This window comes from Dipodomys spectabilis, unplaced genomic scaffold (assembly GCF_019054845.1).
Source record: "Dipodomys spectabilis isolate Male_0828 unplaced genomic scaffold, ASM1905484v1 ptg000061l, whole genome shotgun sequence".
NCBI lineage: Eukaryota > Metazoa > Chordata > Mammalia > Rodentia > Heteromyidae > Dipodomys > Dipodomys spectabilis.
Genome location: NW_024870738.1, coordinates 3678832 through 3967189, shown reverse-complemented (window position 1 = coordinate 3967189; position 288358 = coordinate 3678832). Strand labels below are relative to the sequence as shown.

At 36.7% G+C, this 288358-nt stretch overlaps 1 protein-coding gene and 1 pseudogene across 2 annotated transcripts; one reads left to right on the top strand and one right to left on the bottom strand.

Annotated features, from left to right (window-relative positions):
* Window positions 1–48548: 48548 nt before the first annotated feature.
* On the bottom strand, window positions 48549–182962 carry Glra2 (glycine receptor alpha 2). Of its 2 annotated transcripts, none has more exons than XM_042680519.1 (9): window positions 182385–182962; window positions 179734–179867; window positions 153316–153383; window positions 146108–146331; window positions 132424–132506; window positions 129594–129731; window positions 126275–126489; window positions 79749–79898; window positions 48549–50084 (listed from the first exon to the last, which is right to left on the bottom strand). In XM_042680519.1, exons 1-9 carry the CDS (start codon window positions 182450–182452, stop codon window positions 49806–49808), a joined length of 1359 nt encoding a protein of 452 aa, XP_042536453.1. In that variant the 5' UTR covers window positions 182453–182962; the 3' UTR covers window positions 48549–49805. The 2 variants fall into 2 exon arrangements, with proteins under 2 accessions (XP_042536453.1, XP_042536454.1); XM_042680520.1 differs by lacking the exon at window positions 153316–153383 and adding an exon at window positions 153157–153224 and having other exon boundaries at window positions 49806–50084; window positions 182385–182452.
* Window positions 182963–241650: 58688 nt separating this feature from the next.
* On the top strand, window positions 241651–242419 carry LOC122108530 (annotated as a pseudogene).
* Window positions 242420–288358: the final 45939 nt, after the last annotated feature.

Here is a 288358-nt window from a genome sequence, read left to right as displayed (position 1 = left end):
TAGTCAAGAAGCTTAGATATTATCTAAGACTTGTGCTTCTTTAAGAATTTACCCATGCTCTTGATTTCATCTCTTAAAAATTTTATTTCTGTCACTTCCCTTGCCTTCTTACCGCTTTAATTAGTTCACCATTATGTCTCATTTGGTCTGTGGTGATCACATCCTATTGAAGTTTCTGCCTTCAAATAACTTACCATCCCTGCTCTCAGCCATTGATTTGACTCTGCTTACAAATGACCTGTGTTGCAAATCTTATAATTTTATAACAATTCAAGATCCCTCAGTGGTTTCTCATGAGCACAGGATGATTTTGTGATTGCTACACAACTGCTGGACCACTGAGAAACACCCATCCAATCTGTCTGAACTTTTCAGTATAACCTCTATGGCTTCCATTCTATGATCTGGTCTCTGCTATCCCTTGTACTCATGTTCTTCCATTCTTCTATGACACTCGTGGTTGCAAATGCATCATGTGATAGCATGATACTCTATAACATACTAAGTGCCCTGGGTTTGTTTATGTGGTGGACCCTGCATAGGCCTTTCTCTCTGCTTGCAATGTGCCTTTCTTCCCCATTCTCTGACTGAAAAATCTCCTAGTTACCTCTTAAAATCTCTTACCTTTGGCAGTGGCCTATTTTGTTTTCATTACACCACCCTCACTAAAGCACTTACTATATTGTCTTGGAACATTTTCTTTATTGTCCTTTTCAGTTTGGGAGCACCAGTCTGACTTTACTAAAATATAAAGAAGAAGATAACATATGAGACCATGAGAAGGTCTTAAGGAAATCACAAGGCTATTAAAAAAGACTAGACTAAAGAGAACTTTTTAGATTGTGCATTTTCCCCTTTTCTCTGTGTCTTCTCTAGACTGGAGCTTTTAGAACTCACTTGCTTCCAGCAGACATCAGGCCCTTTGGCCTGGGACTATAGTATTAATTTAAAAAGTTGAAGAATAGCTTTATAAACTGTGTAAGGGGCCAAGGTCAGTTTTAGACTGAAGGGAATTTGGAAGTCTAGATCATTCCCTAAAGCTATGTTTTCCAAATTTTTAGTGCTGACAGAGAGAGACAGACAGATAGACAGACAGACAGACAGACAGACACACACACACACACACACACACACACACACACACACGGGAAGCTAGTTGCGGTGGTATACATCTATTATACCAGCACTTAGAAAGTTAGGGGAGGAGGATAATGAGTACAAGGCCAGTTTGATCCACAGGGAGAGTTTGAGAGCAGCTGAGGCTAAGGCTGAGATCTTGTCTTACAAAAACAAAACAAAACAAATAAAACTAGCTAAACTAAAAACAAAGTGAGTGAAAAGGTTCATGACACACCCTACCATTTGGCAGGCATTATGTTTAGCATTCTATCTCATCTTTGCTGTTCTGTTTTATTTTTTAAATGAATTTACAACTCACCAGTAGGTAGTTTGAGGAACCTCACTGCCTAAGCTGCCTCCCATTCTCTCAGGTATGTGGATGTACGTGCCTGAAGATGGGCCTTATTTCCAGAGGCCTACTAGAGACAAAGGTTTGTGGGAGGAAGCAGTGGGAGTTAGTAGATCAATATCCAACTGATGAATAGAATTCTTTGCTGAAAGATGTGTGTAATGCAGGCCAATCTCAACTCTTTCAAGAGCTGCAAGAAGTTACAGGATTGACAAAGTGTTTAATTCAGTGACTGGAACTGCTGATGATTGTAGATTCCAGTTACTTAGGTCACAGGGATTTGAGACCATCTGAGAAACCTTGTGGTGGTCAAACTGTTGCCCAGTCCATTGATGCTTTTACTTCTGCATTTTGTACGCTGTGGTCTGTGACTGACAATTAGCAGATCAATATGTAAACAAACTCCTGCAGACTTAAAATCTCTTGTTAATGAGCAGTGATGTTTGTCAAAAGGACACTTGTTTATTCCCTTGAATTTCACATGCAAAAGTGTTGTCTCAGAGTTATATAATCATGTAGTAGGAGAAGAAAATTAGAGATCAAGGAGGATATAAATAGACCAAAATGATAAGGACTATAACTTGGAAATAGAAGCTTTTAAAATCTTAAATTATTTAATTAATGTTTATTACAATGTTTGTCATTCCTGAGACAAGTATTGATTTATACGCATGTTTGTTACAGAAGGAAATTTCAGCTAGTTAATGTATTTTGATACTTTGTTGTATTACTTTCCTAGAATTGGAATAGCAAGGTATTATAAAATAAATGCCTTAACAAATGAAAATTTATTTTTTCATAGTTTTGGAACCTACAAGTTTGAAATCATAGTATTGGCAAGGCCATGCTTCTTCTGAAAGCTCAAGGTTAAAAGCATTCCCTTTCTCTTTCTAACTTGTGATAGTTACTGACAAGCCTTCATTTTCCTTGGCTTGTAAATGCATCTCTTCTGTCTTCACATAGCATGCTCTCTGTGTCTGTCTTCACATGGTATTCTCCTCTGTTGCCCTTTCAATCCAGGCAGACAGTGTTTCTTTTTATGTAAGATTCTCAATGATTTGTCAGTTTTCCATCAAATTCATGGAGGTCCAAATGAGACATGAGAGTTCTCCATAAATCTTTCCTAGACAACCCCATTTCTACTTCTGTCTTCTGTGGAGATGGTTGGTTGGACTAATGTCATATGCTCAATTTTTCTAACAAATATTTATGTGATTTTTATCCTTGGTAGTTTTTCTAGGGAGCTTTCACGTTTTCTGCTACCCAAGTAAACTCAGCATTTTCTAAATTATCAAATGCTGGCACTTGTTTGAGAAACAATATTTTCCTTCACTTACTTCTTTGCTCTAACATTTTACTGTAAGCATCAAAGGTAAACTAGGTTATATACCTTTGTCACTTCATTTGGGGAAAACTCCCCAGCTAGATATCTACAAAATGGTAGAACACAAGCTAGTCAAATTCTCTGGCACTTTATAATTAGGATCACCTTTCCTCCAGTGTTTAGTCTGATGTCTCACCAGAAGTACCTTTAACTTTCATATTTATGTTAGTATTCTGTTTATGATAATATGTATAGGGATATACTTATACATATGCATATACATGCGTCTCTCTATCTCTATCTATTCCTAAATTTCTATTTGTCTGTCTATCTGTATGCCTGTCTATCTATCTATCTATCTATCCTCTTCAAATATTTTTGGGCCTGCAACATTTAATGGACTACCCTAAAATTTGTATTGCATTTGTTGAAAAGGGAAACTTAAGATCCAAGTTAGAACCTCTTCAGAAATATAGAAGAAGCAAATAATAGAATCATAAGGGGGTGATATTGTTCAAACAGAAATGTACTCTTGATCTGACTTATGTATCTGTAACCCCTCTGCACATCACCTTTACAATAACAGTAAAAAAAAAAAAAAAAAGGATTATATCTGCTGGCCACTTGCCATCATTTAAAGCAACACCACACAGTTGCCCAACCTGAAATTGAGAAGCTAGGGATTCAAAAACCCTTTCTCTTATTGTTACCCAAACATACCAGATTTTTCTTTATTTTGTAAAGTCAGAAAGGTATACTGACTCATAAATCATGATGAAATTTTCTGTTGGAAGCCAGCGTTATCAGGTGGGAAGAATCACTCACTGGGTAGCTACCACCTCTCTTAACCACACCCTCTTTTACATTCTTCCTTTTGTAAACCACAAACCAATTATGCTGCGTTGTAATATCACACCCAACATTTTGACTATTCTCTTCTCACTCTACAGGTATTTCTGGAACAAGTCCCTCTAAAGCCATGTCTGTATGACCTAGAAAAGGTCAGCTGAAAACAGGGAAAATATGGACTTGTCATTTCTTAAGTTAGTTGAATCCTGGCTCTGCTTCTTACAGGCTGTGTGGCTTTGGGGAAGTGATTTATTCTCAGAATTTTAGTGTTCTTATCCGAGTTGTCATGAGTATTAAATGAGATAATTTTTGAAAAAAAGCTTTTTATAGTGGCAGTTTCATTGCTTTTCCTATTCACAGGTGACTTTCAAATACATATAGTACCACTTTTCTCTGTAGAGCTAAACCCATGTTTCCAACTGTGTTACAAGGCTTCTCATTTCAACACAGTAACTCCGCTCATTATCTTCTTCTTTATGTGTTCTCCTATGTTCTCTGGTTTAACAGCTACACCACACAGTTGCCTAACCTGAATACTTTTTCATCTTTCTTTTGTTTAGTTTTCATCTTAGGTCTGTCAGTCAACAAACTGTGGATTCAGCTATAAAATAATTTGAAAATCTAATCTCTTTCTTTCTACTTCTACTGCATTGGCTGTGGCTTCCCTTATCTCTTTGAGCTAGGCTATTGATAAAAACATGTTACTCATTTGCTTTATATCCAAAACATGTTTGTAACAATGTCCTTAGTGCCTAAAAGGAAAGCTCAGATTTATCCTTCCCATGCTAACTTCAAACTTCCCATCTATGTCCTTATTCAACCCAAATGTCACTTTTTCCACAAAGCCTTTTCTGACTCTGGATTCTTACAATATAACTTACCAGTCTACTTTCAATAATTGTAAATTGTATTTTATATAGCTTTACTTAACAAAAAGAAGTCTCTCATGTGCTTCCTGTGTTTGACTCAAGGCTGGAATTTCCATTTTCACATTCATTTCCCCCCTCATGTTAATTCAGCATTTGATTTCTGCTTAGTAAATGAATGGCTTCAATCATTACAGAATTGAAATTTTAATTGAATTTCTTACTGAAACAGAAACTTTTATTGATTTTAGAATTGTGTTGTCTTTTGGGTACACAGCTTGAGATATAATTGATGTACCATAAAATATATCCATTTAACTTATACAATTCAATATTTTTGAGTTTTTTTTTAGTATTCACAAAGGTAGCTCTTATAACTGTCAATTTTATAATATTTTCATCACTTGAGAGGAAATCCTATACACTTTATTTATCCTTCCAGGTCACCAATAATCTATACTCTATTCTATATATTTGCCTATTCTGGATTTTTCATACAAATGGAACCATTTGGTATCTTGTCTTTTGTGACTAACTCCTTTTACATACCACATTATTTTGGGTGTTCATCCATATTGTAGGATGTATTAGTACTTTACTCCTGTTTATGGTATAATATATTATGGGGTTCTTATCTAATTTTTTTTTTAAAAATCCAAGAGGTAAATATATAAGATAAGTTACACCCCACTAAAATATCAATGCAATGTGGAGTGTGCAATTAGCTACAAATACCTTTACTTATTTTATTTGATGTGATATTTCACATTAGATGTCATAAAAACTATAAACTCAAGACATGATAAGGTGAGTATATACAGTAACAAATAAAACATTAAAATAAATATTTTGGATTGAGAAGAATGTCTTTACAATGAAAAAATCCATTTATTTTGGAAATTTTGTGAGAGAAAGAAAAGATATTGTATTATAATATATTTTGCTATATATTTAGCAATAAGTATATGTGTTAGAAAATGATACCTCTCATTTTCTATCCAACAAAATGAAACCTAAATGTCATATTTTGTTTTGAAATATTGTTTATGATAAGATGCCTTAGATAATTCCAGTGTGTTGTGTCTTTTGTGTTTTTAACTCTTGACAAATTATAATTCTTTTAAAAGTAAGACAATATATTGCAATTTTGACTTGAATACATTGAATTTTTAAAAAAAGGTTTGATTTGGAAATTTAGCCCTTGCTTTCAGTTGATCAACAGGGTTCAATTTCTACATTCATTCTAGAAAATTGCTTCACTTTGTGGAGGGGCAGGTCAGCTAGGTGGGGAAGGAGTCAGGTTCTAATCAAAGCAGGCCTTGATTAAGGCTTCCATGGAAAGTCTTGTTTTTTCATATCAGCATCTTGAAAAAAAATCCTCTCACTAATGTGTGCATGCTTCTTTAGAGATTGAAACTTTGGGAAGGGAAGTACGAAGTGACTGTCTAAAAGTTGAGCTTTTAGCAAGGTGTTCCTGACCCAGTTAGAGAATTTCAAATTTCAGGCAAAATCACACCATGCACCCACTTTCCTGAGCAGTTCTATGGTACATTTTTAGTGAATTTGTTACAACTTTAAGAGCTTTCCAACAAAAAAAGATTATGAATATAAATGTAAGATTTATAAGTGTGGCACAGTTGTTATACATTGTTTTCTTTTTGTGAATCTCACCCTAAAAGAACAAAGTAGTTCTGGAAATCAGTCTATTAAAATGTCTCCTTTTCAAATGTGTTCATAAGCTGGGTGCTGGTGGCTCACACCTATAATCCTAGCTACTCAGAAGGCTGAGATTTGAGGATTGTGATTCAAAGTCAGCCCGGGAAGGAAAGTTCCTGAGACTCTTATCTCCAGTTAACCACCAGAAAACCTGAATCGGTGCTGTTGCTCAAGTAGTAGAGCACTCACCTTGAGCTGAAGAGCTGAGGGACAGTGCCCAAGCCCAGAGTTCAAGGTCCACGACTGACAAAAAAGCAGTTGTATTCACTGTATTCAAATGTGTTCATAAATCAAAATTGATCATGCAAAAGAGCCTATGGAACCTCAATGGCTCCTCTAGAAAGGAAAGGTATATTACCAATTAAAATGAGAATAGGAAAATTTAACATTGCTTCAAATACAGCGAACATAAACCTTGAGATCGAGTTTAGTTTCTAGTTGTAGTTATTGCAGGTTATAATTTTCTTATTCTTTCTGGTGGGGTTGCTAAGACCAACAGGTTATTCTCTGAGTCCCAGCATGTCCACTATCTTTTGTCTCTGTAACAGATGTCTTTAGTGCTCATAGCACCTCCTTTGCTCACTTGCAAAGCCAGCCTCCCTCAGCTGTGTTGCACAGTTTGTCTCATACCCAGATTCTTCACGGAAGTGTCTGTATTGCTTTGATAGAGATATTGTAGCAAAGTACCACAAACTGGTTCTCAAGAAAAAAAAAAGTATGATCTCATAGTTCTGGAAGATAGAAGTCTGAGATCAATATGTTGACAGGTTTGGTTTCTTTGAAAGGTACTAGAGAAGGATCTGTTCTAGCCACTCTGCCTTGTCTGCTGCTACTCCCTTGGCTTGTGGTGGTAACCCAATCTTCATAAGTCATTTCTTGGGTTTTTTTTTGTTTGTTTTGTTTTTAGACCTTGCCTCCCAATATAGCCCAGGCTGGCTTGGAATTTGTGGTCATCTTGAATCAGCTGAGAGTCACACATAAGCTACTATGGGCTGGCCTTGTTTCCCTCCTTTTGTAAGGATGCCAGTCATATTGGTCTGGGGTTACGTTAATGACATCATTTTAACTTGATTACCTTTGTAAAAGACTATCTTCAAATAAAGTCACCTTCTAATATATTTGGGGGCTGTTCAGGATTAAAAGAAATGAGACTTAATGGGATACATTTCATAACTTAAATTCACACCATAATTTTGGTCTTGTGGCCTTTACAATTTGACTGATCTTTTTTTTTTTTTTTTATTTTGTAATCCTGGGGCTTGAACTCAGAGCTGGGGCAATGTCCTTGAATTTTTTTGCTCAAGGCTAGCACTTTACAACTTGAGCCACAGCTTTATTTCTAGCTTTTATGATATTTTATTGGTGATAAATCTCATGAACTTGTCTACCCAGACTGGCTTTGAACTGGATCCTCAGATCTTAGACTCCTGAGTAGCTAGGAACACAGGTGTGAGCTACCGACACCCAGCATGGACTTGTAAAATTTGAAGCTGAAAAATTAGTTGAGCTTAGAAGGTAGGGATGTTGACATATTTGGGACAATATCTCATCACTCAAGAATAGTACCCAGTGGGAAAATATGCTGGAATCCTGTGTTTTGGTTGTCTGATTCTCAGAGGAATTCTGTCTCCTCTCAGAAATACTGGTGTGGCTGAGGGTGTTAAATGCACTATCAGTAATCCCACTAACAGCTCTGATTTTGGTTTTCTCTCTATCTCACTGTCCTTTTCTCTTAGTAAAACTTTTATGATTTCCCTTCTCGATGAAATTACCAAGATTCTGCTTAGAATCTCTCCTTGTGTTAGATTCTACTTATGACACAATCCAGTCTGTTTTATCATTAGTAGAAAACATAACTAATCCTGAATAAATTCTGTTTTGTTATAATGATAGTAATGTTTGTTAGGTTATGATTTAATAAATATGAAAAATATATGTTTATGGTCTCCATATACTTAGCCTGTTAGTATGATGACAGCAAACATGTAAAATTATAGCTTTATTGCTGAAAATATCTCTTGAGAGCCTCCTCACATTTTCACAAGCTCAAAAGTGTAGTTGATAATATAAGAAAATAGAAATAGGGCTATAATCTAGGTTTTCTGTTATCTAAATTAGTGTTCTCTCTTGTATGTTTAATTCCTGTTGCCAGGAATACTTAGTTATTAATTGTCTTTTCTTCGGGAGGGTATTTTATAAGCTTTTAATGCAAAAGCACATAAATTTCTTAATAACAGGGGCAATTCCTACATATATTTTTGACATAACTGGGATATATTGTTCAGAGAACCAAGAATATAGAATAGTACCTAGCATATTATAGGCATTCAATAACATTTACTTGAGTGACTGCATAAATGTGTATGTATATGTGATATGTATACATATGTGTGTATGTTTGTCAGACTAGAAATAATTTTGTCTATTTCTATGTCTTCTAGTAGGCGTTCACACCAAACCCATTAATAATAGAACAATCCTATATGTCAAATGTTTTAGATTGTTTACATATATCCACAGTCTTATTTAGTCCTTAAGATATGGCCATAACCTAAAGATACTGAAATATAAGAATTTAGTAACTACTACGATGTCAAAGCTAATGATTGACCCAAGTATGTCTTCACCTCATTGCATTTAATTAGCATGACATAGATAACTTCAAGGGTAAATGTTAGAGAAAATAAGGCCACACAAGCCTGCAATAAGCAGTCATCTTGCACATATAAAAAACTGAAATGTAAGGTCTCATTCCACTCTTTCCAAACATTGAGTGGGGTGGATTGTGATGACTCATCATAAAACTAGAAAGATAACCTTTATTCTTCCATGTTGGCTTAGTATACCCCTGTTGAGAGTGGAATCTTTTTTCAAAATTGAATTACTTTCATTGTCTTAATTCCTTATTTTATTGTATGCCATTAACTTTTGGCTTTATCTGTCTAATCGTTTTTCTTCTGAGAAATAACATACTACTGAACAGTGGCAAGCAAATGACATCTTTCTTGGGAAAGTATGGGATCCATTGGATAGGCTAACATGTAGATTCTACAGGCTAAATCAAGGGCTCTGTAGTACAATGTGCATTACTTTTTTTTTTTTTTGTCAGTCGTGGGGCTTGAACTCTGGGCCTGGGTGCTGCCTCTCAGCTCTTCAGCTCAAGGCAAGTGCTCTACTACTTGAGCCACAGCGCCACTTCCATTTTTCTGGTGGTTTATTGGAGATAAGAGCCTCATGAACTTTCCTGCTCTGGCTGACTTTGAACCGAGATCCTCAGATCTCAGCCTCCTGAGTAGCTTGGATGACAGATGTGGGCCACCGGCACCTGACACAATGTGCATTACCTTTAAACACCAAGAACATATTTTAAATAACCTGTAGAAGCAATGGTTATAGTGAACACTATTCCATAGGCAAAGAGCTACACCACATTTTAAGTTACTGTGTAATTTGACAAGTTTCTTATGTACTCTAAAATCCAGGTTCTTTATTTAAGAGATGATATCCAACGACTATTTAGCTTACAGTATTGTGATTTTAAAGGAAATGTAAACAAAGTGTGTTGCAAAAAAACTGACTCTAAAATGGAGTTACTCAAAAGATTGCCAGAACCTCCTTGATGTTGAAGTAAAAGGATTTATTAATATGATACTGTTATTTGTTTGAAGAAAGGCCACCCATTGCTGAGGTAGAGATGGTCATCCTGCCTTTCCAGACACATTGTAGAAGGTGAAACTTAATCTTGTTATACAATACATATAAGTGCATTTGTACACTAGAGGGAAGTCATGGGATTGGGATTGCAGGAAGGTACTCACATGCTCTAAGATCTGAGGCATTTCCACGGAAAAAGATTTAATGTAGAAAATTGAGTGAACTGTTTGGCAGACAACTGAAAGGGATAACTAGTGGAAACAGAAGCAGCACCCCCACTACTATATAAAAGGTTACTTAAGGAAACTGAAGGTTTTAGAGGATGAGCCTATGGAAATGGGATCCAGACCTCTGAAGTGGAAGCACTGACACAGTTGGTCTAAAGTCTGCAAATGTGGTCATTGCTAAAACCAGCTGGCACCTGTAGAATAAAGATCCATTGAGACAGTAACCAATGACTTCTAAAAACAGGAGGAAAGAAAGGAGCCAAGTCCCTTCTCCTCATCCTATTTTTCTCAGTTTTTACTTCTTACCAGTTTCTTTGGGACTCACTCATTCAGTTCTACATATACCCCACCCCCAAATTGGGCTCCAGTCCCCCACCCACATGAGGCTCATTCTTTAAAGTAATCCACCATGTAGTGATTAAGATGTCTCCAAGTTAACCTTCCTCAAAGTCATACTCTCCGTTTTGCTTTTGACATATTTTCTTCACTGGAACACTTTTGTGTGCTAATAGCTCACATCTGAGTCACGGAGGTTTAAATACATGGTCTATGAAATCTGTCATCATTAGACTTTTTTACAAGTCTAGAGAGTTTGGTACTAGGGAAGTAACAACCAAGGAAAAGATAGCCCCATGGTAGTAACTTCTCAATACCAACGAAGGCCAGTGAGAGAGTGTTTATCTGCCTCTTGGACAATTTTACCCCAATTTCTTTTCATTCTGCTGCTGTTGATTTTTTCATTAAGGACATAGAAAGTTTACTTTTAGGTTCATTCTCAACTTTCTTGTCAAAAAAGTAAAAGTGAGATTAAGTGGGATAGGCATTAGTACAAACAAGGATTTAAAATAGATTTTTTTCTCCTTTGTGAAAAAATTTGTTCTTTTGTAAGATTCCATTCTTAAAGTTTTTTTTGGTCATGGGGCTTGACCTCAGGGCTTAAGAACTGTCCCTGAGCTATTTTGCTCAAGGCTATTATTCTACCACTTGAGCTACAGCACCACTTCCAATTTTCTAATGGTTAATTGGAGATAAGAATATTACAGACTTTCTAGTTGGGCGGGGTTCCAACCGTGATCCTCATTTCTCAGCCTCCTGAATAGCTAGGGTTACAGGCTTGAGCCACCAGTGCTATAACAGGCTTTGTCATTCTTTTCCCATCACCCTTATATTACATGCTGCTGTATATCATCCATTTCCCCATTAACCAGCTGGGCCGGTTGTCATTGACAGTTCTCAGCAGTCTTCCTTGGGGAATTGTGTTTATTCCTGAACCAGTGCATCACACTGTTTCCCAGGGCGAGCTGCATCTCTTGTCTGGTTGATGGTGTGTATAAAGGTCCAGCTTCCTTGGTTCAAGTCAAGACAATTTAAGGGACTATGTGCATTTCACAGCTTGGCTCAACTAAGGCCATTGTTGTTGTGAGTACAAATACATTCTCCTTCGTGTGCCCAATAGCTTTCCCAAACCCTGTTACATATTTCCAAGAATACTCCCACACCTAAGAGGTTTGATGTTGGTTATGGTCTGAGGAAGCATACTCTAAAATGAGATCATTAACCATTTTGTTGGCGATCAGGCCATCACTAGGAGAAAGAGAAAATCAGACAGCCTCTGGTATATAGACTTACGATTATCAAAGCAGTCATGTGCTACTTCTGTCTTCTGTAGTCAGTTTAGAAGTGCTCTCCTTCCAAGAGAGTAAAAGGATAATATCCCGTGTTAGATATAGCTAACATGCTGTTAAGATGCAGAGAAGGACTACATTAGTGGACTTTGAGGGTGCTTATCTAGGGGACAGGAAGAAAAGTTTGCATCAAATGGAATATATTGATTTAAGAGCACTTTTGTGTGATGCAGGATTTAGCACCTTGGCAATGATTCAAGGAGACATTGTGGCACAATTAAGATGGTTCTTGGAAGATTGGATAAAGCGATGACCTGCACCAAGTCAAATAAAAATGGTAAAAATATCCCTTGCAGATGGTATAAGAAGAGGTCAAAATTTCACAGAAAGGAATATTGTAACCTAGATAGACTACGTAAGGATAGAGATCCCAACAGTTAATGATATTTCTAATCCTCAGAACCTGTGATTACGTAGTCTTACATAGCAAAAGGGACTTTGCAGATGTGATTAAATTAGGGATTTTGAGATGGAGAGTTTATCCTGGATTATCTGGGTGGGCATAATATCACAAGGATCTTAATAAGAAGGAGGCAGGAGAAGTTGTGAGGATGGTAACCGAGGTCACAGTGATATGAATGCTGGATTTGAAGATGGGGGAAGGGACATCAGCTGAGAAATGCATGTGGTGTCTGGTAGCTAAAAAAGAATGGGTTCCCAAAATCCTCCAAAAAGGACTGCAACGCTGTCTACACCTGGATTTTAGCTCAGTGAGACCTAGAGCAGAAGTGTATGAACACACATTCACATTGTGGTAGTTTGGTACAGAGACAGTAGGAAACTAATACTCAAACATTTGTAAGCCAGGCACCGGTGGCACACACCTATAATCCTAGCTACTCAGGAGGCTGAGATCTGAGGATCACAGTTCAAAGACAGCCTGGGTGGGAGAGTCCATGAGACTCTTATCACCAATTAACCACCAGAAAACTGGAAGTGGTGCTGTGGCTCAACTGGTAGAGCACTTGCCTTGAGCTGAAGAGCTCAGGGATAGTGCCCAGGCCCAGAGTTCAAGCCCTACAATTGCGCGCACGCAAGAGAGAGAGAGAGAGAGAGAGAGAGAGAGAGAGAGAGAGAGAGAGAGAGAGAGAGGTATTGCTACTTCAGCATGCCTGCATCCCTTGCCATCATTGCTATTCAATTCATGGTAATATGAGCAAGTATCCTCTTCAGAAAATATTTTCCTGGAGTCCAAATATATTCTGTATCAGAAGTTGTTTTTATCATGAACATACTTCTTTTTTTTTTGGTTGTGGGGCTTGAACTGGGACTGGGTACTCTTCCTCATCTCTTCAGCTTGAGGCAAGCACTCTACTGCTTGGGCCACAGCACCACTTCTAGTTTTCTGGTGGTTAATTGGAGATAAGAATTTGATGGGCTTTCTTGCCTAGGCTGGCTTTGAACAGTGATCCTCAGATCTCAGCCTCTTGAAGAGCTAGGATTACAGGTATGAGCCACCAGTACCCGGTTGTGAACATACTTCTTTATTCTGCCTGTATGGATTATTCTCTTTGAATTCTACGTTAAGTCCCACAAATATCCTCCTGAATTTGTTTTTTTCATAATTGAATACATTTTGTTGAATCTTCTATTATATAAGCTTCCTCTTCTCTAGATTGATTTCATACTGAGTTTTGAGGGTTTGCTAGAATCTGTGGTTATTGACATGGTGGCTATAACTGGTGGAGTATAATTTACTAACCTTGTTCTGTGAGGGAACTCAGGCTAGCAAGAAAGAGTTTCTTTTTTCAAATTTTATTTTATTGTAAAGATGCTGTACAGAGGGGGTTACAGTTACATGAGCAAGGCAACGAGTACATTTCTTGTCAAGCATTGTTACCCCCTCCCTTGTTCTCCCACTATCCCTTAGGATGGAATAACTATTCTGAAAGCAGTGGGGACTCTGTTAGAAGTACTCCATAGGGGGCTGAGGACTTAGGAGACTCCCAAGAGTGTTTTGGATATTTCCATTCCAACTGCTGGAATTGCACTTTCCAGGTCACTGCCTTTGCTCACATCAAACACCTGGAAGGACTGTGAATTCAAGTGATACTGAAATTTCACAAATGAATTCAGATTTGATCAGATTCAAAGTCAGAGTTAGATTGTTGAATATTTATTCCTGTTGGTGGAAGAGATAAGGTTGTTTTTTTAAAGCAGGGTTACATGAATACTTTGATTCTAATCTGGGCCTTGAGGTAAAATTTTAGGCACATGAGGTTTACGTTCTGAACACTTCACGTTTTGTACTGCCATCAGGAGCAGCCAACCAGCTTAATTAGTATCTCAGCCCTGCCTAGTGTCCACTGCTGAGCTCCTGTATCAGACTGTGAATATACAGTTCAGTGTGTTTTCCTTTTTTTGACTACAGCAGAGTATGATCTGCACATCAGCAGTATGGACATCCCCTAGGGGCTTGTTAGACATGCAGCATCTCAGGCTCCATTTTAGACCTGCTGAATCAAAGTCTTCATTTTACTGAGACCTCCAGGTGGTGTGCATGTACATTCATGTCTGAGAAGCACATACCATACTCTTTTGGCTGGGTAGACCATGGCTTGATTCCAAGTTCAGCTTCTTACAGTCTCTGGGTATGGCTTTTTCCCCTCTGGCTTTCAATTTGAAGCTTCAAGTGCAGCTTCTAGCCTCAACATACTCCATGTCTTCTAGATTTCATCCTAATTGTAAAGTGAACTATACTCCAAGAAGCCCCCGGAATGAGTAATTGCTCTACAATAATTCTGACTGGGTCTCACATTATTCCTGAACCAACCTGAGGCGGCAGGGGAGGGGGGCAGGTGAGGATCAATTTGGTCAGAGTACTTTACATTCATTTATGAAAATAGAACAATGAAACCTATTGTATTAAGAGGGGTGGCATGTGCTGAAGAGGGTGAGTCTAATCAACATACATGGTAGGCATATTTGTAAATGTCACAATGCAATCCCCTGCTATAACCAATATGTGCTTCTAAAAACGTTGAAATAAAAGAACAACCAATACCAAGAGAGGGAGAGAGAGAAAGAGAGAGGGGGGAGGGAGGAAGGAATGGAAGGAGGGAAAGAATATTGAAAAAGAACAAAGAACCTGATGCCCAGAGAGAGAGACAGAGAGAGAGAGAGAAAGGAGAGAGAGAGGTGACATATGCTTATTGACCAATGTGAGAGGAGGTCTGATCAGAAACACCTATGAGCATTGTCTAAGATTAATCAGTGGGCTATCTCAGAAAAACATTGAAAATAGTTGTTCACTGTGCATTCACCATTCTCTCCCACTGTGAGTTCTCTTTTCCGGCAGATTTTGCCCCAACTTGAAATGTCCACCTTCCCAACTTGATTTCAGACAGTGGCATCTCCTTTCATTCTCTTCTGACTGAATGCCTGGGACTGTAGATCAATACTATGCTATTGTCTTACTCTTAGAAGATTTGGGGACTCGTCCTTTGTTGCATGTGCAATGCCTTCTGGAGTGCTAATGGCCTCATCTAAAAATCTAGACTCACATATGCTCAGGTATAGAAATAAATGTTTCTTTTGTAAAGTAACTGATCCTGGGCCACAGGAAAATAAGCCTCCTTTCTAAAATTGGCTATAATCACCATTCAGTCATGATTCTATTCATGTATTTCTAGAACACAGAAAGAAATAACACCAAAAAAATCAGCACCTAAGAATGTTTCATTTTCCTCTATTACATTGTGCCACACTTGTAAGTTCTTCATTATTTAGTAATGCACTTGGAAAATGTCCAATAAGTTATGGTTAGTGTCAACTAAAGTTTGTTTAGGTAGCTGATTCAATTTCATGCAGAAGGTTCTTCCTGACTGCAAAATCATCAATGATTTTCCATTGCTTCCAGGATACATCTAAATTCCTTAGTTAGACTCATCCTAGGTGCAGTCAATTTCTCTTACCTTCCACTGTCACCTAGTCCATGGCTCTCTCTTTATCTTCCTGACTCTTATATAGTCACTGAGTTAGTTTGATGCTATTATAGAAAAATGCCTGAGACCAGGAAATTTATAAAGTACAAGCATTTATTTACTTATTTATCATTTGTATATATTTATGTATATTATTTATTATTTCTGTGCCATTACTAGGGCTTGAGTTCAGGGCTTCTCACTCTTGCTTGGCATTTTCAAGTGTTCTGCCACTTGAACTAGGCCTCCAAGTCCCATATTTTGCTGGTTAATTGGAGAAAAAAAGTATTGAGAATTTATCTGCCCAGGCTAGTTTTGCACCATGATCCTCTGATCTTAGCCTCCTGAGTAGCTAGGATTGTAGTTATGAGTCACTGGGGACCTACATAGAAATATATTTTCTCACACTTTTTGAAGCGTGAAGATATAAGATCAAAGTTCCAGTATCTTGTGTCCAGTGAATATGTTTTTGTTTCATTGTCATATTGCAGAACCCAGAAGTACAAGCTAGTTGACACTGTCTTTTTCTTATAAGGACCCGAATCCCACTAATGAGAGAGAAACCCTCATGGTCTAACCATTTCTTAATGGGCTCACCTCTTGATACCATCACATTGCCAATACCTAAATTTTGGAGGGAACCCATATAAGCTATAGCATCTCCCAAAACCTAGTTAAATATCTTTTTACTCTAAGAAACACGCTGTTATTCCTGATGTCCAAATCATCTCTTTCCTTCCTTCCTTCCTTCCTTCCTTCCTTCCTTCCTTCCTTCCTTCCTTCCTTCCTTCCTTCCTTCCTTCCTTCCTTCCTTCCTTCCTTCCTTCCTTCCTTCCTTCCTTCCTCCTTTTCTTTCCCCTTCCCCTTTCCCCTTTCCTCTTTCCCCTTTCCATTTCCCTTTCCCTTTCCTTTCCTTCCCCCTTTCCTTTCCTTTCCTTTCCTTTCCTTTCCTTTCCTTTCCTTTCCTTTCCTTTGCCCGCCTGCCTTCCTGCCTTCCTTCTTCCCTTTCTTTCTCTCTCTCTTTCTTTCCTTTCTAGAATTGAACTCAGGGCCATACTAGCTAGGCACATAATGTACCACTTGAGCCTGCTGGATTTTTTTTGATCTTTTTGCTTTTAGTTTGTTTTTCCAGAGAGTGTTTCATGCTTGTGCCTGGGCTGGCCTCAAGCCATTATTTTTTTTATCTCTGCTTCAGAAGTAGCTTCAATTTGAGGCATGCCAGGACATGCATCTCTTCTTATACATTGGGTTTTCCATGAGATGACCCAGAACCAGATTTAAGGGCCTATGATTTCTTAAGGAAGCATTCTCAGGTGAAAACAATGAAGTGGAAAAAAAGTATAATTTCAGGTAAAAGTATAATTGCAGATGAAGGGTATTTCAACTATTCTACAGGAAAATTCTAGAGTATAAGCTGTTTCTCAGTCTTTGTCTTAATTGCAAAAGAGTATTTGGATTTTTATTCTCTCAAAGCCCTGAGTTGTTTACTATGGATTGTTCCAGTTCAACTACTTACCATGTATTTGGTCAAAGCAGTTTTGGAACATGAGAATATCCTCTGAACAAAGATAGGACATAAAATCCATTCAAGGAAAGGTACAGTAAAGCCATAGGAATGCATTCAGAAGCGGGAAGAAGAATCAATATGCTTTAGCACATCATATTCTCTAGTGTGTGTTGCCATGTGCCATGTAAGACATAACTTGATTCTATGAACCAAATCAAGTGCTACTACCAAGTATCACTGGAAGGAGAGCACTCTGGGAGAGAAATGTGGCTAGCTACTCATTCTGAGGAACCTTGATCATATGACTAAACTTCTCTTCATCTTAGCTTGTGTCTCTTTAAATGAAAAGAGTTCCGTTCTACCTGCATCAGAGGAATATTCATCAAATTAAAGAGGTTGCTTGGGAAGCTAGAATATCAAAGTTCTTGTACATATGTTAAATTTGAAATTGCCTCACTCTGCTTATCTCTGCAAACCTCTTGTATGACAAAAATGAATTGTGTGTCATGCCCTGAGTTAGGAGGGACTTCTTAATATTGAACTAGTGACATTTTGAATGGGATTATTCTTTGCCATGGGTTCTGTATGCTTTGTAGCATCTCTAGCCTCTAAACATTACATCTAAGTAGCACTTCCCAAAAGCTGTGTCAACCAAAAATATCTCCAAACATTGGAAAAAAATGTCCTCGGAGAAGTAAAATCATTCCTGATTGAAAATCCTTGGATTAAATCAATTCACAAGATCTGATCATAACTTATTTCTACTTAGAAACTATGTAGGTCAAAGAACAGAAGTATCCTCTAAATGTTGGAAATATTTCTCCCTTTTCCTCTTTAAATAATTGAAATTTTCTTGCGTGATGTTTCCTTCCTTTTCATGAGTGTAGTGCTATTATTATATCTTGGACATGAGGAAGCAGTGAAAGGATTTGAGGAATGTCATGCTATGAGCAATATGTAGGTCTTGGAGATGCAGGGAACCTACAAAAATCTTATCCCAGGTCTTCAAAGAAGGGCAAATATGACTTGACATTGCCTTGCGTAATTTAATGTTTTGGATGCAGCCATTGAAAGTCTATCATATCTTTCTGAGGTGATATTTTGGTGGAAATGAATACAATGAATGTTATTGGGTAAGACAAGATATGTTGACCTCCTTTTAGTAAGATTGACAATTCTGTGACTGTGATTCTAATAAACGTAATCACAAACTGAGTATACCTCTAGAAAACATTGTCCAGTAATCTTACCTTTATATGACCTATTGCTTCTAGTTTCAGTCATCATTCATTTTTGTCTTACTCATCCTTGTCAAAGAGAAAGCCAGAGTAATTGAAATCATCAAATGGCTAGAACTGCAACTTTATACTAATTCAATAATTATCCTGGGTATTCAGTTTTCCACATTGAATATTTGTGTGCCTATCAGAGGCTGATAGAAGTAAACAAATATTGAGTAATGAAAATTATAATCTCAGGAGTTTGAACTGATAAAAAGGCATTGCTTTCCCCATCCCAGAAAAGTGGTTTTCCATTTTCAAGTTTTCTAGAAGTAATGATAGGTAACTGCAATGGAGAGATAGCTCATAGCATGTCCCTAATAGGTAGACTTCTGGAAAATATCAGCTTGTTTATATTAACATTCATTTAAGAGAGGTTTTTGAATCCTTATGGTTTGAATTTTTTCCCTGTTAACAGTTTTCTGTTTTTGAATATTTTATTGTCTTTAAGTACTTGTATGAAGGAGTCGTAATTCAACAGAGCAGTTTATGAATACAGTGCCTCTTGATCGATGTCATCCCTTTCAACATTTTCACCTGCCCCTCCCAATCTACCTCTTCCCTCACTTTTCTTAGTTTTTAGGCTATGTATTGAATTTTTTGCCATTTAACAAAGCAGTCTTGATCTGTGTCATCTAACATCTTTACCCCTTTTTGACTCACACTGTCCGTTATTTTTGTCAATTCTGTGGGATGTACAGTGCATTCTTGCCTGCAGTTTACTCTTTCCCCATTGATTGTTCTATCTTTCTCCCCTTACCTCCTTCTCTTGTAAGTACTCGTTTCCTGGCACTTGTTTTGTTGGATTTTGACTTAGTCTTTCATAGAGTATTATATTCCAGATAATTCATTTATAGCCATTTATACATCATAATCTGGTTACCACAAATGAGGGAAAGCATGCAATCTGTGTTTCTCTGGGTCTGGCTTACTTCAATTAATATATTTTTTCTTTTAAGAATATAGGTTAAATTTGTACAACTTTAAGTGTTTCATCGTTGTAATAAAGTTTTTTATTTTTGTAAACTTGCTTTTAGGCTCAGAAATGCCTGGATAATCCTTGAAACAATCTATTCTTACATATGATAAAGGAAGAAGCCCTTTGAAGACCAGAAGATGGAGCCACCATTCTTATTTAGGCATCTTTCAGGTACCTGTGATCCACATCATATGGGCGCCCAATAGTCTTATTCTCTTGGTTCCTCTTTGTACTTCATCTTCCAGCTCATCTCTCTAGCTTCACCTCCCTAATTGTTCCCCACAAGGCAACCCAACGTAACCCAAATAGCAAGACTTTGCTTTTGGTGTATCATTTTGTCCCAGAATTCGTACACTTTTCAAGTGACACAGTTAGAGATAAGCACCCACTCTCTCTTGCTAACACTGATTACTTTCCCTCACAACTTTCCTGTGATATTCTCTTTTGAATTAGCATTTTAGTTTAACTAAGTGGTTGTCCAGCTTTATTTTACCAGTCAATATTTTCCTTCAAATAAAGCCAACTATGTAGCCTCACCCAATATGTGGAGAAGACATGTATACTGCTGCTCGGAGAGAGATGCAACAGGAGGCCTACCATCAGCTCAGCTTTTCCTTCCAGTTCCTTTCTCAGCTCAGACACTTCACATAATAGAATGCTTCCTGCTATACCACAGTACTCTTTCCTTATTTGGAGTTTGCTTTTCTATGACTTCAGTTACCTGCTGTCAGTCCTGGTCTGAAAATATTAGATGAAAATGTTCAGAAATAGACAATTCATATGTTTTGAATTGTATGCCATTCTGAGTAATGTGATGAAATCTAGCTCTGTCCTACCAGGGTTGTGAATCATCGTTGAGTCTAGCATATCCATGTTATATAGTCTATTTATCCGTTAGTCATGGTCAAGTAAGCTTTATCATATTCAATAATGGCCCCCAAATCCAACAGTAGTGATGGCAGTAATTCATATATGCCAATGCAGATTCACATAGTTCTTCCTTTAGGTGAAAAGGTACAAGTTCTAAATTTCTTAAGTCAAGAAAAATTGTATGTTGAGGTTGCTAAGATCTACAGTAAAAAGTTATGTTTTGAGAAAGAGCACATTCACATAACATATTATGGTTTGAGGTCATCCTTGTTCTGTTTTATTATTAGTTATTGTTAAAAATCTCATGCTGCACGCAGTTTATATATTGAACTTCATTGAGTTTATATATTCATAGGAATAAACAAGAATATGTAGAGTTCTGTACTATGTGCAGTTTTAAGCATCAGCTTGGAGTCTTGCACAATAAATCCCCCTGGAGAAGGGGAGACAACGGTGTTTCCAAATTGCTGATTTAGTACAACCTCCTTGTTTCACAAATGAGAAGCAGAGACCCATAGGAGATTCAGGCAAAAGTTCCAAGTCTCTCATTGTTCATTTTTGACAAAGCCAAGATTTGAATTTGTCCAGTGTTATTTCCCCTACAGCCCTCCTAACTATCCTGGGCAGATTTTAAGTAGGCATTTTTGACAACCTGAAGCAGGTCATCATTTTTCCAAGGATCAGTGACCTAAATCAGTCGGAACTACTTGCTTTATCATTACTGTTGAGTGAAAAAGAACTGTGAAATAAAATACAACATCCAAGTTGAAGTGTAGTACTTCAGTGGAAACTCTTGTCACTTCTAGCCTTGTTGTGATTACAGAGCTCTCCCTCCCTCTTGGAACCCCTCATACCAGTGGTTTTTGAAAACTATGAAGGTGTGTATAACGTGTTACTTCAAATCATAATTTGTTGAAATGGGGTTTTACTATGTATCCACGACTGGCCTTGAACTCACAATCTTCCCACTTTATTTTTCCAAGTAGCTGGAATTGTATGCATAGGCTACTATACTGGACTCAGATGATCAGTTTTATTCCTCTTACTGTGATGTTCCTCATCAGCCTGCTGGGCTCAGGCTCTGACAACTGACTGTGTTTGTGGACATTGATGAGCTGTCCATTGAACACTACTGCTTGTGCTTCTTGATGTAGTGTGAAGAGGACAATCTTTCTTTGCTCTGTCTTGTACATAACAGTTGCCTATAGTTTATTGCTCTATATAATTACTATAAATGTGATCCTTTCTATAAATGTGTACCTTTCATAAGATACAGACATTTATCCAATGCTGAATGCTGAATAAGGAGATAACATCTGATTCCACATAGTCCACAAAATAACCCCAACCTTCTAATCAGTGTAACTAAGTAACTGGATCCAGTTTGTTGTATAGGATTTTTTTTTTGTCGGTCATGGGGCCTGAACTCTGGGCCTGGGCACTGTCCCTCAGCTCTTCAGCTCAAAGCTAGTGCTCTACCACTTGAGCCATAGTGCTACTTCCAGCTTTTTCTGTTTATATGGTTCTGAGGAATCAAACCAAGGGCATCATGCATGCAAGGTAAACACTCTTCCACTGAGCCACCTTCCCAGCCCCTGTATAGGATTTTTTTTATTATGTTTTGTTCTGACTCAGGAGATCCCATCATTGGAGACATAAAAATGGAATATTTCCATGTTCAATCTTCTGGATATGTAGATATACCTAGAGTCTCTTCCTCTTGGTGACACACTGTAAACTTAAACTGAGACTTCACAGCTTGAGGTTTGGCTATCGCTTGGGCCCACATCTGTCCCAATGAGTGGTTCTTGCCATTTTCAAGCAGCAATCAAAGTCCCAGATGTCTTTACAACCCTGTTTCCTGACTCAGCCTAGTTCTTCTGAATTTACTTGTTCCACACTATCTGGCCAAATATTGATTGAATGGAAAGAGTAAGGAGAACAAGGAGGTAGCTGATAGTAGGAAAATCTGTCAAGTATGTTAGCCACCATTATCTGTCCAAAACCCTAGTAGAAGCTTGAATTTGTAGATATACTGTGTTTTCTTTATACATACATGATACAGTGTCAATGCTTTCTCCATTTTGACTCAGCATGTATGCAATGTGTCAGTAGCGTTGGCATTTTGAGGTATACTAGTAAAACAAATACTTATTTCTCTTTTTTATATGTTCATGGTTAAAAGATATCATTCTTATCATTGGTTTTAGCAACCTCAACATATAGTTTTCTTTATTTTTTTTTATTGTGAAAATACTGTACAGAGGGGTTACAATTACATGGGCAAGATAATGAGTACATTTCTTATCAAGCATTGTAGTCTCCTCCTTTGTTTCCCCTTCCCATCCTCCCCCCACCCCCCCACCCAACCCTCCCCGCCCCTCCTCCCCCCTCCCCGCACCAAAGTTGTAAAGTTCGTTTTCAACATAATGACTTGTACATCTGATTGTTGCAATGGGTCCACCTGTATCCCTATTTAAACGATTTGTTTTTCCCCTACCCCTCCACAAATTATACCGACATCAAATACAGTGAAAGCAGGGGTTATGCTGTGGGGGAGGAACATACATAGCAACAAAGAAATAATCTTAAAAATGTGTTAGAAACAATTGCATGAAAGAAAAAAACATTTGAATACATATCTTAGGGTTCATTTCCCTAACATCACCTTATCTGACCTTTTCTGCTTGACTCAGACATATACTAGATATTGCAAATAAGGGAAACCATGGGACCTATGTTTCTTTGGGCTTGGCTTACTTCACTTAATATAATTTTTTCCAAGTCTTTCCATTTCCTAACAAATGGGGCAATGTCATTCTTTCTGATGGAGGCATAGAATTCCATTGTATATATATACCACATTTTCTTGATCCATTCATCTACTGAGGGGCATCCCACTTTTGGCCATTTACCCAAATGTTTACAAACAAGACCACACTAAAGCTACCAGCACGACTATGTTTATTGCAGCATTATTTACTATAGCTAAGATATGGAACCAACCCAGATGCCCCTCAGTAGTTTTTCTTTATTGAATCAAGAACTTTTACCTTTTCGTGTAAGGGAATCACTTCATGGATTCTCTTTGGCATATCCATATTACCACTCATATTTTGGCCCATTCCTAAGTAAAAGAAGAGTTATTTGAAAACAAGCATAGTGATACCTCAACAACAACAGTTCACCTGATAACTGACAAGATACTAAGTAACTAATGGGTGGGCTGTTGGAGAAAAGTTTGTTATCTTGGGCAGGATGTAGCAGAGCAGCACAAGATCTCATGATATTACTCAGAATGGCATGCAAGTTAAAACTTATATGAGTTACTTATTTCTAGCTGACATGATGACATGAAATATGCTAGGAGGAAAAGGAAGGAGAGAAAAAAGTTATAAACTCCATTATTAGAATGTAGCGTGCAGCTCAGTGGTAGCATCCTTGCTTTGCACGCATACATAGCAGGAAAAAGAAAAAAAGAGAAAGGCCCTGATGACATAATCGTGATACTCAATGAAATTCTCACATCTAAACAAAGGCAAGTTAAACCCATTTTAGACTGGGTGCCAGTGGTTGCTCATGCCTAAAATCCTAGCTACTCAGGAGGCTGAAATCTGAGGATCGAGATTTAAAGCCAGTATGGGCAGGAAAATCCATGAGATTCCTATCTCTAATTAATCACAAAAAGCTAGAAGTGGTATTATGGCTCCAGTAGTAAAGTGTACTAACCATGAACAAAGAAACCCCTAAGGGACAGTGCTCAGGCCCAAAGTTCAAGCCCAAGTATTGTCACAAAATGTTAGTTAAATGTGATTGCTTTTTGTCTCTCATAAATAGCAAGAGTTGGATTCTAGTTTTTTGATCCTTGGAGAGTTTCTAGGACACTCTAGATTTCAGCTTTTTTTTCCTGCTGTGTTCTTCATAAAATAAAACCATCCTTCCTGCTTTGTCCCCACAGCCTCACACTCCTATACCCAATCAAGTTTCCAATTCTGAGTTCCCAGAAGAAAAAACTGATTTCCAAAGATCCATATGTTGACTCAGCTTCCAGAATGTGGTAAGTTTCGATATCTCATATTCCCATGCAAATCATATGATTAGACTGAGAAAGAAGCAATTACTTGAAGAACGAAGGCAACTAATAATCTGAAGAAATAATAAACACATATGGCTTAAATGTGCAAAATCAGTGTAATAGGTAAATAAGATGTCAGTATGAACAAATTACAAGCAGCCACTATAACTTTAAGTTGTGTTTGATAAATTTAATGAGATTCCCCCTAAAATTTTAACGTAATTTTTCTAGAAGTAGGCAAATTAGTTGTAAGGTTAAATTAGAAAATGGACCAATATCTAAGAAAACAAAATGAGTGGTGGGTAAGTAGAGAGGATATACTTCAAAATGTTCTGATTTCATAGTTTCTATAGTTGGAGTCTTTAATGTTCCAAAAAGACTCATTGCTAACTTGAAACATTTGTTCATGGTGACTTCTAAGCTGCACTTCCTGGAGGAAAACTTCAAAAGTTCTAAAATATACCTATTTTTCATGGAGCTAATTAAAAATTACCCATTTTTCCCCTCTAGGACTTTTAAGCTTTCAGAGTTTTAAATTACTGATAGAACTGGATTGGCACACACTGTGAAGGACCAAGCCAAAAGTCGTTTTATAGCTGAATGATAATCAATTGTCCCTATGCCATTTATTAAATGAATGGTGATATAATAGTGCTGTGGAAATCAAAAAATGGACAAATCTTGGAGTTTGAGGAAACATTTTATAGGCAAAGGTATAAGAAAATCTGGCTGAACAAATCCTGGAACTGGCTATTCAATCATTACTAAATTTTAGTCCTCAGTTGATTGCTACTTTTTATAAGTCTCCATTTTTACTCTTTACAAATTATTATAAGCATAAAGAAAAATTAAGTTGGAGCTAGTGGCATGGCTTAAATGGTAGAGCACCTACCTAATAAGTGAAGACCCTTAGTTCAAAACCCAATACTGAATAAAAGGTATATCAATGAAAACACACATGGCTAGTTTCACAAATTGGCCCCATTGCCTAGCTCAGTGTTGTGATCATTGCTTTGCAAATGTTTGCCATAAGAAAATGACTTACAGTTATACAAATCTTTGCTTATATTAAGCTTAACAGTTAAGAGTTTTGTTTCCTCTGGTTCTGGTTGTCCACACCTATAATACCTAGGAGACAGATATTAGCATTGTAGTGTGAGGCTAGCCTGAAGAAAATTTTCATGAGACTCCATTTCAACCAATGGCTGGATGTGGTGGTTACATCTGTCATCCCATCTACATGGTGAAGTACAAATAGGTCTGGATGGACCAGTGCATAAATCAAGGCCTTATCTGAAAAATAACTAATGCAAAAAGGGCTAATAGAGTGGTTCAAGTGGTAGAGTGCCTACATAGAAAACATGAGGCTCTGAGTTCAAACTTTAGTCTTACCAAAAAAAAAAAAAATGCTTCATTCTTTCTTGTATTTTCCTGTGTGAATTAAGCATTAACTCAATTTTTAAATGTTTTTTGAGGAAAGAATACATACTTGATTTATTCTCTATATCATTTCCAGGTGCTCACTAATTTATTTAATAGCCGAATGAGTTTCTTATACACAGTGTTTTTTTTCCCCAAACACCTGCCATGCTAAAGCACTCAGTGAGATTTTGTTGAATGAAAAAGTAAATGTTTGACTATATGAATGAATATCAAATGAGTAAATTAAAGAGTACAGACTAGATCAGTGAACTAAGTATTTTCAAAGTAGAAAGCTCCCAAACAGTAGAGAATTAGAGCATCTTAATTTGTCGTCCATTTATGTGTCTCTTCAGCAAGATTTTGCAACCTCAGCAATGATGACATTTTGAACTAAATGAACTTTTTGATGTGGTGACTGTGTATGTTTGCATGCACAAATGTGTGTGCACATGCACATTGCAAGATGTTTAGTAGAAGTCCTTGTGTAAACACAGTAGGAGCCTGTAGCATCTGCCTCTAGTTATGACAACTAAAAAAATGTCTAAATCTTTCCAGATGTCCTGGAGGGAATAAAATAGCCCTCAGTGGAGAATCACAGCTCATAAGATCCTTTGGTCTCCTATGTCATCTCTTCTCTCCAGCTACATGTTTAATAATGTGTAAATCATTTTTAAATGTCTTTCTCTTCTCCAGCATCAAAGTGGACACTGCCTGATCTCTCGATTGTGTAATATGCATTTGCCATTTCTGTCTTTGCTTGAGGAACTATGGGACCTTCTATTTACAACAGACATCACTTGCCTGTCATCAACATTTCCAGGCTGAATCAAGCTGTCAGCCTCTGTTATGTTGAAGCTGCTGTTGCCAACTTTGGTAAGCAAGAATAACAAAGGAAAAGCCTCTGACTTCCCTAGCAGAAAGTACAGTCTGACACAATTAATTCAATCTCATAGGTACTAAGGTGTTTTATTAATATATGATAAACTTAACTGTTATTTTGAGATGCCTTCTCACTTTTCCAGTACAAAGAGAGTTTGCCATTTAAATGATGGATCCTTTCTTGAGAGTTTTATCTCATGAAAGAAACTGGCCAACTGACTAAGATGATGTGTAGACAGTTACTTATTGTTTTAGTTCTCTCATGCTGTGTAACAAATCACTACATTCCCCAAAACTTAGAAGCTTTAAATAATAAGCCTGGCACCAGTGACTCACACCTGTAATCCTAACTACTCAGGAGGCTGAGATCTGAGGATCAAGGTTTGAAGCCAACCCAAGCAGAAGTCCAAGAGATTCTTATCTCCAGTTAATCAGCAAAAAGCCAGAAGTGGAACAGTGACTCAAAAACATTCACAGAGAGCTTCAGGCACTGCATTCAAGGCCCATTTCTGCAGAAAAAGGAAGTTTTAAATAACAAACATATATGCTGGGCGCCTGTGTCTCACACCTGTAATCCTAGCTACTCAGGAGGCTGAGATCTGGGGATCACAGTTCAAAGCCAGCCCGGACAAGGAAAGTTTGTGAGACTCTTATCTCCAATAAACCACTAGAAAACCAGAAGTGGCACTGTGGTTCAAGCGGTAGACAGCTCGCCTTGAGCTGAAGAGCTGAGGGATAGCGCCCAAACCCAGAGTTTAAGCCCCATGACCAACCCCTCAAAAAATAACAAACATATTATCTCAGTTTCTAAAGAATAGAAATTTGAGAGCAGTAACTTCAGGTTAAGCTCTAGTGGCTCATGAAGTTGCCATTATAGTCAGAGAACCTGATTGAATTTGAGCTGAGGAATCTGGGACACTAGCATGGCTATTCACAGATAGGGTTACTATATTTTTGAAAACATATGCAAAACACCTTCAAGATGCCAGGTTATATTTGCATTGGAGATAAATAATGAATATAATTTGGGACTATAAGTACATCTCATAATATTTTGGACATACCTACTCTGAACTATTTTTCTTACTTCATCTAAAATTCAAATGTATCTGACATTCTGTTTTTATCTGGAAATCTTATTTGCAGTAGGTGTCGGAGTTTTGGGCCACGTGGACCTCTCCTGAGACCTGTTTGAATTTCCTTTTGGCATGTGGCCAGCTTCCTTGAGAAATAGTGACAAGTAAGTGGAAAGTATATTACTTTTTTATGCTAAAGACTGGAAAGGCATGTCAACATTTTGGCCATAGTCTGTTAACCACATAGAGCAACCCTGACACATATTAACATATGGGTATAATCACTAGGTATCATCTTAGTGGCTGGCTCCCATACTCTATTGTAGAACTTGAGGGTCCTGAGAAAATCATTGATAGTTTCCAAATATTACCATTATTTTGTGATAGCTATAATGTGTGTTTTGCTCTTCGGTAATATCTTTTCCTTGCGTTGAGGCAGAACTTGGGATTTGGTTCTAGTTTACCTAAGATGACAAAGAAGACGTGACAGTATTCCTTTGATTAAGTTGTGGTATATGGTAAAGGCAATAGGATGTTATCTTCATAATTCTATTATAATATGTGAGTCAGCTTGCTCGGGCAAGTGACTCTTCCTTACTTGCCTTAAAGAATCTGCCGTGTTGAAAGGCCTGTGAGAGGGCCTGCCAGAGGAGTAGAAACTGACTCTAGGAACAAACAATAACTCTCAGCTGACATATAACAAGAAATCAGAGATCTCAGCCTCTCAATATCAAGGAAACAAATTTAGGCAATAGCTACAACTGTGTGAGCTTGAGAAAGAACCCTGAGAACCCTACAAGGATTTTAGCCTTGGTAGTATCTTGATTCCAGTCTTAGGAGATCCTGAAACAAAAGATCATAGATGATCAGCACCTGCCTGAACTTGTGAGGCACAGAAACAGATAATGTTGTTTTAAGCTGCTAAATTTATAGTAATTTTTAATAGCACAATAGGTAACTACTTTACACTTTGGCCTTTTGCACTGTGAAACATTAGGGCCGATATTCCACCCTTGGGGAGTACTATTAAGTATTGTCAACTCTTCATCCCTTCCTTTGTATGCCCTCTATTAAAGTGTATGCCTTTTCTCTATGTATCTGAAGAAAAACTCTAAAGTCCTTTCGCAAAACTTAATTTAGCAAGTACTTATTTAATGCACACAGTTTTTAAGATAGGTTAATAATGAGGTTCTTGGAGCAGATAGCATGATGAGCTATAATTCTCTAAAAACTCAGGAAAGGGTTTCTAGAAAAAGTGATATTGCAAACTGGAAGAACAGAAATTACCTAGACAATAGTGAGATGTGAAATATGAAGGCAGAGATCTTTTTAAGTGTCATCTATGGCAAAGTAAAGTGAATAAATCCTAAATGTGCTTCTTGCATTTATATATACTCAGATGAAGAAATGGATAATTAGTTGTCACCCAGAAAAACCCTCAATCACATTCCCCACGGTAACTTGTTATCATTCTCTGTAAGGATAAGACTATTCTGATTCAGAATACCATGTTTAACGATTTTTGTAGTTCATACTCTTGTAATAATGTAGTATGTGGTATTCTATACCTGCTCCTGCCCCCAGTGTTACGTTTATGAGATTCATTTATGTTGCATATAGTTTCAATTGCTTTTTTGTCTTATGGTTACATTGTATTTCCTTCTTATAAGATGCTACATGTATTCATGCTATTGTGAATGATCTGTTTTGGCTTCCATTTGAGCCTATTATATATAGTGTTGCTACGAACTTCCTTGTGCAGATGTTTGCTGCACAATATATGTTGAGTAGATGCCTAGGAGAATTAAATCATAAGATAAACCTATTAGACTTCTGAAGTCAAGGAAGACCTGTACAATCTAGCATTGCTCTATCTTTACAAACTCTACTTAGACCACTCAGGAGTACAAATATTCTGAGGACACAGGGGTCTAAATAGAAGTCAGAATGATTTGCTAGTTCTAGATTACTAATTCTACTGCAAACCGCATTAGCACTTAAGGATTTATTTTTAGGAGCCATTAAAGGGTTAAAATAAGTGAAATGCAAGATCAAAACTCATTTAAAATATATCTTCTTGGTTATTACCTTGGAGAATGAATTGAAAGGAAACAAGTGTGGTATAGGGGAAAGACATTGACTAGTAGGTAAAGTAGTTGTGAAGGACAAATTTGGTCTTTTAGTTTATTGAGTCTGATGTTGGAACTTTCCAATGGAAGAGATCTGATGTAAGGGATCTTCCTTTTAGATCTGATTGCTTCTATGAACAGATAATTTAGAAGTCATTTTTTATAGGAGCAATTTAGGAGATGCAGGCCTCGTATGTTCCATTTTGTTGGTTGTCGCACAAGTCCGCAACAGTTATGCTGTCTGCAAATACCACTGTGAAGAAAACAGGAAACACATGAGCATCATTATCTGAATGACAGCTGTAGACAATAACAATGTTAACTGCAGATCGATGATTGATCTTCATGATTACTAAATAGAGATGGAGACTCAAGCTAGATTGAGGAGTGTACCCTCTGTTTTGTTTGGTTAGACATCAGTAGCTACATACCCTCTCCTATACATGGAGACAATTCCTCTATAATGCTCTGGTTAGATTCCTCATTGATTCCAGAATCCAAACTCTTCATCTTGCTCTTTCTATTTATCTCCACTAAGATTTAAACATCATGTCAATATCGTGCATACCTCCACAGTGCCTCCTTTATTCTTATTGTAGAAAGCTAGCTCTCTAAATAGATTGAGCTATCCCTTGGTATCTAGCAGGGTTTGGATCCAGGATCCCCTTGAATACTAAAATCTACAAGTTCTAATTTCCCTTGTGTAAGATGACATTATATTTGCAGAAACCTCTACATATCCCCATGCATGCTGTAAATCATCTCTAGATTACTTATAATACCTAATAGAATGTAAATGCTATATAACTATTAGGTATAATGTTTTTCTTATGCAATAATGATATGAAAAAGGCCTTTACATGTTCAGTGCAGATTTATTTTCAGATTTTTTTTGACCACATTTGAGCCTATAGATGTGAAATCCATGAATATAGAGGGCTAATTGTGTGTCCTTGTCCTCTTCAGCGTTGTAGTCACTCTCTTTTCAGTTTAAAAGCTATTCTTCACTTCTGATCAGCTTTGTGAGCAGAAGTGGTAGATGACACCCACTTCTGAGGTCAAATGAGTGTAGAATATTGATTGAATTCATACAATTATTGGATACTGAACAAACCACAAGATTCTTCTCCTACTTATGCCCTACGGTCCCTTTCTGGAGATCTTCCAATTCTCTATTAAGGCTCTCCATGATGTGTGTGTGTGTGTGTGTGTGTTTGTGTGTGTGTCCTGGGGCTTGAACACAGGGCCTAAGTGCTGGCCCTGAGCTTTTGTTGCTCAAAGAAATACCCTACCACTTGAGCCACAGCTCCACTTCTGGCTTCTTTTTGGTACTTAATGGGAGATGACTCTCATAGACTTTCTGGCCTGGGCTGGCTTCAAACTGCAATCCTTAGATCTCAGCCTCCTGAGTAGCCAGGATTATAGTTATGAGCTACAAGCACCTGGATCTTAATGACATTCTTTGTATGAAAAAATCAAGAGAGGAAGATTTAATACAAAATCTAACCCACCCTTCATATTTATATACAAATAATCCATATCTTATTTTATCTACTGTTATGGATGTGTTATTAATAGGGAGGTGGGGAGGAAATCTGAAATTGTGTCATAGAAGCACAGAAAAAAATGCATGTCATCTGAAATCCTGAATCCTGTCAACTGGGAGGAACAAAATCTACTATTCTACATGAATGAAGCTCTTTTTAGGCTGAGATAGGAAATGACCCCAACTGTGAACTTGGCAGGCATGATGATGTATGTCACAGAGGATCCACACCTCTAGGTATCAACTCATCACCATGAATTGCCATGGTGAAGTAACCTACGCGGTGTTCCCCATTAGTTCTCTGAAGTTCAAGTAGTTCAAATAATTCATATAAAGCTCACACACCCCTAAGGAAAGACAAGCCATTCTCTGGCTGTGGTAACGATCAAATAAATAAACAGGATCTAAAGCTGTCCAATCCAGTACTGATCACTTTCTGAAAGAAAGACAGTGACTGACTACTTCAATGTATGAGTATGTGTATGTGTGTGTTAGAGAGAGAGAGACAGAGAGAGAGAGAGAGAGAGAGAGAGAGAGAGAGAGAGACTTAGAGATTGAGAGTGGCTAAGGAGAATTTAAAAATTTAGGTTATGGAGAATTTAAAAATTTATTGGTCTGGGTTAAGTTGCATGGAGGTTATTTGTTTTTTGTTTATTTTTACTTTTGTACTGGGGCTTGAACTCAGGGCCTAGGTGCTGTCCCTGAGGTTTTTTGCTCAAGGCTAGATTTCTGCCATTTTAAGCCATACTGTACAAGAGCAAGGTAGTGAGTCCATTTCCCATTGAGCATTGTTACACCCTCCTTTATCCCCCCCCCACCATCTCTTTGCTCCCCAACTCCTCTCTCCCCCCCTGCAAAGTTGTAAAGTTCCTTGTACATCTGTCTTGTACATCTCATTGTTACAATGGGTCATCCTGTATCCTTATTTCAGCATTTTGTTATTTCCCTTCTCCTCCCCAAATTTGTGGTGTGTATACACACACACACACACACACACACACACACACACACACACACACACGCACGCACGCGCACACACACACACACACACACACAATGGAATTCTGTGCCTCCATCAGAAAGAGTGACACTGCTCCATTTGTTAGGAAATGGAGAGACTTGGAAAAAATTATATTAAGTAAAGTAAGCCACACTCAAAGAAACATAGGTCCCATGGTTTCCCTCATCTGCAATAACTTGTATATGTCTAGGACAAGCAGAAGAGGTCAAAAGCTATATACATATGACTATATAACCTGATGCTAAGTGAAATGAATCCCAAGATAGGGACACAAGAGGTTCTATTTCTATTGCTGTTCTTTTTAATGTACTTATAATGTACTATGTGATTTTTTGGTTTCTTTTATGTTCTTCCCCTTGGTATAACCTTGTTGTCACTGTATTTGGTTCCAGTGCTGCCTCTTGTAGATAAGAAACTTCCTTGTCTGGGCTGGCTTTGAACTATGATCATTAGATCTTAGACTCCTGAGTAGCTAAGATTAAAGTTTTGATACACTAGTGTGAGGCTCTTTTTTTTCAATATACTGAAACTGGGGCTTGAGCTACAGGCCTCTATGTCTTGCTCCAGTCTTTCATTCTACCACATGAACCATACCTTCACTTCCAGCTTTTTGCTTGTCAATGTGGGCTGGCTTTGAATAATGATTTTCTGATCTCAGCTTCCTAAGTAGCTAGGATTACAGGCATAGCCACCAGGGCCTATCATCTTTCTGTCTTGTACTTTTTAATTTTGAAAATATTTTAAAGTTATATAAAATATAATAATAGAAGGAAATAAAAATTAACTGATACAATTTCTTACAGAAATTGCCTAAAAATAATTATCTCAATGTATTTGTTTTAGGAAGAAGTCAAAATACTTGTAGACATAGACATTATTTTTAGAGGTTTTGATTGAAATAGGAAGTGGAATTCCTAAAATCATGTTCATTTCATATTGACTGCATGTTAAGAGATACTGAAGCTCTTTAAAAGTATGCTGTAGTAGGCTGGGCATATGGCTCCTGTTTGTTATCCCAGCTGTACAGGAGGCAGAGATCAGGAGGAGGCTGGTTAAAGGCCAATCCAGGCAAAAAGTTCATAAGACCCTGTCTCAGCCAATGAAAGCTAACCATTTTGGTGTAAATCTCTCATCCTAGCTATGTGGAAGGCATAAATATGAAGATTATGATTCAGACTGGCCTGGGGAAAACATGAGATCATCTTAAAAAGGAAGTAAATAAAGAGGTGGGGCTGTGTGGCTCAAGTGGTATAGTATATGCCTAAGAAAGTGTGAGACCCTGAGTTCAAACTCCAGTACTGCCAAAAAAAATGTATGAGGTAAAAAAAAAATATGCTGGAGAGGGAGTAGAAAATACGTGTCATTACCTTATTTTCTCACAACTATGACTATGTCACAAAGCAAATTAATCAACATTCTTGGCCTTAATTTTCTTCCTAGATTACATGGTAAAATCTCTTAAGGTTCCTGCTGATGCTAACATTCATTGTTAATGTTAATATGTTAATCACTAATGTCTGCTGTTGTGATCTTTGTGACCCTTTGTTATATGATAACTATGAATGCCATATTTATGGTTACTTAATTCAATATGTAGAAGCAAAGTGGAGCTAGGTTTGAGTTACTAGAGATCATATCAGTAGAGAATGAATTTTGTATGATTGTAAGGTAGGAAGCCTCATTGGTGATCAGAGTAAGTGATATAAATTTCAAGGGTTTGGATTAGTAAGGAACACACACACACACACACACACACACACACACACACACACACACACACACACACACACACACTCCCCCAGAATACTGAAATGACAAAAGAAAGAAGACTAGAAGAATCACAATAACAGAATTAATAGGGTGGTATAGGGAACAGGAAGACACATTATAAGCTGCAAGATGTGTAGTGGATTGCCCATAGGACAATTCATAGTTTTAGCAGTTTTAATAAACTTTGCCAAACATAAATGCCTAGGTCACTTTCAAAAATGTGCCTGGACACACTTGTAATTATCAAAGGATTTGGGACATATAACAGAGGCATGGTTTAGAAAGTGCTAGATATCTCTGGCTCTTGGTACCTTATACCCTTTATTCTGCGTTCTATGTCTTCCCTCTTGGCTTACTTTCATGTTTTGAACCTGCTGCTTCTTTCTCCCTCTTTCCCTTGCAAAAGCCGATGGCACTTGGGATTAACATTTAAACACTATAAGCATCTGTCCATTAAAAGGCAGTATTAAAAACGTTTTTATGGGTGTAAATTTACATCTTAATGTATTTTCACAAACTGAAATTACAACGAGAATAGCACTTGAATCCTACAAGTCATTTGCCTGCCTTTTCTCATTTACTGGTTCCTTCCAAGAGTAATGATCACTCTGAACAGCACATTTGAATATAGCTATTTGGAACCTTGCATAAACAGAATCATATGGTATTTATATTCTGGTCTCTTTTACTCAATATGTACTTATGAGATCCATCCATGTTGATGTATGTAGCTATAGCTCAACACCGGTGGGCAGTGTTTTGTGTGAAATATACCACCATCTCCATATCCATTCTACTCTGTGGTGGTTGGATAGTTTCTGCTTCTTTAGCCGTTATAAACAGTATTGCTAAGATCATTCTGGTACTTTTGGCAAAGATATATATTCATTGGCTTATACCTGGAAGGGGAGTCTCTGGGCAATAGGAGATGTATGTGACCTGACTGTAATAGATGCCGTGAGGACATTGTTTTATAAGTTCCCTTTATGGGCCAAGCCCTTGCTGTGTCATCAAAGTGGTAATATTGAGCTTCTGCTGCTGCTGAAGACACTGAGGTTTGGAAGGTTTAACTAAATAATAGAACATTCCTAATTGAGCTGCAACAGTGATTAGAACCTAATTTGGCTTGACTCCAAGGTGAGTTCTTCTATCTTTGTTTTTGCTTTGTTTGTTCAGATAGGGAAGTAGCCTAGTCTAGCCTCCAGCTCACAATCCTCCTGCTTCAGCTTTCTGAGTACTGGGCTTACAGGAGTGCATTTCCATGCTCAGCTTATGCCTGGTTGTTGATGCCATTCCACCCCCTTCTAAGCTCTGATTTAGAACCGTGGCAGGACTATTTCCATATGACTTAAAGGTATATGTCAGTGGCTTTGCAAGCAGTGCTATCTCTTTATTGGTAATATTTCTGGCTATAAAACCAACCTTTGATGTGTGCACTGCATAAACATGCTAGCATAATGAAAGAACACCAAGTACAAATCAGTGTTTCCCTTTTCCTAGCTAAGGCATAGATCACTGCCTGTCCTCCAGAGATTTGGAGTCCTCAGTGTTGAGTTGTTGCCAGCCAATCAGGAATTACATTCCCCTTGTATCTAGAGGGACACATACCAAGTTCTTATGACAGGAATATGAGTACAAATGATATGCATCATATTTGCCGTAAGCAGTTGAAAGCAGCCATTCCTTTTTCTCCCTGTTGTTTCTGGTGTATTAGACAAATGCCAAGGATTCCAGTCACTTAATCTCATGGAGATGGTGGAACATTTGAAGCTTCCAAATCACTACTTAGAAGAAAAGATAGCCACCTTTGAAATTGCTTTGAAGTAATATCAATGCTTTGTACTGTGTTAAGCCTCTCTGTTTGGTGGTTTTCCCATTATAGCAGCCAGTGTTGCCTTAATTTACACACTAGGGAAGTCTCCATGCTCGTCTCATCATTGATCCTCTGCTTTTGTCATTTGGATCCTGTACTTCCTCCATGGCAGAAACTTTGAAGACTTACTCATTTGGCTGGCTTCTCTTAACTGGCCAGGACCATAGGAATTAAATGTTCCATATATTAGTCACTTTCCATCATGGTGACAAAATATGTGAGAAAATTAACTTAAAGAAGGAAAGACTGATTTAAGCTCATGGTATCAGAGAGAAAGGATGTGGGGGGGGGGGGGGAGCAGGAAGAGGAGGCGGAAGAAGAGAGGGAAGAAGAGAGTCTGGGGATGCAGTTCAAAGATCTACTACCTTCAACTAGGTTCTACCTCCTAGGTTTCCTACATCTTCAATAGCCCAGCAAATTATGAAACTATTAATAGATTGGTCCATTGATGAGGTCAGAGCTCTTATGATTCAATCACTTCCCCAGAGCCCCACCTCTGAATATTGCTGCACTGGGAATTAAGCCATCCACACATTAGTCTTTAGGGGACATTTCAGATTCAAACCATAACACTCTGCCTTGCAGGACCTTGATCTAATTATCTTTATGAATCATCTCAGTTTCATTACTTATTGCGTGTGCTGTGATAATGTGAGTCAATTTTATGCAATTTAGCCTTTGAACCTCTGTTCTTTGCGAAGGAAACTATTACAGAGTGAAAGAGGTTTTCATGGCCACCTGGAAAACTAATGGAACCTCTTAAAATATGTATTCAAGCATTTGTACAGCCCTTTTATACATTTCAAACTTCAACACTTACAGAAGCTTCATGACATAAGGAAGGCAGCTATTACCATCCCCACTGCACGGTTGGGGAAAATGAAGACCACAGAGAGGTTAAGTCTTGCTGGAATAGAATCCAGACTTGTGGCTCCAGGCCACAATTCTTTGGGTTCTTCTCAGAGACACCTGTGTCATTCTCTGTGTCAGGAGTCAGTGAATTATTACAGACCTTACCAAAGCAATTACAGCAGACTATTATATTTGGTGTTCTTCTCTCTGATTCTAAGGATTCTATAATTGGGAAGTCAGTCGTTTAGAGAAAAAAAATCAATAGTTTCCTTAAAGCTGGCTTATTGTGGACTAATTTCGCATATTAGTTTCCCAGGCATTATTAGCCTCTCACAGGCTGTACTATACTGTCCAGCTGTGTAGAATGAGCACTACATAACCGTATGGTCATGTCATGGTGAATCCAGTTGCTACAAAAATCCAGGTAAGGCTTTCAGCACACCTACATGTACAAGTATAAGCCCAATAGCTACAGCTAGAAGCCTTTTCTTTTATATTCTATTTCAAGATTGATGTATTAGTTAGCTTTCCATTGCTATAATAAATACCAGAGATGAGTCAACTTAAAAAAGATTTGGTGCATAATTTTAGACCTGTGGTGTTATCTCATGGTGAGATGGCGACAGAAGAGGGCAATTCATCTTATAGATGAATATGAAAAGAAAGACAAGAAGACACTAGGGTCCCACAATCTCCTTTAAGACTTAAAACTCCCTAGGTCCCACTTTTTTGTGCCAGACCCAGGGGTTGAACTCAGGGCCTAGGCACTATCTCTGAGCTTTTTTGCATAAGACTAATACTCTACCACTTCAGCCTCAGCTCTACTTCTGGCTCTTTGGATCTCAGCCTCCTGCGTAGCTAAGATTACAGATATAAACCACTGGTACTGAGCAGTCCCACCTTTTAAGGTTTCTACCACCTCTCAGTAGCTCCAACCCAGGTACTGTGCCTTTAATACATGTGTCTTTATAGAACATTCATGATCCAAGGAATAGAAACTACGAAACTAGCAGATTCCCCAGTGTTTGATGCATAACATCTCTTCTTGCTCATCTATTTGCTTTGTTTCCAGATTCATTCTGGCTGCCTGGTGTAAAGTCTTATAAAATATTTCTTCCTTGATTTGCCTGTCTACCTAGATTTGTCTTCCTACTTTTTCTTTCAAGCCCTGTCCAAGCCTTACTGTCTACATTCAAGGTTCCTCCTGCTCTTCTGATTTTCCTGTCCTCTAATTACTGTCATAGAGTGCCGTGGATCCCTTGATTCTGACATGACGCTGCCATGCACTGTAAGGCCTTGGGCTAGCACTCTTCTAAGCCTTAGTTTCTATTTCTATAAAATGAGAACATTTAGCTAATGACATAAGTTTTTCTTTCCAGATAATAATTCTCTAAATTTGGTTTTCATTTAAAATAGCATCTACCCTAATTTTTGGCAAGCACTCTTTTCAATTTTCCACACATGCCAGAGAATATTTGGAAAGAAAGTCTTAGTCTCTTTCCTGGTAGTAAGCACTCAAGGATATAAATAATGTGAGCTCTTTGGGGACTAATTAAGTCATGAATTTATTTTTCTCACTGTCATACCTATGGTCGGTGTTAGTTATCTATTTCTATGTAACAAATTTCCCCCAAACTTAACAGGTTAATACAAAAAGCATTTATTATTGCACAGTGCCTGTGGGGCAGGAATCTGTGCATCACTTAGTTCTGTCATCTGGCTACTAGTCTTTCACAATGCTAAAATAAAAGTCTTGGCTAGGACTATATCAATTCAAGGCTTGATGGTGAGAGATGTGATTGCCTGCAGTATTCAGGTTTCCACAGGTTATTGATCTTAGGTCCCAACTTTCTTGCTAAATGTTGGCTGAAGGCATCCTTGGGTTTTTGACCTGTGGTCCACTCCATAGGACAGTTCGTGTTATGGTAGTATGCTTCTTCTGAATATATAGACCATAAGGTTTAGGGACGCAGAGAGAGAGAGAACACACTCCTTTAGTCTGATCTTGAAAGTGACATCCTGTCAATTATTCCATATTCTTCTCATTAATGGGAGCTTATGAATAGTCATCTATTTTTTCCATCAAGTTGAAACAAGTTGAAAAATCAGAAAAATAGGTAAGGTAAAGGAGAAGTACAAGATGAGGACACATCTTGCTTAACATTACTTTTCTATTAATAAAATTAGCTATACTACATGCCAGTAGGAAAGGAGCCCCCTTCTAATTATTGTAAATGGGAAAGCCTACTATTCATTACAGATCAACACAAACTACCAAGTAACTAAAATGGCCATACATAAGAATAAACTCTTATATCGCCAAGTACATGCTTAAATCATTGCTTCTTTGATACCAACCAGTAAAATTGTTAGCAAGCAGTGATATCTTTATTAGTGCCAGCAACAACCTAGCCACAAATCCCCTGTTACCATTTCAGAATATCTGTGTGTACTTCTGATGCACACATACCTGATCCATTTGAAATGCCAATTATGTTTGGAGTAAAATTTGAGATGTTTCTGTATACTCCTTTGTGAGAAAGCTTGTATTGATTCTTTAAGGCATAAATGTAATTTTTAAACACAACCTTCCTTCCTCTGAAATTCCTTAGGTGAAGAATGGTTATTAAAAACCAAGAAGCATTCTTCTGACAAAACATTACCAAGGACACATTCTGTGCGGTATATCTATGTCACTGTTACTGTAAATAACATTGATACTGGAAAATGTGACTTACATCCATGAGCAAGCAGGCTGTAAAACTCTTTAGAATGAGTAGGGCTTATCAAGTCATAGACTGTGCTAGAGAACTATAGAAGAACTATAGAAGGACCATAGTTCTCTCTGTATAGTTCTCTCTCTACAAAAAGTCATTATCATTATACTGAAAACATAAGACATGATAAAGGCACAGTATACCCTTTGGAGGCTAGGTATTTAACCTACAAGAGGAGAGAACAATGGGCAGGAAAAACTCCCCCAATCCCTAGTCACAGCCAGTCAATCTTTCTTTCTGGGGATTAGCTAAGAAAGATCCAGAATAACATCCTAGTGAGCTCCTTCTGCATGTAAAGAAATTGCCCATGTGGGTATATATATATCTTCAAAGGTACCTTTTGGACCCATTAACAAAACTTTTTTTTTGTTTATCTTCATGGTTACTATTCACATACGTTGCAGTCTGCAGACCTTGATATGTGAACCCATTTTAATGATAGCAGACAACAAAAAGAGAAGAAGAAAACCCAGCTGCTTCATCCAAGACTTTCTTGAGATCAATACCATAATTACATTTTAGGCCCTCCAGGTATTAATCTTCTACTTTCAGAAAAGCAATTCCATTTTCCTAGCATGGTCTCTTAGAAATAATACTGCTTTTCTATGGCTCCTTTTTATTTTTTGCCCCAAGGGTAAGGGAAGGCAAGCCTTTTCCATTCTTAACTCCCTCCTTTGCTCCTCTAGCCTTTCTCTCTTTTAAATTGAATGTTCATTGATGCACAAAGGGAAGATGTGAAAATATTTCAGAATATTAACAGTGTGGATATATTTTTTTACTACAATCTGGCACTCCTTGCTTTCATTAGTTTATTTAACCAATACTGTGTTTATAGCCCAAAATGTTCACAATTTTTGGTAGAACTTTGTTCTGAGATAGGTTCTGTTCTAAACATTTGATCTCAACGAATCAATTGGATGAGAACTGTGCCTGAAAAACAGAAACCATTGGACACATTTGGACATTGAGGCATAGAGCTTTGGGAATCACTGCCTAAAGGCTCCCAGCCAGTAAAGGCAAGGCAAAATTTCACCCCAGACCATCTCACCCCAGGGCCTACATGCTCAGCCACTAAGTTATATCTGGCTGAACCCATATTATTACACTGGGCTAGGTGCCTAGAAGACTATAAAAAATTACACATGGTTGATGCCTTTAAAGGGTTGAATAGTATCCCTTCCTACTTAAAAGAAATCTATTCTCACCTAGACCCTCAGAATGTGACCTTACTTGGAAATGGAATATTTGGAGGGATAATCTAAGATCAGGTCACACTGGAATAGAGTAGGCCTTGTAAGGTATCCCTATAAGGGGATGGAGATTTGGAAACAGGAAGACAGAATGAAAATGGCCATGTAAAGACTAAGGCAGAATTTGGTGTGATAAAGCTATAAGCCAAGAAATACAGAAGATTTCGAGCAACTGCTAACAGTTGGGAAGAGACAAAGGAAAGAGTCTTCTGTATTTCTTGTCTTTGGAAGATGCAGAACCCTGCTGACACCTTGATTTATATTTCTAAGTTTCCAAATTGCTAGATAATAACTTTCTATTCTTTTTTGTCAGTCATGGGGCTTGAATTCTGGTCCTGGGCACTATCCCTGAGCTCTTCAGCTCCAAGCAAGCACTCTACCACTTGAGCCACAGCGCTACTTCCTAAATTTCTATTCTTGTATGCCACTAGTTTTTGGTCATTTGTGCAACAAGCCTAGGAAATTAATAGAGCTCCCTTAAAATTTCCTTGGATAGTAAGGGGAAATAGATAAGGAAATGTATCATTCAAAATGATCTGTTAAGATCTATAAAAAAGAAATACTCAAAATGTTACATCGAAGTCTTAGAGGGTATAACTAGTAGAGATAGGAGGGTAATAACATTTCTTCCATCATGATGATTTCTTTTGGTAAAGAAGCAATTGAATTTGGTGACTAAGCATATGGATTTTTCAGGAAGACTGGGTTTGAATCTGGACTGTGACATTTATGACCTTCCTGTGCTTTAGTTTCTCTATTCCATTTACTTATCCCTGGAATAGTTTTCACATACCTTTGACATTTCTGGATTATTACTATTATTATTATTATTATTATTTCTCACAGTAGCCTTAAAATGTGGGGAGATAGGACAAATATAATTATTCTCATATTAACAACATCACCTACAGTCACCATAGCTAGTATTTGATAAGTAGAACTTACCTCTGAGACAGTGGAACAGTTTCTTCACTATGCCATGTTTCAGTTTCCTTAGTCATAAAATGATGGTGATGATGACAGTGCTGTTGCTGAAAAAGTATTCTTCTTCTCAATTTTACTGGAGAATAAACAGGCTTCAAGAGAAACTGGTCCAAATTTGTCATCCCTGTGCTCACATGGTGATTTGGCAGAATTTGTGTGAAAGCAATTTGTAAACGTGCTGGGTGTTTCATCAATATTAGTTATATATAGCCAAAGTCATCCTTATGACTTCCCCCACTGGCCAAGTTAGGCCAATTTAAGCCTTTTTAATGATAAACCAGAAAACTGTTCCATTCTTTATTAGGTCAAAGTGAAACAATAAAAAACCCTGTTTGTTCAGACTGTCTCTAGATATGAGAGTTTTACTTTTAGTCAGCCCTTTTGATGTTGAGATAATTTCAGTTGTGTGATTAGAGTAGAACACACTAGAACAGACTCTACTTAAGGCAATAGATTCTAAATGGCATCATTAGTGACATAAAATATTTCTAATTAAAGGGAAGTCATAATTAATATTTATTCATTAAGCAGCAGATAAAAAACAGTTTAATCCTTACCTGCAATTCTATGAGATAGATACTCTTACATTTTATTCTATCTTCAGGCTTGAGGCATCAAATCTTTGCCTAAGGACATACAAAATAAGAGACAGAATTTGAACTGAAGATTGCACAAACTAAGCCTTTGTGACCATGTCACCTGTCTTCCAGAAGAATGAACAAATAATCACGTAGAGTTAGAACAATTTAAAGGAGATAAACTCCATTTACAACTTTCCCTTCCCTGAGATGTATGGAGAAAAACTCTTGAGAATAGTTAAAATGGAACCAGGGTGGAATTCAGTGGATTTTGGTTCTGAGCCTAAGGTACCTTATATGCTATATGATACCCAACATGCCACTTTGAGTCTCTGGCTCATAAGGAATGTTATTGATAGAGGAGAGTTAAATGCTACATTTGAATTGAAATTGTTTGAAAAATTATCTGAATCTTTGAATTAGGCAAAGAAGATTCCTGATGCTGAACTTGCCATTGTATCAGGGGAGCTATTTAATTGCTCCATAGAGGCCAATGTAAACTTCAAGAATTTTGTCCAGGAGAAGCATGAATGGTTTAATCCAAAGAGCAGGTTTACTCTTTATGGGTCTATTGGACACCAGCCAGTTTTGTATCTAACCTAGGAAAATTCCGGAAACATTGTTTCTAAATACTTAGTTTCTCAAATTAACTTTGGATTGATTTAACATTTTGCTAATTATTGTTTTTTGTTTTAGCAATTAATAAGCTAAATGTACATCAGGCACTGGTGGCTCATGCCTGTAATCCTAGCTACTCAGGAGGCTGAGATAGGAGGATCACAATTCAAAGCCAGCCCAGGAAGAAAAGTCCGTGAGACTCTTATATCCAATTATACACCATAAAACTGGAAGTGGCACTATGGCTCAAAGCAATAGAGCATTAGCCTTGAGCAAAAGAGCTCAGAGACAGCACCTAGGCCCTGAGTTCAAACCCCACCACTGACAAAAAATAAAATGAGTTAATTGTAATATTTGACATGTGTTAATTATATAATTGCCCAAGAGTCATGGTTTTATTCTTTTGAAAATTATATCTATATGTATTTGGATAGAACATCTCCAGTTTACAAATTTTCTGGAATTTCTGCCTCTGTTTCCTTCAGGTGTCAACAGTAATTTCATTGAACTGGAAGTCAAGATTGCCATCTGGCAGTTTAGCCTTCCTGTGCCCTAGATTGGCAAGCCAAGGAAAGGGTTATTGTATTAGCCTGAGTGAATGATCTTGATGATTAGTAGGAAACTGAGTTGTGACTAAATATTGGGGATAAGGACTATGTCTAAAATACAGGAGGTCCCACTCCTTAAAGAATATCAACAAGAATTAATGTTCCATTATTCACACATGCACATGAAGTATTTGACCATATTCACCCTCCTTCACCCTCTCTCTTCTCCTTGTCCCCTTCACTGAGTACTTATACAGCAAGCATGACCTGTTTTAACCTGCTAGCATTCATTGTTTACATGTGCGATAATTGTTCAAAGACCATGCAGTTTCACACATGCATTTAGAGTAAGCAAAGTTAATGGAGCATTACCCCTGCAATTTGTTTATGAACCATATATAACTGCTTTTGTGTTCCAATAATGTTTGTCGATTACTTGCAGCAAAGACTATGCTGCCTTGCAAAGCTTACCCCACATACTGTGATATCATTTATACTAAAAGGTTGTGGTTAAATGGAAAGAGGATGCCATAGAAAGTGCAGAGGTAGAAGTGTGTCTTGCATGTGTAAGGTGGACATTATGCCTGAGAGAGAAGAGACAGGAGGAAGGACATGGGTGATGGGATGTCAAGCCAAATCATGTGGCTACAATGAGGACTCTTGCATGGGAGCCACTGGAGATTAATGCAGACTGATCTGCTTTGGTGTATGTCTTAAAAGGAAACGTCTGTTTTCTATCCTTTATTTCTTCTTCATTTCTCATTCCTCTGCCACTAAGTCTTTCTCCTTAAGAAGCAGTGATGGTTTTGAGAAAGGATATACCACTGAATTTGATAAGTGCTTGGTTAGTCTGATCCTTAATAGAAAGGGATGTTCTTTTACTCCATTCCATCACTTTTGAGGACCTGGATCGCCTAACAAGGCCATGTGCCTTGAAGACTTATCTATCCATTTTGGAGCAGCCTTGGCCCCTGTGTGATGCAGACCAGTGTATTACACACCTCACAATGTGTGCCTCAGAGCTTTACTCTTCTCTTTGATAGTACGCTAACTTATTGATGATTCATTTGTGCCAGCATAATAATGTACTTTGTAAATGCTGGCTCATAGTTTAAAACTTTCATATCCACACTACTTTCAGCTGAGGGAAAATATATTATTTGTTATTTTAAAATGCATTTGCATCACAGTGAGAAGATCACAGCTTTTCTTAGGCGGGTACATGTGTGATAAAATGAAAGTTATTCTGCTTCCTTTACAATGAGAATAAACACTTGTCAGCTTAAATCCTGTTGGTCTTTTTTTTCAACCCTAGAATCTTTTAGACCATTCATTCACATAAGAATCTGAATAGATGTTCTTAATGTTGCATGTACAATTTTGTGCTATTTCTATTATTCATTTTCAGTGTAAGTATTCTATATTTTGCCTTATTTTCCAATTTTTTGTCATCTGTGAAGATTGGCTTGTGATTTTATACCTTTGTATTTACAAGGTTTTCCTTTCTTAGGCATTGTAGATTATGGTGAATGCATGTAGCTAGGGTTAAGAATCAAATTGTGCTGGATATACAAACTCTAATATGAGACGATATTTAATTCATATGGCTTCTGTTTATCTGTTGATTAAAGGGTAGACATTGACTCTTTGTGATCTGGCTCTATTGGATGACAGCTAGAATCAAAAACTGGTTGCTGCTGGTGACTCATGCCTGTAATTCTAGCCCCTTAGGAAGCTGAGATCTTAGAGTCACAGTTTGAAGCCAGCCCAGGCAAGAAAGCCCATGAGGCTTTTATGTCCAATTAACCACTAAAAAGATTTTTAAGAAGAGCTATGGGCCAAGTGGTACAGTACCAACCAGCCTTGAGCAAAAATACTAGGGGACAGTGGCCAGGCCCTGAATTCAAACCTCAGTACCAGCACAAACAAATAAAACAACACAACATGCTGAAAAGGAGGTTGTGGTGTTAGCTTTAGTTATTTGATTTTGTAAGCAGTGAAGAACACATATTTCTTGAATCAGTAAAATTATACTTTAAAAAGAAAAAAATTGGTAAACATAATAAAAAGCTTAAAGTAGAAGTTGAAAGAATTTATAAGAGTATAAGACATAGGATTTAGAACCATCCCACAAGTTGGCTTCAGGCTTAAACTAGGAAATACAGTCTTAAAAAGTCCTAAATAGATTTTTTTCTTTCCCAAAGCTGAGAAGCATGATATGGAATTTTATACTGTGTTTTGGTTGGAACCTTCTTATTTGATATTAATGGAGTAAGTGAAATGTAAAATGATATTCATTAAATCTTTATTGACAATTTTGCTTCCAGAATGTGGCAGTTGCCCTCAATGGCAAAGACAAGGATATTAATGCTAACAATGTTTGGAAGGATTTTAAAAAAAGCTACAGCTAATCTGGTTTGTAGCATCTGTTTAGGACTAAACAGAAAAAGCCATAAAGAGTCTCAAGCCTAAATCATTCTGATGTATTCTTAGAGGCAAATGGTACAAATCAAAACACGTGCAAGGGCAAAGCCCCCAGTAATCCACTGTGCAAAAAAATGGTGGCAGTGGATAGTTATACAATTTCTGAATAGGGGAAATTCATATAACTTTATCAGCAGGCACAGCAGAACTTCCTTCACTCATTTTACTGGTGTTAGTTCTAATATCGACTAGGCACTATAAGCTCTGGCACACTACAGAGAATGCAGGAAAGCATGATCACTTTTTTTTCCAGAAGCTTTCAGTGTAATGAAAACTGGTAATAAAGTGTTCTTCATCAAACCATGATATTGCTCTTAAACTATTTTCTTTCATGTAGTATTGTGAAAGAAAAATAAGATCTCCAATGTCATTATAGGGGAATTAGCCACTAGTCTATGTTGTACTCCAGGTGTTTTCCCCGAGATTTTATCTGATTTGTAAGACTCGATGTGGTGCATTTATTTATTTATTTATTTATTTATTTAATGCTGAATATAGGCTAGAACCATAGAAAAGTTCAGAAGCCCTTATACCATCTAGAATGTACTGGTGTTAGTTCTAATATCGACTAGGCACTATAAGCTCTGGCACACTACAGAGAACGCAGGAAAGCATGATCACTTTTTTTTCCAGAAGCTTTCAGTGTAATGAAAACTGGTAATAAAGTGTTCTTCATCAAACCATGATATTGCTCTTAAACTATTTTCTTTCATGTAGTATTGTGAAACAAAAATAAGATCTCCAATGTCATTATAGGGGAATTAGCCACTAGTCTATGTTGTACTCCAGGTGTTTTCCCTGAGATTTTATCTGATTTGTAAGACTCAATGTGGTGTATTTATTTATTTATTTATTTATTTATTTAATGCTGAATATAGGCTAGAACCATAGAAAAGTTCAGAAGCCCTTATACCATCTAGAATGTCTTTGCCTACTTGAGTGTCTGGCAGACATATTTTAAGCTTTTTAATGGGAGAACTGAACCATACCCACAATTATATGGTAAACACATTGATTAAATATAACCATTTATCTTAGTTTGACCTTCCCAAAGTGCCTCTTCATCCTGCCGTATGTAGTGCCAGGGTTTTTTCCTAGGACATTTCTAAGGTCAGGACCATTTTGGATGGTATTTTATCCTCAGTCTTATTATTTTGAAGCAGCAGAAGAAATTAGAGCAAAAGGTAAATACTTCATCTTATTTGTTAGGAAAAGAGTTGAGAAATAAGGTAGAACATAGAGTAAAACATAAGGCATGATGCCAAAAGCATGGATTAAACTTTCCAAGGCTAGCCATTCTAATGTTTCTTGTTCAAAGGATTAACAGTGTGATTTATATAGTAGTTACTTGATTATCTATTAATGTTTTGAGAATTTACAATGTATCAGGCACAGTGCTAATGGATTTGACTTTATTTTCCCAAATCAATCCTCTGGAAATGCCATGAAACAGGAACTAGTCACAGAAGTTAGCATACTTCATCCAACATCACACTTTTGGTAGATGGCTAAGCTACTTTCTATCTCCATCGTTCATATTTGTAGTCACACTGCAATGTTTCTGTGTATGGAAATGATTCAATATTTGAATAGGTTTAGAAGGTTGTAAATACTAATTTGTAAATCCGCATCTTGCAAACATGATGATGAATATCTTTGGTTAAGGAAAATCTCCAAGGGTTAAAACGAGTTACTTCTATTCACTTTGGTTGTAAGAATTTTTCATTCATCTTGGAATGCCAATCCTGACAAAATCAGGACTAATAAATGGAATAGTTGATCTTTCACTTTAAGAGTATATTATTTCTAAGTATGTTTAGAGCTTATCCGTGCTTCATACCCAGTATCTATTTCAAATTCTGCCCAAAATCACTACTAGTAATTCTTTCTGCATTTCTTTATATCTATCTATCTATCTATCTATCTGTCTGTCTGTCTATCTATCTATCTATCTATCTATCTATCTATCTATCTATCTATCTATCTATCTATCTATCTATCTATCTATCTATCTATCTATCTATCGAGTCTCACATAGCTCAGACTAGCCTGGGAACTTACTGTGCAGTCCAAGCTGATGTTGAACTTGTGACCCTCCTGCCTCAGGTTCCTGAGTGTTGGGATTACAGGCATGCATGTTTCACCATAGCAAGTCAATTTCCATATTTCTACCATGAGAAGAACACATTTCTTTCTTATTGCAATTCTATAACCATCAATAATGTAATAACTGTAAGTATTTCAAGTTTATGAGGAAGAAAGAATAGATAGAAAAATTTATTATTTTAGTGCAAAAATGAAAATCTCTAGAGAAGTTTGTGGCACACATAGCTTTATTGAAATTGAACAAATGCTTTTTTAAAATAACCCCTTTGACAACACATGTAAAATTTAATTATTTCCATATAGTTTTACAGGTTGTCTTTTGAGTAAGCAAAAATACGTCTTTTTTTTTTTCTTACTTAAAACATGTAGCCAGAATTCAAACCACATAGCTCTGGTACCAAAAAGGCAACAGGTTATGAAAATCACAGTACAATTTTAAGATTCTTTAAGTTAGTCAAGGATATTTAAAACAATATTCACTTGGGTTGACAGTAGAAATCATGGGTCAGTTCACACTAGAAGAGTAGTTACATCTATAATGAGAGCAGAAATGCGAAGTTTAAGGTAATCTGAGCTATACCATTCAGGACACACAATCTGATTGCTGAGTGGCTGCAATGGCTAAGTCACAGTTGGGCACTTAAAGTTACACAAAAATATAGTGAAAATGGAAAAAAATACATGGTGTGCTAACTTGGATCTAAAATGAAATAGGCATTTACTGTAAGAAGATATACTAGCAAATCAACTACACAACACACAAGTTAAATCTCAAATTTACATCTAGGAAAGAAACATAATATTAAAGTGCACACCTACATAGAGATAGAGTAGAAATCTGTTCCTTGTGATTGGTGTTTATTTTTGCTGTTGTTGTTTTCTGGATAAGTAGAAATAATTTACAACCCACAAAAGGATTTTTCGGGTGAAACACTAATTACAGACATTGTAAAGAACGTAGCTCTGGAGGCTTGTTTTAAAAACGAGGCAGGATTTTCCTGAAAAAGTTTGGTCCTCAGTTCACTAATGACTAATCACTATGGTCAGATGGTAAGTACTTTCAAAGTTTGTGTGTGTGTGTGTGTGTGTGTGTGTGTGTGTGTGTGTGTTAAGCTAACTTTTCTTTACAATAATTCAAATCTAAACCAAATCAAAAGGTAATCAGCCCTCAAGGACTTGACCCTGCATATCGCATTTGATCGATGTGTCACCTGAAAAATCAATGCTAAAGACTATGGATGGGAATTATGCTCGTATGATTCTGCAACACTTTAATTTTGTGCAGTTTTCTCCATTGCCCCATATTAACTTGTCTTTTTGCATGTAGGTGCCAGGAGCCCCACCCGCATGATGCTCCCTCCCCCCTCCCTCAATCTTCTCCTCTGTCAAAGTGATATAAAGACAAATTTACTGTGTATTTACAAGCACAACACTTAGGCAAGAAGGTTCCCAGGGTCTGTAGGGCACATCTATTTCTTGTGGACATCTTCATGCCGTATGATCTTGTAGGTGATCCAGTAAAAGATGTTGAAAATGAGGAAGGCCAATGGGAAGGCAGCTCGAGATATTGTGTCAATCCTTTTTGCCCGGTCCACAAACTTCTTCTTGATGGCATCTGCATCTTTTGGGGGTTGTGGAAGCGGGTTGGCAGGTGTAGCCTTGACAGCTGTTCCGTCTTTCACTTGGAGGCAGTGACCCATTCCATAACCACTGAAATTAAAACGACTTTCACGTGTGCCATCTTCTTCCTGGGAGAAGAAAGGCAGGAAGCACAGATTGGTTGTCAGTCAAGTTTGAAGGAAGTTGCTTAAAATTCTTCAGAAGCAAAAAAGATAAATCACAGTTAGTTGGAGGTGTAGGAGACCTTTGGCATGATGAGTTTGCTTTCAAGTTGAGCTCAAATTATTCACCGAACAGATACAGTTCACTAACTTTTTCAGCTGAGAAATTAAGAGTAAGAATAATGGCTTTGTGGTCATGTTAGTTAATAAATAAACAGAAACTACCTATACTATCTTCAGTGCTAACTTCTCCCCCAATCTGGCTTAATGAATACATAGATTTTAATAAACTGTTTAACAACCAGTTCTCTGAATGCCAGTGTTATATTTCCAATCTACAGAGGGCCATTCGTTCATTTGTTCACTTGTTTATTCATATAAAAAAAACATTTAGTGAACTCCAGCTATATGGCTGGTCTGACTTAGGAGCTATTAACTTTGTGGCATAGTTATAGTCTTTTTCCTTCATTGATATTGGCTCTAATGATAATAATAATAATGTTAGCTCTATGATGAAACCTTGTTTCTCCTCTGGCATTCTAGTTTATACCAATTATAGAGCAGAGACAAAGTATTTGTGGTTTGGTGTGAATATTTCTATGATGAGTACTTTTTTTTCCAGTGCTGATTTCTAACATTGATTTCTTTGGCCCATGAAACATCTTTACAAAATTTCAGCATGTGTCAATTTAGCTGATGTCAGTGGTATCTTGTGTTGATGATTTCTACATGAATTAGATAAAAGAAGAATAATTGTATTTATTACTTGGTATAATGTGCACATAGATTGAGACACAAATATATGCGATCTGGGCATGTAGTTGAGTCAAATAAAGGGGTCAGGTGGTTGGATGTGTTGAAATATTGAGGTTGATATAAGTTCAGTTCTAAATAGCTATTGGTTGAGTCATCATCTTTTATAACTAGGTTATTCCCTCCCACAACATGATCCAACTCTTTGCTGCATTCTTTAATGCTTGTGTTTCCCACAGTATGAGGAAACTCAGAATTCATTTTATTTAATCAATTTAACTGCATGTGATCAATGTCTTCAGCTACATGTAATTGTAACCCCTCTGTAGGGTATTTTCACTATATATATATATATATATATATATATAGAGAGAGAGAGAGAGAGAGAGAGAGAGAGAGAGGGAGAGAGAGGGAGAGAGAGAAACATGTAACTTAATAAGAATGTAAGATCAAAGTATAACCCAGATGGAGTGGGAAGGACAAATTCTACCATTTGTATTCATTCATATGAGATTTGTTAGGGTCAAGAAGTTCCCAAGAGAGGTAAGAGAGAGGATGTTTATCAGCTAGTCATACTTCATAGAATACAAAATGGGAAGTAAGAGAATATATGGTTTAGACTCAGTATAGTAGATTATAATATATATATATATATATATATATATATATATATATATATATATATATATATATATATACTCAGTTGGGCCAGTACAACAGAACCAACAAAATAGTAGATGAATTACTTAGCTAGATTAGTATCCAGGTACCATTTCCCTGGGCAAGAAGTACATTGCAGCATGGTAATGAAGAAAATAGTTCAATGGATTCCTTGAGACCTTTAGTTTATGTACATTGCCCACTGTGATATAATATCTCAGTTGTGGTCAACACTAAACATGGCATGGCTTAATAGTGTATTGACTATTACCTGGAAGTAGCTTGGAATTTGAAGAGATAGAAGGTATGAATAATGGCTAAACATTTTATGTCACCCTTTGCCTTGCACATCCAGCCAGAAAAATGGAAGACTTGATATAATTGTAGTTCTTCATAGTGAGTGCATCTAGTATTACCAATAAAAGACACTGATTATACTTTAAATCTGCCCATTTAAAAATCAAAATATCAGCCAAAGCTCATTTAAAATGTAATTGTGAAAGTATGAGTTTATATAACTATTCTCTTCATTTCTTTTATTTATGTTGGATTGTCCTAACAGGCTGATTCAATGTGCACTGTCTCATGAGTAATAAAATGTAATGAAGACTACCAATTAATTATTGGCTGTTGACTATGTGGCAAGCATTGTGCTAGGCTATAGGAGACAGTAAAGTTGAGCAAGAGCTTTTATCTGCATAGAATGCAGTGGAAGAGGTTAACCTAAAAGCATTCTGTTACAAAGAAGGTGGCAAAAATAGTCCTCCTGACATCTGAATATTTGCATGTACATAACTGTATCAACCAAGTAACAAACACTTAAATTTGACATTGATTCAGTTGCTAAATCTAATTTATTTTTCTCTGTGTGGGAATGGTAGATTTTATGGATGTAAAAGTTTCAAATAACTAAAGTTCTAAAAATGTGGAATAAACAGATACATTAATCATTATGGTGTCATTATAACCATCTGAAGACTTAGTGCTTAGCAATCAAGAAAGTACACATTATGAGGAGGGGACTTGCTTGTCACATGGATTATAAACAACCTTGGGCTTTGTAACCACCATTAATTGCTAACTAAACCTCCTCATCCAATATGTGGGTGAAGCAGAAGTGGGGTTTATTTAGTAAGGAGAGATCCACACAAGGAATTTGACTCTTTTGGTCTTGGCTTTCAATCTGAGGCTTACAAACTATGTTGGTCTTGGGCAAACTACGCATTCTTTCAAGAACCTAGAGTATTTGGGCCAAAAAAATGTCGAGTGCCCTAAAGCTGTTGGTCTCAGCTTTGGAGGTGGGAGAACTTTTAAAAAATATGTGTATGCTTGCCTTTCCTTCAAGCCCCTTAGAGGCCAACTGCATCAGACTCTAGGAATGGAAATATAGCATCCATATGATTGAAAGAGAATCTAGTGACTCTAATGTAAAAGATCTGAAACCAATGGCCTTGATAAGTTCTAATGTCCATCTCTAAAATATGCAACATATTCTATACTATTAAGTCTAAAGTTTCTTTTCAAATGGAAATAATCCCTGAAATACAGTTTCCTTTATTTGCCTAAATGAATTGTTCTTTTTCCCTTTCATGTCTGTAGAATCCCATAAATTGCTATTCTCACATCTAAAAAACATTTAGAAACCCATGATTAAACATTTAATTCACTGCTTGAGTGAGATAATATTCTTTTAAGTTCCTCATCCCCTAAAGACATACAAATGGTGGTTAGCTAGTAGCCCATTTTAGCTCATAAAACAGAAAGAATCCTAAATATATGCACCCATGTTTCTTTTCATACTGACTCATTCATTTGATTTCTATAGCCTTCCCCACATACTGTGAATGGACAGCTGAAGAGATTAACACATTCAATTAACTACTAGAGTTAGAATAGAAGGATGGCAGGTTGGAATATCATTATATTGTTCATTGTCATGCAAACTGTGGGTTCTTAGTAAACATTTCCTGAATAATGAACAAAATGGAAATTTGGGACAGTTTTCCCTATGCTGGAAAATACTTCCCTCATTTGTTCAACAGCATTTCAAATTATGCTTCTGAGCATAGTTACAGTTAATTAAATCAATTCTTTAAGATTCTCTACCACAAGAAATAAATCCGTTGTAGGTAGAAATTATCCATTTAATTCTTCCCATGTAGGAGATATAAATGTTAGTTTAAGGGTCTTATTTACCAGTATGTCTCATTCAATGCCTTTTAAATATAGAACTTAAATTATCCCCATCAAATGGGATGGTTTTGATTCTGAACACGTAACTGCAACCAATTTGAATATTTTGGTGTTTTACCAAATGACTAATTAATTGCCTTTCTAACAGCTTCAGAATTGAATGTTGTGGCAGTATGGCAAGATTCCTAAGGGCAAAAAGGAGATGAGTTTGAGTCATGGGCAAATGAAGCTAAAATACGGAACCATCTTGTAGGCACAGAGTAGTTGGGGATCATTCCTAGGACAGACAGGTTCTTCCAGTAAGCAAAGAATTGTAGGCATATATTCTGCACTTTTCCTAATTAGAGAGGGACCCAGTAAATCATTGTTCCTGATCCAACCTCTCCAGTAAGTAAGCAGTAATCACCTCTAGCTGATCCTGTTTTGTTATTCACTAATTAAATTCCTACAGAAAATGAATCATCTGATCAGTTGCGCTTCTCGTAATTTTTATGTTCCTCTCTGATAGGATTTCCTCAAAGCGTATCTGCTGTGGGAAGTTCTGCCATGGCAGTATGTCATTCAGTTTGAGATTTACTATCTATTTTTACTTATTTTATCTCTTTTTTTACTTATAAAATGTAACCCATTCTTGTGCTTGGATAATTCTTATTTTGATGTGAAAGTGAACCTAAAATACACCAGAATTTCTTTGTATTAAATTGGTTGTCATAAGAAAATAATCTTAATATAAGTAAAAGGAGGAAGAAATAAGGCATTCCTAAAAATTTAGGTTGGAGAAACTTATTTCTGTTACATTTCTTACCTAAATTCATTTCTTTTCATTTTTTTGTAAGGGTGTCAGGGGTGGTGGTAGAGTGCTGACATTTGAGCTCAGGGCTTCACACTTATTAGGCTGGTACTCTACTACTTGAGCCATACCTCCAATACTGTTTGGTGGTGGTTATTGTTGAAATAGGATGTCACTTCCCTCTGACATGTACAACTGAGCAATACTTTATAGATGAGTTGCTGGGGTCACAGGCACACACAACCAAATCCAGCTTCCTTTTGTAAAGATGGAGTCTTACAGATTTTGCTGCCCTTTTCTGCCTATCTGGCCTGACATCATGATCCTCCCATTCTCAGCCTCCCATGTAACTTGCGGGGGCAAACTTACACAAGTTTGCCTCACAAACTTGTCTGCCCAGGCTGGCCTTAAACCATGATACTATGCATGGTCTTAAACTTCCATATAGCTAGGATTACAGTCATGAGCCAGTGCCTGGATTCAACTAGTTTCTTTGACTGGACTGAATTGCCCTTTTTCTTGGAACAGAAAATTGTTCAGTTGGAACCAAAGGTTGTAGTGAGCTTCAATAAATGTAAGACATAATGAATGCTTTAGGCTACCTTAGGAAACAGTTAAGTGCAAACACAATAGGTTTTCAATGAAAAAGTCCCCAATGAAATTCTGGCTGAGTAATGCTTAATCAAAAACCTGACCATTTGTATCATCTGGATGTAGGCAAGAAGGATGTCCATGAGAAATTTTCCTAAATTCTTCAGGTCTCCACTTCTTCCTTCATATTATAGGGCCTTGTGAATAGATATGAATAAAGAATAGGTACAATTTATCACGATTATTTATCATACACTTAAAAACTAGTCAATCTCAAACCATTCCTGAACAACACACATTTCCTAAGGAACAGAGGAAAAGAAAAGCTATTTAGTTATGTTTGTAATGTAACTTATTAAAAATTGGACCTAACACTCAGATCTGTCTGGAGTCTTCAATTTTTATATTTTTGCCTCTATTAAACTTTGCCTCTATTAAACTTTAAATGGCTTCCATTCAAGAATTTTGGATAAGGAGTCTGATCAGACTTTGTAAAAGTTCAAATAAAGAAAATCAAATATAGCCCTTTGGTACCTAATGATGTGGTGAAATGAATTAAAACTATCAAAGTGTCATTTGGGATACATTATTAAAGGCAGTTTATAAGGAAGCTACTATATCATTTTTTTTTGTTTTTCAATAGAGATAAATTCTCACTCTGTACACCAGGCATGTCTTGAATTAATGATTGTCCTCCCTTAGCTTCCTGAATACTGGGGTTGCAATCATGTGTTACCATGCTAGGCTCAAGAAAACCTTCTCTTTAAGTGATCAAAATAAATTGAATTTTTTATGGAGCTTGCTGTAATGTTTTCTTATATGTTTCATTGCTGAATGTTTCAATCAAGATAATTAACATTTATCACCTTACATATTTACAATTTTATCATAAGAATATTGAAAGGTTTCGGAACTTTAAAATATATAATATAGGATAATTAACTGTAATCATCATATTCTTCCTCTCAAACTGAAATTGGGCGTATCTTAAAGAGATGTGTAGATGATGTGACTCCTGTCTAATAATATGAATTATAAATTGTACACAAGTAGCTTCCAACAATGAATGGAATTGTTTCCACTTAGATTAGAAAGCAACAGATACAGTATAGAATGAAAAAAAGTTTTTTGTTTTTTTTTTGGGTCCAGTCGTGGGGCCTGAACTCTGGACCTGGGCACTGTCCCTCAGCTCTTCAGCTCAAGACTATCGCTCTACCACTTGAGCCACAGCACCACTTCTGGCTTTTTTTCTTTTTGCTTATGTGGTGCTGAGGAATCGAACCCAGGGCCTCATTCATGCAAGGCAAGCGCTCTACCACTGAGCCACCTTCCCAGCCCCTGAAAAATGTTTTCTAGACCCTTAATCACTTATAGTTATGAAACAGACTAAAAGGGTTATTTAGGTGCAAACAAGTACCACTTCTTATGGAGAAAAAAGATGATTCAACAAAGCAGACCCAGACCCAGAGAGCAAAGCAAACCTGAACAAGCGCGATTCCAAGGGAAGGATCTCTAGTCATGGCAACAAATTTTAAAATTCAGTGATTAATCAGTCATTACTGTGTCTTCCTCACCACTTGTTTTGAATAGGAGCCATTCTGTGAATGTCTTCATATTGTCTGCTGGGTAAGTTGGGCAGATCTGTTTTTAGCTCACAAGTTTTTGTTTAGTTTTTTTTTTTTTTTTTGTCGGTTGTGGGGCTTGAACTCAGTGCCTGGGCACTGTCCCTGAGCCTCTTTGTGCTCAAGGCTAATGCTCTACCACTTGAGCCACAGTGCCACTTCTGGTTTTCAGGTGGTTAATTGGAGATAAATCTCATGGGCCTGTAACCCTAGCTACTCAGGAGGCTAAGATCTGAGGATCTCAGTTCAAAGCCAGCCCAGGCAGAAAAGTTGGTAAGACTCTTGTCTCCAATAAACTACTCAGAAAAACCTGGAAGTGGCACTGTGACTCAAGTGGTAGAGCACTAGCCTTGAGCACAAAGAGGCTCAGGGGCAGACCCTCACATCTCAGCCCCCTGACAAGCGAGGATAAGGTGTGAGCCACTCGTGCCCTGCACTCTGGGTTTCATATTGAACTGTCCCCAAAGTACTTAACCCAAAGTATCTTACCTGACCTAAATGATGAGATCCTACATTTTGAACCACATTCTAGTTCAATGCATGTAATAAGTTTTACCTATGGAAGCCTTTTACAGGAAGGACTTCATTTCTCTTATCTGTAAAGGATAATAACAGTAATTTTAAAAACAGCTCCCTAGTTTACTGTTCTTGTATGTACCTAGTTAATCTATCTCTGAGAGTACAGATGAATGTGTTTTGCATATGGGAGAGGAATGAATTGTTTTGATAAGTGGGTAGATTATGGCAGAATGTATTTGTCCAAGATGATCTCTACCACAGCTCTCATCCATATTTTCTTCAGTATCTTTTTTTTTTTTTTTTTTGCACTAAGGGCTTGGTTCTTGCTAAACAAAACGTCTTACTTTCAGGAGCTAGAAGCTTGTGCCTATAATCTTAGCTACTCAGGAGGCTGAGAGTAAATGGATCACAGGCAGAATAGTTTGTGAGACTGTATCTCAGAAAAAGTCATCAGGAAAATGAAATAGGGCTAGTGTCATGATTCAAGTGATAGAACAAGAACCTAACAAGCATGAGGCCCTTAGTTCAAGTTCCTGTATGGGGGAAAAAACTCTACCACTTGAGTCATGCCCACTGTACAAAAAAGATCCTTTTTTCCTTTTGTCGGTTGTGAGGCTTGAACTCAGGGCCTGGGCGCTGTCCCTGAGCCTCTCTGTGCTCAAGGCTAGCACTGTACCACTTGAGCCACCGTGCCACTTCTGGTTTTTAAGTGGTTAATTGGACATGAGTCTCATGGGGACTTTTCTGCCCCAGCTGCCTTCAAACCGTGATCCTCAGATCTCAGCCTCCTGAATAGGTAGGATTACAGGTGCTAGCCACTGTTGCCTGGCGTTATTGTTCTTTTTGAGGTACCAAAGATGGAACCCAGGGCCTCCCACATACTAGGCAAGTGATCTACCTCTTGAGCTGTGCCCCTATCCACCAATGCATCTTTGAAGCCCCTCTTACTAAGAACTGTCTGTGTTCCCTTAGTTTGATCCTAGTGAGGTTGGCTGGTAATGTGCATATAACAAAAACAATGCAGTAGACCAACACTGTATGACTTCCAATGCAAGTTCACAAAAGGTGATGTAGCTTCTTCCTGTTGACTACTGAACTTGTGCTGGGAATCCTGAGCCACTATAAAAAGTTCCACACTACTGAAACCACCATATTGGAGGGAAGCCAAGACACATGGAAAGGTCACATACAGCCACTAATTAGCATTTCTAATATTATGGTACTCCTAACAAGAAATACCCATTAGACATTGAGTCTTTCCAGAAGAGACTTTAGATAGAAGGTGTAACTAAGACAGAGACAAATCATCCTCATTCTGCCTTCTCCAAATTCCTGAGCAAAATAAGTTGCTGGTTGTTTTGTGTCATTAAGCGTAAAATTATTTATTATGCATAGTAGCCGGAGTAGATTATTTGACTCATTGTTTCACCATATTTTACATTTTCAATATCAAAGTCTCAAGACTTAGAATTCCTAGCATAAACTAAGAAATATTACAAATATTTAGGTTGTTCATGGTCCTGTGGGAATGCTGGCCTTTTAGTTTTAAAAGTAGGAGTAAAAAATGTCAATTTAAATACAGTGTTGGTTCTCCATGGACACTAATATACTTAAGTTCATGCATTAATAACTGCTTGGGTGCCACCCAGTGTGCTTACTTCTAGATGTTCTTTAGAAGGACTAAGTCAGAGACCAGCAAAATGAATAGTAGGAAATGGATACTTGCAGTGGGGGAAGGAATTAAAAGAAGTAGAGTAGAAGAGTGAACAGAGGAAATGCAGGCAAGAATGCACCTAGCATATGCCACAAAACTGAGACAAATAAGGGTAAAGATGTTGAAGGGATGATAAGATCAAGATGCATTGTATACATAAACTACTTTATTATGTGGCAAAATTTTCAATGCATAACCTAAACATTAAGAAAAAGTGAGGGAAGGGATAGGTGGGAGGGATGGGTGAGAGTAGGAGGTGACATTGATCAAGAGGCACTGGATTCGTAAGCTGCTCTATTGAATGGCAACTCCTTTGTACAACTTCCTAAAGAAAATTATATATATTCATATATGGGTGTATATATATATATATATATGGTGAACACTGCTCTGTAAGCCATGCTAAATATGTTGGCTCTGGTTTGTTCTGAAATGAGCTTCTTGTATCTTCTCTTAGCCATTTGAGATAGAGCATCACTGTGGAAGGCTGCACTATCCACCCTACTACAGGAGTCATATTACTGGAGAACTAGCAGCACTCTAATATAATGTGATGTTAATGGGGGCTGTAGCTCCTGGGTGAAAAACAAACTTGTTGACTTTCCCTCAGTAATAATGCAGCAGCAGGAGGCCCATGTCATATCTGGTGACATTCTCAGGGGCAAAATCTCAGAGATTCTCACTTATTCATCAGCCAATCTCTTTCCTGTTCTAAAAACCAAACACAAGTGTGCTTTCTTTTAAATAAATATGAGGAAGTGGCGCTGTGGCTCAAGTGGTAGAGCGCTAGCCTTGAGCTGAAGAGTGCAAGGACAGTGCCCAGGCCCAGAGTTCAAGCCCCACGACCGATCAAAAAAAAGAAAGAAAGAAATGGAACTTAAATAAATATGAGAACCAAATGAAAGTGACAAATTACTGGGTAGTGTCTTTGATATTAGATTCAGAACTAAGAATCTACTATATGATCAATAGTTCTTGATAAATCCTTATTGATTGCCTGGGGAATTTTTTTTTAACTTTATAGAAGGATCTTCTAGTAGCTAGTAAACATAAGCTCATTTTGTTCCTGATTTTACTCATCAAAACGGATTTACATTCAATCTTTTCTAAGAAAACCACATTCTATAATGAGTCAAATGTACTCATAACTATAAAATTCTGGTACAAAGTAATCTACTTTTTAAAAGAGAATAAATAAATAAATAAATAAATAAAGTATTGGAGGAGGTTTGTAGAAAGGAAAAGATTACAGAATACTTTAAAAAAAAGACTGTATCTTATTAGTTACTTAAATTTATCAATGAGAGATAAAGCATTATACAGTAATGGCCATAAAACTTAGGCACAGGTAGGGATGTAATGTTCACTTTTGCTTATTTTATTCAATAATGAAATTGGCAGAAGGAGAAAGAAAACCTTTGATCCACTGAAAGCTTTTCTGCACCCAGGACCTCCCATTGCAGGGGCCCTGGTCATGCAGAATCCATTTATCAAGCTGTTGTATTTATTAGTTTTCAGCAGTAACGTTGAATAAAGAAACTCCTGTTATAGGACAAGCACTGTAAGCATAATGATATATAATATCTATTCTTAAACTCTAGCTACGTACGTTTATTTTTGAAGGGGCAGAGGTGACTGATAGGGGATGAGAAATTCTTTGTGGTATGACCAGGATCTCAGGAACTGATATTGCCATTATCTAAAAGTAGCTGGAATGTAGGGAAGAGGGTTTGAGAATGGCTAAGATTCCTAGCTACCAAAAAAAACAATCCATTTCCTCTTTCAGTAGTAGATTGCCCTGTAGCTAGCTCAGGGCTCTAGCTCTAGACAATTGTGTCTAGATAATTAGTTGTTGTAAGGACATAAGTTTTGCATTCAGAATGTTTTACTCCATCCCTGGCCTTTGTCCATATTAGATGCCAGTAGCACCTCTTTTTCCTAGTTGTGACAACCAAAAATGTGCCAGACTTGCTAGATAAGGCCTACAAGAGCAAAATCGTTCCCTGAGAACCTGTGTTTAGCTTGTCAGGTGTGGACACATGGAAAGGCTATTTTCTCCATCCTCCTTTGGCGCCTATGTTAGTCTATGCAATCTATCAAGCATCTGGAATCAAATCAACTCAAAAGTCAAAGCAGAATCGAATCACTCTGCTACCTCCAATATTACATGGTCAAAACCACCTGATAGTGGCTCGTCAAAATCATTCCATCAGAATTATTGCAATAATCTTCTAATATGGTTGGTTCTTAGGCTTCTGGATTCTCCCTATCAACAATAATGTATATTTTCAACATAGCAACTAGATGGATCTTGTTATAATGTGAGTCAAGTCAAGGTCGTTCTTCAGCTCAAAACCCTTCAGTGGCTCTCACCACAGAGCTTCTTGTAATGTTTCCATTAGCTCTCAGGCCCCAAGTCTTGTTGATTTTCCTCTAGCCCAGGTAAGCAGACATTTTCTGCAACCTAGTTAGATTATAATTAGTAAATAGATAGGTGTAGAGTAAATGTTTTTTTATACCTCATGGACCATGTTAACATATGCAGTCCACATTCTTTTAACATATGATTTGAATCAAATTTTTATATAGTAAAAATATACCCCACTCTATTTCAGAATATATCTTACCTATAGCAGCATATGTTACTGTTTAATTATTATTAAATCATTTAGCTTTCTGCTTAAAAATCTCTAAGGCAAAAATATTTTCACTTAATGTTTGCTGTTGTCTTAGAGAAAGTAGCTGAGAAAACCATAACACAGTTGAGATGTTTCAATTCCTCAAGAGAATAGTTATGCCTTACATAGGGAAATTCTTTCCTAGTAGCTCTGTCAATTCTGTTCTAGCTTACAGTGTTCAAGTCACACTAAATTCGAAGAAGCATGAAGGTGAACATCTTCCATCTGGAGTATGAGCTTTTTAATTATTAACATTATTTGCCATCTGTTCTGGGTGCTAAGTGAACATTGAGAATGGACAGGACAGGTAATCAGGAAACTAACATACTGCTAAACTCAATAGCAATAGCATCAATAAGAAAAGTCATAACATTAACATCAATGACAAATCGTGCCAAGCATTGGCTTCCTTTGTAACTTAGATAATTCTGATGGCAAAATTCTCTGCGCTATTATCACACCTGTTCTTTCTCATGTGTGTTGTGTATATGGAATACACACACACACACACATAAACACATATATAGGTATAGATATAAATTTCATACACAATTGATACCAAAATGATTACTGTGTTGGATCATCTGTTGTTTACCTTGCACTGCCATTCCCGTAGAAGCACCTGTCTAAGACTGGGAAGAATTCTCTTGCTTGCTTTTGGGTTATGATTTTTCTATAAGCTGAATTTAGGAGGATCACAATCTATCAAGCATTGGAAAGAAATAAGAATAGGGAAGAACAAGTTTTTACATGAAGTGTGAACGGGTTTTAGAGAATGAATCTAGAACATGTAAACCAGTCATTCATAGTTAGGGTCAGTTTTAATCCTCAGGGGCCATTTGGTAATATCTGAAGATATTTTTGGCGATTATAATGAAGCAAGCATTTTCTACTGGCATTTAGTAACTTGGTAGAAGCCAAGATACTGCTAATCATCTTGTAGTAAATAGTATAACCCCTACCACAAAGCATGGATTATCTAGCTCAAAATAATAGTGCTGAGTCTGGGGAAACTTTTACATACCCAAATGTTTTTAATATAATGTGATATCTACTGTGGAAAAGGAATGCACATACCACCACATACTATGGGAGAGGTAATACTATGCTAAAGTAATTAAAGGAAAGTTAGATTACATTCTTCTTTTAATAGCATCAAAGAATGCACTGCCACTGAAAGATCTATGTGAATGCTATAGCTATGTCACAGAGAAGCACACACATGATGTAAAAGCAGCCTCATTTTAACTGAATCTGCTTGTAAGTGCAACCGCAGAGCAGTTCCAGTCTGCCATTTGGCCAGGAGCTGTTGTCTTATAATCATTCTGCATTATAATCCAAGGGAAGATTTGTTGCGAAGCACAGAAACTCACTAATGGTAGTTTAAATAAATGGAAAGAAATGCCTTTAATGAATCACTTTAAGAAAATTATTACTATAATAGTTTATCTCCTTAGTCTCCACGGATCAAGAAACAAGGTCCCTTAAAGGTGAGAAGACAGATCTGGAGCTAGAATTCCTTGCTTCAAATCTCTGTTCTGCCACTAGTCATTGTGGGATCTGGGTATATCACTCAGACATCTATGTGCCTTATCTCCTCTGCTGTAAAATGGAGACAATAGCATCATCTTTATAAGATTTTTGAGGGTATTCAGTGAGACAATGGGCTTTAATGACTTACAACAGCACTTGGTATATAGTGTGTTCAATAAATGATAGTCTCATATTGATATCGATAATAATATAATCAGAGTTATTCAGCTCAGACACTCTAATAAGCAAGGCATTTAGTAAAATTATTCTACATCTCTCAGGGCTATTATTCTCAACTATTTCTGCTTTTGTTCTACCAGTTTTCTTTATTTATTCGTGGTCCAACCAGGCCACATCAGCCTCTATCCTATGGGAACCTGTTCAAATCAAGTTCTTACTATCATCTAACTGAAAGTATTAGGACTTCATTCAAATTCTTGGAAGAGATAAGATAAGATCCTCTTATTGATATTCCAGTTTTTAGACTGTTGTCCATAAATCACTGGATGTGAAAAGTGATATTCATGAGATAATAAAAGGACACATAGAGGTCAGGGTAAAGAGTAAGGGAATGCTTCCTGGGAAGTGAATGTTTCTGAAAGCACACCATTTGAGAAACAGTAAAAGGAACAAGAAAGATTGGTCTTGAAGAGATAAGCTTAGATCATATGAAAGCGGTTTTCTAAAGAATGAAGGGTTCTTATGAATTCAGATTCACATTTATTCAATGGCTTCAAAGTAGCTAATCAGAAATAATTGGTTGGCATTACAAGGAGATGGAATCCAACTCAATATGAAGATGGTCCTTTAACAATCTACGGCTGAATAGGGAACATTCATGAATATGGAAGTTCGTGAATTCCTTATTGCTAGAGATAGTCAAGTGTTATTCTTGGGTTTCATAGCCTAGAGGCTCCAAGCAATAACACCAGCCTTCCAAATAAACACTTTTCTCTTTTTCTGCTCACTTCCACTGCTCAATTTCTGCTTGAAGAAGCTCAGAGGGAAGGGAGTCAGTGCTTTTGGCAAAATTTGGTGAGTTGTTTGTTCCTGCAGGGAACTCAATAAACTCAAAAACTGAGAACTGATCAATAAGATTAAATCTGTATTTTTTCTGTTCTTGATGCTTTTCTACCAAGTTGGAAAGACAGGTTAATAAGTTCATCCTGCAATCACCCAGATGTGCCTTGGAGAAGTGTTAGCGCTTTTGAGCAGAGGAGCAGTAAGGCATATCTAGAATGGGGAGACATCTGTGGGCTATCGCTTCATTGCTTTTCACAGCTGCAAAACAAACATGTTTCTCTTGGTGGAAAAAAAACCCCATAAACCTACTTTCTCTGGCCAATCTTATTTCCTTCTGCATTTACATAATCCTGTTAAGCCAGGTTTTCTCTAATGAATGTGGACTGTAGGTTCTGTTTTAAAATTAGCAGTTACTGAAGCAGGTGAACACTAAACCATCAGGAGGCATTTTCTTATTGCTTCTCCCAAGGACATTCACTCAAAGCAGCAGAGTGAAGCAGAAACACCATCTATGCTCCATATTTGTCTGGCTTATCATTTAGTTCTGTAGATCATTTGTGCTTTTGCTGTCTTCTACCTTCCTTATTTATCTCTATTACAACTATAACTATTGTAAGCACCTCTTTAAAACATTGGAAAATAATGGATGAAATTAGGGTTTGTGGATTTTTTTTGAGACAGAGTAGCTGTAGTGTATTTCCAAGGTTTCCCTACTGTCTGTTTCATTACTATGGTTACCAGATTTAAGACTTCAGACAGAAAAATCTGTGTTTAGGCCCAGAGGGAAGAGACTGGTTGAAGTAAACACAGAAGACAGAGATTGATCACAAGTGAAATGAACACCATATCTGTTGGTCTAATTGTTGACCAACTGAGTTTCTAGTAAACCATGAAGGTATATATAATACAATACTTGTGAGTTACTTCCCTTTCCTTTTCAGAAATGTCAATGCAATAATTATAAGCAATGACCAAAAGGAAACCTTATATGGTTAGAAGAAAATATATTTCATAGAAACTTGACTTCTATCTCCCAAGCTGTGTGCCTTACAGTAAAACAAATGTGCCAAATTGTGTTTGACCCAGCTTGACACAGAAGGCACAGGTAACAGAGTGATGAGCATCACACTGGGTCATGGGCATCACAATCCTTAGGTGGGGTGTGGATGTTGATTATTAAGACAAGGATGGACAAGGGGCTTAGTGAGTTTTGGTGAGGTGCAATGGTCAGTAAAAGCTACAGTTCCTATCCATGTCATCATAGAAAACAAATAATGATCCTTGCTACTTATTGTACCTATGGCTGCCTCTTAAGGGTCTTTGACAAAGGTAACCCAGAGAAACTCTGGTGTATTTGTTTACCTGACCTTATCCATCTTGAAAGGGCTGGTTTTCAAAATGTTTCTGCCATGAAAATACTTCATGATCACATGTATGTTTGGAATCTAAGATAGTCAAATTCATAGAAGCTGATAATAGAATGATAGTTGTCAGAGGCTGGTGAGAGGGGGAAATAGAAAAGAGATGTTGATCAAAGAGCACAAAGTTTTAGTTACACCAAATGAATACATTGTGGGCTTCTACTTTACAGCAATGTACTTACTATATTGGATACTTGAAATTTGCTGAAAGTAGATCTTAGGTTTTCTCAGCACAAAAAGAAACAAAATGGTAACTATGTATGATGAATATGTTAATTAGTGTGATTATGATGCTTATTCCATAATGTGCACATAGATCATCAAGTTATATTTCCTGAATAGTTTTCTTAATTGCCCTTAACATAAAATTGAAGAAAACATAAAGATAACAATGTAATGATGAATACAAACCACATATACAACACTTTTCTCTGCAAGCCAAAATTTTCCATTATTAGACAGAATATATACACGTAAACATACTCCATCCACATTGATATATCTAACAAAACAATATTGTAAAAAATTGTGTAGTTTTCCAGTCAAATGCACTTCAATATTTTCTATTGTTTGCCCACTTTTTTTTCTTCATGAAGCCTACTGTGAAGCTACTGTGCTGCCTTCAGGACTTCTAAGTCAACCACACCCTATAATTTAAAAAGTATACATTAAGTAGTCACAGTTGGTTTCTTTGTTGTTAGTATACATTCCGTAAATATTAATTGAGCATTTACTTTATGATAAGAATGTTCTAGTTGTGGGGAACTCTTAAAGAGAGGCTTTCAAATACCTGGCCAGATTCCTGATAAGTGATGAGTTAAATGTTCTGTTTAAACTCATGACAACTGTTGCTATAATTTCACAAGAGGAGCCTGCCTATTATGTGCCAGGTACTGTGTTAGGCCCCGGGATTTAAGTCCCAGACTGTGTGTTGTACACACCTGTTTTCTGGCTTTGTAAAATTTGGTGCAATTATGTTCATCAACTTTTGCTATTATTTCTAGAAACATTGGAGATCTATTCAGAAAAAACATTGCCTATGCTGACACCTTGAAACAATTCTCTTATGTTTTCCTCTAGTCATTTCAAACTTTTATGTCTCATATTAAGGTCTTTGTTCTATTTGAGTTGATTTTTATATAGTGTAATTGGGATCTCATTTCAGACTTTTACATGTAAATATCCTACTTTTTCAGCAACACTTGTTAAAAGGCTATTTTAGGGAATTAATGGAAATGTAATGAAACATATAAACAGAAGCAAGCGCAAGAATCCCACAATCATCTTAATAGATGCAGAAAAATTATTGATAAAAATCAAACATACCTTCATGCTAAAAACCTTGTATAAACTAGGAATAGAAGGCTCATATCTGAGCAAAATGAACAGAACATTGTTCTGAGTAGAGAAAACTGAAATTTCCTCTAAAATCAAGAATAAGGCAAGAGTGTCTACTTTCTCCACTCTTATTCAATGTAGTGCCCGATTCTTAGCCGGTACAGTAAAGCAATTGAAAAAAGAAATGAGATACAAATAGGAAAGGAAGAAATAAAATTATCCATACTTGAAGATGATATGATCCTATATTTAAAAGAGCCAATGACTCTGCCAGAAAATTTTTAGGTCTGATAAACATTGTTTCCAAAGTAGCAGGATACAAATAACATACAAAAATTAATAACACACACACACACACACACACACACACACACACACACACACACACATATTCATGATGAAGGGACTGGGAATGGGAAAACAATTCCATTTGCAATAGTCTGAAAAAATAACATACCTGGGAATAAACCTATTCAAGAAGGTGAAAGACCTCTACAATGAAAACTATAAAGCGAAAGAAATAAATTACAGAAGACCCTAGAAGATGAAATGACCTCCCATGTTCGTGGATGATCAAAAGTTAAATGACCATACTACTGAATGCAACATGAAAATTTGATCCAAACCCCATCAAAATTCCAGTGACTTTCCTCACAAAAAGAAAAAGCTTTCACTTTTATCTGAAGTTCTCTGTGTGGGAAACTCTCCAGGTTGAATTTATGTACCTGAGAGGTCTAACAGCCAAATGAGAGGAGGCCATTTTCTGCTGAGTACTAAATTCACCCTTAGAAATGTAGTTTTCATTATCAACTTAATTACTTAATCTCTGTTCAGAAGACCAAGGCCAACTTATATAATTTACAGTTAGCATTCCAACCAAAAGTAACTTTACAAAACTGGCTTCTTCCTCGAGAATAGAGTCCTTCTTTAAGAGCTGAAAGCAACTCCAGAACAACTGTGTTCTTAACATTTTCTGTCCCATATTAGAACATTACTTACATGTTCTCTTAATGATCTCTAAAGCTGTATGAAAACAGATTTCAAAGAATCTTCCTATCTTTGCTCACCCCTTTTCTAATGCACACTTCTCTGTACAAAGCAATCATTAAAAAACCAACTCATTGGACAAATGAATTTTGGGGTGGTCCAGCGGCTCAATGTGAAAACATAAGAAGACAGGGCACATTTCCTTATACCTATTCTTTTTTAAAATGGTTGTTGTAAACATCATGTACAGAGGGGTTACAGCTACCTAAGTCAGATAATGAGTACATTTCTTTTGGAATAGTGTCACCCCTACCCTCACTCTCTCCCATTTCTCCCTCTCATCCTGACCCACAAGTTATATAGTTCATTTTCAACATAGTATCTAGTGAGTACCACTGCTGTACTTGTTCACACTTTGTCCCACCCTTTCTGTGCCCCCTTACCCTCCCAAAGTCAAACTAACAAGACAAAAGGCAAAGAAAACCAAAGGAGCAACAAAGAAAAAAATCATTTTATATGATCATACACATAGCTATCAAGCCTTTGTGCTCCTCTCCTAAGAATATCCTCCTTTGATCTCACTGTGTGAATGTCTAAAGATATTTTGATAGTCGTTATCCTGCCTTCCACAGATATAGCAATACTTTCTTGCAACTCTGATGGTATCTCTTGGCCACTGTAGTTTGCTTCATGCCTACTAAAGGCAGGCCAGAAGTGATAGGAAGGGAATGTTTCAGGAGGGGCTCTTAAGCCATGAGAACTGTAGACTGGTGAGTAAATACCCATCATTGTTACCCTTGGGAGATCAAGTCTGAATCTCTCAGATTTGAGCAACACTTACTGCATTACTGGTTTTCCCAACTTGACAAGTTTCAAAATACAAGTACAGTGTTCCATATTTCTGAAACAAAGCCTGTGGCTTCAGTCCTACTACTATGTTATAAAAGCTATGATTGTAGATATCTTGAGCCATATTTTGCTTTATGGTAACTCGTGCTATAGTTATGTTAATAGCTGGATTCTTTTAGTGTGTTTAAATTATTATAAAGTTTTATTGTTATTACAAAGGTGATTTACAGAGGGAAATCACTCATTACAAGTAATGAGTGCATTTCTTTCCTTCCTTTGCTTACTCTCAGTTTTTCCCTCCTGTCCCCACCTACAACTTGTATATTCTTTTTCAACATAATGTCTACCGAGCACCACTGACTACCACTGCTTAAAACTGGATTCTTATAAATGACAGAGAGGTCTTGTGTGTCCCCGACAGAACAGCAATGAAATGCAGGTTTGCCTAAGAACAGTAATAATTTATCTTTTATCAATACTATTCTTGTTTGTAACAAGCTCATTTGACTGCTAAAGGTGCATCAGACACAGCTTAAACAGAAAATAAATGATTCTGGCTCTGTAAAAGAGTAGGTACAGGTAACTAGAATGTGCTGATAAATCTACAAGTAAACACACTAGATGGCAAAAGACAAAAAATAGACTTGGACATGATAAATTACACAGGTCTTTAGACATTCACACAGTGAGACCAAAGGAGGATATTCTTAGTAGAGGATCACAAAGACTCAATAGCTATGTGTATAATCGTATAAAATGATTTTTCTTTGTTGTTCCTTTGGTTTTCTTTGCCTTTTGTCTTGTTAGTTTACGTGTCTTTGGGAGGGTAAGGGGGGGCACAGAAAGGTGAACAAGTGCAGCAGTGGTAGTCTCTAGATACTATGTTCAAAATGAACTATACAACTTGTGGGTCAGGATGAGAGGGAGAAATGGGAGAGAATGAGGGAAGGGGTAATACTATTCCAAAAGAAATGTACTCATTATCTGGCTTAGGTAACTGTAAGCCCTCTGTACATCATCCTTGGATGATGGGAAATGGGCTTGCAGATGTTGTTAAGTTAAGGAACCTGGAATGCAGAGAGGTTCTTGGATTATATAGATGGACTTAATTAAAACAGGTGGAGGCCTGAAGTAGACATGGTTATGGAAAATATATCAGAGAAATGCAGAGTTGTGGCTTTGAAGCTAAAGAAAGAGTCATAGCCAAGAAGTATGAGTAGTCTCTAGAAGTTAGAAAAAGCAAAAAGTCACATTCTCCTCTAGGCCACTGTCATATAAATGAACTAAAGATGGCCTCTGTGTAGTGGACTTGGATAATTTATTCTTCATTATAGGTTGATATTAGTTAGCTTAGGAGCCTGAGTGCACTAAACTCAAATTTTACACTTTGAATTTTTTTTAAATAATGAAAACTGGCAGCATGCAGGAGAGAAGACAAAAGAACTGCCAAGCAAGGAAAGATTAGGGGATAGACTCACTTATCTAGGCAACGTCTCTTCTGGATGAATCCCTTCTCTTTAAGGCACTAGATTTCTCTTGCCATGAGGGCTCTCGCCTATGCAGTACAGTACAAGCACTGTCAAGTTATGTTTTCTGTGTGTTACTGCCTCCATGTTCCATCATCTTTTTTCTCGAACTGCTCAATTTGTCAATCCCTGAATTAAGCCATCACCTTGATTTTAGCACAGTAATCTATGGTGGACTTCTGATCTTCAAAGGCTATAGAATAAAAGTTTGTCTGGTTTGAAAACCATTAAATTTGTGGGGGGGGGGGAGGTTAGGGAGATGACAAGAAACATGTGTTACTATAATAATTTGAACTATCAATTCATTCTTATATTTATAGGTGCTTAACACAGCTTTGCTAAGGTCATAGTATGTGTCTTAGATCTGTGAAGCTAGTTGCAGAAAATTGCAAAAAAGGCAAGTGAAAATGTGTTCATAATGATCTAGCTAGAGTGGGACTTTCAGATAAGTACAAACTAATTCTATAATTAAGAGTTTATATAATTATAAATGCTGCAGTCAATTTTCCTGATTTTATACCTCATTGCAATCTGAACTTTTCTAAATGATATTCTTATAGTTCCAATCTGTAACCATTTCATCAACTCTAAAACTTTTAGGGAGAGAGGTAGTTGAATGAGGAAGGAGAATGCAGTAAAAAAAAAAAAAATCCAGTGTTTATCCTGCATTGATCAAGATGCATTGTATTCGTAAGTTGCTTTGTTGAATGGTAACACCCTGTACAACTACTTAAAGATAATAAAATAAATAAATAAAACAGTTTAGACGTTCTTGCTTTGGAAGCATATGAAATCTTCCTTCCTCTGAATCCCATGTTCCCATGCCTTTTGTTGAACCCAACTCTTTATGATGTAGTGAAAGCACAATGTTATTTGGATCTCCTTTTCCTCTGTCATGCTGGTGTTCACTGGCCTTTATCCTTTATTCTTGCCCTTCCTTTTTCTTCCTGTCTCACCAAAGTCTTGACCTTTCTTTGAAACTTTCCTTTCCTGCCCCTTCTCCTCTTTGTCCTCTCATAATATATCCTGCCTTTCTCTCTCTCGTTTTCTTACTTTGTATTCTCCTTCTGTGTAACCTCATCCATTCTATAACTTAGCCTCCACCTGTATGTTAATGACTCCACAGAATCTCTGTCCAACCAAGTCCTTGCATACTTGCAAGTCCTGTCTCCTGAGCATTGGAATGCTTTATGGACAATGCTATCTCTAGAACTCAAATTTCAGGTTATTGTATAATGAACTCCATATCTTCCTCTTTTGTTCTTCATGCTATAAAGGCACAATGTCAAAGGTAGGGTCCATAGAACTTTTTGGACGTTTCATAGCATATATATATATATATATATATATATATATATATATATATATGTGTGTATATATACACACATATAGATGTATAAAATTTATGCCAAACATCTCAATGAATAACTGAGATAATCTTGAGATAAGAGTAAGGGTAAGAGAAAGAGAAAAATTTTAAAGAGTAGGAAACCAGAGGAACAGAAAAATACAATTAAGGAGGAAGACAAGTAATAAAGAAAACAGACATATTGAGAAGTAGCCTAAAAAGAAAAAGAATTGAAAGGGGATGCTAAAAAGATAGGGATTTCATTTGCAAGGCTGATTCTGCAATTACTTTGCATGTTTCAAAAGAGAATTCCATATTGTGAGCCCTAAAAATCTTTGTGTGTCATAATACCTAACAAAATGTAACACACTTTGAAGAAGACACCTTACAAACACTAGTAGTCTTTATGTCCCTGACAAGCACTAGCTCTATATCTTGTAATATGAGGAATTACAAAACGCTCTGACATTTATTTATTCTGGATGGCTTGTGAATTCATAATGCATGCAGGCCTGTTTATGCCTTATCTAAATTCCTCAACCTTTAAGATTAAAACATTAAAAAAAACAGGGCTTCGGCATCCCTGGGGAAGTAGTTACAAGCTCTTCAACATTATGTTTCCTAAGGAAGCAGTTGTTACCTTAATTAATGATCTATGAAATCATATTTAAACACTTTGTGCAAACATGTAGAATATGAAAAAATGGTAAATGATAAAACATACCATCTCACTATATTTTCTTAAAAGGAAATGTACATATATGTAGTTACACCAAGAAGTTTCCAAGGGCATATATAAAACATACCTGTATGGATTTAAAATATAAATATTATGTCTTTTACAAAGCACCTTATTTCCTATTAGTTATACCTTCAATGGGTAGTGTTTCAAGATGGAATCAATCCATGTGGTTAATGATTGTGGTCACATTTGTAGCAAAGGCAGTAATAGCATTGTTATTACTGAAAGTCATTTTGGAGATTTTATGGACTGTCAGTGGTCACCTGGCACTAGTTAGTAAATTATAATCATGAGTTCCTTCATGACCTACTCATCAGAATCTCTCTAGCTGAGAGCCAGGGATCCATATTTTACCTCCAGATGTTTCTCATGTACTCCTAAGTTTGTGTGGCTGAGTGCAAAATGATCTAGATGTGGTTTATATGTCAGTTCTAGTGAACTGTATGTACATGGTCTTCAAATGGACAACTGTTTATATTATGTGTTACCCTCAATTCTTGTGCTTGTTGCTATTCTAAGCAGTGCAGCTTCTAATATGTATTTTCCTAGTTTCAGCAATGAAACAAATTTTCAAAGTTCCTACTGGATTCCTTCTGTAATGGAAGCCATAGTATATTAATGATAACGCAGTGCTTTCTTCTTCTCTTTTGTAATAAACATCACTGCATGTAAATGTTGAACTACATGTACTGAGGTGTTCATCCTAAAAAAGAGCTTTTATCATGATTCATTATACTACTGAACATTTTATAAACAGATATTATAAAGAACTTATTTTTTACCCTCATAAAAACATCTCCATTTCACAAGATATTATTAGTTCGGAGTCTGCAACCTAGTAATTCTAAATATCAGCCCTGACATACTTCACACATGAGAATACACAAAATATTATAGATTTGTTTTCTTAAGGCATACATAATTTTCTCTACAAGATTTATCTTTTTATTTAATAAATGATTGCAGTCAGAAGAAGCTTTCTTTTCCAAGTAGTTCAATGTATATTTGGATAAACAATTCATATTCCAAAGACAAGATGTGGGATATAATTTGCCTTTTTTGCATCCCTCAATATCATTTCAGTTCTATATTTCTCATAAAATATGTTCAAGAAATGGATAAATAGTGACACATAAAAAGAACAGATCAGATACTATTAGTGCTTGAAAGAGTCCTGTAGGATCTGGTGATGATCTTTTGAGGAGCTAGCAATTGAGCTTAATTGAGCTTAAACTTAAAAGATGGGTAAAAGAGTGGAGAAGGAGAAAGTCACACATTAAAAATATAGTACTGGAGTCTCGCTTTCCTAAAAAGCTAACATCTGGGACATTTTTTATCAGGGTCAGACAAATTTAGCCTGCCTAATCTGGTTAAGAAGCCCTAGGTTTTCTTGGGGGTGCTAAACAGTGCTTAATTAACATTATTCTTTTTTTGGGGGGGGGGCCCGGTCGTGGGGCCTGAACTCGGCTTGGGCGCTGTCCCTTAGCTCTTCAGCTCAAGGCTAGCGCTCTACCACTTGAGCCACAGCGCCACTTCCGGCTTTTTTCTTTTTGCTTATGTGGTGCTGAGGAATCGAACCCAGGGCCTCAAGCATGCAAAGCAAGCACTCTACCACTGAGCCACCTTCCCAGCCCACATTATTCTTTTTAAAAGGCAGCTTGTCAATAGGTGCTCTTAGTGTCATAACTGTCTTCTCAAGCAGCCACAATTTCTGTGTTATCACTGAGATAAAAGAAGTCAGGGATATGTCAGAGTAACTGGAGACATAAAACCAGGCAAAAGCCAGAAATAAGGTGATTGCAGGGGAAGGGATAACATTTATAGAGTTATTGTAACCCTCCCATTATGAGAATACTTCATTTTGGAAAAAAGTTAACATGAAAGTGGGGTTTGTAAAAAACACACAGGGTATCATAAGGTATTCTAATGGACCAGGTTTGGCTTGTTCTGTCAGCCAAGATCTGGGTTAATTATTTCTGAGAAACACTGATAAAAATTGATAAGTGTCTGCTTTGTGAAATATAGAAAAGATAAAGTAAATATACCCAGTTGCAAAAAGCCTGGCTCCTCCTTGAAAGTAACCCAATTTTCTAACTTGATAGTGGAATAAACATGAGTTACTCTTCTTTATACATGCAAATGTCATCTCAGGTACTCTCTCAATAGGTTCTGAATAAATCTTAATTCTCTTGTCTCTTTGGAAAACAATGTTCCAAATCATTCTGTATCATTTTTAGAGGGTATTTCCTGATGAAAAACTAAAGAAATGATTTTATGAATTTTATACATTGGGAATATTGAATGTGTGTGTGTGTGTGTGTGTGTGTGTGTGTGTGCGCGCGTGTGTGTGTGTGTGGTGGGTGTTATGTGCTGGTATGGAGGCTTGTACTCCTAAACCCTGGGCCTCAAGCTGTTGGTTGGCTATTTCACTCAAGGCTGACACTCTACCACTTGAGTCAAGCCCACCATTTCCACTATTTTTGCTGGTTAATTATAGATAAAAGTCTCTTAATTTGTCTGCCCAGGCTGGCATAGCCTCCTATATAGGTATGATTACAGGTGTGTGCCACTGGTACCCTGCTCCATGTTTTCAAATAGTATTTCTATTTGGCTTTTTTTGTGTGACTCATAACAAAACCATTTAGGGTCTATTAAAAGTAATTTAGCAGCATATGAACTGTTGACCTGCAGTCCTCAAGTGTAAAACTGAAGAGTGCCAAAACTTGGTATCAAGATAAATGATATTATTATTAATGCAATAATCCATATTGAACAAAATAATAAAATTTTAAATCAAAACTTGATCTAAGCCAGGTGCCCATGGCTCATGCCTATAATCCTAGCCACTCAGGAAGCTGAGCTATTTGGACCACAATTCGAAGCTATTGAGGGCAGAAAAGTCCCCATGAGACTCTTATCTCCAATTACTCACTCAAAAACTGGAAGTGGTGCTGTGGCTCAAGTGGTAGAACACTAGCCTTGAGCACAAAAAGGCAAAGAGGCTCAAGGACAGTGACCAGGCCCCATGTTCAAGACCTACACTCCCTATTCACACATACACACACACATAACTTGATCTGACCTTGTACTTGTATAACTCATGTCAGTTGTTTTAACCTGGTCTTGAGTCTACCTAACCACTACCATTAAAAAATATAGAAAATATGAGAATGACATTGCTCCATTTGTTAGGAAATGGAAAGACTTGGAAAAAAATTATATTAAGTGAAGTAAGCCAGGTCCAAAGAAACATAGGTCCCATGGTTTCCCTTATTTGCAATAACTAGTATATGTCTGAGTCAAGCAGAAAAGGTCAGATAAGTTGATGTTAGGGAAATGAACCCTAAGATATGTATTCAAATGTTTTTTTTCTTTCATGCGATTGTTTCTAACACATTTATAAGATTATTTCTTTGTTGCTTTGTATGCCCCTCCCCCACAGTATAACCCCTGCTTTCACGGTATTTGATGTTGGTATAATTTGTGGAGGGGAAGGGAAAAAACAAATACAGGCGGACCCATTGCGACAATGAGACGTACAAGTCTTTATGTAGAAAACGAACTTTACAACTTTGGTGGCAGGGGAGAAGGGTTGGGGAGGGGGTAGGGGGGAGGATGGGATGGGAAGGGGAAACAAAGGAGGAGGCAACAATGCTTGATAAGAAATGTACTCATTCTCTTGCCCATGTAATTGTAACCCCTCTTTACAGTATTTTCACAATAAAAAATATTATAAAAAAAAGAAAATATGGGAATGAGTTAGAAGTTGTGTATGTGTTTGTACTGTTTCATAAAGTAAGATATAAAATGTAAACTTAAACTCTGAGCAATGGGTATATAGTTGTTAAGGTCAGGGCCTTGGGGTATGGCCTGCATATATGGTTTTTAGCATTTTATAACCTCTCTTTGGTTGCTCATCTGTAAAATAAGATAGAAATACATCCCTCATTATTGGTAGGATAGCACTTAATTGATGCAGATGAAGATAATCTTGATTGTAGAAAGTGGCACTCATGGTTATTGCAACTCTATAATGTTGATTATTGCAAAAGTAAAAGAAAATGAAAGTTTAGATATATTATAATATAAAAATCATTACTCCATCCTGATAATTCAACTGTCCAACAAGACTATGCAGCTTCTATTTTTTTGTTCTGTATTCACAGAACCTATGTTTTTTGTTTGTTTGTTGTTTATTACTATTGCCAAGTGGTGGCCTTGAAAGCTGCATGGTCAAGGCTATTACCTTGAGTGGCCAGTAGGGGCAGCAGTATTTCATCACAGGGATCAAGAGATTCTGTTCTCAACCTTTTTTTTGGAGGGGGGGGTCTGGTTGTGGGGCCTGAACTCTGGGCCTGGGCGCTGTCCCTCAGCTCTTCAGCTCAAGGCTAGCGTTCTACCACTTTAGCCAGAGTGCCACTTCTTCCGGCTTTTTTCTTTTTGCTTATGTGGTACTGAGGAATCGAACCCAGGGCCTCATGCATACAAGGCAAGCACTCTACCACTGAGCCACCTTCCCAGCCCCATCTCAACCTCTTTTATTCAGAATACTGTTCATTTTATGAGAAAGCTCCCTGTAAGTCCCATGAAGGGATCCTACGTCCTTAGACAAATCGTTCTACCACTTCAGTCACTCTCCCAGCATTTTCTTAGGATTTTTTGTTTGTTTTTGTAGTGATAATACTAGGGTTTGAACTCAGGGCCTGGGTACTGTCTCTAAGGTTTTTTGTTCAAGGCTAGCACTCTTATCACATGAGCCACAGCTCCACTTCAGGTTTTTTGGTGGTTAAATGGAGATAAGTACCCACTTGAGCCATATACACACTCTTTTAATGGAAACATTTAATTTACTTTTCTTTATGATGTTTACTGTGATATTTGTGCTTCATCTACCACTTTTCTTTGTTCTCTCTTAAACCTTGTTCTATATTACACCTTTCTTTTAGATTTACTTGTGGTTTTCTTATTCCATATTTTCCTTTCCTCTGTTCACATTAGTTTTACATTTTTTTTTACTAGTTCTTGACAACTCTTATTCTGTCATGACAAGCATCTATCATAGAATTCATTTCCAAAGATCCCAGATTCAGTCTAAAATTCCTCTATATTCAAACAACATCTTATTAATTACTCAGAGTTCAGAACCAAACTGAAAGTCCTTTCTCATCTAAGGTCTAAGAAAGCACACAGAGCCAATATAGCTCTTAACTTTACCTCATTATCTGAATCTCCTACAGTGCTGTTAAACATTTATATTCTTGTGTTCTGGCCCAAATTTTATGAATCAGTGCCTCTAGGGGAGTTGACTGAGAATTAATATTACATGATCTGTCACCTAGCATGGTAGTTAGGCTCCAGAGACCCCCACCATAGGTGAAAATTCGCGAAGTAGCAGTGTTAGATTGTCGTCCCTCGCTGTATCACAGTTTTGCTACATCGTGGATTTTCACCAATCGCGGGGGTCTCTAGAACAGAGCTTCTGCGATAGGTGAGGGATCACTATTTATGATGTTTTTTTTTGGGGGGGTCCGGTTGTGGTGCCTGAACTCTGGGCCTGGGCGCTGTCCCTCAGCTCTTCAGCTCAAGGCTAGCGCTCTACCACTTGAGCCACAGCGCCACTTCCGGCTTTTTTCTTTTTGCTTATGTGGTGCTGAGGAATCGAACCCAGGGCCTCATGCATGCAAGGCAAGCGCTCTACCACTGAGCCACCTTCCCAGCCCCCCACGATGTATTATTTTTAACCCCCAATAAAATGAAACCGGAATAAGTGAACTGCGATATAGTGAGGGATGACTATTACACAAGAGTCCCAGATGAGGGCTGGGAAGGTGGCTCAGTGGTAGAGCGCTTGCCTTGCAAGCCAGAGGCCCTGGGTTCGATTCCTCAGCACCACATAAGCAAAAAGAAAAAAAAAAGCCGGAAGTGGCACTGTGGCTCAAGTGGTAGAGCGCTAGCCTTGAGCTGAAGAGCTGAGGGACAGCGCCCAGGCCCAGAGTTCAGGTCCCATGACCGGACCCAAAAAAAAAAAAAAAGAGTCCCAGATGACTTATTGAAGGTAAAGTTGAGGGAAATTTGGGCAGCATTCGAGCCTAGAAGAGGTTGCTAAATGATGTGCATTATTCAAACTATGTCCAGTTTATGTACTGAAATATCATCAGAATCTTACAATATTTCCCAGGTGGCATAAATGACCCCATGTTAGGTAGCAGAAAGATGTGTCTATGTATTTTTTTTTAGTTTGAGTAAGAGACACAGCAACAGGATATATTTCCCCTTTTCCATGGTACTCTAAGAAAAAAAAATTGGTAGTATTAGGTGAGACCATATCCATATAAACCCAGGTAAGCTATGTCTAACAAAAAACACTCAGTTTTACTGAGTGTAGGTGTTTGGAAACATTAAGATTGACAGTGAAACCTTTTTGATTTGGGTCCACTCTACCTTCTCCAGCTTTTTGAGGAACAGGTTTTGGTGTGGCCTTCTAGTAATATTACTATAGGAGGTAGCATTCTCTATATCAAAAGGCATGTTTCTTTCCCAGATTCTGAAATGGAAAACAGGTGCCAGATTTCTGGCATACTGTATGAGACTGAGTTAGAAACTAGAGAGCAGTGCTTTCCAAACATGAATTTCCTGGAGACCTTCAGAAATACTGATGATTTTACCCCATCCTGAAACTGGGATTTAATTAGTGTGGTTATATTTCAGTGTTTACAAAATCTCTAGGTAATTGTTATGTGCAGGTAAGTTTGGGAATCACTTAAATGGAGATCTTGAGCTGTATATTTCAAACCACAGCTTCTGAATAGTATAAAACTGATATTTCTCCATTAAAGTTTAAGTCAAGAAAATGAGATCAGTCTAGTTGAGTTGATCAAGTTGTAATATACATGTATAGGCCACTAAAACCAGAGCAACTGGTGGAAAAAACAAATCAGTTATGTGTACACATAATCACATATACACAAAGTATTAATACTAATTATGGTTAAATGAACTTTCATGTTGAGTCTATATGAGCAATTATAGTTGCCTGATAAAATACAGAGGATAGAAAATTTGAATTTCAGATAACAAATAATGTTAGTGTAAGTACATGACCTGTAGTATTTGGGACTAAAATTGTTATTGTCTTGAATTTTGAATTGAACTGCAAGCCTTGTGTTTTTGTTTATTAAATCTTAAAATATTGTCCAATGTTTTAAAGGTCTGAGTAGTGATTAAGTATATTAAGACAAAAATTACCCTCAGGTTCTTGCTCATTGGATATTCTGTTTTCTGAATTATAGTGCATGCTTAAGTGCTTCAAACTATACATGGTTTTGTCCTGAGAGCCAAACATACCTTATTCTGCCTCTTCTGTCGTCTTCGGAGGCGCAGGAACTCCTTGTGTTGCCTTGAGACAAAGTTCACTGCTGCATATTCCAGTAAGGCAGCAAACACAAACAGAAGGCACACTGCCATCCAGATATCAATAGCTTTGACATAGGAGACCTGAGAAAGAGAGGAAAGAGATGAAAACTTTCAAGGAGAGCAGATTTCTAATGGTGTGGGGGGGGGGGGGGAGGGAGGAAGGGAGGGAGGGAGAGAGAGAGAAAATATCCTCATTTCCTTAGTATTTTCTAGTACTTCCTTAAGACAGTGCATAAGCTACTGTGAATAGCACTACAATAAATCACCTAAATGTCTGTCAGCAGAGAGACTCTTAAAAAATTGTGGTCTGTATACACAATGGAATACTATTTAGCCATGGAATGAATGGAATTCTGTTATTTGTATCAACAGGGAAGTGAAAGATATTATGTTCAATGAAATAGATCAAGCACAGAAAGAAAAATACTACATGATTTCACTTACATGCAGAATTTCAAAAATGATTTCTTAGAAGTTCAAAGTAGAATACTGGTTGCGAGACACTGAGCTAGTAGGGGAGATGTGGTGAGGTGGTCAATGGGTACATGTTACAATTAGGGGAATAAATTCCAGTCTTCTACAGTACAGAAGGGTAAGTAAAATTAACAATAATGCATTACATATTTCAAAATAGAAGGTAGCATTTTAATGTACTTATCATAGAGAAATAATGAAAGTGTAAGCTAATGGTTGGGTTAATTACCCTGAGTTGTTCATTATTCAATATATACATGAATCACAACATCACATATGCATGAGGCTCTGGGGTTTTATCTTCAGGATCACATTGGACTTCATATGTATGTGCCAATATTAGAGGCCAATCAGAGGGTTGAGAGTATTATAATTAGATAATATAAAGTATTTTATCAGTTCCACCTAGATGATTACATTTAAGAGAGACAGAGTTGGGGGGCGGGGGGCAGGGCTGTCCTTTACTGCCCTACTTGTGTCCAAATCTCATTCAACTCCCAATTATTGTTTAAGATTAAGGGAAAAAATAAATGGACAAAGTTGGATCATGGGATCCCAGTTTCCAAAGGGCATTTAAACTGTGAGTGCCCTCTTCAGTTCTAAGTTTTCTATAAGGTTTCCTATTTTTTTATAGTTGTCATCTAAATGCTTGTCAGCCAGAATTTGAATGATTATATATGTATTAACTTTTAACCCTTACAACAACTGTATTACCCCACTTACTGAGGAAGAAATGAGTAAAGAGGGGTTACTATCCAAGGATATAAAACTAAAAATTGGCTGAACTAAGATTGAAATTGAAATTTTTTTTTTTCAGTCATGGGGCTTGAACTCTGGGCTTGGGTGCTGTCCCTCAGCTCTTCAGCTCAAGGCTAGCGCTTTACCACTTGAGCCACAGCACCACTTATGGGTTTCTGGTGGTTATTGGAGAGAAGAGTGTCACCGACTTTCCTGCCCAGGTTGGCTTTGAAGGGTGATCCTCAGATCTCAGCCTCCTTATTAGCTAGGATTACAGGCTTGAGCCACCGGTGCCTGGCAAAATTGTCTTAGTGTGTTTTTCCAAGCATATACATAAATACACTACTAGGATACCATTTGTGGGGCAAGGTGTGGTGGTATGCATTTGTAATCCTAGTGGGAGGCTGAAGCGGGAGAATCATGAATTTAAGGCCAACCTGGATTATATAATGAGGCCCTCTCTCAAAACAACAATAAAGTAACAAACCACAAGCAAAAAAAAACCCTCACTAATAATCATGTAATTTGTATTCTGCACTTCGCTTTGATTTTTATGGTATTTCACATGTCATTTTATTTTCTTCTAAATCATAAATTCCAATGCTTGCATAATCATGTATGTTATAGTTAATAATTTCATGTTGTGGGGTGTTTAGGTTATTTCTATTTCATTTTTTGTGACTATCAATTTTTCTGTTCTGAGCAATATCTTGACATTCTCTCTGCCTTATTTATTAGATTTATTTTTAGATGAATTATTGGAATCCATGATACAAAAATAAGTTCTTCTCTTTGAAAGTTAGCAGTGTGAGAGAGTTTATAGAAGCAGAACTTGGAGTGATATCACCCAAGTAAGAAATGATGCTTTGGCTGGGTGCCAGGGGCTCACACCTGTAATCCTTAGCTAGTCAGGAGCCTGAGATCTGAGGTCTGAGGTTCAAAGCCAGCTTATGCAGGAAAGTCAATGAGACTCTTACTTCCACTTAAACAGGAAAAAGGTAGAAGTGTAGCTGTGGCACACACACCAGAGAATGGGGTGGGGGAGAGGGGATGCTGCCTTGCTATTTTTGTCTCTCTAAATTCCCTTGATTATTTAACCTCTCTGTTTGCATTCCTCAGCTCTAAAATAGGAATAATCATAATACCTTCCTCATGAAGTTGTTATGTGGATAAAATCAATTAATGTATGTAAAGAACTTAGAATAGTGTCAAGTACAGAATAGGTATGGTATATAAATGTTTGTAATTATTTGGCCACATAAAGGTGTGATTTTTACTGTGGAAGAATCTCAGATGAAATAAAAATTAAGAAGGAAAATAAATATAACTTACAATTTTAATATATTATAGTTTATATTTTTAAGATCACCACTTGTCTTATACTCTAAGACACTCTGAACTACTTGCCAATCTCAGGTACATTGTGATAAATTGATTCACCAGTTTATTGTCTCCAATTCCTTTGAAAATCTCTCTTGCTTTCTTTTCTTTTTCTTTTTTTTTGTCAGTTGTAGGGCTTGAACCCAGGGCCTGGGCCCCATCCCTGAGCTTCTTTGCACTCAAGGCACACCCTCTACCACTTGAACCACAGTGCCACTTCTAGTTTTTCATTGGTTAATTGGACATAAGAATCTCATGGAGACTGTTCTGCTTGGGCTGGCTTCCAACTGCTATCTGCAGTTCTTAGCCTCCTGAGAAGTTAGGTGGCTTGAGCCACTGGTGCCCGGCTAAATATCTGTTTCTGTTTTTTTTTTGTTGTTGTTGTTGTTGTTGTTGGTCAGGGGGCCTGAACTCTGGGCCTGGATGCTGTCCCTCAGCTCTACAGCTCAAGGGTAGCACATTACCACTTGAACCACAGTACCACTTCTGGTGCTGAGGAATCGAACCCAGGGCCTCATGCATGCAAGGCAAGCACTCTGCCACTGAGCCACCTTCCTAGCCCCTCTACCCGGGGTTCTTATTCCGATTTTTCTTGGATTATCTATCTCCTCACAACCTCTCAGATCCTGGCACAAATACCAGCTGTCTTAGGAATCCTCTTCAAGCTTCCCCCTATCTTCAATGTGGGTTGGAGATTATTTTTGTAATAGTTCTCTCAGTCTCCCTTGAAATGTTCAGTTCCTTTTTAGACCACTTGCTTCCCTGATCCTATCCACAAAAGCTTGTAGAGTTTTTACTTTCTGTTCAATTTTGAGTATTGGTCCTGGGTAGTATCACTCTTTGTGTCATTAAGTTAGGACCTTAAAAATAGTGGGTAAGAATTATGTATGTGTCATAATTGAATGAATGATTAAAGAAAAACAGGAAGGAAAGAAATATTTAGCTATTTTTGCATCTTTGTGCTTTCATTTAAATAATTCTAAACTATATACCCTTACCTACAGTTACATATATTTGATTCTTTTAAGAGTGGACTAATAGTCTTTAATTCTCTCAGAACACTAACATTCCTAAGTTTTTTATTTAATAACCAGTATTTTTCTTACACTTGCTCTTTTGAAGAAATCCTGACTCCTACAATAATAGAATATTACCAATCACAGCATCCTCAGTTATATATTATTCAGATAGGCTATGACTGTTTTAAGACTCCAAAATAAGAAGAATCTATCAGTGCCTGAGATATTTCCATATAAGATATGAGTCCAATAGACCCAGCCATCATTTTTCTACTTCCTGGTGTTTACAGACTTCAGCAAATTGTAAACTTTTCCTTCATCTCATTTTGTTCATTAGTAAGCCAAGCACATATTTGGCTTCTTTTATAGCTATTCATGAGTGAATCCATTCAGTCTTTTAATTATTTGGGTTAGTCTTTGAGTTCCTTCCAAATCATGAACATCTTGCTAGCATTGAAATGTGGGCATTGAATGCATTATTCACATGGGATGTCCCTGGGTTTTGGTCGCTCAGGATTGAAATTACTTTTTGTTACTTTGATCCAACTCTAATGTCAGGTTCTCTCCTTTTGCCTGCTAACCCTTAGATTTTTTTTTTTAGCTGACACATTTTCCTGTCACATTTTTTAATGATTATTGGGCTTACATGATCCCTACTGGAACTACTTTACTATAAACTTGCTAGATAGTTTTAAATGGCTATTAAGCTCTCAAAATGCTGTTATTATTCACTGAGTAAAATGGGCACTGGTGGCCTATGCCTATAATCCTAGCTACTCAGGAGGTTGAGATCTGAGGAATGTGGTTCAAAGCCAGCCTAGGCAGGAAAATCTATGAAATTCTTATCTCCAATTAACCACCAGAAGAGCCAGAAGAGGAGCTATGGTTCAAGTGGTAGGGCACTAGCCTTGAGCATAAAAGTTCAGGGACAGCACCCAGGCTGAGTTCACGCCCCAGGACCAGCACACACACACACACACACACACACACACACACACACACACAATTATACATATACATATGTTTATACATATGCATATACATATATTTGACTTGTAATATAGGGTCTCACTACTCTGTAGCCCAGACTAGCCTGCAACTAGCAATCCTGCTTCTGGAGAAGGATCTCAAGAGCTGGGATTACAAGCATTCACCACCCACCTAACTATATTTTCAGACATATTTTATTCAGAAAATTAAAAAATGATGGTTTACAAATATTGATGTAGAAAGCACTGAACCAGATGCTGTGAGAGGTAGGGTAGGTCATACAAAGATGACTAAAGTGCATATTTATTTTTCTCAAAATTTTTTAGATTATACTACAGGAGACCTTATTCACACTGTGCACAAAAAGTGTCATTCACGTAGGTCAAGGAAAAATAAATTGTGACCCAAGGATCACATCTGGCCCAACAAATGTCTTTTTTTTGTTGTTGTTGGTCATGGGGCTTGAACTCTGGACCTAGGCATTGTCCCCAAACTCTTCAGCTCAAGGCGAGCACTCTACCACTTGAGCCACAACGCCACTTCCCCAACAAATGTCTTATAAAGTTTATTGGTACACAGCCCTACTTGCTTATTTACATATTGTTTATGGCTATGTCTGTACTAAAATGACACAGTTAAGTAGCTATAACAACAACAAAATGGCCCTCAGATCCTTAAATACTATGTTATCCCTTGCAGAAAATGTTTACTACCCTCTTAGCTACATCTGTAGCATTGTGTCTGGCATTATACTTTTCCAGTGAGACTGTTTTGATGCATAAGAAACCTATGGTCTATTGAGAGAGACAGTCATACAAGTGCATAATGGGTCCACATGACAATAGCGTAAGGACCATTAGGTTAGTGAGGTACCAGATGGCTGATACCAACAGAGGAAGCAAAGGAAGCTTCATCCCTCAGGGGGCTGGATTTGATCTAAGGCTTGAGGAAAGCCAGAATAATGATTATTGCAGAAAGCTGTAAAGGCAAAGGCTTGAAGAAGGAAGAGAGTTTGGTGGTTTTGGACACTGAATGGACAACCTAACTGACCTAGATATATAGAATACCCATTCTGATGGGTAGGTAGGCACATAGATAGGCTAGTGACAAAGACACTGAAAGTCAAAGATGAGGTATCAGACTCCTTATAAACATAACGTAATGATGGATTTTAAGTGGGGTATAGCTAGGTAAATCCTTTTGTAATTATTATGTTTTTCATTGTCTCCAAAAGCAAAAGTCCTAACATAAGCAGATATATATTTTTCTTATAAGAATTCACTTCTTCACTTTGTGTTGTTGTTGTTGTTGTTGGTCGTGGGGCTTGCACTCTAGGCCTGGACACTATCCCTTAGCTCTTCAGCTCAAGGCAAGCACTCTACCACTTGAGCCACAGAACCACTTCTGGTTTTCTGAGTGGTTTATTATAGATAAGAGTCTCATGGAGTTTCCTGCCCGGGCTGATTTTAAACCATTATACTCAGATCTCAGCCTCCTGTGTAACTAGGATTACAGACGTGAGCCACCAATGCCTGTCCACTTTCCTTCTCTTGACACTTGGAATTTCTGCAGAAAGCATTGGATATGGATGGGATAAACATCCAATGATATCTTTTGCACTTATGCAAGAGGACAAGTCTGTACATTTAATAATTGCCACACAAACTGCTGTTGATTGATAAAATTTCCAAGTAATATATAAACTCAAATTTCTCTTATACTCACTACTTTTTATGAAGGATCAGCTACCAGAAAAAAGGGTTTTAATTTGAAGAAAACTGTAGCTCAAATATGTTAGAGCTAAGAGCTGATAATATCTATATTATTATTTTTTTCACTAAGGGAGAAAAGAGTTACTATTGTTATACTTTTATCACTTTAAAAGTAATGTGGTTTACAAACTTACCTGATGAAACAGTAGAGCCAATCAAGTGTTTTAGGCTTTCATGACACTAGGTAAATGTGTTGTTTGAACAGATCACTTAGATGATGGTGGTTAATTGCTCAGTTGTTTTGGTATCATCATGTTCACATTCTTTGGAGCTATGTCCCATTCAAGGTTGTTTTTCAGTACCATCTGTCATTTTTTTGAAAACTTTAGCAAGCATTCTTGAGCCATTTTTCCCTTTAATTATTCTCTCAGTTCAGTTTTGAGATGGAAAACCAAGTCATGAATGTATTTACTTTAGCCCTATAATTTATTTTTCTCTGTTTAGAAACTACTCTGTTTTCTGAGACATGAAACTAATGGTTCACGAGTTGAGTCATTTCCAGCTTAGTATTTATCCTCAGGACAAAGGAATGGGTCCTGTTTTTATAACGATTACCTGAATGTTTTTAAAGTTTAGATACTCTCTCCATGCTACCATTCCTCAGGTGAGCACTTCCCTGTAACCATGTGCCAATTAAATTATATCCACATTACCAGCTTGTAGACTGGACCACTCTACCCACTCCGCTGAGAGTAATATTTACATACATGTACGGAGACTTCTTTGTAGAGGAGAAAATTCATAAATGGCTATCGACCAAAGTACTATTCTAATAGAAAAGTCACAATATAGAATTCACAGGACAATGTCCATTTTACCTGCTATTTTCCTTTAAGTGCTATGATTTCCCATCCTCTCTTGCTTGAGTCTTTCTTTAATTATTCTCAAACCATGCCTGCAACGCATTGCTAAAATTGAATAGAAGCTATTCTTCTCTGTAAGTACAGTTATATTTTATCAATTTAATTTTATCAAAAATTTAACTTAGTTAATTAATGTCATGGAAATGAAGGATACTTGTTGGCTATAGCAGCCTGAGATGTGCCTCCTTTAAATGAAATAGAAGCATTCAGTATCTCTAATCAACTTGCCTTTTACTGTTGCTATTAAGTATGCCACTGCTACCTCTATTCCCCCTTTGTGAAAGAAAAACGCTTTCAAATCTTATGTAACTAGTAATCAACAAAGATCAAAATGGGAATTTTGGCTTTGCATTTCTCTTTTGTCTCTTATCTATACACAGTCACTATATTATCAGAAAAATATATAGACAGCTAAATTAATCTTGAGACCAGAGATTCATGGTGTTATACAATTTAATCTTTACACTTGTACTGCCAATTGCTATTTTTTATTGCCTAATTAAAGAGCTTACAACCTGCTGTTTAATGCTGGGAAAATCAGATTTCCTTAGCAGGAGAGATGACAGCAACACTATGTGGCCTGACCTAGTATCACTGCCCCCATCCTATATTTCTCTCCACATTTGGCGTTTTAGTTGGATTCTGAGAAAGGTGCTTAAATATATCCAACTTTTAGACTGAGTCCTGGGGGCTCACATCTGTAATATTAGCTCCTCAGGAGGCTGAGATCTGAGGATCACAGTTCAAAGCCAGCTCTAGAAGAAAAGTCTGTGAAACTCTTATCTCCAGTTAAAGCACCAAAAAAGCCAGAAGTGCAGCTGTGATAGAGTAGTAGCCTTGAGCAAAGTAGCTCAGGGACAGTATCTAGACACTGAGTTCAAGCCCCAGAACTATATATATAAGAAATTTTTCCAAGTTCATTGGTAATTCAACTAGGATTCAAATGTATTTGTTTAGGCTCCAAAGATATTTATCTCTCCCTCTTTTTTCTTTACATTTTCTTCTATTCTTTCTCTCCTATTATCCTTCTTCTTCTTCCTTGCTGTCTCTTGGACATATTGAATATCTATCTATCTATCTATCTATCTATCTATCTATCTATCTATCTATCTATCTATCTATCTATCATCTATCATCTATCCAATTCTTGGGAAAGTGTTGTTTATAGAAATAACCATTGGGTGGCAGTGCCTCCAAACATTGCATCGTCAAGAACCAACCAGTTACAGGTGGTTCTGAACAACCCTTGGGGACTAATTAGTTGATTGGACATGGGATAATACACACGCCTAGTTAGTTATTTATTATTTCTAAAGATGAACAAGTTTATCTCCATTATGATGATCCAAAAACTATTCAAAACAGCTTGAAAAAGCTCAATATTCTTTTGAGATTTTGGAAAGAGACATACGAAAAAAATTGAACTGTCAATCCTATAATACATAGGGAATGGTAGGAGACAGTCATTGATAGAGGTACCATAGAGACACACTTCAAATATGCTTTAACAAGTCTCAGCCTTCTCCAAATATAGACCTCTGGAACCTCTGAAGTGAGAAAGGGTTGCATGTGGACGAAGAGGAAGTAGGACATCTTTCTTGAGCTTTAATCTGCCACCTCTCATTACAGTTTCAGTTGATAGGAAATACACTATTGCCATAATCCACTTCCTATGTCTATACTTTCAGGGACTAAACAAGTGATAAATATATTATATATGAATATATAATATATAGATATATATTTCTTTTCTAATGAGAGGAATAATGAAAAGGGAATGTGCAGCGGGGTGAAGGGAGTCAGCAGCAAATTATCCATGCTTAGGAAAGAGCCAGTTACATTTCTTCCACATTAGGAAGACAACTATGAGCTTTGGGGGAAGGATGATGAGAGGATGTTTGACTTAATAAATGTTGGAGAGATTTTAAATGTTTACTTAACAAATGAGATGATGTTTCACGAAATAAATGTCTGTGTCATCACAACATGGGGCAGAGACAGAGACAGAGGCATACAGAGATGAGAGAGACAGTGAGGAAGAAGAAGGAGGAGAAGAGAAGAGAAAGAATAGAAGAAAATGTAAAGAAAAGAGAGGAGGAGATAAATATCTTTGGAGCCTAACCAAGTATATTTGAATCCTAGATGAATTACCAATGAACTTGGAAAGTTTACTTATCCTTTTGGATCCTCAGTTTCTTCACATAAAGATAGAGGCCCAAGGATTCTAATCTTATGGGGTCACTGAGGGATTGAATAAGACAGTTTATGTAAATCCTCACACTCATTTGGCACATTGTAGATGCCCAGTCACATTGGTTTGCAAGGGATGAGCTCCTGAAGATATTGCATAATTCAAAACTTGCATAATTCAAGACCATTTTCCCCCAGAGGAATAAATGTAAAGTGGAATCTGTTGCATTTCATGTTCAGTGCATGCATTAAGACTTTATTAGTATTTTTACATTGCCCTATTTTAAATTCACATAACTAAGTTCACATAAAATGGAATCTAATTGTAGTGGGAACACTTGTATGTCATAAAGACTGATATTTTGCTACAAAAGTACCTAGTGCTATCATCAACAACAACAAAAATAAAAAAAACACACAACTTCATGAGTTATCTCCATTATAAGGATGAAAACATAGTTTATTTATTTATTTATTTATTTTGGGTCCGGTCATGGGGCCTGAACTCTGGGCCTGGGCGCTGTCCCTCAGCTCTTCAGCTCAAGGCTAGCGCTCTACCACTTAAGCCACAGCGCCACTTCTGGCTTTTTTTTTCTGCTTATGTGATGCTGAGGAATCAAACCCAGGGCCTCATTCATGCAAGGTAAGTGCTCTACCACTGAGCCACCTTCCCAGCCCCAGAGTTTATTTATTAACTTATCAAAATCACAGCAAATGATTGAGCTATAGTTCATATTTAATCTGGCTTGTTTCCAAACTTTGTGCTTTTCTGTTTTACTGACCCCTGGGGAACTTCTCTCTATGGGAATGAGTCAGGGGAATTACTCACAGACTATGGTTTTACCAGATGACAGTATCTGATGGGAAAGAGAGGTGAGAAAGTTTAGGCAGACGGACAGGTGAGTAATAAACAACAGCACTGTGACACCTGCAGCCATGGAGGTACTATGATTAAAAATTTTCAACAAAGGAGGAGGCTGCAATGCTTGATAAGAAATGTACTCATTATCTTGCTCATGTAATTGTAACCCCTCTGTACAGTATGTTCACAAAAAATAAAAATTAAAATAAAAAAAATTTCAAGGACGGATGCTAACCATAGTGTTCTTCCTTTACTTTCTCAGCCAGCAATGTGTGCTTCATTTCTTCTATGCTATTTCCTCTGTGTGTGTGTGTGTGTGTGTGTGTGTGTGTGCATGTGCGTGCGTGCGCGCGCACGCCTGTGTGCCAATCCTGGGGCTTGAGATCAGGGCCTGGCTGCTTTCCCTGTTTTTTTTTTTTCCACTCAAGATTAATGCTCTACCATTTGAGCCAAAGCCCCACTTCTGGCTTTTTGATAGTTCAATGGAGAGATGAATCTCATGCACTTTCCTGCCCAGGCTGGCTTCAACTCACAATCTTCATATCTCAGCCTTAAGTGGCTAGGAATACAGGCGTGAGCCACCAGCACCTAGTGCATATTTTCATTTCTTGATTCACTCATCAACCCCATCCTACTGGAGATTTACATTTCCCACTTGTGAGAAATGAAGTAGTGGAGGACAATTTAATAGCAATAGTCTATCCCTGTTCTGCACATTGATCAAGATGCATTATACTCATATAATGATATGTGGAATTGAAACTCCTTTGTACAATTCCTTAAAGATAATTTTAAAAATAATTATTTTTAAAGCGTACACTAATGGTAGGCTTTGGGCTGTTTGGTAGGGCTTGCGATAATAAAAAAAGGTTTTCTGCTGCTTTCCATTGTGTGGCCTCCAGAGAGGGGACTTGAGAATATTGGATTGCTAGCAGATTTATGATTCTCAAGTCAGCTCCACCTCCTAGAGTGGATGATGAGGCCAGATCGGGAAGACAGCACTCGTTAATCCTCTTATGTACCATCATTTCTAAAACTTGGAGCATTATCAATGTGAGTGGGAGGGCCAGTGTGCAAGCTCTTCATCCCACTGCAATCTCACCAATAGTGTGTTACCATTGTCAGCCGACTTCTGAAAAGACTGGTGGGTAAAATATATGGGGAACAGGATTTTTCTAGAGTACAGAATAAGAAGTCTTAGAAGCCAATATCAACCTTCAAAGAAGGTGACAAAGAAGCCACACAAGAAGGATCTTGTGATAACTCTGAGGAACAATTAGCATCACTTCAATAATGAGCTTACCCACAATAAACCTGAAACCAGGAACTCTAGGATGCTACAACCTGGAGATGAAGACAGTAACTCCTTTTGTGGAGGACTGAAGGGTGTGATCATTTCAGTTCAATGGAGGAGTCAGTGGTGGCCAAGAAGCTTTCCTGACTAGCCTCTTGTCTGTGGCCTGGTTTAGCATCTGCACGATACTTTAATGGGAACTCACAGTGGAGGCTGCAGGTCAGCTAGGTTAACTCCCTGGGATCCAACTTGGCAGAAACCTTTTCTTCTTGGCATTGGATTCTGGGCACTCAAACGTAGAGTGTTCTAACTTAAAGCTCTTGAAGCTAATCAGCTACCTACTGTTTCATACCATCCAAAGTGAAATTGAAATTGAAAATGTGTAAGGCCCCACCATGTTCCAGGTTCCATATGGGGAGAAGAAAACAAGAAAAGGAGCTACAAGTCAATCAGAGCCTTGGAATTAATGTGGCACAAAAGCCTCTTGCTGGGCTGGTTTTCTCACTTTTTGTCAGTGTAAATTGCCAGAGACCATATCTCTCCACTGTTTCCATTTCCCATAGCTGAACTGCATTTTGATGAAAGTCAGTTATAGGCCTTTTTCTTTACCCCCAAAACTGGAAGAAATCACTCACTCATAATACTTATTTGCAATAGATAATAGCCTGCAGGTGTTTAACTGTAATTAAAACATATCCTACAGTTTCTTGAATAAAATGTCATGAATGAAAAAGGACATCGCATAAAGGGACATTATTCTTTTTCAATATGGAAGTATAGAGTATGCTTAAAAGATAAATGGTGAAGTGTGAAAAGTGATTGAAATCAATGAGCATATCACTTTCTAATATATCAGTTGCATATATCTGCTTCAGAGAGTTTTGCTCAGTTTCAGGCTGTTGGTAGAAATCAATCCTATGGATTTACATAAAGTAAGAAGAGGCAGCAGAACCATGGCAGAGAGAACAATGAGAAGGTACCAGGGATGTGGGTATTATGTTTGCATCTGGTAGACTTTGCTAACTAGGCCATGCCATTTCATCTTTCTGGGCCTCAGTTTCCTCCTTTGGCATATAAAAGCATTGGGATAATTTCTATTTTCGTGTGCCACACTGGGGGACTTGAGTTCAGAGCCTTGTGCTCTCACATGAGATTTCTGCTCAATGTTCGCCTTCCACTACTTGAACCACACATCTACTTCCAGCTTTTTGCTGGTTAATTAGAGATAACAGTCTCAGTGGCTCTCTGACTCAAAATGGTAGAGTGGGAACCTGGAACAAAAAAAAGCTCAGGGACAGTGCCTAGGTCCTGAGTTCAAACCCCATGACTGAGAGAAGGAAAGAAAAAAAGAAAAAAAAAAGGAGATAACAGTCTCATGGATTTTTCTGGTTGGGCTGGCTTTAAACTGTGATCCTCAGATATCAGCCTCCTGAGTAGCTAGAATTATAGGCGTGAGCCACAGCACCTGTTAAAGCATTTCTAAAGGCTGTGCTATTTTTAAAATTCTATGACTCACAGAAAGAAAAAGTGATGGGAAAATAAACCAAATCGATAGCCTTATTTCAAGGCATTGAATTGAGAGCTGTAATACCAGCTTTAGGCCATCTACTCTGCCTTCTTAGAACTTAAAATGTCAGATAATAATATGTATTCATTGGGTATCTCTATGTTCCAGTCAGAACTTGCCCAAGATGGTGATTACTTGCTTAGAAACAAATGGTATTGATGAAAAACAAATTACATGTGTAGTGCCAAGTGTATAGCAAGTATACTGAGTTTACTTACAAAGTCAGTGGGCAATTATGTAAATGATCAGCAAGTCACCTTCAGCCCTTGAGTCTCTCCATTTTTTCTACGTAAGAGAGTTCTCTTGGAGCTCAGCAATGTGCCCAAATGTGTGTAAGAAACTTAGAACACTCCCAGAGGAAGCTCTAAACCATGGAGGAATAGCAGTTGCTAGATAAGAACACTAGATTTCCTGCTACTTAGTAGGCCAACTCAGAAGTTCTTCAGAATATTTTTTTTGTGACAGTACTGGGGCTTGAACTCAGAACATGCACATTGTTACTAAAGTTTTTCACTCAAGGCTGGTGCTTTACCACTTGACCCACACCTCCACTTGTGGCTTTTTGGTGGTTAACTGGAGATAACAGTCACATGGATTTTTCTGCCCAGACTGGCTTTGAAGACTCAGATTTTAGCCTCCTGAGTAGCTAGAATTATAGGCATGAGTCACTTGCATCTGAGTCTATACAGTTTTAAGTGTATTCCCAGTAGGAATGAGACTTGGTTGTTCTCATAATAACCAATTTGATATTACAATTTCTTTTCTTTTCTCCTTATATGCACTCCATACTCTCTTTTGGCCTTCTTGGGAGCAGCTCCCAAATAAACTATCTGCATCCAAAATATTTCTTATAGAATCCTTAGTTTATTGTCACAAGTAACCCATTCTTCAAGTTAAGAAAATTTGACACAAAAATAATGCTGATCATATCAAGCACCATTTAGAAACAAGATGGTAAAGAAATCACACATCCTCCTAAGAAATCCTTTACTATTAAGAAACCTGGCCAGTTTGCTTATCATCAATAAGCATGGAGTGTTGCCATTGGCTCATATTTGTAATCCTAGCTACTCTAGAGGCTGATATCTAAGGATCACAGTTTGAAGCCAGCCCAGGAAGGAAACTCTGTGAGATTCTTATCTCCAGTTAATCACCCAAAAACTGGAAGTGGAGCTGTGGCTCAAGTGGTAGAGTGGTAGCCTTGAGCACAGAAGCTAAGAATGGAGTGTTGACACGGTTCACAAAATAGTCTGAAGAGGTAAGTACCAAATCAATTTTGTAACTATATGACCTTCTTTTTTTTTGGGGGGGGGGGTCCAGTCATGGAGCCTGAACTCTGGTTCTGGGCGCTGTCCCTCAGCTCTTCAGCTCAAAGCTAGCGCTCTACCACTTGAGCCACAGCGCCACTTCCGGCTTTTTTTCTTTTTGCTTATGTGGTGCTGAGGAATCGAACCCAGAGCCTCAGGCATGCAAGGCAAGCACTCTACCACTGAGCCACCTTCCCAGCTATATGACCTTCTTGAGTAGCAACAATTACAGGAGTGAACTACCAATGCCAAGTAATTCCTAGGTACTTTTTAAAGCTGGAAAATGATAGATTAATTATGTTTTATTTTATTTTTTGTTGTAAAGATGATGTACAGAGGGGTTACAGTCACATAAATCAGGTAATGTGTACATTTCTTTCGGAACAGTGTCACCTCTTCTCTCATTTTCTCCCAGGTTTTCCCTCCTGACCCCCTCCACCACAGGTTGTATAGTTCATTTTCAACATGGTGTCTAGTGACTACCACTGATTCATTTGCTCACCCTGTGTCCCACCATTTCTGTGCGTCCCCTTCACCTCCTCAAGTCAGATAAAATTACATACAAGACAAAAGGTACAGAAATCAAAGACAGCGAAAAAAGGGGGGAAATCAGAAAAAAACAAATAGCCAAAGGTAAAATAAAGAACCTTTTGTTACCACTTCTTGGAGTTCTTTTTGATAAGCATCATTTAGAAATTTGTAAGACTCTGGTGAATAGCAGTACTAATTATTACCTATACCTCTATTTGGTTTTATTTTTATTTGCTTATCACTTATTCATATCTCATAGGTTATGAAGATAAGAGGATATTCAATCTGAATTATTTACCACTGTATCTCTACAGTCTGAGACAGTACATGGAACCGAATGGCTGCTCTTATGTATGTGTTGAATGAATAAATGTCTAAATGATTACCAAAGTAGGAATTCATTCCTGTTTATCTGACAAAAATTGACTTCTCCAGAGGTTCCATAATCTGTCCAGTGTGAAAGAGTGTACACATTAAAGAACAGTTATATGAAGCCTAGTTATTTCTCTCCTGTATATAGTACTCCATTAGCCATGAAAATGTCATTGAAAAACCACTATACATTAAAGACTATACCAAAGACCATTTGTGGAATACACCAAATGTAGATATGAGCTGGATCCCAGTGGTCTTCCAGTGTATCACAATACCCACCCACATAGAGTTAAAAGGACACAAATTTCATTGAGTATTATTTATTCTAGAGAAGTGTGTCTTAACTATCAAGTGTAACAAATGTGGAAATTTCAGATGTGAAACTTAAAATAATATCTAGTTCAGGGTCCTGTTTCAGGCCAATAAAATCATAATCTCTAACAGTGGGATCCAGTTTGATATTTTTTTGTGCTACTAGGGTTGAATCCAGGTCCACTTGCTAGGCAGATGCTCTATATCCCTTGTCCTTTCCCTTATAATTATTTTTCCATTAAGACCTTGCAGAGGATTTTTGTCCAGGCCTAGACTATGATCCTCCTACTGTTTCCTATGTAGCTGGGTTGAGAGATACATACTACCATGCCTATCTTCATTGTTGTTATTGCTATAGGGTCTTGTTATTATTTATGCCTTGGCTGGCTTCACACCAAGCTACTCACATTCTCTACCGTCTGAGTAGTGGGATTACAGGCGTGAGCTACTGCACATGTCTTCTTTTGTAAGATATTCTTTGTGATTGATGTACTACCAGCTTCAAAAAAATCACCAGTGTTCTACTGAAACTGAAGTACCACATGTTCTTATATTCATGTTTAGATGCTTAAAAAGTTTATTTCATCTTATATGGTCATATGACAGTTATTAAGCTAGTCTGCTCATCTGCTAAGATTATCCTAGATGTATACTATTTATTGCAAATAAGGGAAACCATGGGCCTATGTTTCTTTGGGTCTGGCTTAATATGATTTTTTCAGCCTTTCCATTTCCTTACAAATGGGGCAATGTCATTCTTTCTGATGGAAGCATAGAATTCCATTGTGTGTGTGTGTGTGTATGTGTGTGTGTATCACATTTTTTGATCATTCATCTATTGAGTTGGTTCTATATCTTAGCTATGGTGACTAATGCTGCAGTAAACATAGTTGTGCTGGTAACTTTAGTATGGCCTTGTTTGTGGTCATTTGGGTAAATGCCCAGAAGTGGGATTGCTGGGTCCAAGTGAAATGAATTCCAAGACATGGACACAAGAGGTTTTTCTTTGTTGTTGTTGTTTTTAATGTGCTGTATGATTTCTTGCTTCTTTTGTGTGCTCTTCCCCCTGTGGTATATCCCCTGTTGTCACTGTATTTGACTTTGGTACCCTGGTATTGTATGTACATTTATCTGAATTATGGAAGGCAAACAACAGAATGGTGAGAGAAAGGACAAGGGGGGAACCAATGCAACAGTGATATACACAGACAATATGGGGCAGGGAAAGTAGGAGGAAAAATGAGGGAAGGGATATCAAGTTTGACAAGAAATGTACTTATTACTTATGTTACTGTAAACCTTCTGTACATCACCTTGACAATATAAATAAATAAATAAATAAAAATTTGATTTCATAGAAGCACAGAAGAGAATAATTGTCACTAGAGGCTAGAAATCATAGGAGAGAAGGGAGGTGGAGGGAAATTGGACAACACACAGTACAGTTGATAGGAGGAATCAGTTCTAATGTTCATACAGTAACATAGCTGTACTTTGTCATTTGCTGTAAATTTTATAAAGAACTAGAAGATTTGGTCATTACATGTTGTTTAAATTCATCATATTATCACCCTAACCTCACTAAGTATGTACAATTATTCTGTCAATTAAAATATTTAAAACCAATTGCTCTAGCCTGGTATGTCTCGAATTGAAAAATGAACCTGAAACACCTGGTAGATCATGTGAAATTGCATATTATTATGAAGCAGGTATGCAGCAAGCTTGAGATTCTGCATAGTAAGGTCTTAGATCACACTTGAATAAGAAGATCCTAGAGTATATGGTAGGTGTGAGGTAAATCAACTCATTGTACAGTTATATTGTAAGTATGTGGAAAGCATAATACAACACAGATGGATCTATGGCACAGACCTCATACTGATAATGAGATTTACTATGATATCCATTATTATATATATATATTAGTATTATAATACATTATACTTGAATTTTATAAATCCTCAGAAGTATTAGCAACTAAGCTCAGCTGTAAACATAAGGCACGAATATTGGGATCAGATGGAAGGAAACAATTTGAACACATTTTATGAGCCAAGAATAAGTATCAAGCTACACAAAAGTTCTGGAACAATTTTGAAAATGGAACAAATCCAAAAGTGCAACTACAGAAGCTGATTTCAGATTTCTCCAGGGAAGTGGCTATCCAAAAATCTGGCAGGGAGTTTGTGTAGGTAACCCAACTTGGATTCATTTCACCAAGAACAACAGGCTTAACATGGAAATCTGATCTGTTAATAGAGCACCCTGGCAATCACCTAGTACCATGCTCCACAGATATTCTATACAACCTAGTTTGTCTCTGACATTATCTGATTTGTTTTTACTCTACTTCTCCTTGCTTATAGATGGAAACTTCCAGGTTCTGGGATTTTACTCCATTAAGCACTCGAGAGATTTTTTCCAAGTGCAAGAAGTCCCTATACTGTTTTGATACTCACTTGATTTGTTTCTTTACTTGCCTCTGTTTTGCATACTCTAAAAATCCAAGCCACCCTTGCCTCAGCCCCAGTTATTGCACTGTCTGTCATGCTTAGAGATTGAGTCTAAATGTAAGTTCATCAGAGATAGATGCTGGTTTCAAGAAGTAAAAATGTGTTAGTGGCTGGATGCTGGTAGCTCACACCCGTAATCCTAGCTTTACTCAGATCTGAGGATCACGATTCAAAGTCTCCATGAAACTCTTATCTCCAATTAACCATTCAAAAACCAGAAGTGGCACTGTGGCTCTAGTGATAGAGCACTAACCTTGAGCACAAAGAGGCTCGGGGTAGGGCCTAGGCCCTGAGTTCAAGCCCCATAACCAACATAAAACTGCACTAGTGATTAGTAAACATACCTCGATGATAATGATGTGTGGGAAGAAACACCCAGGAAAATTACCTACCACATGGATACAAGAATGACACTCTTATGTTCCTGATTCTCTTGTGTTCACTTTTTTCCAAAGTAGTGGCTGCCTTGGGAAAGCAGGCAAAAGTTAAGCAAATATGTTTTAAGTTAATATCTTACTCAGCTCAAACTACTAGTATAACATGTCATAGAATAGGTGCCTTAAATAAGAGGAAATGGTTTTACAGATCTGGAGCCTGGTGGTCTGAGATGAGGGAGGTAGTGTGGTCATGTTCTGGTCAGGGCTATCACTGGCTTACGGATGCTTGCCTTCTCACTGTTCAACATGAGGAGGGAGAGAAAACAAGCAAGCTCTTTGCTGTCTCATAATGGCATTTAACCCATCATGAGGGCTCTACTTCCCTCAAAGGCCCCACCTATAAACCTCATCATACAGTGTGGTGAGGCTTCAAAACAGGAATCTGGACATGATACAAACCTTCAGTCAAGAACAATTAGTTTTTATTTCTTTCATTGATGATTTTTGGTGAAGTAGACTTGATTTTACTGTGGGATATCTGAGTGTAATAGTATAGTTAAGGTACAGTTGGGTTACACATACATGTTACAATATATTATTATACAATACAGAAACAGGCACACTTTTACTTTGAAATCTCTCACAAATCAGATCCTTGCCTCTAAATATAAAAGCACAGTACTCCCTAACCAAAGACTTGGAATTACAGATTGTGGGTAAAGAAATGGTTTACTAGATTATTTAAAATCTCCTGCTTAAATTTTATTTCTTAGTAAATTATTCCATATGAAACAGTAATACTGCTTTCATAAATAAATGATAAAGCAATTAATGTTATTTTAGATTCAGTAAGAGAAAAGTTAACATATATTCAGGTTTATACAAAGACATCAGAATGACATGCTCTACATGAATACTAGACTATGAGAGTTGAATTGCTGACATACATTTTCTGGAATATAAATACCTTTCCCCTTAATAATATCTACATATTATCATTATGTAGATAATAACAAAGTGGTATAGGAAAAAATCCTTTTATCACCTTCCATTCAAAAATATACTTCATGGCATCAAAATTCATAGAAGGTATAAGTTAGAGTTTTATTTAAGGAATATTGCAAATACTATTTCATTTACTTATTCCAGATCATAAGTGGAAGCTGATAAAATCCTTAGTGAAATCTTTCGTCAAAGGGATCCAGCTTGGGATTCCACAGCTAAGCTTTTTTTAAAGGCTTGCTTATAAATACAGGCAAATTTAGGCCCTCATGATTTCTGTTTAAGATGTGAGAATGAGACTTTTGCATTTGTGGGCAGTGGGGTAAAGCTAAAAGGGGGATAAAGAAATGGGTTGATTTTTTCTTTTTGTCAGTCGTGGGAGTTGAACTCTGGGCCTGGGCACTGTTCCTGTGTTCTTCAGCTCAAGGTGAGCGCTCTACCACTTAAGCCACAGTCCCACTTCCGGTTTTCTGGTGGTTCATTGGCGATAAGAGTCTCAAGGACTTTCCTGGCTGGGCCGGCTTTGAAACTAGCCTCCTGAGTAGCTAGGACTACAGGCATGAGCCACCAGTGCCCGGCTTGTGATGAATATTAACAATTTTTAATAATTGCTTTTAAAATCCCTCAGTCTGCAGGGTGCCTGTGGTTCATGCCTATAATGCTAGTGACCCAGGAGGCTGAGAGCTGAAGATTGCAATTCAAAGCTAGCCCAGGCAGGAAAGTACATGAGACTGTACTCCAATTAACCTGCAAAAAAACAAATGTAGAGCTATGACTCAAGTGATAGAGCGTTAGCCTTTAGTCTGAAAACTCAGGTACATTGCTCAAGCTCTGAAGTTAGGCCCCAGGACCAGCACACACACACAAAATCCCTCAGTCCATCGACAGTAGCTGGATCCATTCATTTGGTCTCAATCCGCAGGCTCAATTAGGGAGGAGGCTACAAGTGGTTAGAGACTAATGAGACAGAAAATTTCCCAAAGGTGAAAGGTATGGGAACATTCTGATGTATTCTCCTTTCCTGCCAGGTTTACATGATTAACATGTCACTAAAGAACAAAAGAACAGCAGGGAACAAGGGAACAAAGATCCTGTTAATTTTTTTTGTGTGAACATAGCCCATTTTTCACACCATGAAGAAACACTGATCCTTTTCTTATGTCTGCTACTCTTTTGAAGGTGTCCTAGGTAGAAAATCAATTTTCCTGTCTCAATTTGGTGTGCCTATTTAATTAACTTAGTGGCTTAATGGAGACAAACATGATTAAAACAGTTTGAGAAAGCTTTCAAAATCATCATTTATTATATATAATAATATTTCATCAACGATTTCCTGGTAGTAATTATAATGTGTTTAGATTTTGTTTTTCTTATTCCAATGTGTTATTAGTTCTTGAAGGTTATTAGCACAGTAGTCTTGTGATAATCAAAAACTAAATATTCCTATTAGACTCCAATATGAAACATAGTGTTACCCGAGCTGGAATATTGCATTTCATAAGAATATGTAACTTTTTGTTCTCTTAGCTTATCTGTAGTTCTTTCATTGAACAATAAGTCTGCAGTTGTCAATGAATTTAAATCAATGATGAGATTTAAAAATTGACTTTTAGGAAATTACTTTTTATATCTATTTAGCATATTTTAGCTCTACTTTTTTAAGAGTAAGTAGTTGAAATCTGTACATCCCTGAAGGGAAATGGGCAAGAATACTTAGAAACATACATTTTCAATCAAATTAAGCAGATAAAGAAAACTTTTTTATATTAGGGAGAAAGATAATATAGAATTGTATAATTTATTTATTTTAAAAAGCATTTTAATAGCTGGGAGCAGGTGGCTCCTGACTGTAATCCTAGCTACTCAGAAGGCTGAGATCTGAGAATCATGGTTCAAAGCCAGCCTGAGCAGGAAAGTCCATGAGACTCTTATCTCTGAATAACTGAAAACCAGGTAATTAATAAACTGAAATAGTGCTGTGGCTCAAAGTGGTAGAGCACTAGCCTTGAGCAACAAAATCTCAGGGACAGTGCTTAGGCTTTGAGTTCAAGCCCCTTGATCAACAACAACTAAAAGCATTTTAATCTCCGTATTAAAAGTTAAGTTTATTTAGTGTTGTTTAATTACAAAGTAGTGAGCTTATTCTCATTGTTCTCTAATTTAGTTTTAGTTCTGTAGGTAAATGCATATTTACTCATTATTACCAGCTCTTATTTTCTAGCCATAGTATACTATACAATAATATACCATAAGTATACTATAGTTTATACCATAATATACTTATTCAGTTAACTGTTAATATAAATTTTGGTTGTGTTCAATTTTTTTTGTATTGTGACTAAAACTACTCTGAACATCTACATAGAAGTCTTTGTGTAACACAGATATTTTACTCATTCTCGGGTCATTCCTAGCAATGGAGTTATGATATACTATCATATTATTTTCAAGGCTTTGACATTTTATATTCACAACAGAAATACATAAAGATTCCAGTTGTTGCAACATTGGGTATCAGCAGACTTTTTTTGCTATAATCATTCACTAGGTGAATGAAAATATCTCATTTTGATTTTATTTTGCATTATCCTACTGACTAATAATGTTGAGCATCTGTGCTTATTGGCAATTAATACATGTTCTTTTGTTGTGTCAGTTGACTTTTTGGCCCATCATTTTATTGGGTTGTTTCTCTTGTTATTGAATTATAGGAACTATTTTTTATTTTTCTTTCCATTTCTTGTCAATAGAGGTTGTGTGTGTGTGTGTGTGTGTGTGTGTGTGTGTGTGTGTGTGTGTGTGTGTGTGTGTGTGTGTGTATGAATCCTGCAGCTTAAACTCAGGGCCTGGGCACTGTCCCTGAACTTCCTTTGCTTAAGGCTAGCACTCTACCACTTGAGCCACAGCGCCACTTCCAGCTTTTTCTGTTTATGTGGTACTGAGGAATCAAACCCAGGGCTTCATGCATGCAAGGCAAGCACTCTACCACTGAGCCCCATTCCCAGACCTCAATACAGTTTTAATAATGTCGTTTTTATCATTTCTTTCATGTGGTATGCTTTCTGTAATCAGCTGTCTAGTCCAATGTTCCAGAAACTTTCTCTAGTGTTTTCTTTAATTAAATATGCATTGGAGAGTGAGAGGGGCAAGCACATGCTGTACTACTAATTTGTATTCTAGTTTCTATATTAAGACCTGTGGTTATTTAGGAATTAATTCAAGTATTATTTCCTTCATGCTTCTTCTAGGAAGAGTTCATCAAACCCTTCTTGTATACTTACTTTCATAATATCATACGTGCATTTACCTCAGAATACTTAATTCTAATTATTTAAATGTTCACATACCCCACCAAAATATAAGCTTTAAGTCATAATGATAATTTTTATGGGTGCCATATGCTTAAAATATGCCTGATAATTTAAGTCATTATCCATTTCATTTTTTGATAAATGAATGAATTAATGGTAATTCTTTAAATAATCACTTCCTAAACTCCGTATTTCATTAAACTCAGTTGAAACTTATGAGGTAGAGATTTTGTTCTTTCCATGTTTAAAAATGATTATTTCCTCTTAAAATCTTAACCACAATCAAGCTATTTAGCTTGACAATAAAAGGTATCTATGATGTGATACTCCAACGTGTCTTGCCTTATTTTCTGTTCTTCCCTTTCACATATTCAATTCAACAGTTAAACTGACCAACTCATATTTTCTTTATCTATACCCTTAATTTCTTCCTCTTTTCATTCATTCGCATTCTCACTTCTACCTAGATATTCTCTCCATCTCACTCTACCTACACATATTCATCCCAAAAATTACCACTTTTGTGTTCCTTCCTGTGATCTGACCAAATGATGACATAAATGTGAGTGCTTCTTTTTTTACATAATCACTAACGTCTATTAATCTACTTTAAATAAAAATAAATGGTGTCCTTAGTTTTTCCATCCCTTTTATCTTAATATCTATCTATGGATTTATAGTATGTTTTTGGTATTCATAAATTCTCATTATTCTCTTATTGATACACCGTCCAGATTGTCCTATTTATCATCATGCTTGTAGTTAAGTAAACTAGATTCCAACTGAGGTCCTATCAGGCTCAAGCCTTTAATTGACACGTTTGTAAAGAAAGCTAGTCCTGCCTGTCATTGAAGACTCTGGAAATTGATTAACCAATGGATAGGAAATTTGATGCCATATGAATATAAATTGTTGTCATTGTTGAAATCAGTTTTTGGTTTGAATCCGGGCATTTTTTTTGTTGTTGGTTATGGGGCTTGAACTCAGTGCTTGGACTCTGTCCAAGAACCTCTTTGTGCTCAAGGCAACCTCTCTACCATTTGAGCCAAGCACCACTTCCAGTTTTGAGTGGTTAATTGGATGTAAGGGTCTCAGAAGGACTTTTTTGCCTGTGATGGCTTCAAACCGGGATCCTCAGATCTCAGCCTCCTGAGTAGCTAGGATTACAGGTGTGAGCCACCAGCACCTGGCAAATCCTGGTATTTCTTAGCCACACAGCTGAAAACAAACACGTTTGTTTGAAGAGGCATTATGAGGTAGATGTCTTTGACTCCTGAATCTCCCTGTGACCAAGGCAATCCCTAAACTTGTTCCTCTGTTGCACCATCTGCATTTCACTTTGTGTTTAATTAGATGCTTTTGGATCCTTCTGTGCACTGTCCAACATCTGTTCATACTTCTCCCATGGCAGCCTCTGTACAGCTAATGTTCAATAGCAATGTTGACCTATTTTGCCTGATTTACTCAGGTTTTTGCAGTTGTGAAAACCTGGCCTGAAGGTGGCTGTCACTGTCTTTTACAAAGTCATGGGACACAGATGGCAGGAAGGGAATTTTGAAGCCCAGTTACTTCATATTTTTAGCACTCCAGGCAAATCTGTGACGTTATTGCCAAAGGGGGATGCCCACTCTTCACTGCAAATAGGCCTTCTCCACCTGTGTGAAATTTCCTCCTCTCCACTAGATTCCTCAGGCTTCGCTGCCACATATCCTCCTGTGCATCACAATTACTGTCTCTCAAGCTCTCTAGACAAGTCTGAGACAGTCTGTATCCCTAACTGAAGTTTACTTTCTCAACCTTCTTTCAGCCTTGACAACAACATTTTCCCAATTCAAATCCTAGTTTTGCCATACTCCTTTTCTAAAGAATTCAACTTAGGTTCAATTCCTCAGCACCACATAAACAGAAAAAGCCAGAAGTGGCGTTATGGCTCAAGTGGTAGAGTGCTAGCCTTGAGCTGAAGAGCTGAGGGACAGCGCCCAGGCCCAGAGTTCAGGCTCCAGGACCAGCAAAAAAAAAAGAAAAAAGAATTCAAGTTATTGAACTCTCCTTGACTCAGTTTATACAGTTATAAAGGAGGGTAGTCAAAGTCCCTATTTCATTCAATTTTTTTTGGAGAAAAATGAGTTAATTAAATCAAAGTATTCATTTCATCAGGTAATAAATTATAAAAACAGTGCCTAGGTGTCAAATAATCAGTCAATATTTCATTATTTTATACAAACTAAGAAAAATTAAAAGAACCTAGAACAGACACATATACATGAAATGTATATGTTCTGAAATGTCTAGGTTCTTACTTTGTCTGTTCATCCATATAATCCTTATTGTCCATCCATATAATCTAAATGTAGATAATCTGTATAGTCTTCAATTTCTTCATTTATAATAATAGTACATTATCATATAGGATAGTATTAAACATGCAAGAAAGTTTTATATATATATATACATATATATATATATATGTATATATATATATATATATATATATATATCAGTGTTATCACAAGTTTTGGTACATAATAAGCATAAAACCAACTTGATCCTTTTTTCAGCTTAGGCTATGGAATTGTTTTCTGTAATGATTTCATTCTGTCCTGCTAGAACACCGTTCAATTGTCCCCACTTATTTCAGGGGGCTGGGTTTAATGGCATATTCATAAAGTCAGGTGGGAAAGCAGGAGAACTATTTTTAATAGATTTGTGATACTTCTCAGTTCACAGCAAATCAATGCAAGGAAGATAGCTAAGTTTGGGGAAAGGAAACAAATTGGAAGGCTTAATTAATCCCGCAGATGAAAGTGCTTTAATTCATTTTCCAAGCATAGCTACCTCTGTGGGGAAACTTTATCTGATAATACACTAAGTCCACCATGTCCTCTGTGGACTAGTCCAAAGGTTGTGGTATATTCTTGTTCTATTTTCTCTTTTAGCTTAAAGACAAAGAATGGAGAGTTGTGGGGTTTTTGCCTCTATGTTCAAAGTATTTTGGCTCAAAAATGGCTCTCTGATTTGCATATATATGTTTACAATATCAAATTATAGTATTAATGAAGATATACAAAAAAGGAGCTCACTGTTATTTTCTGTACTTTTCTGTTTTCTTTTGATAAATAACTCCCGTCTCAAAGGAAGAGAATGAAAACTATAACTTAATATGTATATGAACCATGTATAGCCATCAGAATGAGAAAGGGAAAAAATGAATGCATCAACCTTTACTAGTCCAAGAAAAGGCAAAATACTTATTAGAAAATTTGATATGTAAGGAGTGTTTATTGTTCAAAGAAATATATATCTTGCAACCCACAATCATCTTTTTTTTTCTACTCTGGCTTTTTGTTCCAACTTTTTGATGATTAATTGAGGAGTAGAGTCTCTGTGCCTTTGAACCATGAGCCTCAGATCTCAGCTTCTTGAGTAGCTAGAATTATAGGCATGAGCCACTGGTGCCCAGCCTAGATAAATACTCTAAAGGGAGATCAATTTTAGTTTAACTTACATATTTGTGCTTGAGATAATAAGGTCAGCCTTGAACTTTTCACTGTTTTACCAAGAGGTAGGTAATAACTAGCAGATTTGTTTAAGGAGGAAATATGTACTATCTCACCATGTTTGTTCAGAAGATACCTAACATTATTTGATAATCTCATGAGAAAAAAAAATAACCACTCAACAAATGTTTTTGTATCATGACAATGGAACATTAAGCACATGAAAGAGCTACTTGATAGGATGAGTGGACTTGGGAGGAGGCTGAGATCTGAGAATCAAAGTTTGAGCCCAGCTTGGGCAGAAAAGTCCATTAGACCCTTATCTCCAATTAACCACCAAAAAGCAGGAAGTAGAGCACTAGCCTTAAGCAAAATAGTTCAGGGACTGAATCCAGTTCGTGTGTTAACCCCAAGAGCAGTACGTGTACACACACACACACACACACACAAACACACACACATCATTTAATAAAATTGTACTTGAGTTATATTCTTTGCCTTTTAAGAAGGTCTCTGTGGGGTTTTCAAAAGCAAGATCAGAATCCCTTATGTTAGGATTTCTTTTCTTTGTGTATTATCAGAGAGGAGATAAAATTCCACACAAAAATTTAGTGGTTGGATGAGATATGTAGATTAAAGGTAGTTTTATTTACATGCATGGTGCCTATTCCTGAAATAGGGGTCACAACTTGAAGCTATACAAAGCTCTTAGATGGAATCTCAGCTAGTCCATAGGTGGAGATCAGGAGGATTGTGGTTTGAGGTCAGCCTAAGCAAAAAATTAGCAAGAACCCATCCTAATCAATAAGCTGTGTGTGGTAGCATGTGCTGTGATTCCAGCTACAAATGTAAATGTAGCAGGATTGCAGTCTGAGGACTACAGGTAAGAGGATTGCTGTTTGAAGCCAATCTTGGGCAAAACATGAGACCTTATTTGAAACATAACTAAAGCAACAAAAAGGCTGAGGGTGTGGCTCAAGTGGTAGAACACATGCCTAACAAACTCATGGCCCTGAATTGAAACCATAGTACTTGACACAATAAAATAAGATGAACTAAATTAAAATATAGTTCTTAGAGCAATGTTTAGTATCTAATGGGCCTTCAGTAAATATTGGTTATTGATAATATTCTTGAGTTGCCAGATTAGGTGCTTACTGTGTGTATTCAATCAAGAGAAGTTGCTAACATTACCCAACAAATTGAGGAAGCATTGACATATTGATGTGGGAATCATTCCCAGACTGATCTGGAATATTGGGGCTAACTGTCAAGGACTGGCTATGTGAAATGACTACTGAAGTGATTGCTGAAGCCTCTTGTATATGTTCTTTCTGGTCCATTTGGCTTCGACAACCCAGCATATGCCTAATGGCTCCATTAGTGTATGAGTTAGGAGGGCCTAGGCCAAATTATACATATTCATGACTAGTAAATTGTTCATTTTGGCTCTGGGTAGGAACTAAAAGATTCAGGAGGAAAAGAATATAGTCTCCCTTCCAGGCAGCCTAGGACATAGAAGTGCTTTAAAAAGGCACTTGGATTTCACAAGAATCATTTTTGTGAAATCTACACAACTCTACACTACACTGCTATAAAAGCTGTCTATCCCAAAGCATCCTAACGGTCAGAGTAAGCTAATCAAAGTAGAAGGGAGGAAATTGCCTAAGTACAAGCACCTTCTCTCTGTCAGTAACTTATAGGGCCATTTTCTCATTAAGTGCATTTGCCTGGGCTGCTTGCCTACCAGTCTTGTTTCTAATGAAACTCTGCTCTTCATAATACTGACAGAAATAAGTCTTCATCACTACCCCTTGTATGTGCCAGCGGCATGTCAGAAACAATTTCTCAGGAACGAGGTATTTCAAAGCACAACTAGAAATAATTGTTTAGTCATCCAGCTCATTGGCCACTAGGTACAATGGGGGAAGAGAGAATGGTACTGACTGCCCATGCTTTCTCCACTGATTCATTATATTTGGAAGGGAATCACATCCTTTATCAGCTGGTGTCAAGATATTTGTTTCCCATTGCATTTGGCCATAATTTTTTCATGATTTATTTAGTTATGGCTACATGGATTTCTTGTTATTATATGTCTAAAGAGCAGAACATTGTATTTACTTCACTTAGGTTTTTCCTTATAAATTTTCTTTTAAAAAGTATTTTGTTAGCCTATATTAATTATACAAAAGGAAAGTTTCATTGTGACATTTCCATACATGTATATAATGTACATTGATCACATTCACTTGTTCTATTATACTTTTTATGTCTCCTTCACCAACCTACATATCTTTCTAACTTTCTTGCAAATTTTATTTTACTTTATATTTTTCGAAGTATTGGAATTTGAACTCTGGGCTCCATACTTGCTAGGCAGATGCTCTACCACTTCAGTTACCTGAACTACTTTTTTTGCTTTATTATTTTTTTTACACAGGGTCTTGCTTTTTGCCTAGACCCAGCTTTGGACTATCCTCCTATCCAAACCTATCACCTGCCTTGCAAATTTTAAAAATAGGTTCCATTATGGCTTTTTCATGGTGCACTTTGTATTACATGAATTAAAAAAAATTACTTTTAAGAATTATCTGGCTTAAAAGAAAAGATAAACCTAACTATGGCAGAAAAGGTAAAATTTCAGTTATTATTTGGTATGATTCTTAGGCATTGTGAGAATTTGCAATCTTAATAAAGGCAATGGAAGTTTCTCTTTAAGTCGTTAACCCACTTATTTATCAGGCAGTTGTTTCTTTGAGGATTATGCTCAATTTCTCTAGCCATAAAAGAAATGCAAATCAAAACAACATTGAGATTCCACCTCACCCCAGTTAGAATGGCTATAATCAAGAAATCTTAATAACAACAGATGCTGGAGGGGATGTGGCCAGAAGGGAACCCTACTACATTGTTGGTGGGAGTGTAAACTTGTTCAACCATTTTGGAAAGCAGTATGGAGGTTCCTCAAAAGACTCTACATAGAGCTCCCCTATGACCCACTTTTGGGCATTTACCCAAACAATCACAAAGAAGGCTATACTAAAGCTACCAGCACAACTATGTTTATCACAGCATTATTTACCATAGCTAAAATATGGAACCAACCCAGATGCCCCTCAGTAGATGAATGGATCAAGAAAATGTGGTATATTTATACAATGGAATTCTATGCCTCCATCAGAAAGAATGACATCACCCTATTTGTTAGGAAATGGAAAGACTTAGAAAAAATTATATTAAGTGAAGTAAGCCAGACCCAAAGAAAGATAGGTCCCATGGTTTCCCTTATTTCCAATAACTAGTATAAATCTAGGACAAGCAGAAAAGATCAAAAGCTACGTACATATGATCATATAAGATGATGTTAAGGGAAATGAACCCCAAGATAGGGACACAAGTGGTTTTTTCTTTCTTGCTATTGTTTTTAACGTATTTAAAATGTACTATGTGATTTTTTTTTGTTTCTCTTGTATGTTCTTCCCCCACGGTAAAACCCCTGTTTTCACTGTGGTGGATGCCGTTGCCCTGCATCTTGTATATACATTTTCCTAATTTGAGAAGGGGAAGGGAAATAACAAAATACTGAAGTAAGGATACAGGTTGACCCAATGAGATATATAAGACACTAGGTTGAAAACAAACTTTACAACTTGGGGTTGGTGGAGGGAGGAGTTGGGAAGGTGGGGAGGGAAGGGATAGTAGGGGAAAAACAAAGGAGGAGGTATAGGAAATGTACTCATTACCTTATTCATGTAACTATAACCCCTCTGTACAGTATTTTTACAATAATAACATGAATAATAAAGGCAACGGAAGTATCTGAGGATCACAAATATAAGGCCATTTTGAGCTGAATAGTGAGTTTGAGCTTAGCATGGGCTACACAGTGAGATTCTAAAAAAAATAGGGATACAGGTGGACCCATGGCAACAATGAGATGTACAAGACGTTATGTTGAAAAATGAACTTTACAACTTTGGCCAGGGGAGGAGAGAGGGGGGAGGACAGGGATGGGAAGGGGAAACAAAGGAGGAGGCTACAATGCTTGATAAGAAATGTACTCATCTTGCTCATGTAATTGTAACCCCTCTGTACGGTATTTTCACAATTAAAAAAACTTATTAATAAAAAATATAAAAAAACCCAAAACACCACAATTACCAATGATGGGCAGTATCTGAGGCTGAAGGCAAAAAAGCAGAACCGAGACATAGGGGCATAGAAGTGAAGACTTGCCTTTAACAGGTTCCCTGGGGTTCGTGCTGGCATTGAACTAAGGAAGCATTGTCATTGGATACAGAAGAACATAAATAATTGCAGTGCAGAAGAGAATTTTTTCTGAGTGTTGTTGTTAAATTTTATTAGATGTTGAAGATTTCCTTGACTCTGGTATGAATTTTCAACCAATGAGAAATTTTCAAATTTCCTCTAGTTATTCATGTCATCGATGCATATTGAACACACGTGCTTCATATCAGTGGCAATTGTTTGTCATCCCAAGATCTATAGGAATCACAATGGCTGGGCACAGTAGTATATGCCTGTCATCCCAGCCACAAAAGGAAGCATAAACAGGAGTATCACAGCCAAGCTGGCCAACACATAAAGTGAAACACTATTTGGAAATAACCAGTATATAAAAAGGCTTATTAGAGTAGCTTATTTTAGTTAGATGTTTGACTAATAATATTAGTAAATTTTATTGTTAGTCAAATCAAAAATGGACTGCAATACCGGTGAACATAAGCATTTGTTGGGACCCATATTTTCAGCAACTCTTGTAGGTAGAATGAATAAATATACCTCCACTTTTATGCTACTAATTATCAAATTCCTGTAGAAGCTGGTGTAAAGATATTGAATTCATAGGCACTTTTTTGTGATTTCAATTATATTTTCAGTAAGTCTAGACCACTGGTTAAGTTGTAGGATTAAAATAATATTTCATCATTACCACTATATGCTAAAATGCTTATTTGAATGACAGAATGTTTCGAAAATTGGATTTTCAGTAAACAATAAGCGATAATGAAAGATGTTAGTTGCAGAAGCAAAGAAAAATATAAAAACATCATAGATTCGTTGAAGATATGGCTAGTTAAATCTGTAGGGTTTGAAGATATTTTGTACAAGTTCTTTCCAAAAATTATTGGCAAGCCTTCCTTTATGTAGTCCTCCACATATCAAAGAACACACGTATTAAGTAACTTTCTTATGGTTTCTCATGTTTTTACCTATGCTCAAAATTCCAATTCAATACCTCCTTCCATCTCAGATTCCAGAGGACAGAGTTAAGGACACTTCACTGGTAGTTAGCAAACCTGGTGCCAAGATTTCATTTTGTTTTCTAAAGTCAAGCCTTCTCTAGGTACTACTTGCTTATCCATAAAAGTCATACTAGTATTTGTCCTGCTTATGTCCAAGCCTTGCTTTGATGGTAAAAATAAAGAGCATAAAAGATACTTGAAGATTTTTTTAAAATAATGTATTACTAAAAATAATGTATTACTATTAATAGAGTTAACATATGACTTCCAAAGAGTATAGACATTGTATATTTTATATTTTATTTCCAGTGCTTTATAGGATTTTAAAATAATTGTATCATCATTATAGTTCTTATTTCTAGATACATATATATATATAGAAATGGTCACTTATGCACTTTAATATGTGTACTAATATAAATGCATCCCTTATATAACCTATGGGAGCAATTATGCATTGTAACTTAGAGTGTTTCATATTTTATTAAGCTATCATAAAAACATATGCAATTTATTATACACTATTTGGGAATAGTGTGTACTTGGGAAGACCCTGTAATCAAACACATTAATATTTGTTTGCAAAACAGTATGAATATTCATACTAAATGGGATATGTAGAAACCTGTAATTAGCCTCAGTTCAGAGCAGGTTTAAATGCCAAACATTCTATGATAAACTCTGGTTTTTAGAGCTAGGGGGATTTTAGAAGTATGGATGAGGGATTTTGAATCTGTACATTTACTAAAGGGCTAAATATTTGTTTCCTACTAAGTCAGCTTCCCATACTCCTCAGCCCCTTAGATATCTGTGGTCAAGTCTGTTCCTTTAGTGGATGAGAGCTTCCTTGCTGCCTTTTCTCCATCCTGCGGGTAGCTGCTTCTATTTTTTAAGCTAATTTTCCCATAATTCTACACCATCTACCTGGTGGAACTCTGGCAGCCAGGTATATAAATATATAGATAGATCGATCATATGACATATAAATAGATGCATCATCTATATCATCTATAAATCATCTATATCATATAGCATCTATCCATATAGATGGTATACATATATATATCAAATATATACCATCTATATATGTGATATATATATATATATATATATGTATATATATATATATCAGATTGTGTGTGTGAGACTCTGTTTCCTTAGAGTTTCTGATTTGTCTAGAGGGACCCAGAGACCCAAGCTGGGCTTATACATTCATTTTTATTGAAGGATACAAGCCAAGGTAGCACATTAGATTTAATCATCAAGTCATCTTAGGCTTCTTTTGACTAAGTTTGTCAATCTCTTTTTTGCTGACCTTGCTTTGGAGACATACTGCTTAGGTATTATGTATTATACTTTGTACTTTGGAAGTACTTTATTTTTCACTCATGATTATGCCAAGATTATGGGTGTGGATCAGGACCACAGACATAAATTTCCATTTTGGGTCATATCATATCTAGGATACATATTGTCAACATGGCTTATCACTGGCTGAGGTAGTATTCTTTCAGGTTTCTACACTAGAAAGTTACTTTATGGGTATACTTTACTCTTTGGAACAAAATCATTATGGGAAGCCCTCATTTAAGTAGTGGAGAGTTAAGGCTTTATGTCCTTGATGATAAAGCAGCCACATAATTTTTTTAAGAAAATTATCCTGCCGGAGATATTTATCTTCCCCTAATTATCTTTATTTTTATCTTTATTTGTCTCAGTATGGGACCATAGATATATATTTTATAATTTGAATTATAATCCAATACTACTTTATTTTGTTGTTTCAATAGTTATAGCTTTGGAGGATGGCAATTCATTCCATTGATTCCTGTTTCCTTTTGACAGACATATCACTAACATGCATTTGTTTGTTTGACTCAATGCCAATTGAGTCTCAAAAGACCAGAAGTAGTTATTGTATTTGGAAAGGAAATGAAACATGGTAATTCTTTGCATTCAAAGTATACTATTCAGTCCCCATAATTTGGAGATGGAGATCATACTGTTCAAAACACCTACTTAGTGGTTATTTCCAACATAAAGACACAACTTATAGGACCATAACTTGATTAATAATTAATAAAGAACAGAGTAACTTTTCTAGGCCTAAAAATACTATAAGAGAAAGTGTTTGTGTTTTGATATCTACATTATTTCCTGGTCATATAAGCCATTTCCTTCTGAACAGGTATATGGTCTTTAGCTCTTAATTCTTATTTGCTTATTTGATGACATTTCCCAATAAAAGAACATTTCTACTCATAAGCTACCATCTACATAGTCTCACAGATAAACAAGCATTACCTAAACAGATCCTACTAATGGATGACATTACTATCTGTGCCTACAAACTTCATTATATGATTCTGGGAATCATCTTCTGCATGCCACACATGTATAGTCAGGTTCCAGCTTTTCATATTCTCAGTGGAGATGACAAAGTTGATTTATAATTCTGCTGTTATTTACTCTTATTGTAATTCAGGAGATTCATTTAAATGGTAACCATTTTGGTGTTTCTCTTTAAAGAACTACTTAGAAACAATGTCTTTGTGAGATACTATACATTTTACAAAATGCTTTTTATCTAGGTACTGATTCCGGGAGGATTTCAGAACTTTATCAGCTTTCCCGTCTTCTCAGGTTAAATTTGCCATAGGCAATTTTGTCTGCTGCTACATAATTAATTGAACACATAAGTTTTTAACTCATTTCCTAAGCTTTAATATTCACTTTAATATAACACTGACTTTATTTTAACCCATTTAAATTATTTATTCCTAATTCTGTGCAAAATGTATTCAAATATAAAGATTAATTCATTTAATTAACCTTTTGATTAAAAATATGGCTCTAGTACTTATCTACATGGATTTTCTTCAAATAGATTGTGGAGAATTGCAACATAGAAGCTGTATTTCAAGTGCCTACTAATTGTGGACAAATCTAAATGACGGAGGGTTAAAGGAATTAACCTATGTACAATTGAAAGATGTCTAACCAAAAGCTTTGTTGAAAAATAAACTTGAAGCTGGGTTATATCACTGTAACCCTAGTACTTGGAGGCTGAGGCCAGGAGGATCATGAGTTTGAGGCCAGTCTAGCCTACGTAGCATCTTCTAAGCCAGCCTGGGCAACATAGTGAGGTCTTATCTCAAAAGAAACAAAGAACCAAAGCAAAGCAAAACAAAACAAAACAAAAATAATGTTGATAACATTGTGAAGAGTCAACATTTTCTAGTCCTGTCAAATGGGCTGCTACTTTCTTTTGGTAGTAATGGGTTTGAATTGAGGGCCTTATGCTTGCTTAGGCAGGTTCTCTACCAGTGGGGGTATGCCCTTAGTCCCCTGAATTTTTGGTTTTGTGGGGGTTTCATTGATTTATTTACTTGTGAGGTGGTTCTTTGCATTTTCTCTCCAGAGCCATCTTTGCCACAACTTCTTAGCTATACCTTGCATGTAGCTCACATCACAGGTACACATCACTATTGCCTAGCTTATTGATAGAGATAGGGTCTTGTGAACTTTTGGTATATGCTATACTTGAACTACGATTCCCCCACTCTCAACCTCGGAAATAGCTGGGCTAGTTTCTAAATGTCTATAGGACTCCCGTGTTTATTAAGTAAATGCAAGTGGTTTGGGATGAAGTTAATGTGTCCACTTATGAACTTTTATTTTAAGATATTAATATTTATTAACTCAAGTATATTTGCTTGGCTGCTGGCTCCCATTCTGTGCTACAGATTCAGATATGAATTCTTACCCTAAAGGTAAGAATTATCTAGTTGAGGAACCAAGAAATATAAAAATTAAATATAAAACAGAGTGGTATAAAAGAGCAAGGAGAGGAGTTTAATAGCTCTGTGTGGATTGGTGCAAAGGGTTTATGTTTCTTTATGTTTCTACTTCACTCCTGAATGCGATAGGAATACTGGCTTAGCATAATGACTTTTTCCCTTCAAACCTCAGTGCCTACTCCTATTTGTTATTTATTTGAGGTGTTCTCTCATCATTCCTGCTTATTAAAATTCTATTGAATCTTAATACATCAACTTAAATGTTGCTGCTTCCACCCTACCATTATCTTATTTACAAACTGAGTAATAACATATGATCCTTCTATAGCATCTCATAACATTCATTTCTCATCATGTTTAGGATAAATATATCCTTCTATGCTTGTACTTCTCTGCTTCTTACTAGATCAGTGGTTTTTTATTGGAATACAGCCATGACCATTTCTTTATACATTATCTATTGATGCCTTTATGTAACAACTGATGGAGAGTTGTGACAGAGTTATGGCTTACAAGCCTAAAATCTTTGCTATCTAGCTTTTTCAGATGATGTTTTCTGACATTTGGTGGACTATACTGGGGTTTGAATTCAGGGCTTCACGCTTGTTAGGCAGGCACAGTACCACTTGTCACAGTCTTAGCCCTTTTCACTCTAGTTATTTTTTAGATAGGGTCTCATGTGTTTGCCCAAGGCCTGACTTGGACCATAATCCTCCTACCTATGCCTCCAGTGTAGCTGGGATCACAAAGTGTTTGTTGAGATGGGGGGGGTCTCAATAATTTTTGTCCTAGCTGGCCTTGAATAGTGATCCTTTTTTTGAGAAGCTGGGATTATAATCATGTTATCATAGCTGGCTGTTTCTGACACTTGTACTAGGTCATAAATTCCTCACAATGAAAGAACTATGTAACAATCCTTTGGTCCTGCTTAATGTGTAATGCAGATGTTATACCTTGAGTATTTATTGAATTGAATTGAGCCTAGTTAAAGTGAATGAATGACTTTGTGACAGCATTCACCGAGCAAGTATGGACCATTAATAAAGATGGTTATGTGAAAAGGAGTTGCTGAATGGGAGACAGTCCACAATGTGTGATAAAAAGATTTAGAACACTCGGCAATTATAATATTCATTGGAATATATCAGTTTGAAAAAATATTTACATGAAACATTTTAAGAAATAAATTTATTTCTCTATTAGGATATTAGTACTCATATCCATGCATGCCAATGATTAATTCTTTTATAAAAACATATCCTTAGTCTTGGAGTTCAAATACTTTTTAATAAATGTAGTTTTTCTTGATTAGAACATGTAAATTCTTAGCATTTACAAATTAATGCCAATTCTGATAACTACTTCATTTATCTAAATTATCATATTCAACTTACTTACATTCTATGTCAAATTTTTAAGACCAATATTTAAAACTATGGCCATGACTTCTGCTTGTGGTAAAGATTGAGTAACAGGGATGAGGCCTACCCTTTATCCTGAATCAACAAAAAAATGAATGAAATATATGAAAAGATTATTGTCAAAGTATTAGACATCAGTCAAACAAGACAGTGATCCTTGAAATGTGAGGAAGAAAACTAAGGTTTGTCCTGAATATTTCTCCATGCTACTATCTGGAAAGAAGCTCTAGGCCAGGATGTAACAAGAAGGAAACTAAGCAAAGTAACACTTAGAAATGAAGAGGTGGATCTGAGGGCTTTGGAACCCACAGAAGCTAGGGTTATGAATATGGTGTTAGACATGTCATATAATTTGCTTCAACTTGAGGCTTGTGGCTTTTCAAGTCGTATAATGCAATCCAATGCATTCTTTAGATTGCATAGTGCAGATTGTCTTTAATGACCCCTTAAAATCAGAGGAAAACAGTATACACAGGTTTTGCAACACAAAGAAAAAGGAGCTCATTTTCTGGCATCTGGGGTCCCATAGAAGAGATGCTATAGAGCACCCAAATGAAGAGGCCTCTGGATACCACGATCAGAATTCAAAGGATAAGCTCAATCTGAACAAACTTGGAAGTGAGAAAGGATATGGAGTACCTGCATCACCACTAAGAATCCTCTAACTCAGTTGTGAGAGTACTGAGGAAGCAAAGCTGAGATAAAAGCATCCTCTCTGGAGGTCTTAATATTTAAACCATTCTTTTCTCTTTAAAATTGTTGTGAAGGTGATGTATAGAGGGGTTACAATTACATAAGCCAGGACATGAGTGCATTTCTTTTTTCGACAGTGTCACCTCTTCCCTCGTTTTCTCCCATTTTGTCCCTCTCGACACTTTTCCCTCACAAATTATTTAGTTCTTTTTCAACATAGTGTCTAGTGAGTATCAGTGCTGCATTCGTTCACCCTTTGTCCCACCATTTCTGTGCTCCATCTTGCCTTCCCCAAACAGATAAACTTGCATACAAGACAAAAAGTAGAGAAGTCAAAAAATATTCCTTTGGTTAGCATACTCTGTAAGTAATATTTCTCAATGAAATTTGAATATAAAACAGTATTTGATGCCAACAGGAGATAAACCATAGGAAAATTGTCACTGTATGTGATTTTGGTACTCTGGGTATGGTATATACATTTGTCTGAATTAGGGAAGGGAAGGGGAATGACAAAATGGTGAGACAAAGGACAAAGGGGGAATCAATGCAACAGCGATACTCACAAGACGCTATGTTGGAAGTGATCTGTACAACTTACAGGGGGATTAGGGGAGGGTAATTGGGAGAAAAATAAGGGAGGGAGTAACAAGTTGGATAAGAAATGTACTCACTACCTTATGTATGTAACTGCAGTCCCTCTGTACATCACCTTGACAACAAAATTAAATTAAAACAAACAGTATTTGATGCTATCAGAGAAGTGAAATATTATAAAAAAAGGTTATAGTAGAATAACAATGTATACATCTGGGATTTTCTGTACTAAAAATAACCTATTAAGGAAAGATAGGCTCCTAGCTATGTGTGTTCTTTTTATTCTTGACACACGCACACACACACACACGCACACACATATGTATACACAGAAATGTATATGTTCATTCCTCATTCAATCAATAAACATTTGTTAAATTTGTACTCTGATCTCAGTGGCTTTATAAACAGCAAGCAAGATAAAATCTTTAGCTACATGGAGCTTATAGTCACACTAAGAAAAACAGATATTATACAAAAAGCATCATTCATAATAGTTTTCGTGTGTGTGTGTGTGTGTGTGTGTGTGTGTCTTTGTGTGTGTGTGTGTGTGTGTGTGTGTGTGTGTGTGTGTGTGTGTGTGCACGTGCGTATGTGTTGGACTAAGGCTTACACTCAGGACCTCATGTTCTCATGTGGTTTTTCCATTCAAGGTTGGCATTCTAGCACTTGAGCTATAACTCTACTTCTGGATTTTTGTTGATGAATTGGAAATAAGAGACTCACAGACTTTTAAAGTTTTCATCATAGAGGTCCTTCACATCTTTGGTTAATTCCTAGGTATTTTATTTTTATTTTTTGAGTCTATTACAAATGGAATTGCTTTCCTGATTTTAGTCTCAATCTTCTCATTGTTGGCATACAAAAAAGCTACTGATGTTTGTGGGTTAATTTTATACTTTGCTACTTTGACAAAATTTCACATCAGCTGATCAACTTGACCTACTACATCAAAGTTAACGTGTTTTGCAATATTATATTTTTATTTCATTTGCTTCAAATAGTTTAAATATCCTTATTAGTTCATCAATACCCTGGTTGTTTAAATGCCTATCAGTTAATTTACATCTCTTTTTATTTGTAGTTCTATTTCTTTGTAAAAAATAAGTTATATAGATGAATTCAATATTTTTTAAATTTATTGGGACTTGGTTTGGGACTTATTTTGTAGAATAGGATCTTCTTGGAGAATATTCCATTTCTTACTTTGTGAATGTATCTTCTTCAGCTGTAAGATGACTACAAGATGCATATTCTTCAGCTATAGACAAATTTAAACTATTAAACCTTGATGTTTTGTGATTGAACAGAGTTTCATAGACTTTCCTGTCCATGATGACTTCAAAACACAATTCTCATGTCTCAGCATTCTGAGTAGCTAGAATTATAGACATGTCCTACCAGTGTCCGCTCCATAGTATGATTTAATAAGTCGCCATGTTCCTCTAAGTTGATAAGTACCTTGAAGAAACAAAAGAGATCTGGAAAGTTGAGTTACATAGGATGTTGATTTAGGCTAAGTTAGGAGCAATAATAGAAAAGGCTTTGTTGAGAAGGCAATATATGAATAAAGATTTGAAGAAGCAGAGAAGCTAGTGGTGTAAACACCTGGGAGGTACAGAAGCCATTTTAATGGGCTGGAGATGTCAGCAAGTGCCTGGCATGGTCAGGAAATAGCAAGGAGGCTAGCAAGGCTAGAGCAGTAAGCACGTAGGTAGGTCAATGAGAGAGAAATTCAAGAGGGAATAGGGGCTGACATTGCACCCCACAGTGAGGACACTGATTTTTGCTCTGAGTGAGATGGATATCTATAGAAGAACTTTCAACAGAGAATGGCTAAAAAAGGACTTTTCTAATATTTAGAAAATACAGTACAAAAGGCAAAATGGATGCAGGGGGCCATCTAAAAAGGATTGCACCAACCAGAGATGGGCAATAAAATTCTGAACACCCAATCCCCACTCGATTGCCAGTCCTTAGGATAAACATTCCTGCTAGTTTGCTTATTAAACTAAACACTAATCTAGGTACTGCTATGAAGGAGTGTAGTAAATATAAATATGATCCCAAATCAGCTGACCTTAAAGTATGGTGATTATTAAGCAGGTTTGGTCTAATTAATGAGCCCTGTCAATCTGGGTCTACAGGAAGTCAGAGGTTCCAGGTGGAAGAAGGATTCACTTCGCCGCTGCAGGCCTGCATGAAAAGGAATGTGCATAGTGTCTATGAACTAAAAGTAACCCCCAACTAACAGCCAGAATCAAGGAAGTAGAGACTTTCAACCTCTATAGCTGCAAGATTCAGATTTGTGCCCAAATCAGGAATGGTTATGGGAACAGATTATCCCCCAGGAACCTCAAGAGGACCATTCAGATCTGCTGACACGTTGCTTTCAGCTTTCGAAGACCCTGAGCGTGAAATCCCAACCATGCAGTGCAGACTCTAGACCTACAGACCTGTGAACTGATACATAAAATTTGTTCTATATACAGCAATAGAAAATTAATACATCAGTAGACAGCTTACTAATATTTCCTATTATGCCACATCTATATTCTAATTCATAAATATGATGCCCTTTAGATAAATGAATGTGAATGCATTATACTGCCTATGTAGAAAGCACACACGTTTCTCTGAAGGTGTTTATTTAGTATAAAGAAATGTACCCAGAAAAAAAACTCTAGCAGCCTGCTAGTTTGGGGGTGATGACTGATGTTTCATGGAGAGGTAGTCACTCACCAATCACTGACTGATGTTTCATAGAGAGGTAGTCACTCAACAATCACCTCATTGGGATGTCTTGTAGAAAAACGATGAAGAAAAATTTCCAAATTATTTGAAGTAGCTTAAGAGTGGTTTGCAAGTTAGGAAGAAAGAACACCACCAGGCTAAATTGTGTAGACTACTATAAACTTGTTCCATAGAAACTAAAGTTGATATCAGTCATTTCCTCAAAAACATAGTGGTGCCATGGAATTTGTTTACAAAGAAAAACTTCATCTATTTTCAAGGAAAGTTATCCCAGGCCCTGCCTCCTCATGTCTCTTTTACCAAGAAATTCCACATTAGGCCAAAGATCTTTCATTAATCAGCCATAGTCCTTTGTATCCAATCCCATCGTGGCCTTTTGCTATGTAACAAACTACCAAAAGACTTAGTGGCCATTTATCTGTTTATAAAGGACAAATGGATCAATGGGTCCGTTTATGGATCAAGATTTTGAACTAGGGTCAAGTGCAATGAATCATTGTTGTTCCACAGAGTGGTGGCTGGCCTTATTTATGGTCAAGTGGTAGTTGATGGGCTCATTTGTCTGATGGTTAGCTGGTGGTCACCATGGTGACTGAAAGCACTGGGTCATGTATCTTCTATTCAACTATCTAGCTTTGGCCTTGTTTGTTGAATGGTGGTCAAAGGATCACAAAAACAGAGGGGAGAGCTTGCTCAATATGCATTTTTCAAATCTCTTTATAAATCAGTCTTCAAGTATCTATGCCATATTTTCCATAGCCTACGGTCCAGAATAAGTCATATGGCCAAGTATTCAATCAACGTAAGAGAAGCTAAATAAAGATGTGCCAGTAGGGAAAGGAATTATCATAGTCATTTTTACCAAAAAAGTTTCATTTACATGTCATTTATAAAGGAAAGAATCTCTGTCTCTTCTTAGCTGTCTCCTGAACATGTAACACAGTCCCTCTCATTGTGTTGCATCCTCTACAACTAGTTCTCCCCCCCCCCACTGTGAAGTATTTAGAAGACAAAAGCCATTTTGCTTGTATGAGCCAGAGTTGACAATTTTATTGAAATGAATAAAGATTTCAAAAGTAATCCTGGACCTCAAATGCCACCCTCATCAAAAAAAAATGTATAAGCCTTCCCAGGATTTGAGAAGAAACAAAGCTTGTGTGATTTCTACTGTCAACTTCCTTGCAAAACTTTCCAACAACATTCTTTTTTTCCCCCCAACAACATTCTTAAACTAAAGTGCCAGCAATGCACCAGCTCTGTCCCAAGGGAATTCACACATGTCATCTCTGCATATTTTTATCACACACTTCCTGCATCAATGGCTCTTCAATTTGCTGTGGTTTAGGAAATGTCAGAAGGAAACGTTTATAAAGTCTCCCTTGTATGTAGACATCTGGCTAAAAAGTAAGCAGGCCCACAGATGAATTTATGGAAGCTTAGCTTTCTTCCTTTTTAATCTTTTATCCAAGATTTCATAAAATTCTGATAATTTATCAAACTTAACTATTCCCAGCCACACACACACACACACACACACACACACACACAGACACACACACACACACACACACACACACACACACACACCTGACCTAGCAAAGTCATGGCAATTAGCTGAGGATGTATCTGACTCAAGCAGCAATTATCCTTATGTTGTAGTGATAAAACAGACATCCAAACAACTTCATAATTTAAAACTCCTGTATTTAGCACTCTTATTGCTTGAACAATATCTCTCACTGCAGTCTCTAGTTAGAAGCATTCTGGTGGGGAGTAAGGCAAGACTAGACATGGGAAGACTACGGTCTCTTTTTGTTTTAAATTCCACGCCTGTCCTGGCCTGGCAGCTGCTTAAAATGTTCCAGCTGGTCTTAGTTGACCAGATGGCTGAAAATGAAGGGGAAATTTCCTTATGCAGAAAATAGGGCATCACAGTTAATAATGGCTAAAGACACTGCCTCTTCATTTTTGCTCCAAGGAAATGGTTGTGGACCTGTCAGAATCACCCGCAAACCTGCACCTCCCTGCTGTCCCTGTCCAGTGCTTGTCCTATCTTCACAGTATCTGGACTATGGTCACAAATGAGAATTCAAGTTGTACTTCAGAGTAGCTATAAATCATGCAGCTACAGTAACAAACATGGAATGAAGGAAAACAATTATTTAATCTCTACTGGATATCAAGTCTGACTAATGTGTCACAGTCTCCCATTCAATTTCTCCTGATATTTTCCTGTAGCTTGAAAAGGCAACAATACACCCAGCCTTTAGTCGGCCAGTGGGGGTTTCATGCTCCAGATGGTTAGAACCTTGCCAGAAGAACCACTTCTTGGAGGTGGGCACAGATGTATATTTAAAAACCAATTATACAGCTTCAAATGGGAAAATACCTATGGCATTTGATTTCCTGTATTTAGGGAAGGGGCTGAACTTCTGAAAGCAAAACAAAACAAAAAATAAAAAGCTTCGGTTGGCAGGAAGGCATGAAACGATGTTGGAGTCCATAAATACAAGTTTCTTACTTGAAATGTGTTTAAAATTGGGTGAAACCTGCTGGAAACCTGCCCAGATTGCCTTCTCAAAACCTTATTTTATAAATGTAGCCCAAATATTATTAGGAAAAGGTCCTCATTGCCTGAAATGACCTTTATTTCCTCCTCCTTCACCTACTTCATATGCTTCAGAGCGTCAGCTCAGCTTCCCTCCTCCAGGCCATTTTCCTTACACTGTTCTTGCTTCCTCCCTTTCTCTTTTCCTCCCTCCATAACTCCCTCCTTCTCTTAATAGATTAGGCATCCTCCTTGCTAGGTCCTCCTATTCCATATTGTTTAATAATCAACATTCCAAATGCCTGTTTCTAGCCCACCAGATTACAAACCCCTGAGAGTAAGTACTGTATTTTCTTTATTGATTGATTCCCAATGTGATGCATGGCACAGATTAAACACTCAATGAGTTTTAATTGAAAAAAATCTATGGATGGATGAATCACAAATTAAATTATACTGGGAATACCATTGAACTATAAGTATTTTCTATACCGTTCATTAATTCACTAACCGTTAAACTAAGCACCTACTATGAACCGTGTGTTGTATATATATAAACAAGAACAAAATCAATGAAGTTGTTCTCATAGGAATAAATGTCTAAAATTAAGACTGCTTACACTGAGCACCAATGCCTCACACCTGTAGTCCTAGCTACTCAGGAGTCTGAGATCTGCTGATCATGATTTGAAGCCAGCCTAGGCAGAAGTTTGTAGATTCTTATCTCCAATTAATCAACAACAAGCTGGAAGTGGGAGTGTGACTCAAGTGATAGAGTGCTAGCCTTAACCATAAAAGAAAGAAAAAGCAAGAGGTCTGAGGCCCTGAGTTGTAGCCCTGATACTTTCATGCACACAACCTCCTGAATAGCTGAGATTACAGGCATAAGCCCCTGGTGCTTGGCTAGCATGCCTCATTTCTAAATTGCAGTGTGCACATTTACTCTGTACAAACGTGTGTTGCAGTAGGCACTGGAGCAGCTCAACAAAATAGCACAGTGGAGTTATCTGTTTAGGGATCACAGTTTATAAATTGAGATGAGTATTTGGTATGGATGCAGATATATAAGTAAGCCTGTGGTCAACTTGTTATTTTTCCTGAGTCATTTTGTATCCCCTTTTGGTTTCTCACCACCATCTATATGAGTCATATCTCCTCTCAGTCACTTGAGAGCCAACCGTGGTTTGTAACAGCCTAGGAAAAGTATACAGAAGAAGAGAAACTTGCTAGTGGCAAAAGAATAACAACCATGAGTTCAGAACTAAGTATTCAGTGACTTGATTTATATCCTCTTTTGGCTTATCTGCACTCTTGATTACATCTGCATAAAAAGAGCACTTGTCAGTGACCACTTAGTTAGAAATGGTTTTGACTATTGATACAGAATCCTAATAGCTTCATCAGATGAATAACAAATGAATTTCAATGCAAGCTCTCTCTGGGATAATAAATGACTTCTCTGCTCATAGCAATGGGCAGTTGAAGGCTAACTCATATTTTGACATTATCTGTTCACAGTTTGTCACTAATACTTGATCTTCCTATTAAATTGTAAAGTATATGGTTGTGCATCCTGAGGTTTAATGAGATGGCATGCAGTGATGGCAATAACTAAAAACTACAGAGACATGAGCAAATGAATGTGTCTGGGATGGGGGCATAATATAGGTTAGGGTTTCTATTCAGTCAAATTGGTCTGTGATTATGTAGCTGAAGAAAAAGCAGTTAATATTTCTGACATCTGTATTCCAGTAAACATATGACATGAGTGCATTATATTATTTGTTATTCTAGAAAATGCAAAAGGTATCAGAGACAGCTCTGTGTGTTTCTTTATGGGCATTAAAAAGTGAATATTTATCTTTGGAGACATGGAACTTGATTAAGTTGCATTATTATTTCCCCTGTATTTATTTAATCCACCTATACTCTAATCACAGACCTTCTCAGTATTGTCATCTTATGTTCCAAACATAGGAGATAATATAGAACATGATCTAATACTCCTCATCATGTCAAATGCAGCAAAACTGAGCATAAGCTCAAGCCAGCAAAGGCAAGGGATTACATCTCAATTATTTCCTGGAACTGGATTTTGGAGAGACTGCTCAACCAGAGTGAGACAGAGTACACTGAATACTAAACTGGAAAATCAAAGTCAATGGTTCACTATGCTCTATGAAAGGAGAAAGCACACAAGAAGTACATTTATCATTACTTATTTAAGCAATATTTACAAATGAAGACAGCCTGCCTTTCATAAGAATGGATCATACAGTCTTGCATGAAGCATTATTTTCGATGATACAAAATGTGTATGTGCCCCTGAAACTCACCCCATGCATCTCTGTTAACCTGCCACCATTTCTGTTCCTCTTTTATTTTGCAACTTTGAGACAGTCCACTATTTCTTCTCTAAGTAACTATGTCAGTCAAAAATAACCAATCAAAATAAGATTAAAAAAGACCCAATCAACCACTAAAGGAATTAAGGTTTAGCAAACATACATCTATCTGATTTTGTTCACCCTAATATTATGCATTCATTTCCTATAGATGCTTCCAAGATCTTAATTTCAACTTTTATTGTTGCAAATTACTTCACTGGACATTTGGATTGCAATAGCCTCACCAATAAATAGTTAAGAATGCAATGTAAGCTACCTTTGTCTTACTCTAATTCCCACAAGTGTCATGACTCATAAACATCTGAGGTCAAAATCACTCCAGGGTTTCTTCAGATCCCCAGGCTATGTATCTGGTATTCTTCCTTCCTCTTCTCTCTTAATCTAGATCCTGTTTTCCTCTAACCAAGCTGATTTTGACGATTTCCCTATATCCTCAGAGCCCTAATGCTCTCAAATTCAGCCCTTTAGCGCACTCACATGTCCAATAATACTTGAATGATGGCAAAATTTCTGTCCTCACAGAATTCTCTACCCCACAAGAACTTCAGTGAACTTCTCAGTTCATTCATCGCCAAGCAAGCTTTCTTACCTTTGGCAGAGACGCCCTAGAACCTGAACTCTGGGTGGTCATCGTTAAGACGGTGGTGATGCCCAGAGCAACCCTGGCAGGTGCTGCATCCATGTTTATCCAAAAGGAAACCCAGGACAAAATGACAATCAACAGGCTAGGGATGTACATCTGGATCAAATAATATCCCATCTGGCGTTCCAGGTGAAATTTGACCTCAATGCAGGTAAACTTTCCTAGAAGTAAGAAATAATAATTTAAATTATAATTTGAATTGATCTTTCCATTTCAGAATTCTATTTTATCATTATTTTAAAAATAGATTCATATGGAACTAGGGGGATAATCCAAAATGCTCATGACATAATCTATTCGATTATTTTTTAATTCGACTACTAATAGAAATACTAATGTGAGAATGAGTAACCTGAAGGGTCATTGGACAAACATTCTAATTAATAAGTGGGCCTTAAATTGCTCTGTTTTCAAAAGAAGTGCAAATAGACAATATATGAGGAAGTATTCAAAATTCTTTAATTATAAAGGTAATAAAAATGAGAACAAAATTTCTGAATGATAGGCATGTAAAACAGACTCTGTTTGAGTGTGGAGTACCCGTAAAAGTTAAGATGGCCACCAAAGAAGGTGAATAAGAGTAAATATGGCTGGAATATCCTGTTGAAATTGATTTAAGAAATGGGAGAGCGGCAATGAGGAGTCAAGAAAGAGGAGAAGAGTTTGATCAGGTTACACTGTACACATGTATGGAAATATCACAGGGAAACTCCTTGCACAACTAATATACGCTAATAAATGTTTTAGAAAAAACTAAATACTGAGATTTCATCTCACCCAAGTCAGAATGGCAATCATCAAGGAAACAAACAACATAAAATGTTAGTGGGGATGTGGAGAAAAAATAACCCTCATACAGTGTTCTTGGGAATGTAAGCTCGTACAACCACTGTGGAAATCAAAATGGAGGATCCTTTCTTCAAGAAATGAAAACAAGGATACAGATTGACTCATTATAACAATGAGATGTGGAAGACACTATCTTGAAAACAAACTTTACAACTTGGGTCAGGGAGGAGTTGGGGAGGTTGGGAGGGAAGGGATAGTAGGGGAAAAACAAAGGAGGGGGTAACAATGCTCAATAGGAAATGTACTCATTACCTTTCTCATGTAACTGGAACCCCTCTGCACAATATCTTTACAATAATAAAAAAATGAAAACTAGGACTGCCATATGTTCCAGCTATACCACTGCTGGGCACATCTTCAAAGGAATGTAATTCCACATACAGTAAAGATACCTAAAATCTATGCTATTAGCAGTACTGTTCATAGAAGCCAGGCTATGGAAGCAGACAAGATGGCCATCTAGTGATAAATTCATAAAGAAAATGTGCTGTATTTGAAAATGTGGTGTACAGAATGTGGTATATAGGAAAATGGAGTAATACCTAGCTATAAAGAAGGACAAATTTGTGTTTGCAGGAAACTGGATGGAGCTAGAAATCATGTTCAGTGAAATAGGCTAGATTCAGACTGGCAAAAAATACTGCAAGTTTTCATTCCTATGTGGAATGTAGATATAAATTAGGACATGAACATAGCCTGGAGACTGTTTCTGGGAAACCAGTAGGAGGTGGGTGGGGAAAAAGGACAGAGGAAAATATGAGTGAAGTGGTTTGTATGGACATGCAAAAGTTGTTTAATGAAATCCATTAAAATTTTGCATGAAAGTTGAAAAAGAGGGTTGAGGACGAGAAGAAAGAATAATAGAGAAAGGGTGAACATAATCAAAGGGTATTATATTTATGAATAACAATGACAACCCTCATTTTAAAGATTAATACATACTAATTAAGGAATTATTAACTAATTTCATATAGAATATTTCATTTTCTTTTAAATCTATGCTTGTGGCAGACTGAATATTCTAGATAGAACTTCAGACTGATAAACTTGCCAGTGGAAGTAAAGAATTCAAAATTTTTCCGTTATAAATATGCACTACATAACATATAAAACAGGACCTATAATATATACTATATAGCATGTAATTCATTTAAGATATATCATATAATAAGTTATCACTAAAACTACTTGATCCTTAGTGGTAAGAGGAGAGCTCAAAAATTTTGAATAACTGACTTATTCAAGAGAAAAATGTACATTTTTGTGTGCAGGTACCAGGGCTTGAACTCGGGGTCTGGGAATGTTCTTTTGCCTTTTTTATTCACAACTCGTGCTCCATCATTTGAGCCACAATTCCACTTTAGGATTTTTGGTGGTTAATTGGCAATAAGAGCCTAATGAACTCTCCTTCTGGGCTAGCTTTGAACCATGATCCTCACATCTCAGCTTCCTGGGCAGCTAACATTACATTTGTGAGCCACCAGGGCTTGGCTAAAATGTATATTTTTAGAAGCCATATATACCCTTCAGTCATTATACAAATTCCCTAGCCTTTGTGTAATTGCTTGAGGACATGTGGAATTTTCCTCAAAACTGTTAACAATGTCAGTTCACCTATGTGAAAGAGTAAGTATAAAGATATTAACCTTTTAACATCCTTCTAGGAGGAGGAAGATGTTCCTGCCTTCCCCCCACATTTTCCCCTCTTTAAGCTGGTCTGCTCAGCACAGGACCCAAACCAGTTACTTTGACAAACCATCATGTCTTGATTAACTTTCTCTGTGATATCATAGGCATTTGTAGGAAAATAAATCAACTTTACTGGGAAGTATAATCTTCCAGGCAACAACAGATGCCCACATGTTGATACTATCTCCAATCCATGGCCTCTATGTCTATCAGCACTACTAATAACACATGACTTTAGGACCAGATGAGTTGTTTCTAAATGATGTTCATCCAAGCTCCTATTGTTTTCCAGGATTGTGGAGCACAACAGCTCTATTTTCAGGTTGATGAAACCCCAGTATTACTGCTTTCTTCCACTAAGGCTGGGTATGCAAATTGAGCTCAGGATCCAACACAAAGATGGGTGTCAGGAATGTGCCAGGCTTTGTTTCCTGCACCCCTAATGTGGTCTCCTACACCTTTCCGCAGACTCAGTTGACAGCAGATGTTTAGCAAGAGAATAACAAAAGATCGCTAGTTCTCTCCTTTTCTGTCTTTGTTTTGGAGAAATTATTTATGTGCTCACTGATCTATTCCAATGAGTATAGGAATTGTATCTGTCAAGGGGTTTTTGAGCTACATTTGCTTGGTAAATGTGCATCGGTTAAGATAAGAAGATATGTCCTATCTACTCTGAGCAACCAATGGAGCCCAGTTGGGTTTAGGATGTGATAGAGGACTTACTTACCAGTGTTATAGTGTTTTGTGCAATAGCCCAGTTCCTTCTCTTCTTTCAAGATAAACTGAGGCAGTGTCAGTCCTTCGGCAACTTGTACTGGACCATCACTCAACCACTCAAATATCAGGTCATTCATTGTGTACCCAACTGGAGTAGAGAAATAGAAGTGAAAAACTGAGTGTATCTTTTCAAAGAAATTTGAAAGGCTAGACATGTAAATAAACAAATAAAGAAATCATCTAAAGCAGACACATTGAAAAGCATTCTTAGTAACAGAGCTGTAATCGCCACAATGGCTATATGTCATTGGAGCCAAAGGAACTGAATATGGCAAGCTATTTCTGTGTAATGAAAGGATGCATCTATAAAATCTATTTTCTCTTGCCCCTTTATTCGCTATCTCTGAAAAACTAACAAGTAAACACAAAATTTCCTTTGAAGACTGTCTTTATTTAAAAAAAAATGTTACTTTGGCAGTCCAGTAGAATAATCCAATTCATGATATAAGTCTTAGTAGTTCAAGTGAAACCATTCTTTGTATTACTGAAAATGAATTTAGTACAGGCCTGCTTAAAACATTGCAGATGTGACCCTGTTTCTAGGGTCTACTAGCTTTACTTAGAGAAAATGATATGGATTATAGAAGGTCAACTGTCAGTTACTTTAACAAGTGGGGAAGCTTTCAGCCAGATACTATAACCTGAAAAGATAGGCAAAAAAGAAGAATCATGTATGCTAATGTCTTGATAAGTAAGTTCACGTCTCAGAATTGTTAATACGAAGTGAAACAGATTCTCTGTTATGTAAGGTCATATTGTTATATGACTTGAACCATCCAAAGTAAGATACTTAATGGTTTCATAAACCCAAGTTAGCTCTGACACCCAGCTCCTGCTTAACTAGGTCATTATTTGTCAAGCGTTTCTTCATCTTTCTCCATTCCAGAACTGACAGAAGCTCTTCTTTCAGTCATTATTTTTTTACCTCCATTTTTGTTTGTGATACTTTAACTCTGAAAATGAGAGGGATGAGGACAAAGGATGTGATAGGTGGCTTGAGCTGGCCAATAACCTTTATTAAGTTCATAGATTCTTATTCTTGTTTACTGAAAGATAGTGACTCACCCAAGCTACCCAGAAATCAATAACAAATTTAATTGGCATCTACTTTCCTCTTTCATTAGATCATCTTTCAAATTCAACCAAAAATAAAAACATGGAAAGCAAGGACTTGCAGGGCATCCTGTATAATTAGTATTGGAAGTCCACAAAGAAAAGGGCTCTCTTTCTTCAAAACAATTCTATGTACATCCAGGTTACCTCCAACAAATACCTTTATATAGTGAGCTTCTTGATAAAAATAGTCATTAGACCCCTGAAGCCTTGGTATGGAGCAGACAGACGAGGTAAAGAGGTGGAAAATAAGAAAGAAATGTTGAGGCAAAAAGTAAAGTCAATTTCCACCCTTTACATGCAAAGTTAGTAGGAAGTTCATTGCTGATTGATTACATTATTTCTAGGTCCTGTAAGACCTAAGCATACATACTAATTGGAGTTCCTTAAGCCTTGCACGAGCCTCAGTGGACAGTTATGGCTACTGTTTTACAGAGAAAATAAATGTGTTGATTTGAAACAAGGGAGAGTATAGATAGCAAAGAAAACATGAAGAAGGAATCATTATGTTAAACAAGGTGTTTTTCTCAACCACCTTCTCAAGAGAAGGGGCAATAGAGAAAATAATGAATACATAAGACTGATTATAATCAGAATTTCTTATTTTATCTCTGACAGCGTCTTAAAACAAAGATGTTTCATTGTTTTGCTTATTTCTGGAGGAAGTTTCAAGGAACATCTGCAAATGATCAAAAAAACTCTGTCACCATTTCTTTTTTAAAAAAAATAATAGTTGATCTGTCTTTTTACACTTAATATTTTCCTAAGCAAAAAAGTTAAAAGTATTTCCTTGCCCTTGCCTCATTAAATTTCCTACCATCCCTGTAGGTCAGTAATACTTATTATTCTTCGCATTCTACAAACAGAGAAACTGAAAGAGCAAGTCAGAAGAAATTCCATGTGTCTTCACTGAAAAGACAATCAGCAGCTTATGGCTCATGTCAAAGACTTCAGTGGCAACTGAACTAGGGCATAAAAGGGACAACATAGATGACATTGCTCTCACTATTCCTCTATGAATTCATTGCTTATCTAAGGAAGATGCCACTTTTTCAGTCTTACCCCATCTCAGTTCATGCACTTCATTCTGTTTATTTATTTTTGAGGATCAAACTCAAAACCTTCCTCAGGCTAGGCACATTTTCTACCACAGATTTATATTCCTGGTCCTCATACCTCTCATTCTTGTGTCCTTATGTGGCTGAGGCCTCTACGGCATGTTCTCAAAAACACTGTCCCTTCCTGAAAGAGTTCCCTCCGGAGTGATGGAAGTATATGGTCATAAGATGACAAGAAATTCAATAGTCTGATATCTAGAGTGATTCATTATATAAGTTTAATGACTAATGAGACATTTTAATTTTAAAGAAAAGATTACTAGATCAGACCTGCTTTTATGAGGAAAGACAATTTATTTAGTATGTTAACTTGAAATGTTGTCTATGGTATGCTGATAATGAGCTTCTCCTATCTACACACAGACACACACACACACACACACACACACACACACACACACACACTTTTCTGTCCTTTCATTAGGACCTTGATGTTGCTAAATAGGTAGAGAATGAGTCTTATGGGTATTTACTCCTTAATTACACACTAAAAGAGTCAGATCATTGGTTAAAACAAGCAAGCAATCATTTCAACAAGTGGTGACTTACAGCTTTCCAGCTGCATTGTACAGGTCTGGACATCCATTGGAAAGTTCTTCAAGTCCATGGGACAGGATAAGGTCAAGGTGAGTCTTAGCAAAGAAAAACACATAAAACTTACTTTCCAGACTGTGATAGCTAATACTTGAGAAATAAATGAAAATCCATTTAGTATTAAGCAAAACATATTGATTTAAATACTGAAGGCTAAGCTTGACACACAGCAATAATTTCTGGTTTTCATAAAAAGAGTAGTCATAGGTAAAAATTGTAAACATTGTAGTACTTCATCACAATGCTTTATTCTATTTCCCATCTTTTGATTCTTTTCTTTTATCCTTACTTCCACCAATGGTGCTGATCTCAAGTTGAATCTTGTGAACAAGATCACTAAGAGAGGGTATACGAGGAACATTGAGCTCTTATCCACACTAATGTCTAACAGGCATGAGATCTAGCCTGTTTTAACATCATACCTTAGATCCATGGATCTTTGTTCATGGCCAATAAATGATGTGATCATCACAGTTGATTGTGATAAGCTTTCATTCTTTTTACATCAAATGGGGAAGTGCTTAATTAACGTCACAGACTTTTCATTTACTGATCTACATGGATGGGTTGACAATATACTCTAGCATCCATTCTAGAATTATGACAATCCTATAGAAAGTAGTTCTTAAACTAGAAAAACCCATCTAAGGGTGGTGGCTTGGGGAGTTTTAATCTTTCTGTACCAAATAGGACCTTCCTTTTTGTCTTCCCCTAATTTTTCTGAGTTCCAACTAGCTTTAGATGAGCCTTAAATCAGGATATTCATTAAGCTATTAACTTTTTCCTATCATTTCCTTTTTTATTCCTCAAAGAGATGGTGTACACTTCTTGCTCAAAAATTATTCCATACCTCCATGATTCAATGAAGGAAACTAGGATTGAATTCAGCAGATCAAAAGTTCTCTTCCTGGTCTTGCTGAAAATAATCTCTGAGCCTATGCAAGATACTGATACTGAACATTTGTTTCTTCATCAGTCAAATGATGAAAAAATCTATATATGCTTATTCCCATTTGATTCCAGTACTACAAGTTTACTAGTCCTAATTCTGCTCTTGTCTCTCATACACCTTTTTGTGTTCAAAGCCCTCTCTCTGACTATGGCCCTATATACCAAACTCTCCCTTGATATTCTGCTCATTCTCACTCTCCCTTCCTGGTTCCCTTCTCTTTATATGGTTTGTTTTGTATTCCCTTCAAGCAAAAACAAAAACTAAAATTTGTGGCACACAGTTTAAAAGGAAGAAAGGTTTGAAATTTCAAGTTAGAATGGATAAAGACTCCATGCTGACAATCTTCAAAGTCATTAAAATACAGCAGTGGTTGAGAAATTCAAGGTACAAAGCAGTGCGGTGTGCTGACAATTATGTGAAATTATGTTTTCAGTCTTGGAAGTAAACACAGCACTATATTAAGAATACACCTTTCTGGTTGGTGAAATGATTCATGTTTTGGTTTTATTCTGTATTTATTCTGCATTGTTTGTGTTGAGAACTATAGGCTATTTGAGAAGATCCAGAAAAAAGCTATTTATCAGTTTTCTCTTCATGTAATTAAGTGTGCCTTTTTAAACAATAACTGAAAAATAAAATTATAAAATTTTATTTCATTCAGTATTTTGCTATCATAATCATCTTATTTTAAATATACAATGTTTCACCTTCCTTACTAACTTAAGCAGCAATCTTTTCTGGACTGTTCTGAGAACCCAAACACTGGTTCTTTGAGAAAAATAGTGTTTAATGAGTTTTAAATTATTGATTAAATAGTATTTAGACAGAATATCTGTCAATTGTAGGTTCCTTTGTAGGTGTATATATATGATGTGTAGGCATCTAGTTATATACCTAGTTATTTTTCTCTAGCATGAAGGCTTTATTTATTTTTATTTTTATTTTTTGTCGGTCATTGGGCTTGAACTCTGGGCCTGGGCGCTGTCCCTTAGCTCTTCAGCTCAAGGCTAGCGCTCTACCACATGAGCCAGTGCCACTTCCGGTTTTTTGGTGGTTTATTGGAGATAAGAGTCTCATGGACTTTCCTTCCTGGGCTGGCTTTGAACCACAATCCTCAGATCTCTGCCTCCTGAGTACCTAGGATTACAGGCGTAAGCCACCGGTGCCTGGGTAAGGCTTTATTTTTTTAAGAAAATGCAATTTTGTTGAGATTAGTATCATTAACTCCTAAAAAGGGAGAAATCTATAGTTTTTTTAAAAAAATGAATACTTTACTAAGAACTGAGGAACCTCAAAAATATCCATGGTCTTAAAATTGTTTTTGCCATAATGAAATTCTGTTTTTCTCTTCTGCTTCTTAAATAGGAAATATTTTCGTCATATAAAAATATGTTCCTCCATAACTTGGCTATTGCAAATTATGCTGCAAAAGGCTACAAAGCCTCAATTAGATACAAGGAAAAGCTGTTTTTTGTGATATGTTACACAGTATGATAAATTTAATAAATAACGCATTACACATTTTGAAATTACTTAGAGTAATTTTCAAATGTTCTTGCCACCAAAATACATATCTGAGATGATGAATAAATTAGTTAGCTTCATTTATTTTAGTTGTATTCATAAATCATAACATCAGTTTGTGCCTTGTAAAATATACCTGTACAACTTGTCAATTTACAAATCACAAATTAAGAAAAAAATTATGTTCATCCTACAAAACTAATCAAAATGTGTGTGGATACTTTAAGTGAATCAAGACCAGGCAACCTGGAAATCTCATTTGAATTTTGAAAACTTTACCTTTGAGAAATTAGAAGATAATACTAGTAGAAATGAATGTAGCTTAAAAGAACATACAGCATGAAGTTCAATTTGATACTGGAAACAATCCAACTTTTATATTCCTAATCATAGGCTTAACTGAATTTGATTCTTTTATAAAATGAACTTTCCATATTTATTCAGGGAGCAGAGGGCTCACATACAGTTACTCCTGCCTTTGTGGCAGATGTAATAATTCTATAGAGACCCAGAATTTGGGAGTGAAAGCTATTAACAGTATATAAGATCACATTGAGAAAATTCCCAACAACTATGAAACTATTCTTGTATCTTGTTTCAGCTGAGAAATGAATGGTAGACTTTTCTTCAGATTTTTTAACTTTCCTTTCTAGATACGTTTTTTTTTTTAATTTGGAAATGGATAGGTGCCAATAATAAAAAAGGCAAGTTAACCTCTCTGTGATTTGTAAAATCATGTTATCAGCTAAGCATAGGAAAAGGTCGTAAAGACCTGTATGAGCTGTGAGGCCCAAAATTGCTAGTTTGCCATGCATCTGAAAACCTTATGTCTAGGTTTCCCCTTTAGTTATTTTTCTCCTTTTACATTTTATCTTTCTGTATGCATTAAATACTGTAAAAATATACAAATCTAAACTTACAGTGTGATGATTTGTTGTATCTGTATTCAGCTGTGTGGTAAGTATTCAGATCCAGAATTATAATATTCTCATTGCCTCAGAACATTCTAGAACCTCCCAACATAACTACCACACCATTTATTTTTTAGAGGCTATTTTGTGGTTTAAGAATCACAAAAAAACAAATTTGATATTTTCTACAATCATGATTCAAAAAGAAAAAAACTAGTTTGATTTTTAAACAACCAACTTAAAACTTCATGCAAGAAAAAAATAGTTGTCAGTTGTGGAGATATGGATATAGTATGAACATAAATATTTGGTTATCTAATTATTTTCTTCAGAATGAAAACTTTAACTTTTTTGAAATATAATTTAGTAGATAAATGCCATAAACTCAAGTAAAGGCAGAGTAGAAGAGCCAAAATGAAAACCTCTAGCAAAAAGAAAATAAGGTAAGTACCTAAGAAGCCTTCATATGCTTAAAATTTGGATTACTGCAATAATTTTTTAAATTTTCTGTTTTAAACAGGAAATACATTTAACATGCAAAAATATGTTCCACCATAATGTGGCTATTGTAATAGTGCTGTAAAAGAATATAAGGCCTCAGTTAGACACAAGCAAAAGTGTTTTTTGAACTATACTACAGTCCTATTGCAAATATAACTGACATGTTCAGCAATATGGAAAAATGTGGTCAATTTTTGGTGTTTTTTGGTGGCTCTTACAGAATTATACATTTGCATTGAAAAGCCAGTCTTCTTCCAAATTTTCCTAGAAGCTCTGACTTATCTTTGACAGACACTGCCTATAGCACGTCAAATTTCTTTTCCTCTTTCCCCTGATTTCAAATATTATGATTATTGTGCCTGAAGGTAGTGAGCAGAGGCCACCTTTTTTCCTTTTGATTTGTGTTAAAGAACTCATTTCCTGAAGCACTGTCACCCATTCTCCTATTGTCAACACAGCAGACATATGTGCAATAGGGCACCCTATTCCTATTTGAACAAGAAAAAGGAATACCATTTCCTTTAAGAGACTCTGCTCTTTTTTGAGAATAACAAGATCAAAGAAAAATATTTTTTAAAACGAAGAGCATAACAGAACACAGAAAATGCCTTCCCAACTCTTTCTCTTCTTCCTCTCCTGTTCAGTTTTCCTTGTTTATAAAACCAGCTCTTGTATTTATGACCTATTTTAAGCTTAAATTATTGACAGATCCTGACATTATAGTTTCAATTATCTTTACAATATTTTAAGTCAAATATTCTAATTTTATATTTTTAATTATCTTTCCACTTACAATGCAAAACCATGAAGTCTAGGACACTTTTTATTTTAATCATATAAAACCATCCCAGGCACCAGATGAATGAAGCAGCATCCTAAAACTCTGTGGGAAAATTTCCAGCTTTCATTCTATGAGAATGGGAAAGAACAATTGACCTAGAAGGAAGGAAACTGATTATCAGAGCCTACAAGGTATTGCCAAATTGCAAGATGGCTGGAAGAAGCCAGAAAAGCTTGCGGGGGGAGGCTCCTGTGTAAGTTGATGGCAGATATTTACTGGAAAGAAGGTTAATCAACATGAAGGAAATGCAGAAAGGGAAGGCCACCTGTTCATGAATTTTACACAGGTAGATGGGGCACAATTAGATTTGTTTTCAAATTACTAAGATGTAAATTAATACTTTAACATAACAACATAATGGTAAATACCACGTTGGCTCCGTGACTCACAAGACAACTACTTGTTCATAACAAGCTCCATATTAGAATTGGGAGTTCATTCCCAATGAAATTTTTTAAGGAAAATTAAAAAAAATCATTCGAAGAGAAAATAAATGTTCAGGTAAAAATACAAACTTTACTGAGTGATCTGCTCACCTGGAGTACATTGCCAATGTATTTTCTTGGCAAAGTTTATTCTAGTGTTTAGAATAGTGTGTTCCCTTTGGAGTAGAAGTACAAGAGCATGGTGCTGTTTTTCAAGAGGAACCAAAGTTTTGGTATCATTTGTTTATTGGTGGGGACCACATTTATAACACCCTATTCAGGGCACTACAAATACTCAGTACAAGCACATATTGGAGTGGCTAGAACCTATGATGTTCCTTTGGGCTTAAAATATGAAGGAAAAATGAAAACTAAAACCATGGTGGTAATAATATTAATGATTACAAAAAGTTCTCCGCCAAGCACTCATTATTGCACACTCATGGAGTACTATCACAAACTCACATATGTCAGACATATGGACAGCCAATCTCTATTTTTGAGATGAGCAAATTGAGGCTTGTGGAAGTTACACCGTGTTGAGGGAAGGCCTTTAATTACTCCTCTGGGCCCTGGGTAAGCATTCACACTGAGAAGAGCCCGTATCTTATTCTTACAGACTTAGATCCTATGGAGACACTCTAGGTTTTTCAGAGAAGCATACCTGACATGAATCATTCGATGCGCCTGAATGAAAATCAAACTTGATCCACCAGAACAAAAAGAATTGGTTCAAGTTTGATCAAGCAAGCGAAGGATGAAAATTTCTACTGCATCATTTGGAAAGCTCTGTGATGAAATTTAAACATTGACCTCATCACATAAAGCATAAAGAATGCTCTGCCTACTTTATCCCCGGACACTGGACCCGGGACAGGCACAGATGTGGCCATGCTTGACAAGGCTTTCCACATTAGTAGTATTTGGAAAAATGCATCCTATATAAACTGGTGTTCCAGAAAGACTCACTCTGTCCCACTGAATCCTTATCAACTCTTAGCTACATATAATTAGTTAATATTCATCTAGCTATAGGATTCCGTGACTTTTTGCTAGGAAGAGAATAACATTTCAAGTATGGAGTCATTTCCCCCTTTGTGTAAGTCAGTCCATAGATACCTAGATTGATTGTGTGGTCATATCCCTAAAACTTGGATACTGAAAGTCTCAAATAGAGAGATAAGGCTGGATTTAAAAAAAAAAAAAAAAAAAAAACAGAGCTTAAAGCAATGTGGGTGGGCACCAGAAATACTTCTTTTTAAATTCTCAGTATTGGGATTTGAACTCAGGGGAAAGACTTGCTAGGCAAGCCCTCTTCCTTTTGAGTTGTGCTTTCAGCCCTCCTTTTCTTGAATACAGTCTGAGGTTGATGCTAAATTCAAAGGTGGTCCCAAAGAATAGCTCTTCTCTCACTTGATTCCAATTGAAGCAGTTGTGCTGGATTCCTTGCTGATTTGGGAATATGGAGGACATGAATGGCAGCATTGCCTGGCTCATCAGCCCTTCTATTCTTCTCTTCTGCCTAAAATCCCTGTAACTGAGTAGGAAGGATCATGTTTACCAAACATTATAAAGGCATCATAGAAAATACCCATATGCATTGAGCAGTGCTAGCAGGGAAGGATGAAAATATAATATCTGTTCCCATCTGTGTGTGGTCCTTCAGAAAATGTGCACACATATGGTTAGCCCATGTTAATTAAGTCCAAATATGGATTGGATTCCAGTTGGAGAGCAACTGATAAATCTGCAGCTAAAACTTTTCCAAATGCTTTGCTATTTCCTGAATAAAAATGTTTTGGAGGTGTTGAATAGGAGAGAGCTAAACTGAACACCACCAGAGGGAAAAAAGAGCTCATATCACCAGATTTAAACACTACTGCTCACATTGTAGTTACATTTTAAATTTCAAAGTTATTGCACATCTAGTATTTAGTTCCACAGTGAAATATTTGTGAAGATTACATGTTCTCTGCCTGCATATTACAATAATGATGACTGATTTGACAATCATCACTCCATGTCTATTGTCACAGCTATTTAACAATGGCAAGGAAGTAAAGAAAGAGAAAGTACTATTATCACAATTTTCTCAACCTGTTGTTTGAGATTATCTTACTTTTGGTAAAAGGGCAAAGGGAACAAGTGCCAACATTATTGGGAACTACAAATATAGTTTTGAGAGACTCTTAAGTACCTGCCTTCCCATTGACAGCTAAGAGCATAATTGTGTATTACTTGGCTGGGATGTTGATGTATTATGACTTCTGCTGAAGTAGGTGAGTGGCGCCTAGCTGTTGAAGGTACTGAGTAGAGAATATATATAAGAGACAGGTTAGATAGAACGGAGAGCACTGTCTCCCCATTTCTTTCCTTTATGCTTTAGCAAACTCAGAGGTGACTAAGAGATTCAGTGACTGTTGAGTATGAATCAGGAACTAAAAAAACCCTCTTCAGTTAACATAAAGTTTAAATAACTTCTTACCCTTAAACTGACATCTGTCTTACCCCCAATATTCTGTCTTTAATCTTAAACCTCACTTTTTGCTTTCTATCCTTCATCTGACTGATCAAATTGAGCAAAATATTCCTAGTGAAATGAAACATTAAATTTATGTTTCACAGTTCTTTGGAAGAAACAGCCATTCAGATATGGAGTGGCTTTGCTCAGAGAATGTGTCACATGTATATAATTATGTGAAGTACATATATAACTATGTATTCTTTTCAATGACTGTCCAGTGATCACTATTGTGCCCTCTATAGTACAGATGTTAGTCTGTAGTTCTAAATACAACAAGCAAAAAGAAACTAGTTAGACTGCTGGGCTTGTAGATGGACTGTATTTTCCCATTTTTTAAAAAATGGAGTGTCATTCTTTTGGTGTAACGCTATGAGAATGAACAAAGGTAATTTGTATGTCTCTTAAGAACCACACCAATTTTATGCCTGTTTATTTTGGGATTAATGCTATCCAGGGAGTCTTTCAAAAGTAACAGCATGTTCTGAAAAGAAGCCTTTGTCAACATAAGTCAAGCAGCTTCACCAGAACCTCTGAATTTTTTTCCCTTTGGCATCCTGCCACAAGAAAAGTTAGGTATTGAGTAGTAGTAGACTAGCCCTTAAACTCTGCTGGATCAAATCTACATTGTGATTTACTTAGCTTCCATATCTAGACAATTGTTGAGCCAGTAGACCGTTTCTGTAGAATTGTTTAAACATATACTAACATTGACATATTTAAGATAATATCTCATAGTTATTCCTGCTGATTGAATCACTGGGTACAAATGATCTAGTTTGTGACAGGGAAATTTCTTAATAGGGAGCTAATTACTGAGTATTTGTCATTGTGTAAACAATATGTTGAATGTTGTAAAGCTACTACTTCTTAAGCCCTAGGGAGCCCAATCTTACAGCTCCCACTTTCAAATCAGGCTCCTCTCCTAAAGAACTGGATATTTCGTTTGGGAAACAAGAGTCTCAAGGTCCACAATTCAGTCTTCTCTTGCTGGTTCAAGCTCTGATACATATGAAAAACTATTTTTGTTCATCAGGAAGTAGTTTTGTGATTTCAACATAAGAGGAAGGCCATTTGGAATTCTAGATTTTTATAGTATGATGGAGCTCAGAAACCTAAACTTTGTGTAGTCTTTTAGAATTTGTAGGTCTTTCAGACCCATTTTATAAAGAAACTGAGACAGACTGATGACCTAATGGAGCTAGAGAGACTATTGTGCGATTCTAGAGGATCCAATAATAATAGACGGAAGTGCACAGCTCACATTGCCCTGAGCTACCCTCTCAGCACTTTCATCACCTGAAGAACAAATGTTGATGACTGTTAATGGAAGGGAAAGATTGTTCCAAAGAGGAAAATCTTACCAGCCAGTCCACTCAAGTAAATGTTCAAAAACAAAGCGATTGTGACAACTTCCATGTATATAATGAAACAATTCCCCTTTTCCCTTCAAACAAAGATGCAGTCCTTGCTCTGTTACATTTGAATCACCATTATGCTCCATAGTGTGTTTGTATTTATGAACCCAAGAGCTCCACAAAGCTTTCCAGCCCATTATGAGAATCTGTCATGTACCCAGCTTCTCTTGTAGATCTTGATCTTTCTATCTTCCTGAGCACTAGTTTTATGGACCCTTCTCCAAAATGACCCTCTTCACAACCCTACTGAACCCAGCAGTGTATGTACATGCCAGCTCCTCCCGTCTTCTCAACCTTACTCCTGTCTAAGAAGAATGGAATTATTGTGGTATTGTGGTTTTTGTGCCATTTCTAGCACTTGCCTGAAGATTTGATGTTTAATTCTGATATGTACACTTAGGCTATAATTGAGAATTCTACATTAAGTCAAGTCACAGAATGTTAAGAAAGTGAGAATGTAATTTGTCCCGGATCATAAAACTAAATATGGTTTACGTATGCACAATGAGCTCATATCTTTTCATAGCTGACTTACAGCGGAAAGTACAGGGGTTTCTGTATCTCATCAAAACTGAGATTAAGATCAAAGAGCATCATCATTGGTAACTTCAGTGGATCTTAATCCACTGCGCATATTATTTTTAGGTCTGACATCTGAATAATGCTCTTTTTATTCCATTAAAAATACTCTATAACTAAAGTTAGAATCTTTTGAAGTTCCTGCATCACACTGTATGATGAGTCACGTGAGGTAGGCCATCTGGGAGCAGTTGGCCTTTTATGTGTGTGGATAGAATTGGTCTTTAGATAGGATTGTTTGGGGACACAGCTGGACGTCTCTCTAGAAATCCACACTCCACCTACACTCAGTAGGGCCTATACTCTGTCATTAGAGGAAGAAGATATGTCAATCCTCGTGGGCTCTCTATTACAACTCAAACACTGTTGGAAGCCTTAGTCATCAACACCTGGAATTGTGCACTGAATCAAAAAGGATTAGCAAGCATGTCACTTCTAATGTCATAAAAGAATGAATTTCAGGTCAGATAAAGGTTGCTGATAAGGGGAGCAGATGCCTTGGTGGTATGGGGTGCTTCAGCAGAGGAGCAGTCCCATAATTCCACATGATTTGGCTGAGTCTGAGATATAATGGGATTGAAAGGGAAACAACTATCAGGAATGAAGAATCGGTCATGTTTCTCTTCTTTTTCCTTTCTTCTTTCCTACCATGTCCTATTATGTTCTGGCCTTTACACAAATCCATTATACCAAATTCAGCAAATATTGTTGGGCAATAACATGTACATCACCTTAATTTTCTACTATGGATTCAAGCATTTAGAAGTAACAGGAATTTCGAATTTAACTTTCTCCAGTGAGGGTGCACAAAGCAAGCATTGTGCCCTCGACTGTACATTGGTAAGGAATGATCAACAATTAATGGGCAAAGCCAGCAAAAATAATCTTAAAAAATAGTATGATAAACATATGAAGGAAGTATGTATAAAAAAGAAATATGAACAGAAAGGGATGTGATAATTTTGCATAGTGAAAGCCTATCTTGTGTCCTGCATAGCTGGATCTCTATCTGGATATCTGCTAATATTTACTTCCTATTTAAAACATCTGCAGCAATTTAAATTAGGTATCCCAAATGTTCGAATCTGGAATTACTGAACATTGGTGTAGTTCAAGTTTACTACTCCCTTTTTTATGTTAGGTCTGTATTGTTTGAGAAACAGTTATAGGAAATGTTAGGAATTGTGATCTTGCTTGTTATAAAATTAGCTAGGGGGTGGGGAAATGTTTTTTTTCTGCCAAGGCCATTTGGATATTTGTAACATCATTCATGGGCTTTACAAAATTATCAATATGGACAGAAGGCCACAGACAGCCAACAAGAGGCATACATACCTGTCTTCTCATGCACTAAATGATTTCACAGCCTTATGTGGCCCATGGGCCAGACATTTTGCACCCTTCAGCCCTCTAGGTTTTGTTAGGCCTTCGAATCTTTAGACTTTAATTGTCATGCAAAGTTTATTCTACTTCTGCTTCCAGAAAGCTGATTGGAATACATTCTAAACCTGTGAAAATGTAACAATGAAATCCCTCCCTGTATAACTAATATAAGCTAAAAAAAAAAAAAAAAGAGCAAAGAAAACCCTTCTAGGAAAATAAATTACATTCCTGCAATTCAAATCTGCCAACAGCTTGTGTCCTCCTAAAATAACATCTCCAGTTTTCCACCACCAAGGATTTTCTCTGTTCAAAGAATCTCCATAGCCTACCATAGGACAAATCCCACCCAATCCAAGTAGTTGGTAGGGCATCGCAGAGTCTGTAATTATGCTACACTTGGGAACCAGAGACACAAAAATGGCCTCTGTATCCAGGTCTAGGAAGCATGTAGCCTTCTTGTACTAGAATGGAATGTCCTTCATAGATAGCCAGCAAACAGGAACAGCAACCTGGTTTTACTTCAACAATGCACAATGCCAGGTATTTACTAGAGCAAACACCACCCAAAGCCCGGAGGAGTTGCTGAAGCAGCTGATACCCTGTGTTGCTTTTTATAACTCTCCTTCACAGCACCATGCTCTACATATGTCCCATTTCATCAGGTCACATCAACTTAGGTCATGCCCAGCACTGCATCTTACACCAAACAAAATGAATTACCATGCAGAATATTCTGTTTCCTGAAGAAGAAAAAAAAGGGAATGGACATTGGGGAAAGTTTCCTAGGTCTTTGTGATAACAATGACTTTGCTACATGTTTCCAATGAGCAGCCTCTTTGATTCCATAAGACATAGGAGTTGTGAGCCAGCAGGAAATTATGAAATTACCAAATGAAAGAATAAAATAAGCATCTAAGAACCAGATTACATACAGAGCTGCGAAATGAGGTTGTGATGGCAAGGAATTTGCAAACTTGTACAAATTAATTGCAGTACTAGCTGTCCACATTTGGGGGGGGGCAATAAAATTAGACAAATGGGGTATTATATTAAGGCCTTTAAAATACCAATAGTAATTCACTGTCCTAAATCTCCCTCCTATACATTACATTGTCTCAGCCCTTTAGAAGGGGTTACAAAAAGATGAAATCCAAGCATCTTGGCCTCAAAGAGCTAGCATCAGGCATGCGTGCAGTGGCACAAGAGCTTGAACTCAGAGCTGCTCACTCTCATTGGCTTTTTTTGCTCAAATCTAGCACTCTACCACTTGAGATACACCTAGACTTCTGGCTTTTTACTGCTTAATTGGAGATGAGAGTCTCATGAACTTTTCTGCCTGAGCTGGTCTCAAACCAAGATCCTGCAATCTTAGCCTCCTGAGTAGCTAGGACAATAGTCAAGAGCCATCAGTGCCCAGCGCCATCTATTTTTGTAAATGAAATTTGAAAAAAAACATTATCATAGATTGCTTGCACAAAAGCATTTCACTGTGATATTCACATGCATGCCTATGATGTACTTTGATCAGTGTATTGCCTCTTTTCATCTTTCTTGACCCCAATATCCATTTTTCGAAATACAGTTTTAGTGAAACAAGCCATCCTCAATTGTTTGCATATTGTCTCTGACTGCTTGTGAACTCAGTGACATAGGTCAGTAGTTGTAACAGAGGCAATCTAGCCTGCCAAATTGAAATACTTACAATCTGGTCTTTAAAATAAAATGTTTGCTGACCTCTACAGCTTTCATCTTCATAACAATACTCAGAGTCTACAAAATGATTTCCCAACTATAATTAAGGTAACTAAGTGGTAGAAGTCATGTAACATAATATATGCCAAGGTTTGCATTTGATTTTAAATCTAATTCCAAAAATCCATGTATCCATGTTCTTATGCTTTATTCATGGGTGGCAATAACGAAACTATAAGCCAGGAAGAAATAAGAGTCTTTTATACAGAAACTGCTACTCAGATTCATAGGAGGGGGATATGATTTCAAGGCAGAGGTGATAAAGATTATGGAGAAAATCATATTTGAGTCGAAAATTAAACACTAATTTCAGTATTTCTCTGTTCCAAGTTCAAGCCCAAGAAAAGTTAAAGACTGACATAAGCACAACATCAACACTCTTTCAGCTCAAAGCATGCAATCAATGACCATATTGAGTCATTAGACTCAGTGTGTGTGGGTGAGAGAGAGAGACAGACAGAGAAAGACTGAGACAGAGACAGCGACAGAGACAGAGACAGAGAGGCTAAATTACAGAATTATGCCAATGCAAATGTGTACATTATGCCAAATGACAATTGAACTGATAAAACTATTATTTCTTCATTCAAGCAATCAAAAATACATTTGTTTATGTATTTGCACAATACTATCAGCTACTCACGTTTGTGAGTACATCCTAAAGACTACATCCTTTGCATGAAAGAATCACACACTCCATCGACTATAAGAATCAAATGATACATGAGACCACAAAATCAAATAATCATATACATCCTGCCCTGAAAAGTAAGACAGCTCTCAGACATAAGAGAAATGGAGATGAAACAAGGCTCAACCCAGAGAGGCTTACCTGATACTGTAGAGCACTTTGCCATTTTTGGAAATCCGCAGCAATTTGTTATCAGTGGTGACATCATGGAAGTTGGCACCTTTCTCATTAGCAAAAAATAAATCTGGTTTCCAAATGGAATCTAGCATAGATGGGTCCAAGTCCAGGGAATCATCTGGGTACTCACTGTATGCCAATCGTGAATCATTCCACTGTTGTCTCAGAAAAATGTTCACACGGTAGTCCTACAGAAATGCCATGCACAAGAGCTACTTATTGCCCACACTGGCATAAGATGTCCATTAAAATTCCTCTCTTACCCAAGGCTATGCAGACCTTGGTCAAAATAACCATTTTGTTTCATTGGAACTGGGGTCAAAAGAAAGGAAATAATATTGAACCATACCAGAACACCTATGAAGCAGGTTGACTTAGTTTAACTTTTATTCAAGATGAATTTACATTAGAAAAATATAATGAGGACTATAGCAGTCGATCTGTAATGGCAGACTGTCAAATAAACTTTATTCATTTTTCAAATCAGAAATGATATACCCCTGGCATTGTCCTTTTATCTGGGAAATTCCTTTTGTGCTAATGAATCAGCTTAGGGGCACTGCCTACTCTCCTGAGGACTTCTATGCAAAGGTCTTTACAGTCATGAAAAACATTACTTCATTGGATAATCTGGACTCTGATTGAAACTTCATTTGGATTTCCTGAGCAACTAGGACTAGAGTTGTTACAGAGCCAATAGTTTGCACATTCTTGTCACTTGTGGTTATTTAAGGTGATAAATTCATTTGTTCTTACTTTCCTTTACATTTTTACCCTCATTGATTTTTCTACTTGGCATATGGATTTTGGGTCATTGTTTATCTTGCTTTTCATAATGTTTGTTTAGATTTGCCTAAGGACTTCCTAGTTTAGGCACCTAAAATCCCACACCCAGGGAAGTCCCTTAGTCCCAAGCAAATGGTGGTGGTTGATTATTCAATTAGGTACCATGAAGACCACCAAAGAAGCACCAATTTAGATGAAGTCCTTCAAGGTAAAAAAAAAAAGGGTTAAGTTTTAATGGCCAGAGTATGTGGAAACGTTTCAATCAGCTTCCTTCTATTTCCTTAGTAATACTTCCAAATCCAATGTGACCATTTTTCAAATGTAGTCTCTGGATAATCAAACTCAGCATTTTGTAAGGGACAGTTCTTAGGAAGGGTACATAGTGCATAGCCAAAAGCAAAATAATTTCTAAGTACTGAAAATCTGTGATCAAAACCCAGACCATTTGAAAAGATTAAATTATTAAAAGGAAATAATCTTAAGTTCTCCATTATATAATAAAAGGATGCTGATTTGGAATCCTGTCAACATTCATCTGGGATTCTACCAGGCCTGCACAGGAAATTCTCAAAACCAAGTGGTTGCTTTCATGGATCTAAGTAGGCTTGTATCCCAACTTACTGGTTCACTGGCTTCCCCTGTAATTAGACCAAGCAAATGGTAGAACCTCAGAGGTTTAGCCATACATTTCTAGAATTGTCCTCCCAAAATGAGGGCTATAACTGGAAGGAGATTATTACCAGTTCTATGTCACTTTGGGAATTGGAGTTACTGTAAGCTTTATGGCTTTGTGTGAGGAAGAACATACAATTTGTGAAAGTCCAAGAAGGAGCTGTCAAAAATATAAGAATCCAGTTTACATGTAAACATACATTAGACACATCAGCTGTGAAATGTCCTTAAGATTTCATGAGGAGGAAAATGCTGCTTCTCCTGTTTGGACACCTCTTGCTCATTTCTTAACAAAATTATGAAGGAGTCTGTGTGCTTATTTCAAATGGAGATAGGAAAGAAGAGGATCCCACCCTTAACAAATTCTGGAGGACTTTTAAATGTACGAAGTAATGGATACTGGAAACAACAGATGTGAATGGGTTAAATATCTTAAACGGTTGGGGGACTAACAACCCTCCCACCTAGGAAGTAATACTAGCATGAGAAAGACATGAGAAGCCAGTTAGATTATACTAGACAGAAAATCACTAAGGAACATCCTTGTCATTCTCCCTTGAGCATGAGAATGATTTAAAGACACAATTGAAAGACTCTAGAGAATATTAAATAAGTGACATGCAATATGAAAGTAATGACCTTTAAGAAAATTATCTTGGTATAAATTTTCAAATCTAATATACATTTTTAGAAAGTTTTTCCCATGAGTGTTTTCCAGTATTTGCTGTTTTTTTATACTGAATTTTATAGATAAAAAATAATGAAATAGTTTATTTTAAATTAACCTTTAGACATTTAATGGCTCTAGTGAGATATACTCTCATTATTTGTAAGCAAGGATAAATGTAGAACTTAGAGGAGAAAAGATATTTTATGATAAATTCCAGGAATTATTAGAACTAAAACATTTCCCAGAGCTTTTCCTTTTAAGTATTCTTTTGAAGGTATAGTAAACAAATTTTATAATGTTGTATATGCTGATATACAGTATTATAAAATAAACAGCAATTCTTAAAAGTCTAAAAATAGAATAAAATACCTGTAGATGCCAAAGAATTTTATGCAGCTTTGCCTTGCAAATCTTCCAGTTCACTGTCATTTTCAATGTACAGTAAAGATTTGGCATGTATGATTTATCTACATATCACTTCTGTTCATTTACAGATATGTTTGTTCTCTCATAATATTACCAAATCTCAAGAGAACAGTTATATTGTTTTGTAGTCTTTCCTTGTATTCACTTTTGCTTTTAGGTTTAATGAAATATTAAACGGGAAGTAAATATTGAGAAACGTGTTTAAATGCAGACTGAATTTTCTTTTACATTTCTTTCTTTCTCCAGGGACAAGATTCTCCTTCAAATCTATGACATATTTCCTTGTATTAAAATTTATTTTCCTATGATTGACTATCTTGGTATTATATTAGGTAATGAAAGCATTCAACATATACAAAAGCTATGTGTAAGCCACATTATGTTGGTTTATATTCTCAACACAGGTAAATGTGTTTACCAAACTCCATATTATTGTTTTATGTCAAATTTAGGGTTTCCTGAATTATTCTTTTTCTAATGCCTTCTAATGCCCTTCCCATTCCATAAAGATTGTTTAAATAGAATTATTTTGGCACTGTTATATTTAGCTTAGCATTTGTAAATAGAGATTTTCACTCTTTCTCATAAGTATTCCTATTACACCTTACTATTACCAACACACACACACACACACACACACACACACACACACACACACACACACACATACATGTTGTTCAACCTAATTATGTTATAAAGATATCAAAGACAAAGATATGCATGTGTGATTTCCCATTGTGTTTATGTGGTACTTTGGTTTAAAATTATGGAAGGAGGAGACAGTTTTTTTAATAATAAATTCTTAAAATATTGTACTGGCAGTTTAAATACCAAGTTCTCTTTGTATAGCCATTTAACAAAACACAAGATTTTAAAGTCGTTTCTTGATTCTTCCTTAAGATAACAGGAATACAAAATATAGTCATATACTATGTTAGCATCCTCTTGTGACTTGCTTATGTAGCAATAGAATAAAAGGAAACCTTCAGTGTTCTTTTGGTAGTTACATAACACAATAGGTATTCTTGTAAAGAAAGGGCTGTCCTGAGTTCCTGAGGAATGTGATTTCAGAGGCCTAGTAACTCTTCAGCCTGCAGCAGTAACCAGCACAGAATGGGAATTTATCATTAGAGTTAGGGACAGCCAAAATTATAATCTGGAAATGTTCCCTGAGTGAACACATTTACACACTTTTAGCTGTGCCTATCTGTTAAACAAGGAGAGGATAAAGATCTAATGTAGTAGCATGGGTAGAAAGTCAGTATCCATACATTTAAATCATATACTATCTACCCACATCTCTCTGGGAAGTCATTTGGAAGCTGAGAAGAAAGTGTATTATCCTTCTTTTTTTGATGAGCAGCCTTGGGAAGAGTTGCCTACAAATGTATGCAAGCTTGACCTTCACTGACATTGGTAATATTATCAAACCACATCTTTATATCAGAAATGAAGGGATTGAAGATATATCCTCTATCCTCATTTGACATCAGAAAGTAAAGAAAAATAGGAAATAAATAATTTCTAAACCAGGATATAACCTTTCTAACTATATATCCCTCACTGGTCATCCAAATCTTTGGGATGATACAACATTTGTTCCATGAAGTAATGTTAATACAGGTCATTTGTGAATGGCCACCAACAGTTTCCCATGTCTTAATTTAAAACTGTATTTCTGAACTTTGTATATCCATACTTATATATAAAAGTATTCCTCAGATTAACACAAATGTGTTATCCTGTGAGTACACATCTATACTCATGTCTCAAAGAAGTGGAAAATTATATTGGGTTCATAATACAGTCAATCTTTTGTGAGCGTATAGTATCAACAATGAATAAGAGGGATTTCATTAACCATAAGAGAGACCGATTATATAGAACCCATAGAGAATCATGGTAAGTTTTTAAAACAAATAATCATTTCAAAATTATATCCTTCAACACTGTTATTTTGGCCATGGGATAAGGGAGAAAAATCAACACAGTTAGAAACACAACATTCAAAAGTATTCTCAGGAAAAAATTTCCTTCAGAAAATGTAAAGAAAACGATACTATCATCCTCAGGGATGGTGCTAATCAATGTCTTCCATGGCTTCATTCTTGTTATATTTAATTATTTGACCAAATTTTCTCAATCCAGTTTTGAGAAATTTTATCAAAATCATGGATGCTAGAACCTTAGAATGTTGGTAGAGTTTAAGATGTGCTAATGCTTTGTGAGTGTGTCCTCTCATACTTCATTCTTTAAGTCCTAACCTCCAATGCTATGATATTAAGAGATGTAGCTTTTGGAGGTAATTCAATCATAAGGAACCCCAGAAAACTTTCTTTCTATCATGTGAAGATACAAGAAGCCAGTGAACTCTAACCTTAATAGATCTGTCACCAAAACTTGACAATACTGGCACCCTGATCTTGGACTTTCCTTTAATGTACATTTCTTTAGTTAGTAGCCTGACCTGATAAAGACAGGGTGCATCAGGTGGACTCCCAAAGCCAAGATCCTTTTTAAATGGAACAATTGTCACATTCTTGTGAACATCTGAATTATGTCCATTTAAATATTGATTCCTCAATCAGGGTTTGGAAAATTTGGCCACAACCTCTTTTTGCAAATAAAATTTCCCTGGAGCACAGCCACATTCATTTGCTTACTATCATTTCTGGCTGTTTTCATGCCAAAAGGGCAGAAGTGAGCAGTTGTAACAGAGACTATCTGGCTCACAAAAATATAAGTATTTCTGACTGGCCTTTTATGGAGAAAGTATGCCATTGTCCTACCCTAGATGGCATGAGATTTTTCTTTCCATCACATGAGCATGGTAATATTTCAAAGAAATATAGATCCACACTAAAACCATAAGTAGGGAAAAGAAAAGCCAAAAGAAATTTGTCATTACATCAAAAGTCAGGTCAAATAAAAGGAGCACAATACACATCATCTAAACATGCAGTTGAATCTGTGTTACACAGTAGAATATGCAAGGTGAAGATATTACCATTGTTTGCAAATATTTTGGTGGGAAACATGACAAAGGACACTTGCTAAGTGGTCATAAAGCCCTTAAGCATCAATTAACTAAATTCCTACTGTTTTAACTCTTAAGGACAGGAAAACAGGATACCCATTGCTTACCATTTTTATCTCCTTAAATGTTTAGCTTATTCTTGCATTAATGAACACGGAAAGGTGCACATTTACATTTTTGATTGAGAGTAAGATGCAATGAGGAGATTTAATCAAAGCAACTTAGAAGTCTAATTAATGCAATCAGCATTAGGTCGTGCAAATATTGTCATTGAATGCCATCGTGTAAAGCTGGTGACAGTGATTTGGGCTACTGGAAATGTTTCCATCTTATAACAGTAAAACCAAGAGGTGCAGAGACAGAAACTGAATGCCAAGCCCAGAGTTAGGTTATTTTTCCATGTTTAATGTTTCTTAAGAGTCATGTATAACCCTAGCAAAAATACCTTGTTTACATATAATTCTTAATGCCCTACATCCTGTCAAGTCCCAGATGCCTTGTATTTGGACAATGCTCTTTCAGGATAATATTAAAAAGAGTAGTGCACGTGAATTATGTTTCATTTTGCATTGAAAGGTAAAAGATAAATGAATTCTTCCTAGCAGCAAAAGCACTACAATATGGTACATGATCTTAGCAATCTAAAAGAGAAAACGAATAGGCAGGCAAATCATGTCTTCCACTTCTCGCTGGTATTATGCTCATTTATTCAGTTCTAAAGTATTGTTAGTATAACAGCTATTGGTCAGCTATATTTTATTTTTGGTCTCATTCAATAATATGATTGCATACTTTACCTAGCCATACAAATTAGAACCAACCAATTGATTAAGGATTTAAAATAAATTGTAAGTAGGTCAAGAAAATATTTCACCCAAATACAATCATCATACTATAGTCTAGTACTAAATAGACTAAAGATAACGGTCTAACAGGCAATGTCACAAGTAACATGACCATGGAAATTATAAGAACTCTTGGCAGATATTATAATATCTGAAATCTCTTTCAAACGAATGAAAGATGTTTGCATGTACTCTATGATGATCTTTTAATTAATTCTATGTTTATAGTTTGAAGGTGTGCATATGTGGTAATTGGTATGAACTCAGCACAAATGTGTCATGTGTGAATCTCTTTGTGGTGTGTGAATGTGTGTGTGTGTGTGTATCTGTTATAAATTCAACACATTTCAAATATAAGCCAATGGGCTTATCTTCTCTGGTGAGCTGGATAAAAGAAGCTCACTCAATTTTAAGTAATGACCACTTGGCAAATGACTTTAAAAATGAAGAGGTGTACTGTTTTCTAGAGATGAATTTGGATATTGGCACTCAGTAAATGTCGCCCAAATATGCACCAGTGCTCGGATCCCATATCCCATTCCTTCACACAATGGCTTCAATGCTCAGTCCCACTCACCATTGTAGTTTCTGCTATTGACCCAAAGCTGTTGATAAATATGTTGCACGTAACATTTACAGGAGGCCCTGCAAGTTGAACAATAGAAAATTTGACAGGTTGTGTTCATAGCATAATTGAGTCACGTTTTTCTCTTGCCAGTGGCATGGTTGCACTTACCATGGTAGTTTCTGTGACTGATCCAAAACTGTTGATAAAAATATTGCAAGTAACGTTTACTGGAGGACCTGCAGAATGTAATAAGAATATTGCAATAGACATTGAAGCAAAAACCCAGCTCCGTCAACATCTATGCAAATGGCTGGAGATGTAAATAAAATTAAAATGATGGTGAAGTTGCAAAACAAAATTATAAATCTTACCTAGAGTTTCATAATGATAACATTCGGGCTAGTAGTTTGGATAATGAATATTAACTGATGGTAACATACCACAAGGAGTTTTGATTTCTGGAAAATATAAGCTAAGACCTGGTCAGTGAGTTCACTGACATAAAGTAATTTTTACAGTACCATTTGGATGAGTAGTTTCCTTTGACCTTCGGATCATCCATGTTTCAGGCACCAACAGTGGATGTCCCATAGGAATAAAATAACTTGAGTCCTGAGGCCCAGATGGATCAGCATTTTGGCGCTATCGATGGCTGAATATTATGCACTTCCTTTTGTGGGAGGTACTTTAAATCACTGGGTTCTCTTTAATCACTTGACACCTCTGAATTGACTCTTTTTCTTCTTTATACATAGTAAACCCCAATGGGGGGAAAACATTGTAAAAAATGCAAAAATGAAATGAAGTTATTCAAAAACAAAAACAGAAAGCCACTTACTGTATATTGTTGCCTGACTTAATATGGTATAAAACAGAGATTATCACATTTTAGATGTGCTGTGAACAGAGTCTACTTTTCTCTCCTGACATCCAGAGACTAGAGACTCGGATGGCCAGTTTTATTTTCCTTTTGCCTTTTGTCAACAGGTAAATCCAGGCTGCAGATTTTGCTGAAGAATATGTTTGTTGCCTTTATGGAATTTTCCCCTAATGCTTTCAGAGATAAGAAAATGCTACCACGAACCGTCTCTTCATTTGCTACTTTTCCCAGAAGAAATTTGTTTTCTCTTTACTCAACAAAGTCTCAGCAGCCAGTGCAGACAATACCCGAGTTCCCACTACTATTGTAGGAATGATTTTTCCCCCATCAAATTTATCAATGTTTGTTTTGTGTATTATAGAACTCTGCTGTAAGTTATTAAAAAGTGCAATCAGCCTGTGGAATTTTGGACATAGTAAATGCTAAGAGTCAATGTAATGAACTAATTAGTATACAAAATAGGAAGTAAAGACTTTATTTAGTCATTCTGTTTGGTTTCCTCATTGGATAATAATGATTAGACTTGAGATTAGCTTTGCTTCAGAGAAAATGTTGAATAGGATTAGTTATGTGGTTCTAAATGTCATGATTAAAAATATTTGTGGAGAGATTATTATTGAGATATATAGTTGCATATATTAGAAGTATTATATCTTCTTTATTAATTGACAGTTTTATTAATATATATTTTCTATATTTTAATTTAGCATATAATTAATATTGTCTTTAAATGTTTTCTTTACAGTCATAAAGTGACTATATTTAAATACTCTTGTGAATTATTTATTTTTCATATTTATGTATATGTTATATATCTACATAGCTATATTGACCAAAGCTTTCTAAGATAATGAGAAGTATTAGTTTTTGGATTTGGGTTTTTGGTAACTGTAATTTTTTTGTCTTTTTTGAGGTACTGGGGATTGAACCCAGGATGCTGCACTTGCTAGGCAAGCTCTTTGCCACTGAGCTACATCCCAGCCCAATGTATTATTTTTTTTAACCCTCTATGACAAGTCTATTTAGAAATAAGCATTAGAAATGAATAGGTGGTCTTATATGACACCAAAACAAGAAGTACAAGGAGTCATTCTTGGATAGTTTTGTACCAGGTATTTTCCAACATTATTTTTAGGTGAAATACTACTTTAACAAATGGAACAAGCTTTGAGTTCTGAGATGAAAATGTTACTTTTTTTCTCTCTTGTCACAAATAGACAAGAATGGCATTTTCATTTTTCATTTTATTTCTTATAAATAATTTAACATGTCTTCAAGTATCGCAATTGCTTTAGTGAGAAGCCCTTGGATGAATATGGAATATTAAAAATATGTGATTGACTTTTACAGATGTTAAATTTCCTTTAGAATAAGAAGCTTTTGTAGCAGAATGATCCATTTTTATCAGGTCAAGAGATAAAGGAAAAATAAAGCACATAGATGAAGCAAGAAGATGTAAACTTAAAGTTTTAGAGACTTGATATACACAGTATGGGTACACAGTTTCTTTTGATGTTTTCCTGTGTTGCATGTGTGTAGATGCTCATGAGAAGCACAGCATTTTGAAAGATGGGAGGATCATAAAAGAGAAAGAATTGCTCTTTGTGGCACTTGTAAGGGAGGATTTGATACTCTAAAAGAAAGTAGGACTTTTAAAAATATTTCTGTAATGAGATGTACAAGACATTATGTCGAAAAACGACCTTTACAGCTTTGGGAGGGAGACAGGGGCGGGGTGGGAGATGGGAAGGGATGGTAAGGGGAAACAAAGGAGGAAGCAACAATGCTTGATAAGAAATGTATTCATTACCTTGCTCATGTAATTGTAACCCCTCTGTACGGTATTTTCACAAAAAATATTGCTGTAATACTTACGAACAGTCACTTAATCTAACCCATTGTATTATTTTCATCTTCTTGAACATTTACCCCAAATGAATTATATACCATCAGTTCTTTTCTCCAATGCATGGTCAAAATGGCTTTTACCAGTTCCACTGCATTCTGTTTGCTGATATCCTTGCCTATGCAAATGACAGACCATTCAGCAGTGAAAGGAAAAAAAGCTAGATGTTTACTGACTCCAATTAGATAGCTCAGCATTTTCTTTGGCCCAGCCATGTTCATCAAAGGAGGAAGTGGCCATGCAATATGATCACTTAACTCTTAAGGTAGCTTAAGTATCAATATCAAAGGGCAGCTTCTGTTAGTCCTTCCTACTAATAGCTACCTATTGTCAACTGCAACTGTGCAATGTTATAGTGTGTGGATGGATGGTCACATGACTTAGATGTTGTGTTTCCATCTTTGTATGCTATGACCGTCTCCACAGTTTTAAGAGAAGGATCTTGATGGGGAACATCATTTCATATAGGGTTATCATTTTCATTTATTTGCTTTTTGTTTTTGCTTTATGATAATTTTTCTATGAGAATATCCAAACTGGCATGAAAATGTAATTTTCCTCTCTCCACCTCCTAAATGCTGCCATTACACGCCAACCAATGCCTAGCTCTAGAGCAATCTTTATTTTTTATCAGTCATGGGGCTTGAACTCCAGTCCTGAGCTCAAGAGCTCAGGGCTAGTGCTCTACCATTTGAGCCACAGTGTCACTTCCGGTTTTCTGGTAATTTATAGGAGATAAGAATCTCACGGACTTTTCCTGCCTGTGCTGGCTTTGAACCGTGATCCTCAGATCTCAGCCTCCTGAGTAGCCAGAATTAGAGGCATGAGCCACAAGCACCCAGCTAGAACAATCATTTTTAAGAGAGAAAGTAAGTGCTCTCAATAATTCACAGAAACATTAGACATGAACCAAGACTGTCCTGAGGAAATCTGAACTTTGGCTCACAGTTTTTCTCATCAAAGTGTATTTGAAACTGTCAGTCTCTAGCTGGAGCTCATCATGTTTAAAGAGATAAATCAAGTTCAGAAGGACACATATTTCACTTTTCACTCATATGTGGAATCTAGGCCTTAAAATATAATATGACATGATTGAACCAGAAAGACTGTTAGAGCCGGTAGCAGTGGCTGGAGAAAAAGAAGATCATGATAGAGGAGGGTTAAATATTATATAAGCAATTTTTTTTTTTTTTTTGTCGGTCGTGGAGCTTGAACTCTGGGCCTGGGCGCTGTCCCTCTGCTCTTCAGCTCAAGGCGAGCGCTCTACCACTTGAGCTACAGCGCCACTTCCGGTTTTCTGGTGGTTTATTGGAGATAGGAGTCTCACGGTCTCTCCTGCCCGGGCTGGCTTTGAACCGCGATCCTCAGATCTCAGCCTCCTGAGTAGCTAGGATTACAGGCGTGAGCCACCAGCGCCCGGCATATAAGCAAATTTTTATGTATATATGAAATAGAAAAATGTAACATACCAAGAACTAAGTACAGAGGAGTGGGGGGAGATCAAGAAAGTAATACAGATGGGGTGAATTTAATCCAAGTATATCATATGCATGTTGTCAATATTACAATAAAAACCCCTTATACAACTGTTCTATGCTAATAAAATTATTTGAAAAAAATGTGAAAAAGACAAATTGTTTTGGAAGAATATTAGCTACTAGTTTGTCTTTAATGCTTGATTGCCTCTTGTTGATGTAAGACAAATTTACAGAAACTCTGAAGCTGTTCATTCTTTTTTTACAATAGAATTAGTGACTGTTATTGTGAGAATTAGTAGTAATCTATGAACAGCATACAATATTTGTTCAATAAGTTGTAGTTACTCTTATTATTAAAATAGTGGCCACCTTACTATCACTGCTACAAGTTCCTTGGATTATCCAAGTGTCTATGTGGGAAGTATAACACCTAATTCATTTTAATATAATATAAGCTAAAATCTTGAGACTATGATTTACCTTTGACACCCTCTTAGGCCAGTCTTTATTGAAATGTGTTCTGATCTTAACCATTGTCCTCTCTCTTATCTCTATTGAGTTTTTTTTAATAAAACATTTTTTCTGACATAATGCATAAATGTGTGCTTAATGTCTGGCAAACTATGTGGCCATTGTGGGTATGTGATTATGGCTGCTAGCTTCTTTGTTTAAAATAGAACTTCTCAACTTTGGGACTAATATTACATAGGGAAGAAGATTCTCTGCTGTGGGAAGGTTTTCTATGTATTGTAGGTTGTTTATTATTGAGGGGGAATTGCCTCCAGTTGAGAGCCACTTAATTCTAAAAAAAAAAAAAAAAAAAAAAAGGAAAAATGGCAGAATGGATGAAAAATGTATTCAACAAGAATCACATTTCATGTGATAATGAACTACAGATTATTCTTCTAGTTGACAAACATGTTAATATGGTATTAAATATTTCCTAGTTATATGACATTAAGAGAAAATCACATATATTTCATTAAAAAGTATAGATTCATAAAATTTGTAAATATACTTTTGGTGAAAATAAGCGGTATTACACATAGGTAGTATTACTTGCATTTTTAATTGAATTTGTTCCTTAAGTAATTAAATGTGCAGGGATTTGTTGTTTTTTTATATTTTTGTGTTTAAACCTTTAGACACTCATAATATCAACAAATATTTATCGAGTACTAATTATGTGCCATTCTACTAATTATAATTATTTACAATTAGACGGTGAATTATGGGGCTGAATATAGGGAAATAAAGCATTAATGACAAGTCAGAAACAATTTGCTGAAAAGCTCTTTAATCATTCTGAAGGAATTGTCAGATGAAACAAAATGTGTGCCCAACTATGCAGCTTAAGATAAGGTATTTTTTCTAAGCCTCTTTCTCATACAAGTGAACTGCTGCTTTTTTGTGCATTTCAAGATCATGGTGACCTTAAATTAGTCATTTATATTTGGGGGATTCAGGGCATTTTGCTTGTTATAACAAGGTTTAGTTCTTATTTTAAATATCTCAGAGTAGATGGAATCTTCAGGTTGAAAATAACTTCTAAATGCAATCTACATATATTTCTGTTTATGCCATAAAAATTTCATTAGATGGAAAACTGCTGGAAAAGATGGAGTTCTCTTTATGTTGGGATTGTTGTAGATAATAAATAAAAATCCATTTACCCTCATAAGAAGACAATTTTAAATGCCATTGGAAATGAGTTTGGAAATAAAAGGAATGAGAATTTCTCATGAACCCAAATGACATTTCCTTTTATTGTAGGAAATAATAAGAATAGAATTAAATATGATTGTCTCTGGTTAATTGAATCCACAACTACTTTGCAAGATGAATAGCAAGTTCATCAACTTGCTAGGTCCTAACAAACGGAAAACCTTTTCTTGCATTAATAATTTTAAGAAGAAACTACTTTGTTCTTGGGGTTATATTAATAGAATTAGTGGTAAAGTTGCACACACATATACATCTTTGGTTTTGTATTCAACTCTTCTCATTCTCAAATTCAAATGATAATGAAATTGCTTATGATTTTCTCCTTCTGAATATCATCTTTTTTTGCATTCCTATAGCTCTAGGACCTTTGCCATGTTGTATTACAGTCTAATTTTTTCTTGTCTTCTTTAGACAATATATGTACTTTGGGGCACTCATTATAGTACTAAACACATTATATATACGAAGGAAATGAATAAGGAAAATTATATTTATCTGAATAAAAGTATTTTTATATCTTTTGTGCAATGAAATGTCAGCAGTAAAGAAGTTGGGATTAGCAGTGCTAGAAGGACTCGATCTGTATCATGACTCTGGGAGGCATTGATTGTGTGACTATGGACACTATTTGCTTACTTCAAGCTGTAGTTTCTACATTCATACAAGATGAAGTATCTTCACCTCATACTCAGGCTAACAGGGAGAAATGAAGGGTGTGATATATGTGAAATGCCAGCTGTCTCTTTTCTCTTATCATCTCCTTCTCCTGTCAGCATAGGCTCACCTTTCTAAACCTTGAGATTTGTCTTTTATTTTACAACCACTTATACTTTTCTTGAGCACATATTACTCTCATTCCTGCTCACTGTGATAAGGGAATGACCTGGATATTTTTTTAAATATCAACTCCAGAAAAAGTCTGCTCTCTCTTCATTGGAGAAGTATTGCATGATTAAATGTAATAATCATGAGTGTTAGGAAGAATATATAAGTTCAGTGGGAAACTCTACATTTAATCTGTATGGCATGCTTCATTTTTAATCTGACTGTTTCTATGGAAACCATTTTAAAACTGCATAAATTGTTCAACCGATAGCAATATAAAATGTCTCTTGTTTACAGACACACAAATTCTGTCCAGTAGAGGTTCAAGTGCCTTCCTTTTTCTACTCTGAGAAAATAGAGACATATTTTGCTACCATTTTTACATCCATTTCAGCCTTCTTTAATTACATTTTTGTGTGCAAGTCCTGTGGCTTGAACTCAGGGCCTGAATACTGTGCTTAAGGCAAGCATTCTACCATCTGAGCCATAGCTCCACTTCCAGCTTTTGAGTGGTTAATTGGAGATAAGAACCTCACAGATTTTCCTACCCTGGCTGGCTTTGAACTGCAATCTTCAGATCTCAAACACCTGAGTAGCTAGGATTACAGGCATGAGCTACTGGTGCTCAGGTCCATTTCAATATTCTTTTTTTTTTTTTTTTTTTGACCACCATTGTGTTAAATTTTATTTTCAAATTTTCTCTAAAATGTATGTGGATTTTTTTTCAAAAGTTCCAAGCTGAAATCAACCTTTAATCCCCTTTTTTCAATTTTTATTTTTTACCGTGAAAATACTGTACAGGGTGGGTTACAATTACACGGGCAAGATAATGAGTACATTTCTTATCAAGCATTGTAGCCTCCTCCTTTGTTTCCCCTTCCCATCCCTTCCCATCCTCCCCCGATCCCCCCACCCCCCCACCCTATCCTCCCCGCTCCCCCTCCCCCCCACACACCAAAGTTGTAAAGTTCGTTTTCGACATAACAACTTGTACTTCTCATTGTTGCAATGAGTCCACCTGTATCCCTATTTAAACGACTTGTTTTTCCCCTTCCCCTCCACAAATTATACCGACATCAAATACAGTGAAAGCAGGGGTTATACTGTGGGGGAGGGACATACAAAGCAACAAAGAAATAATCTTATAAATGCATTAGAAACAATCACATGAAAGAAAAGAAACATTTGAATTCATATCTTAGGGTTCATTTCCCTAACATCACCTTATCTGACCTTTTCTCCTTGACTCAGACATATATTGGGAGAAGATCTTCACTAGCCATACAATGGACAAGGGTCTCATATCCAAAATATACCTGGAACTCAAAAAATTAAATCCCCCAACAACAAATCCTCAAAGAAACAACTGTCCAATAAATAAGTGGGCTAGACTTAAAGAGAAACTTCTCTGAAGAGGAAAGAAGGATGGCCATGAAGAAATGCTCAACCTCCCTAGCCATAAAAGAAATGCAAATCAAAACAACATTAAGATACCACCTCACTCCAGTTAGAATAGTTAAAATCAAGAACTCTAATAACAACAGATGCTAGAGGGGATGTGGACAGAAGGGAACCTTACTGCATTGTTGGTGGGAGTGTAAACTTGTTCAACCACTTTGGAAAGTAGTATGGAGGTTCCTCAAAAGACTCCACATAGAGCTCCCCTATGACCCAGCAATCCCACTTTTGGGCATTTACCCAAATGATCACAAACAAGACCACACTAAAGCTACCAGCACAACTATGTTTATTGCAGCATTATTTACCATAGCTAAGATATGGAACCAACCCAGATGCCCCTCAGTAGATGAATGGATCAAGAAAATGTGGTATATATACACAATGGAATTCTATGCCTCCATCAGAAAGAATGACATTGCCCCATTTGTTAGGAAATGGAAAGGCTTGGAAAAAATTATATTAAGTGAAGTAAGCCAGGCCCAAAGAAACAGAGGTCCCATGGTTTCCCTTATTTGCATTTCAATATTCTTAATCTGCATCTGATCTTTGGAGTTTCTTTTGAACTGGCTATGCCATTTGCTAGGTTTCCTCATTGATTAATGAATTAGAGAAAATCTTTATATGATTCATGGTTTTACCTTTTGGGAAACTATCTTTTAAATACAAAAGTTATTTTTATTTTTTTTTTTTTGTCGGTCATGGGGCTTGAACTCTGGGCCTGGGCGCTGTCCCTCAGCTCTTCAGCTCAAGGCGAGTGCTCTACCACTTGAGCTGCAGCGCCACTTCCGGTTTTCTGGTGGTTTATTGGAGATAAGAGTCTCACGGTCTCTCCTGCCCGGGCTGGCTTTGAACCGCGATCCTCAGATCTCAGCCTCCTGAGTAGCTAGGATTACAGGCGTGAGCCACCAGCGCCCGGCCAAAAGTTATTTTTTTAAGAAAAGAGATTATTGACCTTTGGAAACACAGTTCCTGCTCATGGACATTGCAGTGTTGGGCAACCCAGCGTTTTCTATTTTTCTATCAAAAGAGATCATAAAGGACAAAGTCTGCCAATGAATAGCATTGAAAACTCATTTCCCTTTTCTGTGTCTCTGTATCTTCCACAAATGGAGACTTTTCTCCTTAGGCATTCTGCACCATTTCTCTAAGGGTGAGAAGGTCACTACTGTACTGTTAGGAAACAGGTTTTCTGTGTCAGCAAGAGATCTATAAATAAAAGGCAGATTTCCTGATATGTACTCTTCCCTACCAACAACTAGGACAGCTGCTTCCCTGCTGCACAGGGAAACCCTGGAATCTTGGTGCTTGTTGTGTTTACAAGCGCTCACGTTTGACGGATAGATCCTAGCATCTATGTAGCATAACTTCCAAGTTAGGTTACACCAGGCATCTTTGTGATCCAGTATACCAAAAAGGCAATGCATTATGCGATTCATGTATGTTAGTTGCTTACTTGTTTTGATTTCTTGTAAGTCAGGGATCAGGTGAAAGTAGTTTATGAGGAATGTGAACAAAACATTGGGTGGGTGACAAGTGGGGGAATTAAGATATGGTAAGGGAGACAGGCAGGCAAGCAAGACGAGGTGAGTTCATGTGTTTGTTATTCTCTCATGACAAATGAAGCATTATTGCATGAGCAACTCTGAAGCCAGTACTGGCACACTTTTCAACTTCTGCCTAAGAGGGATGAAGGAGCTTGGGTATTTTACATAATTTCCCCTTTGCCATTGGATGAGGCTACACAGGAGGCATTAATTCATCTTCATTTCTGGTCTGCCACAAGTAGGCACAAAATGCCTTAGGTCGGCGAAAGTCCTTAAGCAATGAATGCAGCCACTGCCCTATGCAGGTCAGTTTGTGCAGTAATATAGTATAGGATTAGGGATATGGTTAAAATGTTGACACTGGCACTTTGTAAGGTTGTGGAAATACATAAAAATATACTCAACCTCTGCATTCAACAAACTCATACTCTTTCTTGGCACAAAGATGCAGATTAGACTAAATAGAATATAATGTGATAGTAAGGTAACGTTTTAAGAGAACATCATAGAGAAAGTAACGAATAGTGCAGGAGGAGTGGGAAAGGAGTAGATATACCTGATAGATCTTCTTTTTGTCAGTTATAGGGCTTGAACTCAGGGCCTGAGCACTGTCTCTGAGATCTTTTGCTCAACCACTTTGAGCCACAGCGTCACTTCTGGAAATAAGAGTCTCATGGATTTTCCTGCCCAGGCTGGCTTTGAACAGGATAATCAGATCTCAGCCTTCTGAGTCACTAGGATTATAAGTGTGAGCCACCAGCAGTGGCAGCTATGTGATAGGATTTCTAGTGCTTAAGCTGAATAGAGCTGCCCCTATGAGAATGAAGAAGCCATATAGCTTCTCATCACCATAGTTGAGTTCACCCTTGAAGTGAAGGACTTCATTCTCCCTCTCTCCCTCTAGATACCGTGACTCCTTGTGCACTCATGAATATGCACAACAACATCACTTTTGACCTCTAGAGGATTAAAATGTGAAAGCAGGAGAGTTTGTATGTTTTGCCAAACAGAAAGAATGTAATCTGTACCTATGATTCTTTCACACTAGAGACCAGATTCTTAAGGCCTTAAAAAGATTCTGATTTTTTTATGTTGTATCAAACACAATGAAGCCACATTGTAGAAAAGAAAGTCCTTTCATGAGAAATGGCCTAATTCCCAAACCCTCAGGTGATGGAGGTAGAATGTCTGCCAAGTCAATAGGCAAGAATCTTCCCAGGACAGTGTTCTCTTTGGAGATTAGCCTGGGTTGATACATACCTCTTCAAGTGTTCATCTCCAGTCACATGTGCTATGTAAACACAGACAATGTTAGCTTTCATAGGCCACAATAGTGGTTGAGTACAGGGCTCCAACATCAGACTGCCTGGATTTGCTCAGCTGCTCTGTCTTTCACAGCTGTGCCAGCTATAAAGATTCTAAATACTAGTTTTTGGATCAGGAAAATGGGAATTGGTAACTTCAGTACTTGTCAAATTTGGAGGGAACAAATGAGAATATACATGTATCACATTTAACATGTTGCCTGGTATAGGAAGAACACATTGCTTTTGTAAACCTCACCCATACTCTTAATCTTCACTCAATTTTCACCTTTTCCTTATACTTCAGCCATTGTCCACTCCCTTTATCCAGAACTTCTAGTCTCCATAATGTAATTCCATGCACAGTGCATGATTATACTTCTAAGAATTGGTTTGTGTTGACTATTTCATTTGCTCAGTGATACACTGCTATGGAGCACAGGAGTTACCTGTCACTGCTTCTAGAAGTTACTAAGGTCCTTATAAGTTATGTTTATCATAAGTATCTCCCTCAAATATTTTGTCATGAATTGCTACAATGTTCATTTGACTTTGTACATAAGCGTCAAGTATCAGGTGATCTTAAGACCAAGTAAATATTATACAACAGTCTTCTTAGTTCTGAAAGAATGGTATCCCAGCAAGCAACCCTAAGAACCTACACATTCTTGTTTCCCAAGCCAGCTTGGACTCTTCATATATGTTATAAAGTAATAATAAAGATAAATCAAATATGGAGTTCAGATCTTAGATTTAGTTTTCTCTCACTCTGTCTAAATGATTGAGATTATTAAATGGGCACACACAGTAAATTCTAATAGACAGTATACTTATAGTAAGACTGTGTAAAATGACAGATGGGATGGCATGCTTTTGGTATATCATAGTCAGGATTCCCTGGAATATGTTTAAATATATCACAAATCTGTACTGAAATATGATATAAAAATTACATGCTCCATTTGTCACATACAAAAATTGTAGAATGTGTAACTCATGGAGAAAGCAATCTCTGTAACCCTTCTCCTCTCCTCAGACACTAACTTTCCTGCCACCAGCCCCACATACCTACCTCCAAGCTAGTTCCAATGCATCCCATGCAGAAACATGTTGTGTTATTACATAAGATCTGCTTTGTTTGTTCCTTTAATTATTCATGAAATAGTGTGCTCAAATCTGAGGAAGTTGAATAATAAAAAGATCTGGAAGCAAATCATTCTGAAGGCCTGTACAGTGCTCCGGACACACAGACCCTTAGGATAGCTATGTAATTAAGTAATCAGAACAAGAGTAACTTATGATTTTGGTATGCACTAATACAAATCCTTATGGCATTTAACATATCACTCACTAATGGTAATGAAGGTGAGTGAATTAATGAAGGTGACTACGATCAAAAGCCAGTTCTACACCCTTACTAATGGTAGGTCCATGAGTAAACACATAAGCCCTCTATTTTATTTCTTCTTCATTTGTAAAATAAAGATAGTTGTAACTTGCATGAACTTCTCTATAAGGATATTGGAAAAATTAAATGAATTAATATGGGAAGTCCTTAGAAGAATACTTGACCCACAAAGAGCTCAATTAGTTATGTGCCACAGAGATGCCACTTGTACCAGCATAGGCAACTCCCAGGTACAGATGTTATTATTAACCATTTCTGGGACCCTACAATGGAAAATTTATGGAAAATGTGGATGAGTACAGTAAGGAAATACATCCCTTCATCTTATGTCAGAGAATTCTTTATACTACCATCTGGTTTGATCTTATGGGTCTTCTGTTTAAAGTACAAAATGTACGAAGTGTCTCCTCCTATTCACTCATCAAACAGCAACTTTTGTGTAAAAATACTGTTTTAGGATGTTTTTATACTTTTAGCACTTTCTGAACGTCTTGGTGTTCTACCCTGGCACTGAAGGAACAAATATCAGAACCTCTCAAATAGTATAATTCTTAGAAAGACTAAGTGAAATGTCAACAAAATAAGCACTAGGAAATGGATACCTACAAGAGTGGGATAAGGCCAAGGGGAGAAGGATAGACAAATGAAGGGGGGAAGGGAGAGAGTGTGCAGTCAAGAAATGAAGATATATTACAAAATGAAGAGAAGTAAGGAAAGGGTTGAAGGGGGTGAAAATGTCGAAAGAGGTGACACGGATCAAGATGCATTGTGTTCATAAACTGCTTTGTTGAATGGCAATGCCTTTGTATGACTAAACATGATAATAAAAACTGTCAAGATCTTAGTATTCTTTGTTACTTTCATAGTGACTATACCTAAAATCAGCCTATGTTGGTACAGGTGGCATCTCTGTGGCACACAACAGAATAATACTTCATCAAGAAGGTAGAGGCCATTGGATGGGATCTTATTTTGACTACCTCCACCTCCATTTCAAAAGCTATTGACTGAGTAATACAATGGTATTTCTCCTCCAGTGCAAGAGAGAATCTTTCCAGCTACTTTATGAGATCAGTCCTTCCTTCCTTTTTGAGAACCCATCCATTGTTTTCTGTCTCTCTTGTACTGAACTTTAAGTCTCCTTTTTTATTCTACAAAGGGAGAATTTCAGAGAGCCAAACACAGGCTCATTGGAAGAGAGAGCTATAACCATGATGTGAAGCTGATACCACCTTCACAATCAGACCTGCCTAGCCATTCCTAGTATGTCACATACAAACAATGAGGGTTATTTGAGTGTCTGAGCTTTATTTACTAAACCCTATACATACAGAGAAGGATAGTTAATTTTGGTCAGTCAGGCCAGTGTATTCTACTTATGTAACATAGACGCCACCATCTATCACTATTTAGTATTGAGCATAAAAAATAAAGCTTTTCATAAATGAGATTACCCCTGAAATAGTGGTAAAATAGAAGTGGCTGGGATAATAAGATTTCAGGTTAGACTTCTGGAAAGTTAACAGTTCTCCTTTTAATCATTCTTTCTTTGGTGCCTACCATATGCATATGCATAATTAAGGTTTAATTATGTCTGTATATGAAATAATCCCCTCAATATATTAAGTTCTTACATAAACAGGAAGTACACACGAACATGGTCTTAAAATATAAATTAGATTCAACTCACCACAGAAAAGTGAATGGCTGTTAAAATATATCTAATAAAGTATTACAGATCAAGAATAAATGACCTTGTCATTGTTCTTTAACGACCTACATTCCTCTCCTTTGTAAACTTTATATATCAGAAAAGGTAGTATTTGTCTAAATCTTTTTTCGACAGCAAAATAACATTTTCTTCCCCTAAATAATTAGAATGGTAAACAAAATTCTTGCTGTTTTCTATTCAGGAAAATGGAAGGAACCAAATGAGATAACACATAAGAATTTTTAATAAAACCTTGGAAGATAATCTATTTTAGTTCCATCACTCATATTTCAATTTTTATTAGTAAACATTATGGAATTTGGTACTGGTATCTGTATATGTATCTATTATCTATTTATCTAGCTGTCTATATATCAATCTATCCAATATCTATTATCTATCTATCATCTAGGTATGTATGTATGAATCAATGTATCTACCTAGCTATCTGATAAATTTTTGTTGGCTGCCAATCTACTGTGCAGGTATTGAAGGTATCTTGAGAAATAAGATAATCCCCCAGTCCTTTTGAACTAGTTTAGGATGGAATGAGACAATGAAGTAGGCAATTACATGCTCAGACTTTAAATGGAGGGTTTAGAGATTCATTGAGAAGATTATATTGAAGCTGAAATGTGAAAGACACCTGTAGAGTAGGCTGGTTTAAAGGCTGGCATGGTAAAGAGCAATTCCAATGCCAAACATTATAAGCAAAAGACTTGAGGAATGTAGGACTGAGACTAGAACATAGAATTGTGTGAGAGAGAGACAGAGAGACAGAGAGAAGAGAGAGAGAGAGAGAAAGAGAGAGAGAGAGAGAGAGAGAGAGAGAGAGAGAGAGAGAGAGAGAGAGAGAATGAAACATTGAAATGAACAATATGAATGTTCTATCCAGGTTCCTTGGATCCTGGTTATCATACCTTCTCATTCATCTCAGTAGCCTTTCTTTCCAGTAGCTAGCACTTGTGGTCTTTCAAAAAGAACTTTTCTGGCCTGGCGCTGGTGGTTCATACCTACAATCCTAGCTACACAGGAGACTGAGGATTGCAGTTCAAAGCCACCTCTGGCAGGAAAATCCAGGAGACTTTTATCTCCAATTAACCACCCCAAAACCAGAAGTGGCTTAAAGTGGTAGAGCACTAGCCTTGAGCAAAAGATCTCAGGGTCAGCATCCAGGCCCTGAGTTCAAGCCCTGAAACCAACCAAAAATAAAACAGATTCCTGTGGTTACTGGAGAGCACTTGTAACACATTCACAAAGATGGAAGTACCGGAGATACTCCCCAACTCACCGATGTACATCCTGAGAGCAGTCCTTAACTAATCACTGACACTGAAGAGAAAGTGGTAATCCACTTTATGTTCCCAGTCAAGACTACTCTGCATGTTACTAATACTCTAGACAATCCCTCGGGGACCCTGGGGACCCTACCTCTATTGGACTTTGTCTGAGATTACGTCCTTGCTTGGCTTTCCCTCTTTCTTGTCTGAGTTTTCATCCTGATATATGTCTTCCTTGCTTGTTTATCTTTAATAAGCATTTGCACACAGGGTCTGCTTTTAGGAAGCCAACACCAGATATATACCGTCAACAACTTAGCCTTGAAGACCCTTGCAAACCATATGTAGAGATATGGAGTTTATCTGAAAGAGATAAGAAGTCCCAGAGTTTTAAGAGTCCTGAGAGGGACTAGAATGCCAAAAATAGTAGGTTTTGAGCTCTGCACTCCCTGGGGTTATACTTCTATTTTTTGTTTTCTCTGCATTTAGATACATATATAACCAATCAAGCACCCTGAAGCAGCTGCACTAGGGGATATATATATATATATATATATATATATATATATATATATATATATATATGGATATATGTGAATATATACATACATACACACATGAGTTTATTTTTGATGCTAGCTTCAGGATCTAGTTATCCACTGTTTATTTCTTTGCCATCTATGTACCTGCCACATCATTCTATAATTTACCTGGCATATTGCATGATGTCACCAATGGATACTTTTAGTCAAATGCTTTGCTTTATTACTGGAACAGATAATTTATTCTGACATTTATATGAGAAGTCAGAACCTGAGGAGTACCTGCTCACTTGCGATTTTTACGGATGTCCTGGTTATTATGACACATATTGTTATAACTTGGCTCCAAATTCTTATGTAATTATTATATATTTTTGAATGAGCAAGGTCCCACAGTGAAGGAATAATTCATTCATTGAAGCTGCAGCCTGTCAATCTACATCCCCTGAGCTCCATAAAGATTCCTTCACCCAAGTTTTAGTGCTTTTAGTTATATATTGGCATCTCTTAAATGAATTCAAAGAAGGGAGGGCACTGTGGAATTTTTTTTACCCAGAAGCCCTTTACAAATCCATTTTCAAAAGTAGGTATGAAATAAAATATGTGTGTAATTATCTTACTCACAGAGTCTAGTTGACAAATAGAAAAGTAAAATTTTCTCCTTAAGATAAATGTATTTTCTTATAGATGAAAATTTTATTTCATGGGTTTGGAGATATTTGCCCCAAGTCTCAACTGCATGCACTTTGCTAAAGTCCCTGAGTGTTATCTGAGTGTTATACACTTGGTTGGCATTCAAGAGAACTATGGAGCAAGAAGCCACCTGCTGGGTTTAAAGTGGGAATATTTTTCAGAATATTTGAATCAAGTGTATGTATAAATGAGGCATATGTGCATGATAAACAAATGTGAAATGTGGAAATGTTGGTGCTTGGGGGAAATAAAAGGAACACATATCCCTGCCTGTGGGTAATTCTTCCTATTTTTGGAGAGTTAGAGAAAATATGACTGATAAAATAGGATTAGTTTGATACGGATCAGGTCAAGTATACCATTGGTGACATAGTGGTTACTAACTCCAAGAAATGGGAAGGGGTTACTCCAGAGGGAATACATACATATACATATATATATATATATATAGTTGTCAACAATCTGTGAGCTCAAATTTTAGAGAGAGCAGGTAGTATGGCATTTGACTATTAAAAACACTCGGAATAAAGACCAAATCTTTGCTGCCACCTTTTCTATTCACATGGCACAACATTGAATATATGGGACATTTGCTTTCACACAGGGATGATGTTTTAATTTTTTTTTTGTCGGTCGTGGGGCTTGAACTCTGGGCCTGAACGCTGTCCCTCAGCTTTTCAGCTCAAGGCTAGCACTCTACCACTTGAGCTACAGCGCCACTTCCGGTTTTCTGGTGGTTTATTGGAGATAAGAGTTTCACGGACTTTCCTGCTGGGGCTGGCTCTGAAACACGATCCTCAGATCTCAGCTTCCTGAGTAGCTAGGGTTACAGGCGTGAGCCACCGGTGCCCAGCGATGTTTTGAATATTATGGAAAGGTACTGAATACTTTATTTGGAAAGAAAAACCTCAGAATTCAAGACAAAAGTTTTATCGTTGCTGGTGGCTTGTGCCTATAATCTTTGTTACTCAAGGGGATAAAATCTGAGGATTGTGCTAAAAAGACAGCGTAGGCAGTAAAGTCTGTGAAATTCTTATCTTTAAGCACCAAACAGCCAAAAGTGGAGATGTGGCTCAAGTGGTAGAGTGCCAGCTTTGAGCAAAAAATAAGCCAAGTGAGAAAATAAGGTCCTGAATTCAAGTCCCAGTACCAGCACACAAAAAAATGTTATACCCTTTGCTCATAGTCCATGACATCTATAGCTAAGGGATTAGCAAAAATACCTTTCTCGCTTTTCCCAGTATCTAATATCCCCTGGAAATGTAGAAACATCTGCTTTTGTATCAGACACCCAGACTAGAAAAAAACAAAATCTGACAACAGACATTTCACTCAGTTCCTTTTCTAGGTCTGGTATACTTGCAACTGCCAACCCTCAAATACCAGAAACACTCAATTAGTATTATATTATCTGTGCATTGTACATTAGAATACTAGCAATGCTAATGCCATCACTATGGACAACTTGAAGCAATGTTTTCAATGAAGAGTAGTTGCATGTTAAGCTACCTATCAGCAATGTGTCTTCATGTACTCTATTTAAACAAATGATGTTCATCCAGAGCTGGTCAGTAAAATCTAATGTAACTTTACTATTTCTCCACCACCCCTATTGCTCTCTCTGTGTGTTTCAAACCATCTGGAACAAGAAATAGTGACATTCTCAGAGAAGGTCTGAGAGACACTAGTAAGAAAGAAGTAAAATACATAATCTATTTAAGAATATATATTCCTAATATATATTAAAGAAGACATTTAGTGATTATTTCAAAGACATTTCTTTTGTATCCATTTCCACCAAAAACAATTTTTAACAGTTTCAGTGGGAATTTATATATCTAAATATATGAAGCATGATCGTAAGAGAATCAACATAGAATATACTTTAATACTAGTAAGTGAGGAAACTAATATTAACTTTATATGTGTTAAGATAAATATTGATTAATTTCATTTGTCAAAGGCATATTTAGCATACATTTAAATTTTATTTCAAGAAAGGTATGGAAAAAATCTCAACAAACAGTTGTGGAAGTTGCACAACTACAAAATGTATTCATTTTTAAAGGCTGCTTAAAAGAGAGATGGAAATCTAAGCTTGTTCATACCAATATGAAACTTCATCATATTATACTGAGGAAATGTCTCAAGTTTAAGATTAAAGTTGATTTGTTTAAATATGTACTTGACACTCCATTTTTGCAAATCATAAAAATTAAAATGGAAAAGTAGGCTGAAATAGAAAAATTAAAAACAATAGCATAAGAATCTATTGTGAATATTGTACATTATAGTTATAAATATATAGATTACTAGATGAATTATTAGATAAAATATTTTGCTATGTTGATTAATGTCACTTTTCTATAGTATTTTTTAAGATTCCTATTTCTTTATGTATCTAAATAAAGCAGGAGATAATAGCTGCCACCAATATTCTGACTGAGAAAAAAAAATTCTCTTGAGGCATTAGAATGCTGATGTTGATCATGAATGAAAGTTTCATTTACTGAATATAAGAGCTTTTTTACTCTTACGTACATTATCTTTCCAAAAGATCATTTTACTTTATTTGAATTTTGGATTTCCATCATTTCTTTTTTTTATTGTGAAAATACCATACAGAGGGGTTACAATTACTTGGGCAAGGTAATGAGTACATTTCTTATCTAGCATTGTTGCCTCCTCCTTTGTTTCCTCTTCCCATCCCTTCCCATCTCCCCCCTCCATCTCTCCCTCAGCGTCAAAGTTGTAAAGTTGGTTTTTCGACATAACATCTTGTACCATCTCTCATTGTTGCAATGGATCCACCTGTATCCCTATTTAAACAATTTGTTTTTTCCCTTCCTTTCCACAAATTATACCAACATCAAATTTTGATGGTAGTATGTATGGATTTTCCCAACACCAAATTTTCCAAGTTATTTCAAAGAACACAAACTTGCCCAGACTATGATCAAATGAGTATTGGGAAGACCCCTGTGTAAAAAGACAAAGTATCTGTGTGTTTATTTTCGCTGCAAGTTTTCTCAGAAAGCTTCTTAAGATAGGGATAAATGTTGTTTCTCTCAGATGCAGTTTCACAGACTTTTCCATACTTACTTTACATTTAAAATCTTATATAGGAGAACATTTCATAGGACTAGTGTTTTGACCAGATGCGGATCTTAAAACCATGGTAGCTCCTTTTCCATTCGCTTCATTTATACATACATTTGCAACAATCAAATCAAACCCGAGACAAAAGCTGTACATGATTGATGACTATAAGAATCTTCCTCATAGTTTCCAGGACCTTCTTACAGATGACTGACAATCTTGTTACTATTGGAATTTGAAATAAGATATGGACAAGAGCAAAAAATTCTGAAAAGAATTAGTTATTTTTCTGAGGAGAGACTAATTCTTTAGGGAGATTGATGTACATAAGTTCTTCTGTGGTTAAATTAATAATTGAAAAGCATATTCCCAAAGATATTAATGTAGACTGTTAGGACAGACAAGAGCAAATTTGGAATAGATTTATAGAAACATCCAATTCCTTTATTTGAAGTTGACAGTGGTAAATCCCAGAATGGTTAAGTGGCATGTTTGAATCACAGCTGTCAAATTATGGCTAAAACCAGATTCTATTTTCGTGTGAGATTTCCACCTGTATTTGATAAGATAATATAGACCTAATGTTGTTTTAAAAAAATACTGTTGAGAAGGTATCATCCTTCAAGTATGGAACCTATACTTCTATACTTGTAGTTCAAGTAGAAACCTATAGTTTCTACACTGTAGAAGTGAATGAATCTGTTAAAAAAAATTCCAAGGTCCCTTTATCCAGCTATCCAGACATTTTGAAATGGCAGAGCTAGAGATAAGTAGATCCCAGGATATGCCTTAAATTTTTTAATTGATGTACAGTACACATATTTATGAGTTACCACGTGATGTTTCAGTATGCAATTATATTATGTAAGGCTCAAATCAAGGTAAGTATATCAATCTCTTCCAACATTTATCATTTCCTATAGTGAATATATGGTCCATGGGTACTTTGGAAGTAGTTTGTAAAACCATGGTTTGAGAGATATATCTTCCTGGTCACAAATTCATTTTCATATTAAATCCTAAATCCTTCAATTTTGTGTATTCCCTACAATACTCGTGGCAAAATTAAAAAGAAAAAAGCTCAAGAAAACTAGAATGAGCATTGTATATTGTATTTAATAAATGATATTGAATTGCATCCTCTAACTTGAATTGTTGCAATATGGTTTGCCAGTCGCATGCATGAATTGCTCACCTTTCAGACTTTGAGCTTCAAAGTTCAAGAAACAGATATTTTGTTTCCTAAACACATTTGGAGAGGGGAAGTAGAAATCCTCTTTCTTAGAGAATACCTGATGAAAGAAATCTTCTTTTGTTGGACATGAAGTCATGCTTATAAATCAACATTTTAGAGTATTTAAATGTAAGCTCTTGATTTTTTAAATGAAAGAAAAATGATGTGGCAGTGTGATTCTGAGGTCTTCCTAAAGAAGCACAGTAGCTGCGATATATAGCTGTAGCCACATCAGTCAAAGAGCGGGAAACAAGTGGCCCTCATCAGCATTCCCCATTCCCTGGAAACACACACTGCTCTACTCATGCTCTTCCTGCCCTTCTAATTCCTCACCCAACCTTTTCCTCTTCAAAGCTCCACCAGATATGCAGAGAACAGAAGAGTTCACACAGAAAAATATATCTCAGAAGTGCTGCCCTAAAAAGACTTGGCATTATGTCTTGTGCTTAAATCAAAACCCATAAACACATCCTAGGATGAAATTACTGCAGGGACAATCACATCCATATTAGCAAACATACTTAAGCCGATAGACACTCGAACACATATACATGTATTAAAAACAGACCATATGGTACACCTATGTGTACATTAAACGTGTTTTGTGAGGTAATGTTATAATAGTTTATCTTAAATCCATTCTTTCAGCCAAGTGATTTACTTGCTTCTTTTTAGTTATTTTGTTTTATTTTATTTTTTACCAGTCCTGGGTCCTGGGTGCAGTTCCTGAGCTTCTTTTGCTAAAAGCTAGTGTTCTACCATTTGAGCTACAGCTTCACTTCTGGCCTTTTTGGTAGCATATTGGAGATAAGGGTCTCACAGACTTTTCTGCTCTGTTTGACTTTGAACTGCAATCCTCAGATCTCAGCCTCCTGAGTATCTAGGATTACAGGCTCTGGGCCTGGGCCCAGCTCAGCTATGTAATCTTATTCTCTTCTTTCTTTTCTCCCTTACTTGTCTTTCAGTTTCTTCAGTGAAGAATCCCCAGTGATAGCTATGTACAATATATTTAGCGAAAAGCAATGTTTTCCTAACCAAAGTGTCAACTCTCTTGTATCTGGGCTTAGTTCTAGGTCTGTTAAAATGGAGGCCCTTAGCATAATTTAAAGATAGCATCTCAAAAATCATATGCTGTATTTGTGTCTTTTAACTCCGACTCATGCTTGACATTTATAGACATCTGAATATCCATTTTCCTTTATATTTCCTAACAATGACTCTAGTGTGTTTAAACATTGGCATTGTTCCATTAGAGTTCTTTTCCTCTCAGCAGTTAAAGGGGCAAATTACCTCAAGCCTGTTGATTAGGAGACAGGATTAAAGCAGAGTAATTATTTTTTTTCTGTGAACAAGGCAATTATGCAATTGATAAACCAGATAATTCCATAATCTCTACCAAGTTGGTTTATAGTTGCATCAATTTTCTTTTAAAGCTCCTAATAAAACCAAAATTTCAGCATAACCAAGGATTTACTCTTTTGGCTACTTCTGTTATTTAATGCATTCAAATTTAATTCTGATTCTCATAAGCATCCTGCTTCTGTCTCTCAGGATCTATAGTATTGTCTAATATCCACTTGCAATGGCGGCATCAATGAAATGCTCATGTTGGGGCTGCGTTATTACTAAATGAGAGAAATTCCCTATTGGGAATAAATGTGCAAGCAGCCCTTATAGGAGTTGCCATGCACATTTGAACTTGGACTCTATGGTGCTATGAAATGTTCAAGGGACAAAGTGTGAAGACCTCTGGGGAATTTCATGGAAATAGATGAATCTAGTTGTACTTATCACTGGAAGATCTCTTGAGCTGCTAACTCAAATCACAGGAAACCATCTTGCATACACAATGTACCTTTTAATGGCATCAGACTTTCAAACTTAAGTCTTTAGACAGGAAAAAATTAGTTTTCTGAGTATATACAAAGAAGTGGAGTGAATTATTATCTTCTGGTATTTTCTAGTTTTGATCCTCTTCCCCCTGAAATGCTGTAGTGAAATGTATTTATTTCACATTAGGATGAAATTTGTGATATAACCCTAAGTTAATTTCATCTCAAAGAAAATTTCATTAAAATAGATAGTCTTTGTTTCAAAAAGAGAGAAACACAGCTAATACATTTTACCCAGCTTTGAGCATTTCATTAAAAGTATAATGTTCAAAATGACATTTTCATGATAGAATAACCCTGACAAAAAGAAAATCTGATAGAATGGTGAAATAACATCATGATAGATCAACTAAATGTAGGCAAGCCACCAAGTAGGGAAAGAAGTTCACCCATTACTATAAAATCAACATTTGCCATGGTGTTAGGACCAGTTAATAGTAAATGGACATGGCTGGATTGTTATCTGTACTGAGGATTTTTTAAAAAATGTATTTTGATGAGATGCGGTCCAGGTCTTTCTGGATCTTATAGATAGAATTCAGTTGGCAACTCTGACTCATGACTTTGTTTATACACTTGTGCTTCAGTACATCAGAAAAGCTATTTTTTCTTATAGTTTCTAAGAATGTCTCTCAATTACAGAGCCTAAGTCTGAATCATTTCTGGTTTCCTTTTCTAGCTTACATCCATCTTCCTTCTTGTATGTACGCCCATTATGACATCTTTCAGACTCCATCAGGGATACAGGAAAGACATGCAACATTTTACTGACTTGAAAGTATGCAGAGAAATGTATTTCCAATAAGAAAAATTATGCACATGCATTTATTTTTTTTCTCTTGCCCATGCATGGCAACAAGGAAAACAGAAAAATATGTTAATATTTAATAAGACTGCCAGAAAAGCCTGTTTTCTTTTTTTTTTTTTACTTCAAAAGCCCACATTTGGCTTTTGCTTTTGTTCTTGTGATCACATTTTGCCTTTTTCTTTTATTAATTGCTGATATTCTCATTGTCAGCATTATGATGATGATGATTTTTTGTTATTGTAGCTTATTTGCTTTGGAATACTTATAGGGAGACTCTCACTATCCTAAATGCAATTGTATTTCCTAATCACTCTTTCTTTCTACCTACTACATAATTTTTTTCATTGATTTATTACCAAATAGTTATGATGTTTCTAGGTCTCTATTGCCCCTACCTTTTTTCTCTCTTTGGCTAAGCTAGGATCACTTCTATTTGCCACTGTGACTCCTGCCAAATTTCCCACCTCTATTACAATTAATTGGAAACAATAGTCTTCATAGTTGATCTACATTTTCTTCTCTTTCTTGTCTATTAATCATTCTGGGGGGAAATATGAAATGTTTTATTTCATCTCACCACTAAAATTTTTGGTAGGTCTACAATTTTGTGTGTACATGTAAAGAAGGCATCTTTGTCCTGTCTCAAATACAGTGTAGGGTTGACTGAGAAAATATAAATATGCAAACTGGCGATGTTAGATATGTAAACTTCTATAGAAGACCAAGGAAGGGAATTGATTCACCCAGAAACAATGGAAGATCTTTTACATTAGAAAAGCCAAGCTCCCCCAAGTACAAGGAACTTTGGGAGCTATCAAAAAAATTGATCTTATATAGTTTATGTAAATACAGTTTATAAAAGAATAGCAGTATTCATTGAAATGCAGTTCAAGAGGAGAAAAAAACAGTGACATTAATAAATTATAGAATTTTTAGTAATCGCCCCATTTCTCCAAGTCATTGTAGTTAAGGCACTACATAGCAGGTAAATCACAAAAATGTGGTCATGCTTTGGCTAAACCTTTCCTGCTCTGCTCATTTCTTCTCAAGAACCAGGGTAAATGCCATTTGCAAAGAGAGACATCCCCAGAAGAATCAGGAAAAAACCACTAAAAATGATGGTTCATTTCTATGTCACTTAAAGTAGCAATGGCAACTTTGATATTTATTACTTTTTACATTTTGTAAAGGTATCTTGACACTAATGAACAATGAGGTGCTCATAAACGTGAACATTTTTCCATCTCTGGACCGTCTCTTATGAGTCTTTTTCCATGAATAGCTTAATAGAAAATTATCTCTGCATTTTATGAAATACTATAGTGTTTTATCTAAACTTCCTGAGGGCCTTTTAACTATTTCTAATACTACAAGCATTCACACAACATCTTTACCTCTAGAATTATTAATAGGTACACACACACACACACACACACACACACACACAACACCTGTTTCATCTTTCAACTTTCCAAAACATTAAGCAGTTCATATATCGCATATATAGCCCAGGTATTAAATGAGCAATCCCATTGAAAGCTGAATCTTGGCTTTTTCTCAACATATTTTTATTGCAAATATTGACTTCCAAAGCAGTGACCACAAAACTATAGGAAAGGAGACAATGTTGAAGGGTTGTTGGTTTTTTTCCAGGAAAATTGAGCTCTACGCTTCCTGACCTCTTTTGGAAATATTTTTAAATAGGAATACTTGCTTTGCCAATTTTGACATCTTTTCTGGGTATCTTCAGAAGTGTAGCACTTAGAAATAAGTGAATTTGGAACTTAGTTGTAATGCTTATATTTTCCAGCAACAAAAATCAAAACTCAAAGAAAGCAATGCAATTAAGTTGTGAATAAACAAAATCAAAGCAATGCAAAAATTACCACATAATATCTAGACTGTGAGTTTCTCTTTTTATAAAATATTATAAACACCTTATAATGCATTATGTTAAATTAAAATATAAAAACAACCATCATTTAATATATGTATTTAAAATGAAAGCATCACAAGAATTCAATTTTATTAATAATTTTCCTCATAACATTTTTTTCCAAAAGAAAATTAAAATAAACCAAATGGATAAAAGAAAAACTTCGACAGACTATCTAGTACATTTCTGTGACATCAAACAAGAAAAAAATAAAAACTTCTTCCATCTACTTTTCATTAAACAATGAAAATATCTACCATCTTTGGCATGTGCATTTTATAATTCTATAATCTTCTTTATCACCACATAAAAATTCAAATAAATAAATAGAAAGTGCAAACAGGTGGGAATTTAAAATTTCTTAGATATTAAATGGCAGCCTCTTCTTGCAAAGCCCAAAACTTAAAAAGTCCTGGAAATGTGTAAAAGGGCATATTTTATATTGAGCTTTTAACTTCATTTTGAGGTACATACTTAAAATATAAACCAAATATTTTGGTATAGTCATTAAATCTGGCATGCATCCTTATGGGTGTTCATGATAGTCAAGACTATCATTTGCTCTTGTATTCACTTTCAGTCATAGTTCCACTGAAGCCAAAATAGAGATGGTGTTAATCTTTGTCACTAGTATGATTTGTGTAAAAGAGAACCCACAAGGGAAATTCTGAAACATGGCAAGCAACAAGTAAAATTGAAGATGTTTAAATTAGTGACTAATTGAAAAAAATGCTAAAATAAGAGGAGCTGTACTTGTCATTTCTGTTTTAAAATACACAGACCAAATCATTTGCACAATAAACTGTTCAGACATCTAGAATATTCTCAAAGGCTTAGCTTAAGTTTAAAGTAGAACGAACCTTTAAAGTTTGGCCTGATTCTTGCATCATATCCTGATGTCCTTCCCATTAATTTGTCCAAGAAATCTGAAGGAGATAGGGTCTGTGAAGGTTGTTTTCCAGACCTGGAGTCATGGTCTTTGCAGAAAGCCTCCCTAAAGAGATCATTAACTCTTTTAGCAATAATTCCATTCTCATCCACTGAGAACTAATACAGCATATTGAAATGACATTTTGGGAAATATATTTGCTACTTTCATATGGAGAACACAAACGCTATAATCTTTAGAACAACTAAGTCAAGACCCAACAAAATATGTGCTTGAAGAGGGGAGGAGGAGAAAGGGCTAGAAGAATGAAGGGGGAAGGGAGTAGAATTCAGGCAAGAATGTGTTGTATGTGCCACAGAATTCAGAAAAATAAGGGAAATTGTATGTCGGGGGGTGAAGAATTTGAAGGGATGACACAGATATCAAGTGCTTTGTATACATAAATTGTTTTTTGAATGGCAGAACTTCAATACGTAACCTGAAAATGAAGGAAAGAATGGGAGAGGTGGGGGAGAATGTGGAAAGGGTGACATTTGACCAAGAGGCAGGCACTGTATTCATAAACTGCTTTGTGGAATGACAACTCTTTTTTACAACTACCTAAAGAAAAGAAAAATGGCATTAAAAAGGAAGAAAAATAGGAACACTGATCAACTGCTGAACTTGTATGTAAAGTTAACTTTAAAAGAAGTATAAATCCTGACTCATGTCTCCTAAGTTTCCAAACTTTAACCATAAGATATTTGAGATGAAATAATAGATATAGATTTAGGTTGCAGCTTGTATGTATCTATAAAAATTGAAGCTATTTATTTCTAGAATTATTAGACATGTGGAGATGACAATTTTTTAAACTGTTGCAATGATACAAAACTATGTTCTTATACTTTAAAAAATATTGCAGGACTGCATCCTTAAATATAAGTCTTCTCTCTCTCATAAGAAATAAATAAAAAGATGGAGTAAACAAAGTGAGCAGTGTAATCTATTATTTTATACATACATTCTCACCTTCTAGACTATATTCCAGTTGCCAACTATTAGTATTTTTCAATGTGGTGTCTAAAAGAGAACTTTTAGATAGAATTTTAATGTCGTTTTAAAATAGGTAAATAATGAGCATATCTATTGTTTCCATTGTTTGTTATGAGTTGTTATTTGTTTGTGAGTATTCAAATTGTTGACCCTCCAATAAAGTATTAATAAAAATAAACTTCGAAATCACCACTCTTTCGTATTATCAAAAATCAAAAAGTTGATTTGCCATATTTTCATATCTATGTTAAAGTAATAAAGAACTTATGATAAGACCATATTGAGTTTATAGGAAAATTCTTTCGTAGGCATAGTGGTTGATTGTCACTAAAGTATAATTTTATGAGCTTTGTTTTCAACAGTTTAACACTTGTTAATTCTGAAACTGAGATAATGCCACGTTATTGTCAGATTTTCAAAGAAAAGCCTTGAAGTACAAGAGCTAAGATGATATAAACATTTATTAGGAGTAAACGTTGATGTAATTATCAAGAAATACTCACATTCACATATGCAGATTCATCTTATTAATCAAGGGTTATTTGATTATGATGGTAGTGGAATGATGATGATAATGATGATGATGATAGTGATGATGATTCTAAAGAAACCCAGCCTATAATCTCTCTTAATCATAGTAGGACATGTGAACCTGAAAGGAACATAGTAGGATTTTCCCAGTATCCATAGCATTATTTCTATGTGTTCCATTTCTCTTGATTCTGTGAAAAAATACCATAAAATTTGATAAAAAATTAAATGAAAGGTCCTATACTTTTTATAAGAGCATCTTCTATCTCGTTCCTGTCTTAGACTCTCTGCCTGCCATTAGGTGGTTATTTCAGTTACTGATAATAAAATTCATATTTTAAGGTACCAATTGATTTGACAATTAGAAAAATATGCAAGAATCCACATAGGCAAATAATGATTTCTCACTTATTTTAACTATACATCCCCTATTTCTCATACAGGCACCAATACATAGATGTCATTTTAATTAAAATTTGATAAGCAATCAATTTCCAAAGTGAATAGAGTAGTAAAAAGAGATTTTTGATACTTTAAGAAAATTCATGAAACATAATCCTCATAGTATGCTTCTTTTAGTTGATGAAATATAATAGAAGTCCCAAGTTGGCTGAGAATCAGGGTTCTTTTATATTTTATATAAAATGAGCATGCTCCAGGGAAATTAATCTAATCAACTCCACCATATGAAAAACATTACACCCAATGTTCCCTTTAAATCACTTCCAGAAGAATTTGAAAGAAAAATGATTAACCTTATATAGAAATATAAAGAGCATGCAACTCATCAGACTACCTTTGTATCGCATTGACTGTGAAAATGTGTGTGGAAATACCTAGAGTACAGCTATGCAACATAAAACTTGCTTTTGTGATAATTTGCCACCCTCCCACCATAATTAATCTTTTTTAATGAACAAAAGAAATCCAACTCTCTTCTCCAAAATTAAAATAGTACAATCCAGATCACCCCAAAACATAGATAATTGCATGATACTCTTCGTTCGCAACAGTTTTCATGTGGAAAATATCAGCATGCAAAGTCGTTTCACCTACCTGAAGTGGTTTGTCTCTAAGAAAAATGCAAACAAGGCTGTCAAAATGTTCACTAGCTGCCGGTTCATTCCTGTTTCTGTGATGCTTGTGGAAAATATTCCGAAATGATTCCAGAAAGAAGCTAGGACAAAGTATCTATTTATTGTCCAGATTCGAAATCTGGCAGGAATCTAGTTTCCTTGAAAATCAAAAAGAGATTTGGGGCTGTGTAGTTTGCTGAGAAAAGACAAAAAGTGCCAGTCCTGGGCATCATGGTCAGGTCAAACCGAGGCTCAGGACCATCAGTTAGCCCAGGAAAGACAAAGCCTCAGAACTGATGAATCCCCCAGCTGCTTTTCCTGTATAATAAAAATGCTGCTACCTTAATCGCATCACCATGCAAAGGGGGCTGGTGACAATGCCATGCTGGAAGTCGGGTGGCTGTGGCTTTTGTTTTCTATAGCAAAACCCTTTCTTCCAGAAAATGTTCTCTTTTTAAAAGAAGTTGTAAATGAGGGAGAGAAAAAGACTCTGTGCGCTGGAGTGTTTGAGGGAAAGAGGGAAAAATTGCTGAGATCCTGTGCTGGAATGAGGGCTACTGAAAGAGACGGAGACGTGATCTTACCCAGCCTATAAATTTCAGCACTCGGACAGCTCCTAGCTCTGAAGTGCGCATGTTTCCCTTTTTGGTAGCTTGGGGCGGGGGTCGGGGAGAAGCATTCTAGAGGGGACGTGCCTGCCGAGAGTGACTGGCCATAGTGACAGGGGTGCGATGACAATAGAGGGGCACAGAGGTCAGAGGAGAAGAGGGAGGGTGAGCAAGTCTAGGGTGTGAGCTCCTGGAAATGTTAGTCTGCGGGTGGGTGGGCGGGACGGGAGTTGGAAAGCGGAAGAGAGAAGGGAATAAGGTTTAGGCACGAGGAAAGAAAACTGCGGACACAGAGAACATGGTTCAGAATACTGAGATTATAATAAGGGTGTGGGTAGCTCACTCCTTGTCAGTGGAAGCCGGAGGTAAAAAAAAAAAAAAAAGAGAAGTCCTGTGCTGAAGTATAGAGGACATTTCTTTGGCATAGAGAAGGAATAGCGTGTGCAGGGAATGGTTCGTGAGATCACTAATTTAATTTAACATCCCTTTACGACTTCCTCCCTTCTTGAAGGCTTTTGTTTGATTTTAGCCGCTTCTGCTTCTTCCCAAAGGATCCCTCTTCCTATGGATCAGGGGAAAGCCCCTTAACACTAAGCTTTCTTCAGTGGCTCAAAATCCTTGGGAATCTTCTCTTCAAGTCACATATATAGGTAGAGGAGTAGAGAAGGAAAAGACAGCGAGCCAGCAGGGGGCAGTAGTAATCTTTTCTCCCTCGGTTAAAGGTTAGAACTGGGCTCCAGGTTAACAATGGAGCAAGGAAAAGTGAGACTGAGGCTTTCATCTGTCCATCCGAGATGTTAATCACCCACAAGGATCATGTAACAACACGTAGAGCTTCTATACTGGCTAGAGAGTCTGAAAATACAGTGAAAGTTTATAAGTCCAGTGCAAAAGTGTGACTGATAACATTGTCATCTCAAATTGGGAGAAACAATATGTGTTTCAACACAAGTAATTAGCACCTTTGGAAAGAGGACATGAAAAAATGCTTGTCCTACTATGAGTAGGGTAACTTATTTTTGTCTGTAAATGTACCTTGTTAGTCATCTCTGCATTTCATTGCAAAGCTTAATTTTCAAAAAATGACATCACTAATGTTTGGTCCATAAAACAAACAACTTATCCTTGGATGAGTTTATATAACATAGCAGAGTAACAAAAATTCTGTTTCTTTAATATAGATATATATTATATATGCATGTTTTTCATCTTTTAATATAAATTACTTGAAGATCCTGTTGAAATGGAAGTTGTGCTGCCACTGGTCTGAATTGGAGCCTGAGATTTCTAACAAGTTCATAACTGAAGTAGGTGCTGATGATCTACAGATCACACTTTGAATCGCAAGGCTCTCTATGCCCTCTTGCAAGATTAGTATGTCACCGACAATCAGAAACACTTTTGAGATGAAATATAAAGGTGTCCAAGTATTCTGCTTGAATACAAAATCAGTTCTTTGGACATATAGAATATGTTTTATCTCTCAAAGCCTAGAAAACATGATGCAATTTAAAGGAAACAACAGAATACTGTAAAGTGAGACAGCCCTGGACTGTAGCTTCAAATCTGTTCACTACCAAATTCATCCACATGAACACTCTAGACATGATTTTATCCCTGCCATCCTGAGTCAAATAATAAAAATTCCTAGAACTATATTTCTTCAACTGGTGCTAAATTGAAAAATAATAGCTTCCCCCCATAAGATTCTTTCCAAAAAACAAACGTGTAAAATTAGAAGAAAATGATTTGCCACAAATTTAAGAACAGTGATACTTAAGGCAATATAGTCTTGTTGTATTTGCAATCATTTCTTTCGACAACAAAGCCATATTACTAGCTAGATGTAAAGTAATTTGAAACAAAGAGAGATTCTGAACAACAGCATGCAATCACAGCATTATATTATTTTAGATTTGGAAGGCACTTTAGAGAAGATGTGCCTCTTTATTTTACTGCTCAGCTCTTCTTCAGTTTGGATTCCAGCCCTGTCAATCTAGACAAACAGTCCTCATTAAGTCTGACAATGAGTTCCCTGTAACAGAGGCCAAAGGATATTTGTCTATTCTCAATTTATTTGACATTTCCATGGTACCTATGTCATTGGCCTCTCCTTTCTTAAAATATTTTCCTCTTGTGACACAGTGAACTCCCAGTTAGCCTCCTAGTCTATTATTTTAAGAAGGCATGTCTTGACTTTCATAACTCTAATATTTCTCCCTATTACAGGCTATCTTAATACTCTGCAACTTGAATTCATGAACCACATCTGTTGCATATTGTGTGTGTATATGATTATTTGCTTTGTGTTATCATTTGGATCTCAAATGTTCCTCAAAGGCTCATGCAGTGAAGTCTTCATCCCTACTATAGCAAAGGTAGTCTGCCTCAAAATAATCTCATAGAGATGAGGCCAAAAAACTATGAACTCAAACCTTGAAAGCAATTAGCCAAAATAAGTCTTTCCTCCTTTAAGCTGATTCTCTCTGGTATTCAGCTGCAGAAATAGAAGGCTGACTTCACACTTAGATAATTAGCTTGGAAATGAACAGAGATAGCAGACTCAATCCACCATTGTATCCTTATCTGTTCAATGGTAATGATAATAGTCATTGTTGGATTGTGATAACAAAGACTGAATTTTAAATATACACCCAGAAATGTTGCTTAAACAAAATAAAATAGGTAATTATGTATGGTTCACAAATAGATCACTCAAAAATTACTTCTTTGGGAATTAATGAGTTAAAACTCTGATTATTTGAAAAGAAACCAAATTTATTGGCTCAGCAGTCTAGATCATGAGTGAAAACCCAAGTAGAAGACTATGAATCTGATGTACTTGATTCAAATTCCACCTCTTACACACATTGGTTTTGTGACCTTGGACAAGTCATTTAATCTCTCTGAGCTTTATAGTATGTAAAATACAGATAGTATTGTTACATATAAATTTTCTATGTAAAATTCTCTTAAAATTCACAGGAAATCTTAGCTGAGCAAGTGTTTTAGACTCTGTGTGTGTGTGTGTGTGTGTGTGTGTGTGTGTGTGTGTGTGTGTGTGTGTGTGCTGGTCCTGGGGCTTGAACTCAGGGACTGGGTGCTGTCCCTGAGCAATTTTTGCTCAGGGCTAGCACTCTTCCACTTGAGCCACAGCTCCACTTTTGGCTTTTTGGTGGTTAATTGGAGATAATCATGGACTTTCCTGCCCTGGCTGACTTTAAAATATGATCCTTAGATTTCAGCCTCCTGAGTAGCTGGGATTACTGTCATGAGCCATCGGCACAGGACTTGTTTTAGACTCTTATTCTCAGTTCCTGGTATTTACTGATTATTAAAGTTTAAGTTTTGACTTTGTTTCTTGGACAATTCTACTTTCAAGGGCAGTAAGTCATAAGAACTTTGAAAACACCTTATTTGCAATACAATTGAAATCCTAAGTCTATTCCTCAGATGCTTCTAACTCACCAAATTACAATTGGTTGAAGCATATGGCACCTTCATTTAAACTTTTGTCAGAAAAACAAGATTTTGACTTATGCAATGATGGTATAAAGATCAGTGCACACTATTCTGTCTATATGATGCTACATTTAAATTTTAAATAGATATCAAGAAATAGAAATATTCCTTATGAAGCTCACTATCACCTATTGACAAAGAAGCTATAAGAGCATCTAATATTTACATGACACTTCATAGTCTTTGTAGTCTATGCTATATGGAAGAACAGTCATTGATATCCAAATTTTTAATGAGGAATCTAAAGTCCAAGTAAGTTGATCAATTTTCCCTGGTCTATATGATGAAGTGACAGATACTTTTGTATTTACTACCAGGCAACAAATATTTTTTGTATTTACTACCAAAATGAATGGAATAATTTCTCATCATTTGTGACTGATGTTACTTTTCATATCACTAGATGCTTACTCTATATCCACAACTTTTTTAATAGTTATATTCTGATTCCATCATGGTCAGTGCCTTTTCTTGATGGGATTTTTATCACTATTATGTTAATATATACATAAATATCATGAATGGAAAACTTTGATTAAAAGTTTCTAACGCAATTCTTAAAGGAAAGAATGAGATTTCTAAAATATAAAGATCCCTCACCAGGAATCCTACTGAACTCTTATGAATCTTCATAAATAAAGATGGTCCTCTTCAAATACAGGCATTATTCCCTCCATTTGGTACAATTAGGTTGAAGTTAAGAAATCACCTATTAGCTTATAATTGGCACCCTTCTGTCTGAGGCAAATTAGAGAAGGCAAGAAGTTGTTCTATCAAATCTTTAATTATCATGGGATGTTTCCCCACAGAGAACCATAAAGCCAATTTCAAATTAGTGAAATGCTGCTGAATTACAGGAGAGACTCACTCACAAAGAGACCATCTTTTCACTATATGACCCTACGTTAGAATAAATTTCCAGGTAAGAAAACTCTCTGGCATGAGGCTATCTGATCACTATGGTATTCATTAAACCATGCTACTCATGAGACCAATATTAGTGATTACCATTCCTCACTTACATATGATATTGTGTACAGATAGACAGGTAGATGAGAAATGATTTGTTGGAGAGATTGGTGCATGTGATTACAGAAATTAGAAAGGTCCACATCAGGAGACAGGCTGTCTGAAAGATGAAGGTCCTGAGAGACAGGTAGCATGTCTCAATTCAACTCTGAAAGCTGCAGAACAAGAGAAGAGAATTGTGTAACTCTCAGTTTAAGACTGATGACCTGAAAACCCAAGTAATGTAAATGTGGGAGTGCAAGGTCAGCCATGTTGAGTTCTGATGTTAAAGGTCAAAAAAATTCCCAGCTGATTGGATGATGCCCTCCACACTGAGAGCAGCCTTTTCCCATTCACTCTGCTGACTCACACACTCATTCAGAGATACTCTCAGAGCACACCCAGAAAGAATGTTTTGCCAATCTCTTGGTATGATTTACTAGTCAATTTGATCCCTAAAATGAACCAGCACAAATTAAGGATCACATAGGAAATCTTTCCCTCAGACTGCAATTCCTAAGATATCACTACAGACTTCACACTGGCTCTAGATTTTCATAGTCAGTCACTGGCCCATAGATCCTTTATTTCTTTTACAACTGGTTATATTGGAAATGAAAGATGGATATCAAACCCATTCTGTTGGATTAGCTAAGTTGTTGGGATGACAGGAATGAAAAAAATGGGAAGTGAAAAGGGGATCAGAGTTTCGGCATGGTCATTTGTGCATGTGGTTCCAAGTATAACATATTAAGCAATTTGTCTGTTTTCAATGGGCAAGATTGTGTATGAAGCAAGAATGTCTAAAGAGCTGATGTCACTTGGTATTCTTCCTCTAAGAAATATAGTTTGCTTCTCTCCTCGTTATTTTGCAGAATGCAGGGAGATATCATGCTAGAATGCAGTCTTCAAGGCTGGGAACCTAAATGTAAAATCATTGCTCTTCCAAGCTCCATTCTGGCAACTGGATGTCTGTCTAGAGCATTTTTTGATTGATTAACTTGGAAGTCATTTAAAGACTAGAACTCTTATTATTAGTGCTCAATGTTCATAGACCACAAATGTATCCAACACTTCAAATAATTTCTATTGCCAGCAATGATTCATGACACATGATTGAATCTCTGTTGGTTAATGTGAGAAATGCAGTGTTTATTTTCATTAACAACAAGAGAAAAAACAATCATTTGGAGAAAAAATTAAATTCAATTTGATTGTTGGAAAAATTCCTTCTTTGCTACAATTATAAAGATGAAAATAATGAATAATAGAAAGATTGTGGCACTATCACTTGTGCTCAAATTGGTAAGTTTGGTTCTACCACAAATATGACTTCAATTCCATTATATAATATTTGAGGAGGGTAAGTTCTTATTTTCAACTTTTGTCAGTGACTTCAGTAATGTCAGTTTGTGCCCAATAAAACGCATTTTCTGGATTTCCTTGGATGCACAGAATGCTAAAAAGAAGCATTTTGGCAATGAATGAATTCTTTGAATTTGAATACTAGCAATAGTTGTGTATAGGCATGTAAGTTATCACTTAACAGCTGAGGTATAGTTACATTCATTATAGTCAATGCTGACATTTTTTTTTTTGGTCCAGTCATGGGGCCTGAACTCTGGGCCTGGGCGCTGTCCCTCAGCTCTTCAGCTCAAGGATAGCTCTCTACCACTTGAGCCACAGCGCCACCTTCGGCTTTTTTCTTTTTGCTTATATGGTGCTGAGGAATCGAACCCAGGGCCTCAGGCATGCAAGGCAAGCGCTCTACCACTGAGCTACCTTCCCAGCCCATCAATGCTGACATTTTTATCATCATGAAACATAATAGAGGTGCTAGCTGGGTAAAACATTTGACACCAACATTCTTTTCAACCACCCACGCAACAATAGCAGTTGTTTACTATAAAGCAAAGGAATGTGCATTTCTTTAATGATGAAACAAATTACTGTTTCTCTCTTCTAAGGACCTATGATCTACTTGCAAAGATATGCAAAATAAAAATAGTGGTGGAGTTCTAGGCCAAGGTATCATTGGGGAAAATTTTCTTACTGGCATGTAAAAAGTTTTAAAATGCACTTTTTTCAATATATTCTTCACAGTCTAAGCTCTAACTCTTAACTTGACCAATTTACAAAATCAATCTGGTTATTTATGTTAGTGATCAAAGGTATGATATTCTAGCTCTATAATATCTAAGATCCTGACATATAAGGCAGGAGGAAAATATAGGTAGTGAGTTGCCAAGCAACCCATAGAGACCTGAATAGTATTTAAGCTTCCTTGATGCTTTCTGGAATGTTTCATGACCAGGCTAGGGGCAGGGTTCAAAGGGTAGAGTACATGTCTAGCAAGCACAAGGCCCTGAGTTAAAATACCAGTACTGAAAAAAAAAATAGTTGTCTGTGGTGGAAGGTTTCGTGGCAAACATGACGTTTGAATAACAGAATGTGATAAAAAAAAAAAGATCTTTAAAAATTGCAAGAAAATTTTTTAAGGGATTATGGAGAAAAGAGAAGAAAGAGTAATGTAGGGAGTGAATATGATCAAAGTACACGATCTGTTGGCAATCATCAAGAAAATAGTAACAAATGCTAGTGAGCTGATGGGAAGAACAGAACCCTTATAGAGTGCTGGAAGGAATGTAAACTAGTACAACCACTATGAAATTCAGATTCCCTAACAAATTAAAAATAGACTTGCCTTAAGACTCCACTTTTGTGTATATGTCAAATATGTGCTAACTGTTGTATTCCCTTCTAATTCTAGTAACAAAGGAGATTAGATAGAGACGAAACCTGTTAACATAAAGCACCCAAAATTTATGGATAAAAATGTATGTTTTTAGTCAGATGCCAGTGGCTCATGCCACTGGCATGAGCCTAGCTACTCAGGAGGCTGAGTTCTGAGGATCACAGTTCAAAACCAGCCCTTGCAGGAAAGTCCATGAGAATCTAATCTCCAGTAAACCACCAGAAAATCAGAAGTGGCACTGTGTCTCAAGTGGTAGAGCACTAGCCTTGAGCTGAAGAGCTGAGGGACAGCACCCTGGCCCCAGAGTTCAAGCCCCATAACCAACAAAAATATGTGTGTGTGTGTGTGTGTGTGTGTGTGTGTGTGTGTGTGTGTGTGTGTATACATACATATATATACATATTTTTAAAGGAAAGATGAAATTTTCTTGAACTATTGGAAATTCTCAGAGACTTAAACTAAGAAGGCATGAATTCAGAGTAAAATAAAAATGGAAAAAGCAAAATACCTTTAAGTATATTTTGATTCCAGATACTTATAATTTCAGTTTTAGTGGCACTATTAGAAGGTGGGCAGTCTATTTGGGAGTATGGTGTGAATCATGCAGTGTGCAACAAAAGAAAAGATAATAATAATAATAATAAGGCTAGTAATAAGACAAGCTCATCTCAAGCTTGACCCTAAATGGAATTAGAAAGTATGAGATTTTCTAACCACTGGAAAATGCTGTAAAGGTTTGTGATCTTAATACTGATTCTATAATACAAACAATTCAAGGAGTAATTTATTTAAAGTTGTTTAAAGTTGATGATTGCAAGTGACTCTGGTAGAAGGAACACTAACTGATATGGGTAATACAAATTTCAACACACACCCTGAAGCTTTTCCTTCATTTAAAGTTATGGTGTATATGAGTTGCAAATGCAAATCATTGATATAATAAAGAAGTCATTAAGAGGCTGGAGAAGCAATGAAAAATAGAGTAAAATACTCAACTCTATCATATATTAGAAAAATCAGCTTTGTCATAAATGTAATAAACCTGTTTAGCAATTACAAAGGAAAATGAGGAAGAAATAATTGACTCAAAATATAAACAAAAGAACCTCTAGAAATGAGAAATGCAAAATTTAACTTTTGGAAGTCAATGAACTATTTGTATATTATACTAAATTCAACTAATGACATAACTACTCAACCGGAGAGTGGACTGGAAACCTTATTCAGAATGTAGCCTACAGAAACAAAGAATTTGAAAATATGAGAGAGAAGTTAAGAAACATGTAAGAAACATAGAGGGTATAGAGGTAGATTATCTCATACATGTCAATTAAGAGTTTTCTTCCATAAAGGATTTTTTCTCCAAAACTTTGTTTCTTGTAGAAACACAGTGTGATGACTTTTTTTTGCTCATTTCATTGTGTTTCCAAAAAAGACAAGAACAGAAAAGACACAGAAAAACTTTACAAGTGAAAATAGAAATAAAAAGAACAAGAAAATACCTTGAGATCAGTTAGAAATCAATTTAAAAATACTAGGTGAAACGACTGGACAGCTAAATTTTCAGTGATACAAACAGAACAAGAAGATATAAAATAACTTATTCAATATATTTAGGGGATTATACCTGCCAAACTAGAATCATGTAACTGCAAATTTATTGTACAAAACAAAAACAAGTATGAAATAAGTATATTTTCAAACAAATGAAACTGATAACCTTTACTAACAATAGAAGTTGAAAGCCAGATGCCAATAGCTCACACCAGTAATCCTAGCTAATCAGGAGACTGAGATCCAGATGATGTCAAAGTCAGTCTGGGTAGAAAAGTCTCTATGTCCAATTAACCAACAAAAGGCTAATCTGGAGATATAGCTCAAGTGGTAGAGCACCAGCAATGCAAGGAAGCAGAGTGAGCATAAGGTCAGGAACTCAAACTCTTATACTGGCAAAATAATGATAGTAGTAGTAGTAGTAGTAGTAGTAGTGGTAGTAGTAGTTGTTGTTGTTGTTGTAATAGGAACTTCAAGAGAGGAGTAAAAGTAAAAACACAACTAAAACTAATTCAGGAAAAAATACTTCTGGAAGCAAAGAGCAAAATGTAAGAAGAGTGACTAAGAAAGAGATTGCCGTGCAAATAGAAAAACAAATAAACATTAACAGTATAGTTTAGTTTCAAGCAAAAGTAGGTTTTAATGACAAAAGGGGAAATTTTATTAAAAGAAGCCAGGAATTGTATCAAAATCAATCTGATTAAAGCTCTACAGTGGTACAATGAACAAAGAAGAGTAGAAGTAACAGGCTTAAAGGGCATAGAGAGTAGCTTTTAAATGCTGAACAGGAGAATCAATCTTTGTCTTTCTACTTCACTACAGGCTTGTCTGGAATTGATCCAATTTCAACTCTGTCCACCACTTTTAAAAGATGTCACCAAATACAGAGAAGAATGGGTTCTCAGAGATTAAGATGCTAGAAATTTGCACTGTATATTAGGTTAAAGGACAATGTCATTGTTGTCTTTAAGAATACAAACCTAGTCAGGCACCAGTGGCTCTCCTGTAATCCCAGCTACTCAGAAGGCTGAGATATGAGGATTGTGGTTCAAAGCCAACATGGGTAGGAAAGTCTGTGACACTCTTATCTCCGATTAACCACCAAAAATGCAGGAAGCAGAGCTCTGGCTCAAAGGTAGAACCCTAGACTTGAGCAAAAAAGCTCAGGACAGCACCCAGGCCCTGAGCTCAAGCACTAGAAGCTGATTACATGCATAAAAACAACACAAACTTCATATGTTAAACCAACAGTGAAGACAGACAGTAAAGAAAGTCTAGAATCTCCATGAACTGAGTTTTTTAAAAATGCATATCTCTTAAAAAAAAAAACCCACTTATGTCACTTTGTATGTATGGCACGTGATATTAGTAGAAAATTTAGATGTATGTAAGTTCTGACTCCCTTGCTTAATGATTTTGCAATCTTATACACATTTTTTTCTAACTCTCTAAGCTCCAGTTACCACTTCAGTAGACTAGGAGATAATACTATATTCCAGTTTACCACTCCCTGGTTTTAATAAGCATGCAATCACATGAGTGACAGGGTCATATAGACTTCAAGGACTTTAAGTTCAGTTCCTATGATTCTCCAATGAGTGTTTTTATTATCATAATCACAAGAGAATAGTTACAAAATAGCCTTCTTAATCATTTATCTCTGTAGATGATTAGAATTAGTAGTCACTATTTTATATTGAAATAAAAAGATATATTTTGAGGGTAATAAATAAATGTAAAATATATGTGCATAAAGAAAACAAAGTCCTATTGTTCTTCAGATTGGTTATTATCTGAGTGTCTGGAAAGAAAATGTAAATTGGCTTTTAGGTTATTAACTTTAATAATTTTAAGCATGTTTAATAGCCATTCCAAATGACTTGGATAAATTCATATCTATGAGTAAAAGGGAGATTGTATTGACATAAGGTACAAGTCTTTTTTAAAAAAATTTAAATTGCTATAATAAAGATGATATGCAGAGAAAGGGCCATGTCCTCTTAACAAAAAATATCAGGAAGCCAAAATGGGTGTAATATAACTATGAGATTGAGTCCGTGGACTAGATTGAGTTGTGTCTGCTTCTAGAGCAGTATAGCCAAACATAATCAAACTGAAGAGTAATTATTCATATTTTCCTTTTAAATAAGGCTATTTTTGTTACAGTTTGCATTGCCTTAAAGATAATCTCATAAAACTGAATCCATTTTTAACTAAATGCTTGAAAATTTTAGTTTCCCAAGCTTTCATCATTTAATTAGAAAACAAGCATTTCTATTTAGTGATAGATAGCCCTAAAGAAGGGATAGATATAATATCTATAAAGTTGCATTGGTAGAGATAAGAACAAAATGTATATTAATAATGGAAGACATACTAATTTCTTGTGCCAATAGAAGACACTTAAACATTAAAAATAAAATGATATGTTTTGCTATCCATTATGCAACCTCTTGTCTCCATTTTTCCACCATTCCCAGCCTCTGATAATCACTATTAGACATTTCAATCAAAATACAGTTACACAACAGTAGTAAGTTCTAGTAGTCTATGGAACAGTAGGGTAACTATAATTCACAGTACTTGTTGTGTACTTTATGACCAACTCAAGTAACTTTGAAGCTCCAATTTTATAGTACTGATGAAGAGTTGGAAATGTTCATTGTTCTTTGATCAGTATATATTGCATATGTATATTGAAATATTACCTTGTACCCCATGAATGTGTCCAATTAAAGTAATGAACAAAAGAAAAGAATACCATGATTGATCTTTTGATACATAATGATATTAAAGTCAGTCTCATTATGGACTTCAGCCCCCTTGGTTCTGTTCATTTAAATTGACCCATTATGCCTAGAGATATGTCTTTTCACCATGGAATTCCAGGTCCTGGTACTATGACATATTCCTACTTTTCACTCCTCTTTCCAGTATCTTCTCATCATCAAGGGCCTGTGGCTCTTTGATTCTTTGTTTTCCTTGGACACTTTGTTTTCCTTCTGTTTGTCTCTCCAGATTCCCTGTCCTTCCTTCATCTTGTGCTCTGCCTCTGGAGGCTGATGTTTATATACAGCAAAAATTAGGTTACATTGACATCAGGCTTCCAGTTGAGTCTATGAAATGATCTCTAAGAGGAACAAGACATTTTTAATTGCTATTGTAGCCTGTTTTTGTTTTCTTTTCCTTTTGTCTTGTTTGTTAGTTGGTATTTGGGAGGGACGGGAGGACACAGAAAAGGTAGAACAAGGATGAACAAATACAATAGTGATACTCACCAGACACTGTATGGACAATGAACTGGATATCTTGTGAATGAGGACAGGAGGAAAAGACTGGGAAAGAGCGATGAAAAGGGAAACATGGTTCAAAAAGAATTATACTCATTACTTATTACCTGATTCATATAACTGTAACCCCTCTGCATATCAACTTTACCATAACAATAATTTTTTTGAGGGGTCCGGTCGTGGGGCCTGAACTCTGGGCCTGGGCGCTGTCCCTCAGCTCTTCAGCTCAAGGCTAGTGCTCTACCACTTGAGCCACAGCGCCACTTCTGGCTTTTTTTCTTTTTGCTTATGTGGTGCTGAGGAATCGAACCCAGAGCCTCATGCATGCAAGGCAAGCGCTCTACCACTGAGCCACCTTCCCAGCCCCAATAACAATAATTTTAAAGAGAACCAGCATAAGAGTTAGAATTAAAGAGAGGGTGGGGTATTTATTCAGCAACTCCCTTTCAATTGAGCAGAAATTTGGTGATGGCTTTCTTTTTCTCTTGGAAGCCACAGTTCCTGAGAAGCAACTCTCTGTTACAGTGACAGCCCCTTTTCTGGTTTTGGCAATAGCATTCTCTTTTCAAGTTTTCAGTGCCATAATGTTAGAAGTGTCACACTGCTGTAGTTACCAGAGTGCTTTGTCACCTATAATTTGTTTCTCTTTAGTTCTAATCAAAACTCTTTGTAAATGGTCCTTCTGTCCAATTATTCCATTTAAGTTCACCCTCGCTTTCCAGCTAGGACTTTTTCCTGTATTTCCCAAATTCAAACTCTTGTCTCTAACCTTTAATTTTTTTTTGCTGTTCTTCACTTCTTTTGTAAACTATACGCCAATATTATTTTTTCCTATTGTATATAATTTCTAGCACACATTTTCTCTGCTGTGACTTCTATGACTCTGCACATTACGTACAAGACATATTGCACCTAAAGAGGACATGAAAACCATTTCTAATAATTGCTGGCAAACGAACAAGAGACACCAGGTAAATGCTGGCTTTGAATTTTTGAATCGTGTTTCTTTATTTGCTTGTCTTCTTTTCCAATCTCTCAGTGTCTTTTGATCTTAACTCATGCCTTCATCCATATTTTTCTCCTGGTCCCAATCCTTTAAGTCCTAAGTCCCTCCTCATAAAACTAATAAATGGGATTATTGATGACAAATCAAAGGATTTTGAGTTCATGCCTCTGAAAGCCTTTTGCCTCTCCAATACAATGTCTGAATCGTCTACTGTTTAGGGTATAACACACAGCTCATCTATTTTCCTTTGTCTGATCAAAGGAAAGGGGTCAGTTTACTTGGAAAGTGCCGTCATGTTTCCTTAAACTAAACATTGCCATGTTCTACTACTGTATTAAAAATAGTCACATGAAGGATGCTTAAGGGTGATATAGTAAATAAGACTTTTGGAACCAACAAGGTAACTAGACTAGAAGGGATTTTTAGAAACAGATTATAGTTTCACTTTATCCTTCAGTCTATCACAATAAAGGTTCCCTTTGAACCCCTAAAGGCCAAGTTGGGGTCATCAAGACAAGGCCAGAACACATTTGATAAATGAAAACATTAAAAACATCCAATCCTATCTTTCCAGTCAGAAGTGTAACAGGCACCACTATACATCCCTCTTTGTGGAAGAGCAAGAGAAGTGATGGGTAACAGTGTTTGTGAGACCTGGAAAATGGGTGGCTCTGGTCAGACAGACTGGTACCACTCAAACTGTGAAAGTAATGGCATTTCATCTCTAGTGTCATCTATGAGACAGGCTATAGTAGAGTGTGATGTCTAGAGTTGGAAAGCTTTGTATTTAGATACCATTTTGCCACTAACTAGTACTAAGTATTATGGACTGAACTGGTGATAGAATCAAATTTCTAGATGTATCTTAGATTTGATCTTAAAACTCATTTATTTATTCATACATTTTACTAAGCATCTACTATGCTCTAGGCCCTATTCTAGGTATGGCAGGTAATAAAAATGCAATTAATAGGAAGTTCCTAGCTTCATAGGATTTACCATGAGTTTGCAAGCTGGTCTTCTCTCCAGCCATTAACTGACCCTAAAAGAGCTAAGTGGCACTGTGCCAGTCTTGTGTCCATAGGCAATCATGCAAAATGCACTAATTAAATGTCTCCATAATGACTGTGTGCTTCAGGAATGGCCCAGTGCCAATGCCTTGAAAAGTCTGCTCCAAATGCCACTCTTGTCCTGCAGCTAATGGATAAAATGACCACAGCATACGCTTAGAATTGATTGCTTTCTTTAGATTTAATCAGGCACTGCTCTCCTCCTCCTCTGAAAATGTTAATGCTTTCTTTCCACTACAGCTACTACTATACCTTAACAGAAAAAGAATTAAATTTTCCCCTCTGACTTTTAATTATTCCCTGACAGCTTTGAGAAATGGCATGAGTAACACAAATCAGAAATGCCAGTTGGCTTCAGAATGCATCCTGTGTGCTTTTGAAGCAGATTCTCTGAGTTATGTTTTGAACAAATGTTAACGTTAATGTGTGTTTCCTTAACAGCCACCAACAGATGAACAGAGAAAGAAAGGAGTCCTTTGTAAGTGTAATGATGTGATGGAGACTTCTCAGAATTCTCAATACCATGAAGACAATTGGTCAATGTTAGAGATGATGAATGTTGAATGTTTTGTAAAAGTGTCTTTCCAGGGGATGCTAAGCTGTACATCAGATGTTTCCTCAAATGAGCTCCCATCTACATCAGTGATTCTCAGTGTATTTGTGAAGACTACCTTTCTTTCAAAAAAAAAAAAAGATTTCTAATCTAGACGTTTCTAAGTACTAACTTTGAATACTTGTATTATTTTAAATCAACCATCAACCAGCAATGGCTTCTGCAGTACACTGGCAAAAGGGAAGAGCCACAAAAATAGATTCTTACTTTTAAATATTATGTTGGCTGAGGTGTGTCATAAATAGCCTTTATTATATTGAGGAATGTTCTGTGTATCACTAGCTTCTCCAGAGCTTGTAGCATGAAAGCATACTGGATCTTGTCCAATGCTTTTTCTGCATCTATTGAGACAATCGTATGATTTCTATATTTACTTCTATTGATGTGTTATATTATACTTATGGATTTCCATATATGAACCAATTGTGCATCCCTGGGATGATCCCCTGTGATTGTAGTATATGACCTTAGTGTTTAGTTGTTGAATTTAGTTGGCCAGTATTTCATTTAAAAGTTTTGCATCTATGTTCATCAAAAAGGTAGGTCTGCTATAATCCAGCAATTTCACTCTTGGGCATTGATCGAAAAGATTACAAACTAGGACACAGTAAGGCCATTTCTAAAACCATGCTGGATTTGAAAATATAATTTTCAGAGCTGGATGCAGTTGGCTCATGCCAGTAATTCTAGCTACTTGGGAGACTGGCACCAGGAGGATCACTGTTCAAAGCCAGAATGCACAGAAAAGTCTGTGTGACTTTATCTCAAAAATAACCAGCAAAATGCTGGGCTTGAAGCATGGCTTGTGTGGTAGAATATAGCTATGAGCAACCAGGCTGAGTGAAAGCCCGAAGCTCTCAGTTCCTAGCCTGGTATTGGAAGAAATTTTTGTTGTTGTTGTTGTTTTTATCGGTCGTGGGGACTGAACTTAGGCCTGAGCGCTGTCCCTCAGCTCTTCAGCTCAAAGCTAGCGCTCTACCACTTGAGCCACAGCTCCAATTCTGTTTTTTTCTGCTTATGTGGATGCTGAGAAATTGAACCCAGGGCCTCATGCATGCAAGTTAAGCACTCTACCACTGAGCCAACTTCCCAGCCCAGCAAATGTATTTTTTATAGGTCTCCTAACCTGGCTTCAACTTATCAACTTTGCTTTATCTGGTTTATATATTCCTTTCTAGGTAATAATTCATTTTAAATAAGAGCTTTGTTTCTTTTTTTCTTTCTCATTCTATTTTAATAAGTTTTTTATTGTGAAAATACTGTACAGAGGGGTTACAGTTACATGAGCAAGGTAATGAGTACATTTCCTATCAAGCATTGTTGCCTCCTCCTTTGTTTTTCCCTATCATTCCCTTCCCACCTCCACAACTACACTCTGTCCCCCCACCCCACCTAAATTGTAAAGTTCGTTTTTTTCAACATAGTGTCTTGTACATCTCATTGTTACAATGGATCCAGCTGTATCCCTATTTAAACATTTTGTTTTTTCCCTTCCCCTCCTCAAATTACACCAAAATCAAATACAGTGAAAACAGGGGTTATACCGTGGGGGAGGGACATACAAAGCAACAACAAAATTACATGGTACCTTATAAATACGTTAGAAACATTAGCAAGAAAGAAAAAAACCACTTGTGTCCCTATCTTGGGGTTCATTTCCCTTAACATCATCTTATCTGGTCCTATGTACATAGCTCTTGACCTTTTCTGCTTGACCCAGACATATACTAGTTATTGCAAATGCGGGAAACCATGGGACCTATTTTTCTTTGGGCCTGGCTTACTTCCCTTAATATAATTTTCTCCAAGTCTTCCATTTCCTAATGAATGGAGCAATGACATTCTTTCTGATGCAGGCATAAAATTACATTTTATATATACATATGTATATATATCACATTTTTTGATCCATTCATCTGCTGAGGTGCTGGCAAAATTGGTTAATCACCTGTAGAAAACTAAAGCTAGATCCTTACATATCACCCTGCACCAGAATCAACTCCAAATGGATCAAAGACCTTGGAGTCAAAGCAGACACCCTGAAAACATTACAGGACGGAACAGGAGAAACCCTAGGTCTCCTTGGCACAGGCCGAAATTTTCCTAATAGAGATCCAGAAACACAACAAATCAAAGAAAGGATGGACAAATAGGATTGCATAAAGCTACAGAGCTTCTGCATAGCAAAGGACATAGCTAGCAAGATCAATAGAAAGCCCACACATTGGGAGAAGATCTGCACTAGCAATACAATGGACAAAGGTCTCATATCTAAACTATACTTGGAACTCAAAAAGTTAAATCCCCCAACAATAAATCCTCAAAGAAACAAATGCCTGATAAGTAAGTGGGCTAAAGACTTAAAGAAAAACTTCTCTGAAAATTAAGTAAGAATAGCCAATAGATATATAAAGAAATGCTCAACCTCTCTAGCCATAAAATAAATGCAAATCAAAACATTGATTCCACCTCACCCCAGTTAGAATGGCTATAATCAAGAACTCTAATAACAACAGATGCTGGGCCAGAAGGGAACCCTACTGCACTGTTGGTGGGAGTGTAAACTTGTTCAACCACTTTGGAAAGCAGTATGGAGGTTCCTCAAAAGACTCCACATAGAGCTCCCCTATGACCCAGCAATCCCACTCTTGGGCATTTATCCAAATGATCACAAAGACCATACTAAAACTATCAGCACAACTATGTTTATTGCAGCATTATTTACCACAGATAAGATATGGAACCAACCCAGAGCTCTGTTTCTTTGAAAGGAAGAAAATAGAAAAGATTGAAATTTATGGCTCTAGTTCCAAATAAGCAGTTTGAGGATCTAGAAATGAAAATTACAAGAAATGAAAAGACATTCAGAAGATCCCATAGCAACAAAGGAGGAGGCAACAATGCCTGAGAATAAATGTACTCATTTCCTTGCTCATGTAATTGTAACCCCTCTGTATGATATTTTCACAATTAAAAACACTTATTAATAAAAAAGTTCCCATGGCAAGGTATATGTAATTGAAGGTATATACTTAACTCCCTGTCCTATCTAACATTATCTCTGAATTGACTGCATCCTTTCATATTATTCTATAAGAGAACAGATCTTTTCCTATTCAGAAGATGTCATGTCATTGCTCAGTATTACACGGCATTAGGATCAGCAATTATCTTTATTTTTCTAGGAGTGAGGGGTTTTAAGCCTTTGAATACTAAAACGAAGACGTTCCAAACCAGGATGGGTGGTGACCCTATCAAAAAGTCCCAAGACCTTTCCCTAACAATACTTCTAATTTTGTTCCTGGATACATTGCCATGTCATTTTAGATTTCTGACCCACAAAGTGCTTCAACCTTAAGAGCACAATATTTGAGAATAGCTTGCTAATTTCTCCTTCCTGACCCCACAGCTTCTAATTTACACCTGTGAAGACATATTCTATATGCTTATTTCTCTCTGTCATAGACAGTACTCTCTATCACACCTTGATTTATTTCCTCTGGAATGTGATCCTATGTCATCTTTGACATAGCGCTAAGTAAGGGTCACTTGCCATTCAAGTGAATTACAGTTACTGCCAGATACCTTACTACTCAGTTCTTCCCAAGTTCTAGTCTATTCCAGAAGCTTCTAGACCCTAGTTCAGAATTTTTTTCAAAGCTTCCATCATCTTTTTGATTTACAGCTAAAAGGTTTTGAAAATGTCATGTCTTGTTTGCTGAAAGTTACCTATATATTGTATGTCCTGCACAGTTCATGAACTTAGTATCACAGCCAAACAGAGTAGCAAGAGATGTTTTTAATTGTATCTATTGACTAGTTATTTTTGCAATAAAAATGTTAAAAAAGAAAAAGCAAATGTCTGAGTATTTCAAAAAAAAAGAAAGGAAGAAAGAAAAGAAAGAGAAAGAAAGAGAGAGAGAGAGAGAGGGAGAGAGAGAGAGAGAAAGTTCCTTTGGATCACTGCTGATCAGTATACATAAACCATTCTCATCATTTCACATTTTAAAATATAATGTTATTGTTATTATTAAGGTGCTGTACAGAGGGTTTATCATTTCATACGTCAAGTAATGAGTGTATTTCTTTTTTTGGAAAATGTCATCCCTTCCTTCCCTTTCTCACAGTTTCCTCCTCCTGTCTTTACCTACAATTCCTAATTTTGTCTTAAGAAGACCTATTGCATATCATTGAAAGAGGAGTTTGTTGAGTGACCTGAGTATGAGATTTTAGCATCTCATTTGGAAAGAACTCTGCCAAAGTGCTTTTGTTACTTCACTCGCATTTGGCCTGTGAAGAGAGCCTGGTGGCCTTTGCTCTGTTCATCTGCCCACTCAAATCTATTCTCAGCGTACTTCATAGATTATGATCTGAACATTTTATTCAGAGTTCCAGACATGATTTTTTCAAAAACAAAAACAAAAACACTCTGTGCTTAGCTCAAATCTATGACTTTCCTGCTCTCTCCAGTCACAGACTTAAGTGCTCAAGGGATGTGATTACAGACAGAAAATAGCATTGAAATTCATGCCACACAGTGTTCAAGTTCAACTATCATGTGAAAGATCATGGTGCTTTTGTTCCTATTCAGTAAACACTGAATTATATTTTTTGGCCTTCTTTGTTTTTGCCTCTTTGGAGGGAGAAAAACATCACTTTACTTTCTTCCAACCTGGTGAATCGTGAGCTAGACACAAGTGATGTTGGAAACAGACTGTAAGGAAGAAAATGTTAATGAATGGATTTCCTATAGAGTCAACTTCAGTGGAAGAATGACTGTAGAAGGGAGGCAAGAAGAGTCTTGCTAGTTTTGAAGCTTCATTTAGGATTTTTCTTGGAACTCATCTTTTTCTATAGATAAGGAAATTGAAAGACAGGGAAATCAGAGCGGTGGTTCTGCGCTCTGGATGCACATTAAATCGTCTAGAATCTTTAACAGATGGAGACGTAGGACCCACCTATTGTTAGAGACTATCTGATTGGTCAGGAAGGAAGTCTGATGGAGTGTTTTTAAAATCCACCCACGTGGATTTCCTGCACAATTTAAAATTGAGCATTTCTGTGTTAATGTTCAGTGGCAGGGTGAGGTCTTAGCAATCCTGAACACAGTGCATACTGCCATCTTGCAGAACACTGGCTGTTGGCATGGAATAGAGCACCGAAAGGTGAACCAAAGCCATCCTCAAGAGGGAGAATATCAAATCCAGAGACTATTTAAGGATGAACACTAGTCCCATCTCAGTCAAATACAAGCATTTCTTTGTAGACAGGATGTATAAGGACATGCCGACATACTATCTAACTCAGTTTGGACTTCACTAGGATCTTCCTTGATTGTGATACCTACTAGAAATATAAACTAATTACTCTGCAAGTGGAGTGACCACAGAGGTCCTTCAAGAAACATATGCTTAAACCCCTTCCGCCCCAGATGATTAAAGGCATCAGATCATACCTGAAGACTCTCTAAGTTCATAGATCATTCATTGTTTCTTTTGCCATCTTACCACCCTAGACACCCATTCTAGACAGTAATCATCACTGAAGAAACCGCTTCATTCTGCAGTGATCTAATACAGGGTGTGGCATACAGTCCACCTTCATTATTTGAGAAATTTTCCTACACGCTGATATTTATTTGTAATCTCAAAGTTGGTACTCACTTCACTTTCATAGTCTTTCATGGCCATGTGCAGGGCAATAAAACTCTTCAGTTTCCCAGTATGCATGTACACTCTTAGCTGAGGTTGAACATGGTGACACTGCCTTTTTTCAGTTCTCAGACCTTTAGTGGGGCTATTTAATGGCACATTTTACATTTTTGTGTGCTTTTTTTTTTGGTAGATTCACTGTTTATAATGGCCCCCTAGGGGCTGAGTATGACAGTGGTAGAGCACTTGACTAGCCTGCATGACGCCCTTGGGTTCCATACTCAACACCAACATTCAATAAAATAAAATGACTTCCAAGTGTAGTGCTAAAGTACTGTTTACTGGTCCTGAGTCCAAAAGGCTGTGACAGCCCAGTGCTGGTGGCTCACTCTTATAATCCCAGTAATAGAGAAGGCTGAAATTCAAAGCAACCCAGTATAGCAGATGGTAGAAAAGTTTGAGAGCCTCCAAAAAAACCAGCAAAAAGCCAGGCTGGAATTATAGTTCAAATAGTAGAGTGCCAATCAACCACCTAAGCAGTGAGAGGGAGATTTTGAGGCCCTGAGTTCAAACCCTAGTACCAGCCCCCCACCCAAAGAGAACATGGATGGAAAAGAATAAGGGAGATCCAGTGGGTGAATATGATTGAAGTACATATGAAAATGTTGCAATACTATCCATTTTTGAAGGTGAAACAGCACATACATGTGTTATATAAAACTTCCCTCAAGCATGTGTAATCACATTATTGACCATGAGTTCAATGTCAGTAATCAAAATATATATTAAGTAAGATAGCCTTAAACAGACAGATATACATAAAAGATGGTTATGTATTTATCAATTGACAAAAGTATTGTGACTAGAAACTAACAAGAGTATAACTTGATTCAGTATTCTGCAATTCAGAGTTCATAGTAGTTTTCTAGAATATAATCACCAGAAATAATAAGAATCAACTGTACATAAGTCCTCAGTAAATATTTGTTAAGTAAATGATCAACTGTACATATTTTTCATGTTTACAAGTCTTTGCTATGTGTTTTTCTTGGAGTCTGTGGAAGATCTGGAACTTCAAAAGTATCAATAATTGTTAACCTTTATTGAGTGGCAACTATGACTCAGGCACTCTTTATATGTCTATTTTTATTTCATGATCACAACTGTTCCATGAAGCAAACACTGTTTTTCATTTTATAGAGAAGGTAACAGAAGCCCAAAGAAATGAAGAAACTTGCTCAAAGTCTCTCAGCTAGAATATAGAAGAAATGTATACTGGGTATAGGTAGATGGGTTACGGACTAATTATGGGATAAAACTGTGATTCCCCCAAATTCATATACTGACGTCTTTACCCCTAGTAGCTTAAGATATGACTGCATTCAGCCCTAGGGTTTTAAAAAGTAATTAAGTAAAATGAAGTCATTGGAGTTGAACCCTTAGTCCAATACAACCAATGTTCTAAAGGAATATAAAGTCAAGACACAGATATACTAAGGGAAGATACTATAAACACACAGGGGAAAGAATGCCATTAAAATCCCAGGAGAGAAGCCTTCAAAAGAAATTAACCCTGTTGACAGCTTGAGCATAGATGTCTAGTCTCTAGAACTATAAAGAAAAGTATTTCTGTTTTGCTTTTCAGCCACCTAGACTATTATACTTTTTTCCATTGACCACTGAGCAAATTAATGCAACTATAATTGAGATGCCTGGCTGATAGATCAGACATGGCCCCACTTTCAAATCTAAGTCTAGCCACTTGTTACAATCCACTAGAGTCAGTTTTCTCTAGGGAGGGAGAAGTATAATTACAAATGAGGCTATGACTAAATGTGGAATTCTGGAACTGCCTGAATGGACAGAAAAAGTAAGAATAAGTGCTGGAAATTGAGCCAAAGCCAAGTGGACCAAACCAGAACAGAGCACTAGGAATGGTGCCAAATCACAGAATTACAAGCAAAGCAGGGAGTGATGGTGGTGGATTAAGACAATAAAAGCCAAACAATCCAGTCAAGAAGGAGGACCAGGTCTTCAAAGCAAATGTTTAAAACCTATAGCCCCAAAGCATAAGACAACAGGAAAGAGATTGTGGAAGGACAGCTTTTTGGATTGAGAGCAGAGTAGTCATAGCATGTAACTTGAAGAAAACCTGAAACTTACTTCTCTTTCTTGTTTCTTTTCCTAAATTAAAAAAAAAATACAGTGCTGAAATTGAATTCTGACATCCCAGTCATGGTTCAGTGACAGGTTGATCAGAACTGTCATTTTGAGTACCCCTGAAGCACATACTGAGCGGAGGTTTCTGGAAGACAGTAATCTTTAATTTCAGTAACAAGAAAGATAAAATATTTCTATCATTGCAAAAGTATTCGTGGCAACTTTTTTGCATACTTTTGTTTCTTGTATACATTTAAAAATACTTTTCCAACTTAAATCTTGTCGGAATTCGGCTTTCAAAATGTAATTCATGTATATCTTTGTATGGAAAATAGTAGTATGGCCATACTATATTAAGACTGTGTTGAAGAATATGATGTGCCTCTTCAGGTTTTATGTGTCTCAATGAATTTTATAACTCTCTAAATAAATTTTATACATTCCTTATTGATTTTTTCCTCTTAATTTTGTAGTTTTCAACTCAATCATTAATGGAACATATATATGTGTTTTCAATTTCTATCTCCATCTGGTTTTCCTAGTAAATCAATTGATTTTCAAAGTATTTTTCTTGGTAACCAGTGCTTTGTTAATTTATTCTAACTTTAAATCCCATACTTAATATTTAATTGAGTTTATATTAGATTTTTTTTTAGTGCCAGTCTTGGGGCTTGAACTCAGGGCCTGGGTACTGTCCCTGAGCTTTTTGTTCTCAAGGTTTGTGCTCTACCACTTGAGTCACACCTCTACTTCCTACTTTTCAGGTTAATTGGAGAGGTAAGAGTCTAACAGACTTTCCTGCCAGGGCGGGCTTCCACAATCCCTAAATCTCAGGCTTCTGAGTAGCTAGGATTACAGATGTGAGCCACCACTGCTTGGCTTGCGATATTTTTTTAAACTAAAAAAATGCTAACCATCAGTACTTCACTCCTTTTATACTAGCTACTAATGAGATTGAGACCTGGGTGATCATGTTTCTAATAAGTCTGTGAGATTCCATTTCCAATTAACCAGCAAAATGACAGAGTGGAACTGTGGCTCAAGTAGCTGAACACCAGCCTTGAGAAAGAACACCAAGGGAGAGTGCAAAGCCCTAGTAGTAGCGTGCATGCACACCATGCGTGCCTGTGCGCGCGCGCGCACACACACGCACACACACACACACACACACACACACACACACACACACACACACACACACACACACACACCTAAGAAAATGTAGTCTTCTTTTGTCCTTGTTTTTCTTGGTCCAAATATCTCCTTTTATTACAGAGTGGAGTAAAAACTCTCTAAGGAACATGTCATGTGGTTGCAGGGGGAGGTCAAGGTTGTCTGCCACCCCCTTCCTGTGTCATCCAGAGCTGTGCTGTAGGCTGGGGCTCAGCTGTTGTTTGTAAAGCCCAGTACTACATCGCGTACCCTTTTCTGTCCCCAAGGACAAAACCCACTTCATCTAACTAAGCCCACATGGATCTACACACTCAGAATTATAAAAGGCTGTGCAGAGCTGTTTTCCTCTTCTTGCTCTTATGATGAATTCCTTTCTGTGCTTTAGAAATAAGAAGATCAGGTAATTTGGTCCTTTTACCTTCACCTTTTTGCTTTCTCATCTTGAAGTTACCAAAGCACAGAGAAACTAAGATCAAGTTGCTCTAGTTATTGTATGATTTCTGTCCTCTCTCTTGACCCTTCATCATACTCTTTACATCATTTCCCCATGTGGTACAAGGATTTATTTGAGTGCCTTGGGGTGTAAGCTCTTTAGAGCAAGACGCCTGTATTTTATTCTCCTTTTCTGTGCTCTGAGACACCTGAATAACTATCAGCTTATAATTAACCCAATCTATCAGATGCACAGTGCTTGGTAGCCATTCAAAGCTTTTTAAAATTGTTCTTGCTTTTTTATTGTTTGTTTGTTTGTTTTTCCTTTTGTTTTCCTGGCTGATCCAAGCTGCAAATGGCATGGTACTAGACAAAATTTAGCATGTATACAATGAAAAGATGTTGCCTAATTTTCCTAGGACTTTGATGCACGGATATTTTGAACCAGTCAGGCTGTAATAGCTCAAGTTGCCTAGTAACCAGCTGAAGTCCAGCGCCAGAGTGGAAACAGGAGAAGCCACATTCCTTAATAAGGAGAGCAACAGCAGGAAACCAACAAGTCCAGGTCACAGTCGGTTTGGATCCTCACTCCTTTGAGGATGTGACTGACATGTCTTTTGTTAAGCTGCTCAAATCCTCCATCTGTAAAATGGGCCTGACATTTGACAGTGGGCACCTCTGGCACATACCGTGAGGATGAACAATGAATTGGAAAAATAGTTTGAACCTTTCAGAATAAAAGTACATGGGAAATATCCAGGACCTATAATGAGTTGAGATTAGCATGGAGAACATGTTGGCAAGCTGGATGAAGTAAACCACCAATTTCTCACACTGAAAGACAGAGTAGTATCAGTCTCTCTGCTTGTCTTATAACTGAGATAATTGTGTTTATATAATTAACTCAAAACATAAAGTGCCCTTCCCTGGTTGTTCACACCTGTAATCCTAGCTACGCAGGAGGCTGAGTTCTGAGGATCATGGGTCGAAACCAGCCCGGGCAGGAAAGTCTGTAAAACTCTTATCTCCAATAAACTACTCAAAAAAAAGCCAAAAGTGGCACTATGGGCTCAAGTGGTAGAAGATTTGCTTTGAGTAAAAAGAAAAGAAACTCAGGGATAGTGCCCAGGCCTAGAGTTCAAGCCTTAGGACTGGCAAAAAAAAAAGTGGTGATAAGTTAATTGAAATGTGTGGTTACAGTGTTTAAAAGAAGTGTACTCATTACCTTACTTATGTAACTATAACCTGCCCCCCAAGTCATCACCCTTAAAATAAAGTTATAAAAAATCAATGAATGATGATATCTGAGATCAACTTATATATGCAGGGATTTACTCAGCCCTGATTTAGCTCATCTTTCCTAGAGAAGTCTGTCCATTCTATAAGGAGGAACTCAAGATAGAAGGTGAAGCCATCACCTTGCTGGATGATCTGAATATTAAAGTGGTTTTCCTTTTGGATTGCAGTGACTTTTCTTCATGTCAATGCTCACCTGAGCCAACATACCGAACTAGAGTTCAAATCCCAGGCCTATAAGTTGTGAATTCATTTTTCTTCCCATGATGAGTTCAAATTTCACCAGTATTGGTTTATTTCCCCTCCTTTCCCCAAAAGACAATGAATTTTTCTCTGCAACAGTAGCTCACAAGGTTTTTGCCTCCAAACTTGTTTTCTTTTCATATTTGTCATGTATAATCTGAAACAACACTGAAAAATCCAAACTCAAATATACCTTTGCAAAATGAACCATTTCATTTTCCAGGCCCTCTGTAACATTAAGATCCCAGAGGAATCATCAGGCATCAAGAAGCACCAGGTTCAATCAGTTTTTGACCTTTTTTTGCCAAGAAAGTTTGAATCTTTGAATCCTTATTACTTCATCTCTCTTCATCTTAGAACTTCATCTATCAAACCTATAATAATACACGCAAATGATATTGAGATTAAATAATATATATACATAAATGAGCATGTAAAATAAATACATATATCTATTTTCATGTGTATCTATATATATGTAATGATATATACTCAATATGTACATACACATAGATATGTAGTGTGTCACAAACTCGCAAGTACTCAGTACTCAACAAACTTGCAAATGATAAAGTTGAGTATCTGCTTTTGCCCCCTTCTAACTCTCATAATAATTATGGAAACTTTAATAGAGGCTAAAGTATGACCCTATAGTACCTAACAAACCATGTATCCTTTGGACAGGATTTAAGGGGGGGGGGGCTAAAGGAAAGTGTACACTAGAAGGTAGTGGCTCATGCCTACAATCCTAGCTACTCAGGAAGCTGAGATATGAGGATTACCATTCAAAGCCAGCCCAAGTAGGAAAGTCTGTGAGACTCTTATTTACAATTTTCCACCAGAAAAAAAACAAAACAAAACAAAACAGAATTGGAGCAATGTTTCAAGTGGTAGAGTATGTTATCATTGACCAGAAGTGCTCAGTGACAGAATCCAGGCACTGAGTTCAAAGCCCAGTACCCTCCCCCACACACATGAACATGCATACACAAACACACAGCAGAACACAGGTCTATTGGCCTACATTATACTTTCTTTGATGTTTGGAGAATCTACCCACCCTGTTCCACATGCTAAGATCATTCACTAATCACACTTGCAACAATCATGATTGCTGAATAAGGCAAAGGAGCCACTGCTTTTTGTTAAAAAAAAAAAGAAACTTTGCCCCAATCTTTTATAAGGTAGAAGCATTTTGATTTATACTGAATCTATAGTTTAAGATAAAAATATCAAAAGTCACAATCTTAGGATGAGAACCCAACTTACACTGAAAACTCTTCAAGCGCCACTTGGCCATTTGTTCTCTCATTGTACAGAGACGTGTGATTACCTTGGCTGAATCTGATCACCAGCCAAGATTCTGAAAGACATTCATTTCACTTGTCCTGCCGCTGCTGCTGAAATTGCAGCCCTCTGAAGTGACACAGGCTACAAGTCCCTGCACTTAACCTGGCAGATGAAAGGAAACATCATACACACGGTTGATTCAAGGCCAGGGATTGTAGAGGGCCTCGACTTCAGAACACCAGGAAATTTCCAAAGGCTATCCTGACCTAAATTAGGGTGGTGTTTTTAAAATAAAAATATAGAAATTGCTGGAGATTTTTTTTTGGGGGGGGGGGTCCGGTCGTAGGGCCTGAACTCTGGGCCTGGGCGCTGTCCCTCAGCTCTTCAGCTCAAGGCTAGCGCCCTATCACTTGAGCCACAGCGCCACTTCCGGCTTTTTTCTTTTTGCTTATGTGGTGCTGAGGAATCGAACCCAGGGCCTCATGCATGCAAGGCAAGCGCTCTACCACTGAACCACCTACCACTGAGCCACCTTCCCAGCCCCTGCTGGAGATTCTGTGTGAAACTTATTTGGGTACTTAGATGGGGCAGACGAGTTTGAACATACAATGACTCCAATGACATAGGATCTTTTTTTTTTTTTTTTTTGTGAAAATACTGTACAGAGGAGTTACAATTACATGGGCAAGATAACGAGTACATTTCTTATCAAGCATTGTTGTCTCCTCTTTGTTTCCCCTTCCCATCCTTTTCCATGCTCCCCCTCTCCCCCCACCAGAACCTCCCCCCCCCCAGCACCAAAGCTGTAAAGTACATTTTTCGACATAACGACTTGTACATCTCATTGTTGCAATGGGTCCACCTGTATCCCTATTTAAACAATTTGTTTTTTTCCTTCCCCTCCACAAATTATACCAACATCAAATACAGTGAAAGCAGGGGTTATACCATGGGGGAGGGACATACAAAGCAACAAAGAAATAATCTTATAAATGTGTTTGAAACAATTGCATGAAAGAAAAAAACCAAAAAACATTTGAGTCCTTATCTTGGGGTTCATTTCACCTAACATCAACTTATCTGACCTTTTCTGCTTGTCTCAGACATATACTAGTTATTGCAAATAAGGGAAACCATGGGACCTATGTTTCTTTGGGCATGGCTTACTTCACTTAGTATAATTTTTTCCAAGTCTTTCCATTTCCTAACAAATGGGGCAATGCCATTCTTTCTGATGGAGGCATAGAATGCCATTGTGTGTATATACCACATTTTCTTGATCCATTCATCTACTGAGGGGCATCTGGGTTGGTTCCATATCTTAGCTATGGTAAATAATGCTGCAATAAACATAGTTGTGCTGGTAGCTTTAGAATGGTCTTGTTTGTGATCATTTGGGTAAATGCCCAAAAGTGGGATTGCTGGGTCATAGGGGAGCTCCAAGAACTCTAATAACAACAGATGCTCAGGGGATGTGGACAGAATGGAACCTTACTACATTGTTGGTGGGAGTGTAAACTTGTTCAACCACTTTGGAAAGCAGTATGGAGGGTCCTCAAATGACGTAGGGTCTTTTGGAGATTTGTTCTTTTGGAAAAAGAACAAGATGTCTGTATGTTTCTTCCACTTTTATTATGGTTGACCCAGAACTTTCACAGCTTTAGCATGGAAAAAGTCCTCATCTTGAAAACTTCTTACAATGCAACAGCGATATCCACAAGACAATATGTTGGAAATGATCTGTACAAACTTGGGAGTGGGGAGGGGGGAGGGAAAGTAGGAGAAAAATGAGGGAAGGGGTAATAAGTTTGACAAGAAATGTACTTATTACCTTACTTACGTAACTGTAACCCCTCTGTACATCACCTTGACAATAATAAAAGAGAGAAAGGAAAAAAAAAGAAAACCCTTGGTGGGGGGGAGCAGGGAGGATTGGGTGGAGGGGTGGAGGATGGGAAGGGATGGGAAGAGGAAACAAAGGAGGAGGCTACAATGCTTGATAAGAAATGTAGTTATTATCTTGCCCATGTAATTGTAACCCCTCTGTACAGTATTTTCACAATAAAATAAATAAATAAATAAAAAATAATTAAAAAAAAGAAAACCCCTTACTAGGGCTGGGAAGGTGGCTCAGTGGTAGAGTGCTTGCCTTGCATGCACGAGGCCCTGGGTTCGATTCCTCAGCACCACATAAGCAAAAAGAAAAAAAAAGCTGGAAGTGGCGCTGTGGCTCAAGTGGTAGAGCACTAGCCTTGAGCTGAAGAGCTGAGGGACAGCGCCCAGGCCCAGAGTTCAGGCCCACGACCGGACCCCTCCAAAAAAAAAAAAAAAAAGAAAGAAAACCCCTTACTAGTACTGAACAGACATAGAAGAGCTTTCTTAGAAATATACATATGAATTGGGAATGTTACAGGACCACTAGTTCTGGTTTTTTTTTTTTTTTTTTAAATAGGACAGGAGTTAGATAGACTCATTCATTTTCAAAAAAGCCAGGAAAAAACGTTTTTTGTTCAACTCTAAATCCTAATGTCATTTAAGATCCATTCTTCTCTAAATAGTTATGTTGGAAGCAAGAGATCCTTTGTAAAACTGATGTAAGTTATGAACATTTGGGTAGTTTATTTAAAGATTTAGGCTCTTGTGTAACAGTATTTCTACGAACAATTTCATGCATTTCTTTAACATACATGCATAAACAGATGCATCTTGTTGGTGTATAAACAAAAGAGAATGGCTAGGACTAAAATATTCATATATATATGTTCAGCCTCATCAGGCACTATTTTAAATTTGATTTATTTTAAAATCTATGTAAGGTAAAATCCACTTTGGTATTAGCATAAAGTTCTGCGAGTGTAGACACTTTTAAACTGATCTCTTTCATTTATGACAAATATTGGAGATTCATTTATATTATTTATAAATCCTTGGTTTCTTTTTAGTACTGAATAGTATTCTGTACAGATATATCACAATTTAATCCATTCACATGTTGAAAGGCATTTGTACTTAAAGATGCTGTACATACTCATATACAAGTTTTTAAATATATTTTTCATTTTTCTATAAGGTATGATTTTAAAATTCCCTATATGAAAATGTTGGAGCCTATCACTCAATGAAATACTATTAAGAAGTGGTTCCTTTAAGAGAAAATTCCATGCCATCTTGGAAACATAAAACATACCTTCACCAGATGTAGAACCTGCCAGCACCTTGATCTTGGCCTTCCCATCCTCCACAAGTATGAGAAATAAATTGATTTCCTTTATAAATTACCCAGGCTTGGGTATTAAAGCAGAAAGAATGGAGTAAACCAAAAAGATAACCACTTAAGAATAGTGGTTCATTTGGTGTGTTTTTAACTTCATTAAGAAACTACAAAATTGTTTTCAAGAATGACTGCCCTATTTGGTGTTCCCATCATTATTCATGAGATCTCTGGTTACTGTGCATCCTAATTAGCTGCATTTGTTATTGTTAGGCATTTTGTAATCCATACTGATAGTGCATAGTGATATTTTATTGTGGTTTTAATGTACATTTCCATAATGAGTAATGACGATCAGTATGTTTTCATGAGTTTATTTACCATCCTCATGTAACTACTTCATATAGTCTGTATGGAGTTTCTATTTGTAATTAGTGGGAACACAGGATGAAGTGTGCTTATTCTATCTCAGAAGTCCTCAGTACCTTTCAATTGAATTTTAGTACATTGCTCAGGCAATTTGCTTTGTTTGTCCGATAGATAGCAGAGCAAATAAATTAACGGCACGAGGACACCAGATGATATGAATGCATTTCAATGACACTCAAGGATACCTCATCTGCTTTGAAATCAACTCTCTTGTTTTATGGAGAGTCTTCTGTTATGTAGGGTAAGTTCCCATGAGACTTGAGTGGGCAAATCAACTTGTGTGAGTTCACTGAAATTTTCTGTCTTTCCATTTCACATCTCAGAGGGATAAGTTCACCCATTCATTTCCCCTTGGATGATGGTATTTTAAGCTGCTGTCCTAGAAAGTAACTTGATTCACTTGAGTGCTTTTTTTTTTTTTTTTTGCCTTTTCCAGTTTACTGGAATGACTTCAAGTTTGATTTGAACCAAGATAGGAAAGTAGATGTTCCTTAAAATACATGCATACCTTAAAGAAAGTAAGTACACACAGACTACTTTAACAACAAAATTGGTGGGCCTGGGTCATGATGATCACCTATGGAAAATATTTGTCAAACTGGAGCTTGTCTTAAAAAATAATATTTCTAATATAGTCAGAGCTTAAGCTTCAAGATGCTCAGATCTTGATAGCTGTCATCATTTATCAGCAGGATTCTTTTCATCAACACATCATTTTCTAGGAGGTGATGGGTGTTTTGAATGGCTCCATGAACTCATCCATGCCCTTAGGCGAGGTACCACTCAAAGCATGGCTTGCATACCTGCATCATCATCATCACCTTGGAATTTACTAGAAATCCTGATACCTTGTCAATCCCTCCTGAATATTACCTCTGCAGTTAGGTATAGGAATCTTGTATATAAAGCTTTCTAAGGCATTCTTTTGCATTGTGATGATTAAAATAATAAGTAATTTGTACTTTTCATAAAACCAAGTTAAGAAGTTAGAGAGAGGAAATGAGATGCTTCTCCTAATATGTTCATATTGATACTGATTGCTGATCTATTATTGATTTTTAATTAATAGTAACACTACAAAAAAACCCTAGAGGAAACTTATAAAAGGAAGAGCTAAGATGGTTCAGTAAGATCAGAGAATAAGACCACCAACTTGTAGGAAAGTCTATACCCTTACTTTGCAATCACAGGCAGTAAATTAATACAGTCAAGTGTAGATCAAAGTGCAACCTTGGTTTAGAACTAATTTAGAGGAAAGTAAATTGTAAATGAAGAAAACTTCTTATATTTCTATAATTAATGTTTTAAAATAATATTCAAAACACAGGAGGCAAAAACAAAGCTGTTTATGGTATGTTCCTCTATATAAAATATTACTTTCTGATCACAATATCAGGGCTTAATGAGCATTTTTTGGTCCGTCATGGGGGCTGAACTCTGGGCTTGGGCATTGCCCCTCAGCTCTTCAGCTCAAGGCTAGCACTCTACCACTTGAGCCACAGCGCCACTTCTGGCTTTTTCTGCTTATGTGGTGCTGAGGAATAGAACCCAGGGCCTCATGCATAGAAGGCAAGCACTCTACCACTGAACCACCTTCCCAGGCCTAATGAGCATATTTTTAAAAAGCAATTCTGATTATAATATCAGTCTTAAGCCTAGTTGGAGGAATTTTAGGCCTGAAATTTGGTAGAAAGTGATTGGCAAAAGAGACAGAAACAGTTTCCTGAATTGATCTAGAATTGGTCAGCTGCTGTTCATAAATATTTATTGAGTACTTATTATGTGTGGATTGTGTGTTGCATGCTAAAGCTGGCCATCACTGTATACATTTGGAACTATGATAAGCTATCTTTATAAAATGCTATAAAAGTATTAGAAAGTGATAAAGCTTTGTTCTTCCCCCAACCCATACTTTCCATACAATCCATACTCTCCATTTCGCTATTCCCTCTCAAGGTGTATTTCTTACACAAGAAGCTCCTAGGACTGATTTAACATCAAGGACACAGAATTTTCATTCTTTGAGTCATTCAGCCATGAAGAATTTCTGTTTCCCCTTCCCCCTCTCAGTTATTACCAACAATATGAACTGTGCCGGCTGATGAAGTGAAAAAATCTAGGGTGAAAACTGGAATGGGAGTGAGCTAAGAAAGCTTATTATACAGAAGGCATTTGCTTTGTGGAGAAATTTTCAATTCTTGTTGTTCAGATTTTAAGCTTAAGATATGCATCACTTATCAGATTGTACTTTGTTTTTCCAATTAATTTCACTATGAAGCAAATCACTGCATGTGAATTAGTCATCACATCTTATCTCTTGATCATAAGACGAGCAGGAGTATATCACCTGTCTCAGTCTCTGTCATCCCCTCACCAACTTCAATTGAGACTTACTGAAGAAGAACAGATAATAGTGGCCATTTAACCAGAACTGTAGAGATAGCTGACACATTGCAATGCCTCATCTGAGAAATGGCAGCTGACTACCTACTTTCCTACAGCATGAAACCCAGGCAGAGGGTTTTGTGAAAAGAGTAGACATTGATTGATAGGTGAGCTAGACACAACTCCTACCTGGCAACTAAGAAAGCTCATGACTCAGTCCTGTAATTCTAGCAATAGCTAGAAGGCTGAGATCTGAGGATCAGAGTTCAAAGTCAGTTTGAATAAGAAAGTCCTTGAGACACTTATCATCAATTGACTATCAAGAAGAGAGAAGTAGAAGAGGGGCTCAAGTGGTAGAGTGCCAATCTTGAGCAAAAAATGCTAAGGGACAGTGCCCATGCCCTAAATTCAAGCCCTAGAACCAGGGCATACATACATGTGGACACACACACACACACACACACACACACACATACAGAAGAAAACTAAGGAAGAACAGGAAGAGAAAAAACAAAGGAGTGGGAAGTGGAGGAGGTGGGGGGAGAAGGTCTATATTTCCAGTATTTGCTCAATGAGAAAATATTGAACTAGGATGATAAAAAAATTACTAGTTAAAAAATTTATACCACCTTGTGCTCAATTAATCATGACACCTGCAGACATCTAAAAATAGGAATCTATATACAGACCTATTTTATTTGGTATTTAGCCAATACTTGGGGACCAGAAAGATTAAGGATTCTTTTTGCACAGCCTTTCAAATTCCTAAGTATCCCCCACTTGACTCCAGTGATTTAGACAATAGATGATAGCAAATAAACAAGTGAACAAACAAAACTATACAAATAACTGCGGGGAAACAAACCTGGGTTAATTAGCCAAATATAGGAAAATTGGGTCTCTGTTCAGGAAGGAAGTATAATTACTTTGAGTGTTTAAAGGAAGATACTTTGTGAGCATTCCTTGTGTGTGGTAGGGGGTAGGTCTTAGGGCTTTAAATCAGAGCTTAGGGCACCATTCCTTAGCTATTTTTGCTCAAGGCTAGCTAGAACTCTACCACTTTGAGCCACAGCTCCACTTCTGTTTTTTCTGGTGGTTAATTGGAGTCTCACAGACTTTCCTGCTTGGGTTGGCTTTAAACTGTGATCCTCAGATATTAACCTCCTGAGTAGCTAGGATTACAGGCATGAGCAACCAGTGTCCAGTGTGAGGGTGACCATTGTTCTAAACATCTATAATAAATTTTAGGGTACTCATTGTTTTTTGGTGAACAACCTGAATTGAACAACCAGGATGATTTTTTTTCCTTTGTAGAAGTATACTTTAGCTATTAAGTAGTGTTTTCTTTTTAAAAGATATTTTATCTTTAAGTAGTTCCACAAAGGAGTTTCCATTCAACAAAATGATTTATGAACACCATATGTCTTGATCAATGTCACTCTTTTCAACATTCTCAGTTATTCTTCTCAACATAACTCTTCCTTCACTCTTAAATTTTGTAGACTATACATTGAATTTTTGACTGCATTCCCCTGGCTTCTTCTCTTCAGTCATCTATCCCCTGCCTTTAATCCCATCTTACCCCTTTCAAGTACCCATTTCATGGTGTTTATTTTGTTGAACCATGATTTTGCTTTTCTAAGGAATTACACTGACTTTTCCCCTAAATCTTCCATATTCCAACCAATACATTTATGTATACCTGCATACCACCTAAGGTATATGCTTATATATTTAGAAGCCCATTCTAGCTTCCATATATGAGAGAAAACATGTACCCTCTATCTCTTTGGGCCTGACTTACTTTACTTAACATATTTTTTCCAGATTTTACATTTCTTTACAAATGATGCAATATCATTCTTCCTAAAGGATGATTAAAATGTCATTGGGCATATGTACCAATTTTTTGATTCATTGTTTTTCAAGGGGCACGTGGGCTGATTCCATACCTTGGCTATGGAATAGTGCTGCAATGGACATGATTGTGTTGGTGGCTTTACAATATCCTTACTGGTAATCTTTCGGATTAATGCCTAGAGTAGAATTGCTGAATCACAGGGTAGTTTTATGTTTAGGTTGTTGAGAAACCTCCATACTGCTTTCCAAAGTTGTTGAACAAGTTTACATTCCCACCAAGAGTGTATTAGGGTTCCCTTTTGCCCACTCCATGCCAGGATCTGTTCTTGTTTGTATGTTTAACGATGGCCATTCTAACTTAGGTAAGGTGGAATCTCAAGTTGTTTTGACTTATATTTATTTCCCTTATGGCCATAGATGAGCATTTCTCCATGTGTCAGTTGGCCATTGTTACTTTTTCTGAGAAGATTCACTTTAGCTTACTAGCCCAATTATTAATTGGATTATTGTTTCCTTGAGGGCTCAGTTTTTTAAGCTCTCTATACTCTGCATATTAGGGCATTGTCTGATATATAACTGGAGTTCTATAGGCTGCTTTTTTAGCTTGTTAACTATGTTCTTTGCTATGTAGAAACTTTTTAGTTTGATGCAATCCCATTTGTCAAGCCTGTCTTTCATTTGCCATGCTTCTGGATCTTTACTCTGAAAGTTCCTGCCTGTGTCAAGGAATCCTAATGTTTCTGCTACTACTTCCTATAATAGTTTCATGGTTTTAGGTCTTCTATTGAGGTCTTTGATCCACTTTTAATTGATACTATTGACAGGGAGGAATCCAGTTTCAACTTCCTGCATGTAGAAGATTCAGCAGTTGGTTTCTAAGATGGGTTTCTCTTTTCAAGATTGCATATTATATAAATATCATAGCTTTGATATACAACATTGCTTAAGTGACCTGGGCTCTGATAGAAATCAGTTTGAGCCCTGCTGATGGGCTGATCTGTGTTACAATGACACCATGACCACCAATCAAGATAGAGAAATACCTGTTTAAGCAGACATGATATCTCCTGGCAGAAGATACATCGTAGTTCCTCCATGTTATATCTACAAGTAGGCTTATCACTGTTACTTCTCTAACTCCTTATTTAATTTTGACTCTAACTAGTACAGCTTTGGGTTAAGGGGAAGCGTCAAGTGTTATTGAATGACTTTTGGCCAAAGGATAAAACCTTGCCTGAATCTGATCTTTTCTTTTCATAAAGTATCCAAAGACATTGTACCTACTTTGGATGACATGGTAAGGAAAAAGAGCATTCTTTCTTTTTTATTATTAATAATACTTTTTTTTATTGTGAAAATACCGTACAGAAGGGTTATAATTACATGAGCAAGGTAATGAGTACATTTCTTATCAAGCATTGTAGTCTCCTCCTTTGTTTCCCCTTCCCATCCCTGCCCTCCCATTCCCACCCCCCTACCCACGCAAAGTTCATTTTTCGACATAATGTCTTGTACATCTCATTGTTGCAATGGGTCCACCTGTATCCCTATTTAAACGATTTGTTATTTCCCTTCCCCTCCACAAATTATACCAACATCAAATACAGTGAAAACAGGGGTTATACCATGAGGGAGAGACATACAAAACAACAAAGAAATCATCTTATAAATATGTTAGAATCAGTGAGTCTGGACTTGAAAATCCAATGCAAGTTTTCTGTGCAAATGTGGACAGAAATCCACACCTTAAACATAAGACATCAAAAGAAAGTTTATCCTCTTTCTGAGCCCAAACTTCACTCACAAATCTGTTAAGAATATGAGGCCAGGGTTTATAATATCCAAGAGTATTTAATATTGGAAAGTATAGAAGAAAGCAAGAGTCTAAAGCCAGATTCTCCATTGTGTGCCTCTGGCACATAGGCTCACATAAATATTATAGTAATAGAATTGGAACTGCTCATATTAGCAATGCCTGTTTCAAAGAAGGAACTAAAAAGTAAGTGAGAAGAAGAGATCTTTCCTTTCCCGCTGTAGTGTTTGTGTATCTCATTCTAGATGACCACTGCTCACCTATTTATCTACCTTGAATAACATTAAATAATTGGACAAAAATACTGGTAGCAGTCAAAATGTGGCTGATGACTGTGTAGAAGCTGAACTTATATGCATGGAAACAGTCTTTGACTTCCTGAAGCCAAAGACTAATCAGGCTCATGCTGGCACTTGATGAGTTAAATGAGCTGAACTATGATGTCTGAAAAATTTGTTAATGGCATTTCCTTTAACCAAGAGGATCAACAAAGTCCACAGGAAGTAAATCTTTGCTTCATCTCCTACTGCTGTTATTGACAGAATTATTAAGATGCTTTTTACAGAAATCCAGTGAGTTGCTAGCTTTTGTAACAAGTGGATAAAAACAATATCTACCTGTAAGGAGATAAGAATGTTCTAGAATAGTGTTAGCCAATAATCTGAACCAGCTAATATAGTAGCCATAGGACACATAGGCCTCCTGGCCTTTTAAACATGGCAGTGTGATTGATGGGATAAATTTCTAATTTTATTTCATTTTAAGTAATTTAATTTTAAATAACTCTGTGTTTTTTTGATTACTGTACTGGACAGTATAGTTGTAGAAAGACTGTCCCATTTATGGGTGCTATATTTTTATTAAACATATTATAGCTATAGATTATATTACATATAAAGTTCAAAGTATAGTAAAATAATCATTCATCACACACATAGTCTACCTTAAAAGATTGTTCCCTAAACTTCTGAAGTTCTCCCATGGCCTTGCCTGATTCTTCTGTACCTTGCCCCACCTCAGAGGTAACTATCACTTTGAATTTAATATTCATCATTCCTGTCCTTCATTGCTTATCAAAACTTGTATACATTCCTGAACAAAATTTTATTTTACTCTACAGTCTGAATATCTGACAAATATAATTATATTCTATGTATCTTTGGTGAGTAAATGTATTTTTATTTTACAAGGCAATGTCAAATTATTGCCAAAGTTATACTAATTTATATACCCATCAGTAATTCAAGAAGTGTTTGGTTCTCTCCAAGCTGATAATAATCATTTCTGTCAGACTTTCAAATATTGTTTATTTAGTAGCCATGAATTGCCATCTCATTGTATCCTTTATTAGCATCCTCTAATTGTTTATGGAATTAAGGAGATTTTTAATTATTTTTTGAAAAACATACTTTTATTTTCTTTCATTTGGCTTGTGGGACATTTTATATACAGTGATCCTCTACCCTTATTCAAGTTCTACACCAGGATTTTTTCTATTCAGACAAAACTATGATAAAGTTTAATTTGTAAATTAGTCACAATAACAGACAGACAACAGTTAAGAACAAAATGGAACAATTATAACACACTGTAAAAAGTTATGTGAACTCAGTCTCCTTGTTTAAACATCTTATTGCATAATACTTATCATTCTTGTGATGATGTGAGATAATACAATATCTATGTGATGAAATGAAACAAAATGAATAACACAGACAGACATTGTGATATAGCATCAGGCTAGCAGATAAATCTGACTTGAATACAAGCAGTGCAAGAACATATTGATTTGCTAAGTGAGGCAGCTACTACTTGACTAATGGGTGCATAGCACATAGAATGGAGATATGGCAGAAAATGGGATGATTCATGACTCAGATGAGACAGGGTGGAATCATGCTTCTCAGAATGGGGCACAATTTAAAAGTTATAAATTGTAATGCTCTATTTGATATTTTCCAACTATGGTCAGGATAAGCAAAACTGGAAATTGAAACTACAAGTAAGGGAAGATTACTGTATTTGGAATATTAATGGTTTGTCATTTCTGTGTACTACAAATATTTTCTCCCTGTTCACAGCTTGCCTTTACTTTTATGGTCTAGCTATTGAATGGGGATTCTGAACTCTAATTCAGCATGAATTTATTTTGCTTGTGCATTTGCTATCATATTTAAGAAACCCTCCATACCCAAAAGTTATAGAGATATTGTAGCATATTTTCTTGGTGAGTTTTAATTTTCCTGTCATTTAAATCCTTTACCAATCTGCAACTGATTTGTACATATATTATGAGTATACAAATGCATTTCTTTCCATAGAAATAACTATTCATGCAGTCCTAGATATTGAATGGTTATAGAAGCTATTTACTCACTGTTTTCCCAGGTTTATATATTTGGGCAGAATGTAGGCTCTCTCTTTTCATGTGTACTTAATCTGTTTCATATTTAATGGATTTTTTGTTCCATTAATCTGTCTAATGTTGAGACAATACCTCAAAGTCTTCATTACTATAATGTTGAAAGAAAAGAGTTCTATATAGAAGAATAACTAAAATATGCTTCCCTTTACAGAACACTCAAGATAGAAAACTCTAATCTTCTCTGACAAGACATGGAGAAGAGCAAGAGATGAAGTCAGAGTTATTAAGGGAACAGATTTCAGCATGAGATGCAAGTCACTAGGTTTTCAGCAAAAACAAAACATGACCTGCCTTATATTTCTCCATAGAGAACGAGCCACCTGTTAGGAAAATGGAGGAGAATGGAAAGGAATAGACTGGACTCGAATCCCAATCGGCTAGGACTGTGTTTCCATAAGTTGTGCAAGGAACTGGATTTGGGGTCTGGCTTACATGGCTCTTGACAAGGAAACAAGGGAATAAAAATCAGGCTGTACTTGCTGAGGGGGAGGGTGGGCTAGAGGCTGGTAATTTCAATTAGGTCCAGAATGTCCATATGAAGTTCCTCGTAATACCCATCTGGAAGTAGTTACTGTAAACTAAATAGAGAAGAAATAAAAATATAAATTCCTATTCCAGGCTGCAGAATGACAGCTGAGCATATTGGTACAGGACAAAAGCCAATGAGATAGAATGAAGAGGTGGGAAGGTGGCTCAGTGGTAGAGTGCTTGCCTCACATGCTTGAAGCCCTGGGTTTGTTTCCTCAGCACCACATAAGCAGAAAAAGCCCAAAGTGGCGCTGTGGCTCAAGTGGTAGAGCTCTCACCTTGAGCTCACCTTGAGCTGAAGAACTGAGGGACAGTGCCCAGGCCCAGAGTTCAAGCCCCATGACCGACAAAGAAAAAAAAAAAGATAGGATGAAGAAGGAAGAAACAAGTCTTCAAGTATCGGACCTTAAATTACAACCACTCTGGCCACCACACACTGGAGGTGAGAAGGAAACATTCTTTAGCAGGTGGTGAAGATTGACTCCCACCTTATTCCTCCAGGTCAAGCAAAACACTAGGTGTGCACTCGCTTGCTTGCCAGTGGGTTGGCCACTCAGATCTGGGCTGGGCCGAAAGTCCCCATCACCCCTGTTGAACTACAACGCCAAAGATAGTGAAAATGAGAGGAAAAGTTTATTAGGAAAAGAATACATTTTCTGTAGAATCCAGGATGAGAAGGGCATTGGCAGCTTTGGAGTTTGAATGCTTGTTGGGGTTGTCCTCAAGAAATTCCTAGTCCAGGCTTTAGGGCTCAGACTCTGTTAAGTATCCTAGTCACATTTGACCTTAAGTGTTTGGGTAGGTTAAGATCCGCTGTTCCAGGATCCCTTAGCTGTTGACTCACCTTCAATTGGAATGAAGTCACAAGGAACTGAAAACCATTTAACAACATTCCATGAACTTGGCAGGCTACAAAGGCTTATCACTTGTGAGTTAGAAAATGTAATTACAGCATTTTCTCTTACCGTTTGGTTTCTTTTATTTTAATGCTTTGATTGAGACTTAAACTCAGATCCTGCGTATTGATTCTTAGATTTTTCTACTGGAGGCTGGTGCTCTACTACTTAAGTAACACTTCTACTTTCAGTGATTTGTTTTTTTTGTTTTTTGTTTTGATGGTCAATTGGAGAAAACTCTTCTGCTGGGACTGGCTTTGAACTGTGATCCAGAGTAACTAGTAATAAGGGCTAGTTGGGTCCTTGGTTTCTGAACAGTATAGAAATAAAGCCAGAAACAGCAAAAACTGGAGCAGTTGTTTATTGAAAAGGGATAAATGAAGCAGCCCCTGGGAACAGACAGGTGATCCAACCTCAGCTGCTCTGGAGTTTCCTTGTATTCTTTCCTCCTGGGTCTGAGAGCTAGGTGGGGGAGGGGAGGGGTTGTTTTTATTTCTTTCTCAGAAAGGCCAGGAGCATTTCCTCTTGCTGCAGGAAATCTGGTCTGGTTGGGAATAGATTTGCCTTTAGGAATTCTGGTGGTTGGGCCCCTGTGGGAGGGAGCTGGACAATTGTCATAAAGTCATAAAACTATTCAGTGCAGCTATTTTGCCCTTCAGGCCACTGATTCTGGCTGTGGAATTGACATCACTAGGAATACCCATGCTGGGCTTAAATGTGTTGTTTTAAGAAGAGCTCAGAATCAAGAATACTTAAAACTGTGGTTATATAACCAATAACTGGATGAAGAGTATACTTTGGAGTTAAACATTGTATATTTAGCTGCTCTACTTAGTTTGCTCCTATACAAAAGGGAAAAATACTGACCTCAGTCTGTGTGAAAATTAAATACACTTTGAAAAGTGTATATGGTGATATGATGATGATAGTGATGATTTTGATGATGATGATGATGACATTCTGTTAATCCATTCGCTTTCAGGACCTTTAAATCTTATAATGCTTAGTCAAAATATTCTGTATTTTATACTTACGAATCTAATGTTAATAATTGTAAACATTCATATACTATTAAATTCTAATTTAATTTAAACTTATATTTGCCATTGCTCTGAAGACCTTCTCAGAACATTTTAAAGAAGAAATTCACCCATTTCCCTATGACAAAGGTTGTCTTGAACAAAGGTGGTTGCAACTATTTTTTGCTCAGATGATAGTTTTCCCAATTCTAGTCTCCTGCATTGATGAAGAATTTGACAGGCAACATGATTCTGAACATTCTTACTAATAGAGTAGAATTTCCCAGAGATTAAAGAAATAGTATCATAATGTCATCTATAACTGGAATGTCTCAGTTAATTCATTCTATATACTATGCATATATCTACTTGCAATCCACAGTCTATTATATCCAGGTACAATTAATTTCAATGCATAATTCCTTGGACATGCTTACCTAAGTCAATTCATAGTTGTGTTCACTAAGTATACATATTCTTCGTAATCAATAAGAGCAAGAAAGGTTATTTCAGATTCTGGAATTCTATTCACTATGATAGGATGTATTTGCTCTGTTTTTAGACTACCAATTGTGAGTTGTAGAACATTTTTTTCAAATCTGAGCTGTACAATTAAACCAAATGGTGTGTCCAACTTGCTATTGTGTGTATGTATATAATCATTTTAATTGTATTCAGTTGAATAAAATAGAAGCATTTTGTTGATTTTTCTCCAACTTTCTGAAGCAATATTTACAGTGCTGTCTTACATGTGATAGTGAGCTAAAACACAGACTTGTGTTTTATATAACTAAATTTCATTGAATTAGCAGAAAAATTTACTATGGTATGTGTGCGCATGTGTGTGCATATGTGTGTTGTTATATGTCCACTCATCACAATCACATCCAGGCTCTGAAGTGATAAGTCTTTTTATGAATCTCATAGAATTCATTTGCAGTAGCACAGTGAAGGAAAATCTCTCTGTAGCAACATATAATTGGCTTATTAGAATATCTAGTGAAGAGAAGTAATAAGGCTCTAATTTTAGTAATGAAAACTGGGTGATTTTCTATCCTCTATTCTTTTTTTGCTGCACAGGCCTCTCTTCTCTTGCCAGTAAACATCCATTGTTTCAGTGTGAAAAAGCTCAAGGAAGGCAGCTGGATTTTCACTCTAAATTGCCAGTTTGCATGCAGTACCAGCTGCCAATATGAAATGTTCACCCCCATCTCCTGACTTGCCATTGACCTCAGCAAGATAAGCCATCATGTGCAGGCCTAATATTCACTTCACCCTGGCTTTGAGCTATGCAGCAGATACCAAAGGTTTTGCAAAGGGTGAGAGAGGCCAAGCAGGCACTAATTAGGCTACTAGGTGAAAAAGTGGAATCCAGTAATATAGATCAAAACTAAAGCCAGAAGATCCATTGAAAACTAGTCTGGACATAAAAAGAAATAACATGCTGGCTCTTCAGTATTTAATTTGATCCTGTTACATCAAGTTTTAGAAGATTGTCCCTCCATGACAGTGTACAAGCACTCAGCATAGTTCCTTCTAAGCACCCACTCAATCTCTAGAGGATAAAGGAAAGAATGACTGTGACTATTCAAAGCTAACTTTAGTGTTACGTCTCCATTTGACTCTGTTTTCTATATAACAACTTCTACCATCTTGCATTCTCCCTCTCTCTCCTAATGTTCTTCCCACCTTATAATAGGATACATAGGTGTATCTTCTCTGTGTGTGTGTGTGTGTGTGTGAGTGTGTGTCTGTGTGTCTGTGTGTACCAATACCAGGGCTTGGATTCTGAATCTTGCACCCTCTCTCACCATGTTTGCTCATAGCTGGTACTCTACCACTTGAGCTATGCTTCCTGTCCAACATTTTGCTGGTTAATTGGAGATGGAGTCTTTTGGACTTTTCAGCCCAGGCTGGCTACAAATCGTGATCCTCAGATCTCAGCCTCCTTAGGATTACAGACTTGAACCCCCAGCATCTGGCTGGTCCTATCTTCTTGACTCAGCTCCTGAGCTAATATCATCTTCATTCCATGGACTAGCTCAAATGGAATCAAATTTGATTATTACCAATTACAGATAATGTATATTAAACCTTTTTGCAAAAGGACCGAAATAAGACAAAATAAAAATGCTTACACATTTAAACACTGACCACATAAAAGGAATTAAAACTGTGGGTCAGGGATCTTTTTTTAAATGAAGATAATATAATAAGAAAATTATATTATGAAATTAAATAGTCACCATAATTAACAAACAAGCTTAATTACAAGCTTCTGGGCAAGCAAGATAACTAGGAAAACCATATAGTTTATTAAACTGTTACACTCTTACCATAATGGTTGGTATTATAGTAGGTGGTCAATAATCATTTGTCAGATGACTACATTGAGGTAATCACCTTGTGGTTGAAATAATATATGCACATATAAACACACTCGCACAAGTTTGGAATAGTGGTTCATACCTGTATTTGGGAAGCAGAAATTGATGGAATGCAGTTCAAAGCCAGATTGGCATATAAATTAGCAATACTTTATTCATCTCAACCAACGAATGCTGTGGCACAGGCCTGTCATACCAAGCACAGGAGAAGCACAATATCTGGGCACAGTAGCACATGCCTATCATTCCAGTGACAAAGGAAGCACAAATAGAATTGTAGTTCAGACAGGTCTTAATATGAAACAATGTCCAGTAAATAAAGAAGGGTCTGTCAGAGTGACTCAACTGGTAGAGTAGATATTTACCAAACACAATGCCCTGAGTTCTAATTCTAGTTCCACAAAAACAAAAGTCTACACTCACACAAATAAGACAAGTTCCTCATAAGATTTTTCACCCAACTAGCAATACAAATGGGGATAATTCAACCATGACTCTATTCATGGTGTCAATGTCTCTTATTTTGTAGAATTTTGATATAAACTGAGACGTTGTATTAGGTAGTAGTTCAGCAGTTCCATATTAATATAGGCAAAAGTTATCATTATTAACATATAATAACATGGACCCCAGTGGTTTTGAAGTGGATTAGAGTGAGAGCTTAAGACATCATGTACACTCTTTCTACTTTTCATTTCTGTATTACTCTAAAGATCTTCATTTCTCTCTCTTTCTGGGATTCTCTGCTCTCCAATCTATGTGGTTATAAAATAAGATCATGCCATCATGTTTGGATTTATATTGCCTCTTTTTATTATTATTATTGTGTGTGCGTGTGTGTGTGTGTGTGTGTGTGTGTATGTATGTATGTATGTATGTATGTATGTGTGTGCTGGTACTGGTGCTTGAAATAGGCCTGAGCTCAATCCCTGAGTTTTTTCATTCAAGCTAACACTCTATGACTTGAGCCACAGCTCTACTTCCAGCTTTTTGGTGGATTATTGGAGTTAAGAGTCTCATGGATTTTCCTGCCTGGGCTGTCTTCAACCCACAATCCTCAGATCTCAGCCTCCTGAATAGCTAGGATTGCAGGCGTGAGCCACCGGCTCCTAGCTATTGTTTCCTAATTTTCAATTAACTGTCAGGATAGAAACTAAAATCTCATTACAAATTCCAGATTTTCAGAGAGTCCCTCCATTTCATCTACTCTGGGTCACAAGCTCAAATCTGGATCAATCAACTGTGCATAAGAAGCCAGGAGGGTATCACAGAAAACGGTTGCCAGGGTGGGGGGATGCCTCTTAACACTGAAGCAGAAATGAGATGAGGCATCAAAGAGGGTTCTGCAGTAATCAAGAGAATGTTATCTAAATGCAAAGCTTTCAGGGATCTAAGACTTAGCACCAGGCCAGACACCAAAGGTTTTGAAATTACGTATGTATGTATGTAAGTAGGTAGGTAGGTAGGTAGGTAGGTAGGTAGGTATTTACTTATTTTCCTGGTTCTGAGGCTTGAAATCTGAGCCTGGGCGCTATCCCTAAGCTTCTTTTGCTCAAGGCTAGCGCACTACCACTTGAACCACAGCAGCACCACATCTGGCTTTTTCTGAGTAGTTTATTGGAGATAAGAGTCTCATGGACTTTCCTACCTGTACTGGCTTCAAACTGCAATCCTCAGATCTCAAGCCTTCAGAGTAGCTACAAGTACAGGCATGAACCACCAGTGCCCAGCAAGGTTTTGAAATTATTGGTGGAAATTGTCTTTTATAAATATAAACTTTGTTAATCATGATTTTAATCAAAGGTATGTACCACTCAAACATCAGTTCTCGACTAAGTATCACATAACTATATATTTTGTATTGTGAAATTAAGCAACATTCATGCTTTTACTTTCCAATGACTGTATAAATATTAAATATACATTTATTTTGAAATTTAAAGAACCTTACTGTATTATTACATGGATTTAAAAGTATCTTACCTTTCAATGGAAGTGGCCCCAGATGGACGTGGGTACAAGGTCCAAATTTTCTCAGGAAAGAAGTTAACTTCTAGATAGGTGCCGGTGGCTCACGACTGTCATCCTAGCTACTCAGGAGGCTGATCTGAGGATCACGGTTCAAAGCCAGCCTGGGCAAGAACATCTGTGACACTCTTATCTCCAATAAAGCATTCAGAAAACTGGAAGTGGAACTGTGGCTCAAGTGGTAGAGTACTAGCCTTGAGCTGAAGAGCTGAGGGACAGTGCCCAGGCCAAGTTCAAGCCCCACGACTAACCAAAAAAAATAAAAGAAAAGAAGTTAACTTCTGCTCAGTGGCCTGGATGACAACTCAGGCATTCTACCCCGCTCCTGAAATGAACAGATCCTAGGATATTGGAGAGATCATTTTGACTTGGAAAATTCAAATGGAAGATACTAATTTCAACTTTCATGATCACCATAGCACCATTCTGGCCTTATGGAATCTCTCAGCCACAGTTTAGAAGAGACTATCCCTTTGACATCAGAGTCACAAATTATATTTCCCTCAAAATCATTGAGGGAATTAATCAGCTTGTCATGATCAGAAAAAAAGAATGACTGGTCAAGACACCATGGAAGTATATGACACTCTAGCAGTGTCATAAGGCAAGGTTCTCATGATAGGAATGAGTTTCCTGTCCTTTGCATTAAACAATGAAAGCTGTCCCAGCTGAGCACAAGTAGTAAGGAATATTTAGGGAGATTTAGACTTACACCTGTGTCCCCTCCTCCCTTTCTTCACACCCAAGACAAGCTGATAGAATGGCTAAAACAAAAGCCACATTTATCCATTGAGAGAAGAGAAAGCAATATAATCACTTGATGCATTGTCTAATTCCCAGCACATAGATAACATTTACAGGAGTGTTTTATTCTCTGCTGTTGCAGTGCATTTCCAAGCAGCTTAAAGCACCATCACATACATTTCTTTCCTTCCTGAGCCAGAAGGTTCCTGCTGAAACCCAGCATACCCTTGGAGGAAGAATGATTATCAGTACCAGGATGACATCCTTGAAAGACTGATCTGTTATCTTTAAGACAACCATAATCTAACTTTACAGCACAAACAGCACTGCTTGACTGGGACTTGTGCCATCTTATTTCATTCTGAAAAAAAAATGGAGGAATCAAATGAACAGTTTTAGCATCATAGTCAGGAAAAATGCCAGTAAGACAATGGTTGGAGTATACTTGGCAGGGTTTAGGAAAATACCAGCTGAATCCAATATGTTTGTCACCCAATGCAAGCAAAGTCTGAGGGCGTGGAAGACCAATTGAAACACATGTACTTGCAAAAGAGTAATAAAAATAATCATGAAATGGAGAAAATATCTTAAAATCAGTTATAAAAATAGGTCAGGAAATGGATTTCTTTGGTTTTGTGAGCCAAGCAAAGAAGACTAGAATATACATGGGTAGCAATATTGAACATGGAACAAAAATTCAAAGTTTTAGCTACATCTCAGCCTTAATGAATCAAATGGGGGAGGGGAATCTCAGAAAGATGTGCTTTAATAAGTGCCGCTTCTTACAACCATTGTTACTAAGAATGGACAATATGATGCACTTAGAAGTATAAAGAGGCATCATAGCAAACTTCAAGTAGAAAATATTTACTAGATAGTTATGGTTTAAGTCTTAAAGGTTTCTCAAAGGCCATCTGTTAAAATTAGGCTTGGTTGCCTTGTCAAGGAACTATAGGTTGGGAGAGGAACCTTTAAGAGGTAGGGCCTAGTTAAAGGTGATCTTGGGTTTCTGCTCCTTTGTTTTTTTTCTCTTTGTTTCCCAGCTGCCATGAGGTGAGTAGCTTTGTTCTAGGACACATACCTTATCATGATGGGCTGCCTTGCTAAAAGCCTAGCAACAATGAGACCACATGGCCATAGACTGAAACTGTGAGTTAAAATAACTCTTCCTCCCTTCTAAGCCGATTTTTCTCAGCTATTTTGTCACAGTGATGGGAAGCTAACACATGCTTGAAGTATTGCTGCCTTAAAAGGTTGTTTTTGTCAGTCCTCTGTCTCTGTGTACATATGTATGTTGATGTAGATATGGTGTGATCTAATACCTTAGAGATTTTACAAAATTGAAAAGGCTGCTTCTTGAAGGCAGTGTTCCACAAATTTTGATTGACATAAAGATTTGCTGAATGTGTAAAAGACAAATTTCCAAGTCTCCAGTAGAGATTTCGGTACACTAGATCTGAGACTGGGACACAGAAATCTACACTTTAGGAAGCATTCTAGATGAGTCTGATTCAGATGTATAGGTTTATATTTTTCTAAAATAATGACTATAATATTAGTTTAAACAGTTATAAGTCAGATTATAGTTTTCAGTTCAAATCACATATAGTCCTTAAAGCTGTCGAGTTTACAAAGTTTAATTGGTTATGAATCTTTCCCTCAAAGGAACATTAAAAAATGTTTAAGAACCAATAACTTGTTGGGCTTGCTTGGCTTTAAAAAAGCCAGCAACAATGAACTTTTGAAGTAAACTATGACTTACAATTTAGTAAGACCAAACCTATATTGGAGCAATGAGTCACTGCTAGTATATTCAGTGCCTTTTTGAATATTAGAAAATGGTAGGCACTCTGGAAAAATGAATTGGGAAAAAACATATCTCATGTGTGGATTACCTAGAAATAGAGTGGTTTCTTTGTTTTACTTTAAGCTGATTACATCATCCTCAGCTTCATGCTATGGTTTTGTTTGGTAGACTGCAACAAGAGTCACACATTATCCTCCCTTTCCGTGCTCTTTGGTAGTGCTTCTCCCACACTAATTCTAGACTATCGTATAGATTTTACTTGAACCTCAGCAAATATGATACAAGCAAATATTTGAAAAAGAGTTACATGGTTGGACTTGCACTCTTACTACTTCATCCCATGCAAACAAACCCAGGTGAGCCAGATGGATAAGGGAGTCTATACAGCACACTTATCCCAGCAAAGATCTTTGCAAACCATTCAGCTCCAGCCCACCCACCAGATGACTACAGACATAAAAACAAGCCAGGTGAGCCCAGCTGAATGCACTAAGCCTTGGAAAATCATCCAGCTGAACCTATTCCACATTGCCAACCTCTGAAAACCATGATAAGAAATAACAATCCTGGTTTTCCTAGTTTTAAGCCACCAACTACATTTTGAGGTGTTTTGAATTGTTAATGAAGGCTAATGAGACATTTAACCAGTGATCTCTGGTTAGAATTCAATCTTGACTCAAGCCTCCTAACTTCAATAGGGCACAGACGATACTATGATACGGGGAAGACTGAGGTCCTAAGTATCTCAAATCAGGCTAATAAGCAGAAGCTAGAAAATAAACAATAATAAATCTCTTCTGGGCAGAGTAGTTGGAATTTGATCATTCATGAGAAATTGAAATGATTTGAGAAGAACCTGATGAGTTGGAAAATCAGATAACTCAGACTCAGTCAATGCATAATGGATTATACAGCATGAGAGCAATTCCAGATTGTTGTAATCAAGGTAGTCATTGTACACACTCAGGGCCTCATATGACCATTTTTATAGAAAATTATTCATGTTGAGATAGGGACACTCTTCTGTAGTACTTCAATATTTTATTCAGACTAGATTCCCTAAGTAAAACCATTCTGAAAATGCTCTTATGTAATAAATAGAGCAGCAGACATCAGCTAGACAAACTCCAGTGTTAATGCACCTTGCCCCTCCCCCACTTTCCATTCTCAGTCATGCCATAAAATGAAACGGAAACATTGGGATCTCTCTTCCATTGTTTATTCAAGTTCAAAGGATTTCTTTTTCCTTTTAAATCTGAAATAGTTTCCTTTCATGATACCAATAATTCCTTACACAGATCATAGAGAAAGGGAAATTCTATCCTGGAATAATGTCCTGTGTAAAGAAATAAAGCCCAAGCTCCTATTTTTTGTTCCAAGTGGGAGCCAATAACATTGGAATGAAAGATGAGCTGGATGAATAAAGGATGACAAAACATGCAGGTGCCTATAGCACAAGAGAATTATACACTGAGTGGAGAAGGGTGGAAATTTAGAGGCCAAAGCAATGATAATTGTTCTCTGACAGGCTCCATGGATATCACTATTCAAATAAACACCAGAATTAAGCCCAATAATTCATGTCTATTAATGTATGTACTTTTAGCTGTTGAGAAGGCTCAGTATTTTAAAAATCAGATTCTTAAAGGAATGGTTGTTCTCACCAAGTTTTCTAAAAAGAAGTATGAAGTCTTAATTTATAAGCATCTTAATTCATTTACTTTCTCCTCAATCATATGTACATATGTACTATCATAAGTACATCAGTAGTCAGTAGTTTTTGGAAATAGGTGAATCTTTTCTGTTTCCTGACTTTGTAAGAAATTATATTTATGTTCCCATGTAAAAGAAGGAAACATGTTCCAATTGTTACTTTGGAATCTCTTGGCAAGAAAGGGCAAGCTAGAAAGGGCAATTCTCTTTCTCAAGCTCTTCTCTAATTTCCCTGCAGTCTCTTTTTGATTTCCATTGTTATCCTTTCACCTTTTAAAATATTTTTCTAACTCTAAGATACACTTGCTGCTCTGTGTCTGCTTCTCTCCTCTGTGTCTGCTTCTCTCCATGATCCAAAAGAAGGCACTGGGTCATGAGGATCCTTTGAGATCTCCTGGCTCACTTGGTCTGCCAGAATGTTTTTCTGTCTTCTTGGATGTATTTTCTAAAGCTGAGATACTCATTCAGAGCAATAGCTTTCTATCCAATGTTCTGGAACATTTTGCCTGATAACATTTCCCTAATAAAATTCTCCTGAAGGCTTGAAGGTCCTCGTTTGAGATTTGATGGTATACAGAGTATATCAGTGTTTCTTCACCCAAATCTTGATGAATTCAAGGGATGGCTACTTGTTTCATTTGACCAGATACAATAACCAAACCTTCACAAAAGAGAAAGCTACATAGGATCATCAAAGGTTTCTTCACCCTGCTATCCCAATCCTCTTGGACAGGATGTGGGATCAGGAGATGAGAAAAAATTCTTCATGAATTCCCTTCTAAACTGATCAGCAAGAATCCTTAGCTGATGGTGTTCTATCATCAGCTATCTTGACTGTTGAGGCCAAAACTTTTATGTGTGAGCACATAAAAGAGAAAACCTCCTTTCACAGTGAAGTTGGTGTGGTCATCCTTTTTGGGTAAGTCCCAAATGGGTGAAATGGGGCCTGTACACTCTTGAGAGGTGGAGATTGAAGAGGGATTTCTGTATTATTGCCCATTGTTTCTCATTTTAAATGCAGGAAAATCTCTCTCTCTCTCTCTCTCTCTCTCTCTCTCTCTCTCACACACACACACACACACACACACACACACACACACACACACACACACACACACAAATTGGAACAAAGGATAAAGAAGTAAAAAACATAACCAAATTTAAGATGCAGTGAGTCTACTCTTGTGTATAAAATCTGTTTATCAGGTGATGCTATTCTGGAAACTTACAGTTCTTCTTTGCCCATAGGATTTCAAGCGAGCTGGGAACTTATAAGAAAACATCTTCCAGCAGATAAAATTAAGCTATGGGATAAAATTGACTGGCCTATCTCATTTAGTGAAACTTTCACTATCTATCTATCTATCTATCTATCTATCTATCTATCTATCTATCTATCTATCTATCTATCTACCTATCTATCTATCTATCTATCTATCTATCTATCTATCTATCTATCTTTTTTTCCTCTGTATGATGAAAATCGTAATGATCACTGGTTACGTGCACTATTGAAGAGTTCAATAAGATAACCTTTAAATACATAAGCAGAGCTCCTGGAACATGGTAAGTCTTCAATAAATACTGTCAACTAGTAATGATAGCCTTCCTTGACATTTGTTGGTTTATGTTTTTTTTTCCACTACTATTTTCATCCTCCAAACTGGTAGCTCACATCCTGAGTTAAGGAAAAGAAAGACAATTATATTGTGATCTGTAGTTGTCATGGTTAGTTCTCAAGTGAGAACAGAGTTCCTCTGTTAGTCTCTCAGCTTTATTTGTTTTTAATACCATGTTGGTTGAAGGTGCCCTTGTGAGCCTACTTAGCACTGCTGTGGTTTTCTATCACAATCAATCAGGGCAACACATGTTAATTAAGTGCTTTACTTTTTTTTACACGAGTTATTAGATCTCTTCTCATTAAAGCATTTGATCAAAAAGAAAAATAATTAAGTAAGGAACAGGAGTGGTAACACATACACTGCTTCAATGATTAAATATGAAATTCTTAGGATAAGAACCTGATCATTTATCCTTAAACCATCTGGGGTCTCAGCTGATGACAAAACCATCTGAACTATTACTACCTCTAATTCTTAGATTCACTGTTATTTTGTTTTTGAAGAATGCTAAAGGGAAATATAATTTGATATTTGCAATCAAAATACCAGCAGCTGGCAAAAGAAGACTGGAAATGCACAATCTTCTCTTTATCCTTTAATCATAGAAAATCAATAAAAGGCCTTTCCAGTCAAAACTCTGTGATGTGTTCGCTAAATATCACTAATGTGATTTTGTAATATAGGCTTCTCAGCAAAAAAAAAGATTACATAATTGGAAAAGTGGAAATACAATCCATTATAAAGGAAAAAAAAATCAACGTATACCATCCTTGAGTATCTTGTTTTCTCTAATGGATCAGCTCATAACAATTTAGAAGGTAACTCTAGAGGTCATTTTTGCGTTTGTCTCATTTTTCTAGATGGGGTTATAAACAAGAACTCCTAGAATTTCCAATAACTGCACCCAATGTGAAGGCTATTAAAAAGGTATTATTATTAATCCTGCTATTCTAATGAGTTTGTAATATGAAGGTCATCATCTCCTACCTTGAGATATTAAGATGATGTCGGTTTTCAATATCTTAAGACCAATGAGTTTTAATTTTTAGAGTGACTTTAAAGGCAATTCAATACTCATCATAAATCATGCTTGAATAAGGTTAAGGTATAAACATATAAATAAATCCAACAGTGCTATTAGGGAATATGCAGTTAATAGTAAGAATTCAGCTTTAGGACATTGTCATAAGAATAATATATCTGACCAGAAAAATGATGCTGATATTTTTTCGACCTTGCCATTTATTACCATCTAATTTTGAGAATATTTTTACCTTCAGTGTTGTACCTTTTATCAGAAAAATTTTGTGCATGAGGGCCCTTTTCTTTAAAAAAAAAAAGACTGAAATGCAGCAAATGTAACATTGCGCTATAGAAGCTGAAACATGAGAAATACGATATGGAAGATACAAATCTTGACTTAAAAATGAAAATGATAAACTTAATTTAGGATGTACTTTGACTTTTGCAAGAATCTCTTTGAACACAGTAATGGTTCTGATTCTTTAAACTTTTGTGCTTTTTGTGTATTAGTAGTAGAATACAAACATTCCAAGTTCTTACTGGAAACTCACTTTTATAATAACCAAATATTCAACACTTTTATTCAAGAATGAAGCAGCTCCCATTTTTCCTTCGATATCTATCCAAGAGTCCTTTCCTCACCCTGAAGGAAATAGAGCAAGAAAGATTCCTTCTGACAACTTCCTTCCAAGTTCAACTCAACCTACCACTGATGCACCCTCATACCTTAGAATATTTGGATGATTATGAATAGACCTGAAGAGTTCTTCATCTGACCCACTTAAGGAAAATCCTGTCTTACCAATTGCCATTCCCATTCTTACTAATTTGAGATGCTCCCAATAACCTTGAAGTAAAAGTGTTTTTTTCTTAACACTAATGCTTCTTGAAAGCTATTTATGTCACACTTCAGAGGCTTATTCCTAATTACCTAAGGAACCATGAGAGAGTGAAAAATCTATCCTTCTGGGAACTGAAATGGGATGTATGTTCAGAAGAGAACATTCACAACTAATCTCCACTGGTTCTAGTTTCTTATTGTGCAAAGTATAAATGGTTTAATCATACAGAACTATAATACCCATTTGCTCAACGATAGTAAATTATCTGTTGTGCACTAATTGAAACACTTAGATATTTGAAGATCCAGACATTCCCATAATTCCTTCATTATCTTGTTACTTCCACTCTTTTTCTTCTTTTTCTACCATTGTAAGATAATTAAGGAATACTTGCATTGTGTGACTGTACTGCTTTCTTCTTCATATTGAGAGATGTTAAGAAATGCAGCATATCCAATCCCACTCAATTTTATGGACTAAGACTGCATTTTAACATGAGCCTTGTGCAATTTGTGTGACCTTAAAATTAGGAAAGCACTGGTATTAGGGTTCTGTTACAAGGCAATGACTTCATTTGTGAGGCACATGCTAGAATTACATTCATTTGCCAATCCCTTCTGAGCTCAACCATCCTATTTTGTTCTGAAATATATACCCTAATGTTATTAGGGATATGGGTTTTGAATTTTGTAAAATAGATACAAACCTAGAGACTTTCTGACACACTTCAAGAGGCACATCAGAATTTAGCTCATGTGACACATTGACTCAATTTGACTATGATATCAAATGAGCTAACAGGAAGCCTTCTTGTCCTCTAGGACCTGGCATGAAGCTGGGCAGCACAGTTCAGCATCAGAGTAGTACAGGAGTGTGAATGGCATCAATACAACTCTTTCATTCTCGTTTGGAAACGTCCTGGGGGAGGCATTAGCATGCCCAGCAGATGTGAAATCAGTCTCTGGCTTTATTCTCTCCGGGTATTTCCACTTTGTGATTTCTCTTCATCTATCTTCTTGGGACTAATGGGGGAAAGAGAATGAAGTTTTAACACTTCCCTGATTTAAACAAAAAAGCGTGTTTTTCTTCAGGCTACTGAGAGGTGGTATATGTAACTATGCACTAATCTTATTTGATAAGGGCTCCATTGATTTGTTTTTCAATGCATTTTGAAGTGCTGTATCTTATCAAATGCTTTTTCTAAGGAGCTTTACACAAGCAGCTCATTACATCATCAAATATCCCTATGAGGTACAGGGATCAATATTTTTATGTTCAGACTTAGTGCTGATGTGAGACAATGCATTGAGAGAGCTACACATAGCCAGTTAAATTCCAGACTACTAGCTTTGGTAGATACACTATGTACGAGTCTCCCAGACTCCATTTTTAGCATTAAGGAAAACTAGATTATTATTTCCATTGGTTTTACTACTTAGGTAATTCTACACAATTCTTCCGTTTATAACAGAGTTGATAATGCTAAGAATTGTAAGATGTATCTTGGTCAATATAAGTTTCAAAAGTGATGAACAACTAAATTTCTAGGCTGTTGGTTCAATACATATTGATAGTTCTGTTATTGTTAATTAATTTTTCCACCTGCTCATTTATTGTCAGTGGACATCTATGTAGCCTCAAGTCTGTACTTGTTGCTATGAGGAATCTAGATTTTCCTACTGGTAGATTACATATTAGTTCACCAAAGATCACAAAAATCAAGATTAAACATCCAAACTAACATTATTATTATAAGATAATCAAAAGGCTAGCAAATTCGAGGCCACAATTAAGCATAGACATTGCCTGACATGGGATAAAATCTAGACTACAGAATTAATAAAACAATTAGCACTGATATATTTCTCAAGGACAAGTACATATATATTTGTAGAGCCTGGTTATATATTCCCCTGGAAGTGTCCAGGAATTTGTTAGGACTGAATAAAATAGTGACGAGATGAAATGGAAAATGTGACACCTATTAGATAGAGCATATTTGTGCTTAAGCCAGGGCCTCCAAAGTCTTATTCTGAAAGATGACTTAATAGTGTGATTCCTAGTTATGGATACCAAGATGTGATAAAGAATGTGGGACAAATAGGCATTTGGATTTCCTCAGTATGTGCCATCAGAAAACTGCTAATTCTGATTGTGCTTAGAGCAAGGCTTTCTGAAAGTAGAAGACACTTAAGAACCTGACACTCATTTTTCTTTTCTTTCTCTTCTTCTTTTTTTGTCAAGGGGCTTGAACTCTGGGCCTGCCTGAGTGCTGTCCCTGAGCTCTTCACCTCAAGGCGAGCACTCTACCACTTGAGCCACAGCGCCACTTCCAGATTTCTGGTGGTTAATTGGTGATGAGTCTCATGAACTTTGCTGCCCAGACTGACTTTGAACTGTGATCCTCAGATCTCAGCCTCCTGAGTAGCTAGAATTACAGATGTGAGCCACCAGCACCAGGCTAAATTTTTCTTTTTCTATTTTTTCTTTTTCCTTTTTAATGGTACAAGGGAGGTACCATTTAGTGATACAGTCTATGAATACAATGTATCTTGATCAGACTCACCCCCTTTGGCCCACCCTTAGCCTGAACCTTAGATCAGGTTATCAGTCTTCTTAAATCTAGACTTCTTTTACAATAGCTGGTAAGCAGAAGATAGATATTTTCAAATTACACTTTGGTCAAGGCATTGAAAAATATGCAAGGTAACTACAGAATTGTGATCTGATAGCTTTGCAAAATCTCCATGATTAGAACATTTTTCTTTTTCTTTTTTTATCTTTTTATTAATAAGTTTTTTTGTGAAAATACCATACAGAGGGGTTACAATTACATGAGCAAGGTAATGAGCACATTTCTTATCAAGCATTGTTGCTTCCTCCTTTGTTTCTCCTTACCATCCCTGCCCTCTCATCCTCCACCTCCACCAAAGTTGTAAAGTTCATTTTTTGACATAACATGTAGATATATACCCATCATCAATTATTAGACCATATCCCCCATTGTGTACATACTTAATCCAGAAATTTATTACTCAATTCACAACCTCTTAGGCTTAACTTGTTTAATAGCAGTATTATCTCTTATACCTATATAATTTTCAAGTAACCAATTTTAAGAATTTTTATTTTTTAGTTTTTCATGTTTCCTTTCTTTTTTCTTAGTACATTTTTTATTGTAAAAACACTGTACAGAAGGGTTACAGTTACATGAGCAAGGTAATGAATATACTTCCTATCGAGCATAGTTGCCCCTCCTTTGTTTTTCCCCTACCATCCCTTCCCTCCCACCTCCGGCTTTTGACCTATTCTGCTTGTCCTACACATGTACTAATTATTGCAAAAGAGGGAAACCATGGGACGTATGTTTCTTTGGGCCCCTCAGTAGATGAATGGATCAAGAAAATGTGATATATATATATGTGTATATATATATATATATGCACACACACAATGGAATTCTATGCCTCCATCAGAAAGAATGACATCACCCCATTCACCCCATTTGTTAGGAAATGGAAAGACTTGGAAAAAATTATATTAAGTGAAATAAGCCAGGCCCATAGAACATTTTTCTAAGAAAATAAGTTATTAAATCTGACCTGAGTAGGGTTAGAAAGACTCAATCAGCCATGTATATTTTTAAATTTTTACAATTTTCCCTTCCTCAAACAGAAGTCACTATAATTCAGGGTATCAAATCTTTCTAAGATAATATATAATGTATCTGAGTTCCAATTTGAAGGAAAATATAAAACTCCAAATTCATTTCTATGAGACTTAACTTACTGAGATGCAAATCAGATATGTAGAATCCCACTACCCTAGATAAAACTATTGACTAATCTCATTTATAAATTTAATGCATGCATTAGGAAATCAAATACTAATGTACATGTTTAAACAATATATTTCTTTTTTATTGTGAAAATACCATACAGAGGAGTTACAATTACATGGGCAAGATAATGAATACATTTCTTATCAAGCATTGTTGCCTCCTCCTTTGTTTCCCCTTCCCATCCCCTCTCATCTCCCCTCCCCCCCCAGGCCAAAGTTGTAAAGTTCGTTTTTTTGACATAAAGTCTTTTACATCTCATTGTTGCAATGGGTCCACCTGTATCCCTATTTAAACAATTTGTTTTTTCCCTTCCCCTCCACAAATTATACCAATATCAAATACAGTGAAAACAGGGGTTATATCATGGGGGAGGGACATACAAAGCAACAAAGAAATCATCTTATAAATGTATTACACAAGAAATACAATGGTAAGGACAGTATGTGGTGGCATACACCTGTAATCCTAGCTACTTACTAGGCAGATAGACCAAGGTTTAAAACCAGCCAAGGCAACCAGTAAGACTTTATCTCAATAAGCAATACAGCCTTGGGGCCTACGGCTATAATCCCAGCTACTAGGAGGTAGAGACAGAAGAATCTCAGTCTAAGATAGGTCAATCAAAAGCACAAAACCTTACCCCCCAAAAATTAAACTAAGGCAAAAAAATGGGAAGTTTGAACATATGGCTCAAGTAGATTGCTTGCCTACCAAGGGCAAGCCCATACTGCCCAAACCACATATATAATTGCAATCCCACATCAGAAACATTTCTTACATAATTGAAGATGAGAAAAACATTGGATTCTATGAATAGACTAATATGCTGAAATTAAATGCACATTAATAATAAAAAGTATGAGCAAGTTACAAGTAAAAACATTTCTAAATTGAAGCAAATATGTTTATCAAGGCTATGAGCAAATATTTTCCTAAACAGTAAAATACAAGGAAAGAAAACTGGCAGCGAATGAGGAAAGGGGTGACTGTGTCAAAAAAGAAATGTCCTCATGGCGGTTGGCGGTTGGTGTGGGAGCAGTTGCAGCCGTTCCTTGGAAAACCAGCAACTCCCCTCCCCCACACCATCCCAGTCCCTGTCCATCCATTGATGTGAAGATGAGTAGCTCAGTGGAGGTATTTTTTGGTTCTGTGGGCTCCATGGCAATGAGTTCTTCTGTGAAGTGGGTGAAGATCACATCCAGGACAAATTTAATCTTACTGGACTCAATGAGCAGGTCCCTGATGAAAAGCTGGAAGATAGCCCCCACCAGAGCGACCTGATGGAGCAGGCCACCAAGATGCTTTAGGGATTGACCCACGCCCACTACATCCTCACCAACCGTGGCATCGCCCAAACAATGGAAAAGTACCAGCAAGGGAGACTTTGGCTACTGGCCCCGTGTGTACTGTGAGAATCAGCCGATGCTTCCCATCAGCCTTTCAGATATCCTAGGCGAGGCCGTGGGTGAAGCTCTACTGCCCCAAGTGCATGGATGTGTGCACACCCAAATCACGAAGCACCATCACGTAGAAGGTGCCTACTTGGGCACCAGTTTCAATCACATGCTCTTCATGGTGCATCGCGAGTACCAGCCCGGCGGCCTGCCAACTAGGCCTGTAACCAGGCTCTGTGGTTTCAAGATCCAGCCAATGGCTTACCAGCTGCAACTCCAAACCGCCAGCAACTTCAAGAGGCCAGTCAAGACCATTCGCTGACTCCATCCCCCACTTGTCTCTCAGTCTTTGAGACCTTCATTCCTTTGCTGCCACCCTCCAGGAACTCTCTATGGTTTTTATTTTTAGTTTAAATGAAAGGGGCCATTATTGTGGTGGGACTATGGAATAAAATGGAAGAAAAGGCCAAAAAACCCAAACAAACAAAAAATGTACTCATTGCCTGGCTTATATAACCGGAACCCCAATGTATATCACCCTTATAATAATAATACAAAATTACAAAAACAAAATAGCCAAAAAATAGTAAAATTTCAGACATTTTCCTTAAGAACAGAATCAAGAGAAGGAGCCTCAGAATGAACAATTTAGATATTTAAAAGTCATCTTAGTCAATAAGAAGCTTTCAGGTTTCAGAATCATTGTTCAGAACAGATATTACTTTTATTCAAATAAATAGATTTTTAAAATCTTAATCCAATTTTAGCCTCAAAATTTTTATCAGTTAATTTCTATGATCATCATATTGCTTACTTGCTACAGAGATTATCTTTTATCTTTTACAGACACACAATATCATTGTCCTATGTAACTTTTAGAATGTTTCTCTGAAATCATGCTGACACTTTGGTTCTATCTCGTCTTGACATGTAGACTATAATTATCTTCTATGTGTCAAATAAATCAAAAGGAAGAGAGTTGAAAGACCTAGCCTTATTCTCTCCTATGGCTTTCTACTTTGCACAGATTCAGAAATAGAAATATCCTTCACTTCACAAAGCAGTTTTACATCTTTGATCCACCATTCTCTGAATTCCTGTTAGTACTAGAGGTATGATAGTAGCTGGTTTAGAAGCAAAGTTACTAACACCACTGTAATAGGGATAGCAAAAGACTGTTCATCCTGAACAAAACAGATAAAGATGTATTTCTAACTGACAATAAAAGAACATGCCTTACTTACACTCAACATTTACACAGGTAATATCTATGAAGTTCCAATTACAAGTGTATATTGATTAGGAATATTAAATAGATAAAATACAAAATGAAAGCTATTTTGAAAGCGTCTGTTTTCTTTTTTTAATTTTAATTTTTTGTGAACATACTGTACAGAGGGGTTACAATTACATTTGCAAGATAATGAGTACATTTCTTATCAAGCATTGCAGCCTCCTCCTTTGTTTATCCTTCACATCCCTTCCCAGCCTCCCTCCCAACCCCCCACCCAATCCTCCCCCCCACACACCAAAGTTGTAAAGTTCGTTTTCGACATGACAACTTGTACTTCTCATTGTTGCAACAGGTCCACCTGTATCCTTAAACGACTTGTTTTTCCCCATCTCCTCCACAAATTATACCGACATCAAATATAGTGAAAGCAGGGGTTATACTGTGGGGGAGGGACATACAAAGCAACAAAGAAATAATATTATAAATGCATTAGAAACAATCGCATGAAAGAAAAAAACATCAAAATACATATCTAAGGGTTCATTTTCCTAACATCACATTATCTGACCTTTTCTGCTTGACTCATACATATACTAGATATTGCAAATAAGGGAAACCATGGGACCTATGTTTCTTTGGGCCTGTCTTACTTCACTTAATATAATTTTTTCCAAGCCTTTCCATTTCCTAACAAATGGGGCAATGTCATTCTTTCTGATGGAGGCATAGAATTCCATTGTGTATATATACCACATTTTCTTGATCCATTCATCTACTGAGGGGCATCTGGGTTGGTTCCATATCTTAGCTATGGTAAATAATGCTGCAATAAACATAGTTGTGCTGGTAGCTTTAGTGTGGTCTTGTTTGTAAACATTTGGGTAAATGCCCAAAAGTGGGATTGCTGGGTCATAGGGGAGCTCTATGTGAAGTCTTTTGAGGAACATCCATACTGCTTTCCAAAGCGATTGAACAAGTTTATACTCCCACCAACAATGCAGTAAGGTTCCCTTCTGTCCACATCCCCTCCAGCATCTGTTGTTCTTGATTTTTGCCATAACTGGAGTGAGGTGGTATCTCAATGTTGTTTTGATTTGCATTTCTTTTATGGCTAGGGAGGTTGAGCATTTCTTCATGTGTCTATTGGTCATCCTTCTTTCTTCTTCAGAGAAGTTTCTCTTTAAGTCTTTAGCCCACTTATTTATTGGGCAGTTGTTTCTTTGAGGATTTGTTGTTGGGGGATTTAATTTTTTGAGTTCCAAGTATATTTTAGATATGAGACCCTTGTCCGTTGTATGGCTAGTGAAGATCTTCTCCCAATCCGTGGGCTTTCTATTGATCTTGCTAGCTATGTCCTTTGCCATGCAGAAGCTCTGCAACTTCATGCAATCCCATTTGTCCAACCTTTCTTTGATTTGTTGTGTTTCCGGGTCTCTATTAAGAAAATTTCAGCCTGCGCCAAGGAGACCTAGGGTTTCTCCTAGTCCATCCTGTAATGTTTTCAGTGTCTACTTTGACTCCGAGGTCTTTGATCCATTTGGAGTTGATTCTGGTGCAGGGTGATATATAAGGATCTAGCTTTAGTTTTCTACAAATAGTTAACCAATTTTGCCAGCACCATTTACTGAAGAGGCTGTCTTTCTTCCATTCTATTGTTTTAGCTCCCTTATCAAAGATTAGATGGCTATAGGTCTGTATGTTCATTTCTGGGTTTTCAATTCTATTCCATTGGTCCTGAGGTCTGTTCTTATGCCAGTACCAATCTGTTTTGATTACTATGGCTTTATAGTAGAGTTTGAAATTTGATATTGATATTCCTCCAGCAGTGTTCTTTCTGTTGAGGAGCGTTTTTGCTATTCGGGGTCTCTTATTGTTCCATATGAATTTTTGGATTGCCTCTTCTATTTCCTTGAAGAATGAGGTTGGAATTTTGATAGGTATTGCGTTGACTTTGTAGATAGCCTTGGGAAGTATTGCCATTTTCTAAGTTCTGTGTTGATTTCCTTTTTCAAGATTTTAAAGTTTTCATCATAGAGGTCCTTCACTTCTTTGGTTAAGTTAATTCTTAGGTATTTTATTTTTTGTGGGGCTATTACAAATTGAGTTGCTTTCCTAATTTCAGCCACACTTTTCTCATTGTTGGTATACAGAAAAGCCATTGATTTTGGGGGGTTAATTTTATACCCTGCTACTTTGCCAAAGTTTTGAATCAGCTTGAGTAATTTGGGAGTGGAGTCTATGGGATTCTTTAAATACAAGATCATGTCATCTGCAAAGAGGGAGAGTTTTATTTCTTCTTTCCTTATTTGGATCCCCTTTATGTTTGCATCTTGTCTTATTGCTGTAGCTAGGCATTCTTATACTAGATTGAAGAGAAGTGGAGCGAGTGGACATCCTTGTCTTGTTCCTGAGTTAAGAGGAAATGGCTTTAGTTTTTCACCATTAAGTATAATGCTGGCTGTAGGTTTGTCATATACAGCCTTCATTGTATTGAGGAATGTTCCATGGATTCCTAATTTTTCCAAAACCTTCATCATAAAGGGGTGTTGGATCTTGTTGAATGCTTTTTCTGCATCTATAGAGATAACCATGTGGTTTTTATCCTTGCTCCTGTTGATGTGATGAATAATATTCATTGATTTGCGTGAAAGCATCTGTTTTCTTAAGTGTCACTCACTTATATTTAAAGTCTCTGATGAGCTAAATTTTATATTATTCTTTTGGTCCTATAAATTGTAGTTTAAATTATAATATATTGGAAATTAGTTACAGTCTAATAGAGAATGAACTTATTTCATGTACTATGTTTATATACTTACCAACAAATTAGGATTTCTTGCCTAGAGAAGCTGGTGGAGTTAGAAGAGACAATGACACTTCACAAACAGACATGATAAAGAAATAGGTAGTCACTATAATTTTCATATCTAGTAACACTGGGAAATTATCAATTAGAGTGAATTATTTTTTACCTGGAGGTTTCTTTAAATTAATAACTTTTTATTGTGAAAATACCGTACAGAGGGGTTACAATTACATGAGAAAGGTAATGAGTTGTTGATACCTTGAGGTTTTATCCTTTATTTAGGAAAGAAGACAATACATATAAATTGATAATGAACAAGAAAAGTTAGACATATTGAAAGATTGTTCAGAACAAACCATTAATGTCTTCAAAGTATGTAGATATAAGTAGATTTCTTTTAACTTTTTTTTACTTTGAAATGGTTGTAATTATAATTTTAAAACATTCTACAAAGATGTAGTAACCAAAGCCACATGGTACTGCCATCAAAAAACAACATGGAAGCCAGGTGCCATTGGCTCACATCTGTAATCCTAACCACTCAGAAGACTGAGATCAGAGAACCAGGGCAGGCTTTGAACCAGGGCAGGAAAGTCTGTGAATCTTTTAAACTGCTCAGAAAAAGCTGGAAGTGGTAGAGCACTAGCCTTGAGCACAGAGAGACTCAGGGCCAAAGCCCAGGCCCTGAGTTCAAGCCCTAGGACCAGCACAAAAAAAGAAAACAACAACATAAAAGCAAAAACAAGAACAACACAGAGCATTGGAGAAGAATAGAAATCCTAGAAATTAATCTATCTACATACAGCAACTGATATTTTAAGTAAACAAGGCACTGAGAGTAAACATTACAGAGAGAGCAGTCTTTTCAATAAAAGGTATAACTGGAGATATTATATGTGTGTGTGTGTGTGTGTGTGTGTAGAAGAATGAAAATAGAACATTTATTTAACCAAACCCAACTATCAAGTCAAAATGGATCAAAGACTGAAATGAAAGACCTAAGACTGAAAATAGTACAGGAAAACACTTTAAGACAATGATTTATGCAAAGGCAATTTTAGAAAGGATGCCAAAAACAAAAGCACATGAGACAAATTAGGTTTTTGAACTATTATACTGCTATACAACAGTTAGCAGACAAAGTATAGGATGGAAGAAAATATTTATAACTTCATATGATGAGGATTAAAATACAGAATATATAAGGATGAATTATAGAGACTAAACAACCCAATCATGAATAACCAAATAAATAATAAAAGCCAAATAACTCAAAAACAGGCTGAGCTCACACCTGTAATCCTAGCTACTTATGAGGCTGAGATCTGAGGATGTCAGTTTGAGGCCAGCTGAGACAAAAGTCCTTGAGACTCTTATTTCCAATCACCAGCAAAAAGCTGGATGGAGTCATGGCTCCAGTGGTAGAGCTCCAGCTATGACAAAAATAGTCAAGACAGAGCATAAGGCCCCAGGTTCAAAGGTTGATATTGCTCACATACTATTCAAAAGTCTGGAAAAGAAAAGGGAATTGGCTTATTGCTGGTGGGAATCTAAATTAATACAGCCATTATGAAAAACAGTATGAAGATTCCATATAAAATTAAAACTAGAACTACCCGATGATATAGTAATCACACTAATAGGCATATATCTGAAAGAAGTGAAGTCATTATATCAAAGAGATACCTGTATTCTCAATGTTTATTGGCATACTATTTACAATGGCCAAGATATGGAATAAACCAAATTGCCTATCAATAGATGAATGGGAAAGGGAAAGGAAACTATTGTACATATAGACAGTAGAGTATTATTCATCTATAGAAATAAAATTCAGTCATCTGCAGCAGCATGAATAGAACTAGAAAGCATTGTGTTCATTGAGATAAGCTAGACATGGGAAAAGCAAGTACCACATGTTCTCAGTCATTTGTAGAAATTAAATATTGATCTGATAGAAGAATGGAGTGGAATACCAGTCACTAGGAACTGGGAAGGGTAGAAGTACCGGAAGAATTTAGATAAAAAGAACCTTATCTAAATATGGAGAAATTAGTTCTGGTTTTCTATGGCATTGTAAGGATATTGGTAACATGGAATGGTGACAATTGGTTACCATGATCTACGTTAGAGTTCAAAATAATTAGAAGAGTATAAAAATTTCTAGCCCATAGAAATGATTAATATTTGAGGAAATAGAAGTGTTTTAATCCAGGTATGTCCATTTACATACTATTTATATATATTGAATTATCATACTCCTAAAGTTGTACAAAGATGGTGTCTCAGTAAAAATAATAATAAAATATACAGACACTCTGTGTGTATTCTGTTCAAACATCCTGAAAACTGATCATAACCAGGGTATCAACACTGTCACAGTATAGCAAACTCATTCACCTTTCCTAATTTGATTTATACTGATTTGAGTGTGTGTATGCTTATATGAACATGAGTTTACTTCTATTCGAATTTGTCATGAGTATATTTGTGTTGAAAGTTACACCCACCTCTTTCCTGGTCCTCTCCTCCAACTTTAACTCCTGGCATCCACTAAAATCTAATTTCCTTTGATATGATTTAATTAATTCAAGAGTGCTATATAAATGAAGCCATATGACCTTTGGGATTGAATGTTATCACTCAGTATAATTCTCAGGTGGTTCAACCTAGTTGTCTATACAGATAATCTACTCTTTCAACTACTGAGTAATATTCCATGATATGAATGAACTATAATTTGTTTACATTTTGTCCCATTGTAAGATACATGTGTTGTTTCTAGTTTGGGGGTCATTCTGAATACACCTGCTTTGAATATTTGTGCACAGCTTTTTTTGAGGGAAAACACATTTCTCCTTCCTTTGGATCAACATCCAAGAGTTCACTTATTAGACCTGCATTACAAATATGGACTTAGTTTTAGAAATACCTGTCGAACTGTTTCCCAAGTGGTCGTAACATTACACTTTCTCTCAAGAAGTGAATGAGTGATTCTACTTGGCTTCTTCACATCGTTCCTGGCATTTGGTGTGTCTCTACCAAATGAAGATGAATAGATATTGAATGTACTTTTAAATCCAGGTTTTCTCAAGCTCAGCATTATTAACATTTGGAATTAGAGGACTTTTATGGGACTGGTTGGCAGACTGTCCTGTGTTGATAAGATGCTTAGCCACAGTCCTGACCTTGACCTATTGGATGCCCATAGAATACCACATCCAGGACTCTCTATCTCATTACCTTCATGACATCCAAAAAATGGCTTCCGGCATTGCAAAGGTCCATATGAGGCTGAATCTTGCCTAGATGAAAAGCACTGTAATCCATCATAACATTCTAAATCTAAGTAATACATGATCACTAATGCTCATTTATCTGGGCTCTTTCCTCCTTTTTGAAATTAAAATTTTTTCTTAACACCCACTCTCCTCTTCTTGTCCAACCAAATCTCACAAGTTATCACTCAGATCCATAAGTTTATAAACCTGCTATGATGACTTTCTGGGCTAAGACCAAAGTGAAATTGCTTTCATATGATCTTGTTCAGGCTATTAACTCTCAAATTGTCTCCATCAGCTACCAATGTGCCTGGCCCAACTTGTTTTGTTAGATATGGTCCCAGGCAAAAGAAAATTCAGAATATTTACAAGATGATAAAAGGAAAACTTGAACAACAGAGTTTAAATAAAGGAATTGTGATAAACTAGAAAGAATCTAGGCTAAAGCAGGTAATGTTGCAAGTTGAGAAAAAACTGGGATTCTAGTTACTATATCTGCAGAATCTACAAACCTCTGACATCACTTCAGGTATGTGTCAAAACACTAGTCCTTCTACTTCTCAATCTATTAAAATGCTTCTCATTCTTCAACACCCAGATTAAGTGCTATCTCTTCTTTAACGCTTTCTCTAATCCTCCCAACTATATCAAAACCATTGTTGTCCAGGATTCTGCCAACATTTATCTCCACCTTGATCATTATTAGAACTCCTATCATTCAGTCCCTGCTTTGATTATGTGTGCATCTATGTCCATCCTTAAATAGCTAGCTTTTCCAGTTTTATTTAACAATAACTTAAAGACCAAGGACAAAGTACCTGTGAGGAGTACAGTAGGGCACATAGAGATGTCAGAAAAGGGAAAGGATGGACAAACAACCAGAGCTGAAATACAATGGAAGAAAAGGTGTCTTTCATGTCAGAGTTTTTAAGGGCCTTTGGAACAAATCCCATGGTGGAGTTTAGATCCAAGCAATCTCTATGACCTGGAGTTTGAGGAAAGTGTTTACTGTGAAATTATAATAATGGATCTTCTGAGTCAGATGTTCTAAACAGGAATCATTTGGTGTGCTTGGGAAGGTGGCTTAGTGGTAGAGTGCTTGCCTCGCATATAAATGAAGGCACAGAAGCAGAAAAAGCTGGAAGGGGCGCTGTGGCTCAAGTGGTAGAGCGCTAGCTAGCCTTGAGCTGAAGAGCTGAGGGACAGCGCCCAGGCCCAGAGTTCAGGCCCCAGAACCCACAAAAAATTATTTGACAAATTTCTTAAGACAGATTACTGGGTACAACCTTTAGAAATATTAATTTGTTGAGTCCAGTGGAAGGCCTAAGAATACTTATGTCTAACAAGTTTCTAAATGATGCTGGTGCTTGTGGTCCATCATCACCACACTTTGAGAACTGCTGGCCTGGATGGCTTGTGCTGATGTCCTAGGCTAACCTTCAAGGCTTTAACAGAGCTTGTAGAGGTTAGTTGAGCTGCATTGGCTACAAAAGGCATTGGAGGAAGGACTTGTATAATGAAAACACACTGAGCAGCAGTTTTTCTTTGCTTGAGTCACGTCTAGCAAATCCCACAAGCATGAGCACTGTACCTCTTCAATGGCTTAGAACAATGTGACATTCATGCTCATCTTTCTATCTTAAAAGTGCTTTTCCAACTGTAGGTAGGGGATATTCAACAAATGCTTGTTATTTTTTAAGTGGATGAATGAGTTTAATATCTTTGTAGTCTTTGTATGGAGCAGATTCTCAGGAAAACTTCATTAGTCTTGTTGCTAATGATGTCATAACATTCTTCTCAATATGAGGCTAAGACAGGTTTTACTTACCTAAACAGAGGAAATGTTAAGATGAATGAATAATCAGTTTTGAAGAAATGCCTGGAAAAGTAATCAATGCTGCCATGACCTGGAGGAGGGTGGGAAGAAGGGAGATCAGGTGGGAGAGAAGAGAAGGAGGGAGATAAGAGATGAGAGAATGGGATGGGATGAACAGGTGTAGATAGAGATATAGTCCCTACCCTCATAAATTCAGTTGCAAGCAAACTTCTAAGATGGACGGTTCTAAGACATTTTCAGATTCTAGTGTTTACAAGGTGACTAGCACCATTATAATTATTTGTTCTAGACTTGAATACAACAAAAGTAGTAGAATGTGTGCATGATTAGGTTTTAAATCATTGTGACTTCCTTCCATCTTCTCTGTCTCTTAGTCTCCCTCATCCTCTCCCTCCTCCTTTTCCCTCTCTTCGCTTTTTTTCTCTCTTTCCTTTTTGTATGTACCAAATGATGAAGTCAGCATTGATAGTGAGTAATATCATATGGTAAGTAACTGAAAGAAGCTTCTGAACAAAATCATTGAGGGACTGAGGTCATCAGCCCAACATGAGTCCAATGACCTCGTGAGTAAAGTGAGAGACAGGCCTTTCTTTGTGGATTCCTGAAATGAGAAGGGCCTTATTAGAGACCTGGGCGAGTAAACCCAGTCAGTGCATATCTAGATTCATGATTCATAGAAACTGTGAAATAATAAATGCATGTTATTTAAAGGTATTGTTTGAGGGTGATTTGTTTTGCAGAAATAGACACCGAATGCATGTTTTATTCCTAAAACAGTATTATCTTCAAAGCATCAGAAAAGTATGTGTGTGTGTGTGTATGTGTGTGTGTGTGTGTGAGATCATTGTGTAAGCAGGCAAAATTCCAAACAGATTTCTGCCCCCTGTCCCCCATAGGTATAGTCTTATTTCTCATCGCCAAAGACTTAGTGCTAACTGCTCTCCTAAAAACATTAACACTCAAAATTCCAGAATTAACTAGGGTTATTATTCAAACTTTCCAGACCTAATTGGATCAGCCCATTTACCTTATTTTCAGCCCCATGATATAAATGTGCCACTTAAAAAATAAAGAAACATTTTCACATCTATTTATGTCTTCTTGCAGACTTAATTTGAGTGAGACTCAAAACTAATGCAGCCATGTACTGGTCTTGGCTAATGCATTTTAACTACAGATAAGTTCCCTACGTTAAGAATCACAGACAACATTCATTCACTTATCCATCCAACTTTCAATAAATATTTACTGACTGCCTACAATGAGCAATGCTCCACTCTAGAAATTAGAATGGAAAGATGTGGAAGACGGTAATATGCCAAGGTTACCTATAACTTTGGCCGTAACTACCACCCTTCTATCTTTCTAGTGATTTCTGGTTAGTCATGTCCACACAGCAAATACTGTGATCATGTTGGCATTTGTGATGATTCTCAGGAATAGAAGTCTGCCATTGGCAGGTGCTTCAACCAGGCTTTTTCAAAAATGAAATGCCAACAGCGATCCCTTTTACTGTTGCTGGCATGACATTTGACTTGAGATTTGAAACTTCTGGCTGGCTATTTCCCAGGGGAGCTGCAATGAATTGTTAAGGGGTTTCTCTGTAAAGATGAGCCGCAGCAAAACAGACGGTAGTGTGTATCTGACATGGATTCATCTCTACTTGCACAGTTGAGCATACAGTAGAACCATAGCTCATAAAATCCCATGTCCCTCGGGGTTCCCAGCAAATACAGAGGAGAACTAAAGGCAGAATAAGCTCATAAGACATATTGCTTGTAACTGTGAAACTATATATATTATAATATGTTATAACATATAATATATAGGTTTACATATAGGTTATATGTTATAACATATATAGGTTTACAATATACAACTATTTTGTATATATTGATACGTGTGCATATTATGTAATTAAGATAATATATGTGTATAGTGATTATATGCATCTTTTACAGTATATGTATAATCAAAATGAATTGTATACATACATATTTATAATTATTGCTATAATTATATAATATATATTTATGATTCATAAATATACATGAATATCTAGGATATATCAAAATACATCTAGAAAAGACAATGTGGCAAAGTATGTTAGAAAACTTAATTTGTATTTTGCCTATCTCTTGATCTAGCCAGTCTACTTCTAGAAATTTATCCTAAAATATATTAAGGGAAGAATTGCAGGGCTTTAAATGTTATAGCTACATGGATATTTGCTAAAGTGATCCCTGTGAGAAGAAATTGACAGCAGCCTAAATATGCAATAAAAGGGACCAGATAAATGATTATATTATTGCATAGTGAAATTGAATTCAGATATTAATATAGTATATTGGTAATTAAGAACTACGGAAGGTTGGAGGCATGGCTCAATTGACGGAGCACTAGCCAATGAGGGAAAGTTTCAGGTACTGAGTTGAAGTCCTAGTCTCAGCCCAAAAAAAGCAAAAAAAGGAAAGGAAAAGGAGAGAAAAGAACTATAGATGGCTGACCATAGTGGCAGATGTTTTTCATCACAGATATGGGAGAAGGGATAGAGATGGGAAGATTTTCGTTTGTGTTCAATCCAGTGGTCCAAAAACTTAGAGAAACCCTCATTTCAAAAACGGAGCTGCAAATGGTAGTACACTTTTATAATCACAGCTATATAGATTGCATTTTGAAACCAGTCCTGAGCAAAAGCATGAAATCATACCTGAAAAGATAAACTGAATTTAAAAAAAGATTGGGTATGTCTCAAGTAGTAGAGCATTTTCTTTGAAAGTGCAAGTCCATGAGTTCAAACCCATATAGAAGAAATAAAACTATGGATATTAGTACTACTAGTATATATGATATATATATTATAAAGTTAATGGCAGGTTAAGGAACAACTTGTTCAGTATTTGTATTTTTTAGTTTAAAAATATGTGTCTAAGCATTATGTGCATATGTATGTATATGTATACACACACACATATATTGAGGCTGGCCTCCAACTTGAAATTGTCCTATATTACCTTTACATATACAGGGATTATTGGTATTTACCACCACAATCAGCAAGAAATTGTTTCTAATCTAACTTTATGGTCTATATTGTCCAAAACGAGAATATATTTTTGAAATTAAACTAATTTAAACTTTATTAGTTTTATTTTTACTGTCACCTATTTTCTATGATTTGATATGTATTATTTGGACAATATTGAATTATAATTAGCAAGAAGGATCAAGTAAGTGAAAATATTCATGCAAGGAACTCTTAAACTGAATTTTGAGGTTTTAAGTACTAGGAGGAATATAACCAGATGCTAGAGTTTCACACCTAAAACACTACCTAATCAGAAGGTTGGAATCAGGAAGACTGAAGTTTGAAGCAAGTCTAGGGGGGAGAAATGTCTATGAGAATCCATTCCTAAAATAACTATCAAAAAGCCAGACAGGAGGCATACATAGATCACGTGGTAAATCACCAGCCATGTTACAATCTGAGCAAGAGCATTAGGCCCTGAGTTCAAGCCCTGTTACTGGTGCATAAAAAGGGGGCATATATGGAACCAAATATGTTTACTTCTACTTCTTTTTTTTTTTACTTCTACTTCTTGTTGAGCAAATTAGTTATTACTTACAGTTGAGCTTTCACTCAATTGGTAGAGTGTTTACTTAGTGTTCAGGCAGAGGCTGTGGGTTTAATTCCCGGGTAATCTTCCCCCAAAAGTTAGCATTTATATTTTTATTTAAATTTTATTGTAAAAATGATGAACAGAGGGGTTACAGTTACATAAGGAAGGTAATGACTACATTTCTTTTCAACCACTGTTATACCCTCCCTCATTTTTTCCTGCTTACCCCTTCCTTCCCTCCCCCCAGTTGTAGAGTTCATTTTCAACATAGTACCAAGTGAGTATTATTGGTGCATTAGTTCATCCTTTAAAACACAACTGTCAGATTGTTTCTGGAACTAGATTCCCTTTGCATTTTTCCAGTGAGTAAACCAAAAGGAACTTATCTTTAGACTTGGGGAAAAGAAGGAGGTAACCTTGCCAAGATTAGGGTGACCAAATGCCAGCTGTGAAAGTCACGTGTGTGTGGCTGCTGCTTACAACTGTCTTTAAAGACACTTCAAACATGAACCATGTTTCCTTCAGGACAATGAAAGTTTTCCTGGGTTTTTTTTGGGGGGGGAGGGGGAGTTGTTTTGTGTTTCTTTCTTTCTTTTATTAAATCTCAATAAGCAACTTCCAAAAATCCAAAGTGGTAAAAGATGAAATATTATAGGTATAGAAATACTTGGTCTTTTTCTGAAATCATGTAAAAGAAGTAAATTTAGCTGGGCACTGGTGGCTCACACCTGTAATCCTAGCTACTCAGGAGGATGAGATCTGAGGATGACAGTTCAAACCCAGCCTGGACAGGAAAGTCCATGAGACTCTTATCTCCAATGAACCACCAGAAAACAGAAGTGGTGCTGTGGCTCAATTGGTAGAGTACTTGCCTTGAGCTGAAGAGCTGAGAGACAGTGCCCAGGCCCAGAGTTCAAGCCCTACTACCAACAAAAAAAGAACTAATTTTAATTTTAAATCAAAATAATGCTTCTGACTAAGATGTAGCTCAGTGGTAGAGTTCTTGCATAGTATATGCAAAGTCCTGGGTGCTAGCCCCATCATTGCAAAAATAACAACAAAATAACAATAATAATAATGACTTATGTTTAAGTAATTTGCCTAACTGGAAATTTTTTCCATTTTTTTGGGGGGGTCCATTCATGAGGCCTGAACTCTGGGCCTGGGCGCAGTCCCTCAGCTCTTCAGCTCAAGGCTAGCGCTCTACCACCTGAGCCACAGCGCCACTTCTGGCTTTTTTCTTTTTGCTTATGTGGTGCTGAGGAATCGAGCCAAGGCCTCATGCATGCAAGGCAAGTGCTCTGCCACTGAGCCACCTTCCCAGCCCCAATTTTTTCCATTTTTGAGGCCTATAAATTATTTAAATAGACCAAAGCATATAATTTAATTATATTGCTTTTTTCTAGGAGGCACAACACATATTCTGGGAAGATGCACTCTCTACATGTTTGTAGAAATCATTCATGTATTTACTCCTTCCACTTGAGCTAGCAACAATAAGTGTTAAATAATTGGGATAAAGAAATGGGAATTAATCCTGTCCTGCAGATCCACAGTATTGACGATAACAGAGCAGTTGAGAGAAAACATATTAAAATCTTCTTTGTATGCTAGATAAATGAATTCCATTTCTAACAAACGTATTAAGTGCCTTACTGGATTAATGCACAGTGTGAATACTATTGGCAAGCACTGGACATTTAAAAAATATCCAACAGTGTGAGGCATTAAACAAGTTTCCAGCTGAAGAAAGACCTTGCCAAATCTTGAAAGGATGCAAAGATAATCCAGTAAGGCACCCATGAGAGGACACAACGAGAGTCCTTTCTGCTTTATATAAACACGTATAAAACAGAATACTTCTTAGGGTGACACAATGCCTCTGTTAAGTTTGGTTATTTCACTGATATTTACAATTAGCAACATCATCAGGTTTAAGAATTTATAAGATTTCTTAACAATAACAAATTAGGTTGCTGTTAAAAATTATTCACTCACTATTCCCCATTCTAGGGGATGGAGTAGACTTGTCCATTCCTTGATTCTGGGTTTGTCCATTGACTTGCAGTGGATAGTAGATTGTTAGAAATCAGAGACTTGAGAAACATTGGAAAGTTGGGTTTTCTCACTTGCACTCCTGCTCTCCCCCATAAGAACTTGCTCATGGGCTGGGAAGTTGACTCAGTGGTAGAGTGCTTGCCTTGCACGCATGAGGCCCTGGGTTCGATTCCTCAGCACCACATATGCACAAAAAGCCGGAAGTGGCGCTGTGACTCAAGTGGTAGAGCGCTAGCCTTGAGCTGAAGAGCTGAGGGACAGCGCCCAGGCCCAGAGTTCAGGCCCCATGACCGGCAAAAAAAAAAAAAAAGAACTTGCTCATAAGCTTTTCTGTCCAAGCTGGCTTTGAACCTCAATCCTTTGTCCTCATTCTTTTTTTGCCGGTCATGAACTCTGGGTCTGGGTGTGTCCCTCAGCTCTTCAACTCAAGGCTAGCGCTCTACCACTGGAGCCACAGCGCCACTACCGGCTTTTTCTGTTTATGTGGTGCTGAGGAATCGAACCCACGGCCTCATGCTTGCAAGGCATGCACTCTACCGCTGAGCTACCTTCCCAGCCCCTTTGTCTTCATTCTTGAGTAGCTAGTATTACAGGCATGAGTCACCAGTATCTGGCTCCCTAGCAGAAACATGGTTAGTTCTTTATAAACATAAAGCTCAAAGACTAGCACATACTGCTGAATTCATTATTTTGCCCTTGCATATTTGCAACAAGCTAAATTATTTTATGAGTAATTTTAAGATAGCACATGGCAATTGAGAGGAGTATGGTGATGAAGATTTTTAACACCCCACATAACTCATTAGTCTTAGAAGGAAAATAGGAGAGGCACAGAGCAAAGCCTCCTTACTTCAATCCTGTGACTCAGACATCATCTAGATCTTCAGATCTGTGAACTTACTCATATGCCTCTGAGATTCAATGAGGGTTTTTTTGGTTGATGTTAAATAACTGTGTTGTGATTATAGTTTACTCCAAAATAATCAAAAATATTTTCTGATATAGTATGTATGGCCCCCATCATAATGAACATTTCTTAAAAGACTAACTCATCACAATTCCATATTTTGTTACTATGTGATAAATAACTGTTGATTAGAGAGAGGTGTTGAAATTTGGGGAAAATGAAGGTACCTAGATATCCAAAAGAAATGATGAAGTCTCTGGGTTTCTGAAGAATGGTACTGAAGACAATATTCACCTCCTCTATATTTTCACACCAAATCTTTTTCAGTTTATTCCTGAGCTTTCACCGGTAATGTGTCTATGGATTGAAAGACTCTGTATTGCAAACACATTGTTTCTTTCCAAATTAATCTAGAGGTTTGCTACAACCTTACTCATAATGAAAAATCCCAAACTGATTCTCAGATATATGGAAGTTTAAAGGCCAGGAGTTGCCATGGAAATTTTTGAAGAAATACAGAGAGTTGCAGGACATTGCCAGATATTCAGACTCATTATGAAATTACAACCATTAAGCCTATGTGATACTGGAATAGGGCTGCAAAATTATGGCACTGGAGCAAAATCGAGTCCAGAAACTGAACTAATTCTGTATAGTCATATGATTTATGACAAAATTGACTGTGCTCTTTTATATAAATAAAATTAGGTTTTTAAATACCCAAATGACAAAAATGAACTTTGATCTCCTCCATATCAATTTTAAATGATTAATAGATACATCTAAAAGCAGAACAAAGGAGGAAATGGAGAATACAATTTTCATGATTTACAAGTAAGCAAAACGTTCCTTTTAATAATACCATAACGTAACTAAATGATGAGTTGGATTACCATTGTAATCATGCAGTTGCATTCTGGGGTAGGAGTAAGGGGGTTTTACATGGATCATTCAGTATAATTCAATTTATTGCATAGCTACAAAGTGTATTATTGCCATCTCAAGCCTCATTTTATAAGTCATTTTATAATCATTTTATAAGTCCCTCCTAATATGTGATAAAATTCAAATATTCTCCCAACTGATGTGGATAAGTATAGAATGAATGATTTTCCTTTCCAATATGGAATTGTTCACTAGCATTAGAATGAATATTAGGGAGCAATTCAAAAGAGGTAATTTTGCCAATATAATTTTCTCTAATAATAGTATGTTCAGGATATGGAGGTATTAGTGCGCAAAAAGTTAATAGTATTTTTTACTTTTCCTTACACTTTCTTGTAACCTTATATTAAAAGTCCCTTAAATAATAGCCTTTCCTAAATACAGATCACTCTTGAATAAAAACATTTTTCATCATGATCTGAGTTCAAGGCAAAGATTAAACAATTGTTACTAGCATCTATCATACGAAATGAAGCAAACATAGCCATTTTCAGGTATTTGCAGGGCTGAGACATCTGTAGGAATGGAGACTCAAAGGAGTAACTCCTAAAGAATCCTGGAAGTAAGCCAAGTAAAGGGCAGCCTGAGCAGCAGCTTCTTGTTCCCTCTCTGCTCTGTGATGTTCACAAACACCCAGGTGGCTGACCTCACCTGAAGTGGCCTGGAGTCTGCCAAAAAAGGCGGCTCTTGAGCACTCTGTAAGCTATTCTTTTCCTCAGAAGATGTGTGTCAGGGTAGATTTGTGTCCTAAAGGGAGGAGTCAGAGCATCAGCATTGAAATCATTCCACAGACATCAGCACACCCCACAGAGAACCTTCCCTCCCTCTGAGCATGTTAGACACATATGGTTGGCAGAATCAGAGGGTTCTGATTGCAAAGGATGTGTGTGTGTGTGCAGACATTCATATATATATATATATATATGTGTGTGTGTGTGTGTGTGTGTGTGTATATATATATATATATATATATATCCTGTCATTTACAACAGGATTGGGAGGGATGTTCTATTACCTATTGCATGTAGAAACTCAGATTTCACAGTACTGAGCCACGTTTCCTTTTTCTTAAGATGCCTCCAAGAATTGCTTTTTTATTGTCTCTGGAAGAGAAGAAAATATAATGTCTTCCTAGAGGGAAAAATCCAACATATACTATCAGTATTTGAGAAATGTTTTCAAAAGATTATGCCCCAAATTCAACTGTTATGGTGATGAATGGCATATAACAATAGCCTCTCTGCTGTCATCTGATTCACTGAGACTTTGAATTTAGCTAGTTAACTACTTTTGGGTTTCTCTGGATGAAAAATTAACATGTAAAACATTTGTTTATTGCCTGCCTCAAGGTCTCCAACAAGTAAAGAATCTATGAACATTTAAACTTTGCTGATTACTTTTTGTTCTTTTAGTTCGCTATATTATGCAATAGCATGCTAATACCCAAATGTGCTTAACCTTGGTAAAGACTAATTGATCAATTCTAAAATGACTTCAGCTTTTATTTCAAAGTGCACAAGTACAAAATATTTTCAGCATTACTGAGAGAGCTTTGATGATTTATTTCCATAGAGCAGAACCAAAAGGATTTTCATTAAAAATATGAACCACTGCTTAATCTGAAAATGACTTTTCCCCTTAATAAAAGAGAAACCAGCTATTCATTTGAGATTCATGCATAACTGACTAGGTGTTAAATACACCACAAAGGCTTATAAGATTAATAATATATTTAGAGATTTTAGCACAATTAGGAACACATGTCACCTCCCTTTCCCCTTAAGCATCTCTAGCAACTGGACTCACAAATGGATTCACAAAAGGGAGAAAGACAATTTGTCAGGTCTAAAAGTATTTTGTAATAGATACTCTTGAGAATCAAAGACTATATAAAACTAACATGTCAATCTGTATGTCCAGAAGACAGCTCTGCAGTAGATTTAAGAAAAATACCTGGAGAATCTGCTATTAACCATTAAAAAAAGATGTGAATAGAAATGGCCTTTTTGTTTAGTCTGATCAGTACAAGGTGTAGTGATCATCGGATGCCCAATATCTCTTACCAGTCCCTGTCCCCCTCCCTGCTTCTTCTCCTGATTAGATGAACTTGTCTATACTCTGATGAGCCATGGAGATGGATTCTGGATATATGCAGAATCTATCTGGTAAATGGATAAAGGCAGCTTCCAAGAGTTGAGATGGAACAAAGGCACAGTTAATAATATAGGAGAATTTATAGAGGACAAAAATATGGGCCACCATTTGATAGTGACAGTAATTACTTAAATAAATGTCAAAATGCTTGAAAGAATCAAGAGGCAGATAAAACATGAATATTTAAAGCTGAAATATGCCTGTTTATTGATGTGCCATTTGGAAAGAGACACTTCTCATGTTACTCAGATACTGTGGTTTGGAATTCATATGAAACTTATTCTTTAATAGAAAAACTGAATTATAATGAATTATCAAATGCACATATGTTTAATTCAGTTCCTTAATGCCTTGCTTCTGAAACTGCTGTTTGTGGACTAGCAGAAGCTCAGACCTAAACCTAGACATGCTAGGTCATAGCTTGCCTTTTAACAAGCTCCCGCAGTGGTCTGTGTGTATTAAGGTTTGAGATGCCCAGTCTCAGAACATTTTTAAATGCCATCTTTTCAGTGATGGCTTGTTCTAATCTTTTGCACTTAGAATTCTTTACTAGATGGTAAAAGGATTGCTGTTGCCTCAGAGAATACAACTATAAATAATTTGCTAACCTATCTGGTCTGTTCATGAATCACTGTGTAGGATTCTGAACTGGCCAATCATGGTAACTCATAACAAAAACCCATGAGAAATATATAATCCCATAGAGGTTCACAGATAAGATTTCAAGAAGGCTAAAAATAATGTATTAAATATAAAGCTCATGCTACAAAGAACAATCTCCAATCTCATCATTTACTTAAAATATTCATGTAGCATTTCTTAGAAAAAATAGATTCAGTTACTGATAGGAAACATTATCAAAATATTTATGATCTGAAACAGAAGTCTGAATCAATTAAGTACCAAGAAAAGTTTGATGTGCTCAGTTGTTGATGATTAGAATTAACAATCACTTCAGAATTAAACTATAGGCTTGGAATGTGGCTTACCTAACATGCATGAAGCCCTGGGTTCAATTCCTCAGTACGACATCAACAGAGAAAATGCTGAAAGTGGCACTGTGGTTCAAATGGTAGTGTTAACCTTGAGCAAAAAGAAGCTCAGGGACAGTGCCCTGACTTCAAGCCCCAGGACTGGCAAAACAAACAAACTACTGTACTACTGCTCTATTTTTGCTATTCAGAACATAAAATACCCCCCAAAGTAAAGTGACCTGTTCAAGATTTCACAAATAATTGAAAATTATAGGCTCAGGCTGATGAATCAAATCAGTGCCATTTCTTTGCTCTATGTCCATATGCGCTGTGTGTGGTGATGGCATAGTGCAAATGCCTTCAGCCTTTTCCATCTCCAGTTGCATCATCCACTGCATTCAATGCCTTTACCTGCTCATTTGGAAACAGTTATCTTAAAATGAATTTCAAAAGCAGTGTCCAAAAATAAAAAGGGGTGTAGCCCTTAAAAAATAGAACTGTTTTACAAGGAGCCAGGTGCCTGTTTGAGTAGTTAATGGATAATTTTAAGCTCTGATTGAAGTTAACATTTACAACAATTACTTGTGCCAATGGAAGCTTTTTTTCTGAAGAACAGAAGAGGTGGTTTGAGCAAATTGCTTTCCAACTTGAGACCTGTGAAGTCACAACGGGGCCTGTTATTTTTCCCCTGCCTTTGCCCAGTAGCAAAGAGGAAGTAAGGAAGTTAGAAAGACAAGCAAGTTTTCTCTCCTGGGCATGGAAGAGTGCCATGTACAGACTATTCAGCTAGCAGAGTGATAAGAAAGCCAATGTGCTCTCCAAAACCTCAGAGGATACACTTCCAGCAAAAGCTCATAGTATATATTGCTTTATGCAACTTAAGATGATAAACTACAGTTGAATGAAGGAAGATTACTGTGAAGTTTAGTGTTAACTTTGGTGCTTTTCCCTAATCACCTATTTCATTAGAATATTTCATCTCTTGAAGATAGTTTATAACTTTATGTGAATAGATTATGTGCGAAACGCTAATATCAATTGTCCCCAGCAACAGTAAGTCTTAACCACATGACCAATGAACTGTGTTTGATACATCTACTGGTACTTACCTAAACACAGTGCAAAGGAATATGTAATTTCCTAAGGACTAAGCACAAACACTTTTGGGAACTAAATATTAAAATGAAGCTCTAATTCCCTTCAGTTTTTATTAAAAGACCAAAGAACAAAACAGTCAAGAATAAAAATTCCTACATTCCAGATTGAGGAGGAAGAATACTTCTATAGGACTAAAATAAGAATATGAAAACCCAAGCTTCCTTCTCCCAGGGCTTTTGCTCCTCAGGAACTGGTGTCTTACTCAGTCCATACAGTAAAGAATACAGAATGCAGTCAGTTTTAGTCATGTGAGCTTTAGCATCAACTATGGATTGAGTTGATTTGGTTGCTCTGTAGAGGAAACTTCTGGAATAAAACTGTTGCTTTTCTGGCAATGAAAGGCAGAGTGTCTTTATTGTATAACTTTAATAATTGTATAGCAGTCATCTACCAGCTTTATCAACTAGACAAGGGAGTTAAAGAATGCCCCCCCCAGTGAATTCCATCTGCTCAAATTCTTGTCCTCTGTAATTCTCTCCTACTTGAACTCTTCCCTTGACTATGTGCCTTTGACTAATAAAACATCATGTGATTGAAACAGGCATTGAAGTTTGTCCTCTGGGAACCCTGAGACCATGCTATGGAAAAACTGATACAAAAGATCATGTGACCACAAAGGCCCAGCCACCCAAGGAGAGCCTCCTGCTATTGTAAGTACTATATTTTAATTTGTTATGAGGCAATAGACAACTGAAACATAATGTAGCTATGTCCTTGCTGATAAGTAAGCAACAAACAGCTGAAAATGCAGCTTCTTAAACTGATCTTACAAACTATTTGTTCTTTGTGAATTTATCACTCTGAATAATGGATTTGCAAAGATTAACAAGCAAAACACACACACACACACACACACACACACACACACAACTGTCATTCAAGATTTATCCCTTAGTTTCAACTCATTAGTGCCTATTCAATTCTCTGATTTCTAGCCCTTTAAAGGGTCATACAAATTTCTATCTTGAATATTTTTAGCATAAAAGGGCCCTAGATATCATTTAGTGCATGCATATGTGCATACTTACAAAACTTAACTAATTAGCAGTGGGATAATTTACAGCTCAAGTCTGGTCATCTTAAAGCTTCTCTCTGATGTGCTTTGTAAACTGCTGTGTGTGTATTCTTGGAGAAGTCAGGCAGAGCATCATAGGATATGGAAAATCATGGCATGTCTTTCTGATACGTTAATTTTACTTGATGCAATTTATGATACCGTTTTAAAAGTAAACACTATCTTGTGTGAACAGTATCCACAAAAGTTTTATTCGTTTTTTTTCACAGTGTGTTCTTTGGCTGAATATATTTGTTCTGTTCCTACTGGTGTATCATTATCATGGAAAATAAAAGGATTCCATGTGGAAAAGCATTGGAATTATGAACTTTCCTTTGTTGAGCTACTTTTCCACAAAACATGCATGTTAGAAAGAGAAGTGATGACTAGAGCCAATGAGATCATCTGTATGCAGCATCACATAGAGATAATTACAAATCACTGCTTATTCAATTTGAACTGAGCACCTAATGGAGATGAGTGCCTTTCACAATCAGAGATTCCAATGGGATTGACATTGGTATAGTATAGAATACAGATATCAACATTTCAAAGCCCCCTACAGAGTTTTCTTTTAAGTAGGGCAACTTTTTTATTATTATAGTAGATGCTAATATACTGAATTTAAGAGAAATTCAATTGGTTCTTTGTTTTACCTGACAATAAAGTACATATCACGTTTACAATTTATCCAGTTTTAAGGACATACAGGGTAACAAGGGAGCATGGAGTCTGCTTTTTCTTGAGAATGTCTTTGTACTAACATGAGATTCGATTTGAAAGACATTATATTTAGGAAGTAGAGATATGGCTCAAGTGGTAGAGCACCAACCCAGAGCAGAAAATGTCAGGCATGGCACAAGACTATGAGTTCAAGCCTAAGTACCCAAAGAGACACACACACACACACACACACACACACACACACACACACACACACACACACACACACACACACACACACACACACACACACACACACACACACACACACACACACACACACACACACACACACACACACACACACACACACACACACACACACACAGTGTATGTTCAAGTTTTGATAACCCACCTTAAACACTGAAATGTGTTGAAGCTGCCCACATGGTCTCTATGTTGGCTTTGTTTAACATTGAATGCCTTCAATGTTACTATTCTAAGAAGATCACATTGTAATGTGATTATCCTCCCCACAAGTAAATGGCTGTCCATTTATTAACAATGTTCTGAACTTTCATGAGGGTCAAACTATTCTTCAAGTCAAAATTGAAATGACCTAACACACAAAACTGCATTGTTATTTATTTTCTTGTCTTTTTTTACAATTTATTTTTTTTATTTTTATTGTGAAAATGCCGTACAGAGGGGTTACAATTACATGAGCAAGGTAATGAGTACATTTCTTATCAAGCATTGTAGCCTCCTCCTTTGTTTCCCCTTCCCATCCCTGCCCATCTCCCTCCTCCCCCCCTCCCCGTGCCAAAGTTGTAAAGTTCGTTTTCAACATAAGGACTTGTACATCTCATTGTTGCAATGGGTCCACCTGTATCCCTATTTAAACAGTTTGTTATTTCCCTTCCCCTCCACAAATTATACCAACATCAAATACCGTGAAAACAGGGGTTATACCATGGGGAAGGGACCCCAAGATAAGGACTCAAATGGTTTTCCTTTCTTACTATTGTTTCTAACATATTTATCAGATGATTTCTTTGTCGCATTGTTATTTCTATGCTATTCAGTGTTCCTTCAAGTATCATGGGAGTTACATTCCAGAGATCACTGTGTTAGGTGAAAATCCGCCAAGTAACAGCATTAGTCGTCCCTTGCTATGTTGCGGTTCACATATTGCTACCTCGCAGATTTTCACCTATTGCAGGGATCTCTGGAGCAGAACTCCCGTGATAGGTTAGGGATCACTATTTATGTATGTTATTTTCTTTTAACCACGATACAGTAAAGCTGCAGTAAGTGAAATGCGATGTAGCGAGGGACAACTGTGTGCTGCACATACATTCTCCATGCCTCTCTCCCTTCCTATACTTGAAATCCGAAATCAAACATAGTCATCCCTAATCTGAGTGACCAGTTCCCCTACCTTCGCAGTGCTGATTAGCATTTGATATATTTCAAATTTGTTCTAGATATTTGTGTCTGGATTCCCCCTAGAAGATAACCACTGAAAAATAAAATAAAATCCATGGTCTAAAATAAAGTTTATTTCTTGACCATATAATTCTCCATCTGCTAAACTAAGTACTTTCCATAGTCCATATGTCATTCTCATGAATGCCTTAAAAGGGAAGATCTAATAGTAATTCTACTTTATAAATGTAGAACCTGAGAATTTAAGTAGCATGGACAAGCTCAAATAAGCAAGGAAGTTGATATTCTAATCCAAATCTGTCTTTGACCAGGTTCTAGCCATTGTCCTGTCCTACTTATACTCAGAGACAGTGGATACTCATTTGTGTACCTATCAGCATCACCAAAGGCCTGACAATTCCTTAGTCATAGGAAATCCAAATGTATATTAAATTGTAGGGGTTCAATTTAGAGCCTCATGCTTGTTGGGGTAGTCCTCTACCACTTGAGCCACACCTCCAGCTTTGTGTTTTACCGGATCTTATTACCTGCAGTTTTGTTTGTTTGTTTTTGAGATGGGTTCTCACTAGTCTGCTCATGCTGCTCTCCAATTCTTGGGTCTCAGAGATCCTCCCACTTTAGTATCCCCAGTAACCACCATACCTGGCTTTTTTGCCTGGAGTTCAATCCTTGCTTCTCCATGTGCTAGCAGTGTGTTCTCGGACAAATTACTGCCCTTCTCTGGGCCTCGTTTCCTCCCATTAAATGACTGTAACAGTAATACATCATTAAGATATCTGAGAGGATAAGATAAGATGATAAAGAGCTCCTTTTTCTTTAATATAAATTAGGAATTCTTCAAGCTTTCTGCAAAACTAGACCTATGATTGTTACCTTGCCAAGGTATCTTCAGAACTTTCCGTTAGCCCTCAAGATTCTAAGCATCAGGCTTCACTAAAAGAAAGGACTTACAGAAGTTGGTCTCAGCCCACTCTCTAGTCTTCCATGCTATTGTGCTTCTCATTGAATTTAACCTTATGCTTCCACCATAGATAGCAATACCAACACAGCATATGATCAGATGCATTTGCAGTTCGGGCAGTGAGATATCTTCCTCCCAAGTCTTTACTCCATCCCATTTCTCTGCCTGCAAAACTTATTCTAACAGGCGTAGAGGTCTTGTAAGCTTTGTAAAGCCACAATTCTTGCTCCAGTAGAAAAATAGTGAATACTTATGCTTTGTTACTCTGTAACTTGTACATATATCTATTATTATAAATGTCAAACTACATTGAAATGTATTTTTCAACTACAATTCTAGTTTTCTTTTTTGGATGGCACTTGGGTTTGAACTCATGTCCTCATGCTTGCTAGGCAGATGCTTTAATTCTGGCCCATTTGTTTTCAGCAGTTATTTTTTGAGATAGGGTCTTGCTTCCTCCCTGGGTGTGTACCTGGATTGTGATCCGCCTATTTTAGGGTCCCTCTTATAGCTGTGGTGACAGGCTTTATGCTATCATACTCAGCTTCTTCCATTGAGATGGAGTCTCATGGAATTTTCTGCCCCAGAGTGGTATGGAACAGAGATACTCCCAGTTTCAGCCTTCCATGAAGCTTTGCACACATGCACACACACACACACACACACACACACACACACACACACACAGAGAGAGAGAGAGAGAGAGAGAGAGAGAGAATGATGCCCAGCTATGGAATGAGAAGGAGGGGGGGGTCTCATGAATTTTTCTGCCTAGGCTGGCCTTGAACTGTGATCTTCCCAATCTCAGTCTCCAAAATAGCTAGGATTACAAGTATGAGCCACTGGTGCCCAGCTCCTCGCACAAGTCTTGACTCACAGTCAATATACAATAATGCTTACTAACATCTTGATACAAACTAAATCTAATCGACTGGTGGAGTGGTTAATTGTCTGCTGATATGATTTGTGGATTCCTGTAGTTCTCTCTGTTCCCAAACATCTCATTTTTTTCCTACATTTCCCAGTTATCATGCTATTCTGTGACTAGTTGTAACCAACACAACCTGAATAGAAGTGTTGTGTATCCTCCAGTTCCAGGAAATTAAAATTACTTTCTCTATTCTCTCTTGCCCTTGAGTCTACAAAACTAGAATCAAAGGAATTTGAGATATTAGAGTTGGGAAACAAAATTACCAGTCAGCACTTAGAAGAAAGGCAGGCAAGAAAAGCCCTTCAGCCTATATTAAACTGTTTTTGAAATGAGGTATCTGTTTTTAGGGTGTCAAACCACTGAAATGTGAAGATTTGTTACTATAGCAGAGCTTTGTATAACCTAACTAATAAAACCACTGTGGTAAATATAATTAGGAGATTTCTTCTCCTTGACATTATTGGTTAGTTGCAAATGCTCCTGGGAAGAGAAGTAACACATGAAACTAATCCACCCTGATAATAACAGATGTTTTCTCCATCCTTGAGAAATCTAAGGAATCAAAGATGTGTTATAATTGTAGATAGCAAAGAGGGGGATCTCTGAGGTAAGAGAGTTGAGAGGAGAGCATGGAAATGAATGCAGAACAGAGATAACCCTCAGCCTAATTCAGTGGTTAAAATTATGCCAAAAAATAAATCACAAACCATAAAGAATTAGTATATACACACCAGACTCATTCAAATATATGATGTTTCTTTGTTCTATTTTACTCTATGCTAGATAAATCTGAGCAGTTGTGTAAATAGAAATGACTAGAGCCTTTGCATCTAATAGCAGCACAACTCATTTTCTTCCTTTTTGTGCCTCTCGAGAAAGCTAAATGATAAAATCCTTTTTAGAAGGCTTTTATTTTGAATCTGTTGGGATGTTCTATTCTAAAATATCATCAATATTCTTTAAGGTATCAAAACTAATTTTAGCAGAAAGTCTCAAGAGTTGGTTTTTGCTAGTATAATAATGGATATATTTTTTTTAACTTGAAACAACTCAGAGCCTTTAAAACCCCTCATAAACTAAGCAGACTTTCCTCCTCAGACAATAGGTTTTATGCTTGCATTAAACTCATACTTGTGTCTTTTGTTACAAGCTACGAGGACTGTATCTGAACTAGGCCAATGATTTAATTCCTTCCATCTGAGACTACTCACATTCCCCAATTCATGTGATCTAGCCATAAGGAAGTATAGTGAGTGCCACACCACAATGTTTTCATGGAAGACAGTTGTTTGTCCAAGTAACATAACAGTGGTCCCTAAGATACCAACGAAGCTGGAAAATTCTTATAACCTAGTGACATCATACCTATTGTAACAACACTCATTACTCACATGTTTGTGACAATGATGGTGTAAACTTGTATTTACAATCATATAAAATATAGAACATCTTGTTAAATATACTATATTATGCTTGGCACTGATAATAAAGAACTGCATTGCCAATGTATTTATTTTCTATACCATACTTTTATAGTTATTTCTGTGCATTACTTGTACTTATAAATGTATATACCATAAGTATGTCACCTTATGCTGTCAGCAATCACAGAAATCTCATGTTTACTACATTCCTTGATCTGTGTATCTGTGTGTCTGTGTGTGTGTGTGTGTGTGTGTGTGTGTGTGTGTGCCCTTTTACTGGTACTTTTACTCAGAAATTCTTACTCTCACTTGACTTTTTCACTCAAGGTTGGTGTTGTACCATTTGAGTCATATCTCTACTTTCAGGTTTTTTGAGAAGAGAGAGTTGATTGGAGATAAGAGTCTCATAGACTTTTCTGCTTGGGTTACCTTCAAATCTTGATCAACCATGTAGGTAATCAACTGATCATGTCTAAAAACTGGAGACCTAGGTAAAGCTGTAAATATTGACACTTGGTTGGCAAAACTCTGATTATTGCACATATTGTTACCGGTAGATTAACATGTGTTGGCTCCATGGGGGAGAAAACAGTAGAAACTTCATGTTTAGAACCATCTTACACTGTTTTATGTACTTTATCCCTTGATTTCTTTTAATCTGAATCCTTTCAGATTAAAATAGAATCTCTAAAGAATAATGACTCTCGGTGATTTCTGTGCTTCTTCTAATGAATTATTGATACTGAAGGTGATTTTAAGAACTTCCCAAACTTAAAGTCCATGTCAGAAGTAACTTAATGGTATTTCATGAAGTCTCTGCAACACTATATATACTTGGCCAAGGATTGAGAGGGAGAAAATCTAGGATCAAGGGTAGGTTTTGTGATTTATCAACTGTATGAAATTAGGCAATTTATTTATTCTCTCTGTACCTAAATAGTCTTATATGTGTACTGAAACTAATACCATATATGTATTAAGAGACTGCTATAAACAATTAAGAGTACATATTGAACAGTACTATTATTATCATTTTATACTAGGTCTTAACACTCTTGAACTTTTCACTCAAGACTGACATTCTACCGCTTGAGTCGTACATCCAATGTGCTTATTTTCATGGTTAATTGGAGATAGAGTTACACAGACTTTTCTGCCTAAGGCATGACTCCAGTGGCTTCACCCATGACCCTCAAATCCCAGCCTCATGAGTAGCCAAGATTACAGGTATGGGCCACTAGTGCCTTGCACTGTATGGAACACTTATAAGTTGTAAAATTTTATGTAACTATTAACTCTAAAAGTATTTTCTTGTTGACTTTGAAATTATTCCACATGAAACCAGATTCTTATTTTGCTACTACATGAAAATTACTTTTCCTTACACACAAAATGTTTTCAAATTGTGGGTGTTACTTATAATATCTGTAATCTCACATCTTATTTCAAAATCACAATGCATTTAGAATGGAAGGATACTAATCACATGTGCAATGATAGGGTGAAAAGTTGCCGATAGGATGAAACACATAATCCAGTCAAATTGGGTATTGAGATTACATGCATTAGAGGGAAACCATAACATTGCTAATAATGGCATTTTATACTTTCATAGTTATTTCTAGATTTAGAGCTGTTTTAAGCATACATCTTTCCACCCCAATAGTTCTCTGAAATTGTCAGAATATTTAATATCACTTCATTTTTCAGCATCTAGAAACACATAGAGTATATTGTCCAGTGTTTCCTATATTCATTCCAAATAATTATTGGACAGTAATTATCTTTTATGCAGAACACCACTCTGGATACCCTCGTTTAATAATGAACAAAGTCCTTCAATTCAGGGGAGGTAGGAGGAGACTGAGATCCAGTCAGAAAAGTCCTCTTGTCTCTGTGTCAAAAATAACCAGAAAAAAAGCTGGGCTGAAGGCCTGTCTCCGGCACTAACCTGACCCCAGCACTAGCCCTGAGCAAGCAAGCCACACTAGGGCACAAGGCCATGAGTTTGAACCCCAGTACCAGCAAAACAATAACAAAAGAATGAGGAACTTCACACATCTGACAGTAAGTGAGAAAGTATAGACAGATACAAGAATCCAATGTATATCCTACAAAATTAAGAGGGTAGTGGAGGGATGGATAAGAATGTTGAAAGGGGTAACATTGATCAAAATATATTAATAAACTGCTTTTTTAAGTAGCAATTCCTCTGTACAATTACTTAAAGATAATAATAAATATGTTTTTTAGAAAACTAAGGGAAGTATCTATCAGATGGTTTGCAGTCTCAAATCGGTAGAAGTACATACAAAACTTTCAGAGTATGAAAACTGACCAGGAAAAAAAAGAGAAAGAAGAAATAAATAAGGAGTTGCTACTCATTTGGAGCTAAGTTAAAAACTTGGAAATTTCTTAAATTTGAATTGGTACTAATCCATTCACTAATTCATCTCACCACATTGTGTCTACACAGCCAGTAAGATGATTGACTCTGACATTACCATGTCACCAGGTAGTCAAACATACATTTCCAAAACTATTCACCTATCTCTTTCTTCTTTTTGCTTTTTCTTTTATTTTGTTTGGGTCCTGAGGCTTCAACTCTGAGTTTAGATGTTTTCCCTAAGCTTTTGTGCTCAAGGTTACCACCCTACCACTGCAGCCACAGATCTATTTTCTCCTTCTTATGGTTAATTGGAGATAAGAGTGTCAAGGAAGAAAGGTGAAAAGTTTATATAATCTGAAAAGAAACTAGAGTATACTCACTACCTTATGTGTGTAACTGAAACCCCTCTGTACATCACCTTGACAATAAAATTAAATTTAAAATAAAAGAGTGGCAAAGACTTTTCTGCCTCAGCTGGCTTGGAATTACAATCTTCAGATCTCAGCTTTCTGAATAGCTAGGATTATAGGCGTGAGCCATTGGCACCCGGCTATATAGCTCCTTCAAAAAGAAATTCGGAGACTTCTACCAGTCATAGATAGGTACTTAAGGAATTCAATCATTTAAAAATTATTTATAGAGCATCAATTATGTATGGAGAGTTATGCTAGTACTAAGAATGCAGCTGCGTGATTCAGGAAAATCAAGAGCAGCCTGTACTTTTTTTTCAGTCCTGTAATGTATGCTAGCTGAACAGCAAGTGTCTTCCAAAGGCAAGAGTGTAGTAGTGAAGCAGGTGAATGGGTTGGGGTTGAGAAGAGATGGTAGAAGGAGGCAGGAGTGGAAAGAAAGCAGTTAGTGTGGGGACAGAGACAATGGAACACTCAAGATCACTCAGAAGGCCTAACTAAGCATAATGGGTAAAAGAATAAAGTTGAGGGGGAAACTTCAAGCCTTCCATGGAAGGCTTCATTATCTGTGTTAAGGCTGAGTTATTGTAAGACATTTGGGAAACATCAAAAGATTTTGTAGAGACTGTTCTGGAGGAAATCAAAACTTCAAGGATGAGACTAATTAAGAGGCCATAAAATTGGTCCCTCTTACAAAACAATCATAGCTTGAGACAGGGTGCTTTTATGGGTATAGAGAAGATATGATTAAGACACATGTAAGCAGAAAAAGACAGGATTTTGAAATCAATTGAATGTACAGTTCAGTTGGGTAAATTGTTCACATAAAAAGTAACACTGGCCAGGAGCTGGTGGCTCACGCCTGTCATTCTAGCTACTCAGGAGGCTGAGATCTGAGGATCACAGTTCAAAGTCAGCCTGGGCAAAAATGTCACCGTGAGACTCTTATTATCTCAAATTAACCACTCAAAAACCTGGAAGTGGCATTGTGGCTCAAATGGTAGAGTACCAGCCTTGAGCACAAAGAGGCTCAGGGACAGCATCTAGGCTCTGAGCGCAAGCCCCGCAACCAAGAACAACAAAAAGGAACACTGGAAGAGTATTTGTGTGTATGTATGTGTTCATAATTTGATGGCTTGATTTTAGACTTAAATGTGGAGATTTGTGGAGATACAGAGAAGTGATGGCCTCTAGAGGTCTTTCATGCCACTTTCTCCCTTACTTACTTCTGTGTCCTTACCATAAAAAATACAGAGGAGGGTGAAAGATATATCTACTATATTTGAGTGGCCCTATTTATCCAAGTCACAACCAGCCAGTGACAACCAATTATGAGAAACATTCACATATATGAGTGAGCCCAACTAGCAGTGCCAGAGCCACCTTGATCAATTGCTCTCTTTATACGAACACTAAACAATTGTTTGTGTTACTGAGGTGTTTGCTTGTCAAAAAGCATTGGGCAATAGATAACTGACACAAGCTATATTGAAATGCCTTATCTCAGTGTTGTACCTATCCATCTTTTCAAAAAGCAATTAAGAATGTTAGGAAATACAACAAAATAGATATTGAGAAACCTGAGAGACAGAAACATTACCTCAAGAGCTTAAGTAGCATAACTTTTATGAATTTTTTTAAATTCACAAATGACAGCTCAGAAAACACTAGCACATTTGGAGTATGACACATTTCATTTTCATTCTATAATTACCATTTACATATCCCCAAATCCCTATTAAAATAATTCCCCCCAAACATTTTTGATATATCCCAGAAATTTAATCCCCACATAAGATATATGTGAGAATTTAGCAAGTTGTAGCTCTAAGATAGTTTGATCCAATTATCTAGCACTTGGTAGAGATCTCAGCCCCTCCAATTCTGTATGCATGTATACCTACTACAGGCAGGGAATAGCCACTTTCTTCTACTTGGTGAATATGATATGATATGATGCATGATGCTTAAATATTAGCTATAGCTTCACACAGAGCTAAAAATAAGCCTATTCCACATTGTGGGGTTAGAAGCTGGGAGCAAATTTTTTTTTTACTTTTAACAGCTTGATTGGTAGTCCTTGTGAGTTCACATCTTATGATCCCCAATCATTTAATTAATTTGGACACTGCTTGCTTAGGATTGGGTGAGGGATTCTTATCCTATGTATTTAATCAGCATCTGCATTCATAACTGATTGAGAGTTAATATCATTTGACTTATAGACATCCTGTTTCCTTCCCAGTATTAAATAATGCTAAGTAGTGTCATGCTGCTAAACTGGAGGCAGACATGTCGACCTTCACCTGTCTTTCAGAAGGGCTTAATCATTGCACCTTTTGTGGGACCCAATGCCAAAATTTTCTTATTTAAGCTATACTTTTTCTCCTGCTTGTTCTCCTTTTCTCTCTCAGGATCATTTTTAATTTGCTTAAAGAAGCTAGATAACGTCTTTTCTTTCTAAGTATTTTTAAATAAAATCTCATTTAGCTAGACTTCTCCTGGGGAATTTCCCAATTTTGAATCACTTTTAGTTAAATGAGTAGAGGAAGAGAGAGAAATCCTTGTCTACCCTATCCCCAGACAGAAAACAGTAGTTGGTCTTTTTCCAAGATTTTAGAAGATCTGGGCTTTAGTCCAGCATTTCCGTCCTTAGTTGGCATTGTACCAAGAAGGTCATCTTTTCCTAAATAAAGTTTTGTCTACAAACATCATTTATTTGATGCTCTAGTTTCATTGTCTTGAGACAATTCAAATCAGGATGCTTAGTAACTATGGCTCATCCTGGCATATTTTGAATATAGTTTGTTTTATTCGACATTTTCTGTATTTTTTTCATTACATTTAGACTATATCTCTTCAGAATTTCTCCCCATATGTTTTACTACTAGCAGTTTTATGTATCAGTTAAATTATTTTCATTTTCACTTTATTTTTCTATCTATCTATCTATCTATCTATCATCTATCATCTATCTATCTATCTTTCAGTATTTGGACTTAAATTCTTGCACACAGCTGGCACTTTTCCATTTGAGCCATGCTTCTAGGCCAGCTTTGTGCTGTACTGGATCATTGGAGATGAAGTCTCAGAAGCTTCTCTCTCTGGACTAGCTTCAAACCACAGTTCTCTGGATCTTAGCCTCCTGTGTAGCTAGCATTACAGGTGTGCACCACTGGCACCCAGCAATTTTCTATTTTGAACGTGTGTAATTCACATTTGTAGATCCAAACTTCTGTATGTTCTTGAGAGTTTTTAATGGATGTCCAAATTACAGCTCCAAATGCATGTCCTTTTTTCTGAAGAAAAGCTAAGCAAAATGCAGATTTGTTTCTACATATAATGAATTTATCATATCTCACAGCCATTGTAAGACTTTCCATTTTATTTTTTTTTTGCTTTCAGATATGCCAACCTGAGTTTGTGAGAATAAACAAATATCAGGCCCTTTCTTTCTCGTGTGTGTGTGTGTGTGTGTGTGTGTGTGTGTGTGTGTGTGTGTGTGTGTAATATCTCACATATTAACTCAGTTTTGCCTAATGAACAACCTTGTCTCTGACCTTAAGATGGCCACCTTGGTGTGGCCATTCCTGGTAGCTAGAACTTACCATTAGTATCACGGCTTCAGTGTTAGATGCTCTTAACAAACAGATAATGGGTCAGGTGACTCCCTTTTTCAATTTCTATTTAAAATGGCAAAATGTGACCAGAGACAGTGAAAGAAATCAAACAGGGACAATTTAGCCAAATTTGGAATTGTAATCCATTTTCAAACTGTGACAAGTAGCTCAGAGTTAAAAAGGTGAGAAACCTCAGCTGGAATAATTCCTTCTTCATTAGCTACTGCAGAAGTATTTGTTTTAATGCCATGGAGGATCCATTCATCAAACATGGCAGTCTAATATCAGCGTATCTTCCTGAAATATCTTCCTCCAATTAAGATGGGAGGCCTTTGCATGAATATCACTTCAGACATGCACTGGTATTAATGACATAGAGGTACAATGAGTGTTTGAAAGATGCTAATACATCCAGATAAATGATAGTGTTTATTTTAGAGAAAAAAGTATAGCGATATGTTTCCCCAGAAATAACTATACAACGTAAAATGTATTGAGAGGAACTCCCACATGTATGAAGAAGCTTGTAATCTTACTTATAATTCCTCCAAGAAAACAGAATGTCCTGTGAAACTACACATAAGAAGTGAACACTTTATGAGATTTGTTATAGGAAGTCCCTTTGAGCCCCTAAGGCTCCCCGCTCTTTTGGATAGCTATTTGCATCATACCATATCAAAAAGCAAGCAACTTAACACTAAGCAATTCCTGTTTTCTCTTCCATGTTTACTGTGAGACTTCCCCTCAAGTCTAAGATACGTGTTTGAGAGAAAATTCAAGATCATTTAGATATATAATTTCAAATGAAAACAAAACTAAGACCTAAGATAGAGATGAATACAACACATAGACATGAACAGGGAATACAAGTCTACCAAAGACACTGAAAAGAACTGAGCAGACAAAAGAAAAAGCAGGAGCATATGAGGTCACAGGACTCAAGAGAAAACATGTTTTGAGAAAGAAGTGATCAACAGAGTAAAATGTCACTAAGAAGTCAAGTCAAAGAAAATGACTGAAAACAGCCCAGTAGATTAGTGAGAGACACAGAGGTTGTTACTCACACACTGATGCAGTTCATTGGAGTGATGAAAACAGGAGCTGGACTGACTAGTTTGAAGACTGAGAGAGGCAAGGAAATTCAATACTCACTAGGCAATACATTTATTTTATAACATCCATTCTGGGAGAAGATTAGAGAACACAAAAATAGGACTCTGGATGTACAATTGCCTAAGGTTAAGGACAGATCTTTTTTTTTGATAGCTTTAAGTAGTTTTACAAAGGAGTTTATGAATACAATGGATCTTGGTCAATGTCGCCCTTTTCAAAATTCTCACTCATCCCTCTCAATCCCCATTTCCCTTACTTTTCTTATTTGTGGGATATGCATGGAATTTTTATAGCACTTCCCCTGACTTTCCTCCCCATTTGGCTATCACCCTCCTGTTAATCCTACCTCATCCTTTTCAAGGACCAGTTTCCTGATATTTATTTTCTTGATGTTTGCTTTTAGCCTTTCTAAGGGCTAAATCCTTTGTGTGTGAGAGTTTTGTGCTCAAGGTTAGTGTCCTGCCCTTTGAGCCACACAGTGCTACTTCTGTCTTTCTAAGTGGTCAATTGGAGATAAGAGTCTTTTGAACTTTTCTGCTCAGACTGGCTTTGAACCACTTTCCTCAGATCTCAGCCTCCTGCCATAGCTAGGATGACAGGCGTGAGCCACTATAACCTGGCTGTCCTGAAGTTTTTCCTCAAGGTTATTGCTCTACCACTTGAGCCACAGCTCCAATTTTGGCTTTTTTGATAGCTTAGTGGAGATAAGAGTCTCATGGGCTTTCCTGCCTAGGCTGGCTTCTAATCACAGTCCTCAGTTCTCGGTCTCCTGCATGCTAGGATCAGAGGCATGAGCAACTGGTGCTGTGACTGGCAGGGCAGGTACTTTTGAGCAGAGACTTCAGCGGTTTAAATTCTAATACAAAAAATATAATGGAGATGAATACAATGGGGATACAGAAAGAGGAAGAGGAGGGGGGATTGGAGAAGGCAATGAGAAAAAAATAGGGATTGAGAAAGTATAAACACCAGATGAGGATTTTTTTTAAACAGAAATAAAAGGATTAGTAATCAATTACAGGAACATTTATTCCATGGCAATAGAGTATACATTTTGTTTGTGGAGCTACAAAGTTTCAATTGATAGCTTCAAATGTGCCAGAGAAATTGGATGAATGATCACAAATTGAAATTTGGGGAGAAGAGATATGATTTGATAAGTTGAAAAGAATAGCGATTTAACGTAGTAATTTTGGAGAACAGAATGAATAGTTGCTTAGAGAATTCTATGAGGATTGACAGTCTGGCAGGCTGAGTTAGGAGTTAGGACATGTTTCCAGTCTTCACCACTGCATTTTTCACAGCCTTCAGCGTCTCTGAGTACTGGTAAGTTGAATAGCAGTAGCCATTCTGGGGTTTGGACCTTAGTACAGAGAAGAAAGATAGCAGGGAATGAAAGAGTGAAGAATTAAAGCATAAAAATAAAGCTAGAGCGTAGAGGTGATATCACATGGACTTAAAAGATAAATGCAGAATTAGAAAATTAAGAACAAGAAAAGAAAGTACTTATGTTCCCAATGGCAATTAAAATAACTTTGATGATTTAGCATTTAATCTGGTTATAAGATTTCCAGGACAATGGAATACAAATACAATAGATTCTAAGTTATAAGACTCATTTCTAAAAGCTGATTATTACATTTAATCAAAGGGAATATAATGATCCATAAAAAGAGAGGCTCATGTTTATAACAATTGTTTTTCTGTATTGCCTAGCTCTTCCTGTACAGGTGCTAGAGAACATTGCTATAATAACATCAAGAACAGTGTGGCAAAGGCCTTGTGGTTAAAAAAACAAAACTGGAAGAAATGAAGAACCAAATGGAACCCACATTAGAGAAATGACAAACCCATGTCACGTAACAGTGACTGGACTCTGCATCCTTGGTTTTGATGCTTCACTTTGTCATCCTACGGGTGTATTCTTCAATAGCTTTAAAAAAAGTCAAGGAGATCTGACCTATTCATTTAAAGTATACAATGTTTTCTATATACTCATAGGGTTGTACAATTACCATTCTAACATAATTTAAAAATAATTCTTAGCACTCCCCAAAGCAATTCCATGTTCCTTAGCACTCCATTTTTCTCCCAGTATCCCCAAACCCACGAGATCTCTAGTCTGCATTGGCTCTATGGATTTTTCTACTTGAGACATTTCATATAAATGGAATCATGTAGTTTGTGGTATTTCATGACCATTCCTTCACTTAGCAAAATTTTGACAAGGTTCAGACAAGTTGTAGCATGTATCAATACTTTGTTTCTTTACATTGTTAAGTAGTGTTCTACTATATAGATATCACATTTTCTTTGTCCATTCATCTGTTGATCAACAATTGAATTTTGTCCACTTTAGCTATTTTGAGTAGTACTGCTGTGAACATTCGTGTACAAGCTCTTATGTGGAAATATGCCATTATTTCTCTTAAGTATATACTTAGAGGTAGAATCTCTGGTTCATATGATAAAAATGTTTAATATTTTGAGGAATTGACAAACAGTTTTTCAAAGCAGCTATACTCTTTTACATTCCCACTAGTGGTATATAATGATCCCAATGTTTCTATATTCTTGCTATTCTAGTGGATATGACAACCAACAGCATTTTTTGTGCTGGTCCTGGGGCTTGAGCTCAGGTTTTGACTGCTGTCCCTGAGCTTTCTGTGCTCGAGGCTAGGATCTACCACGTAAGCCAGCTGAAAACTAACAACTTTTAAGATCGTATTAGCTCTGATAGCCTCATCATGAGATAAGGAGGCATTTAGTAGCACTGAATTATGATGTACTTGCCATATGAGTGCGAACACAAAAATTTCTATTAGGATATGGGGGTCATTTGTTACCACAGGATAACTGAGCATATCTAAGTGATAAAATTATTTTTACTATATGCTGTATGTTACTTGATGGTTAATGTATTATGCTTAAAAGACCTTACAGCCAAGTGCCAGTGACTCACACCTGTAATCCTAGCTGCTTAGGAGACTGAGATCCAAGGATTGTGATTCAAGAGCTCAAGCCTTGAGCAAGAAAGCTCAGGAACAGAGGCTCAGCCTGGTCCAATATTATGTGTTTATGATAAATTTACCTTACCCAGTTGCTAAGTGTTCAGTGAAATAATGTATCTTAGCAGAGTGTGTTATTTACAAAGTATCATTAACAATAATTAGCATGAATAGATCACCAATACATTGCAAGTTTGAGTTAATTTTTGTAGAAGTGATAAGCAAGACTTTTAAAGGACCAAACATAAAAGCAAGGAGGCAGGGCAAAGGAAAATGGCTTTTCTTTAGGCAGTTGGTTTGGGCCATACAGCAAAGTCCCCTAGCAAACATCTACGTTTATGTATAGTTGCATATCCTTACAGAAGGCTAGGCAGACTTTCTATTTTATGTTGATTTTTTCCTCCTTGAAGAAAGGAATTAGCCACCGTATTCTGACTCTCTTCACAGAACAAGAAGAAAACACAGTGGAATGTGATTACATTAAAAATATGTTGGAAAAGGATGTCATGAATCCAAATTTTCACTCAGTCTTTACAATGACAAGCAATGGAGAAAATGCCAAAAACAAGTTCCCTTGAGAGCAATTAGAATTAATATATTTTCTTCTTTTATATTCATATCTGCCTTGTGACTTAATGAGGCAGAAATCTGGTTCAGAAAAAGACAATCAACAGAATTAATAAATATCATGCAAATGTTTCTATCTATGGTGCGGGGGAGGAGAATCCAGTAAACCAGAGAAGTCAATTACCACACATTGGGTGATGATGGTCATGTGTCTCTTTTTATTTTGCTTCATCTCTACTTTTTTTATTGCTCCTTTTTCCTTCTCTGTCTTACTCTCCTCCTATCTGTACTTTAACCATTAGGATTCTACAGGCCAAATACCATGCTAGTCTCCCATCATATTAAGTCACCAACTTCCACCTCATGCTCAAAGTTCTCAACTCTATAGAGTATGATCTGCTCCAGAGATGGGTAACTTCTCTAGCTAAGACTTTGTTTCTTGGTACATATTTCCACCTGCATTTTTGGAAACTTCTGCCTGGATGTCCTACAATACTTATCCTTTGTGTTCTTCTTATAAGAACCATCATTCTGTTATCTTGGCTACTCTAATTCCTTCAGACCTGTTCTTAAGCTGTACATCTTTTAAAGGTTTTTTTTTGGGGGGGGGGGGGTCCGGTTGTGGGGCCTGAACTCTGGGCCTGGGCGCTGTCCCTCAGCTCTTCAGCTCAAGGCTAGCGCTCTACCACTTGAGCCACAGCGCCACTTCCGGCTTTTTTCTTTTGGCTTATGTGGTGCTGGGGAATTGAACCCAGGGCCTCATGCATTGCAAGGCAAGCGCTCTACCACTGAGCCACCTTCCCAGCCCTTAAAGGTTTCTTGAGACTGAGACTATGTCAGAATTAACTGTGTGCACTATCCAAATACCTATATATTCTCCAACAATTCAGAGCCAATTGTTTTAAATTATATCATTCCATTTTCTGCCTTCCATGTTAGACCCTTACATCTGTGTTTTTTTAAATTGTGAAAATACCATACAGAGGGGTTACACTTACATGGGCAAGGTAATGAGTACATTTCTTATCAAGCATTGTTGCCTCCTCCTTTGTTTCCCCTTCCCATCTCCTCCCCCCCCCACACACCCTCCAGCTTCCCTCCCACCCTCCGCCAAAGTTGTAAAGTTCGTTTTTCAACATAACATCTTGTACATCTCATTGTTGCAATGGGTCCACCTGTGTCCCTATTTAAACAATTTGTTTTTTCCCTTCCACTCCACAAATTATACCAGCATCAAATACAGTGAAAATAGGGGTTATACTGTGGGGGAGGGACATACAAAGCAACAAAGAAATCATCTTATAAATATGTTAGAAACAATTGCAAGAAAGAAAAACATTTAAGTCCTTATCTTGGGGTTCATTTCACCTAACATCAACTTATCTGACTGTTTCTGCTTGTCTCAGACATATACTAGTTATTACAAATAAGGGAAACCATGGAACCTATGTTTCTTTGGGCCTGGCTTACTTAATACAATTTTTTCCAAGTCTTTCCATTTCCTAACAAATGGGGCAATGTCATTCTTTCTGATGGAGGCATAGAATTCTGTGTTTTAATCTCCCATCATTCCTCCAGTTTCTAGGGGTATGGAAAGCACTCAGGAAAAGTATATTGAACAAGTGAATGGGTTCTACCTCACCTATTAGTATTTCTGTATTCTTGGACATAAAGAATGAAGTCTTAATAGGGATACAGGTGGACCCATTGTAACAATGAGATGTACAAGTCGTTATGTCGAAAACGAACTTTACAACTTTGGTGCGGGGCGGGGGAGGATGGGAAGGGATGGGAAGGGGAAACAAAGGAGGAGGCAACAATGCTTGATAAGAAATGCACTCATTACCTTGCTCATGTAATTGTAACCCCTCTGTATAGTATTTTCACAATAAAAAAAAGAATGAAGTCTTTAGGGACTATGATTGTGGCTCTTACAGAATGTCATAGGAGTATAGAATGCAATGCATTTTGTCTAGGATAGTTGAAAAAGATTTCTCAGATCACCCATTGTTTGAATTAAAATCTAAGACCGTTCTGTATCTTACTGCCATAGCTTCCCCACTCCTAACATCTAAACACTTACCCAGTCCAGCACTCTAAAAATATCCTCCTCACTCTGACCTTGATCATACTGCTTTGTTTAGGTTCTTGTCAATTTTCTTGGATTCATTGCCTTCTGTCAATCCTTCTGCCATCACTGCAGGACATTTTCTTAGAATGCAAATCTGACCATTTTACTCAGACCCTTAAAACACTTCTGCAGGTTCCCTATTGCTTTGTACATGCAGTTCAAATTCTTTTATCTTAATGTATATTTTTATTGTAAAGATACTGTACAAAGGGGTTAGAGTTATATGAGCAAGGTAATAAGTCCATTTCCTATCGAGCATTGTTACATCCTCCTTTGTTTTTCCCCTACCAACCCTTCCCTCCTCAACTCCACAACTCCTCTTTCCTCTCCCCTCTGCCACCGCTAAGTAAGTTTTCAACATAGTGTCTTGTACATGTCATTGTTACAATGGGTCATCCTGTATCCTTGTTTCAGCATTTTGTTATTTCCCTTCCCCTCCCCAAATTAGAAAAATGTATATACAAGATGCAGGAAATGGGAATCAAATACAGTGACATCAGGGGTTGTACCATGGGGGAAGAACATATAAAGAAACAAACAAATCACATAGTATATTATAAGTACATTAAAAAGAACAGCAACAAAGATAAAATTTCTTGTGTCTCTATGTTGGGGTGTATTTTATTTCATTTAGCATCAGGTTATATGGTCAGTTCAAATTCATAATCTTGATCTACTGAGCACTCTACAATCCAACGATCTTCCCTTCCTTCCTTGTCTTACTTATTTTCATCATTCTCCATCCCTTCTGGCCATTCAGAATGACACTTCCCCAAGTCACCTTCTTGGCTTTGCACAGATATTCTTTGATTAGAATATTTTTAGGGAGGTTCTCCCTCTACCTAAGTTATTCAAAATGAAGCTTTAAAGCCCTTTTCTCTCTGAGAAATCTTTTAAACTGTCCCAGACAAAATGCTTGTATTCTATACTCCTATGGTATTCTGGAAGAGCCCCAATCCTAACCCCTAATGTCTTCAGTGATTATTTTTATTCACCTGAGCAAGGGCTCAGAATAGACAAAGTCCAAGTTTTATTCATTAGGGATGTTTTAGAATTTTAACTCCACATTTTCAAATTATTTCTGTGATATGAGACCATGATGAAGAACTCCAGAACTCAATAAAAGCACGTCTATATCAGAGTAAAAAATAGAAAAAATATTGAAGAGACTCTTCATCCAAGAAAATCATACAAATAACAAACCTAATGTCTTAGTATTATTAGTTAGAAAGACAAGTTAAACCAGAATGAAATAGTACGCACACTTATTCAAAGGTCTAAAACATTAAGGAAAGAACATATCAAGTGTTGTGGGGAGGTGAGTGGAGAAATAGTTTGCAATTTGTTAATAAGTGACACTAACATTTACATGTGATCTGCTCATTCTATTCCTATGTATTTATTCAATACAGAGAAAGCATATCTGTACCAAGACTGACAGAACCTTTATTTGTGATAGCTCTCAAAATCTGAATCAACCCAACTGTTTAACAATAGGCTTATAGATAAACAAAAATTCAGAATAGCCATAAAGAAAAATCATATGCAGTAATAAAAAGTCTGAGTACACAACAGAATTCATATACAATACCATAAAAATGCCAATTAATCTATAGTGGCAGACAGTAGATAGGTACTTTCTTGGGGGTGGGGATTAGAATGGGAAGGATAAGAAGAGAGATTATAAGGAAGTCGTAGATAGGTTTGTTATTTTTATGGTCGTAATGTTATACATATGTCAACACTTGAATTATACTCCTTAAATATATGGTATTTATTTATATAGTGATATTACCTAAATACCAATGTTTTTAAATAACCCCTAAATTTTGTCAACCAAGACATGAGAAATTAATTTATTACAACTGGAGAGTGGGATTTTAACAATTTTAGTTCATTTTACAGGCTTATTGAAGCCTATGTCCATTTGTACATATGACACTTACTTATCTGTCCAGCTCAGCAAAGGAATATTATCTCCCTCATATTCCTTCCTCTATCCTGCCTTGGAGGGGGAGATACAGCATTCCCCTTTCATTGTCCTTATCACTACCTCCATGATGTCTGTGTGTAAGGAACACTAGCGTGGAATTTCATGTGTATTTATCACTAACATATGCATAGACTTGTGGAAATCATGCTGTCCTGGTTGGAAATTCTATTCTGTCCATTAATTAAAATGCACTGATTAAATGCACTGATTAAAGTGATTCAAATACAATAACTACAAGTCAAGAGGTTAATCTCATGGAAGAGGCACGGTGTTTTTCATCTACAGAATAATGAGCTTATAAATTGAAGAATGTTACTGATATGGTTGCAATTGAGATTGGAGTAAATTCTTTCAAAAAGTAATCTTTTAAGAAACAAGCAAGCTCAGGGTGATAATATGGAGTATAGGATAGGAACACTTCTGAGAGGAGATAGAATGCAGCGACAAGGAAGCAAACCATTAGAAATATAACCCATTTTGATGTACAGAAATGGAATAAAATTCTAGAATACAAAAAGTAAGAGCTTATTTTTTGTAGATACCAACTAGGTCCACATTCATATGGAAATATCAACACAAAACAATGAAAGACAATACCAAAACTGGGCAGTCCCCACTAGGAAAACACCACCAGAAAACATTGCTTAGTGCCTGGAAAGGCAAACTCAGTGAATAATTTCCTCAAAAGTAGCCCCAACTTTCCTAAAGGACTACTCAGAAGAAAACATCTCGCTGGTAGTTCTAATGGCCTTGAGAATATTTGTCAGGAAATGTAGTTGGTGAAGTATGGAGCCTGGCACCTAACTTGGATCTATTTGAGGCAAGATTATATGTCTTTCTACCAAAATACACTGTGAAGAGAAGCTTAAATTAACTGCCTACCAAAGCTTCAATGCTCATTTCAAATAACTGTATCAGATATTGTGATAATCACTTAACATGTTGGTTGAATTTTATACAAATAACCCTATGAAATATGTGCTATTATTATTATCCTCATTCTGCTCAGGAGGACCTTTGTGTATTGAGAGGTACTTTAGGCATGTTTACACTGGGAATGGGGAGTTGAATGTGAATACAGCTGTTTTATTCTTAGCTACCAATTAGTGTCAGTGAGAAACAAATGAAATTTTGTAGGTGTACAACCACATAGATAAGTTATAAGTGCCAGAATGTCTAGGTTTTCTTTATTTAAAAAATTTTACTGCAATTATAAAGGTGATATAAAGAAGGGTTACAATTATATGTTAAGTAAAGAGTACATTTCTTTTTGGACAATGTCACCTTTTCTCTCATTCTCCACCACTTTTTTCCCTCCTGTCCCCACCCACAAGTTAAAGAGTTCATTTTCAGTCTAGTGTCTAGTGATTACCACTGCTGCATTTAGATTTGCTTATAATCAATCCGTCATTAGGCTCTATACTTCTGTCTTCTGTTACAAGTACTGAGCAAACATGGATAAATCATCATTACCTTGAGTTAACCCATGAAAAGTATAAAGTCATTATCTGTTATTAGGGAGAGAGTGCAACTGCTATTAATAACTTTCAAAATTCAATGTAAATGATTTTGGCATAATTCAAAAATTGGATAATTCATATCAACTTGACCTTCTCCAGTAGCAGAAATCTTTGAGAGTTGATGTTTTCAGGCATCTGAAGAAGCCATTTACACAAATGAACATATGATGGCCCCCCAAAGTATAAAGTGTCCTCTCCAAGCATTTACCAAATTTCCCAAGGAAAATCAGCTAGACACATTAAAATAAGCTAGACATAGTGAAAATATTAAATGGCTCTTTCAAAAGATGATGCCAATCATAAGTTAATGTAATTCAGAGAAGAAGCACAAAGCATTAGGATGGGGTACGTGGTTTAGAAAGATTTGATGAAGTAGATGGATTGAAAGCCATATTTGGAAGGGTCAGAATTCAAGAAAGGAGACAAGAAACGAAGCACATCATACTAGTTGAGACAAAACTACCTGGTGAACTAAACAATGCACAAGAGAATATGTCTTTATGCAGAAGCAAACTATTGTCAGTATTGAGCTTAGTTTGGACATTAGCCTAGAGTGACTAAAGTATATCTGTAATTTAATTTGGACATTGTAACCTTCTGGCAACAAAGTTCCAACACTGCAGAGGAAGTGTAACAACTATTGCAACTATTTAGTGGACTTCTGGAGCCTTGTAGGACTAAGTTTCAGAGTATGTCAGATGAAGTATCAGCTCCTCCTGGCATCACTCAATCTAGTTCTACTAATCCCCTGAGGGGTTTGCATTTGCTGTTAAAAGCGAATGTATATGCAGAACAATTAAGCTTGTTGAGATTGTTTTGGGAAGAAGAGGAAGAAAAAGAGGGAGACTGGTGGAGGGGGTGAATCTGATCAAGGCACATTGTATTCATATATCGATATGTCACAATGTAATCCCCTTGTACAACTAATTGATGTTAATTAAATGTAAACAAATAAAGACTAATGTAAAAGAGAAAATACATTCATATAAAGGTGAAATATCTATCTGGGTGATGGTGGCTCACACCTTTAATCCTAGCTACTCAGGAGGCTGAGATCTCTAGCCCAACCAGGAAAATCTGTAACATTCTTATCTTTAATTAATCATAAAAAATTCAGAAGTGGAGCTGTGGCACAAGTGGTAGAATGCTTGCATTGAATAAATAAGCTCATAGATAGTGTCTAGGCCCTTAGTTCAAGTCCCAGGATTGTCACAGAAAAGTGAGGAATCTGGACAGAGATATACCACCTAGTGAGTCAAGCTCATTACTTGAAGCTGTTCCTCTCAAAGGAGAGAGAAGAAACATCATTACAAATATTCCAAAAGCAGCTTAAAATAACAGAACTTTTCAGAAAGACAAGAAACCTCAAGATTAGAGAGCGCCTGCTATGGAGAAGATATATGTTTCTGTGTTCAATCATGTTAATTTTCATGAATGTCTCTCCTCTTTTTGGACGGAGGTATTGGGGTTTGAACTCAGAGCTTTTTGCTTTCTAGGTAAATGTTCTACAACTTCCAACCAAAAATCTAATGACAGTCTCTCAAAGGTAAGAATTAGGATTTTTACTTTACAGATGCCAAAAGTAAACCTCAGCATCTCCCCGTGTGTTGATTGACTTAATATTCAATAACATAACTAAACTTCTCTTAAGTGCTTAGTGAATTTGGCCTATTAAGAGAGGAAGGGGACAAGGATATAGCTCAGGTGCCAGCACTTGCCCAGCAAGTGCAACATCATGGATTCAATCCCCAGTACCAAAATAAACAAAACCAAAAAAGGCCAAAAAGTACAGTTAAGAGAGGAAAGAAGTATATATCCATTATGGAATAATTAAATGTAGTTAATTAACAGATTCATTGCTTTATAGTTATTATTTTGTGGTAATGCATAGAATCCTACTGGAAACAACAAATACAAGCAATACCTGTCAAGTAAAATTAAAATAATTTTTAAAGACAGGGTAAAGAAATGAGAGGTCTTACAGAAGTCATCTGCCCATGCACGCTAGGTTGCAAAACCACAGACATAGAACCTGGAAGCAGTTCTAGTTGAAGAGAAGTCCCAATCTAGAACATACCAAAGGAACACCCAGAATGGAATGCTTGATGA

Bases quoted from the DNA above. Each gene is read 5' to 3' on its own strand.
- Glra2 (XM_042680519.1), bottom strand. From the start codon at position 182,452: ATGAACCGGCAGCTAGTGAACATTTTGACAGCCTTGTTTGCATTTTTC. The intron at 146,332-153,315 runs GTAAGTGCAACC...GCATTTCTGTAG, and splicing joins CAGTCACAGAAACTACCATG to GACTACCGTGTGAACATTTT. The intron at 126,490-129,593 runs GTAAGTAAGTCC...TCTTACTTCTAG, and splicing joins CACAAAACACTATAACACTG to GAAAGTTTACCTGCATTGAG.